The sequence below is a fragment of the Leucopleurus acutus genome, assembly GCF_964270905.1.
Source record: "Leucopleurus acutus genome assembly, chromosome: 12".
Taxonomy (NCBI): domain Eukaryota; kingdom Metazoa; phylum Chordata; class Mammalia; order Artiodactyla; family Delphinidae; genus Leucopleurus; species Leucopleurus acutus.
The window spans coordinates 73597002-73840794 of record NC_139154.1 but is presented as its reverse complement, the minus strand read 5'-3'; the positions used below and the strand labels follow the sequence as shown (position 1 = coordinate 73840794).

Here is a 243793-nt window from a genome sequence, read left to right as displayed (position 1 = left end):
TTTTATACATAGAAGATAAAATCTGGATGTAGAGCTGCAAAACATTCCATATTTATTACTCCGTTTATTGTAACTTTCAAAGCTGGGGTACCAGACACGCACAAGAATGCAAAATAGGAACCCAGATGGACGGTCTGATGTTTCCCGTTTGCTATTTCTCACTTTGCAAACTCCCTACATGGCGTGCACGCAAGGAGAGAAAAAACAACAATTACCCACCGTGCTAGATTTAAAAGCATTTAATGACATAGCATATATTTAACAGGTAGGGCAAAAGTCGAGAGGTACAGGTCATAACAACTGAGCACCGGGCCTGAGCGACCACCTCCCTGCTCAGGCCCAGCCTCTGGAGTTCATTCCTATCAATGCCATTTTGATTGTGCAGTAAGATGAAAATTTGTCATTACAATCGTTACAGTGACAGAGAAATGCACACTATGTACCAAATAGCAAGGTAATGAAGCAAATTATAACACAGTGTGGCAACGCACAAGCAAGTAACCATTAGGGTAACAGGACTTTGTCCAGTAAATGCTTCAGTTCCACTTGTACACTTACCAATGATTTAAAGGGTTTATTATACATCTAGTTTTATTATACTTTGTACTAGAATTATCTCAAACATACAATATAATGTATTTCAGCAAAAAAAAAAATTGAAGTTGAAATTACAGATTATTTAAAACAGTATCAGTTTTCTATTCCTTCTTGGATCCCGACATTCTTAACCGTCGTCCAGGCTGATGCAGAAGAGCCGCATGTCGTGTGTTAGTAAGTGATGCCAGATACAAACGGTTTGGTCTGCAGAGTTAACAATGGAGCTGCACTGTGGCTGCAGCGAGATCATAATACACAATCTGTTTATTCCAGGTTAGACCCAGCACTTCTAATAGTCAAGACTCAAGGTAACCACTGGAAGTAAATGGAAGAGAATGGTGTTGGGAAGTTGGTACATTTTGTCTGTGGTGAGCACAGGAAGTACTGTTTAAGCACCGCTGCCTTGCATACCAACAGCACTAGAGGCGGGTTATTTCCAACACAGCCTCACAAAATTGAGGAACCGTTTAAATATTGAGATCTAATCTATATAATTTCGTTAAAAAAAATCTGGTCTTCCCTCTGCACCTCAAGCTTTTTTGTAACTTGGAGATAAAGTGTTTAGGTGTATTTTCCCCTTCCCACCCCCCCCCCCCGAGAAATGCTCTATAAATTAAAAGAAAAAAATCAACCACATTGAGGAACATTTAGGCACAGAGAGTAATGTGTTGGTTCTGAGCTTGCATGCTGGAATTTCACTGAAAAGGTTAAGAGAAGGGCAGGAGGTGACGGAAAGGAGTTCACTTCTTTTTGCCAAAAAGGCTGAACCTCTTTTCTTTGTCTTTCTCTTTGTCCTTCTCCCGTTTGCCGGGACTGGACTCGCTGGTGATGGTGACAACGCTGGTGGGCAAGGTCTGAGCCCGGCTGGATGCTGGCGTGCTCTGCGTGCTGGCGGACACCTCGTGTTTATCGGAGGAGATGGCAGAGGAGATGGCCTGGATCCATGTGTTCATTTCCTCCTGGATGAAGGAGGGGACACAGGTGAGACTCAACTAGGAGGGACGGGCATGACATGCTCTCGGTCCACCTGGGTGACCGTGTGAGCCTCTGTGGGCTGGAAGGCTTGGGAACGGTGTGGCTGCCTGAGAGGGGAAAGCGGTTCCCAAACGAACCTCTGCTTTGTCAGGACAGTAGTGAACATGATTGAACGCTCACCAGAATTCGGTTTACGCTACCTGAAGGTTCCCACTCTAGTATGTGGCCCTACAAACGTGGACGAGCTGGAAAGACTGGTCTACAGTAGGGTGTCAGGTCCCACCCTAGAAGATGCTTTTTCTTTTCCTTTTTTAAACTGAAATATATTTGACGCATAACATTGTATAAATTTAACGGAAGTTGCTTTTTTCGAATTTAAAGCCCTGCATACGTGTTGTTTTCCCATCGGCTGACCCTCTCTCCTCCCAAGGAGGAGCACAGCCATGCAGTGGTTGGTTAAAGGCAGTGGGGCGCAGTGGGTGCAACAGGGAGGCTCCTGACTGGGCTGCAGGATCCACACCCAGTCCTGGGACCTGCTCCCTGTGCTTCACCCACAGTTCTCCTCCGCGGACTTCAAGGGACCCTGCACTAGGTCTCCTGCTGCGGCGGGAGGGCAGTGAGATGACATTCACCGCCTCTGAGAGATACAGGAGAACTGAACACCTGCCAGCGTTCATGACCGTGGAGGCCAGAGGCCAGAAGCCACCACTGGATCATTACTTATGTGAAGAACATCATAAATAAAGCTCATCGGGCCACCAACACTTGCAAACTTCTAAGTATCTGAAAAAATGAAACTTAGAAACTTACATCGTCTTTGGCTTGGAAGAGGTACTCATTGCCGTCATTTAGTCTGTAATTTGAAGGAAGAAACTCAGTCACAATATAACTTAAGGAAGAAGAAGAAAAAAAAAATCCCCCAACTCTCACGTGGGATACAAGCAGGCCGCAGGAATCACACCAGAAATGCCCGTGGGAACTCTGCACACGTCGCCCACTGTGCCGGGGGCCTGCACAGGCCCAGCAGCCGCGCCCCGGGGCATCAAGAAGTCATATAATTGGGCCAATGTGCACAGGTAACGTGGGTGTTTCAATCACTGGAAGGATTCAAAAAGCTCCGAACATGTCAACACCTGGATCTGTTGTGGCAAAGACCACTGGGGATGACCGATCACTGCTCTAAACTGAACGCAGAAGAAAGCTCTTTAAAACCCACGGGCCCTCCTGAAATTCTGCCACTGGACTTATATCCCCCACATTAACGAACACCAGGCTTTCTGAACTGACACCCAGAAAAGTTCTCCTAGACTTCTCTTCTTATACACCTCTCAGAACAAAAGAAACTGCCCTGGCCGGGCTATCGCTGTGACACGGAGAGGACGCTGGCTGGGAGGGCCCCTCCTTCTCTGCTGCGTCGAGGGGAAGCTGGTGTTGCCGGTGCAGAGGAGGTAAATACCCTCTGCCAATATCCCGACGCTCTGAAGCTGCATCAAGGAAGTACAAAGTGGACGTGCAGCCAGGGTGGGTGCCAGGCTGGCCGCGCCTGGTCTTACAGCGTGTAAAGCGTCCCAGGTCCCTGGGGCCTGCCTCCAGTGCCCGTCCAGGGCTCAAGGAATCACCCCATTTGAACTGCTCTCGTTTGTGGTCCTTGGCCTCGTGCAGCTGGCATGAGGCTCACGTGTAACTGAGGACCAAAGTTTGCTTTTCAAATCCCAAAGCAACAGATCAAGTTAGTATCAGACGAAGTATCGTCCTAACCACTAACATGTTTACTTTTCATGCTTTTAAAAGAAAAACGGGTTTTTCCTGCCCATTTCCAAGTACAAGCCGAACTTCAGAGCTTGGATCCACTCTGTTGGGAGTCGTATGTGTTGTACAGGGTAGAGACATTTGGAACTGAATGGTTCCAGAGGCATCTGGAACATCCGCCGGGTGAGTCAGGGGAGCACAGGGCCCCTCCCGCCCCTTCCTGTTTGTCTCCACCTGGCTCCGGGATGACTCACTTGACCCATCTCCAGATAAGTCATGGGCTAAGAACAGCATCTCCTGGGTCTGGATTAGCTGCAAAGATGGGGAAACTATTTTTCTAAGCTCCCCTTAAACTGTGAAATGTGACTAGCTCACCTTGTCTCAGGAAACACTAACTTCCAGCTTATGAAAAGGAAGGTTCCTTTTCTTCCATGTTCAGTTGTGCCGTTAACCGGCCACAGAGCCCAGAGATCCTAACCAAGGCGTGTGCCTATCCAGTTTGTCACTTTGTTGGTGATTTGTTTAAACAGCAGAGGAGAGGAATCAACCGATCACAGCATCTATCTAAGAGAACCAACCCCCAGAGTGAAAATAAACACACACCCACTCTCTGGCAACGCTCACCTTAGCTTGAACACGTGTTTCTTCTTTTTGTAATCAAGGGCCACTTCACAGATGGCTTCTTTCAAACTCACAGGGACCTCGCTGTGGTAGGGAATTCCGGAAGCAGCTGTCTTTGCATCTTTGTAGAAACCCATTTCTTGGTTATTTATGACACAGTAAACATTGTGCCAGGACCTGAGTAGTAAAGAAAGGAGCTTCAAGTTTCTGCTCCACACTCCCTTCAAGAACTAAGGGTCTGATTAACACGAAAATGATCCTCACACAACACGGCATGATCCCCTGTTAAAAAAAGCCCTTCCTAAATCCTGCTAAAAATACGCAATGGAACAAAATTCCTCTGTGGACTCCCAAGACAAGACACGTACTGCTAGTAGCAGGTTTTTTGTTTTGTTCTGTTTTGTTTTGCGGTACGCGGGCCTCTCACTGCTGCGGCCTCTCCCGCTGCGGAGCACAGGCTCCGGACACGCAGGCTCAGCGGCCATGGCTCACGGGCCCAGCCACTCCGCGGCATGTGGGATCTTCCCCGACCGGGGCACGAACCCGCGTCCCCTGCATCGGCAGGCGGACTCTCAACCACTGCGCCACCAGGGAAGCCCTAGTGGCAGGTTTTTGAGGGCCACTTCTCACTCTGAGTTTGAAGAAAACCACAGTGCCCTCTTTCATTACATAAAGGTACTCTTGGCTCTGACGGGAAAGACTTTTGCTGGTGTTTGGTACACTCTTGTGGTAACAGGGTACAGGCCAAGCTCCCTACTGGAAACATGCCTGTCCTTAGGCAGCTCTTCCACCTCAGCTTCATTCTGTAATGAAGTGGCCTGGCAACGTGACAGGGAGGGGGAGGCAGACCCAGGGCCACTGGCACTTACGGTACACTGGCTGAATTAGAATAAGGTAGCCTTTCCCCCCAGGGTACAGCAAACTGTCCTAATATACTGCTTTTATTAGAACAAGACACTTTACTGCCACCTGCCTGTATTAACAAATAAATCTATAATGTCCCCAATGTGGATGGCAGCTCTTAGATGGGATTCCCTTGTACAGTGTACAACCTGTACAACCGTACATGGTGGTCCCAGGCAGTTTAGTTTACTGGTTAAGCACACGGGCTGTGGCATCAGATGAGTTTTACCCTAGCTGTGCCATTTACTAGGAAGCTACACTGAGTGAGCTTTCTTAACCTCCCAGAGCCTCAGTTTCTTCATTTGTAAAATGGAGATAATACAAGTAGGGCTACTGAGAGATAATGAATGTAAAGACTGATATGGAGATAAGGTAGGGGAAATGGTGAATGTCTTAAAACATCCCACAGGAAGGAAACCACAGTGAAATCATTTCACTCTAGGGAAGACTCCTCCACCTCAATCTAGCGATATTCCTTCTCAGGAGGAACTACTAAGGCCTCTTCTTGCTGTTCCCACACACACACGTAACTCTTCCTTCTCTCGGTGAATAAAAAAGCACTCTACTGCCGCTTCCCAGCGTCAGTCCCGAGAAGGACGTAGCGCCTGGGAAGCTACAGAACAGATCAACCACATAAACACACATTCCCCTTTCGGTCAAGAGTGGCCCACCCCCAGCTCTTAATGGGCCGACTCCCCCCCACCCCGGGACCGCCTCAGCCTCTGTGCTGTTACCTGCTTGAGGCCTTCTTATTGTGGGCCTCCCACTCGTGCTTCCGATTCAGGAAGCCTTCCATCTGGGCCAAAGGCGTCTCCTGGGTCCTGGCCGGCAAGGTGGCAGCACTCTGGGCCGGGAGGGCAGTCTTGGCTTTGCGCTCGGAGGTGGGAGAGGGGATGGGGCTGGACTCTTTCGAGCTTGTCCTCTGTTCTGCAGCGCCATTGACCATTTCGCTCGTGTCCACCGTTTCTGCCATCTAGGGACAGCGGAGAGGCCGTTCAGCTAACCCCGTGAGCCCCCGGGGTGACCACATACGCTCTGACTCGCACACGTGGCTGTGTATAAATGCCTGGCACAGATCGAGGCAGTACAGTAAAACCATTGCACATCCCACAAAGCCAGCTGGACACCAAGGACATTAGAAGGTGGGAATGGATTAATACCCGCCCGTTTATGGGGAAATGAGAAAAGCGAAATGCCAGGATGAGTTTTACTGCACTCTGTTCCTCTGATCAATCCATTTTCTCTAATAGAACTCAGATCATTTCCTCTTATGGTTACTTTAAAACAAAAGGACAACAGTTAACAATCACACATATTAAATATGAGAGAGTGGACGTTATACAGCAGCCACCTTACAACCAAGGACGCCACCAGAAGGGCTGGAAGTTGAAGCGAAAGGGCATTCACAAACAGATGGATAGACAACTCTATCAGAACTACACGGCATTCCCCCAAAGTCAGACAAGAAAGACCTTTGGTTTCTGAAAATGCTCTCCGGCTCTCCTCCCACCACCCCTCGACACATCGTCATAAACACATGCAGAAATTAGGACGGCAATCATGCATTTCACATCTACCATCCCCGTTAGGCTTTGGAACTTAAGAGCTGGAAGGAAATGAGGCAAGTCAACGAACATCAATTTAACCACATCTGCCGAAGTTGTATCGTGAGTGGGTTGTAGTTTGTGTTAAAGGAGCTGGAAAAGCCAATCACAGTCACTCAACACCACACGGCTATTTACCCCCAAACAAAGACAGAACCAGGGCCTTCCCCATCACGTGTTGGTTGATCACGGTGCCTTGCTGCACTGAGACGAGAAAGCCCAGACAGCCAGGCTTCCAGCGGCTCTGACCCTTCAGGCTGGAGACGTCTTCGGGAGCTGTTCCTTCCCAAGCTCACTTATACTGTAACCCTCATGGCTTTCCGGCTTGGGAAATGCAGTAGGGTCTCCATTCATTATCGCTTTCAGCCTGTGTGCCGTCAACTGTGTACCATGAACTGAAGCGGCCCCTGGCTTGGTACACCCAGGGTGTGGGATTAGCGAGTTACTAAAGCTGGGTGTGGCTGACGCTTTAGTGGATTACAGACAACCTGCACCCTTCGTACACGGACAAACATGGAGGTGTCAACGGCACGCTCATTAGATACGTCCCCCACCTCTGCTGCCCAGAACCACGTGACAGCAAAATTAGCAGCGACAACCTCAACAGGATCAATGGGAGACTGGCCACCACCACTTGAACATCCGATATGTCAACTCTCAGGAACTGGGATGTCTCCGTTGGGCCTTATCTAAGTGGTGGGCTGGGAGTCAACTTTATACTCTGTCTATACAAACTATTACTGTCAGCAGCGGGGTTTAAGGTAAGACTAGAGGCTATGCGCTTGAAGGGTGTTTGTGATTAGAACCCTTTATCCACACAGCAACGTGGAAAAAGGATTCTTAGGGCAGAATGGCCTAGGGAGGAGAGGCATGGTGATTATCCTGGCCTTGCAAGTGACGGCCTGTCGACCAGTGCTTATAAGGAGTAGGCCACTTAAATCTCTCTCTTGCCTTTCCCTTTGAAAGGAGAGACAAAGGGGAAATAGTAACCAAAAAAACAAAGCCCCCGAGTCAAAAGTGAGTGAGTGGATTTTAAGGCTGACACATCTGTTCTAGTGTGAGATTTCAGGAAACTTCTGGTTGGGAGGAAGTACGAGATCGGTCTGGAAGGCCTGTGCCAGGCATGAGTCCAGGGAGACATGGGGTTAGTGTCTATAGAAACCAGGTTAAACAAAAAAAAATTAGTGCTGCAGGTGTGACTCAAAAACTGCTAGTGACAGCAGTGACCTGGATAGAGGAACGTTTACTGGAAAAAGGCTGAAATTTATCATACTTGGTCCAACTTCAAGGTAGGTGACAGCCAGGGGAAGCCCCTTCTGGGGGACATTCTGCAGCAAAAATTTTTTTCTTTAGAGTTAGAAGGAAAGAGAAAACCCCAAACCAGTAGGCAGAGATAATTAATGTTTATGCAAATGAATCACTAACCAAGAAAACAAGGAAAATAAAAGGAACAAAATGAATTTTAATGGACATGTGCTTAAGCATGCCAACAGACAACACGCCACTAGAGACAAACATCAAAAGCAAATCGTAGTGCTGTGACCAAACAGTGGGTACATGTGGATACACCCCTACCCCCACCCCACGTTGCTTCTCTTTAGCGATTAGTGGCTGCGTACACCTGAGATACTTCAGTCAGGAGGTGAACGTAAATGCAACGTGACAACTAGTAGCACAAGGAACACCTGATTGGTTTTCTAAGTGCAAGAAGCAACACTACCTTCCAAGTTCATTAACTTGAGTCTCTGCACCGTAACTCAGAAGAACGAAAAGAGCTTTTCTTCTTCTGATACAATCCAATTTCAATTAAAACTCTGTCTGGCAAGCTACAATTAAAAAAATCTAGATAAAAATAGGCATGAGAACAAATGCCAAAAGCACCACAGCACTCCTTTCTTTCCCGTGTGCTTATGTGGCTTTGTTTTGTTTTGTTTTGTTTTTGGTCTTCTGAATACGAAAGGCATAAAATTGGGTATTAGCCCTCATGATACAAAATTTAAACATATATATATGGACACATCACATATATACATATAGATCAATGACACAAATCATTTGGAGCCAGTTAACACATGTCAGGGCTCCCTAATCACCAAAGATGAAGCAGTAGTTTCTTTTCTAAAATGAATTTTGGTGTGTTTGAAGGCAGAGACCCAATAATGGTGCATACTACTCCCAGAACATAAGAAGCTTGGCATCTATCTATATACCCATCTACGGTCGCAAGTAGATAGATATGTACATAGAAATGAGGAAAAAACAAACAAGATGCTATATGATGTTATCCTGACAAAAGAAAAAAAAAAGACATGCATCATGAAAAGACAAATTAGACTTAACTCATGGAGAACACATATCAAAACAGGTTTTCTGATTCCACTAACATCTAAATATGGCAAATGAGCAAGTGAATGTCTCACAAGGCTTTGATGTAATATGGACTTGGTTTGGTGAATAGAATTTCTGTTAGAACATTTTCAAATCCCTGCTGGTGGTCTGATAAATGTCACCCTAAACGACTCTTTATTAGAGAGCTTCACAAAAGGTCATAGGAAAACGAAAAATGAATCAGAAGATCTATACGAGACATACTACAGAGACGCTGAAGGACTTCTGGAGCCTGGAGGCAGGCAACAGCTCCTGGGGGGGTTCCCCCAAGTGCGTCGTTCAAGTAATCAGGGTGAACCAGAATGGCTTTTGTTCCATTTGTTTGCAAAATTTAAACAGTTTGACACCCTGAAGTCATCAACTGAACGGAGAGGCGTGGAGAAGTCTGGTAGGCAGGCTTCCCCAACGGGCCGAGAAGCGCTGCCACACTTGCCACATCCCACGTTCCGGCGGTGCCGACAGTGACCCAGACAGAGGCGGTGGCAGCAGTCAGTGGGCCCCTGACTCCTGAGGCCGGCTGCATTATCTGCTGCAAGCGGGCCTACAATTCTCGGTTCAGGACTTGGCAGAAAAAAATAAAGAGAGGACCTGGTTTGTAAAAAAGTAATAAATGATCTGAGGGTCTCAAAACTGTTCAGATTCTGCACCTAAAGTTTAAAAAAAACCTTCCCAAGTAGATTCAACCTTTTTTTTTTTTTTTTTATCATTTTCAATAAATGAATGTATCTTTCATGGAATGTTACACAGCTGACTCTAGGTTTTAATCTTAGTACTGGACGTCTCCCTCCTCAATTCCTAGTAAACTACTGCAGGTTAATAACTCTGTAAAGGGGGCTACGTATAGTGCAGGACTGCACCCTGTTAGTATAGCTGGATGTGTCATACCTGTCAGATTCTAGTTTTCTTCTTCATTTTGCTGTAATCTCATTTAATTTCAATTACTCACGTAAGGCTTTCGCTGCAAAATCTTAATAAAGTAAAAAGCTCACGATAAATAAACAAAAAATACGTATGTTGCTTTCAGGCAACTGAGCATCCATCAGTTAAAAAACTCAAATAAACATGAATTAAACGCAAACAAATATGAAACCAAGGAAGGCTATGAATTAAGTAAAATTTTTAACACTGTGGGTGAAGTGGAAGCCAAAAGGTCAAACCAACAGGATTTGGAAAGAGTGGTTCTTGACAAATGGTAGCGAACTTCACAGTCCAGACCACGGCTGGTCACTGGCTGTCCGTCTGCTATTAAAGTTTTTGTAGTTTTGGTAGGTTTGAGAGCGGTAACTAACCCGTGGAGATCCCTGTTCAGCCGGCAAACCATTCTGGGAAACTTGCTCTCCTTTTGAAGCATCCCTGTTGGGGAAGGGGGAGAAAGAAGACAGAGGAGAGAAGAAGAGGAAAGGGGGAAGGAGGGAGGGGAGAGGGGAAGAAAAGAGGAGGAGAGAGAGAAGAAGACGGGGGAGAACACAAGTCAACTTCATTAGAGCCCTTCTCTCAGGAAAACATATGCAGCCCTCTTTCACATGACGTGATTTCTTTCTAAAAACTCTTTGTTTCAAAGTGACTCTAGATAGAGTAAGACCACAGGCATCCCTACCCATAAAGGTGGCATTCAGGGTTGTCATGGAGCTTGGACCCCAGCAAAATAATCAGCCTTTCAGAAATACAGAGTAATTTCTGCCCTTTGTGTCAAAATCACCCAGAACTTTCAGAAAGCATCACCACCCAGTCACTGGCCTGAAATCTGGGTAGTTCACTCCATCCATTTACTCATGTGGAAATTCTAAGAGTGTGTGTGTGTGTGTGTGTGTGTGTGTGTGTGTGTGTACACACACGTGTGCACAGCAGAGATGGTTGCTGTCGACATTCCACTCCCGCTGCCAACATTGCAGTGTGACTGTGGACAAGTCACTCTCCTCAAATGTTACCCAGGGGTGACCGTACGGAGTCTCAGTAGTCTTCAGAAGTGACTAACAGGAAGGGCACATCAGCACGGGCTTAGAAAGTGTGCTCCCTAAACCTCTCTTGTCACTGAAGCTGAGACTGAAGTGGGCGGGCTGCCCGTGACTCACCACTGCTGCTGGGACTCGGTCTCCTCGGAAACCTTCGAGCTCGGCTCAGGAGAAGGCGGCCGCCTCTTCCTCTCCTCTTCCTCTTGCTGTCTGCGCACTTCCAGTAGCTCCAACTGAGGGAGAACACGCTGATGTGTGGCAGAACCCCAAACTCTACCTCTTTTAAGGAGAGGGCTCCAGGCAAACCCTCCCGTCTGAGTGGTCTACGCTGGATCACGCGGGACAACCAGAAGCTCTGACAGCCTAAGCAAAATCTCGTTAAGGTGACAGGAACTGCAGCTACAACCCAGAACCACAGGAAACAGAGGTCTGAGTGATGAAACAGATCCATTCTACGGGATGGCAGAAGCCCTGCGAGTTGTGTGTGCCCCTGGGATGTCGGGTTTAGTTTCTAAATGAACTCTGCAGCTCTCAACTTTGCTGAGGAAGAAAGCACCTGAGCATGAGGGTCCGTGCTGGACTTCTCATCAGAGGTCAGACCAACACCACTGAGTCAGAGCTGCAATGATTCCCACAGAGGCTTCTGGTGCTGCGGTAGGGATTCAGGTTCAGCCAAACCTCAATAACACGTTAATAAAAGCCAGGAGATAGACTAACTGCAACTAAGCCATTTCATGAGCAATGTATGCATGTACCCAAAGTATTCCGTTTTAACACACATGTGTACAGGTACATTTTAGATGCCCACGACTGTAGAAATCGGGAAGCACACCATAAAGAATCAGCTTTCCACCAGGAGTGCAAGTGTCTTGGGAGAGAAAACATCAGTTGAGCAAGGCCTGTCCTGAGGCCTTTATTTTGGCAGAAGAGATTATCAGGACTGGGGAGAGTTTTCAGTGGTCTAAGATCGAGCTACTGCTGCTTGACGGGAATTCTAATCCTGAAATCGGAAGAAAACTGTAAGGCTATGCTCCCTAGAAACCACGGCTTCTATGAGGTACAGGAAGAAAAGCAGATCAAAAGAGAAAAGCAAATCCCAATCGATCAATCCCCAGACAGGAAGTGACCACAGACCTAGGTGCCCAGGAAGTGGTGGTTGAGGGGGCAGGAGCCCCGGACCATCTCCCCACGTTCTGTACCAAGAGAGACACCAACTCCAGGAAGATCCTTACTGCTTTTAAAATCAGAGCGATGACCTGAGCTCCCTAGCCTAGGAGGTGAGCAGGAAGGAGAGGCTGCCCACGGGAACCAAGGCAGAGCACCCCGGCTCCCAGGGCCCACTTACTGTCGTCAGCCTTTCCAGGGCGGAGAACCTCTCGTCCCAAGTCGCTGCAGACTTTTCAAAAGCCTCGTGGCGCTTGATGAGCTTCTCCACCTCGTCCACGCTCTGGCCTATTTCTCGGCTGGACAGGTAGGGCTCCTGTCCCAGCAGCCAGGCCTCGGCCACACTGGCGTCCCTTGAGAACTGATGGACCTCCAAGACTGCACAGGGAGCCAAGAGTGAGTGTGGGGGCAGGGTGACTCGGGAGCTCAGGGAGGTGCTGCCCTCTGCTGGCAGCTGCCGGCACAACCAGCTTACAGTCTAGTCTAGATCTGCGCTGTGCCCATAAACGTCATGTGACCCTCACGTGTACAGCTGTAACCTTCCCAGCAGCCACATTCAAAACAGGTGAAGCTGATTTCAAATGTATAATTTAGACAACCTGATATAGCTGTTATTTCAACACCTAATCAGTATAAAAATTAACTGAGTTGTGTTACATCTTTTTTTTTTCTCCTGTCTTTGAAACCCGACACGTGTTTTATACTTGGAGCACATCTTAATTTCGACCAGCCATGTTGCAAGTTCTGAAGAGCCCCATGTGGGCCGTGGCTACTATACGGCCATGCAGGGCCAGGAGGTATGCTCTGCTCACTCAGCCCTACTTCAGTGAGGTAAGCCCCAGAGCCCTGAAGAATTCACAATTTACATATAACCAGGTGACTCTGATGGGACAGCCATTCACCAATCACCCTTTCTGGGGTGGAAGTGCCATGTTTTACTTTGGGGGGTTGAGAGGCAGGGAAGGATCTGGAAGCAGTAGGGAAAGTAGGGACAGTATGGGCTAAGGCTTCTGCTTTATTCATTCTGTTCCTCCACACGTGAGGAAACGCAGCATGACCTCCACCCACTGCAGCTGTGAGAAGGCAGGCCAGACCTCAGCTCTGCCTGCGCTGCGGCTGGCATTTTCATTATACCTTAAGCAGCAAAGGTTGGGGTCATTCAGGTAAGAAGACGACTGCGGGCAGCACTGGTGTCACCCTGGTGGCCTCCAACACGGCACAAGGAGATGCCCCCACTGCTCGAGAAACTTGTCACCTCATCAGGAATGCCCAGCATGCAACCTGGTGCCTAGCTCACAGTGGAGTGTAATCTGGGTTTTGCTGAACTGAACTGAACTGAACCTGCCCTGGGGGCTGGCAAAATTTACAGACCAAACCCTTATCCAAAGAATGATCAAAAGTGGGATTTCTTTTTCAGAAGAATTGAGATGCCTCCACTAGGTCTCTTATACACCGTTCAGAAAAGGCCCCTTGGATTCTGCTTCTAGAAAGCACTCCTGGTGCCTGAGAATAAGGTTATAATACAATATAAGGACAGAGCCCGGAGCCCCAAACACAGAATGGCAAAGTACGGTAAATAATGCTTCAGTTGGGCCACCCCTGCAGTTCATACCAATCATAAATGCTCTTCCTGATACTGTATATTATGGACTCTGTGTTAGCTCACATATTCCTTTATAAAATGAGATTAAAAATAGGATCTACCTCAGAGGGTTATTGTGGGAAGTCAATAAAGAAAAACATATAAAACACTTAGAATAATGCCCGGTTCACTGCAAAATCTTTATCGTTGTAAGCTTTCATAAGACCTAACAAGCCAACTTCCCATCTTCTTGACTCCACAGTAACAATTCTCCTTAAAGATAGCTGGCGGAGAAGGGGCTCCTGTCTGCACTCTCCCAGAGGGATGCCACATCCTGTCGTCCCCATACTGTTCCTACACACTCAGACCCCACTCACAACACTGAGGCCAATCATGAGATGAAAGATAATGACTATGTCACAGGGAACTACTTAAAAATACTTATTAGCATGAAATGGTGAAACAGGATATTAAAAAAGCAGCATTCAGAAAGACTCCAAAAATCATTAAGAGATAACATTATATCAAGTCAATTAAAGCAGGTAAATAAACTGGCTTGCTTTCAGTGGGGACCCAAAAAGAACAGAGAGATTAGGTACATCCTTACTCAGTCTTAACCATTCCCATCGGTCTTCCCACTTGTCAATCATTTCTTTCCTCTTTTCCGTCAACTGCAGTAACTTCTCCTTGATCTGTGAGAAAAGAGGACCCCAAGGACATCTTAATAGAGTAGATCACATCCTCCTAGTCTGACCCTTGATGGGCCACATTGCGGTACGTGGGCCTCTCAATGTTGTGGCCTCTCCCGCCGCAGAGCACAGGCTCCAGACGTGCAGGCCCAGCGCCCACGGCCCACGGGCCCAGCCGCTCCGCATGTGGGACCCTCCCGGACCGGGGCACGAACCCGTGTCCGCTGCATCGGCAGGTGGACTCTCAACCGCTGCGCCACCAGGGAAGACCAAGAAAAACACTTTTTATGTAGAGACCACCACTAAGGCAGGAAAGATCTAAGGACTGCTCAGTTTATCTGCGTACTGGGAGAGGAGAGAAAAGCATGGCGACGTTCCTTCCAGAAGGGGCTGGGAGGAAGGCTGGGCTCCACCCAAAGCTGCTCTGTCGTGAGGAGGCCAACAATGCACTGAGCCCCCTCCAGACTCCGGGGCTCCCTGTGGCGAACACACTCAAGTTAAGAGCGGGGGCCGGCGAGAGGGGCAAAGCCCTGAGCTCTCGGAGGCCTCACACTGATAACCACTCCCCTCTGTGTCACCAGCATCCCAACTCGACTTAGCAACCACCCACTAAAGAGCAAACAGATCTAGGGCACAGGTGACAGAGAAGGGGTGACACCTTCTAGAACTGATGGAGGAGGTGAGAAAGGACGAACCCTTGACCAGAGGCCCTCAAAAATTGTCTTCGGTGCCATGGATTGATTGGCTCTGTACCTAGAGACTTGCCTGTCTTAGTCTACACATACAGGAAAGAAGCAAGGAGTTCTGAAACACAGGTAAGTGTGTGCGTACGTGTGTGTGAATGTAAGCATAGATTTCTCTGTGTGTGTGTCTATATATGCCCCCCCACACATACACACACGCTCACAAGAGTGAGTCACTTTACATCTGAACACCAGCTGCGCTCACCACAGGGGCCCCAAAGCGTAAGCGGCATCCTACCTCCTCTGATGCGTAGTGCTTCCTCGCCAGCAGCGATTTCCCAAGTTCAATGCAGGTCGTGAAACTGTCATTACGAGCATCGATTTCTGCTTTGATACCTTGATGATTATTCATTAATAGTTCAACAGAGGACACATCCCTAAAATTACACAAATAATACTTCCTTTAGGAGACCAAGCTTTTCAAACAAATGTGTAGGTTTCAAAACACGTAATTAATTTGAAGGAAACTGGCGGCACAGTATCTCTGATTCACAGTCTGAGCACAGGCTGGGTCACTGAGCTGCAGCGCAACGATGGTGTAACTCAGGCACAGCTTCACAACCTAACACTGAGAATAAGGCTACTTTTATTTTTGTGTGTGCGCTGAAACAATTTTTCTAGGTGGAGACTAGAAAAACCACTGGATCTCTGTTCAACCTTTTACTCTGAAATGCACCTCAGACTCTTCAAGAAGGTACAGAGGCAGTCACAGGTGTCCCCAGTTGTACCCCAGTTGAGTTAGCTGCCGAAGGTTCAGGACATGTGTGTTTTAAAGAGCAGCAAATACTGTCTCCTTATTTAGACATGAAGACACACAGAGCAGGAACCAGCCAAACAATCAGCGACTGGCAGAGCCGTGAGAACGTCTCATCCGTCAAAACCGACTGACTGGAGAGTCCTGACCTAAGGAAACACAACTGCTTCATGTATGTAACAACCGTATTTCTTCTTTTGGAGCACAGCCCATCTCTCAGGTACGGTGAGGGCTGGAGCCGGCAGGGGTGAACAGGAGGCTGTCTGTGTGCCTGCTTGTACACCCACTAGCTCCTCTTCACCGCTCTGCATGAAACGTGGCCAAAGAGAAGACACAGAACAAATACTAAATACGAATCCCGAGACACCATTAAAGCAGATGCAGAGTGTAAGAGGCACCTTTGGTAATATGTCTGAAAAGGGATAGAGTGGGTTTTGATCTGACAGACATAGAAAAAGAACTCAGAAAAGCCATCTCATTCCAGTGGTGAGGTAGAGCTAGTCCAGTCCCAGGTATGCGGCTGCTTTGAGGCACGAGGCCCACAGATGAGAGCAGGAGGGCCTGGGTGAGCGTGGACCCAGGGGGACAGGGTCGGGGAGAGATGGCGAGGGCTCCACAGGGCTCGACTACACCGGGCCCCTCGTTCCCTGACAACCGTGAGCAGGAGACAAGTGGCTCCCCCCAAAACCCCTCCCCGCCCCAGCTCTGGCCTCAAAGCTCTGGGGCAGGGCCCAGCCGGGAGGCCGGCAGCATTACCGTGGCTTCTCCTGGGCTTCGATCTGCCGGATGACATCCTCCATCCACAGCATGAGGTCGCGCACCATGCTGAAGAAGCGGAACTTGTCCCCCGTGTCCACCAGCCGCACCCTGCGGCCCTCGCAGGCGTCCAGCAGGGCCTTCCAGGCTTCCAGGACCTCGTTCTCCCGCTTCTGGATGTCCTCGGCCTTGTCGCCCGCATAGGCGGCCTGGAGGCGGGCTGCATCCTCCTGCAGCTGTCTCACCTGTGAAGCCGCCAGGAGACGAGACGGGTCGGAGCTGGGCCTCTGTGCCACCACCCGGCCTCCCACTCCCCCTCTGCACACTATTCTGCCTTCGCGCTGATGGGAGCCCTGGTCGGGAAAGGTCCCCGGAGGTGGCCCAGGATGTGAAGACGGCACAGAAACACACGGTATGCACCCAGATACAGTAAAGGATAAACACCTAATCTGCTCCTGCATGGTACCGACGGTGTTTTTGTAAAATCAGGAACGAGAGACTGCCATCAGGAACTCCTGTGGAAACACCTTTTCCATTAGCTATGTGATGCTGCTGCTGAAAACAATGTACGCATCACCTGTAAGAGCTCCCACAACGGCACTTTCCAACGTGAAAAACAAAAAAGCAGCATTTAACGCAGCTGAAAATGCTGATGCCAAAGAAGGGAAAATCTTAACCAGCCAAACACTTCAATAAAAACTCTGGAGAGCAAGAAATGCCCGTGAGCCTTATGAAAATATGCTACGTGGAGATACTGTAATTTGTCATCTCCTAGTTGGCAGAAATTCAAGCTTGATGATGTATATATGTCAGTGAGCTGATTCACTGCTGACGGGACAAAAGGTTACAGCTCCTGCAGAAAGGTGCAGGCAGTACCCACCAAACTTATAAATGCGTGTGCCTTTTGATTTCATGATTCCACTTTGGGGAATTTATCCTACATATACGCTTGCACTTTTAGGAAATGAAATACACATAAGGTTATTTATTGCACCAATGTCTGTAAATGCAAAAGACTGAAAATAAAGTATCTGTTCGTCCATGAGGGACTGGTTAAATTACAATGGCACAGTCATACAGGAGGCTCCCATGCAGTCATGAAAAAGAATGCGGAAGGGCTCTGTGTACTCATATGAGAAGTACGCCAACATGACGGCTATGTAGAGAAGGCAAAGCACAGAGAGTGTACATAATGTCAATACTTTCTGTGTAAAAAGGGGGAAAAAAACAAGAAAAGGCTTTCACCCTCTTGTTGGGGGCGAGGGTGGTGGTGGAGGGCAGATACACCTTTACAAGAGAAACTAATAACCGTGGCTTATTTTGTATTCAAGAATTTCCATCTCTTATGTTTTACATAAAGTACGTATTAGTAATGCCATACTCGTGCACCACATCTAATTTAAAATATACGTGTACGGGGAGCGCACACTCAATCTTCATTTACTGATCAAAGTCTGAAGACAACAGACATCCTCAATGATAGCAGCCTTCAGATGTCCGTGAGGGGAGTTATGTGGAGAAACATCACGGGGGGGGGGGGGGGATGGACACTGGGGCTTGCGGGGAGGTGTACCGACCCCCATCACTCCAAAGGCTCTAGGTGGTGGTAGGTAAGGAAAACAGATTTCTGCAAGAGATGCAAAGAAGAATCAATGGGGTTTGGTTTCCCTGGTGATTTGATTTCCGTATCCTAAGAGACTTTTGGAAACATTCTTTAAATATGGCTCAGGTATTAACTCAAATCACGATAAGCAAGTTCCTAGGAAATTATTTGAAAAGCTTATCTCCTATATGACTAACCAAATCTTTCCAAACAAGTTTAAAAAAAAAAAAGTTTCCTGGATCTCTAGCTGTTTTTAATTTGTTCTCACAACAACAAACAAGGTAGATGAGGAGAGCGAAAGCAGAAATTCCCGCTAGAATTAACTACTGCTTTGAGGAGTCCCTGCAGACCATCATCAGGTTCCCTCATGTCCACTGTTCCCGCACAGAATGGAGGATGGTGGCAGGTCAGGCTGGCATTAAGAGTAAAGCAGCCAAGGAGGAAACGCCATCGGCTTCTGGAGCCTGCACCGAGAGCCCTCCCTTCTGCTCTAACTGCAGGAGGGGCATGCATACTTTTGTGGCTGAAATGGCCTGGCCCAGCGGGTATGGTGAGGTGCAGACTATCAGGCTTGACGGAACAGATTCCTGCCCTGGACGTTCCTGGGCTCTCAGTGGGCTCCTGCATCTCTCTGAGCCTCACAAAGTGAAGGGATTTAATGAAACAAAAAATGAAGGAGCAACTCTACCATCTCTGGAGTCTCCTGAAGTTCTAAAAGTAAATGATTTTACAGGTGCAGAGGGAAGACCTGCTGCCAATAAGGCTTCCAGACATTCCAGAAGTTCTCTCAAGCTTTTTAAAAACCGTAACAATACACACTGCAATCCTTAAAGCATCAGGGAACCGAAGCTTAGGAAGGAAATTAAAACTTGCAGCGATACAGCGTGACAGGCTCAATTCAAGCCAGGGTCGGCCCTTCTCTGGTGGCCGCGCGCTCTAACTGCACGTGCATGTCAGATTGCATGGTTCAGGATCCTTACACGCTCACCTGGTGCTCCAGGACCTTACACGCAGTGAGAGCCACTGAACAGGAAGCTGACAAGCTTTGGAATGGAGAATCCGCCAGCCGTGGAGGAAAGGCTGGAAACCCGCACAATGCATGGGGGGCGCTTTTAAATTCTGCCTGATGCAGACCCTCAGCCACTCCACAAATCTCTTACATATGCCCTCCACACCTTCTACCTCCAAGGATGGAAAAGGGGAAGCCACTTAACGTGAATGGAGCCCCAGCTGTGCGCTACCTTTGCTTTTAGAAGGGGCAAATTAAGGGGAAAACAACAGCAGTAAAGGTGGTCCTTCCACAGAACAAACCCCAAAGCACACCAAAGAAGGCTGGCACACTAGATCGGGGCGGGCCCACGGCAAACCTGGCTCCCTGTTTTTATAAAGCGTTGCTGGCACACAGCCACGCCCTTCGCTTTCGGATTGTCCGTGGCTGCTTCATGCTACGATGGCGGAGATGAGTAGTTGTAACGGACTGTATGTCCCACAACACCAAAACTCTGTACTGTCTGGGCTTCTACAGAAGAAGTCTGCCAACGGACTTCTTCTCTAAGATCTTGAAATTTAAGGGAAAAGACAGATACAATTTACTTTTCATCTGATAGGCATAAGACTAAGCAGTAAACTGTGCAGGAATGAGAGTGTGAATTAGAAAGTGATTATACTACAGATCGTTACTGTTATATTGTTATCACTTTGCCAGGCAGCTCTTAAACAAAGCCTTAGCGTTAACCACTTCATAGGGGGCAGGGGAAGAGAGGGCATAGTAAAACGTTAGAGTCTTGTTTTCTCTCTTCTCCGATACATAACTCAGACTCTGGTTGATGGAAAATAATGAGGTATCATTTTGGAAATTATTCCGGATGGATATGCCAACGTAATTCAAATTCTTGTTGAGAAGGCCTAAAACTTGTAAATGTCTGTGTACGTGTCTGGGTTGTTTATTTTAATCATAAGTACTGTTCATCCAACAGTGTCTGCAAAATGTGGCACACTGAGAATGTTACGGACCGGTAAGTTCTCCCAGATGGAGCGTTACAACAGTGTGTGTGACACATGTGTGTGCACACGCATGTCCGTTTGATTTGGGCAATTCTCTGAGGCATGTTTTGCGGAGCCAAGGAATGGAGAGAGGTGCTCCGAGAGGCACAGAGACACTACGGAAAGAAGCCCTCCCACCACCGCTGGGCAGCGCCTCACCCACCTGAGTGCCCAGAGCCTGGATGTCGTGCTCAAACGTGGTGTGCATTCTCTGTAAGGTCTCCACTGTGTTCTGATCTCTCCCGAGCTCCTCGGGGAGTTTCTTGTGCTTGTCCTGGATGCGCCCAAAGATCTCCTTGGCATCATGGTAAAACTTGTGCAGTTCATAGGAGGCGGCGAGGATCTGCGTCCTCGTGTCGATGAGCTCCAGGAGGTCAGCCCAGGCTTCGTTGAGCCCGTCCTTCCACTCGGCGATGGTGGCGGCATCCGAGTGTCCAGAGTTGATGAGTTCATCTGCCATGTGATTGACCGTGTCCACGCGCTCCTGCCCAATGTTCCCTGTGTCCCGGGCGAATTCCCGGAATCGTTCTTGTAGCATCTGAAACAGGGATGCGCCCCAAGAAATCAGTGAGACTACTGTGAACACTTTATTTCTTGATCACACGAATGTCCTTTGGAGAGAAATGCCTGACTTAACAGATCTCAGCTCCAAAGCCTCTTTATCAATGAGGCTTCCTCCTTGCTCACTGCCGCCGAGTAAGGCCCGGGTTCCATCTCCTCTGACCAGAGGAGGACAGGGCGCAGCAGAGAAGTTCAACAACCCCCAAGTCACCCGGTGACCAAAGTGTCAAGCTGAAACGAAACCCCGCCATCTTTGGCTCGAGTCTGGGGCGCGTTCTCTGCTCGCAGAGAGGCGCGCAAGGGGCCTTCCGCAGCCCGCGTGCGCCGCGCGGCCGCCCGGGCCCTGCCCGCGGTACTTGCCGTGACGTGCTCGTAGTCCTGCCCCAGCTCGTGTGACCCTGCGACCACCTCCCTCTCGGCGATCCACTGCTCCAGGTCGTCGACCTCCCGGTTGAGCTGGAACAGCCGGTGCCTCTCGTCCAGCTTGCCCCTCCTCTCCTCGGCCAGGTCCTTGAGGCCCGCATACAGCTTGTCCACCTTGGACTGCCGCATGCTGATGCGCTCACTGTGGGGGGGGGGGGGCGAGACGAGGGGGACATGTTCTTCAGGGAGCCAGTAAACGAGGGGAAATGCCAGGAGATCACGTTTTACAACATTTCTCAAAGGAAACCTCAAGTTAACCTATTTAGCCTAAAAAATAAAACTCTGAACTTTGACCTCAAGTAATGAAGAGCCAACGTGTAACAAAACACAGTGATTGAGGACAAAGGCCATCCTGGCCGTGATGACGGAGGGAGGGGAGAGAAATCAAAACACTGCACTGCTGGCTCCATATGTCAGGACTTCCTCTGACATTAGAAGTCAACCCAGGATCCGTTCTCAGGTGCCATGCTGTCGAAGGGACAGATAACATCCCCGTCTGTGCACACCTTGACCTTCTCTGGGCTGCATGCTCTTCCCTGCCAGGAGGGCGGGCCCTGCGGCTCCCCTTTCCTGGGTCCTGGGGGTGCAGCATCCACCCCCTCCCTCCAGCTTCTCCCAGAATGACAGTCTTCCAGCATGAAAGCAGTCAGACAAGGACTTCTTGATGCCTGTCCTTGGGAGACGAGGAAGGCCACTTTCCTGGGAGTCCTGATCACGGACCCCTGAAGGACCCCCTGTACCAACCCAGCCACTGACCTCATCTCCAACTGGCCTCGGTTAATGCACAAAGCCGATTCTTGTCTGTCTGAGCCGTAACAGGCAGTTCCAGAGAAAGCCAAAAATGACTGCCACTGAAGTGAGCGTGTGAGCCTGGTATGTAACAGTGCAGGAGTACCACACACTCCTTTTTCTTATTCCCGAGACATTCTCAGGACTCAATGTATAAGAGTTCAGAGGCGGCATCATTTTCTTCTCGGTACAGGCCCGAGTATCCTTATCCATTGTTCTATTAAAACTAGTAATTACCTTCCTAAACTGGGTGACTTTTTAAACCCAAGGGTAGGTGCTTTTATCACCTGTATATCCATGCAAGTCAATCGGTACTTCTGACGCACGACACCAATAATCTTCTCTCAATAGGGCTTGGCCAGCAGGAGATAATCAGCCCACAAGAGTGAGCTCCTGTAATGCAACCGTTCACCCTTCCTGTTCAGCACAGGCCTACTTGGGTCTGTTTTAAAAATGCTTCCCAAAGATCTACATTACCAGTTACTCGAACAAGAGGCCCTGACTGGGGAGGAACTGACAAACCAGTCTCATCTTCACGGAATGGCACTCACCTTTCGGGATGGCTGTCAGCCACCAGGGCCCGGCTGGTCTTGGAGAGCTGATGCACCGTCTCCGCGTAGTCCTCCACGGCTTGTTCCAGAATCTGGTGCTTCTTCAACATGGAGACGGCGCTCTGCTCATCCTGCTTAGAGAGGGGGACGTCACAACCACAGCCGTCCCCCCGCCCCTTGACCCAAAACCCCCCGGAAGAGGTGGTGTGGCCGGAGGAAGACTTGGCAGAAAGAAAAAAAAGCCACAGGTGTGATATGGGCGCTGGAATACGGAGAGCTCCACGAGCTTCAATGTGGACTGGACTGTGGGAGCCTCTGAAAGACGGACATGAGGATGACGCAGGGTGACGAGCACCCGCTGGAGTATGAGGTAAAGCCCAGGCAAACCAAGCGTGTCCTGGCTGGCTGAAAACCTCTCCACGGTCTAGCAGATGTAGATAACAGCATCCTGGTGAGAATACTTTCAAATGCTGCCAGACTGTCTCAAAACAAAAGCATCTAGTATATACCGTAAAAGGCAGACTTCGGCAAATTTCTATTTAAAAAAGCGGAGGGCATGGCGAATCCGGTCTTAACGACAATACCGGTATTCAGACAAGAAAACTCTGCGTCGAGGGGCAAAGAGCCAGGTTCCAGCCACCGGTATGCACCACGCTGCCCCCACGACCAAGGCGACAACGAAACGTTTCACAAGGACGTCGCCCCCAGCGGTGCACAAGCTCAGGCTCTGTGTCTGAGGCTCTCCGGCGGCAGGGGTAGGGGTAGGGGGCTCGGCCTCCCTGCCTCACCTTGGCCTTCTCCTCGGACATCATGTACAGCTCCTGCTCGCTCATCCACGCCTCGGCCTCGGCCGCGTCGAAGTAGTACTGCTGGGCCTTGTGCGCCTCCTCCAGCCGCCGGTGCCGCTTCTCCGTCTCCTCGATGAGGAGGCCCCACAGCTGCTTCAGGTCGGCCAGCCTCTGCCGGATGGCCTCGGCGTTGAGGCTGCTGTCCGTGACGATGTTCTGGCTCCTCTCAAAGATGTCATCGATGCGGGGCTGGTGGCCCTGGATCTCCTTCTGCAGGGTCTGTGGGAGCCGGGCATACACGCCGGAGGCTCGCTAAGCCGCGGCAGCTCGCTGCTTGCGCCGTGCCTCGGGGGCCGAGGGGAAGCCGCCAGCCCTCAGGGCTGCCCCGCTCACCGCCCTGCCGCGTGGCGCCGATTTGGCGGGAGGAGCCAGCCCCCCAGCAGACACGCTTACCTGATTTTTCTTTATTAACAGCTGCACGGTCTGGAGGTTGTGGCCGTGATCCGTGGAAGTTGCCAAAGGCATCCTCTCTCCAACCCACAACTGGAAGGAAGTGTAAATAGGTGGTCAGGGCCACTCAAAAGAGAACAAATATTGGATGCAAACGAGGGCAGGAGGGGAGAGTAGGGAGGCCAGCGTGAGAGAGGAAGTGTGTTCAACCCCACTGGGGGATAAATGACAAGGGCCTGCTGTACAGCACAGTGAACCATATTCAATATCCTGTGATACACCGTAATGGAAAAGAATATGAAAAAGGACATAGACACGTATAACTGAGTCACTCTGCTGTACAGCGGAAATTAACACAACATTATAAATCAGCTATACTTTAATACAATTTAGAAAAAGAAAAAGAATCCCACTGGGAAGGGCGGCCTGGGGAGTCTGCCCTTCTTCTCTGATACAGGGCACGGGCCAGTCTTCCAGACCTTACTTCATCCTCAATACCGGACTCCCCGTGAGTCCTCATTATTTGTTTTTAAAACTACGGTTCGAGGGGCATTAAACCCTTGAGTTATGCTTAGAAAACCCGACAGAAAAACAGAGTTACATTTTGTGTGGATACACAGAGCAGGGCTGGGACGGCTCAGCCCACTGACGTGACCAAGGTGGGTCGGGCCCAGCAGTGAGAACACGGGCACCAGGCTGGCCAGGCAGGGAGGTACTCACGATCTCGTCCTCCACGTCCCTGTTGAACTGATGGATCTCTCTGGAGGCCAGCAGGTTCTGCTTCCTCTCATTCAGGGGCTCCAGCAGCGCCATGAACTTGGTCTGCACGGTGAGGCGCTTGCTGTCCACCTCGTCCGTGCTCTTCCCCTCCTGGCTCAGGGCCTGCGCCTGGCTCTGGAGCTCTTCGATCTCCTTCTTCCGCACCTCCATCTGATTCTCCAGCATCTGAGGGCGAAGACAGACCCACCTTCACACCCGAGACGAGGGACACACGGAGGGTGCTGTAAAATGTTCCCCTGTGGCACTGGCCACAACGGAAGACCCAGGAATATTCACTGATACAGTGGAGAGCCCAAGAAATGGTTCCGCACGGCCAGCGAACCAGCAATTAGCGCTCCACTTCGTCAGCTGATCTTTCAAAAAAAAATCCCTAGAAAGATTTTTTTTCAACTTGGGAGCAACTGTCAAGTTTACCCAGGAACTTAGGAGGCAAATGACAGGGGAAGCAAGAATTAATTATGGGGAAAGGAAAGGACAGCCTTCATCTGCCTGTTCAGAAGCCATAACGACGTTGGAAACCAGCTGAACCCCCAGGAAGGAGTCAGGTCTTCTGCTTCCAGTTCTTTTAGGCCAGAAGGACGGCCAATGTTACCATCTCCTCTTGATTTCTTCAGTCAGAAAGCTGATTATTCTTTTTTAAAACACTGGATAATGGCTAAAAACATCCTAACTGTGTATTTACATGAGGAAAACGAGCAAAAGCAGAAGCAGAGGTCTCTCACTCAGGAAAGACCACCCCGGGAAGCCCACACACTGCCGGCTTAGAGACAAGGGCTGGCATCTGAGAATAAACCGACTCTTTTCTTAGGTAGGGGAGGACTCGGCCACACACTGCAAACCTGGCCCAGGGAGCTCCTGCCAGGTTCTGCCACCAACCTGCTTGCTCAACCTCACCAGAGCTGCTTCCTCCTCGATTCAGAGTAAATTCATTGGCCCTTAGATGGGCTTTACTGTGACGCAAAAAAACCCAGATTTCTTTTATTATTTATCAAGTGCCCTGAACAACTCAGGTAACTATCACATACCTAGACGTTATACAGCCAAGTATGCAAACACAATGACCTTCCTTCATGTAAACTGCAGACTAAATGAAATGAATAGTTACTCAACTGTTAAGTGGTGATACTATCCATCAACCAAGATGATAATGAAAGAATATTTCCATGCATGGACACCCAGCACTGCTACTGTGTCTTTCCAGGTGATTCTGGAAATGTCCCACGATGCTGTCAGAGCCCGCTGTGCTGGGTTAAAATCCCTTCACACACCAAGGGGATGTCTGAGAACACGGTGGGCGAGTTAAGACTATCAGGACCACGGCAGGGAAACAGTCACTTGCCTGTTGCTTTTTCAGCAGGATGTTGACACTGGTGAGGTCTTTGCCATAGTCGTCAGATTGAATCTGACTCTCCAGGCCGTGCAGCCATTTGTCCAGATCTGCACAGCTCTGGGTGAAGAGTTCAGCTCTGTTTGCGTCGAAGAGCCGCTGGGCCTTGGTCTGCGTGGTAGACTCAAGGACTTCCCACATTTTATGTAAACCTGTGAGTTTCTCCTTCACCACGGCTTCCGTCTCTGGCTTTTCTGAAATGAGCTGCATTCCTTCCTGGAAAACACACATACATGCAGTCTGCAGGAGAATAGGTGCCACTGTGAAAAACAAACCTGAGATATTTGATCTGTGAGTTTCTTATTCATTCAACACACACACACGTACGTACGCACGCACGCGCAGCCTTTCCACATAGAGTTAACTGCTCAACAAAATTGACAATGGCCTGGCCTACTGTGGTTTTCACAGGCGTGGAGCACCAAGTGATTGCTGGGGCTTAGGGACACTTGAGGCCAATAACCTAAAACTCCATCCCCTCCACATCACCCCCAAGAGACCGTAATACATTATTTTAACCGTTAAGAGTTTGAAACAATATAGAGTGTGAAGGAAGAGAAGGGTGGGTGGGGAATGTCACATTCATGTTCTGTTGTGCTGCAGAGAACCTCCCTGTGCCGAAGCAACACATTTTAGATTATTTAAAATACACAATATTTCTAAGTTCCATGGATCCGCTCAGTCTGTCACAGTCCAGCACACATAACATGATCAACAGAGTGACGACGCCGCCCCCAGGGGCTTGCGGTCCATCAGGCGCAGCAGATGAGACACGGGACTGCTCCCGGCTGTGTCACTTCTGTATGTGGTCAGATATGACTCAAATATGCTGGAAAACGTGCTAAATACAAAGGAGCTCATTTCCACCCAGTTCGTTTACTCACCACGGCCACACCGACGGAGCCCCATCAAACATCTTAACTCACCTTCTCAATTTTGTCAAGCCATTCTTTGTTGGATGCGAGTTCTGCCATAAAGGCTTGATGTTTTAACCATTTACTGTGCAGATTTCTGGCTTCATCATAAGACATGTCCTGGGCTGTAAGCATCTTTTCATTGATCCAGAGAGACAGCTAGGAAAGAAAAAAAAAAATCAGGAAGGTTTCAGAGACTGTAATCACAGTGACATCAGCCTTTCTTCTGCCCGGAAAGAGCCATCATGTCGTACTACACACACTCCACGTTTCCGTGTCAACAGACAACCAAACGTTCACTTTACAACTCTGACCCGTCACAGCAGGTATCTCCACCGTACGGACACTGTACCGGAGCCTTGCTCCCGACTATGTATCTAACATTAAATCCAGGAGTACAAAAGTGCTCCGAGCCAGCTTTCAAACTGCTTGGCACCCTTAACCAGCTATTCCCCCAAAGGCTTGTTTAAAATTCTGCCCTAACCAGGCTAAGTCACAACCTTCTTTCTCCTTCAAAGAGCCGTGCCAGCTATACCGTGTTAAGCATGATTAAGTGTCTTCTACTCTGTTCGGTAATCCTTTTACTTTTAGTTCTTTTATTTAAAAAAACCAAAGCCCCTACTCTTTTATCCCTCCCTTTTCCTTCACAGGCCTATCTATGGGGATGCCAAAAAGCGTAAGTAACTTGCTCACTATAGGCGTAAGGCAGCAACGATGCCCTCTCAACGCTCCCTTCAGGTCTGAGTCACCTGTACCTTTTCCTCCTCTGTCTGTAAAGAACCTTCCATTCAGACCAAGAAACACTTCACAGGACTTGATTTTGAGGCCCAACATGTCTTGCTTGGATCTGAACTCTAGGAAGCCTCTTCACAGAGCCTGCCAGCCACTGACAGACAGATCTGAGAAGCCTGGGGCAGGAGTCAGCCCAGTCTGGCTCCTGGACACACTTCTCCTGCTGGCTCTCATCCTGATTTGCCGGCTCCTCACTGCCTGCCTGTAGTTGGCCACACCAGGGTCCTAATTCCTACCCCATCACAGCACTAACCAGGAAGAGCTTTTGTTTGCCCAGGCGAAAGATACGCAAACAAACGCAGGATCAGCCTGGAACCAGAAGCAAACGTCTTCAAGGGCTGTGCCCTTCCTCCTAATGTGACCACAAGGAGCCACGCTTACACCAGCTGCTGCCACAACGAATCTGCACCCAAACTGCTTCATGGTCCCATCACCAAAGGTTTAGAAATGGTGCATAAAACCAACAGAAACGCTTACAGAATCAACAATTCCGAGGCCATTCACTTGCACCCTGGGCTGCTGCTAGGAAAGGCTTCCCCGTAAATTTGCTTCAACAATACAAAGTCTGTTCTTTGAAAACAATGTCAAGGAGGGTGATGCGGGTCATGGGAGCACCCCGGCTCTGCACATGGGTGAACCCCCAGGCACCATCCCTACGTTCCTCAGGATACTCACCCACCACACAGGAGGGAGTGGGGTTGAAAGCAAAAGGTCGTGAGATCTTTGATGTCACGCTTTATTAAGGGAAAAAACCCCAGTAAATCTCGTAACGCCCTTTGTGAGCAAGGAGCATAGATCTGTTACACAGCAGCCGAGACACTAGATTTCCTACTTTAAAAGCATTACCTGTTTTCCTTCCAGTTACCTGAGTAACTAAGATCTGAAATGCTATGGCCGTTCAATCTAAGGAGAAAAGAGGTTAAAAGGAAACCAAATGGTAAAACTTTCCCCTGTACTCTGTACACACACACTAAACACAATAAAAGGCATTTATCCGAAGTGCAAAGGACATTCACATATTTGCGCTATTCATAAACACCTACCCAAGAGAGATTTTTAAAAAAAGAGCTACATAAAAATCAGAGGCTTATAAACAAATCTGCTCTTTGCTGAACACATCATCCTACAGATAAAGCAGCGTGCAATGCAGCACAATGAAATGGAGCTTTGGAACTTGCTAGTTTATCAGCCCTCCATCAGCATTCTGGAATCAGAACCACAGTTATTATTTGTGGGCATTTGCAAAGGTCATTTAAGAATATACTCATTCTCTGCAGAACAGAACACTGTGCAGATTGGAAAAGGATAGGAAAAAAATGCTTTGATCACTGGATTAAGCTCAAAGCAAAGCACTGAACTCGCTATCCCTGTGCCACCGCGTCTAGTTATACTGTCCTCCTGGGGGAAAGAAAAATCAATCTCAGAAAACAGGAGGTATGGTGGAAGGGAACACAACAGAAAAGCAGTACCTTTTAAATCATTCATTTTTCAGGATATCACATTAAAATAACGGTACAAAAATTATGATGCTCTTTGTGTCGCTATCTATAACTGGGACTAGGTGGGCCCTGCTCATTCCCACGGCACCGCTGCGGTAAATTTCCCCATCCAGGAAGTGTTTCTCGGCGGGTAGCAATGATGGCAGAATTCACAACCCAGCCCCCTCTAGCCTCTAACCCACGAGGAAGGGAGCGTGACAGCGAGACAACCTGGATTCTCCAGACCTTGAACAATACCAACAGCCAGCAATGGTATTAAATCTGACCTCCGGGTGCTCTGTAAAACTCCACCAGCACAATAATAGATAGGTTTTCAAATGCTGGGCTGGTGCACACACAAGCTCCATTCTCAGAGGTTCTGGCTTAAAAGGGGGTGTATTTTAATGAGGCTGAATGATGGAAAGTTTAGAGTCAAAGAATAGTATCTCTTAATAATAATATCACCCCTTTGCTTGTACTACTCCACTGAGGGTTTTGGAGCCCCAAACCTGACCTAAATTCCGTCACTATGCGGAAACTATATATGCTGATGTGGTACCCCCAGCAGATCCTATGGCTGTACTAACTCTTAATGAGGTTCGAGGAGAGAAAGATAAACCAGGGAGACTTCGCCGAGCAGTCACAAAGAGACCTGCGAATCATCTCCAGGACAACAAAGCCCAGTCAAAACCTCTCTGCCTACTCTGAGGGGAAATCGTGCAGGGCTGAGCCCTCTGGGCGTGCCTAACAGTCACTGGTGTGTGTTCAGGAGGGAACTCCTTGTAACTAAGGATGCTCGTTTGGAACAAGCGTTAACAAAGATCTAAAACTCTACTAAAACTATTTCCTGTGATTCAACTCGGAAGGACTATCGTTTTATCTGCTTAGTTTTCCCACACATTTCTATTTTCAAATCCACACGTATGCAAATGGAAAATGGGGGCTGGAAATTTCAACTGAGCTTCTCTCAAAGGTTCCTCCGTCCTCTCACTTCCTGCTCACTTCCTGGCATTCTTTTCCCCAAATTTAGTCCAGGTTTCACCACGCTCAGGTCAATGAATTTCATCTCAGTAACTTGTCCTTTAAGCAAGGGTATGGAATCCCACTGATTTCCCCAGCACAACACTTCCAATATGTCTTTGAGGTTAAAACAAGTCACTGGTGGTGCTTCAAGGGAAACATCAAGGTACTTCAGGGACCTTCGATCTGGGGAAGGCACAGCCCAGGCTGCAAACATCTCCCGACAACTTTCACTCCCTCCAGTGCTGAAAGGCCACTTGGTATTCACTGCAGCACATCATGCAACTCTACGCAGCTAACCTTGGAGCCCATTACTCTTCCCTATGCCTTGTCTGGGGACGCGGATGCCTCTTTAAATGAGCATCCTATTCAAATAGGTTATTAATGCTCAGGTGTCACTTGAAGAGGCACTCCTGTCCTCAGCCTGTCTGGCTCTAGGCAAACCCCGAGAGACCTAGGTCCATCAGTGTGGCCCTGAAAGCCAACAGACCCTAAGCCACACAGTTGAGGGGCTATCTTCCCTTCTCAAGGTTTAGCTACTAGAGCATATTTTAAGATTCACAGTAAGACAGCAGTTTAATGGACATGAAGGATCGCTTCTGTCACCGACTCTCTGACTCAGCTGTTATTAGAGCCACATTTCTTTTAACACACAGCTATAAGTTTGCACGTGAGGGATTCGTGGTGAGTCCAGTCATATTTTTAGCACATGACCTCGATGCTCTCCCCACCCCTCGAACTCCCCGTCCCCAAGGTCCCTGCAGCTTCACTTGGATAGTCTTCATCCCATGTCTGCCTCCAATGGGATTTAAAGTCTAATAAACCAGAGAGGACCGGGTCTCACTGTGGTTCTCTGGCAGACAGTGAAATACGACGATGTGCTCGTGACCTCACTCATGTGAAGTCAGCTAGATGCTCTTTTCCAACTAGCTTGCAGAGAGAGTGCATTTTTCTGGCGAACTTTAGTTTCCCCAGTTTGTTTACGCACGTATCAGGGGAGCATGAAACAGTTTGAGAATCCTCAGATTAATACCACATGCTAAAACTCAAGAGTTTGAAATCAGGATTACTGCTGCTCTTGGCGTATCAGACAGACACCTGAGGAGCCTGAAAGGTGGATATGTCACTGTCTTCAGTGAATAAGAAAGTCAGTTTCTATGTTCTTAAACCTTTCTTCTTACCTGGGTAGCCAACTGCAGTTCCTTTTACTTCTTTCCTTCTGTACTATTCAATGTGCGTCATTGTAAATAGTTTAAAGTATACTATCAGATGCTTTTAGGTTACAGAATACTTGAGAACATCACTGTCTTTGACGATGGAAATGTTCTAACATCTGCATTGTTCATGTGATACGGCAGCCACGAATCACAGGTGGTTGGCTTCTGAGCACTTAAAATACAGCGCGTATGATGGAGGAACTACCCTCTTAATTTCATTTGATTTAAAATGAGACAGGCGCATGTAGCTAGTGTCTACTGCATTGGACAGCACAGTTCTAGCCTACAATATTCTAGATCATAATAATCTGGTTACTCTAAGCGGTAGCTTGTAGGCTGGAGAACTGACACTGCCCCACCTGCAAATTATATACGTGATATGAATTTCTGGCCTCAGTTAGTTCTATAATTCCAAGGGCTCTTATGCCAAACGCTCGGCTGCTCTTGTGAGAAGAGAGGAAAGGAGGAGTTAAAAGGAGACGCACCTCCTGACAATCTTGCAGGAATTTCTGAAGATCCCTGTTGTCCTTCAGTCTCATCAGAAGCTCACTGGCTGCCTCACGATTCTTCCTATGTCTGTTACAAAGATAATAAAAATAATTTTAAGAAGAGGAAGCAGGGAATCTTGAAATGCAGAATTTACAACTCAGCTTCTTTCCTGGGTCTCAATATACGCTGAAAACAGTTTGCTAACAGTTCTCAATCATGTCAAGGAGACAAGATAACCCGACCCAAAGAGTTTAGCATCCTCCAAATGAGTAAGTCATGGTACAAGAGACCATCACACCTGTCCCAGCCACACAACCGGCCAGGATGCAGGCAAAAGAGCTTCATAAATCTGGTGTTAGGGGAGAAAAACCCTGAGCATGTGCTGAGTGAGGGTCTCCATTTTAGGAACTATGTGAGAATATGAAATTGATCTTTAAGAAGCTCTTACCTGGGTGACAGGCCATGTACATGGCTAAGAAAATGCATAAAACCATGTAACTGGCTTAAAGGAACCTTCCCTGATGACGAGATTCTCGTCAGGAGAAAAACTCATCCAAATCAACAATAAACCAAGAATGAAAATTTTCAGACCTGTGACATCACACACCTAACTCAATCGCACTCTTCATTAACAGATAAGGGTCACCAAGGTTTAAAGAAGTTAAAGCACAAAACGGTAACCGAAAAACTGAAAAGAACTGGAAGGAGCTGCTGAACTTGGGGAACGACAAGGCACGTGGATGCTGGGCACAGGGCTTCCTGGCACACGCTGTGGAGGTGCCAGAGCTCCCCTGCGAGCCTCCTTTATGCGCCCAGGGGCTTCTCCACCAGACTGTGAAGAAGGGCCACGTGAATGCTGTGAGTGCCATGAGTGCCACGGAAAGGGCTACCTCCACGTGGTCCTACTGCCACGGGGCAGAGCCGTACCACACTGAGCATCGAGAAGCATCGCCGTAACACAGCTCCCCCATCTTCCCAAGGAACCCAAGCGCCAGCCAGCCAAAGCGAAGGGTGCGAAGAAGGGCAAAGGAAGAGTGCAGATGGGGAGGGTTTGGTTTTTCATTCCAATTCCCAAAGCGATTTCTTGCTGCAGTGCCTGGGCAAGGTCTCTCGACCAGCCCTGCCTGCCCCCATGGCAGGGAGGAAGAACACGACCTCTGATTCTCTACAACACCAAGAAAGGGCAGCTCAGGGAGCACCTCATGCCAACTGGCTTTTAAAGAACCTTCTTCAAGAGCAAGAAAGACCTTACAGTGAAGCATGTGTCACACGGGCCTGCAGTGGCTGCTGGCAACAAGGGACAGTGGCAACACTGTAGCTACCATCTTGCCTGGGGACCAAAGGGAAATGCCCTCTGTTCCTACGGGTACCGGCGACTACAGAACACAGCAATAGCATGAATGGAAATAATACCGTCAGGTATTATTGTTTATTATGATATGTTTATACCACTTAGGCAAAATGCAACAATAGAAAAGTACTTCTCATATAATGCTAAACGAAGAGAGTTTATGCACAGCCAATGATACAAAACTCCAAGGCACAAATTGGAAAAGCAAAAACTAAAATGGCATGTGCTGAGGGTGAGATTAAAAAGTAGTAGTTTCCACCTCCCCTCCGAATTTTTAACATTGTGGCTTTTATAATAAAAGGCCAAAGCCCCTTCACTTCATTGCTATCCTTTCTCAAAGATCAAAAATTTTAAAAAAATGTGTTTTAAAGATTGTTAGTGATCTCGGACTAAAGGAATTAGTCATCTAAAAATGTGGGTGGGGAAGGAATGTCAAGAAAAGTTCTTCAAGTTCCCAACCCTCAAATTCCAGTCACTATTCGTAGGGGGGGTTTAAGAGAAAGAGAGCAAATAAAGCAAACCTTCAGGAGGAAGGTAATTTGAGTTGGAGTTAAGTCACAAAATGCAAGAGTCCTGCCTTTAGCCAAAGGCCTTGAATGTAAGTTCCCGTTCCCTTCCCTGGCGTCACACAAAAAATGCTACGATGGCAAGGAGTAAACAGAGACACGGGCAGTTAAACCAGGACATGCGACTTTGAAGCTCGTAGAAATAATAGGAGTAAAAATAGCTTCAAACGCTGGGAAAATTTACTAAGAGAGAAATACCACTGGACGGAATCTTGAATGTCTCTCTTACATAATCAAGACTCACACGTGCCCAGTGGACTTCTGCCTGGACAATTTTCCTCTTTCGGTGGGTGCATGAAGGAGGGAAAGGCCAAATGGCGATTTAAGGCCTCAGGTCCAAACAACACAGATCAGGGGGGCATGAGGACGGCCTCTGAGCGATGTGCTCTGCGGGACAAAAAACAGCTACACAGGCAGCTGGGGTGGTTGCTGCTTCAGAAAACCCTCGAGAGAAGTGAGCACGGCTTAACTGTGCACTAGTGGTCGCCAATGGTATTCACGGGAAGCGAAACTTGGGAAGGCCTTTCAAGGGGTGATCGTGGATTTAATTATAGGGAAGGACCTTCTTAAACTTGGCCGTAGCTTCCCACACTCCTAAGAGTGCTCTTTGGGGCAAGGTTAAATGTCTTGTTTTCTTTCCATCTCTCACCACCTACCGCTATAATGAGACTCAAAAGCTCCTCACCACATGAGGCAGATACTGGGCTTAACTGTGGTTCTTACGGAAAATAAAGAACCACAGGTACCTAAGTAAAGTGGGTTGGTGATTTTTAAGCTTTTTTTCCCACGTGAGATCAGGTCTGGCTTTACGAAACTGGACACTTTTCCTTTTCTCCCAGGACTGCACTGGGGCTGGAATTTCCCTCTGAGCCAGGAAGCTCAGCCGTTCACACCCCCCTGAGCAGGCTTGGACAGCGGGCTCCTTTCCACCCAGTCACAAGCCCTTTAAAGGCCACTCATGCCCCACCCACATCTGTTAAGAGTCAGCGTCTCTGTTCTAGTACTTCTTCTTCTCAACAAACTTCAGTGGTAATCGACGAGATTTCCAGAACGTAAGCAGGTTATGATGATTTTGCTTTCTACAAAAATAGCTTCACGGGAGCGTCAGAATGTTTCTGGACGGGGATCAGATCCAAAGAGTTAAGATATTTACTTAGCATGTGCCCTGACACCACCTGGAACTCAGATTTGTATATTTTTTATAACAGGCCAGTGTCCTCTGGGGTCAAGTTTCCGATCTTGAGGCCTCTGGGGATATTAAAGTGAAACCAGAATTCGGTTAACACGTGCTGAGGAAAATGAGAAAATGTAATCCTCCTGAGGGCAGATCACCAGAAAGCCCCGTCCCCCTTCCATCTCTCTTACGCTTAAGGATAGCAGGGAATCTTCTTCCCAATGCTTTTTTGACAACAGAAATCCCCAGGAGGCCTTGGAACCCCACGGGCCCAGGCTCTCAGTCAAGGACAAAAGGAAGGTTAAGCCGCACTTGAGAGCTGCTGAAGCATTCCCTCACATCCAGGAGCCTCCGGTCTTGACAGAGTCACCTGCTTCCAACAAGCCCTTGCAGCTGCAGCATCAGGGGACGGATAAACACACTGAGGAAGCTGCCAGGCAGCTGCACGCCTGCCTGAACACAAGTGTCCCCAGTGGCCCGGCCTGCCTTCAGGAAACCAGCTGTGTGCACCTAACAGGGAAGAACATGGTGTATCATGTTTACAAAACAACATGAGATTTAGCATTAAGAGAAAAGAAATTCCTTCTCCTCCAGGTTAAGCCTGTCTTGCCCAATCCTTGTTTCTCACACTTATTGAAGAAGGGCTTGGTGGAGGGATATTTTTCTTTTTCTTTTTCGTAGCTGTTTTGAAAGCAACAGATACAAAATTATAATGAATATACCTTACATCCTATTCCATAGTACCACCCTGAGAGCATATGGTTTAGGATCCGAATCAGTGCAAAGCACAGACTGATTAAAGGCAGGAGCTCAATCTTTACAGGGCAAGAGCAGTTCCCCTCTCCACTGCACACTGTAAGACGTTCATCTGGCCCAGGGTCCCAGGAGACCCTCTCAGACAAGGTAAGAAGGTAAGTAAGGAAACGCTCTCAGCAAGAAGTTCTTCCTCCTCACTGCACTTGAAGGCCGGAGAACCCTTGAGGAAGAGGGCTGTTTCTCGGTGACATCAGTCTCACAACGAGCCCTTAAATCTGGCCCAGGCTCCCTGGCACCGGGGAAGATCAGCTGCAGCAGAGGCTAGTGACTGACCCAGATGGGCCACACCCAGAGAGAAGTGGCCAGTCCAGAACCAAGCCAGATCTGCCCAGACCTCCTACTTCAGTAATAACCAAGGCAGAGTTAAGAGGCAGGCGTGAGGGTCTAACAGAGAACACTGGCCAGGGAGAAAAACCTTTTGGAACGGCAAATAAATAAATAAATAAATAAAAATACAACAAGAGCATCTCATCTTGGAGAGGCCTTGGCAGAAAAGGAGGAAAAGTCTTTTTTTCTTATTATGAAAAAGATCCTATTACAGCATCACCCAAGCCAGTTTTCTAAGAAAGGCCTGATGGTGTTCACTTTTGCCTCTGCCAGGTCCTCAGGACAAGCCAACTTTGCCCTTCCTCCCTGTCCCCTCCTGAAAGGCCTCAGAGGAGTCTTGTGTGAATGAAGGTGAATGTGGGCTTGGCTGGGGAAGCGTCTGGCTTTCGGGGTCCCACTGGGTGACACCCAGAGGTGACGTCCCAGAGGTGACGCTACGTGTCACCTCTCACAGGGCAAGCAAGGCTCACACCCCACCGCTACTCAGCACTCTGGCTCTCCTAAGTCTTTGGTTAAGAATTAGTCTGGCGTCTCAGGCTTTCTTTCTTTTGTAGATTAAATTTTGCTAGGTGCCCACGTCCTGCCCACTGGGGGAATTTATACCCACAGCCCCAAAGACGTTGGCCAGTGACTCAGAGGCTTGACAGCCCCAGAGTGTATGACTCCCTTGAGAACCTCAGGACGCCGCACCTGTCATCGATAGAGTCCACCTTCTCCTGGATGCGGTCCGAACTGATGTTCCCATCGCTCACCAGCCTCCGGCCCGTCTCCACGACCGCATTGATCTTCTCCTCGTTGGCGTCCATGGTGGTCATGAAGTCCTCTTGTTTTTTAATAGCTGCTTCAGCTCCTTCCAAGGTGGTGGGCATTTCAGTATGGGCCAAAACATACTCCTTATTTAAAAAGGGAAAAACAAAATCAGAGCAGGGTGAGAAATCACGAAATACAACTTGCTTTCAGAACAACAACAAAAAAGCACTCTTTCCTACATTCTGCATTTCCACGCAACATACTTTGCAACAATTGCTTCGTCACACTTACATGAAATTATCTATGGAGTCAGTTAACACAAAAAGTTGGGCGGGGGAAAAAAATCCCAGTGGGACACCGCAAGTGACTAAATTTCCCTAAGTGGTTAAATGCTCCTATTTTTTTCCCGAAGAGTGAGGGACATGAACAAAGGTCTGTGCATCAGCCACAAGGGTCCACTCATGTGCCCATAAGGTGACAGCAGCAGACCGTTCAAACCCAATCTTTTAAGAAGGGTTATCAACCACAATGTTGGCGACCATCCTTAGCTCTTTCTCTTTCTCTAATCACTGCCCTTGGGTCATTGGGTCAAGTCCCTGACCTTTCTAGAGCAACGAAGACAGAACCATTCAGAAAGAAAAAGAAAGAAAGAAAAGAAAAAATCCCCTAAAATACTGGGTTGGCCAAAAAGTTCGTTCGGATTTTTCCATAATCTTACGGAAAAAGCCGAACGAACTTTTTGGCCAACCCAATACTTTTTAGATTGAATTAACACCTCTCAGAATGTCGCTAATTTAACGAACTACTATGAGGACATACGTACTATGAACCCACTAAGAGGTCCTCGACCGTCACTGCAGTGGAACTGTACTCTGCAAGGCAAGATAGCCCCTGTGGAAATCTTCAGCTCTATCCCCTACTACGTTGTGATGGGTTTCAGTGCCTTAGATGTCAGGAAAAAACAAATGTCTTTCCATTATTCTTCTCACTTCCCACAGGTGAGGTTGAAACCAGCAGCCCTGGCAGAAGTGCCTCCAAAGGCAGCCAGGGCCCCTGCTCCGACAGGAAGGGAGCCAAGGCAAGGAGGGACGTTACCTGGTTGTTCAGGAAGGCTTCGGCCTGCTTCGTGTCCCGCAGGAACTGCTGGTAGGCGTGGGACTGGGAGAGAAGGTTCTGCCTGTTCTCCCACATCTTGTGGAGCTCATTCCACCCAGTGTCCAGGGCCTGCAGCCGCTGCCGCAAGAACATGTACTGGGCGTCGGTCTGGCCCTGGGTGACCATCTCGCCCATGTCCCTCATCTTCTGGTAGTCCTCCTCATAGTTGTCGATCTCGTTTTTGATGTTCTCGTGCTGCGTGAGGAGCTTCTCAGCCTCGGTCAGAGTGTTGGGCATGTCCTCCGAGGCGATGGCCGTCTGGGTCCTGGAGAGCCAGGACTGGAAGTCGTCCAGGTCCCGCAGGAACTGCTGCAGCTTGCTGGCCTCTCCCAAGGAGGCCTCGCGGTTCTTCAGCGTGGTCTTCATCTCCTCCCACACGTCGCTGATCTCGGCCAGCCGAGACAGGATGGCCTGGGCCTGGTCGGGGTGCTCCGACTCCAGCTTCTCGGCCTCCTTCTGCAGGTCGCTCAGCTTTGCCTCGATGGCCACCAGGTCCCGCTCCATGCCGGTCAGCTTGCGCTGCAGGGCCATGACTCCTGCCAGGTCGTTGCCCAGGTCCTGGGTGGATTCAATGACCTTGGTCTTTTCCCGAATCCAGGACTTGGTTTCGTTGCACTCGAGGTGGTAGTTCTGGATGCTCAGGGCGGAGAGGAGAGCGTCCTTCTTCCGGTCCACCAGCTCCCTGAACTGACTCCACCTGTGGGTGCAGGGGCGGAGGAGAGAGCAGAGTGGGAGAGAGGCCGGAAGCTCACGGCTGGACAAGGAAATTAACAGTGACGGTCGAAGCTGCGACTCCCCCTCCAACTTTGCTTTGACTACATGCGTTTTGGAAAATCATCTCCCTCAGTATATGGACACCTAATATCGCCATCGAAACAGCTCAGAGACACACTATAATCGGGAAAGAGCCTGACAAGAGGGGGGACTTGTCAAAGGAGCTGCAAAGTCAGCAGTGACAACACACCCATCCCCCAAAGAGTCACTTAATTCATGTCTGCGATGCACATTTTACTCATCTCCGAGTGGCACCTAATGAACGTTTCCCACACCCAAAGGCCTCAGAACCAAGGCCAGCTTGCCACCACGACCTACTCAAATGTATTTATTCAACAGAAAGATAAGACCAGGACAAAGGTCCACCTTGATAATCAGGACTTTCGTCCACCAATTACGTCTCAAACATGCTAAAACCCTGTTCCAGAAATTATTTTAGAAGACACAGGACAGGTGCCACCTTGATGCCGTGATCCACCAGGCTGGGCACAGGTCTCACACCCAGGCCCTCGCTTCCCACATTGGGAGGGGCTGCCCCGAATGATGTCACTCCCCCCCCCCGCCCCGCCTCTTTCTCAGGGACACTTCTTGAAAAACCAGGGTGTGTCGAAAGGCAGATGCCGACATCATGAGGTCAGCGCCACAGTGTCAGTGACCCTGTGCAGGAAATTCCTGACCGCGAGGCTCAGCAGGCGGCCTGGCCATCCCGGCCTGGCTCGCAGGGAGCTGGCCCGCCCCCTGTCTCATGCTTACCTCGTGTTGAGCTTGTCCTGCTGGGCCTTGATCTCCTTCTCGCTCGGGTGGCCGCTGTGCATCAGCTGCCGGGCGATCTGGTTCACCACCGCCACCCGGGAAGCCTGGTTGTTCATCTCTGGCTCTAGGCTCTCGAATCTGCAAAGGCAATTCAACAGGGAGGTCACCTGCTCGGTCACCTCGGCTGCGAGGGGCGGGAGGGCCGGTGTCCCCGCGGCACCCGCTTACCTGTGCTGGATGACCTCCAGGTCCTCCAGCTTCTCTGGGATCTGCATGTTGTCGAGCCACTGCTCCTTCTCGTCGATCCAGAGCTCGCAGGCGCCGGCCTCGCTGAACATCTTGTACAGGGCCAGGGTGTCCTGCAGCGCCTGCTTCCGCAGCCGCGTCAGCTCGGCCACCTCCTTGTAGCGCTCCTCGATGCCCGCCAGTCGGCCCTGCACGTCGGGAGACTCGGCATGCTCCTGGGGGAGGGCGCCGGCCTGCTCGTGCAGCGAGTCGATGGTGGGCCGGTAGTTGGCGATCTCCTCTGCCACGTCCTTGTGCTTCTTGACCAGGGACTGGGTGGAGTACTCGTCGTGGCCCACGTCGCTGCTGGAGACGATCTTGAGGATGTCCAGCATCCAGGCGTCGATGTCGTCGGCGTCCGCCTGGAACTGGTGCAGCAGCGAGGCCTCCTCCAGGCGCTTCTTGCGGATGGCCGAGAGCTGCTCCAGGTGGGCCCACTGCTCGCGAATGTAGGCGATCCGCTCCCGGATCTTCTCCGACCCGAAGTGCTCCTCGGCGATCATGTCTTCGCCCTCCTTGATGGCCTGCTCGAAGTGGCCGCTGCGGCCGCTCATCTCGTCCTCGAACGCCCGGTGCTTGCTGAGCAGCCGCACGACGCTGGTGAGGTCCTTGCCGTAGTCGTCGGAGGACAGGATCTTCTCCTTCTCCCGGATCCAGCCTTCCTCCTCGGCCATCTCCCAGAAGAACTTCCAGAGGCGGCGGGACTCTTCCAGGCGGGCCCGGCGCTCGGCCGCCAGCTGGCAAAGCTCTTGATAACAGAACTCCATGTGGGCCACGCGGTCTCGGATCACCTGGGGGTCGCAGGGCTTGTAACCTGTTTAACGCCAAGGTGGGCACGTGGGTGTGACAGCGGCAGCACAGGCTCCTGCGCGTCTGCAGGCAGTCGGCTACACCCCCGTTCTCCCTCCTAGACCACCAGTTTACGCTAAGTGCAGGGCCACGTTATGGGGCAATGGAGTACCTTCTAGGACCTTGACTGGATGAGGAGGGAGAGGCAAGGATAACTGCTACTTTTTTTTTTTTTTTGCCCCAAGCATTATTTTTTTTGATCACTTAGGAACCAAAAATAGCAGGTAAATTGTAAGAAAGAAGGCAGCTGCATTTAATTGTTTCTAAAACAGAACAAAACCAAATCCTTCCAAACATCCTTTAAACAAAGATATGCACAGCCAGGTGTGAAAGCCATGAGGTGTCTGAGAGACACACCAGGCTATCGGTGTGCAGAGTGTGGTCTGGCAGATTTCAGTGGCCAACATCAAGCCACTAAAAACCAACCAGCACTCGAGTACGGAAGGAAAAGACAGGTCCATTTCAGAATGGCAAGACAGAGTTAAAATGTAATGGAAGGCCACCCTACTGCATCTCATTATACCCAGGACACGGCCCACTGGGAACCCACGATAGCAAGGTAACTTTAAAGGTCCCACTGCCACACATAACCCATCTACGTCTCTGGAGATGGACTTCTGGTGACGAGGGGGTAACGTCTGGAACGGTCTGTCTTTACCTTCCCCGTCTGTTGCAAACTTCTGGGCGGAGGCATTGACACCTCTCACCCGCTCTGCCTGGATGCCAATGTCCGCTTCAACCAGGGCGTGCTTCTGTAACAGGTCTTCCACGCCGAGCAAGTGTTTGCCATAGTCTTGAGACAATAATAGCACCTGTGCGCAAGAGGCAACAAAAAAGGCATCCATGAATACAACCTTGATGTCAGCGTCTCATAACCTTTGGACGGGATGGGAGCCACCAACCAAGCTGCACCCTCCCTCCAGCCGGCCATCCTCCCCATACCTTTAGGGGAAGATGATGGCATGCAAACCAGAGCAAAACAAACCCAGAAGACTGTAGCAGGAGAGACGTTATAAACTAATGACCATCTACCTTGGAATAAGAAGTCAAACCTATACTAAAAAGTAAAGAACAGAAAAAAGAAAAAAAAAAAAAAAAAAGAGAGGAGAAACCAGTATGAAATATAAACTGAGCCTCCAAGAAGGAAGTGCCTGCAATAACAACCATTCAAGAAGATAAGATAAAGGTAACAGAGCTGTTTCATGTCAGAGTTTAAAGACGTCTCCTAGAAGTTGCTGACCCCTTAACTGGATGCTCTCCTCACCTGCGAGCTCATTGGTACACCTCTGCGATACTTACACAATCCACGGGAGAAACACCTAGTTGAAAAGCTTACAAACTACATCTCTAACCAAATAAGAACAGGGTCAGGTGACTGTCATGCTTAGGAGGTCCCGAGCAACATCTCTGGTTTAAGTTTGGGCCCACTCATATTTTCTTTCATTTTTTTCCATCAGCCCAATTTGGGGCCCTCATCACACATCCTCTCCAGATGGAATTTCTACTTCATTCTTACTTATGAGGAAGTCTCTGGCCCAATCGGAATTATAAAGTGCATGACGAATTCTAAAATGAAAAGCACATCTCTGCTAGATTTTATGAACATTTCTAGTTTAAGAGCTCAAGACAGACCATACGTGAGAACATCATAAACCTGGGACAATAAGAGGGGAAACTCATGGTATGAAGTGACCTTGCTCCCCCTGCCAGGAAGAGCTCAAGAGGTAAGCAAAGGACAAGGGCTTACATCCCAGGAAGGAAATCCCTCGCATGAGGTCAAGGCGGGGAACACAGCGTGTTGAGATAAAGGAGGCTTCACGGTACGGCCTGAAATCAGCCCTGTTCTGTCCTAGCTACGTGGCTAAAGGCCTGCCAGCCGGAGAACTGCTTGACACGGATGAGCTTCCATCAGAGGCTTGCATCAGAGGACACGGACAGGCACAGGACTACGGCACAACGGCAGGTCTCTTCCTGGGTTGGGGGAAAGCTGGGAACACCATGCCCAGAGCTGCCAGTAAAGGAAGGGGAGGCACAAATCGGCACTGGCAGCCCTCTCCAACCAGCGTGCCGCCCTGTGATACACACACATATCTTGCACTTAATTCTCGCTATAACCGGATGAGGTAGATGAGGCAGATGGTAGGTAAGCTCTCCGCTTACAGGTGAAGGAAGGAGGCTCAAGGAGATCGGGAAGCTCCGGCGCTCACCATCTGAACGCTGGCTGCCTGGTTCCCGGGATGCGCTCTGTTCACACTGCCTACTACTCTTCCGTACCACCCGCCTGGCCTCTCCCCAAAGCAGAGCCACTCACACGTAGACCAACGAGACGGAAAGGCAGCCCCAACTCTAAAAACTTAAAACCACAGAAGACCACAATTTGATTGGCCCCCTACCACGGGATATACCTAAATTAGACCTGAGTCACAGCAGCAGCCCTCCAGCTATGGAACTGACCTTCGTCACAACTTCTTCTCACTTCACGTCTCATTTAACTTGTGAGCTAACAACCTTTCCGTGGGTGACATGGCCCTTCTCTGGCTATAAGTGGGCGATCAGACCAGGGGCATGGCTGTGTGTTGGGGGGTTAGTGGGCGGGTCCCAGACGAGAGAGGCCTGACTGGATGGGCTCGGGCCTCCATGCAGGCACGTTTTACCTTCATTTCATCCATCCAGTCCATAATGTAGAGCATTTCCTGGAATATCTTCTGCAGCCCCAGGTTCATCTCGAGGCGCTGCCGCCGGGCCCTGAGCAGCTCCAGCAGGTACTCCCAGAGCCGGATGACGTTGTCCTTCCTCGCCGCGATGCGCTTGATGTCGTGGTAGTTCTCCGCTTCCAGCTCCCTGGCCACGGCCACCACGGCCTGCACGCGCTCCTCGTACGCGGCAATGTCCGTCTCGATGGCCTCGTGCTTTTTCGTGGCAGCCTCGACTGCGGGAAGGTCAAATCCAAAGTTGTCCTAAGAGAAAAGGGAACGAAAAGAAAAGAAGCACAAAATTCAAAAGCCATCCAATTTGGAACAAAGAAACAGAAAATGGAGGTGGATTCCTGGGCACACCCCTTAATCTTTGAGGGGGGGGTCCCAAAGCCAAACGCCGACTCCCGAGTCCCGACCCCCGCTGGTCTCCGCCTTCCTGAGGGCCCTTAGAACTGTGCTTGGGCTCAAATGCTGTCCCCAGAGCAAACCAGCAACTTCTCACTTTACAGAGGGGTGCAGCACATAGGTAGCACCCGACTTACGAGACTGGAGCAGGAGATGGCTTTGGTTAAGCCAAGTAGAAAAGAAGCCACTTACTTATTTCACGGCCAGTCTAGCTGCCTTGAAGGCCAAAGACTGGGAGAAAGAGAGAAGTTTTTAAATATGAACGGTTCACACACACTCACTGGCTCCAAACAAACTTTGAGCTACTTCCAGATCTATAAAAAGTTAGGTAAATAGAAGAGAAAATGTATTAGAAATTATAAACATCCTCTTCATGGGAAGTGGGTGAGATGACTTGACAGCTGCTTCAGGATACTGGATGTTGACAAACAGCTGTCCTAGGGCCACTGAGTGTGGTCTAGGTTCTAGCGGACCCTGGGAGCAGTTTTCTTGAACACTGTTCTAGAGCAGTACCTGGGACACCAGACGCTGGTTCTCGCTCAGCCAGGTTTCCCTCATAGCTGCCTTGCGGTCAAATCTGCGGGCGAGCTGTTCCAGTTTCTCCTGTCTTATGAGCTCGTTCCGCAGGGCCAGTTCTCGCTCATGTTCCGCTTTTTCCAGTCTTTCCCAGGCCTACAGAAATGAAAGAGAACAGTTTCCTGCTACGTTCAAGGAACAATCCTAGGCTGCAGTTAACAGCCAGTGCTTCTCAAAAAGACGTGAGAACTTAAAAGGGAAATCCCATTCCCAACCTCACTGACTCTTAAGCCTTGGGAAAAAAATCATTTTCTCTCAGTTGAGCCCCATGGGAACACTCTCCCCTATCTAAATCTAAAGATCCTATGTCACATCTGGGAAACAAAACAGTGTAGATATGGAGCAATGTAACTAAGTTACAAAGCCCTTAACTTTAATTGAGAGGAAGCAAAGTATCTTCAACTGCTCTGATGTAAAAAAGATAAATGACATCTTCTAAAAAATCCTATTATGAATCTCTCATTCACCCCACTCTGAAGTAACTTTTTTTTTTTTTTTTTTGCGGTACGCGGGCCTCTCACTATTGTGGCCTCTCCCGTTGCGGAGCACAGGCTCCGGACACACGGGCTGAGCGGCCATGGCTCACGGGCCCAGCCGCTCCGCGGCATGTGGGATCCTCCCAGATTGGGGCACGAACCCGTGTCCCCTGCATCGGCAGGCGGACTCTCAACCACTGCGCCACCAGGGAAGCCCTGAAGTCACTTATTTTTAATTCACGTATCGGAGTATTTTTTTCCAAAATACTCACCAATTAATAAATTCATTCCTATGAAATACATCTTACTTCACATTAAAAAAAAATTCCACTTAAAAGAATCTAAATGTGTACAACTGACCACAGTTCTAGATTTTTCAGATTTCTCTTGGAAATAATGCCCACCATGAAATTCTGTAATTGCAGATGTAACAGGCATGGAAACAAATTTTTTGACAGCTTCTTGACGGAAGGAGTCAAAATCCTAAGCCCTAACCTCTAGGGATTCCAGATACAGGAAATAAGGTTTTGAATTCTCCCTTCTGCAATTTAAAGATGTTTGAGCCAATTGCCTGAGACAAATGACAGGTAAACTGATTATGTATCTGAGTGACAAGGTACGCAGGCTGAACCTGGTTTGATAAAATCTAACACACACACACACACACACACACACACACACACACACACACACACACACACACACACACACACACACACACACACACACACACACACACACACACACACACACACACACACACACACACACACCTCCAGCCACCTGCCCCCAAACCACCACAAGCACTCCCTTGACCCTCAACACTTTGTGAGCAAAGACTGCCGCTTATCAACTCAGCAGGCCAGGATCTCTTAGCAATCAAGACCCACTGATAGAACCTGAAAACCTACAGGAGGCTAGCGCCCACACAGGAGGGCAGGGACCATGAAGGAGGCCAGATGGATCGGTTTTACCTTGTTAATGTCAGAGATGAGCTTCCCCTCCCGGGGCATGTAGACCTTCTGGTTATTGGCCCTCATCTTGCTCTGAATAGTGAAAAGCAGGACTTCCAAGTTCCCCTTCTCAGTAAATCTAAGCAGAGAAAACCAGCCATAAACATTATACTATATTTTGTTCTTTCAAAAGGAAAAATGCATCTACTTCTAGAGAAAAAAATAAAATAAAAGAAAATAAACACACTTCGTGCAGCCTCACAATTTTAAAAGGCATTTATCTCCGGTCTGACTTCTATGTGAAACGCGTGTGTGTCAGAGAAACAGCAGTGGGTTAGTTTTTGGGTACTGAAGACCTCAGTATGTGCCAAACTGTGGGGTTTTTCTTGTGGTTCGTTGTTGTTGCTGAGATTTACAGTCGGGGGCACAGAATGCTACTCTTTTGTTAATCAACTCAATCAAGATTTAGACCCCAAGCCGCGGATGATGAACTTGCTTCATTTGGAGAGCACAGCTGAATGCATTCAACAAGGATCATTTCAAACGACCACCTAGGGTCACTGTCAATGGGTTGTGGAGACCTCAGCCAGGAATTCACAACTGAGTGGAGTTTTCAGAAAAAGGAGGGATGACTCTTGTCATAATAAGCAAGAGATAAGGGCCACAATCTTTACTGGACAACTACGTATCTTTAAAATATGTGAAAAATCAGACTTCTGGGGGCAGCAAAACCTGATCTGAACGGATATGAAACTATTGTTTTTTTAATTCACACAGTGTGAATAATTACATGTTTTGCTACAGATATGTGAGGAGGCTTGATATGAGTTAACTGCCTCAGAGCCACCTGGCATGTACCGTTACTTCTCTAAAATCCAGAAACGATGGAATTCTGAAACACATTAGGCGCAAGAGCTTTGGATAAGGAACTGGGGACCTGCACCGTTTCTTGGGATTCTCACGTATCACACATACCAGTGGCACATTTCTGCTAGAAAGGGCTCACAGAGAGTGTAATTTGGAATACATCTCGGCAACACAGGCTCAGATTAAAAGGAGCAGGACAGGCCGCTGGCGAGAGGCATTCATTGAGAGATGAGACCATGCAAGTCAGAAAACAGGGGTCTGCGGCTGCAATCACCTCTCTCCCCATAAGAAGGGCAAGGCATTACACTCTGCATCTTACTTGGGCGGCTTCTCCACAGTGCGGTAGGTGTTGAAGGCCTGAAGCTGTTGTTGAACCCCAACCAGCGAGTTGGCAAATTTGCGGTTGTTCAAAATAATGATGGTTTGTTCAATCCACTCCAGAAGGTCAGAGGCAAGGGATTCATACTTTTCAATCATTTTTTCTGTTTCAATAGCATTGTCGAGCACCTGTAAACAAGAGTCAGAAAAATGGAAAAACAAGATCGTATCCCTACGTAAGGGAGACATGACTGCAGCCCTATGGGAGCCCGCATACACTTCAGCACTGGCTCTGAAAACGGTTCTATGAGACTTTGGCACAACAGTTTTTAAAACTCCAAGAACCATGTGCTAATAAGCACTCAGACCGTGGCTATCATTTGTGAGCAATGACAGTTTAACTCAACTGTAATTGGTTCTGTAACCTCCCAACCCCCAGGCAAGGGTTTCAGATCCTGTATGACTCCTGATGCCTCAGCTCCGAAATTCCTAGAGGAACAAAAAGGGCTCTATTTTGCTTGGTCCTGTCCCATGAACGCCCACGGATTTTCTATTCCATTGCACTGAGAAGACAATGTCATCTGATCTGCGGTGTTCTGAAATACATGGCAGGGGAACGTCAGCCAAACAAAAAACTTAAAAAAGCGTTGACACTGATGAGGCCTTTCCAAGCGTGGTAAGTAGAACTTCCACGTCCATGACATCAGGCAACTCAATCAGATCTTCAATACCCAATTTTCTGGCAAGGTTGAGGGGAGGGGTGTTTCCGGGTCTGAGATCCCCCTGAAATCCCTTCCTGAGTATTTTAGCCACCCACCACTCCTGCCTCCTATTACTCTTTGGGATCGAGAGGCTGCTGCCCACTTCCCTGCCGTGTGGAGAACCTGCCACGAACTCCCAGTAGCTAAACGTCTGAGTGCATGGTGGCGGCACATTAAGATGTGAACCTTAATTATGTCTCACAACTTACAAAAGTGGTGTGAGCTCACCTTTCCAATTCGTTTTCCTTCAACAGCCAAGGCCTTCATCTTTGAGAAGTAGTGGTAATAAGTCACCACATAAGTGATAATGGACTTCTCATCAGGGTGGTCCACACTGATATCTGCAACCCAGAGAAGATTCTGTTCAGTACTCTGCTCACGGCACCGTCAACCAGGCAGCAGGAACAACCTGGAACAGCTGCTCAGCACTGCACAGGCCCGTATCTTCATTTTTTGGGCTTGAGAGTTCTGCCATCGATGTGTTAATTATAAAGTTAACTAACAGGGATGAAATCACCTCCCTGGCTCTTTTATTATATGAACATTCATAAGTGCCTTCTACTGCAATAAGAACATAAAAGTCTTTTTTTCTTTTAACATCTTTATTGAAGTATAATTGCTTTACAATGGTGTTAGTTGCTGCTGCATAACAAAGTGAATCAACTATACATATACATATATCCCCATATCTCCTCCCTCTTGCGTCTCCCTCCCACCCTCCCTATCCCACCCCTCTAGGTGGACACAAAGCACCGAGCTGATCTCCCTGTGCTATGTGGCTGCTTCCCACTAGCTACCTATTCTACATTTGGTAGTGTATATATGTCCATGCCACTCTCTAACTTCATCCCAGCTTACCCTTCCCCCTCCCCATGTCCTCAAGTCCATTCTCTACATCTGCGTCTTTATTCCTGTCCTGCCCCTAGGTTCATCAGAACCACTTTTTTTTTTTTTTAGATTCCATATATATGTGTTAGCATACAGTATCTGTTTTTCTCTTTCGGACTTACTTCACTCTGTATGACAGAAGGACAAAAAAGTCTTAATAGACATGATCCTTTCTCTAGAGGACCCCAGGCCACCGAGATGACAAAATATATACAAAAGTACTAAGCAGAAATGAAGAACATAGTAAGAATTGAGTCAGATATCTCACTGATGTGGCTACCACCCAGACACACCACATCCACCTCCCTGCCTCCCCGACCCCTAAGCTGGTCTGTGTTTCTCTGTGGTCCTTATTTCTGCCAGTGGCACCAGAATCTTTCCCGGCCACTAAGTCCATGGACATCTTTATCTCCTTGTTACCCATATATCTGGTTAGTCACCGGGTCTGAGACCTGATGATTCTATTTATGGAATCCTTATTGTCACTCTCGGGTCCAGCTCTCACGGTCACATAACCAGACCTGAAGCAATGGCTTCCTCACTAGGTCTCCCTGCTACTCGATTCACTTGACACACCTTGCCTAGCTGATCTTCCAGAAGCACAGCTGTGAAGCACAGCTTCCTCCCAAGCCCAAATTACTCAGAAGTGCCCTACAGTCTGAAAAATAAAGTATAAACCCCAAAGGCCTCTACAATTTGCCCTAACTTTCTTTCCCTCCCTCCCTTCCTTCCATCTATCCATTGAATACTTATCACACTTCCTCTAAGTGCCAAGTGCCATTCTAGACATTTCTCATTCTACAGCCTACTGGTTCTTCTAAGGCACTACAGATCTAAACCAAACTGGACTATTTACCACCCTCAATTCCCAATATTCCTTCCAGTTACAGCCTCCCTTTGTCTGAAAGGGCCTTCCCCAGCACATCACCTTCTTCCTACCCTTCAGGTCCAGCTCAGAAGCCACCACTCCAACACAGCCATTTCCGATCCCTACAGCTGGAATGACTGTCTCCTCGGGCTTTGTTTATCATTTGCTTTCTGCCAGGTCCTATGATTACTTATGCACATTTCATTAGTCTTACAGGACTGAGTTTCCAAGGCAGGAACCCAGTCTTGGGAAGCCCTGTGCCACCGTGCCTCCCCACCTCCTAACGCAATGTCTATATACAGGGTGGGTGGTCAATAAATATTTATCGAGGGAGGGAGCAAATGAATGAAGGTGGTCAGTCTTCAGGGTATGGCAATGTTGAGGGAAGTACTCAACTCGGGATAGACGGAGGAGAGAACACACAGATGGCTCTCTGCTGACGTATGGGGCTCTTTTTTCAATGTGCCTCCGCACACGCGCCTTCACTTCTGTCCTTCCTGGCAGCCCTGTGTGAGGCAGGTTGCCTCTCTTGTTTTAAAGACTTGACTACCAGGGCACAGGGCGGGAAAGCTCCCTGCCCAGAGTCACTGAGGCAGCTGATGGCAGAGGGGGCCACAGCTACTGTTCCCACCCCAGGGCCCCTGTGGCCAACTCCTGTGTCTGTTTGGCCCCATCAAAGTGGGCCCCGTGGATACAGAATTGCAGGAAGGCCAGGAAAAAATGCCATCCCTGTATGCAATTTAATAAACATAAAATGTCGACATAACTGGGAAGGAGTGAGCAAGCAAAGCCTTTCCTAACTTGTTTACAATTTTATTGTAACTGATGCTCTCTGGGGCACCAGACAACTAATAGCAGCTAAGGACAACTAATCATCAAGATCCAACCCACAGAGTAAGTGACATCGACTGCTTCTTTTAGCTCCTTGTCTTCGAATGATCTGGGGAACATCAATCCCCTTTTCGTAGTGGGTGGTGATTAGAAAGATTAACTAATGAGCAACTTATTAAATTTCTTTTTGTCATAGTGATTAAAAAAAAAAAAGAAGATTCTTTATCTAAGCACAAAGAGCTCGGGCTCAGGGAGGATGCCTTTCCAGAGTAAGGCAGGGGTTAAGCACAAAGATTTATCACAGTCCAAGGAATTTTAGTTTCGTGTTTATATTGAGAAATCGTTTAATGGGCTAGCACAAAGATAACTTTATCTCTGCTTCCTGTAGTGAAACTATCAGTGCATCTGATGCACTGGAAAATAGCAAGACGCCTGCCTGGTAGCCTCCTGACCTCGATCTGCCCTTGGGGAGTTCAACTTCCTGTTCTATATTTATAAGAACTTTAAACTTTCACTCACATACAGTTTTTTCTCTCTAATATCTGCTAACAGCTGAGAGGGTCTAAAAGGCTCCAGCCCTACAAACAAATCCTCTTACGTCTTCAATGCTTCTCGACATCAGAAAACGTTCCTGTGATAGCTCATGCTAAGATGAAGCCTACAGTTAGGATTTTGGTAAGCAAGGGATTTACAACCCATGGGACTGTCCCACACAGGTCTGCTCCACGTCACCCGCAGTCAGTCTGCAGGGTCCTGCTGCAGGGATCCGCAGAGCAGAGAGGTTGGTTCCGTGCAGAGACTGGGCCGCCAAGCAGCCAGCCACGAGGAGGGGCTGCGCGTGCTACTCCTTCTGCCACCCACACGTTCCGGGTGCACCTTCCTCACTGAAGCTCTTCGTGCTCAGGAACAAACACCGCACAGCCTCCTAAGGAGGCCCCTGCCCCTATCTCTACCCAGGCCAGACCACGCTCTTGCCACCGTGGGATGAACGTCAGTCAACAAGCATGTATGGAGAGCCTAAGGCAGGTTCGCTTCCTTGAGCACAGAGGCTAAGAGGCTTCAATGACTCCCCAGTGCCTGCTGAATAACCTCTAAAGACTGTAACCTGTTGGGCCCCCACCCAGCTTTCCAGTTGTATGTTTCCCAACAACACGCTAACACCACTCCCAATAAACTGTTAGTCCCCAGTCACACCTTCCCCTTTCGCAGTTCCTTTGCTCACACAGATCCCTCTGCCTGCCACGCCCTCTCCTCTGGCACATGTGTAAATCATACTCATCTCTCAAGGCCTTTTCAGACGTAATCCTTTACACAAATCCTCAAGTAACTCCCACACCAAAATTAAACTCCTCTTCCTTAGATAATTCCCAAAGCACACTGTACAAATTAAACAAACTGACACAAAGCAGATTTTATATTTACTCCTCAGCGCTAGAGATGCCGAAGGTCCCACCTCTTACCCCTGGAGTCCTTACCTTCGGGGTCCAACAGTTTAGTGAGGCCGAGGTGCTGCTCTGCAAGGTTAAATGCATTCTGCAGATTGTAGTGTGCATTGGATTTCTTTAGCTTGTCAAAATCTATCAGGTCAGGCCTGTGTAGAACAACAGTGGAACAAAGATTTATCACAGTGGCTTGAAAACACACTGTGTGACCAGTGGGACTCGATTACTACTCCAAAAGTGCCCACTTAGCAGAGTAAAAGCCTACAATATTAGTTAATCATCCAACAATGAAACCCGATTTTTGAATAAACAACCTCAAAGTTTATGAAGAAAATGGGTTAAGTCGTTTCTCTGGTTTGGGAGAATTTACACATTCTCTCTCACCTTCCTCACGGGGAAGGCAGGAATTTCCACCGTGATGCAACAGCGAGGGCGACGGACATGAGGACCGAAAGTCACCCAGATCTGCTACACAAGGATGTCAACATTCCACCCCCAAATTGTTAGCATGACCTCTAAGGACTCACCGGTGTTTGTGTATCAGTGCATTGAAGGCCATGCCGTCCCTCCAGCTAGTGGTGAAATTGTGAATGTTGACGTTGGGGTACCTAACAAACACGAGGCACAAGACAAGAGCGACACAATCATCAAACAAAGGTCTGTGCTTTTGCTAAACACAGTGTTTAAAAAAAAAAAAAAGTCTGTAGGCACTGCGAAAATGTCGGGCAGTGAATATCAATAAGGACAATCAAATCGAAGCTAAGATCCGCCTCAACTTCTCCTCGTTGGAAAATAAGAATAAAACACACGCCCACATGGCTTTTCTTCCTTGGTAATTCGATCTGTGATCTGCGTCCTTGACTGAAAACACCAGGCTTACTGAGAAAAAAGTGACCACAACTAGATGCCTCTGAGGCCTCCTTGCTTCACTGGCTTTCCACGCCCCCAGCACAGCTATCAGAACCCTGCAGACACCAAGACCCGAGTTCACACGGCACTCCGGGCGAGGAAGTAGCTGGGATTACCTGTTTTATTGTAAAACTCAGCTCTCCTTTCTTCCTTATCCCACTGAACTGGATGAAGTTTTGTAAATCTAGTACCTCCCTGAAACACTTCCCTATGTTTGAAACTTACCCGCAGTCAATCAGCTACTCTACACCACATTGATTATTAATAACTTTCTACCTGTGGTTGATTAAAAGTTCATTCCTAACTTGATCCCCTTACTAAGCCTTACACTCTTCATGGTTTCCTTAGTTACCACTGACTGATCACGTCCATTGCAATTACAGCTGTCCTCCAAGGAGTCCTGACTTGGTGCAAAATTAACCTGGTACAAAACCAATTCTCAGTCAGTACCTAGGAGCTCCGAAGTTTCAATGAGCAATAAGCAAGATGCAATTCTCTAAAAAATATCTTGACTGAAGTTTCAAGGAAAGAATAAAAGAGAGGGAAACTGAGATAATGTACAAAGACCACCCACCCTTAAGTTTACTGCACAGAGCTTCCCAAAGCAACAGAAATTAAAGAGAGGAGAAAACCCACAACTTTTTACAAATATCCTGGATGAGATTCTTAAACATGGTTTCAGGCTTTTAAAATTCAAGATTAACTTCTCTCTGGAACTTCCTTCATAAACAGAGGGAAACTGACTGTGCAAATGACAGGTCCAGGATATAAATCAACTCCTGTTCTGAGAGCTAGCTGAAATGCCAGTGCATCCACTGCTTGCGAGTCAACAAGACGTCTCAGTGAAGTGGTGGAAAAGATACTCGTCAACACCTTGTAAGTGATGACTCTGGTAGAACGTAGTCCTGGGAGAAGCAGCCCCTAACCCCCCGAGCTTGTGCTCACCCAGCTGTCTTCATCTGGCACCACAACAGCAATGCGTCCTTGGCAGATTTCTTCTCTTTGTTGTCTTCAGTTTCCACGCTGATATCCTGGATCTAAGATTTACGAAGAAATATTAGACCAATAGATGCGTTAGCTTCCTAATAAGAGCCGCAGAAGAACAGGTCTGCATATACATAAAGAGTAAACTTTACATCAACAGCTAGCCCTGCAGACTGCCTACTCCAAGGGTCAACGAGAACTGCTTTCTGAAGCCAGGGTTCACTTCTTAGAAACACCAACCAGAACTACGTTCTCTACTTTGCACAAAGATAAGACTGAAGTGAAGACTAGTTACCTGCCTGACTTCCAAGAACCGATTAGGGGTCATTTCTACCCCCAACATAGCCCGTCCTCTCCAACTACAAGCTAGAACGGTGGTTCATACGGCTTGAACCTCAGCAGACTCTAGAAAAATGCCGTTTGTTTTCTCACAACCGGAGATTTTTTTACACCAGGGTGAGTGAGTCCTTCATTGATGAGGACAGTGCGTGCACCATTTCCTGAAAACGGACCCAAACTCTCAGAGAAAGAGTGCCCTTAAATGCTGTGCTTCCATGGTTGAATGCTTGTCTCCCACACCCGCACCAATTCTTATGCTGAAATTCTAAGCCCCACAGGTGATGGTGTTAAGAGGTAGGGCCTCTGGGAGATGCTTAAGTTATGAGGGTAGCGCCCTCATAAATGGGATTAGTGCCTTATAAAAGAGGCTCCAGAGAGATCCCTAGCACCTTCCACCATGTGAGGACACAATGAGAAGTATGCAACCCGGAAGAGGTCCCTCACCTGACCATGCTAGGACCCTGATCTCAGACTTACAGCCTCCAGAACCGTAAGCAATAAATTTCTACTGTATGGAAGCCACCCAATCTGTGGTACTTTGTTTCAGCAGCCTGAATGGACTAAGAGAGCCTGTGTTCATCAGCTACTCAGGCCGCTGATTCTCAACAGGACACAGAGCCTGGTCTACTGGCACCAAAGTCAGACTCTCTGGGTCCGAATCCAGGCTCCCCCACCTATCGCGTGTCCTTGGGCGAGTTCCTCGGCTTCCCCTCTGAGGGGTGGCTATCTCGTGCTGTACACTTGAACAAATGCAAAGTACAAAGGGCTGGGCTCTTAGTAAGGATCCAAACATGTCAGCTCTTTGGATCACGGGCTGCCTACCAGTTACGTGATTTTAAACAAATGCTCTAAATACCCCTTTGCCTTTAGTTCCTTGATTATAATGATAACATGTGGGATGGAGTCAGGGGAAAGGGTGTTGGCCTCTCTGTCAGCTCTAACCATTCCAGGCTTCCCTGTCCTGGCCCCTGTCAAAGGTCTTTCCATTTAATCTAGAAACACGCCCCAGAATTCTTTTTAAGAGAAAGTGGCAGGAGGAGGATAAAATACATACATGTAAGATTAAAAAGTTAGAAACTTTCAACTAGGAAAAACACCTAGAAAGTGAAATAATTACACTTCTAAAAAACATTCTCCATTTTTAACTGTTGTAAGTGAAGTCTGAGCTTGCATAAACTCCAAAGAGTGTGTAAGAATAACCTTCGCTCAAGGAGTAAGACACAGACTCACCAGGAAAGGCAGGTGGAATTTTACACATTAACCCCCATCAGCTTTCCTGTGCCTCAGTGTGAAGGGAATCTGTTTCCAGACTTGTTCTTTCAGAAACAATATCTACCCTTCTGAAATGAAGACAGCTCCCTATGTGGACCAGGCAAACTCGACGACTTTCATTCCAGTTTCTCACACCATCTTTTACTCTCTTTTAAGGGAAAGCGGCATAAAACCTGTCTGTCATCATCGGTATTTAATGCACACCTGCTACACACATCAGGGCAGGCCACGTCTTGGGGACTCTGGACACACACACACACACACAAAATGTAAGACAAGGTTGCACATTCAGGAGCTGGGGGGCGGTGGGGAGAGAGATCTTTGTAGATACATGGGATGCTTCACAGAGGACGCAGAATGTGAGCTGGGCCTTGGCTGGTGCAGAATCAATACATGTTTGTGGAGCGGGGGATGATTTGATAAAACTGCTGTGGGAGGCAGGGTCATGTCAGACACCAACCCTGCAGGCCATGCAGTGACATCAGCCTCAAAGGAAAGGGAGAAACTACGTAGCAGCATTTACAGGTTCAAGCACAGAAAAAGGCAAGCTGGCAGGAAGCTAATTAGTCAATGATGCAACCCAATTCATGCCGAGAATCCTGGAAAGGGCTGTGTGTGCCAGCTCCCCGTCACGGGCACAAGACCCGCTGTCAAGAGAGGCCACTGTCAGGACGCCCTTCCACGCTCTGATTACTACAGGCCAAAGGCAAGAGAAATAGGACTTTTTACTCTACAGAACTGAGGCGATGCTCCAGGAGAGTCCTGTTGGCCAAAGGCCCAGAGCAATAGTTAGTGAACACAATGGTATTCACTCTGTTTTCAAATCATTCAGGAACTAAATGACAGAAACGTGCAGAAGAGTTCTGTGTGCAAAATAAAGTCACTGATTGTTGCAATTAAATCTCCACTAACATGTCACCTTCACAGTGGTTCCCAGCCTCAGACCTATTTAATTAGAAGCGCTGGGGCTGGGACCAGGGAACCTGAATGAGTAAACGGCTTTCCCAAGGCAGGTCCAGGCTTAGGAACCCCCCATGCAGGGAGTGTCTCTGTACAGCTCTGGTTTGGTCCCCTACCCCCTCCCTACTCCCACATACCCACCCAGACCACTAAACTAGAGCTGCCCGATCCCGAGGGGAGCAGAAGGGAAATGATTGGTTAGAGGTTGATTTCAGCGTTTTAGTAAGAATACAAAGAGAGCTATAATTTGATTTCTGACATGGCCCTTTGTTGGTGAGATTTTTATTTACCTAGGGGAAAAAAAATCAATCAAACTTCATCAAAGGGGCTTAACAGGAAGGGAAGATACAGAGAACACAGCCACGGTGGAGACAGGACTGTTCGGACTTTTGTCTGCAGAGTAACCTGACGCTATGGTAAGAAGTGTTTCCTGAAATTCAGATTTTAACTGAAAAGCAGGAGCACGAAGCAACAGCCTGGAGAAAGAACCAGGAATCAGGCCGGAGCTGCTTCACAGACAAGCAAGGCTGCGCTCTCTTCCAAGGGGTCCGAAGCATGCGCAGCAGCCCTGACTGGCTGTGTGATCCCTGGCAAGGCTCCTCCCTGCCCTCAGAAAGTGAAGGAATTGGACAAAATGACCTTGAGAGGACCTTCTGGCTTAGAGTATTTCTATACTTAGAACCTTTCGCTCGGGTATAACAAACCCATAAAATCGTCACCAAGTCAAACAAGCATAAGGCTTTTTTGCACATCCCCCCTGAAAACTGCCTCCTCACATCCAAAGGAGAAGGAGAAGGTGAAAACAGAGCCCACACGTGTCACGATCCTAAGCAGCTTCACCGAAAGATATTCTATGATGCATGCCACAACCCGGCGAAGTTCAAACAGCCCAGTGGTAGAAACCTAGCATCGACCACATCCTTACACCTCTGCTCCTGAGAGCTGAGCAGCAGACACCAGACGTTTACAGTAGGTGTCGGTGAAGTGGTGGGCCGAGACGCAGCCCAGGAAACCCTCTTATTTGCCAGGAGAGTCAAGATTTTCAGGGGCTGGCAGAACTGAAGGAGGATATGATTAGCTGCCACATGCCTACAGGGCAGCCGAATGTGACCCGCCGCTCTGCACACCTGACTCTGAGACGACATTTCAACCTGGTCTTCCTGGTCCCTCTGGAATGGGGAGGCCAGTTTCACAGGGATGCTCACATCCAGGAGGGAGGCCGAATCGCCGGGCCAAGTCCCTTACCTGGAAGCGCAGGATGATGGTCCAGATAAGGCCGAGGGTCAGCCGGTGGTTCCCATCCACGATGTCGTGGGACCCCATGTTCTCAAGATGGACTCTCTGCTCCTTCAGGAACTGAAGGGCCTTGTCCACGTTCTCCAGACAGTGGATGCGCATTCGTCCCTTGGTGGGTTTAGGCTAAAACAGATGAGCAGAAGGTGGAAACGCATCATCCAAGAGGGCAGAAACCAGCTCAGAACTACAGCCCAGGAAGTGCACATGTGCCCATTCATGCAGCGCTTTCCGACCCATACCAAAACGTTAAAAAAACGTGCTCATTCAGTCCAAGGACAGAGTTTATCTAACAGCCTTAGAAAAGTTTACTTAAGGGATGGTAACCGATCACTCTTCAGAGGTTTTTGTTTAATCACGGAAGTGACACAATTTACAAAGGAGCACAGAAGCTGGAAGCTTAGAGAAAAAGGAACCCAATTTTCATAAAGAATTTCAGAGCTACTACTGCCACCCATATAATTTTTGCAGATGCACAGCGAAACACCTCTGAGGATTTTCTAGCTGCTTTAAACGTAAAAACAGGCTTGCCACCTGCTGGTTCGGGTTGTTTCCCAAGGTTGGCTCAAAATGAAAAAGGGGGGACACTCCACCAAATCCGCAGAATTTTCAAGTGCTGGTTTTGTGAGGGTGATGGAGGGGGGTTGAGTAAAAGGGTGTGACTTACTGGAAAGAAAGGATAAAGTAAGAAAAATATGAGAGTAGTCTAATTTGACTACCTCAAATGTCTATTCCTTTTAATCAGTTATATCTAAATCAAAAAAAGGCGTTTTCAAGGTGAGCATTTTAAATAAACAAAGCAATAGGTAAAGATACACACACACACACACACTCGAAATTTTCAACGGGTCTCTATCATCTCCTGTGTCAAGAACAAGCTCATGCCTCCATCGCCCGCCCCCATCCTTCCCACCCTCCTCTCTATCGCCCATTACTCCCCCTTCTAGCTGAGGGTGCACCTCCGGCTGATCTCGTTACTCCACAAAGCTGCCACCAGGTTGCCCACACCCCCCTGGCCAGAAGATGAACCTGACCTGGCTGCCATCCTACCTCCTCAGCCAACTCATTGTAACCCACCCACCTTTCAAGGTTCAGGTCAAGGTACATCTTTCCTTCTAGGCATCATTCCCAACCATTCTAGTTCTCACAGGTCTCCCCTTCCCCCCCAAACCTATACATCTGTGGTGGACCACAGAGTTCAGGAACTAATCACATATCTTATATTTTTGCTGTTATTTCGTATGTGTTGTTCTTATTACTTCCAACTTGACTACTGGCTTGAGAGCAGGTATAATGCTTTATATTCCTGCTGTATTCTCGGTGGCCTCTGGTTCGGTTCAGAGCCCAAGGCCTACATGGAGTGACCTGAACGCCCACAGATGGACTGGGTAATGGTGTGTGCTATGAGCCGGCCTCACAGAGGAAAGGCAGCCCGGTGTGCAGCAACCTGAGCACACGCAGGTGTGGGCGTAGCTAGTCCTATGGTAAGGTCTTGCCTGCTTCCCACTTTACCCTCTGTAGCTGAGATCCTCAGTTAAGTGCTAGACGGAAAACATTTAAAGAGAAGATAACTTGGCTAACAAGTGACCACTTTAAGTACCCAGTCTCAGATTACGTTATTTTTTTTCTTGACTTTCTCTTCTACAAGAAAGGACTGGCAAGCATACAAGAATGTGCCTTGACCCCGAGGAAATAAGATTATGGCCAGAGGCCTTACCACAAGTGGCAGATTTTTTCAAATAATTGCAATGGAAAAAGAAATGTCTCTAAAAGTCAAGCTTTTCACGCTCCAGTCGGCCCTCCGTACCCGCGGCAAGTCCTGGAACCAATCCGTCTTCGGGCATCGAGGGAAGTCTGCACTGTAGGAGTTTACTTACAACCTCCCCCAACCCCCACCCCCCGCAAAAAGGCATCGTCTCTCAGAAACGTCACAACTAATACATTTCAGGTATGTCAGAAATGCTAGGATTTGTTATTCATGTTAGGTCAAGTGATAACATTACATCAAAATCAAGCAATATGGCGAGGTAAGAAAAAGGCCAGGTATTTAAAACAGAAAGCGGTGGACTCCATCTAAGATTCCGTGAGCGACTGCCTAGACACAGCCTGAGGCCGACACTGGAGCCCCCTTCTTCCAAGGCGCGCCCAGCAGCCTCCTCCCATGGGTCCCCTCCTAACAGGGGAGATGGCCCTGACGGAGGGGGGTGTGCCCAGAGCCCTCAGGGGAGAAGTCCCCGGACTCGGCACCCGGTTCTCGCGGGCCAGCTTTCGGTTCTCATTTTCTCTGGATCGGCGGTCATTTCTTGAGGTTGACAAAGTGACCACCCACAGCGGTTCCTTCTTCTTGTGTCCAGGTGGCTCCTGCTGAAACTCTGTTCAGAGTCGAGGGGTGGGGATTAACTGCCTCTAAGGAAGCATGTGAATTCTGGGGCAGGGGCTCCTGACATTTCTCATTGCTCTACAGAGGCTTCTTCCTCTTGTCTCTTTAATGCCTGTGCCCTGACCAGCGAGCCTGTGACCAAACAGCGTGTGTCAGGCACCATACGCCCAGGACTGCAGAGCAACAGGGATGGAAGCGTTCTCCTAATGGCAGCAGGTATCTGCAAGGCCAGAAAGGGTTTTGTCCTAACTGAGTGTGAGAGGAACAGTGTGGATGGAATTACAATTGGTAAAGTTAATTTGAGTACCAGGACCCACAAAAGGGAGGCCACCCCAGGGGCTCAGCCCACGTCACAAACCTAAGTCAGACTGCCCTTGAGGGAAACAGCTGTCAAGGAGCCCCAACACACACCCATCACAGTCCTCCAGCTCACCGCGCCCCAGAAAACAGGACCCGCTCGCCTCCCAAGGAAACTTCCAACCTCCTAGCCAGTCACGCCCTGTTCCTGCGCTGCCCCTTTTCTAACCTCTTGCCCCAAATCCCTAGGGAAGCATGCTCCACCACTTGTGAGGCACTGCACGCCTCTGTCCACGGACTGTGTCCCCTTGAATAAAGGACATCAAACTCTTTACTAAATTGTTTAGTTCTGTCATCTGACAGAAGGGCCTGAGCAACAGGAGAACAAGGAATAGGCTGGGGGCTGCCAGGACCTTCCCAGGTTGCAGCAGGCATAACTCTACAGTTGGTCCTCGTAGACTTTATCTTGAAAAACTCAACTTCAAACGCACGTGAGACACCGCTCAAGCCTCTGTTCTCTCGTTACAAAATCCCAGCCGACTGTGTGTTCATTTCCACGTGAGTATGGGGTGCAAGGGTGTGGGGGGGGAGGGCTGTGAGAGGGGTCCAAACGCTGTCCTGCAGGCTGGAAAAGCCCAATGCCACGTGGCAGGGGCGCCGTGCTGATGCTGACTGGCCATGCCAGGTGGGATCTGAGGATGGTTCACCCCAGACCTGGACACAACGTAAGTCCCCTCCAGCACCAGCCATCAGAGACACTAGTGCATGGGAACACAAAGGAAGGAACTAAAATAAAAACGGCAAAGAAACATCTCTGGGTAAATGATCAGACTTTATCAAATGGTTAAAAAACAAACCTCACCAATTTCCAAAAGTCAGAGGAAATGGCAAACTTTCAGGAGACCCCCCTCACCCCACTTGGGTTTTTTTTGCAATTCTCCCAAAAATCAAACCAAGATTTGGGGGGATGATACCCTGTTCTTCTCCCCCTAAAGTTTTTTTATTTTTAATTTTCCTACTGCTCCTGGCCTTTATATCTTTTAAAACATAAAACGTGAAAAAACTGGATCTCTGCATATACTTTTGTTGGGCAATTCAGTGTAGAAGATGATGTTAATGTTAAAATGCCCACCTTTAAGTTACAATTTCCCCACTTTCTAGCAAATCAGTGCCTTACTTCTCAAATGTCTGTTTATCCATAACATGGGGATAATATGAATAATTATCTCAAAGGGCCGCTACATAAATGAAATGGTGAACTAATGATTATGGTGTTCTCAAACCCACAAAGTGTGTCTACCAACAGGGGTGCCTCAAGGATTTTCCTCCCAACGATTCTACTTAAAAGAGGGGGCTCTCCCTCTCCATGCCACTTGGGCTTCAAACTGTTTAGAAATACGGCTTCCCTGGTGGCGCAGTGGTTGAGAGTCCGCCTGCCGATGCAGGGGACACGGGTTCGTGCCCCGGTCCGGGAAGATCCCACATGCCGCGGAGCGGCTGGGCCCGTGAGCCGTGGCCGCTGAGCCTGCGCGTCCGGAGCCTGTGCTCCGCAATGGGAGAGGCCACAGCAGTGAGAGGCCCGCGTACCGCAAAAAAAAAAAAAAAAAAAACTGTTTAGAAATAACACACCTCTCTGCTAGACAACAGGAAATGTTCAGGGTCTAGATAGAACTCTCCCACTGAGAGGCAGAGAAGTTGGTCTACGTCAGCTGAAAGGCAAATTTAATACCAGAAGGGAATGTGCCCCCAAATAATGGTAATGATATTACTCTTCTAATCCTGACACCCCAAACTAAACTCTGGACAGAAATAAAAGGAAAAGGTGGTAGAGAAAACTTATGACTGGCTGGTGCCTGGAGGGAGGGGAGATAGGACAAGAGAGCGGAAAGGACGTGAAAACACCCAAACCTCAACACTTAAGGCCTCTATACACAGTAAGACCTCTATGACTCAGAGCTTACTAGGAAACAAGGCTGGAAAGCATGATTTACAGAGATATTTTAAATATTACTGTTATGCTGTGCAGCTAGTAATTCAAACTAGGCTAAATGTTGAGCAGTGAAAGTTGCTTCACTGCCTCACTATACCTCTCTCTCTCTCTTTTTCAAACACTTTCCCACATTTCATCTCAACTGAAGCTCACTCATCTTCGGTGGCATATTAACCCCTTTTTAAGCCAAAAGAATAAACCAGACGTGGCGTGATTAGATGATGTACGGGCAGCACAAGGAGGGGGAGTAAGAATCAAGACTAAAACTCAAGAATACCAACTCCTGGAACTCATGTTGTATCTGCTTCAGAGAGGGCTTCCCAAGTGTTTTAAGGCACGGTACCTCGGCAAGTTTAGGGGGCAATCACTACAGGGAGTTTATTTTAGAAGGGTTAATGATCGCACAGAACTATATACACTGAAACACACTGGGTCATATAAATGGCAAAACTCCCAAGATCTAAAAATCCTTAGCTGCCATTTCCTGTGCCACTATGTTAACCTGTTAGGTGGTTTACATTTAATCCTCACACTAACACTGCACAGCAATAATTATTGTTATTCTTGTCATTTTGCAGATGAGAACATGCCGGTTTAGAGGGGTGAGGTGATGGCGCACGGCTGGCTGGTGTGCGGTGAGCCGGGATTCCAGAGCGCGTCCTCTTCCTGCTACACCGGGAACCGAGAGCAGTACACACACGTCTACGTGAAAGGAAATTACGAGGCTGGGTTCCCATCTGGCAGACAGTTTTCCCTTTTTTTTAAAAGAGCTATTTTTATTTTACTCAGCTTCCATCTTCTCCAGAGGAAGAAGAGATAACAATGGAGAGAACGGAACACAGTGCACCTGGGGGAGGGGTGCATCGCTCAGGGATAAACACGAGCCACGCCCCAAGAGTGACTCGCTCTGCCAAGGAAAGGAACCTTCCCCGTCTCGTCTCCACGAATTACTGTCAAGTTCCTAGTGCGACACAGGTCCGTTCCCACGGTAACATGCGCATTTCTGTCCTCTGGGTCCTTTCTGATGGGGCAGTTTGAGATGCCACTTGGGAGGCAAAGATCAATACCAGACTCGTGTGCAACTCAAGCAAGGGGGGCTCTGCAGGCATGGGCTCCTCTGAGGAAATGCCAATTTTTACGGATCCTCCTTCAAATCAATCTAACAAGTGTCCCTGCTCTTCCGCACCAGGGCCTGTGGGCCTGTGTTTTGCGGGTGCTTTTCCTGTTTCCCCTTCCCAAGGTCCCTTCTAGTCCCAAATCTTTACCAACCACAGCTCTAACCCATCTGGGCCTTACTCCAGACCCATCTTCTTTCCAACTCCAAAGGAGGAGTGGGAATTACAGGGCTAACTAACCAACCTCCAGACACTGACAATATAATCCTGATTGCTTATTAGAGCAGCTGCCCCTGAGAAGCCCTGCCTCTGAGAAGCGGTGTGGTCCTGGGCAAATTCGCCCAGTGGGCCCAAGGCCCTTAGAAAGGAAGGAGGGAGCTGGATGCTGCCCCACCCCCACCCCCCCATGGCTCTGCCCGGACCGTCACTCAGCCTGGAGTCTGGATCGATTACACGCTGTGGGGCATCAGGATTTGCAGAACTGTGGAGTACTCACGATGGCAGGCTTTTTGTCAGAGTCTAGAGATGGAAAAGAAAAAGCAAATGTTTCCTGGAGCCATTTTTAGCCTCCTTGAATAGAAGAGGAAGACATAAGAGAGGATTCCTGGCAGGGTATTTTGGGGGGACCCTGGGGAGCTGGGCCACTCTTCTACCCTGGTAAGCCCCACTCCTTCTGATTTTCTTCATGGGTATCCAAAGCCACCCTGAAGCCACCTGGAGCAACAGCTCTCCAAGGGTTGCAGGGTAGACAGAACACCAATCCTGGGAACTGGGAGAGGCCAACTGCCATATGCCAGCTGGATGGCCTTGATGGCCTACAGGGCCTATGAAATAAAGGGATCTAACTTAGTGGCCACTCAAGTCCCTTCCAGCTATGAAATACAACCTATGTGTTGGAGGGTGAAAGACTCACTAGCATGCCAGGTGAATTCTAAAGTGCCTCCTGATCTCTCGTTTAGGTGAAGAAGAAATAGAGAAAAGACACTACTGGTCTCAGTATATCAGAGCAATGGATACTTGCTTATATTTTTGCCTTTTAATACAGAGGGTAGGATGGGATAGGGATTTGGGGATAGGAACTCCAAAATCTCCTCTGACACAACAGTCAAACTCATTTCACATTATGTCCCCAAACACCTCCCTACATATCACACTTTGAGCTTTAAGAATAGTATAAACGATTCTTGCCCAATTAAAATTAAACAGGAAACAACATACTTTGTTCCATTAATTCCTGCCCGTCTCCTTCCTGGTTGGGACCCACCCCCAAGGAGAATCTTCTCCTTTAGCAGGGCTCAATGAGAAAGGAGGGGACCAACAGACAGGAGAGTAGGCTGCAGTCCAAGTTATATTCCTCAGTAGTGATACTGGCCTTGGGCGAGGCCCTGGTCACTCACTGCCTGTTTCTCCTATAAAGTGTAAGTTGTCCCCTTGATTAGACTGTGAGAACTAAACACATTATGCGTGTGACAGAAAACACTAAAAGTGACTGACCATCATCACTCCTTCCAAAAACAAACTCCAATTCAGCCAGGATGCTTTCCCTACACCTGTTCCCTCCTGCCACCCACCCCCAAGCGCTCTCTTCACTCTTCCTCACGGCTGACACACGGCCCCTCCTTGACACCCCATCCAGAAGGCCCGTTTCCCCTTCTGAACTCTAGGGCTTTGGGGCCATTCATTCAGTACTTTATCACATGGTATTACTATTACCTGTTACTATTAATTCACTTTTAGTATTTGTGCAACTAGACCTGAATTTAACAGGGGCATTCTTCTGTGTCTGGTTGTTTAGAACAAAAGCAAATTCTCCCACACAAGAGACATTACAAATAACAGGAAGGTTCTGTGGCCAGTCCATAAAACCCCGTTTCTACAACAATACATGCCAGCATGTTCTCCTAACAAAGGCTCTAGGTAAAACGCACTCAGGGTAGTTCAACGTAAGATTTACTTAAGGCTTAGCAAATCTCATGGTAAATCTATCGTCTCCACCTAGCTCAGCCTGTTTTGGAATTAACGGTGGTAAAAAAAAAAAAAAAAAAAAAAAAAAAATCCTCTTTTTGTTGCACTGTCTTCTTTGAGATTGATTAACAGAATAAGAAGACAGAATATCAGGAAAACATCAAGCAACCCCAAATTAGTGATACCTGCTATTGGAAATGGCAGGGGCTGGGGGGCTGGGGGGAGGGCAGAAGTGTTCAGAAAACCTTGTCCTCTCGGTCAGAGGCGAGGGCTCGGTCTGGCAGGAGCAAGGCAGGAAACTGTCTTATTCAGACCCATCCGTCATGCTGAGGCCCACGGAGGGAAGGGGGCAGGCACTGGCCAACTTCGAACCTGGATGAGGAGCCGTGGGCTCCACTTCACCCCCGAAGTCCAGAGGCCCCGCTCCCTCCAAATGTCAGTGGGTTGTGCAGGACTTTACCCCTCAAGTCCCGTTTCTCATCTGGCCCTGGGGCCTAGGACCAATGAGGAAGGGACCAGCACAGTGACCGCTTTTACCTGGTCAGTTGATGCTGTAAAGGGTAGTCTATATTCTTTTTTCTTCTTCTTTTTTTTTTTTTGCGGTACGCAGGCCTCTCACTGTTGTGGCCTCTCCCATTGCGGAGCACAGGCTCTGGACGCGCAGGCTCAGTGGCCATGGCTCACGGGCCCAGCCGCTCCGCGGCATGTGGGATCTTCCCGGACCGGGGCACGAACCCGTGTCCCCCGCATCGGCAGGCGGACTCTCAACCACTGCGCCACCAGGGAAGCCCCGGTCTATATTCTTTATGGAACTTTAAAGCAAGATATTTATGAACTTATAGTACATGGTAATTTCAGAGTAACACATTGGAAAGGAAAGGTTTTCTCTGTCATCAACCCAGTCCTGATTAGCAGCAGCTTCCGGGCTCAGCCAAAGAGTTTCCTCACTGCTCCAGGATCTGACATACCTTGCGGCAAAGAGAGCGACAACTTCCGGACACAGATCCCGCCCAAGTCAGGACCAGACGTGAGGATTCCTGCCCTCTCATGTTCCCCAGTACATTGGAATCAAGTGCCTTGATAACCCAAAATGCCTACCCAAAACCTGCTCAAATCTAACTCAAATTTTATTAAGCCGAAATACAGGGCGGGGTTAGGGTGGAATGCTCTGGATCATTAAGCTAATGTATTTCTTTGAACTTCACTCAGTAAAAATAAGACAAATTTCCCCCTCTGTAAAGAGGGATGAGCTGGCTCCAAGAATCTATTCATAAAATAAATTTAGATACTGCAGTCCCTCAAACATTTACCTACTACCTACTGTCAAGCTGGTGGTAAATGCTGGCGCTGAAATGCCGATGGAGACATGGCTCCAGATGGAGTGCAAATGTTTATGTGACCCGGGGCTTTGGATCACTGGTGCAGAAAGCCCAGCGCTGACTGAACGTTATCTGATGACACAACCGTTTAGCTGTGGACATTAATTTACCCAGGCCTGGAAGCTCTAGCAACCTCATTTGTTTTGGAATCTGAAGATGCAAGAATCCTTTGGGGCAAGCCCTCATGGATGGATGTCCTCTCCTGCAGGGAGGGTCTCTTAACGTTGAGTCCCTGGCAGCCTCTGCAGCCAACAGCAGAGTGTGGTCTGTGTCCCTTCCAGAAGGCTCCATGAACCAAATAAACCATGGGGCCAAAGAGGCCGAAAATCTCCAGGACAAATGAACAAGAGCTGTAGCTCACTCTATCTATGGTATCCTTACTTTTGGAGTAAGAAAGATTAATCAGACTGCCCAAACTATAGTCACAAGTTGGCTGTGAGGAAAGGATAATAAAAGAAGTCAAGGCTCTTGGGGTTTTACAAAGTGGTAAGTCATGGCTAAACACAGCTTCTGCCACTGACTGCCTGAGAGGATGGAGATGGCAGCCCTCTCATGTTTCTCCATCTCTACTCTCCCAGGCCTCTGGGTCACTGCAAAAAAAAAAAAAAATATATATATATATATATATATATATATAAATATACAGACTGCTGGCAGCAAATAAACAGAGGAGTGGGAGGTATCTGCAAACAAGCAAGAATTATGCTTTGCTGGTTGCTTTTCTTCTCCCTAATGTTTTTGCTGCCCTTTCCAGAATAAAGGGCAAAGGGTCTGATCCCATTTATTATGTGGACATTATCAAGGACACAATCTCCTTGGTATGAAAGAATTATGGACCTTCCAGGGTGAACAATTTACTCCCCACAGCCCTGAAGACGGGACCCTGTTGGGACAAAAATTAATGTTCAAACTAATTTCTAGTTTCAGGTGACCTTTAATGATTTTTTTTTTAAGCTACTTTCAAAACATCATTCAAAAAAAAAAATCAATAGACAATCATACTAGGTTAAACATTAAAAGGGAAAAAAATGTGGGGCGGTTGAGAAAGTCTGGTTACCAAAATTGTATTTAAAGATGAATATCACAATAATTCTGGCCTAGACTCACGTCAAAAAACAAACCAAAGTGACCGGCCCTCCCCGTGTGGACCCACTGCTCCCACTTCCACCTTACAAACCGCCTTCAGGGAGGCATCACAGTCGTGGAGGCAGAAGCCTCCTTTGTTTATCCAGTGTGTCTAGCTTGACCCACAGCCTCTCAAGAAGACGAGGCAACAAAATGTGCACGCTCAGGGAACAAAGAGCATGTGGACAAAAGGCACTGAGGATGAGACGGGGCTTCACTGTCTCTTAGAGGAGGCTGTTCTTGAACGGAGGGGCAGGGAAAGGGAAACCTGACTGTTCTTACCCGGGTTCAAAGGGGCCATTCTGTCTGTGGGCTAATGACAGGACAGGGTACACCTGCAGCCCCTTGCCTGTGGTCGGAGGTGTGTGGGTTGGTCTGCATGCAGACCCACCGCGGTTGTCAAGTTACAGGGTGGAGCTCGAGTTAAAAGTAAGGCTTTCTGCCAGCCCTGCCAACCACCAGCATCATGTTTTCCCGGTGATGTCACTGCAGATGTGGGCTCGATCCCTGGGCGCCAGCCTGCCTTTGGCTGGGCCGCCACCAGCACCTATGGAACTGCCTGTGCTCCGGCAGATGACAGCACCCATTTCCACACCAAGGCGAGACAAAACCTGTTGGGTCAGTTACAATGACTGGTTTAAGATTCCTCAGTTTAAGGTCCATAGACAAAAGCCACATCAGAGACAGCCACGGCAGCTCTGGGAAACAGAATGGGGAGAACAGTTTCAGTGGAGGCTGACAACTCCCCTGCCCAAAAAGGCTCGGAGGAATTCATCAAAGCTCCAAGTCTCCAAGGAGACACAGCACCAGCCCCTCCCTCCACCCTCAAAACAAAAAGTGTGCACGGAAGAAACCAAAAATACACCAGGGACCACTGAAGTCAGTTCCTGCCACCTTAAAACAGCAGCTCAGATTTTCCAGAGGATCAGTAAGACACAAATTTAAAATTATTCCGTGATCTCAAGGGATACAGGTACACCCTGGAGCCAGCACCCAAGGCCGGCCCTTAAATTCCCAGCACCGTGCCCTGTTCAGCCAAGATCTTTCCGACCAAAGGGAGTGACCTTGCAAGTAACCAGAATGAAGCCTCTTCATTACAGTTCAGGAAAATCACCCAGACTCAGAGTGTCACCCTGGAGCTTCCCCCAGCGCACTCATCTCACTTATCAAGAGTCTCCTCCTCAAAAACATCAACCATTAACCGCAGAAGTCAACAGGAGACAGGTCCACACGTGATTTTTCAAAAAAACATTTTCCCGCCCACAGCGCCCCGCACTTCACATCCCCTCTTACCAGTCTCTCTCCGGAGAGGACCTCCAGCAGCTTGATGAGCATCCGTCCATCCCGGAGGTCAGTGTACAGGTCTGTGATCCGGCAGGACACCCGGGCGAGGTGGGAGTTGACCCACTTGGTGAAGGTCTTCTTCTGCACGGCTTCACGTTCATCTGCAAGCAGAGGAGAGCTCGCTTTACCACCAACCACAGCCTGGGCAGTGGTGGGCGTGTGCCAGCGGGGACATGAGACCCTGGCCAAAGGAAGAAGAGCAAAAGTCAACTGTAATGAACCTTAGCTCCTCTAAAGCACGGTCAACCATTCGCCAACAGAGGAACCATACAATCCCTGAACGCTGGAGCCCCTAAAGCATAACCACCAGCAGAGCATCCTTTGCTCACACTCATCTCATTCCTCCCACCTCTGCTGAGGAGGCAACACGACGGAGGAGGTCACGGTGGGGTCCTGTGCAGCCCTGCCCGATAGTATAATACTTGACTGGTAACGTTTCTAACGTGGGTGTCAGCTATTATTCCTCCCCAGTGTGGGGGACGCACACAGTACTCAGAAGGACCTGGGGCAGAAGAGCTCAGGAGACAGCCAGAAATTGCTTCCCTCAGGTACAAAGGATCAGGCAACACCTGATGAGATAAATTCACTCATGACCTTGATCTGCTGAGTGGGATGTTCAGTGAACAGCAGAGAAAATGGTGGGCAGCATCGCAGAGTACAAGGAGGCCTGGCCAGGCACCGGGAGAGCAGGGCCTGGGCCCGAGGTTGAGGTTTCGTCAAAAACGTGCTGAGACACTGGGCTCAGTATCCCCTTCCGTAAAGTGAGTGGACGACTATCATCTCCAAACTTCAACCGTTCCTTGAAAAGGCAACTGCTGGTTTATGGTCCAAAGTGGGGTAGTTGCACGTCTAAATCATCCAGGAAACAGTATTAAGTTTTCCAAGCCTCAGGGATCAAGTTCTGTCCAATTCAAAGCACAAAACTCTAGACACACATGCCTAGAACCGGCTCTTCACATTTCATACAAATAGGCTTCCCATCTTCTTGCCTCTGCAGAATGTTCTAAATGCAGGCTGTTGAAGGTCTTCCACAGGGATCCACCGAATGTGCCCTGGACCCACCGACTCACACTCCCTGACTGTCCTCTACTGAGCTACCCTTTCGTCACATACTCACCCTACTTCCAGTTCCATCAGCATAAATCTGTCCCAAAAAGGACCCAAGACTTCCTCCTTTCAGCGTTAGGCCCAAACCCACCAAGATGTTTATGAGCCAATCTACAAAAAAGGGAGCAGACTCCAACAACTTTTTGTGTATTTCAGCCACTGAGTGACAGCTAAAAAGCCACCCTTGCTGATGGGGCACGAACTTGGTGGCCTGGGTGTACTGGGTTCCCAGGCTGGCCAGGGTATCCTGGGAATATCTGCCTGGAAGGCTCTGCTGAGGCCTCCACCCACCACAGGGAGGGAACGAGGCAGAGGCAAAAAGAGATGAGCCTTTACCGCTGCCAACCTGGCAGGTGAGGCCACCGCGCCACCTGCCAAGACAGCCGCCCACCTTCGAAGCCAGCAGCTCCTCCTGGCCCAGCCTTCCCCTGAGGGAACAACAGCCCGCCAGAGGGAAAGAGGGCCTTGCCTTGCAACAAAGGCCAACTGAAAGCAAGGGATCAGAAAGGGCAGGATAGGGGGAACAAGGAAAAAGGCAGTGAGGGGCACAGTGCAGACTGAAAAACGACCTGCACCAATAACATCATGATCGGTCGCAGAGAAAAGATCCCATGCATTATTCATCACACAATCATCATGATGGACGGTAACTTTATGACAGCGACACAGAAGCTGTATTTTTTGGCCGAAGGTTGGCTGTTTTGAAAGAGCAGGTCCAGAGCAGAGTACACAGACACATGAAGCTTCTCCTAGGGACAAGTCACAGATGGCAAGTAACTCGAGGTTCAGGTGCATTTAGGGTCAACTAATTTTTTTCTAAATTATAATATCTTTTGTGTGCTACACAGTTGGAAATGTCTCTAATAAAGCCCTCGATGGGTATCCTAGGTTGTTATTAAAGGGTCTTGGGCTCCAAATCACTACCACACCCAGCCTATCACAGGAACAAGGTCCAAATGAAAACCTGCTTGGATTAAGTTATTTCTAAATAAACAAGTACCAAATGTGTCCCCAGCCAACTGTCACCGCTTCGGGTGAATCTCACGTTACAGAAACACCCCCGGCTTCTTTCAGGTTCTGAATTAACAGGTTCCTTTACGAGGAGATTCGAGGATCTCCTCCTAAAGACAGTGCGCTCCCACAGCACCCTGTCCTGAAGAGCTGGAGGCTAACTCCAACCCTCCTCCCCACGAAGATGCAAGCAAACAAAGAGGTTACGGGCGGAGCAGAGGGAACTGAGTGGAAATAGGACACGCTGAGGATCTGTGAGGGGACGGCTCCCCAAGGCTGCTGGGGTCCTCAGAACCTCCTGGAAGAAGGGAGGAAAGAAGAGAAGGAAGAGAAGTTCAAAACTAAACTTAAACAAGGAATGAGAGCTTGCTCTCCTGCTCCCCAGCTCTCTACTCTGCCCCCGGCCTCAGGAGCAGGCTCCAGGTAGCGTGAGCATGCTAGAAAAATCACGGAGGGCTCAAGTTCCTCGGGCTTACTGGAAAAGGCATGGAAGATTCCATCCAGGGACTGGACCAGAATCAACACCCTTACGACACACAAGGGGCAGGAAACGGGCTCAGCCGGGAGACACAAAGCCCGGCCAACTCAACGTGTCCTCTTACAATGGAGCACTTGGTGAACAACAAACACTTCTGAAACCGGAAGGAGGGAAAGGGAGGGAAAAAACCTACCCAGCGGGCCAGCTGAGGATGAGGCTGCCTGTCCTTGGGGACTCTGTCCTTTGTTCCACCCTTCCTGGGAAGGCGCAGTGACATCACCCCTGCACTCCCAACCCAGCGAGGCCAGGCCAGACGCCTGCCCGAGGAGCTGGAGGTCCTTGACGCAGACAATGGAAGACAGTCCAGAGGCGTGTTCCCAACTTCAAGCTGCTGTCACTGTGCCCGAGCTATGTGAGGAGGTGGTGGGAGCAGCTGAGGGAAGAGCGCCCACTTCTAGTTCTACAAGTATGAGCAGCTCTGGGAGCCCTTACAAGCTCCACATGATCGGGTTATTTGGACCAGTGGTTCCCAGCTGGGGGCAATTCTGCACCCCGGGGGACACTGGGCAGTGTCTGGAGACATTTTTGATTGATTGTCACAAGTGGGGGGCAGGTGCCACGGGCACATAGTGGGTAGGAGCCAGGGATGCTGCTAAACACCCGACGGCGCAAAGGGCGGCCCCTCCAACAAAGGGTTAGCCAGCCCCAAACGCCAGCAGTGCCTGCGCTGGGCTGGGAAACCCTGGTTGAGACGTCCTGGGCTGACACCAACTGGAGTTGACATCAGGACACCCGCGTTGGGGTACTGTACATTCATTACTCCCCATGCCTGCATCAAAGGCTTTTTGATCCGGATGGTGTGCTAGTGGGCTGACGGCAGCAGAAACTCCCTGCCCTCAGGCCCACTCAATTCCACAAAGAGCTGGCTCCTTCCTTGCAAGGCGGAAGGACAACCGCAGGGGTGCGCTCCGTGTGACACGGGCGTTTCTGTCCCCCGTGCCATTTCTGTCCTCCTTTTCCCTTTCGGGGCCGTGTAGTGCTGTTAATCAAGCCATAGCGTGCCCACATCTCCTCCCGAGAATTCACCTGGATGAGTCTGATGCTGTGGCAGGTTCCCACCCGTCTCTCCCCCAAACTCAGCAGCGGTGCCTCCAAGGAACAGGGACCCCACCGCTGCTCCCTGTGCGCACCCTTCAGCTGTACTTGTGTGGAGGGACTCACCTAAAGCTTGCTCTGGCGTTCAATGCGAGGACGTCGAAGCGCCCGGCGTGTTGTAACTCTCATACCTTGGTTCCCTCTCCCTTTGCCCAGCAAAGCAGCCCTTTCAACAACTCAAACTGTTCAAGACACTTACGAGGGATCATGGAATCATATCATCTCGGGGTGGAACAAGGCTTCACAAGTCATCAACTTGTGAAGGAATCAACTTTCTTTCAAAAGCAAAACCTCCCTTCTACTGTACCTGGACCAGCTATTTTAAAATTCCAAAAAAGGAGGGGGGGGAACTGTGTGTGTACACAGCAGGAGGTTAATAGTTGTATAGAAAGAAAACGACTTGTTCTTCCTTATTAAAATAATAATAGCATACACAGCGTACTTGCTACGTCCCTGGTACTGATCCGTGTGCTTTACACTCCTAACTGCTCCATTAGTTAGGATCTGTTAACTCTCCAGGGCAAGCTGGCTCCAAAGCCCAGGTTCTCAGTCACTATGCAATAATGTCTCTACCACAACATTAAAAAAAAAAAAAAAAAGTTTCAATGACACAACATATAGAATCACCCGTAATCTCACCATCCTAATCCAAGTCTGTATTTTGTGAAAGGGTCCACTCCGTCACTTGGTAGCTCCAATTGTTGGGATGCTGTCTCCATCGAGACGAGATCTGGCTCTGTGGCCTGCCGAGGAAGCTTGCTCCACCTTTGAAGCTACAGAGAATAGGTCTCCTCATTCCTCCACGTAAAGGCCTTCAGGCGTGAACACTCCTCACCGACCCCTCTTTGCACGACTGTCACAATGTGGTGGGCAGCGTGGAATCCAAGATGGTACCTGAAGACACAGCCACCTCTTGGGGGCCTACCGATACAAGCCTACCTACCACACACCTCACCGATACAAGCCAGGACTTGCGGCAGCCGTAGCAGCAGCAGTCCGGAGGCAACAAAAGTGGGGAACCACGTGAGGAAAGGGCAAAAAGAACCCAGCAGCCCTCTGCGGGAGGGAGCCTGGGGAGGCAGTCTGTGTGTCAGTGCAGGGGTGGTAGTCAGGAAGGGCTCTTAAAGCAGCTCTCAAAAATAAGTTTGCCAGAACCACAATTTCTACCAGAATGTCCGTGGAACCCCAAGAACCTAGGAACCAGAGCGGTTCCAAGTGTGAAGACCCAGCCAATGAAGTCTTCTTAGCTCCACAGCCTCAGACATGAACCAGCCAACCACCTGGTCAACGAGGACCACTGGGAAGCAAACAAGAAACCCAACCTTGAATGGGTGACAACATCTGCGTTGGCTTCTCCTTGGAAGGACTGAATTATAAATGGTTTTCTATCATGGTGCTCTTTCCCGAAAACAGAATTTTACAAGATGATGTGCCTGCAATGCACCATCACGCATCTGAAGAGCAATTTACACTTTCTCAAAGCTCACTAGATCCGCACACCAACCCCATCAGGGAGGTGGGACACCAGTGTGACCTCCAGCAGAGCCCAAGGCTTAGTGAGGCGGTGGGCTGCTCAGTGTCACCAGCCAGCAGTGACACTGGGAGTGCTGGCTGGATGTCTTTGGGTGTTGTTCTGTCTCTTCCACTGTTTAGGTTAAGCAGGATTAGGATCCTTTCCTCTGAGTATCTAGACTCACTGCCTTTTGTTTGTGACACATAACTTGAAATTTTCAGAAGACGTCTTACAGAAAGAGGAGGAGGTATTCAGAACAGAGAACCGTACTTGCTCAGTATCAACCAAAGGGCTGTGAATATCCTCTCCATCCTCCCCTTCTAGAAGCACATAAGCAGCTTCCTTTCTTTTTAGGGAATGACTATGATCAATATTGGAAGGCTGGAACACTTCAAAACTTCCTTACTCTGGAGAATTGGCTGTAACTGGAAAAATGAACATTGTGTTAGCATGAGTTAAGCTACAGGATATAGAAATAGCACTGATGAACAGAAGGGCATTGTGTTATGGAAATGATTGTACAGTATCTTTCTGCAACACCCTCTGTACAGAATGCTAAACATAACCACATTCACCATATGCCACAGCTCCAGCTATGGAAAGGGACGGGGGCCAGGGATGAAGAAAGGCCTGAAGGCATGTAACCATCTCTGGATGGAAAATAAGGGAAATACAGAAACGGGAACTGACCAATGACCCCATTTATTATTCCCTCAAAGACTGAATTTATACCTGGCGGAAGAGAGCAAATCTCTCTTCTACTTTTCAAACAGTCTGAACCTGCTGACAAAACCCAATAATGTTTTCTATCAGGATCTTCCTCAATTGTGCTAAGGTAAATGGCCTATCTTAAGTAAGGGCTGGCAATCCCTTACTTTTTTCTCCACATAAACACATAGCTAAATTAGGTACAGAGTTGGGTTCATAGAAGGAAAGGAGGTACAAGGATGGAAGCGGAAAAGACATCAAAAGGAGATGACAAAGCAAGTGTCCCATGAACACATCCCCACAAGTGGCGATTTAAATCAACAATATTCCAACATTTTACAGAGCGCATGCTGCATGCAGAACTCTCTATGTAAGACAAGCTCTCCTGCACTCAATGAACTAACTAGAAGTCTAGCTGGGGAAACTTTCTACATGGAAAGTTAAAGAAATAACAAAAGATATTACAAAGCAGTACAGGATTAGGTGCCAAGAGAATGATTTCAACAATGTATTTTTGGGTGTTTGGAAGAAAAAACTCACTACAATTAGGATGGTTTCAGGTCCCATCATCCAACAGTTACTAAAATCCCCGGCCTTGTGCCTTTCCCATTCTTACTCTGTTGAAACATCACTGCCATAGTCGTCCTCCCCCAAACAGTGGTTCTTCAAAGTTATACCACTGAACCAATACCTTCAAAGGACCCCAGCCATCTACAAGAGGGTCCAAATCTGAGCCTAGTGTTCAAGGTTCCTCAGCAGCCTCCTCCAGGGCACCTGCTTCGTCTGGGATGTTCCCTGACACCCACCCACCTCTGTGTTCCAATCCAACCCAACAGATTTTCTTATTCATCGTGTTCTCAACTCTCACCTTGCACATTCCTTCTTCCCACCTTTGCTTACACCATTCTCCTAACCTGGAACGTACTGTACTTGCTCTTCTTTCGCCCGTCTTTTAAGACCCAGGCCAAGAGTTGTTCTTCCAAGAGGATTTCACTTGGTGGAATGAGGTCTCTGTCCCTCTAATCTTTTTATTATGTATCCTGTGTCCTATCTCCTCAGCTAGCCTGTAACCGTCTCCAATTCTATATCCATTTAGGGCCTCAGCATGTGCCTGGGGGCTGTGGGGGGGGGGCGGGGGGGCGGGTGCACAACACAACACACGTTTGTTGAATGAATAAACAAACCTCCAGTGCCCAACAAACAGGCTCTCAATAAGTCTTGCTGCTGATGGTGGCCCCCATTGCTAACGAAGAAAGACATTTTCCAAATCACAGAGACAGGCCCTAAGCAGTTAAACGTTATCACTGCATGTCACTAAAAACTTTTAACACCTGAACTGTAATTGTTCTTCAGGGTCTGATAAATGATAAAAATGCAATTTTGTGGTACTGTCTTTCAGATTCAACGGGGTCCAAAGCTAACCTGAAAAGTTTCACAAAATTTTGTTTGTTTTTATTTTGTTTTGGGGGCAATTGCCACCACAGGCCCATACAGTAAGAGTGAAGCTGCAAAACATGTAAGGGTGTAATTATAACATTATTTTAACATGACCCAAACAAGCCAATAGTCACAAGACTTAATTTATTCTAATTTTAACAATTTATCCATTAAAGCTCAATTCTTGAGTTGTTAAAAAAAAAAAGAATTCTAATTCAAAACAAAAGAATACAGTAGGGTGGAGTCCCCATATGTGCCTTGGCTTGAAAAAATAAATACATCATTTCCCAAGAGCAACATGCAAAACACACAGAACAGGAAACCGGAAACAGGCAACTGGCTGTACTGATAATAGAGAATCAAACTGTTATCCTGAGGCAGCAAAAGGAAGGAAACTAATCTTTTGACTGAAGGCCCTGTGACGGATTAGTCTGGGGGCCTTTAATTTATGTTTGCTGATTTGTATATAAATAGAACTTGAGTTGAAATACTTTTCCTAACAGTTTAGCCAGCTTCATGGACAAAACACATGTAAACATCTGTTCTAAATGCATGTGTAGCAAGTATGCAATTCTCTGCTAGTACTTAACACTCTGATGTGCAGACTATAAAACAACCATGAACTCCCTGTAACCCGGCACCCACGGCTTACGTCAGCTGAGCAGGCCCGGCTCACAGCTTCCAGAGGGTCTTTCTTCTGAGCAGCACAGCCCCTGCTTTGCCAGTGTGGAAACCAAGGCACTGCATGGGGAAGCTCTGGAGGAGAGCCTGCAGTGATGAACTGAGAAAGCAAGCCACATTCCAGGGCCCCCGCCGCCCCTGCCACGGTTATCTCCTCAAGGTCACAAACCACCAACGCCGAGGCCGTGGAGGGGGTGTAGGTAACAACGGGGGCCAGCTCCCAAAGCACACGGCAGAGCAACAGCACTGAGCCCTCTGCGATGAGAATGAGGCTGAAGGAAGTAGCGCACAATGCCAAGACCAGGAGGGGAGACTAAGTGCCTTGAAACACGGAGTCAGGACCTCAGGAAGAAATATTCAGAAACCGCCCGCTCCATTTGCCTGAAAATGGGTGGCATGCTTCAAAATGCCTTCACAGACAGGAAACCATGCCATGAGCCCGCTGCCCTGCTACTCTCCACCGCTGTGGCACAGGCCAGCAGGAACCAGCCTGAAAACGCAGCCAAGGAGAATCAGGAGGACGAAGGATGATGTCAGTCCTCCTCTGCTCCTACGCACTGGTGGAGGCCGTCAGTTCTAACCAGACAGGGCCCAAAAAGGTTCTAGGGATTCTCCTGAGGGCATACAGCCAGCAAAGGCCCACCCGGGAGCCGAACCCTGAAGGTTCCCGAAGCTCCCACGCACATCCCATCCCACAGTGCCTGCGGAATACAGGATGCCACCTCCCCACACAGCACAGAAATCACAGCCATCCATCTCAGCCCAGTTTCTTCATGACTGAAATTTAAAACAGGCATCGGCAAACTCGGGCGTTACAGTCTGTTTCTGTACAGGCTGGGGGCTAGAGGGTTCTTCCTTCTTTTGAGGGTCGGGCATGAGGAGATAAGATAGAGAGCCCCACGTGGCCCGCAGAGCCTAACACAGTTACTATCTGGCCCTTTACAGAAAAAGTTTGTCAAGTCCTGGCTTAAAACATAATGTCATTGGTCCCACATCCTATTTCTTAGCTTCCATTTTCAAGGACATGAGGCCAGGGTGACGTGCTATAGCCACATGCGCTTTTTTTTTTTTAAGTTATTTCACTAGGACGTTGCCCACATGTCAGGTCAGTAGGGGCAGGGGGTGGTGTGGGGGACAGCTCAGGGCCCTCTCAGCTGAGGGGTATTTATCTGGTTACCACGACACAACAGGATTAACGGCGCTACCCCAGCTGTCAGGAGGGACAAAGCATGATGAGCACCACAGGCTCCTGCAACTCAAGGCCACACCTTCTCTTCCCTTTCAAAGGATGAGGGAGAGCCAGGAGGCCGGAGACCAGATTCCCCACCTGCCTCTCCAGGTATACAAGCTTCAGGTCCTCAATTCTTACCCTGAAGGACATTTTATTCGCCACCGCCTCTCCTCCCCAGTCCTCCCTGGAAGGAAGACTGCAAGCTATTAAGTCAAGGTAGACTGAGGGTAATTTGTCATATCCTCAAAAGATGGAAAAGGCTTGGCCCTAAACAGATACCATATCCTTAATTATTAAACTTATATGGCAGAATGCTCATATAGAATTTTTTAAGGGGCAACAAATATAACAGGTACACTAAAGGAAAGACTTTCTGAAAGTACTTTAATTGTTAACATATGAAGGTGTGTGTCTGTGTGGTATTACTTTTTCTAAGCAACAGCTAAAAAAGCAGTAAATAATACATTCTAAACCAGACTATTATGTGGCACCCAAATTCACTGGTAAAGACAAAATCCTGTATTTCATTTTCAAGGGCTTAAAGGTAGGTTTTTATTATAGGAGTCTTGGGATTAAGTGCAGGTGGTGAGGTGAGAGAGAAGTTTACTATGCCTCTTTTTTCGTGCAATGAACAAAAAAGGGAGCATTCTGTTCTGTGGACTGTATGCAGTTGGTCTAAACCAGTATACTAAAAATCAAAGAGTGTGTGCCCTGGCCCTTGTTTATGATTCTTCTATCTTTTCCAGTTTTCCAGAATTCTTAAGGTCAACAGTGCAGGGAGGAAAACAGAACTCTCTTTCATACACTAGAGTCACATTACTGTCAGACACTCAAGATACAAGAGGACACTTACTACTCAATGTTTTCAAAGAGGCTGAGGCGGCCAACAAGATGACTGCACCAACGGCAGCCACTCAGGACAGTTCCTGATGACTCTCCTGTATAATGAGGCTGTCCAAAGTAACTGTAATTCACTGAGTCCAAAAAGCTCAGATCCAAGGGACTCTTTTTTTAAACTAGAAAGACACACAAACAAGAAGGAAGGAGTAGTCAAAGACCTAAAACTCACCCTAAAGCTGTCTGCTTTTCATGGATAGTATAGTGTTTACTAAAATAATCATTTCTGAATGAATGGATTATGGAAGCACCTATGTAAGAAAATCTAAGATATCATGGAAGTCCTCCAAATAAGGCTATGTGTGTAAATTTAATCTACAAAGGATTGGCATTTTGGAAGAAAGAAAGCCACGGTGATGCCCAGTTATCACTTGGATCTATATAATGACGACAAGGTTCCACTTAATGAGAAGAGAAATTATATTTAAAAACAAATGAAACAAAAGAATTTTAAAACTGGCTTCTGCCCTAGAGAGCATTACAAATTAGTCACCTAAACCCCTTCTTGCCAATAACCATGATGCACCACAAAAACTATGAGGGTTGAAATGGCAGAATAAATTAGGTAAGACTGTCTCTCAGTTTCAGTGCCAAACTCCAAAATTAAATAAGCCCAAGCTTTCATGTGTGTTTGGGAGAAAGGTGTCCAAACTCCACTTGGATTTCAGAAATAACTAGCAGTTGTGCCAAGATGAAAATACAAAATGCACAATGTTATAAAGATGAGCTGCCCTCTGGACTGAACTAAATAATGTTAGAGCTTAGCACTACTTTCTAAATGATATCACAATGCACCAAACCAAAATTTCACTTCTCACGATGCATATCCTTCATCCAAGAAGTAATTACTGAATGATAAATTCGGACCCAATCCTCGATTATATATGTAACTCAGCCAACTGCTTCACTGGAAATTGATTCCATACAGAAGAGCAAATGGTCTACACACTAGTATTTGACATTCAGCCACACAGGTCTACTGTCCTTTTCTTCATCTTGGATCAATCTATCAACCAATGAGCAACCATTTATTGAGTAAATGGTAGGAAGGCATTGGAAAGAGCACCTAAAAGCATTAAGAGTTCTTACCTTACGGTGATCATTTCATAATATACCCAAATGTCAAATCATTATGTAGTACACCCAAAACTAACAATATTGTACGTCAACTGCATTTCAGTTTTAAAAAGTTCACCAGCAATTTTCAATTCCTTGAAAATTCACAGCAGTAGATAATTGATACCCATACTCAACTACTGTTTAGTTATTTTTAAGGTGTCAAAATGAAGAGAAAGTTATCACTCAGAGCATCAAATACGCAACAATTCTGCTAACTTCCTCTGTGGCTTTCCTCAACTCCACACATAGAATAAATGGTTTCTTACAAAGCCCAACGGCACAGAGTTTTGGCGGGCAGATTCTGTTAGTACACAACGTACAGTACCTTGTTTTAATAAAGGAGGACAGAAAAACGGGAGGAGGAAATGACCTCAGAGTCAACCCCTGTAATGACCTAGTCAACAGGTAGGTGGCCCCGAAGGAGCCCTCACACTAATCTAAGGAGGGCAGGACAATTAACGGTTGATACTAGTTTTTTATTTTTATTTTTTAAATCAGTACCTATTTCTCATTGATGGGAACCCTCATCAAAGATTTAAGCATAGCTTTACAGAAGCTAATGCACAAGGTGTGCCCCGTATCACACTGAATCTTCCTAGCTTACAGCTGGTCATCTACCTTAATTTTTTCAAGTGAAAAAGCAAAAAGGGGGCGTAAATGGGGAGATCAGTTTTTCTGCTGTTCTGTTTGATTTAGAAACTTAAACCTGCTGCACAGTGCCGCTTAATTTAAACGTAAGTGTCTTCCCACAGAATCTTTATAATGTCCCAAAGCACAAACCCCCCCCCCCGTGCAGGCCCCCATCCCCACTAACAAGGCATTAACTCTCACTCCACAAAACTGGGAGCTTTCAACAGGTGTGCGGAACTTGGCTGCTGCAGGGTTTTTTTTGTTTTTTTTTTTAAAGATTTTTTTTTTTTTTTTTGATGTGGACCATTTTTAAGCTCTTTATTGAATTTGTTACAATACTGCTTCTGTTTTATGTTTTGGTTTTTTGGCCCTGAGGCATGTGGGATCTCAGCTCCCCGACCAGGGACCAAACCCATACTCCCCGGCATTGGAAGGCAAAGTCTTAACCACTGGGCTGCCAGGGAGGTCCCTGGCTGCTGTAGTTTTGCCCGTCTGTAGGGAAATGGGCCTGTCACAGGGTAAGTATTACTCCTATTACCTGGACGTGGCCTGGGAAGCCTACTGCTATAGCTGATTTGTTCTTTGGGACATTTTATTGCTTCACAAAGTCCTTGGCAGTTCCTCCTCAACAGCCTCTATAAAGATAATAATCTTGGAACTGAGCGGGAAGGGCTGGAGGCCCAGAGAGGTTCTGTTGGGGCGTCTGACAGCAGAAGTTCCACTTCCAGGACTAGGTGAAAATAAACTCTGTTCCTTGAATTTGAAAAACTATTTTGTCTGAAGACACAGAGAAATGGACACACTAGTATGTAGCTGGTGGGAGGGTAAGTGGGCAATATCAAAATTATTAAAATGCATTTTCTCCACCTACCAATCACACCTTAGATACTTTCTAGAAATACTTGCACATAAAGATGTACAGGATATGAAGGGAGATTGGTTCAAGATGGAGGAGTAGAGGGACATGCACTCATTCCCTCTTGCGAGAGCACCACAATCACAACTAACTGCTGAACAATCCTCGAAGGGAAGACACTGGAACTCACCAAAAAAGATACCCCACATCCAAAGACAAAGGAGAAGCCACAATGAGATGGTAGGAGGGGCGCAATCACAATAAAATCAAATCCCTTAACTGCTGGGTGGGTGACCCGCAAACTGGAGAACACTTATACCACAGAAATCCACCCACTGCAGTGAAGGTTCTGAGCCCGAGGTCAGGCTTCCAAGCCTGGGGGGTCTGGCAACGGGAGGAGGAATTCCCAGAGAATCGGACTTGGAAGCCTAGTGGGATTTGATTGCAGGGCTTCAACAGGACTGGGGGAAGCAGAGACCTCACTCTTGGAGGGCAGACACAAGGCAGTGTGAGCATCAGAGCCCAGGGGAAAGGAGCAGTGACCCCATAGGAGACTGGGCAAGACCTACCTGCTGGTGTTAGAGGGTCTCCTGTGGAGGCGGGAATTGGCTGTGGCTCACCGTGGGGATGGGGACACTGGCAGCAGAAGTTCTGGGAAGTGATCCTTGGTGTGAGACCTCCCGGAGTCCACCACCAGCCCCACCAAAGAGCCTGTAGCCTCCAGTGCTGGGTCGCCTCAGGCCAAACAACCAAGAGGGAGGGAATGCAACCCCACCCATCAGCAGACAAGCGGATTAAAGTTTTACTGAGTACTGCCCACCAGAGCAACACCCAGCTCTACCCACCACCAGTCCCTCCCATCAGGAAACTTGCACAAGCCTCTCAGACAGCCTCATCCACCAGAGGCCAGCGAGCAGAAGCAAGAAGAACGACAATCCTGCAGCCTGTATAACAAAAACCACGTTCACAGAAAGAAAGACAAAATGCAAAGGCAGAGGACTATGTACCAGATGGAGGAACCAGATAAAACCCCAGAAAAACAACTAAATGAAGTGGAGATAGGCAACCTTCCAGAAAAGGAATTCAGAATAATGATGGTGAAGATGATCCAGGACCTCGGAAAAAGAATGCAGGCAAAGATCAAGAAGATTCAAGAAATGTTTAACAAAGACCTAGAAGAATTAAAGAACAAACAACTAAAAGAATTAAAGAACAAACAAACAGAGATGAACAATACAATAACTGAAATGAAAAATACATTAGAAGGAATCAATAGCAGAATAAAGGAGGCAAAAGAACAGATAAGTGACCTGGAAGACAGAATGGTGGAATTCACTGCCACGGAACAGAATAAAGAGAAAAGAAATGAAGACAGCCTAAGAGGCCTCTGGGAAAACATTAAACGTAACAACATTCGCATTATAGGGGTCCCAGAAGGAGAAGACAGAGAGAAAGGACCCGAGAAAATATTTGAAGAGATTATGAAGTGATTACAGCCAAAAACTTCCCTAACATGCGAAAAGAAATAGCCACCCAAGTCCAGGAAGCGCAGAGAGTCCCAGGCAGGATAAACCCAAGGAGAAACACACCAAGACACATAGTAATCAAACTGACAAAAATTAAAGACAAAGAAAACTTATTAAAAGCAACAAGGGAAAACCAACAAATAACATACAAGGGAAGTCCCATAATGTTAACGGCTGATTTCTCAGCAGAAACTCTACAAGCCAGAAGGGAGTGGCACAATATATTTCAAGTTATGAAAGGGAAGAACCTACAACCAAGATTACTCTACCTGGCAAGGATCTCATTCAGATTCGAAGCAGAAAGCAAAAGCTTTAAAGACAAGCAAAAGCTAAGAGAATTCAGCACCACCAAACCAGCTCTACAACAAATGCTAAAGGAACTTCTCTAAGTGGGAAACACAAGAGGAGAAAAGGATGTACGAAAACAAACCCATAACAATTAAGAAAATGGTAACAGGAACATACATATCAATAATTACCTTAAACGTGAATGGATTAAATGCTCCAATCAAAAGACACAGGCTCGCTGAATGGATACAAGAACAAGACCCATATAAATGCTGTCCACAAGAGACCCATGTCAGACCTAGGGACACGTACAGACTGAAAGTGAGGGGATGGAAAAAGATATTCCATGCAAATGGAAATCAAAAGAAAGCTGGAACAGCAATACTTACATAAGATAAAATAAACACTAAAATAAAGAATGTTACAAGAGACAAGGAAGGACACTGCATAATGATCAAGGGATCAATCCAAGAAGAAGATATAACAATTATAAATATATATGAACCCTACACAGGAGCACCTCGATACATAAGGTAAATGCTAACAGCAATAAAAGAGGAAACCGACACAATAATAGTGCAGGACTTTAACACCTCACTTACACCGATGGACACATCATCCAGAAAGAAAACTAATAAGGAAACACAAGCTTTAAAGACAAAATAGACCAGCTATATTTAATTGATATTTACAGGACATTCCACCCAAAAAAGCAGATTACACTTTCTTCTCAAGTGCGCATGGAACATTCTCCAGGATAGATCACATCTTGGGTCACAAACCAAGCCTCAGTAAATTTAAGAAAACTGAAATCATATAAAGCATCTTCTTCAACCACAACGCTATGAGATTAGAAATCGATTACAGTGGGGGAAAAAACATAAAAAACACAAACACATAGAGGCTGAACAATACATTACTAAATAATCAAGAGATCACTAGGGATCAAAGAGAAATCAAAAAATACCTAGAGACCAATGCCAACGAAAACATGATGATCCAAAATCTATGGGATGCAGCAAATGCAGTTCTAAGAGGGAAGTTTATAGCAATACAATCCTCCCTCAAGAAACAAGAAAAATCTCAAATAAACAATCTAACCTTACACCTAAAGGAACTAGAGAAAGAAGAAAAAACAAAACCCAAAGTTAGCAGAAGGAAAGAAATCATAAAGATCAGAGCAGAAATAAATGAAATAGAAACAAAAAAAAAAACAATAGCAAAGATCAATAAAACTAAAAGCTTGTTCTCAGAGAAGATAAACAAAATTGATAAACCTTTAGCCAGACTCATCAAGAAAAAGAGCGAGAGGACTCAAATCAGTAAAATTAGAAATGAAAAAGGAGAAGTTACAATGGACACCTCAGAAATACAAAGCATCATAAGAGACTACTACAAGCAACTCGTATGCCAATAAAATGGACAATCTGGAAGAAATCCATAAATTCTTAGAAAGGTATAACCTTCCAAGACTGGACCAGGAAGAAACAGAAAATATGAACAGACCAATCACAAGTAATGAAATTGAAACTGTGATTAAAAATCTTCCAACAAACTAGAGTCCAGGACCAGAGGGCTTCACAGGTGAATTCTATCACACATTTAGAGAAGAGTTAACACCCATTCTTCTCAAACTTTTCCAAAAAATTGCAGAGGAAGGAACACTCCCAAACTCATTCTATGAGGCCACCATCACCATGATACCAAAACCAGACAAAGATACTACAAAAAAAAGAAAATTAGAGACCAATATTACTGACAAATATAGATGCAAAAATCCTCAACAAAATACTAGCAAACAGAATCCAACAACACATTAAAAGGATCATACACCATGATCAAGTGGGATTTATCCTAGGGATGCAAGGATTCTTCAGTATACACAAATCAGTCAATGGGATACACCATATTAACTAATTGAAGAATAAAAACCATATGATCATCTCAACAGTTGCAGAAAAAGCTTTTGACAAAATTCAACAGCCATTTATGATAGAAACTCTCCAGAAACTGGGCATCGAGGGAAACTACCTCAACATAATAAAGGCCATATACGACAAACCCACAGCAAACATCATTCTCAATGGTGAAAAACTGAAAGCATTTCCCCTAAGATCAGGAACAAGACAAGGATGTCCACTCTCGCCACTATTATTCAACATAGTTTTGGAAGTCCTAGCCATGGCAATCAGAGAGGAAAAAGAAATAAAAGGAATGCAAATTGGAAAAGAAGAAGTAAAACTGTCACCGTTTGCAGATGACATGATACTATACATAGAGAATCCTAAAGATGCCACCAGAAAACTACTAGAGCTAATCAGTGAATTTGGTAAAGTTGCAGGGTACAAAATTAATGCACAGAAATCTCTTACATTCCTATACACTAACAATGAAAGATCAGAAAGAGATGTTAAGGAAACAATCCCACTTACCACTGCAACAAAAAGAATAAAATACCTAGGAATAAACCTACCCAAGGAAGTAAAAGACTTGTACTCAGAAAACTATAAGACACTGATGAAAGAAATCAAAGGTAACACAAGCAGATGGAGAGATATTCTTGGACTGGAAGAATCAATATTGTGAAAATGACTATACTACCCAAAGCAATCTACGGATTCAGTGCAATCCCTATCAAATCATCAATGGCATTTTTTTACAGAACTAGAACAAAAAAATCTTAAAATCTGTATGGAGACACAAAAGACCCTGAATAGCCAAAGCAATCTTGCGGGAAAAAAACAGAGCTGGAGGAATCACACTCCCACACTTCAGACTATACTACAAAGCAGCAGTAATCAAGACAATATGGTACTGGCACAAAAACAGAAATATAGATCAATGGAATAGTGCAGGAAGCCCAGAGATAAACCCACGCACCTATGGTCAACTAATCTATGACAAAGGAGGCAAGGATATACAATGGAGAAAAGACAGTCTCTTCAACAAGTGGTGCTGGGAAAACTGGACAGCTACATGTAAAAGAATGAAATTAGAACACTCCCTAACACCATCCTTACACAAAAAATAAACTCCAAATGGATTAAAGACCTAAATGTAAGACCAGACACTATAAAACTCTTAGAGGAAAATATAGGAAAAACACTCTTTGACATAAATCACAGGAAGATCTTTTTTGACCCACCTCCTAGAGTAGTGGAAGTAAAAACAAAACTAAACAAATGGGACCTAATGAAACTTAAAAGCTTTTGCACAGCAAAGGACACCATAAGCAAGACAAAAAGACAACGCTCAGAATGGGAGAAAATATTTGCAAACAAATCAATGGACAAAGGATTAATCTCCAAAATATATAAACAGCTCATGCAGCTCAATATTAAAAAAACAAACAACCCAATCCAAAAATGCACAGAAGATCTAAAAAGACATTTCTCCAAAGAAGACATACAGATGGCCAAGAGGCACATGAAAAGCTGCTCAAGATCACTCATTATTAGAGAAATGCAAATCAAAACTACAATAGGTATCACCTCACACCAGTCAGAATGGGCATCATCAGAAAATCTATAAACAACAAATGGTGGAGAGGGTGTGGACAAAAGGGAACCCTCTTGCACTGTGGTGGGAATGTAAATTGATACAACCACTATGGAGAACAGTATGGAGGTTCCTTAAAAAACTAAAAATAGAATTACCATATGACCCAGCAATCCCACTACTGGGTATATACCCAGAGAAAACTGTAATTCAAAAAGACACATGCACCCAATGTTCATTGCAGCACTGTTTACGATACCCAGGTCATGGAAGCAACCTAAATGCCCATCGACAGACAAATGGATAAAGAAGATGTGGTACATATATACAATGGAATATTCCTCAGCCATAAAAAGGAATGAAATTGTGTCATTTATAGAGACATGGATGGACCTAGAGACTGTCATACAGAGTGAAGTAAGTCAGAAAGAAAAAAACAAATATCAGGGCTTCCCTGGTGGCGCAGTGGTTGAGAGTCCACCTGCCAATGCAGGGGACACGGGTTCGTGCCCCGGTCCGGGAAGATCCCACATGCCGCGGAGAGGCTGGGCCCGTGAGCCATGGCCACTGAGCCTGCGCGTCCGGAGCCTGTGCTCCGCAACGGGATAGGCCACAACAGTGAGAGGCCCGCATACCGCAAAAAAACACAAATATCGTATATTAACGCATATACGTGGAATCTAAAAAAATAGTACAGATGGACCAGGTTGCACGGCAGAAGTAGAGACACAGGTGTGGAGAGCAGGTGTGCGGACACCAGGGGGGGAGGGCGGGAGGGTGGTGGTGGGATGAATTAGGAGATTGGGATTGACATATATATACTAATATGTATAAAATGGATAACTAATGAGAATCTGCTGTATAAAAAATAAAATAAAATCCAAGGGAAAAAAAATCAATGAGGTATCACCTGAAAAAGTAAAAAAAATTTTTTTTAAATTGAATTATAACTCACATTCAATAAAATGCACCAAATCTTAAAAAAGAAATGTATGGGATATGAAGTGCAGATTTTTAAAATAATTGTAAAAAATGGATAGCAAAAACAACATAAAAAGACTGGAAATGAGTAAATATATTAATATACTGATTTATTAAAATATGATGCATTCAGGCACTTCTCTGGCAGTCCAGTGGTTAAGACTCCACGCTTCCACTGCAGGGGGCACAGGTTTGATCCCAGGTCAGGGAACTAAGATCCCACATGCTATGCGGAGCAGCAGGGAAAAAAAAAAAAAGATGCATTCATATGAAAGAACAGTGTGTACACTCTAAAAAGAGTAAGGGAAATGAATAAAGAGTTACTTACAGAATAGTGTGTATATATATATATATATATATATATTTAGTATGATCCTATGAATATTTATTTATTTATTTAAATGTAAGTAATCGCATAAAAAAGTACAGGAGGCTACTTTCCAAACTATAAACTCTAATTGTCCCAAGGGAGTAGGAGCAGAGGCAGAAGGCATTTCCGCTTCTGTATTTCTGCACTGTTTACTGTTTTTTTTTTCCTTTAATGAGCACATACCATTTTTTAAATATGTAAAGGGCATTTCTATTTGAAGGGAAAACACACAAGTCATTTTTATTTGATAAGAGAACTAAGGTTCACCAGTGGGTCTGAGATTGATGAGCACGAATAAAAAGGGCACTCACTGGAGGAAAACAAAGTCTCCCAGGGCACCACAAGACGTCATATGTGAAATGCTGTCTTCAATGAGTACTCTAAAATAAATAAAATGTCACCCTGAATTTTCATGTCTTTCTTCTGGAGAATACTAAATCAGTATTTAACCTTATACAACACTTATAAGCAAAATAAGGCAAACGACTATTAATACTTCCTTTCAATAGACGTGGAACTGAGGATATTAATACAAAAATAAGTGACAATCACTGAAGAAACACTGAGGTCTAGGGAAGCAGTTTTCAAACCAGATTCCTGGAGGTCAGGCTCCAAGTACCACCTTCTCACCTGTACTTTGGTCAGAAACACTTCATTTTACACCCTTTATTTACTGGAATCCCACCTCAGATTTAATCTAGGGGAAAAACAAATTCCATTTTCAAAACATGTTTGTAAAATCGCTGTACTAAGCGATGGGAAATAAAGAGAGATGCTGAAGCAGTTTACAGTTTAATGACGCGCCACCTCGACGACAGGTAATTATATTGCGCGGTAATGAGGAACAAGCCAAGCACAGACGGATCGACCAAGCGGAGGTGAGTCAAGCGGTCAAAGCTTCACAGCTGAGATTTGACTCAAGAAGACATCATGGATCAGCAGCAAGGAGAGGATCAGAGCCTACTGGGGTTGGTCCACCAGTACTCCAGCTACACAAAGTGGCAAGTTCCACGGACGGGACCCTGAATCATGGGGAATTCCAGCGTCATCTCCCATACCCACCCGCATACTTAAGAGTTTATGGAGTGGGCTTCCCTGGTGGCGCAGTGGTTAAGAATCCACCTGCTAATGCAGGGGACACGGGTTAGAGCCCTGGTCCAGGAAGATCCCACATGCCACGGAGCAACTAAGCCCATGCGTCACAACTACTGAGCCTGCGCTCTAGAGCCCGCGAGCCGCAACTACTGAAGCCCGCGTGCCTCAAGCCCGTGCTCCTCAACAAGAGAAGCCACCGCAATGAGAAGCCCGAGCACCGCAACGAGGAGTAGCCCCCGCTCACCGCAACTAGAGAAAGCCCGTGCGCAGCAACAAAGACCCAACGCAGCCAAAAATAAATTAATTAATTAATTTTTTAAAAGAAGAGTTTATGGAGCACTTACTAGAAGGGGCCAACACCCTTCTAAGCACTTCACCCAAACTTATTTAATTCCCACAACTGCGCTGTGCAGCAGGCACCCTTGCCGTCACACGTATCTTGCCTAAGAGTAAACCGTAAGGCTCCAGGATGTTCTGTGGCTTGCCATGGCCACGAGGCAAGCGCGGCCCCAGAAGTCTAACCCAAGGTCTGACGCCACAGCCCCTACTGCTCCAAACAGAATTCTACACTGGCACGGACCTTGAGGTGCAACTGATACGAAACGGGGCTCAAGCCTGAACAGGGAGCACGTGGAACTAAGTCTCTTAGTTCCAAGCACCTTAATTCCTGACAATTCCAAAACCAAGAGTTTTACTTATAATTCAGTGATAGCAGAAGGCCTCATCAGAAAGCCCTCCAGCTTTTCAACTGTTCTTTCAATTCCATCAGGGTCTCTCTTCAAGTCCCATCGAGGGAGGTGCTCCTCTCCCCTGCCTCACACCGGGGAGAAGTGTAATTCACCTTGCTCCCAGTCACCACCAATCCAAACCCAAGATCAACACTTTCCTTCTCAGACATCACCTTTAGCCACAGCATAGAAATGTCCATGACTCTCTCCTATCCTGACCCCCGTTTAAATTATTTTTTAGACTCTGGAACCATTGAGGCAAGAAAACTAGCTTTGTAATTGTTTTACCATCATGTATTTTAACGAACAGATGAGATCATTTACGATTGTACCTGTTTATAAAAAAGCATCAATATCAATTGAAAACTTTGAACAAGCCTAGGTTATACACAGCCAGACTGCCAGGTGTGTTTTTCTTCTACCTTGGTTTCCAGAGCCGCCCTATCCTTGGCCCTGATAATTACAGGCACTCCATGTACCAAACCACAGAGCAGCGCCTCTGCAGCCAGGGGTGAGTGAAATGCCTGTTGTCTGGCATGGGGAAAAATCTTCATTCAGATTTGAAAGTAAGTAGAGCAATTAATTTAATAAAATATATATATATAGCTTGGGGTAATTAGCAGCAGCACCAAAAAATGTTTAGCTGAGTGTCCCCTTTTTATCTTGAGGCAGTTCCAATAGACAGATGATGCTCAGGATTAACGAAGTGTAATGAGACCTGCAGCAGCTGGCTAATTAGTCAGTGAAGAGGAAGCAGTAATGACAAGGGAAAAAGGGTTTTATTCTTGTTATGAGCTCAGGCCTTGGACAGTTCTCCTAAACGGTGGGGCTGTGCCCCCAGGAAAATTCCTGAAAAGGCTCCAAGTGGTCCCAGGGCAAATAAAATTTTTTTTAAAAAGGCAAAGAAACCAAAGCATGAACGCTGGCTTCCAGCTGAGCAGGAGTAACTGTGGGGGCGCAGAGGCTGTGGCAGCTCAGCGCCAGTACGGTTCCCTGGGGAGCAACACCAAATTCTGTCGGCATCAAAGGATGACCACATCCTGGGCAAGCTGGACAGTCACCATCTTGTGTCTCACTGAAGACCTTACTGAGAATTCTCAGCTCTGAGCATCTCTTCCTCCCCAATACTAAGAATATTTAGAAGGTTATTAATTATGAAGGAGAAGCACTTAATGACAAAGGACAACTCTTTTTGCTCTACATCCTGCACTTGGATCATCATTTAAGAACTGCATGGTAGGAACGCAAATTCTTTCAGAATTAACTAGTTACTGGCAGCAAATTTCTCATTCTGTCAAGAAACCATGAGGGAGGGAAGTTTGTCTGTTCAAAGAGAAATCTGACGATACTGGGATTATAATCTCTCCCCTCCACACAAACACACAAATAAGCAGCTGATGGCAATAAGATTGATCTTCCCAACTGACAAGGCCTGTGCTTCAAATTGCTTTCCCAATAATGTGGATAAATCTGCTCTGTGCGTATTCAAGAAATAGGCTTTGAAGAGCCAGTGTAGGCCTTAAAGGTGAAAAGTGCCTGGCCAAAGTGGGCCAGAAGCCTCCAGATGTTGCCGGTTTTCTAAAAGTTTCAGGTGCCTTTTAGTTCCACACAAAGTTCTACCTTTAACCTCCACCACTCAGCACACCAGCAAGAGACAAAAATCTACTCCTTATGTAACAATAAAGTCACCCCAGAGTAACCTTCACACGCTGGGTTTTTACTTCAAAGAAAAGAAGCCTTGCAGCCATCATTGCCATGAAGAGGATATTCTAGGGGGAAGCCTGCAATTTTTTCAGCATTAGCTTCCTTTCCCCTTGGGCCAGAGGCTGTCAGAACCAGCCTGGAAACCACTTTCATATACGGCCGTCGCGCAAATGAAAATATTCCACTGTTAATTATTGACATGAAGAAGGTCACACAGGCTTGTCCTAGCGACACCAGAGAGCAGGTCTCGCCAGCAGCTTTTACTCCGGCCCGGGAAGAAGAAAGAAACTCTCATTCGTTCAGCAGAGCTTTGGGTTTATAACCTGTTTCCAAACTAAATACAGTTAAACTGCTTGAGGCTATTTACTTTTCCAGTTTTAGGATCTCTGTCACATTGTATTTTCTCAAAAGCTCTAACACACAATACAGTCATTAAGTCTCCATGCAGTGGCCAGAAATGGTCCCGACATTCTCATCAATCCTCCCAGACTGACACTCTATCTACACCCAAAGGTCAACAGTCAGGAGTTAGAGAGACTCACAAAGGTGCGTTTCAGAACCCCACACAGCAGATACGTGTTCCCAATTCAAAAGCAGAACTGGGCAGCAGCCCTCAACTCCCCTGATGTGACCCAGCCAGTGAGGATCTGCTCCATCCAGAGTGTTGGTATTAAGAGAGCTGTAGTTTCCTGTCTACCGTGCTGTTCCTACTGTAAAGAGAAGAAGCAACCCTCCTTGGGTGCTACAGACCCTCCGTGTGAAACGTGAAAGATGGCGGGTTAGGTGTTTTCAGAAACTCTGGTTTGTGATAATATGATATGGTCTACCCATACAGCATATAATATCACAAACACAATCACAATCACACTGGCTGTCATCTCCACAGAATCAATCTCAAAAAATGGTAACTGATAATCCTGTATTCTCTCCCTCTGGGTGACATTCTTATACCTGTGAGGTACCCCATGCTGAATGGAAGCTATGATAATTCATTCTGACTGCAAGCTCCTTCTACATTTTAAGTACACTGCAGCTCAAAGAGAAGGTGAAAGAGATCAGTCGAACTATAAAAATCATAAAAAAAGCTTTACTCTCAAAAGAGATCAGAATGGGAGTTTACAACATACACACTCACCATGCAGGAAGGTTCTTCTACAGCACCCTCTACAGAAAATTTCTTGGGGAAAACACGTAGCAGTGACATGGCACCTTTCAGTCTACTAATGTCAGACCTTCCCAAGAAAGATGAAAGACATTCACATTTCTCTAGATGGAGGCGCCCAGGGAGAGAACAAACCTAGAGTTCACCAACCCAACGATCCCATGACGGGTCCTGTGATTCCAGACTCTGCCGCAGCAGAATTATCATCACACACACAAGCACAACACACACACACATGCACACAAAACCATCAGGAGACACTTGCCTACGCCAAATTAAATCATTTCTCGAACGAGATGGGATATAAACAAACATAAATTACTTGCTTCTCTTATGCCAAATTCACAACACAATAGATGGCAAACAAAATCAAGCTTGTGTTTTTTAGGGTATAACAACAAGTAAGGATGAACAGGTGCCCCTCTTAAAACCTATTTTTCTATCTATCTGCCACGGGTAAACTCAAAAGGCGGCCTGGAAAAAACTTTGAATAGCAGCTGGAAGTCTTCGCATATTCTTGGCAGCAGCCGAACCAGGAACACGGATTATCTACTTTATTCACACGTTGGAAATCACAGAACAAAAGGCAACTTGGCCTAAATACAGCAGCAAATGCTCCAGCAGCTGAAAATGTTTAAAGTCAAGAAAAATCAGCAAATTCCAACAATGTGAACTTAAAACATGGGTTTGAGCTCAACTCCATGCTCCTAGGTAATGCCATCGCTGTTGAAAATTGCTCCAGGGTTGCCTTCTGTATAGCCTGTACCAAGGAGTCAAGATCAGACTTCTAACTCCAAAATTCTACTTCAGGGCTGGTCCCCTTCATTCCACATTCTCAAAGTTCCTTTACAGATAATTTTATATACTAGCAAGATACCAGGCAAATACAAACAAAAACACCACTACCAAAACCAAAATATCTGAACAACAAAAAACTCAATACTGCGAGAACAGAAATGGTGAGTTTACGATACAGTGACAAATAACTTGTACCACTGGGGAAAAAAATCAGAGTCTGCACTGTCAGTTCAGTCCCTTATTCTGCCAGAATTGCCAAAGTAAACTACCATCAAAGAAAAGGAAACAAAGCCTTCCAAGATTAAGCAAGGCTTGAATTTTACATCGCATCTACCATGCTGCCCCTCACCATCGCTGCCAATTAAGAGCAAAAGTCAACAAATCCATTACAGTTGGAATAGGACCAGGAATTTCCACTTCTCGGCAATGGCTTTCACCAAACCAAGGTTTCCCAGGTCCTAACAAAATGCTAATCCAAGATCTACAAACACCCAGGCCTCCATCATCCTGTGGGAAATACTCTTGAGAGGCAGCACAGCAAAGTGGTTAAGGATTCAGAGTCCAGAAGCAGCCTGCCTGGGTTGGGATCCAAGACTCTACCACTTACTAGCTATGTGTTCTTGGGCAAAGCATCCCTTGTATCTCAGTTTCCTCACCTCCACAATGGAATAATTCTTATTTCACAGGGATGCTGTGAGGAGCATTAGAACAGCACTGGCCCAGGGTTAAGTATCAAGAAGTTTCAGCTGTATTACTATTACAGCCACTACCACTTCTGGGCTAGAGTTTAAGGAGGGACCTACTTTCCTTCTCTGTTTGCATGAGGACATGCTGCTCTTTTGCTTTCCCTCTCCTTGCTAGCCTGTTAGTTCCACCGCAGGACTGGTTCTGTGAGCCCAGAGAACAGAGGAGCCATTTTTTTTTAGCAGTGGGCATCTACCCAGCAGAATCTCATAGAAGCGTTTGGTGAAATGAAAGTTACCGAAAATGGCCAGTAGTACCCTCCATGCATTTATTTGAAGAGATCCTTAAATCTGCAACCAATGATGATCTAAAAGCCCTTCGTAACAGGTAACAGAAGTGATATACAAGTTGCTTGTGCAAGGTCATTTCACCAACATCAGCTGCTCAGCACCTGATTCTCTGTACCTATGCCAACGCTAGCTGAATGCTGGCTAACAAAAAGGAGGCCAAAACCCCAACTAATAATAATAAGCATTAATAATTGAAATGGAAGGGAAAAAATATACATCATATCCTGGCCAAAGTCTAGCCGTTCCCCCAGCGTCCCTCACGGTTCAGCAGCCCCCTCTGGTCATATCCCATCCCCACCCCCAGGAACCCACCATCTCATTACCTAATCCTGGTCACACTTATTAAAGTTGCAGCTCAAATGTCAACTCCTCCAAAAAGCCTCTCTCACATCCCACAACCCAGGAATGTTACGTGCATGTCTTAGAACACCTGCCACTTTCTAGCTAGTATTCTCTCTTAGAATGTAACTTCAGACAGTGGCTGCCTGTTGCACCTCTGTGTTTCTGATGTGCTTGTTAGCATTGCAACTTGCTCACCTGTGCTTGTTGAACGACTGCATGGGTGGACACATTTGATGGCTCCTTTAGAAATCTTAGAGCTATGAAGATATTCTAAAAACATACCCTGCCTTCACCCACAGCACTTATTCTTCATTACTGAGGAGGTGCAGGCTATTCTAGTCCAACAGCCAATATGAACTGGGAAATCAACTACAGCATATTATAAGCAACTGACTTCCAGATTTTTTGACAGTTGAGTTTTTAAAAATTTATTTTATTTATTTTTGGTTGTGTTGAGTCTTCATTGCTGCACATGGGCTTTCTCTAGTTTCAGCAAGCGGGGGCTACTCTTTGTTGTGGTGCGCGGGCTTCTCATTGCGCTGGCTTGTCTTGTTGCGGAGCACGGGCTCTAGGCATGCGGGCTTCAGTAGTTGTGGTGCACGGGCTCAGCAGTTGTGGCTCACGGGCTCTAGAACGCAGGCTCAGTAGTTGTGGCACATGGGCTTAGTTGCTTCACGGCATGTGGGATCTTCCCGGACCGGGGCTCGAACCCATGTCCCCTGCACTGGCAGGTAGGTGGATTCTTAACCACTGCGCCACCAGGGAAGTCCCCCGACAGTTGAGTTTTGAAGACAAGTTCTAGATAACAATATTTATCATCAAAGTGAAGAAACTAGAACCAACAGTGAAGAAACTGGGCCTACGTACACCTCCCATCAACATTGTAGCTTTAAGTCATTACTTGAGCCACGGGAGCAGCAGAAATAAGAGACAGATCTGGGTGATGACAGGAATTAACACAGACCGTCACCGTACCCACCTTTCCCTCTAACTCTGCTGCCATAACCTAAACTGAAGCAGATTCTGGAGGCTGCCCTAAGCACCCACCCAAACATGTTTCTTTTGTGCTACAGGTTAATTCCTGTCTCACCCAGGATAAAGGAAAAAAGACAAGGTTTTCATGACGGCCTAAGCAGAGGTGTGTTGGGACCCAGTTTTCCAAATGTAGGTAAGCACATTTTCCCTCTCCTTTTGGTTCAGAGGCTTGAGGGCACGTTCAAATGAGTCGTTGGTACCTAGAAGCCGAGCAGTCTGGCTGTCACTGAGTCACCACCACATCACTGCATCAAGAGATGCTCGGGGCTTCCCTGGTGGCGCAGTGGTTGAGAGTCCGCCTGCCGATGCAGGGGACACGGGTTTGTGCCCCGGTCCGGGAGGATCCCACATGCCGCGGAGCGGCTGGGCCCATGAGCCGTGGCCGCTGAGCCTGCGCTTCCGGAGCCTGTGCTCCGCAACGGGAGAGGCCACGACAGTGAGAGGCCCGCGTACAGCAAAAAAAAAAAAAAGAGAGATGCTTGGCTGCAGGTATTTCATATCTCCAACAATTTGGGATCCAGCGCCCTCACAGTATTAGCAGTGGATCTATATCCATGTCTGTTAACTACGTTCCAAAGGATCCTGATATGCCAAGGCTCAAAATCACCTGAATTTAGGCTATTACATGGCTCAACATCCCCCAAATAGCCTAACTGCATTTACCAAACACTGTATCTACATGTGGGTGAACGTCTGCTCTGTCCTTTAAGGTATGCAGATACGTTACCCATCCCCACAATATTATGCCCCTTGCAATATCAAAGATAAGCAAATAAGCAGATTGCATTGTTTTTAATGGAAGGATTTACTCAGCAATACCAACAGTCTTATCAGAAATTGGCACGTGAGAAACCTATTGGTGAGCCTTCCATTTTCAAGCCGTGTATTCAATTTGTTGCTAGGTTAGATGGTACACTTTTTTTTTTTAATTAATTAACATTTATTTTTGGCTGTGTTGGGTTTTTGTTGCTGCACACGGGCTTTCTCTAGTTGCGGCGAGCGGGATCCACTCTTCCTTGTGGTGCACGGGCTTCTCATTGCGGTGGCTTCTCTTTGTTGTGGAGCACGGGCTCTAGGTGCGCAGGCTCAGTCAGTAGTTGTGGCTCACGGGCTTAGTTGCTCCGCGGCATGTGGGATCTTCCTAGACCAGGGCTTGAACCTGTGTCCTCTGCATTGCCAGGCAGACTCTTAACCACTGCATCACCAGGGAAGTCCCTAGATGGTACACTTTTAAACACCTGTGAATTTGGCTAGATGTCAAATAAGAATAATTAAATACACGTCTTAAACAAAATTTAAAATCAACTCAATCCACACATGTGCTGACAGACACGTACACTATATGCCTTGCTATGTGCCTCCACCTATTTAGAAAAAGCACATGCTCTAAGTTCAAAGAAGTGTTGAAAAAGGCCCCTCCCTGCTGCAGAGTTTCACAAAGTCACCCATTTTGTCACATGCTGGCTAAGAACCTTGCCACCTTACTTCACCTTTCTGATCCTCAGGTTTCTCAATCCACAGAGCAGACGTTATACCACCTACCTCACAGGGCTACTGAGTGGATAAATCATATGTAGGTGAAGGTACCTGACTTATACCTAGAGCTCAGGCTGGAAAGCCCACAAAAACTTTTTTAAAAGTCACACTCAGGGCAAGAGAAAGCAGCTTGTGGTTTCACTTTTACACACAGGCATCAGTAGCTTCATGAGCAGTGTGGTGGAAAGGGTGTGACCTGCAATTCCAAACCAGACCGCATTGATCCGGCCCTCACAGCACCCCCCAGCTTACCGCGTGGTGACACAAGCATGACCTACCCTGAACACAGGGCGGGCAGGGACTCCGGCAGGGCCGGCTACCAGCAACCGAGGGGCTTTCTGACCCTGGGGGAGAAGAGCTGACCTCCAGAGGGAGGAGGAAGGAAATCACATCATAAATCTCACCCCCAGAGGGGAGGATGCTTTCTGAGGAGCTAGGGCTGAGGGAGATGCTTCAAAGCAGACAAGACACTGCGCAGGCTGCTGCTAGCAGATGTGGTCCAACTGCTCCCTCCACACCCAGCCACACCTAGATCCTCCCAGGAAGATAAGCATCTAGGAGAGGCAGTGTGGAGTAGGGCTCGGTGAACACACAGCCAGGCGCGACTGCCAGGCCCGGCCCACCGCTTACTAGCCGCCTGCCACTGAGCAAGTTGCTTCATCTCTCCAAGGCTTAGTTTCCTCATCTGTAAACAGATCTGTGCCCATCTCTAGCATTCTCCCAAGTATGCAGTGAGGTAATGCATCTAATAAATGGCACAGAGTCGGGTACTGAAGAATAAACGTTGGCTATTGTTATTGAAAGGTCTCTGCTTCCTTCCTCATTGAACACCATACCAGCTGAGTGTACCTGAGCACAAGCACAGCCTCGCCATTTGTTTCCCCAACAAAAACTTAGAATCGATCATGAATCTGTATTTTTCATAGGGCTTTCACGAATTATGATGTAACCGACTGTCACAGCAAACCAGGAAGAGAGGCGAGGGCCGGCGTTCTTCACTGTGCAGGTGTATAAAGCAGCCCCCCGCCTCATATATACCCATCCAAATCCTACTACAAAAACTGTTTTCCTGTGTCTTGACTTGTTTGTGAGCTTCTTGAGGCAGGAAAAGAAACTGTATCCCAGTGCCTAGCAAAGAGCTACAGACAGAGGCCCTCCGTCAGGCAGAATGTTCAACAGGGGTTGAGTAACACCATTCATTATTCCAATGATCAGGGCTCCTACTCCAATAGGAGTTTTGTTTGTGGGCTTTTAAGGCAGGGAACCTTAGAAGATGAGTTACAGTGTGAATTCCCACTGGGGGAGGGGGAACAAAGACAGAAGATCCCAAATCAACTGCTGCATCACAGAATGACCTGGGCCTCGCTTTACTCTCCCAAAAAAGCATTGAGCAGAAGAGCGGCTCCTGATCAAACAAAGAGGGAGCCAGGACCCAGGACACAATTTATGTGTGCAGACAATTATGAGCTCATAGGAAAACGAGGTAAGAAAGGTCATTTCAGAATCCCTGGATGACAATGGCTGAGATGAACATCTGGGTCCACCCTCCCATCTGACCCCCCAGCACGCCAGGGGCAAACCCTCACAGAGACAGCCAGCGCCAGATCTGGCCCAGCTCTAGTGCCCCTCCCTCAACTCCAACCCTCTCCCTTCACCAAAAGCCATCAGAATTTACTACCCTGATAAACAGTGCATGTGGTTCTGTGGCCAAGAACTCCTAGTCAAGTCCAGCTACAGTCAAGCCCACTGCGGAATGAGTATGACTTTAAAAAACTGTTTCCTTGTGTTTCAAGTGAAAAAATAACCTCCCGTCTCAAAATTGAAATCATATACATTTGCAGAGGAAACCCAAAGATTTTTTTAAAGCGGGGGGGGGGGGTGGTGGGGCGGGTGTTGGGGTTTGAGACTGTAAGGCACTGAGGGCTGGTAAGTAGTAGTTCTTGGGCCAAAATTAGTTTTCTCCATGGCTGTTTCTTCAGTTCAAAAGACCAAGCTTGCACATTTAGCTGGTATCTAAACTTCTGAGGCTCTGCCTTTATTTGCTCAGAGTATTATTAACTGCCTGGCTTCCAGAAAAGCATTACTCATGCGGCATCACTCTGAGTAAAGGCATATTCACATTAGAGAAATCTCATTCATTTTATTCACAGCCACACAATATAAAGCTCTGAATGGCTACCACACCTAGAAGAATGCATTGCAGTTTCACGGGGTACACTTTTACCTCTTTTGCTATGTCCTAGTGTCACCCTTAAACTTTTCTCCTGGACCAACTACTCTTGCCCACCCACTCAAAGGAAAAAGAAAAGCAACAAAAATGAAGAGACAACCCGGTGCCTAATTAACTTCCAAGGACCGGTTCCTCTCTCTGCAAGTACCGTAATGCCGTGGGCTCTCCTCTCCTCTCCTTTCCACCAAAGTGAAGTCAATTCCCCAGTGCCCTGTAGGGTACAGGGACTACATGAGGGAGGTCCCTAGGGTCCTATCAAAATTTCATGTTATCAAAAAAGGAGACAGACTCAGATAATCTCTTCCTGAAGTTATAGTTTAGCCACATCATAGAGCCAAAATCATTATCATGAGTGATTCATTCAGCACATTATTTACCATGTGGCTGGTGAGGCCACCTCTTCTCAGGGAATGAGAGCCAACAGGGAAGAAGAGGCGTTAAGTCACCTTAAATGTGTTACTACTGCCTTCATTACTTTACTCATTCATTCATACACTCCTTTATTTATGAGACATTTACTTATGTGCCGAGCACTAGGAAGGAATGCAGGGGTGAACTAACACATACAGACATCATCTCCGTCCTCTATACACAGTAACAGGTGCTTTCATATATAATTAGGGTGACCTAGCGCCCCGCTTGCCTGGTACTCTAAGAGAGATTCTCTCTCTCCTAGAATCTGGGAGATTCCCTGGATGTGGGACAACCAGTGCTAAACTGGGGAAGTCTCTGTCAAACCAGGATGAGTTGGTCACCCTGTTTATACAATATACGAATTTAAGCTTCCCAACCATCCCCCAAGGGCTATTTATTCTTCCCAGTTTGTACAGATGAAGAAAATGGGGCTCAGTGAGGTCAACGGTGGAGCCAGGATTTGAATGCTGGCTTATATGAATCCACAGCCCGTGAACTTTCCACCACCGTTGAGTTTCTAAAATGAGAGATAAAATATCCTAATTCTGAATACAGCCCTTCTCACGACCGCCTGCCGCTTCCCTGCTCCCCTGGTCACTGCCACCCACTCTCCACCACAAACTCTGTGCAGCTGGGATTTCATCTGCTTGGCAGTTGTTCGCAGATAATACACAATCTCCTTCTACCACTGCAAGACTGAATTTTTTTGATAGCAAGTCGTTTAAACCTCTGTAGGAATAAATGTCTTCCTCAATAGAAATCAGGGCACCGTTTTCAAGCACCAGAAACACACTTTGCACTAGACTTGTATTCACCTCTCAACTACTATACAGTCAAGCTAGCAATCTACAGAAACTCACTGGCATTTAACAGTTCAAACAGACTAGGCAGATTTTCAAAGGCTCTATCCACTTTAAACCAGACCTTCAAAGTTTCTCTTTAAAAAACAAACCTAATTCAAAATGCCAAGGCCACATTCCAAGGGATAACCACCATTTGCTTATCAGTGTGGCCAAAATAATGTCTATGGTTTGTATAAGGATTGCAGGACACACACACACACACACACACACACACACACACACACACACACACACACACACACCACTCCTGCAACTAGTCGTGCTTAAACCCACAGCTCTCACTTCAAAATTCCAACACAACTGCACTCTCAGCGGGGGCGGGGGTGGGGGTAAAATTCACCCAAATAATGACACAGCCTATGTAATTTCCTTGCCACCAGAGAAGAACAGAGCCTCCGGACGTTTTATGTTTTGCTCACATTCTTCATGAATGAAGCGTGCCTCAGTGATCCTCAGATTAACTCTCCACCTGCATCATTTAAGCATTAAAAAAAGACTTTAAGGCCAGCTCGTTCACAAGGCCTTTGTGAGACCGAATATAGGCCAGCCTGTGTCTCCATGCTACTGTGTGTGATCACTGGATTTGCTACTCAAAGGTCCTGTGCCTCTTGAAAACAAGGTTGGGGGAGAGAGAGAGAGAGAAAGGCTAAGAGAGGCCTTTCAAAAGCAAACACAGTAGAGGCATTCTACAGAGGGCAGCTAATGTGAGTCTGGCTACAGTAGTCTCTTCTGACGACGTGCTGGACACTGTGGCTGCAGCACTAAGTGCTCCGCACGCTTTTTGTGAACTTGGGAGAGGCACCACCACTGTGTCCTCAACCAACATCAAAAGTCACCAGGCTCAAGTGACTGCTGCCAACCCTGTGTACTTTCTAAAGCGCAACATAAAAGGGGGTGTTTTCGGCTGGGTGCATTTTCAGGCAAACTCAACGCTCTTCTACACATGCTGAAGGAAGCCACACCCAGAACAGGTTTCGGACGCGGGGGCGCGGTTGAGGCATTCAACTCAAGTTCAAAAGACTTGCCGCCGCAGGGTACTGCTTTGCCTTTTAACCAGGACCTGTAACAATAAAGGCTGCTGTTGACTACTGAGGGATGTGCCGGAACAATTTCCACGGAGAATCTCGTTTACTCTTCCAACAATCTTATTACACAGAAGTTGTATTACCCCCATCCCACAGAAGAGACAGCAGGTTCAGGTTGGTAAATAAATTGCCCGGATCTGGAAAGCCATTTGACAAGAGGCACAGAAAATAACCACATGTGAAATGTTTGTCATATAACGTTAAGTGAAAAATAAAAACAACATGCCAAGACAAAACTGAATCTATATAATGACTGTAACACTGTTAAACTGTATATAAACAAGAACTATCAGAGAGTTAAGATTTGTGGGGACTGCGGGATTTTACATGAGTTATTCTTTCATTTTTATTTATTCTGGAGATGACCTGATACGGCTGTGAAATAATAAATATAAAAAATGTTGGAGTAATACAAAGAACAGCTAGAAATTTAATTCTTGTCTATTAATAACCTTCAAGCTTGCCTTTGAAAGAACACCATCTGAATACTACTGCTTTCATTACCCACACCCCTTCCCCTGTCAGAAAGGTTCTGGACTGATGCCAGTCAGAACAGAAGTCACTTATCTCCCCACCCCTTTTCTTTCTTCTAAGGGGCCAAAAATTCTGGCCAACAAGTTTCAGCAGGTGCTTTTCCTCCCCTACCTAATCAATAACCAGTAATTTTAAAGCTTCACCTGCAGACTCACAGGAAATGAGCGCTTATCAAGTAACAGATATTTAATGTATTTCAAATCCAGCTTTAACACCAAAACCTGAAGGCACTTGCTGGGTAAGTTTGATATATATGAAACCGGACTGAAGTCTAACCAACTGCAAGAACACCAACATTCATTTAATTAGGATCATTTTAGTAAGATGGAGTGTGGGGAGGAGGGGGTATTTTTGCTTTAAAAAATAGTTTAAAAGTATATCAAAGGTTTAAGTCACGAAGCAAGTATGGACTTAATAAGCCTCTACTTCCCAGGACACCATGTTGAAATTCTGGAAGAACTTAAGAGAAAGTAGCCCAGAGTATTTTTGTAATTCTCCATTAATACCAAATGGATAGATGAAAAGAAACTGTGTTTTTTTAACTTCACAAATTTCTAGAACTGCAGGATTAGCAAGTAAGAGAATCCTAGCCAAACTCTACAAAGATTCATAAAGCTAGGAATTAACCAAACATGCTTTAAAGCCCTTGTAATCTCCTAGGGTAACGCTAAACTTTCTTTAATTAACTATTATTCATTTGGATACTATATTATTTTTACAGTTAAAATGATCCAGTTTACTTAACACACACACACACACACACACACACACACACACACACACACACACACACACACACCCTCCTTCCTTTAAAGCAGACTCTATATGAAACACAAACGTTAAACCTCAGAAAGGTCATAGCCTCTTTAGGACTATTTCCTTCTCGGCTCAAGGGGTAGGGGAAGCAGGCAGAGATTATTTCCAAGGCAGCACTTCTTAGACTTGTCTGTGCATACAAACCACTTGGGGATCTTGCTAAAAGGAAGTTATGACTTAGTGGGTTCGGGGCGAGCCTGAGATTCTGCATTTCTAACAAACTCCCAGGTCATCTACAGACCACACTGAGTAATAAGCTTCTAAGTACCTTGCAGTTCCGAATTCAAGGAGCTTATGCTGTTTCTGTTTTTCATCACAACAAATGCAACAGCCTCCTAAGTGGTCTCCTGCCTCTTCTCTTGACCAGCACCCACCTTCCAAAACAATCATTATACTCAGGAACCAGACTGGCCCTTCCTTAAGGAGAAAAAAATCAGAACAAGTCACTCCCATACTTAAAATCCTTCAGTAGCCTCCCACTGCCTTCCCAACTCCTTAACTTGATTTACAGGACTGTGCATCCTCTGGCCTTTGTTTACTCTCTCTTCTAGTACCCCTCCTACCAACACTTCCTCACTCTGGACTCTAAGCTCCGGCCACCCTGGCCCTGCTTCAGTTCCCCTACCTGGGTCCCCACCTGGAACAAGTTTATTTCTCCACTTGCTTCTACTCATCAGTCAGCTCGGCAGCATAGCGGAGCCACGCTTACTCACACACTTCCTAACCAGAGGACAGCTTGCTTACTGAAAAGCAGGCGACCAATAAATATGTGTTAATAAACAAAGAGGACAAGAAAGCATGTCCTATACTGCTTAAAACACTTTTATCATTTTATTTCTTAGGAGTCCTCTTGCTTTAAAATAGCCTAGATTAGTAACCAACTACTGAGCTTTTGAATGCCAAGTCCTTTGCACCCATGATATACAAACAACTGCCAGATTTTTAAGCAAGCCAATCAAGCAAAGAATACTGAAGTCAGAGGAAGGCTTTACGACGCCCCCATCATTTATTTCCCCGTCATTAGTTTTTCATGGCTGGGGCTTCTAAGAGTTGATAGAAACTTGTCAGGCAAAAGGGAGAAGAGGCACTAAGATCTAAAAATGGCTGGGATCTACCTGGCGTATTTTTGATAATATGCACAAGTATGATTCCAGTAGGAACGGATGAATGGCTGTGAAGCTCTGGTTCACTGGAAACTTGAAGCTCTGACAGATTATTGACCCCATTTGGCAGTCAGGAGTTGGCTGAGGCCTGCAGATGTTAAATGGCTCCTCTAGTTTAGCAGGGTAGAGCTCATTCCTGACTGGCTAAATACCTTTTCCACTACTACACAATTTTGTTCTAAAACATACTTTTCCCTATCTCTTCATTCTTCAGTAAGAAATCAGATACAATATCTGCTCCTATCTGGGAGCATTTCACGCAATCTGTTCTTCCCAAATCCTCCCACCCCCAAATTGCAAAGAGGGTACAAATGATCCAATAAGGGAGCGTTTCTCAAACTTGAGTGTACATCACAGTCACCAGGCATGCTAGTTAAAAACCTATGGCTAGGCCTCACCCGGAGAGTTTCTGATTCAGTAGGTCAGAAGCAGCGCCCGAGAATTTACACTTAGAGCAAGTTCCCAGGTCAGGATGCTGCTACTGGTCTAGGAACCTCATTCTGAGAACCACTGAAACAAAGTATTCCATAATACTACTTCATTCATTTACTCCTTAATAAATGCTTAGTGACTTCTATGGGTAAGACAGGCTGTATCAGACTTTTGTCTTTATGCTCCCAGACTTTGTGAAATGTAAGGAAAGCAGAGAGGCAGATACTCAAACTCCAACCAAAGGCAGGATGTGAAAATCACAGGAGATTGACCAAGGGCTTAAACTTTAAATCTTAAAGGAAAAGAATCCAAGCAGAGATTCTGATCACCTCTCCCCTGAATTAAGTGGCATCTGAACTGAACCGCAAAAAAAAGATCCTGACACAAGAAATAATTCCCAGGGGGAAGAAACCAGGAGAGCAGGAAAATGCAGGGTAGGTTTAGGGACTCATGAGTACCGTGGAGTAAGGGATAGCAGGAGCTGGAGGTGGGCAGGTCAGCTGGAGTCAAATCCCAAGTTTTTGCAGGGAGATCTCTTATCAGAGCCTGCATTTAGGGAGGCTGGGGCAGCTGCATGCGGGGGAGGGGGGCATTAGGAAACCACGGAGAGAGACTAACACAGAGGAGGCAGCAGTGGGGCTGTGAACAGACACCTTTCTAGGCCCAAGGCATGAGAAGAGATGAAAATTGGGAACACAATCACCTAGAAAGCTTCCTCAGTAGCCAGGACGGTTTAGAGTCCCATTCTTTCACTACCGTTAAGTGGTATCTTTTGCTCAAACGGAGTAACTATCTCCCCTCCTCTTCTTCCTAACTGGTCTCCAAGAGTCCTTTTTACAGTCATCCCAGTCAAACATTGGACTTAAGCTAAAAGAATCAGTGTTCCCTTGACTGTCGGTGCTCCTAGACCACCAAACACTGAGGGCAACGCATGTCCAGAAATCTGAGCAGTTTTGCGCTTGTTAATTTTCCATGCCGCCAGAATGTATTCATGATATCTGGGTAAGGGGTATTATGGCTCATACCTAACCTACACTTCGTGGTCCTATAGGAGAAGATCAAGTTTGGAGTCAGAAAACCTGGATTCTGGAGAGGAAGCCTCATACTGGTTGATCTGAATCCAATGATCTATTTCTTTATAAAAAGGAAGAGAATACTCCACAGGATTATTATTAGTACTAAGGAAATGCCCACTTATTTAGAACCTACTGAGTACTGGCTCCCATGCTGGGTACTCTGGATAATCTCATGTAGTTAATTAAGCAAGATGGTACGTATTCAAATTAAGTGTTATAAATATTAATAATAATAATTAATAGTAGTACATCACTCAAAAAAGATTCTAATTCACAAATCTGCTTGGAAGTTCTAAATTTTGAGCTGAAACTGTGTTAAACTGGTGAAAAGAGTTTTTTTTTAAATTGGTGACTTATCCCACAAAGTTATCTGCGCTTAGAAAAATCTATAGTATCATAGTACAGCATTGGCAGGTATCCAGACCAGAACCCAGAAAATGTTCTTATAAATCTTGGCCACCCCAAGAAAACCAGGGTTATCATTTGTCACCAACTCTTTTCACTGCCACAGTGGGAAATATTTGAAGGCTATTACTTTATATCTAAGAACTTAAAGTTTTCTTCATGACAAGCAGGTGTAAACCCAGCAATCTTCTCTCTCTGTGGTTTATGAAATTACACAAGACAAACATCTAGGTACCATAACAAACTGGAAAGTTCTTTTTAAACACTTAAGAATGCATTTTCCCCATGATCTGTGGGTATAAAACCAGCAAAAGTCTTTCCCTAACAGTTTAGAAATCAAAACCAAAAAAATGAAGAAATTCAAGGAGGCAACCCTGAGAGAGCACGTAATAAACTTGAGTGTAACACATTCCCACAGCCTGCAAATCTTTAGTCTCCTTCTATGTCCCAGTGAAGACAGGTGACTCCATGATTCCAGAACTGAGCCAGAACAGCTAAGAGAAAGCACCTTCTCCAGAAACACCAGGTGCTGGATGTCAGGGTCAGGCTGCAAAGAAGGCAGAGAAAGTTCATGTTGGTGTATTTCAACTAGATTCTGTCTTCATTATAACTCCACTGCCAGAACTGATAGAATCAGTGCTGTGAGGGGGCAGGTAGGAAGAAGAGAGAAGCAGGTTGGGGCTGGCATTTCACAAGGTCACCTTCTCTCTCTTTTTTGCAGAAATAAAATAATATTAATATCTAGAAGTCTTGGAGGAGACAGTTCGAGAACAACAATGTTCAGCCTGAGCTCAACACAGTGCCTGGGACCTGAAACAAGCTATTTGACTCTCTACCGTTTCATCTTTAAAACCTCGGGGCGGGGGGGGGGGGGGGCAATATAGGGGCAAGGGATTAAGAGGTACAAACTACTATATGTAAAATAAGCTACAAAATAAGCTACACAGGAAATAAGCCAATATTTTATAGTAGTTATAAATGGAGTATAACCTTTGAAACTGTGAATCACTATATTGTTCACCTGTAACGTATATTGTACATCAATTATACTTCAATTAAAAAAAAAATCTCCTAAGTGTGCTATGAACACAAGATGAGATATAGACAAAGCTCCCACTAACACGTCTGGTGCATGGTGAGCACTCCATGAAATCTTTTTCCCACTACCCAACGGAGGAGACAAGGAGAAGCTTTCTGGAATAATGGAATGTAAGCACAGTCTTAAAAAAAAATTGTTGGGGGCTTCCCTGGTGGCGCAGTGGTTGAGAGTCCACCTGCCGATGCAGGGGACACGGGTTCGTGCCCCGGTCCGGGAAGATCCCACATGCCGCGGAGTGGCTGGGCCCGTGAGCCATGGCCGCTGAGCCTGCACGTCCGGAGCCTGTGCTCCGCAATGGGAGAGGCCACAACAGTGAGAGGCCCGCGTACCGCAAAAAAAAAAAAAAAAATTGTAGGAAGGATTTCTATTGGTGAAATGGAAGGGCAGAGCCTTTGAGGCATGAGGTAGACAATGAAGGAAAAACCCAGGGCTGGGTTTCATGAGGAGCTGCAGGCCTGCCCACCTGGAAGATTTATTTGGTTGGAATGTAAAGAGCTGGAATAGGAATTTCGTGTCTGGGGCCATCTGGGGGAGGGTCCTGAATGCCAGGCTAAGGAGCCTGGAATTTAATTTACGCAAGAGGCAGGCGCAACAGCCTCTGAGTAGAGGAGGGGCAGGAGTACCGTCTGATAAGGGGTGGAGCTGGCTGAGGTGAAACTGGAGAAAAGGTATCATCATGAACTTCTCCGTTACTACAAGCACATTTTTTAAAAACATGTGAGGTTGAGTTTTGTTGTGTTTCAGCAGTCCTCTCTTACTTAAAAAAGAAAAGCAAAACAACAAATCTAACTGTGTAAGATACACGAACAGATTCTGAGGAAGGCGGTAACTTAATCTTGCAGGTGAAATTCGAAAGAGATCTCGAGCACGCAGCGGATATGCCTGTCAGGTGTGTGCCTGTCAGGTGTGTGCTGGGCGTCAGTGGTTAATGTCTGAAGCCATCAGAGGTGGAAGGTCCTATCTCTTACACCAGGAGCATCAGTGTGAAAGACATCACGCTGCACCTCGGCCCCTTAAGCCCCTCAAGCCCCTCAGTGAGGTTTTGTTTCTAATCACACTTATTTACTTACTGATAAATCTCTATAAACTATTTTATCTAAAAGACCAGACTCACTTTAACATTGTATTTCCCTTAAGTAGAACATTAAAACTCTGCCCCCTCCTGAGATTTTTAGGATCCAGGGTGAAAATATTTGAAACCAAGAAAACTGCAGAAATATCTCCTACAAAATCACAGTACTCTCAGACTCTAAGGTGTAGACGCTAAATAAATAAGTTCATATTAGAGGCACTAAAAAAAAAATCGATACAGATTCAGAGGTGTCGTTTGCCAGTATTGGGTTATAAGTACTAGGAAGGATTAAAAAGAGGAAAAAGGCAGCTTAGTAGGCATGTACGAAATTAAATCAGCAGACAGAATCTATATGTTATCAAAGATGTGATGACTGGAAGCACTACAAATACTAAACAGTAAGTAACAAATACCAGACGGGGGTCGGGGGTAGGTGGGGATGGGAAAAGGTTTTATCAAAAATATTCCTCAAGTTTTTTAAAATGCAATCAATTCCATGTGTAACTATGGATGATGCCAACTGTTTGTAATTCTCCTGGGATCCACCATACTTGAGAGTTAATTCACCCTGGCTCAGTTCCCCAACACGGGTGGTTTTCTGTTATAGAAGAAATACCAACACTAAACTTGTGCAACTTCTAAACCGCAATATTTAGAAATAAGAAAGTTATCTGCAACCAAATTAGGGGACAAAGGTCATTTAAGAAAATCACCACACCAAATGTGCAGCTCACTCCTTTTGAAGGAATTTCCTTGGGAAACACGAGGTAAAATATCAAAGGCACGCGGTGATTTTTTTTAATTTAAATTTTACTTTTCCAGAGAGGACAGTTTAAGACATTTCCTGTGTGTAAGCTCCACCCTCCTCAGTGAGCAGTTTTACAACCGTCCTCAAACCTTTCAGAGTAACAGCCTTTTGTTATGGGTGGGCCTGTGGGCACACTGCTCCCCACACCTTCTGGTATTTTCTCCTTGGTTTTCATTTCTTCTGAGACTACAGGAGGGGGCTGACTGGACCTCAGTAATAGGTTTTCAGATCAAGGATCCTCCTTGGTGCTTCCTCCTTGGCAGTATGATACAATGAAGTGAGGAGCCTGGGTCATTTGAAGAAGAGGTGCATTCTGAATTCTCAGAACCTCAAACCTCAAACTGTGGGCCTTTGACCACACACCCAGAAGATAATGGACACACCCCACTCCTCTATTTACCATCTTCAAGTCCCCACCCCGCCACCAGCTCTGGCCCCCCCCTAAGTTTTCCATAAAAGCAAATTCTACCTTCGAAGAGCTCAAGAGGGATGAAGCAAAGACACACAACCATTCCCTAGAGAGAATGGAGCTTCCTCTTAGCTAACTGCCCGAGGAATGCAGAACAGCCTAGCAAATGTTTAAAATCATGTCCTGTTCTGCCTCTTGTTTTCCAGAAAAGTGTCATTACTGTCAACTATTTCACAAGACAAATAAACCTGTGAATGAAATATAGCCTCCCCGTCTCCCCAGTGAAAACATTCTAAGACTGAGCTGCTTCCTTCCTTCCTCCTCCTCCTCCCAGGATCCACATTTGTGGCACCAAGAAGAGTTAAAATAAGAAACATACACCGTCTGCAAAGGCTACTTTTTCACAGCACTAGAATCATTCCCAGCCTATTACCGATTCCAGGGGCTTCCTAACGGAAGGAGTTCTGTTTTCAGTTACAAATCCTTTTTCGTGTATAAGCTCCAAGACACCACCGGCCAGGCTTGCTGGCTGGGCAGGGACAGCCAAGGGAAGGGGGCTGCAGGGGCCACTTCGGCCGCAGGCTGCAGGCCCATCACCCCACACACTGCTCTCTATAAAAATATTAGATTCGTTCAACTGTTTGAGATTAATACAGACTCCAAGAAACCTGTAATTGATCCAACTAATCTAACCCAATAGCACTGGAATGACAATAACTGGTTTTCATTATAAATTACACAGCTCACTAAATTGATGGCAAGGCTCTATCCCAACACAATACATCAAAAGGGTTAAAACGAAGCTTCGGAATCAAAACTGTAATTTACCCAAGGCTTAGGAACAAAAAGACCACTCCCTCCTTCCCTTTGCTATTGTTCTACAGGGTGTCCAGCAGTGCACTTTACACCTTTAGGCTTCCCAGAGGTAAAAGGCTGGGTGCTGGGAGACGGAGGCGACCCGGAATCAAATACTTGCATACTAATAGGTCTATTACCAGTGATCTACTAAAATGCAAAGACAGCTAAAAAGAGAAAAAATGTGTGTGCAGTGGGCAGCAGATACCTGACAACCAAGAGAGCCCAAGGGAAACTGGAGATAGAGACTCCAAATGGTGGCTTTTCTGGAGTGAAGAGTGAGAAACTGTCTCCTTTAAGTAGTGAATGGGGTGCTCGCAGCCAACCAGAGGCTTTGGGGCCGGGCGCGCGGCCGCCGGTCTTCATTAGGGTCACGTACCATATGGCACAAATAAACCCTCAGAACCACTGGAGGCAGCACGGCCCCCGGGCAGGCCCGGCCTTTGAGACGAGAGTTTACCTTGTAGCTGCTTGAATCTCCCTTCCAGCTGGTTGTAGTTGTAAGGCACCTGCCCCGTGTAAGCCGGCGACAGCGGCCCGGAGATGCTAGCCGTCCTCTGCAATTCCATTATGCCCAGCGTAACGCCCCGGCGGGCTGCACGGTGGAAATCCCGCTCCAGCCCCCTCCTACCCCCATCCAACACGCAGCAGCTTCCGCAACGCTTGGCTCCCGGCCCCGGCTAAAAGGGCTGGACCTTAGGCAAGCCCCATCCCGGTGTGAAAGTCCAGCAGGCAGATCTGATAGGAAGTTGGCCGCAGGAGAGTCCACCTTAGCCCGGCCACTCACGCATCTAATTCCTTGTGGCTTTCCTTCCTTTTGTGGCCCTTGGCTCTAGGCTTGAAATAAATTACCGAGGAGGGGCGGGAGGGCGGAGGGAGGGAGGCGCAAGTCCTACTTAAAATTTTTTAAAAATAAGGCCAATCCTAAACACGCCTCTCGGTCGCCGAGCCCGGGAGCTCGCGGGCACAGCGCACACACCTCCTCCCGGCTGCCCTTGGCGGCCGCCGGTTTGTAATTTAATCGGGAGCCACTCGCCGTGCGCTGGGCGGTGATGTCACCTGATTAGCATAACCGCATTGTAGAGGAAACGCAGGCTGTACCACAAGGGGCGCGGGGGAGGCCGGCCGGCCGCGGCCCCCACCCAACGGCCGCCGCGGGGCCGCCGACCCCCGGGTCGGGCCCAGGACGCGCCTGCCGCGGTGGTACCTTCCCAAACAAAGCTGCTGGAATTACAATCTTTTGTTGAGAGCCTCACGTAACGGAAAAGTCTCCGATTACTATCTCATGAAAAGGAGGCGGCCCAGTAGGGTAAGGCGCCCCGCAGGTCCCCGGCCGGGGCGGCTCCTCCACTATTTAGCTTCAGGAGCTCACGCAGCCATGAGGGCCGCGCACCTGGGCGCTCAGCGTCCTCACCGCGCGGGCACCGACCACGGAGGCAGCCCGGCCGTGCCAGCGGGTCAAAGTAAAAGTCCCCCTGGGCGTTGGGCAAGGCCACAGCGAGGGGGGCGGGGGGGAGCGTGTAAGTTCAGGCTCACGGAAGGATATTCTCAGCCGACCTGCCGCTGCCAGTACGAGACGTTAAGCGGCGGTTTTCCGGGATAACACCGGCCCTATAACAGTAACTCAATGCAAGCTTTACGGGAGCACCGACTTGCAAGGCATTGTGGGAGAAAGGTACACAGGTAAACACCTCCAGGATCCCTGACCTGGATGACTTCAGGAACCAATGAGGAGAGAAAAGAAATCACCCTGAAATCCTACTGCGATTTGTAAAACAAAGCCTTTAAACTTGAGTTCTTCAAAAATTTAAAACTCTCCTCCCTAACTTCTCCCACCAGCCTCAACCAAAAACAAAATCCTCTACATAGACAATAACAGTGATCAAAATGTGTTCTTGGGAAATAACTGACCCTAGTTACCCACCCACCCACCCACCCATCCACCCATCCACCCATCCCCTTTCTCAGTAACTACAGGCAGACAACAAATTACAAATTTAGCGTTTCAAGTGTGTAGCCTTGCAGCCATACTCACTGAAGAAGGTAATTTCATTCCTAAGGGATTCCAATCTGCCCTGAAGAGATGGGCCTCCACCACAGGTTTACTTTAGTCCCCAGGGCACTTGTAATTTAAGCAACTGCATCCTGTTCAGGGCTAAAGTTAAAGCAAACCCAGAGTCTAGCTAACTGCTCAACTCGGAACAACCCCACTCCTTCCATCCACACCGCTGGGTTTTTTAATGCATCCAGTGTCAACCTTGAGCTTTCTAAAGCCAGGCCCAGGATTCGAAGATATTTCTCCACATCCAAGATGTAGAGCACTTTCTAAAGCCCCTCTACTGCAATTCAAAACACTGACAGCAAGGTGGCAAAATGCAGGGTCTTGGAAGAAGCACTTGACTAGGATTCCCAAGACCTGGCTTTCTAGTCCTGGCCAAGCCTCTTAATCACTTATGACCTTAGAAGAAACCCTGGATTCTTTCTAAACCTCTGCTGTCAGACAGGGATAATTCATGCCTCCCTACAAGATTACTGAGGGGATGATGTGAAAATGCCCTAAAAATGGTCATACTATCCAAAATTAGAAGTATGTTTTGCAAAATGCACCTCTTCTTGATTTTTCCCCCACATATCACATCAAGGCTACAAAGAGGAGAATGGAGAATTTTCTCATTTGAGATCTTTTTAACGGGCCCCTCTTCACTATTAAATATACTGGTGATATGGTAAGTCTCTAAGTGTCTAGCTATGGGCACACAAAATGAGACTGCAAAGTGCTTGACAATTTACAACACATTTTTAATCTTTAAGCCACTGAGTGAACAGAGTATGAGTCACCACTCTTAGTCTCCCTTTCAGTTCCCTCTGGTACAGGGAAGTAGGTAAAATAAGCTTTCTAATTCACCAGGTTACATGCGATGTGATGGAGGGAGAGGCTGGGGCTCGTGTAGCCATGTTGGATACTCAAGAGCACACTTAGAACAAGCCAGGTGAAGTGGACACATGTAAATATGAGAAAGAAAGGTTTTGAGGCTAGGAAAGGGTTTAATAACCCCACAGGGGCAGGGGGTGAGACGTGGGAATGCTGTGGTGTGATGGGGCCAGGGAAGAAGAGGACCCAACCCTGATGGCTCATGTGACCACCTCCACCTCAGCAGCGGGAGGAGGTAAAGGACGGCCAGAGCGCTCATGCTTTATTCCACGCAGTATTTCCTGGATGCCAACTGTACGCAGGGCACTCTGCCTGGTGTTTTGGAGGAGTCAAAGATAACTGGGAGAGATGGTAGCCAAAGGAGATGGGACAGATACGCCAATAGTCCAAAACCAGAACAGAGTGAGGAGTAGGTAGGGGAGCTGCACAGGAAGGCAGGAAGAACAACCCCAGGAGGGAGTGGCATTTGAGCAGACCTTGAAGCACAGGTAGACCATCAACAGTCTGGGATGAGGGGGAAGCTCTTCTCCTCGTTGGGGGAAAGCAGCCCAAGTAAAGGCACCAACTGGACTGTCGGGAGAACAGTACCAGCGGGTGCTACCGTTTGACTGAAACGTAAGGAACTAGGGTCAGGCGGGATGAAAGCCAAGAGAGGTAGGCTTGGAACCACTGGAGATTTTTGAGCCAGAGGAGGACGGGTTCTGGGTTGGGCTCTAGGGACGATTAATCTGGCAGTGGTAGATTAGAATGGGTTGAAAGGAGAGAGACATTAAAGGCAGCAAGGTGGTCACTGCAGTTGCCCAGGTCAAAGGGCTAGTCAGGGTACGGCAACAGGAGCAGAAAGGAATGGGATGATGCAAGAGTTAATCCGTAGGACTTTGGTAACCAATTCAAGTCCTGTGGGACTTCAAAGTCTTTGGGAGGTTCAAAGGCTAGGGGTGAGCTTCAGACTCCGGGGTTTTTAGAGCCGGCTGTGGGGTACAGGGGGGGAATGAACATTTTCTTCCAGACAGGCTGCAACTCCACAGGGTGACATGTCCAGAAGCAGTCAGGGACGTGGAAACAGAGCTCAAGGCTGAAGATACAGCCCATGCACAGACTGAGAGTTGAGACTGCAGTGGGCTGAAGCCTAGGAAGGGATGTAGGAGGCAAGCGGCCGAACAGAGAGCCCTGGGGAAGACCAGCATCTGGGAGGAAGGAGAAACAACAGTGGAGACACCAAGGGATTCATAGAATGAAAGTTCAAGAGAGGGGAGAGATAGTCAAGCAGGGAAGGTGGTAGCCGGATGGCAGCACGTGCTGCAGAAAGAACAGGGAACAGAGAACAATCAGAGAACAGGTGATCCAGTGTGTGAATTAGGAGGTCACGGGGATAATACAAGCTCAAGTGAGGTCACAGGGAGTTGGAGAATGAGAAAACAGAAGATGGAGGACAAGAAGGTAGAGGTGGTGAAGGCCAGATGAGGGAAGGGAGCTACAGGACCAGGGAAGGGTTTGCGGGGCAGGCCGAGCCGGCATGTCCTCCGCGCACAGGCTTCAGCCCCGAGGTGGCACGGGCAGGAAAAGGCCGGTGGGCAATGGCTCACCGGTGTGGCTGGCACAGGCAGCTTCAGCCAAGAGGAGGCCCACTAACCTTCAGAGGCAGGCGGGCAAGGACGGAGACGTGCTGAGGAGGAAAGGAGGAATTGAAAGGAGCCTGCCCAGCTCTAACTCAATAGAGCAAGAGGCCAGGGGTCCGAGGCACCTATGAAGACACCTATGAAGACACCTATGACAGAAACACGCAGCGTGTGAATGGGAACGTTAATGCGGGGGGCGGGGCTCAGAATGCTCAACACTCAAGCTTCCCCCAGAAACAGACCCTGCCATCTCGGATATCAACAAACGTGGCCAACCCTGCTAAGTGGCTGTGCCTGCCTTCAAGCTGCATTCCAAGGCGTGAGAATTCCCTGGCAATCCAGTGGGCAGGACTTGGTGCTCTCACTGACAAGGGCGCCGGGTTCAATCCCTGGTCAGGGAACTAAGATTCCACAAGCCGCACGACACAGCCCCCAAAAAATAGAAAATGATTCCAAGGCGTAATGAAAGATGGCCACGATTGACTGCTCAAGTCAGCTATGGGACTGAAGCAACTGAAGCCCAAGTAACATGTATCTGCTATCCTTGTGATGCCAGAAAGGTAAAGCCAGGTTGCTATGGTTATCTGTAGACAGCACAAATCAGAAGTGCTGTGGTGTGGTGGAAAGACTCAAGACCACAGTCAGGTTCTCAGGCTCACCCCAACTCCTGAGGGCCACCAAGGAGCTAAGTAACTGCACAGGTGCCTTACCTCCCTGGGCCTTGCAATCCTCGCCCACAAATCAAACAGGTTGGAATCTCTGGTCATAAAAACTCCTTCTGGTTCTAAATGTATGAGTGATTTGAGTGATTTGAGTTTTTGAGTTTTTGAGTGATTTGAGTTCATCTCCACATAAACTGAATGGCCACAATAACAACATCACATTATTACAGCACCCTGTAGCTTTCGTATACATTTTCTCAAGTGAGGTAGGTATTGTGTCCATTTTGCAGACAAGGCAACAGAGGTTCAGAGAGATACAGTGTCTTGCCCAGGGCCGCACAGCCGCTGAGGGAGAGACACACCTGGACAGCAGACCTACCGGTCTAGCGATGTTTCTCCTATGTACTCAGAGTATACTATCAGCTTACTAATGGTGTCTACGCTTTTCAGAAAAACCCTAAGACTCGATAAATGGTATCAAGGTAAACCTAAAACCCAAGCAAGCCTCCACACGAACCTAGACAACACTGAGTTTGGGTCAGGATCAGGCATGTTCTCTGCTGGTTCACACAGAAGTTGCTACGTGGAGGGTTCCCTTGTTGTGAATGGGTTTTGTCTGGTCTTGTCTTGTTCCTTTTGTCATACTTGGTGGACCTGTAACTAAGATTCTGTATGATTTAGCATGTAGCACGTGAAGGGGAACACTAAGGGAGCGAGATTAAACCTCTGTTTGTTCCAAGAGGCTTTATGTAGTCTGGGAGGTCAAAAAAAAAAAAAAAAAAGATTGCTTTTCCTGCATTACAGCAAGCTTGAAAGGGTAAACCGTGGGGTGTTCATTTCCTGAACATCTGAACATTAGCAAGACTGAACTGTCTGGGAGAGGATGGCCAAAATGCTAAGATGCGATGGGATTTGTACACATTCAAGGACTTGACAAGCCAACCCAAAGAGCTGGGAAGGAAGTGGTAGGAACAGGGAGTGAAACGACAAGGTTTCACATACAAACTATCTTGCCAAATTCTCTGCCGCTTTCTACTGCTATTTCCACATCTGCCTTTCGTGTTCATCGCGGTCAAATCCCTTGACAGTTGGACGACCACAGCCAATTTCTCCTGAGCCTTTCTTTATAGGAAGCCAAAATACTACTACTAAAATAATCCTCTTCCACCCATGTGGCCAAATAGACAAGCGGGCTCCAAACCGTACTGCTGCGTTCATGCTCCCTGCAGCTGAAGCTTACATTATCCTTCTGTCTCGTCTCCCCAGTTTTCCTTGTCTTCCCTCTCTGGCCCACCCATTCCCTCCTCCAGGAGCCTCCTGCCCACCTCCCCCAGTCTTGAACCTTAACTGTGATCATTCTCCTTCTACTTCTACTATACATAATGCCTGGAGAGCCTCCCACCCGATAACTGCCTAGTTACTGCTGGCCTTACTCCCCAAAGCCTGCCTCAGGATGCATCTTCTCTTAGAACCCATCCCTTTTTCAATGGAAACGGCCCCACTTACCAGAAAACCCAACCAACCAACCAAGCATACAACCACGAAATCCAGCCAAAACCAGAAAACAAGAAATTCTCTGAAACCTCCTTTTCCCACCCCAAAGAACAATTTTCACAATGTCCCACTGGCAGACACATCTGTGACACTGGCATTTCTGTGCCTGCCAAGCTCTCCAGAATGTCTCCGTTCTCAGGGCCTACGGCCTGGGCGGTTGGAAGCAGTCGGCAGCACTTCCCCTCCCCTCACAACCCACAGGACTCCTAGATCAGGGCTGAGACCACCCCCATATTTTCCCCTAGAGCACTGCCCACTGAGTGTCTGGGTCAGGGTTTGGAAATGCAAAGCTAGAGGAGGAAAGGTGGTTACAAAACAGACTTGGAATCTAGGAAGCTGGCTCTGCCACTTTCTAGAAAACTTTGTGATTCTGAGCCTGAAACACTGGCGCAGTAATGCGACCAACCTCAAAGAGTTTTTCTATAATTGACTTAAATGTTTAGAAAGATCTTAGCACCATCATAGCAGCTATGATTACTAGTCTTTAAACTTCTCATAGAGGAAATCTCAAAAACGAATTCTGCCCCACCTCTTCCCCAAGGAGGCTACCAGCTGGAGGGTGTTATAGGTTCCATGTGGAACCACTGTCCTCAGGCTGGGAGCCCCTTTGGATTTTGGGACAAGGACAGTTCGGAATAGCAAGACCAGTCCTCCACCTGGGAAGTACTCACAAACCCCATTCCCTCTCTGTAACTCACCCCGTTATGCACTGGGAAAGGCATATTCAAAATCGTATTTTATAGTCATAAAAGTAATAATATCTCAGAGATAGCAAGAACACAACACTCACTATGAAACAAGTTATAAAAGGCCTATGTTTTTAGAGAGGCCAATGTTTGTTTGAGGTGGGGCTATCAGATTTGATACTTTGGGACTCAGAGTAAGTAGAACAAAGATTAAAGGGAAGGCTAAAGGTATTCTCCATCCACAACAGCCACCACAGAGGTGCCCTGGAGGATATGGATGGATGGATGGATGGATGGACAAATGGATCTCTCTCTCTTTACACACACAAACACACACACACTCACCCCTCCCACAAAATCTTATAGTTTTATGGCTGAAATACCGGGGCAAATCTAATTTTTATTCATATCCTTTTCCTGTTTCTTGTTCCACTGGTCGCAGCAGAACTGAATACAAAGCACTGACATCTCTGCTGAGGAGAAAAAATGGCAAGTTACACTCAGTAACAAGCACCCAAGGTCCCAGGGGAAGGAAGGAATGCAGTTTATTGAAACTTCTACCCCAGCCAAACCTTATCCTGCATTCTTATCTCATCTGTTATCTGCACATGCAAAGCTTCCCCGCAGAGGCAAAAGAAATGCTCCAGTCCAGAGGCCCCACCTTTGGCAAACAGGTGTTGCTATGCCTGTGAATATGTAACACCAGCCACAGCCAAGGCTGAGCTCCTCCACACAGGTAGAATGGTTCAAAGGAAAGAACATCTGAGGAATGCAGCTGGGGCCAGGTCTGCTCTTGCCCAGGAGTTTTGATTCCGCTCCCCACCTCCAACTTGGAGGGAAAAGGCTGACACACACAGGGATTCAGAGCCATCGGGCCAGCGTTTTACAAAGGGGCAGAAGGAACAGCGACAAGACGCTGTTTCCTGGTAGCACGGCTCATGGGAAAGAAATGGGAAAAGAGGAAATACAAACCTATTCTTTGTGAAAATAGGCCTTTGGACCCTGCCCACAGGTATCCACACCCAGATTATCTTTTCCAGGGGCTTAACACAGACCGGCTGTAATGAGAAAGGGTGAAAAGAGCCAGGTTGAACAGGCACCTGGAGAGGAAAGGAAGAAAAGGAAGGGAGTGAGGGATGCAAACCTCATCATCAAGACACAGGCCCCGCCGCTCCTGGTTTGCACAGAGCAAAAGCCAACCCACCCAACAAGTTCCTCAGCCCTACCGTGTTCTCAGCTCAGGCCATCTGAGGGACCCACAGCGTCATAAGAGGTGATTTCTTCTCTGCAGGCACTTTCGGCCCAGAGCAGGAAACAGGACGCACAAACGCACACAGGCATGTACACACAAATGCAAAGATGTGGTAACGCATGACAAGTGAGGTTAGTGAGAGCTGGTGTGAGTACCACTCTGAATGGATCAACAACAGCATTCTTCTCCTTGGCTGAGAAAAAACCAGCAGAGTGGGGTTCCTTCCACCCGGATGCTCTCTGTTGCCATACCATCCTATCTGCAATTTTAATGCGGCTTCTCACCAAATCCCTGACAACACGTGCCATGCTAACACGAGTGTGTAGCTTACTGCACTTATTAATTGCGCGTGGGGGACGTGATTTCTCACTCTGAAAAACAGGCCCCGATTACCCAGCTGCAGGGCCATGGAACAGTGCACGCAGCCCCGGCATGTTAAAGCGTGAAATATTTTAAGGGTGCAGTCATTTCTTCATCCTCTGCACCTGAGCCTCTGCTGATCCCTCAATGATATAGCACAGCCTCCTTCCCACAGGGCTTGGCCAGGCAGCCACTCGTTGGGTTCAGGCCCTGAATAATTCATGGTCAGCCCAGTCACTCAGGAGCGCCGAGGCCCGCCAGCTGCCATTAACTGGGAGGCAGCCTCCAGGCTTACAGTAGGAGAATGAAATACTATCAACGGCCTCAGAGACCTTCTTTACAGAACCTGACAATCCTTCCCCGTTTTCTTTTTCTCCCCATTTGAAACCAGGTACTTTCCCACCAGATCAAAGTGTAACTGACTTTTACTCTAAGAAGGACAGGTCCCAAGTACAGATGGGGAGGGGAGAAAGTGACGTCCTCAGGTGAGCGCTTGGTCAGGATGTCAGTCCCCCACTCAGCATGCTGAGACGACGCAGGTGAAGGGCCAGACATTATGCCTGACGCCAGACACATGCTCAATAAATGTCAGTCCTCGTCCCCTCCTCCTTCCTGTCTCTCCGCCCCAGCCAAACTGATCCCCACCTCCTGTCTCGGGCTTTCTCATCTCCACGCCTCTGCTCGTGGAGCTCCCCTCTCCTCTCCCTCTCCGGCTAGAGTCCACCCATCCTTCAAGCCCAGCTCAAAACTTCCCTCCTCAAGGAAGGCTTCCCAGATTATCCCAGCTGGAATGATTGCTCCTTTTCAGAAACCCTATACCCATACTGTCAGCCCCGCATCGTCTGGCACCTTTTGTGTGCTGCCTTGGAGTACTGCTTATCTCTTCTTGGGCACCAGTCTTATCTACCTAATTAAAATAATGGAGAATGCACCCCTTACAGACTCAAGAGAAGTGAAAAGTGGACTCCAGTCTCAGCGTCTGACACTGACTGGCCTTACTGACCCAGAGCCCGGCCCTTGGCTTCTCAAAATGCTCTCCCTAAAAACGAAGAGATCTAAAATAGAAAACCTCCAGGGTCCTCTGGATATAATGCTCTTGGAAATACATCATGATCTGTTTTAGGGCAGATGCAAGTCTTACATAACCTTCACTCCACACCTAGCCCAGTATCCTCTAAGAAACAACTGTTCAAAAGCGACTTAGAAAAAAAAAAAAGTGACTTAGGCATTTCAGAAGCCTGCACACTGAACAGAAGCCTGAACACAGCAGGGGCTCTGTGAGATAGTTGACACCATATGGTAAACCGCAGGGCCTGTTCCACCTTATGTAACACCCCCCATCCATACCTTAATCCTTCACAAGGTGATGAGAGCTAGAACTCTGAACAGGTGTCAAGAAGGTCCTTTTCAAAATTCACCCACCTGAGCCAGCCATCTCATTTACAGAGAACGAAAATGAAGCACAGAGCGGCATGCCCACAGACACAGAGTAAGTTACTGCACACCAGCAATCAGAAAGCAGGCCTTCTGAATTCCTGCTGCCTCTTTCATTTCCAGGGAAAACCTGAAGGTATCGCGGGCTGAGGACAAAGGCAGTGGCATGCATTTCTTGAGCCCTTCGGTCAGTGAAGCGGGCCCAGGGCTTGAAATCAGAGAAAGGGCATCCTCATCCCCTCTCTCGCCTCCCTTCCAGGATCCAACACCAAGTTGGAGCCGACAGGCTTGTACTAAGTGGCAGATGACCCATATCTTTCTGTGTGTTCTCTGACATCCAACTTGTACCAGCTGAGAGACCCCAGACTGTGGTACTGGCCCCTTTGACCTCACCCTCCCAGCCCAGCAGAGACCCAAACACACAGTCAGCCCCAAACAAACTGAATCCCAAGGTCTGTTGTTCAAAGACCCCCTTTCTCTTGGTTTTCTTCACTGGATTTTTCTCTATTATTCTTTTTTTTTGGCTGCATTGGGTCTTCGTTGCTGTGCACGGGCTTCTCATTGCAGTGGCTTCACTTGTTACAGAGCACGGGCTCTAGGTGTGTGGGCTTCAGTAGTTGCAGCACGTGGGCTCAGTAGTTACGGCACACAGGCTCAATAGTTGTGGCTCACGGGCTCTAGAGCGCAGGCTCAGTAGTCATGGTGCATGGGCTTAGTTGCTCCGCGGCATGTGGATCTTCCCCAGACCAGGGATCGAACCTGTGTCCCCTGCATTGGCAGACAGATTCTTAACCACTGTGCCACCAGGGCAGTCCTCTATTATTCTTATGATGTTCAGAGGGAAATAGTTTACTCAGGAGGCATTTTTTAAAACACATCTGATGTATGAATCTATTCATTATAACTAGCACTTTAACGACAGGTAAAGAATGAAGTGAGAGGGCTTCCCTGGTGGCGCAGTGGTTGAGAGTCCGTCTGACGATGCAGGGGACACGGGTTCGTGTCCCGGTCTGGGGAGATCCCACATGCCGCGGAGCGGCTGGGCGCGTGAGCCATGGCCGCTGAGCCTGCGCTCCACAACGGGAGAGGCCACAACAGTGAGAGGCCCGCATTCCGCAAAAAAAAAAAAAAAAAAAAAAAAAAAAAAGAATGAAGTGAGAGACTATGCATTTTTCTAAAACTTGCCATGCTCACCTATAACCACCTCTCCACTCACCTTTTTATTACCATTTCTATCACACTTTTAAATTACCATCCACCAGGAAAACCACGAATTGTGACCACGATGGTATCTTTTTCCACTACATCTTATCTTAATAACAATAAAAGTTTCAGTAAAGGATGGGGAGAAATTGGAACCCTTGTGCACCGTTGGTTGGAATGTAAAATGGTGAAGCTGCTGTGAAAAACAGTATGATGGTTTCTCAAAGAATTAAAAATAGAATTACATATGATCCAGCAACCCCAGTTCTGGGCTTATCCAAAAGAACTGAAAGCAGAATCTCAAAGACATATTTGCACACCCATGTTCACTGCAGCATTATTCACAAGAGCCAAGAGGTGGAAGTAATCCTAATGTCTACGAATGAATGAATGGATAAAGAAAATGTGGTACATACATACAATGGGATACTATTCAGCCTTAAAAAAGAAGGAAATCCTGTCACATGCTTCAAGATGGATGAACCTTGAGGACATTCTGCTAAGTCACTATGAGGACACGATGAAATAAGCCAGTCATAAAATGACGGGTACTGTATGATTCCACTTACGCGAGGTATCTAGTAGTCAAACTCAAGGAAACAAAGTAGAATGGAGGTTGCCAGGAGCTGGGGGAGGGGGAATTGGGGAGTTGTTGTTTAATGGGTATTGAGTTTCAGTTTTGCAAGATGAAAAAGTTCTAGAGATTTGCTACGTAACAATGTCGATATAGTTAACACTATTGAACTGTACACTTAAAAATGGTTAACATGGTAAATTTTATGTTATGTGTTTTTTTACCACAATTAAAAATAAAGTTAAATGAAATTTAAAAGCTTTGGTACTGACTCTGTGGGAATCCACTGCTGGGTATGGGAAGGAAAGCTGATCTTAGGCCATGTTATGCATCTATGACTCCAAACTCAAACAAGACATTCTCAAATGCTATCAAGCAACACACTGATCCCTCCAAGTCCTCTCTTCAACTCTTAAGGAAAAAAAAAACTGTATTGGAATCCTGCCAACTCTCATTTTTTACAACAAAAGTCCCAATAAAGTACTTATTGACTCCAAATTGCCTCCAAGCCTCGCGTCTGTGTACAGAGTGCTGTAGAGTAACCTCCATGGACTGCAGTTACCCCTAGGGTCAGGCCTTCTGATCTCTGCAAGTCCACCCTTCATGAAATTGTTCAAAAACTTTTTTCAGTCAGCCTCTTTGAGACTGAATCCCCAAAACACAAATCTGTAGTAGTAGTTTTTGGTCGTTTAGGAAGAGTCAGCAGCAACACATCGTAGTTAAGCAGGCATGCACACATCTATACAATTTGGATGCGGGTGTGGTGTGTGCGTCCACGAGCAGGCGCACATGTGCACAGGATCACCTCGGCCGATATTAACAGAGGAGCTTTCTGTACTCCTAAGGTTCTGTGATACTGCATCAACTCTCATGAAATATTCAGACTTGCTGATATCCTCTTAATGTGTGCAGAGTTTTCTGTTAATAATTTTAGTGTAATGAGGGCTCATGAAGCAACAGATCACAGTTCTTACTGATCAAAGCGTCCTTCTATCCTGCCTATGTAAGATTATGGAAAGGCAAATGGCAAAAATCATTACACAGGAGAAGGGCCTGCAATTTGAAGCGATTATAATCAAAGTCTTGTTAACACTCTACAAGAGCCTGCATTTCTGACTCATCAAACATAAAAAGTTTACAAAAAATTAACAAGAGACTAGGACTTGAGTCAGAGTCACATAGCATTTATCATTTCCTGGAGAAGGACAAAGTTTGCTATCATCCCTAAACACAGTTTGCATCTCACTGTTTACACAGAAACCACTGGGAAAAGAGGCCAAAAACTCACCTTGGTAACCACAGGAAGGCAGCCTGCTAACTCCTCAGGAGCCCACACACACTCTCGGAGGCCTATGGGACCTTAGAATACCTAACCATCCCGTCCCTCGTCCCTCGTTTTTCAAATGAAAGTGAAGCTGAGAGAGGCTGCATGATTTCTCTAAAGTCTCAACCAGCCAAGCCCAGCAGCACCTCGATCGATCTCCTGACTGCAGAAACAATACTGACAACAGCCTCCCAGCTGAAGCCCTTTTGTCAATGCCGTGAAAAGCTTTGGGACCTAAAAAAAGTTTTCCCTAGAATATAATGCCCATCTTTAATGCCTGGCTTTTCTCTAACAGTAGAAGAGCAATGCAATAGTAGGCACGTTAAATAAAGTGCCCAGGTATCCCAGGATACCTTCACTTATTTAATTTCATCCTTCCTTAAATATAAACATACCCCTTTTCTAAAAATGTTTTTCAAGTTGTTTCTACAACCTACCAACAGTCATATCTAGGATATATTTTATACCTCCATGCCTTATAAGGTAATTCACACCACCATAACTTTTTAGTATACTATTTAACACAGATTGTTTGACCTTTTTTAAAAATAAGTCACATAGGCCTCCCTTTTTAAACTGGTCACATTTCTCTTGCGCGTGACAATCAGAAGAAAGAACTCTGTAAAATATCTGATTCTTGATTCAGCTGTCCTGTTAAACATAGGTAACGTTTGGCTCTATGAGAAAAGGTTTTAAAATAAGCTCAATCACCACTGATGTCATAAAATGAGTATTCATTACTTAAAAAAAGAAAAAAAACTCTAAAAACTTTGCTCTAATTTCTGTTCCTCCAGCAGTTTTAATCTTCTAAGTTTATGCAAGGTACCTCAGAGTCTTACTCATAATTCTCTGATATGGAGTAACTGTAGGAAGAGGTACAAGATTTTTTTTCATGAATTAAAAGGCATTCAGATACCTACAAATACTTAGGCGAAGGAGAGCAATTTACAAGAGAGTTAGAGAAGATAGGTCAAAGATAGGCATCAGAGGCTTTCAATTACCGCCCTGGAACGCAGGGGCCTCTGATTTATATTACTACTAAAGTAGGAAGGCTGGGGCAAATAACAACCTAATTCAGAAAATCTCAGACTGAAATCTGTGAAATGGGGGCTAATGCCCCCTACTGAAGACTGCTCTTAATATTTAAGTAATATTTTTATAATCTTCCCCAAGATGAAAATGATACACAAATTTTAAGTATTACAAATAATCCCCCTGAAAATCTAGCAATACTTCTTCTTTATTATCCCTTGATACCAAACTACAGCTGTCTCAACAAGAAGAGCACCAAACCTAATAACCCCCATGAAGGATCAACCCTCTCCCAGCAAGTGCCGGCCTACTCGACTTGGTTGTTCTATGCTGAGCTCGCCCCGCCCCCTCCAAGCAACACAGGTCTCCCACTCCCATCTCCATCACTCCCTCCCTCCAATCTTGGTTATTTGCAGGGAAAAAAACAAATAAATTTCTCAACCTCCACTCCAAGAAAAGTTTTTAAATGTTTTTATGGAACTTTTCCCCTAAATCATTCTCTCAATGAATGTTTAGGGTTCTGATCATTTTAATGTGCACTGAGTACAAACCCAAAACAGGAAAATGCAGCAAGAGAAGACGCAAATGCGAAGAACATATTAGGGTTTTTTTTTAGTTAAAAAGGAGGCTTCTCCGATGCTTTTCCTACTCCCCAGAAGAAGGCCTGGAATCACAAATGCCCTCTAAACACCACAGCAACAAAGCCACAGGTCGGCACTATCTTTAGGCCATCAGACAGGCATCCTTTGAATGTTCTTGCTTTCCCACCTTGACTTCTGAGCTTCCGACCATGTATTAATGTAGCATTTCTTAATATGGAAGGCCTCCTTGCAGGAGGAGAGAGGAGACCTCTCTTCAGAAGATTTATCTTCCTAGTGCAATGTTATAATTAGCACCTCCCACGCATGCCTACCTTGTGCAGACGCTGAGCTAGGCAGCTTCCACATTAAAGTTCTCGCAACAATCCCACAGGGAGGATATTATGATTCTCATCCTATAGAAGTAACTTTGCCCCACTACCTTACAGCTAGTAAGTAGCAGAGCAGGGATTTAATCTCAGACCCCAGGCCTCGAAAGACACTCTTCCTTTCTCAGCATCAGCCCTGTGACGGATGGTCCTGGATGCCTGAATCCAAGCCTGGGAACAGCCGGGTGCTCAGGTCCTAGGAGGACCCGCACATGGGCATGTGGAGAGGCAGACGAGCGAGCTCGGGGCCCATGTGTTTTCCAAAGGCTGGGGAGAATATAGGCAAATGCAAGCTAAGGAAAACGTGGTATAATCCTGAAAACTAGAGGCCACGTGATAGAGCAAAAACAAAAACAAAATACTGAACAGTGGCCTGCCTTGCACATTTGTGACCAAAATACCCCATACAGCTCTCAAGATACCCCAAGCATCTGGAACCCAGAAGAAAAAACGTAGCATGAGGTTTCATATAACCAAAACCAAACTCATGCTCCTCCCGCCTTCCTTTCCCATCCCCTCCACAGCCCACTGGAGAGCAAGTCCTAGGGATTCTGATTAACAGCTTAAGTCTTTGCTCTCTCAAACCCTTGGCGACCGCCCCAGTTTCAGGGCCTCCTACTCATCTCCTCCAGACAAACAGGACAGTCTCCCCAAATGGCTTCCCTCTATCTAGCTTTCCTCCTACGCCTTCCTCCATGGTGTCCCCAGAGGGCTCCTGCTGACACCCAAGTGCCATCCTACCAAAGGGTTCTGAGGTTAAGTCACCAGAAGGCTCAGAACCCCTGGGGGTAGAAATCCAGGTGAGGCCACTCTGTTTCATCCAGAGTGGCTCCAAGTTTGCCATTTTACATATTGAGGTAGCAAATACAAGTCTACTTAAAAATAAAAATTCTCGCAAACTCAACGTTGAAAACCACAGGCTAAATTTAAGGATAAAGACAGCTCCTTGGCAGGGCATTTGAGGCCCTCCTCGTGCACTTCTAGGGTTCTCCCTCTAGCTCCTTCTGCACTTCTGTATGGCTGCCCAAGACAGCCGGGCACTGTCGTGCCATTCTGGGCACCACCTGTTCAGCCTGTAACTCCCTTCCATCTACTGACATTGCCTCTCCTCTGCGAGAACTGAAAATCTTTTCTGCTGGCCACAAGCTTGTTTTCACTTCATAACCTATCTCTATACAGTTGACCCTTGAACAACATGGGTTTGAACTGTGCAGATCCACTTCTATGTGTATTTTTTTCAACAGTAGATACTACACTACAGTGTTACATGATCCACGGTTGGTTGAATCCAGCAGATGCAAAACCACACATACAGAGGAACCATGATACAGAGGGCTAACTGCCAAGTTATACAGTACTCGGATTTCTCACTGACACAGAGGGTCGGCATCACTAACCCCCACATTGTTCAAGGGTCAACTGCATTTCTAATGTTAATCACAGTGCCTGGTACATAGTAGGTGCTCAATAAAGATTTCATTTATTCACTCACTAATAAATGAATGAAACAAAAACATCAAATAATCACTCTAATAATCATGATTCATAAAGCTTAAAAACAGAGAGACCACTTAGATGTTCTTTCAAATGGACCTGTTATCACAGGGTTTTCCAACACTGTTGGTTATAAACTCTAATTAGCGGATCAATACTAGCATTTTAAAAAAATAGAACGAAAAATATCAGAGCATCTCATGAAATACACGTAAACACTACTTTGTGAAATTGAAATGTGGGTGCACACACACACACACATACCCACATAAAGACAGTTCCTTACGATGGTTCAACTCGATTTTGCAAAAGCAATACATGTTCAGTAGAAACCATACTTGGAATTGTGAATTTTGATCTTTTCCTGGGCTAGCAATATGCTGTATGATACTGTCTCATGATGCTGGGCAGCAGCTCTAGTCAACCAGGCGGTCACAGGGGTGAATAACCAATACACTTAGAACCATTCTCATTTTCACTTTTAGTACAGCATAAACAATACATTAGGGCTTCCCTGGTGGCGCAGTGGTTGAGAGTCTGCCTGCCGATGCAGGGGACACGGGTTCGTGCCCCGGTCCGGGAAGATCCCACATGCCGCGGAGTGGCTGCACCCGTGAGCCATGGCCGCTGAGCCTGCGTGTCCGGAGCCTGTGCTCCGCAACGGGAGAGACCACAACAGTGAGAGGCCCGTGTACCACAAAAAAAAAAAAAAAAAAAAATACATTACATGAGATGGACAACACTGCATTATAAAATAGGCTTTGTTAGATTCAGGCTAATGTAAGTGTTCTGAGCACGTTTAAGGTAGGCAAGGCTAAGCTATGGTGTTCAGTAGGTTAGGTGTTTAAATGCATTTTTTTGGACTTACGACATTTTCAACTTGCTGATGGGTTTATCAGGACATAACCTTATCGTAAGTCAATGAAGATCTGGACATAAATTTATGTGTGTACTAGATTGCCATGTAAACTATATTTCTTACTGATATTTTGCTCAAATTTCTTTCTTTCAAAATCTTAAGTCAATTATAGATTAGATCAACGTGATTACTCTAAAGTCCTCCATTCAGTTTAAAAAACATAGAAAACTTCATCCTTCATGATAAAATTCAGTTCAGATAATAACGGTGTTGGGTGTGCCAATTAAAATGGTTCCCTGAATGTGAGGGAATCAAAAAGAAAAAAGAAAAACCTACATGTGGGCACACCTGAAGATTACAGCTGATTAAATGCACAAAGAAAGCACAAGCACACCTGTTAATTCAGTGTCAGGGGTTTTGGGTTTCAAATTAGTATCAAGTGCCTTCTCCAGCCTTGCCTCCTCTCCATCCCATAATTCTCAAGGCAGTCTTAAATACCTCTCCATTATTTACAAGCATCCCTACTAATACCAGCCTTCCCTCAAATGCATGGAGACAGCTCCACGGACGGTGCGTTTAGGGGCTCAGGGCAAAAGCAAGAGGTACACACTGATCCTCTGCAGGACGACCAGTTCCAGGTACAAAACTTTGTATTTTCACAGTAGAGACACACAAAGGGCTAAAAGATGTGGTCTGTAAACTTATTTCTCCAACATCAGTATATAACACAGCTTCAGGACTATCAATCCATGGAACTGTCAAACCCGCATCCTGGCTAGAGAAAAGGTAAAAACTGACCACGGGCCCAAGCTGGATAAATGACAGGCAGCTAGCCCCATGGATTCAGAAAGTTACTAGATTGTTTCTGTTGTTGTTAGCCACAGAAGAAAAGGCTTAAATTATACATCAGTGAAAACAACCATCATGACAACAGCACTCGAGTCCACTTGGAGCCTAGTCTAGGGGACAGATGAGGGAAACAGATTTGGCTGTTGAAGCAAAATGGAAATATTCTAGGAACCATGTACTACAATGATAGCAATTCCTTCTCTGTCGTGTGTGGCCACCATATTCGCCAAATTCCCTATGTCCTTAAAGTCACAATACGGTATTCCAGGAGGAAAACTGTGGCCAGCATTTACAAATTTGTGATGAACCCTTAAATTATCAATCTCCAACTTCCGGCACCCACTTGAGGCTAATGTGACACATTGGAGAACACAGGCAAACTGTAGGCCCACCCAGGAGTGACTGCCTCTTTAGAGATGCCCTCCCCCATTGAGCACCTCTAGTATCCCAGAAACATGGAAGGCAAAGAGACAACGAGAGAAGAGGTCCAGAAACACTGCAGTGACTTGAAAGAGGAGAAGACAAATCAAGAAACCTTTAGCTTTAGCTCTTCTGGCCAAAAAGCAATAAAACCCTAGGGGCAGACGTGTGCAGCACAAAAGGGGGCAGGTGCCACCCTGAGAGCATCGTGGAAGGATGTCTGATCCACTGTAGAATGGTTTGTACCAGCTTCCAAACAATGCCCCAAACTTCCAAAAGCCTCTCTTCAGGTGACAATGCAGTACGGAGATCGGCTCCTGCCAAGAACGAAAATCTAAGACAGTCCCCTCTTTGGTGGGGAAAAGACTAAACTCCAGATTCTAACAATCAACTGGTCCTGCTACTGTTTATGATAATTTTACATGGAAAATATCCCAAAAGATATACATCAAACTTTTAAAAGGAATTATCTTTAGGGATGGAGACAGGTTTGGGGAAGGGGAAACATTCACTGTCTACTTCCGTAGTGTTTGGACTTTTCTTTCTTTCTTTCTTTCTTTTTTTTTTAACAATGCATGCATTGTAACATACAATATACAATGCAAGGCATTATTTTATAATATATTTTAATGTAAAATTCTTAAATACGTAGAACTAATTTTTCAATGGTATTACAGAAATTAGGGAGAAATTTTCCCCAAATGAAGTGATACTTAGTAGTTCTGATCATGAATCAGTTCTTCAGTCTGACAAGTAAAAGTACATAATCGCATTCTGACTTATGTGAGGAATGTCGAAAGAAAACATTACTCGTTGTCACTGGCTTTGAGGAGTTTAGCAGTCAGCCAGAGAGACGAAGTATGGATACATCCACCTTGAGCACACACACAAAATTAATAAGGCTCAGGCTGGAGCCAGTGGAGAGGGCTTGGGTTTGCTGAAGACTTACAGGGTGATCCAAACGGTAACATGCAAGGCAGGGAGGGTCCAAGGACCTGGCAAATGGCCCAGCATCTCCCTGACTTCAGTCCTTCCTTATGATGCCTACGGACACAATGATGTGGCTGATAAAGCAATTTCACATGCATGTTCAAGAAATCAAAGGAGTCTGCAGAAATTTAAACCTATGTGACAAAATTTTTATCAGCCTCACCCAGTAACATGTGCCCATCACCCAATTATGTCACTACCTTAGGGTTCTGAAAATTCACAGGTGTGCAAGAAAGAGATTAAAACTTCCCTTTAAAATTACCTAATGAGACTCTAGAAGAGATAAGAATTGTGGAAAACGGACATCTCTATCAACCAGAAAATGAAGAGACCAAGATTCAGGTTTGGGGGAAGTGTCACAACACTTTTGTGTAATACTGTCGCATGCACTGACTGTTTTATACATACAGTCTATTTTCCCGAAATAGATTACATGTCGGTAAGGAACATGCTAATACTGTACTTATGTCACTCTACTGCTAAAATATCTGGAATGACATTCTATTACTGGGCACCTGTCATACTCTAAGAATGTGCTGGTCCTTGAGGCCCCAGAAGAAAGAATGGGATAGACTGTTTCCAAGTCACTAAATCACCAAGCAAATTCACAAATTAACTTAGGTACAGACTGAACAGCTTATTCTAATAAGACATTTTCTAAAGACTGACACGCTAATGTTCATTTCTCTTTGTTTACTTCTTCCAAGATCTTAAAGGAAGCTGTAAGGTTATTGGTTGCCTTGTTTTAAGGAAGCTGTTAGTCAGTGGTGATGGTCATCTTGCCATTTTTATAAAACAGTGTTCCCTCTGAATCAAGGACATCTATCTATCTGAAAACATGCCATGAACATTTACGGTTATGTACTGCCATCTGCCCAACACCCACTCCCTTTTCCAGGAGGACCTCCATGCGGTTCCAGGGAGAGCTACTGTGTTCTTACGTGCCTCTACACCCTACACCATAGTGCACCGGTTCAGGAGTCACCCCGTGACCAAAGCCTCATAAATTACATCCTCCTTAGCAAACAGCCCCAACGTTTCCAACTGGAACTAGAAAAATGGGACAAGTGGTGGATAGCAAAGTCCAGGGGCACATGGTAACCACGCCTCCTGCTACCTGGAAGACCACCTGCAGGGGCAGAGACAGAAGCTAAAATCAAGAGATTGAGAGACGGAAAGCCTTAACTTCTGTTGTTCCGGGGCCTGTCTGCACTTTGCCTTTCCTTCAGACTGGCTGCTTAGCTCTTCCCTTGATCACACAAGATATACCAATATCTTTCCCCAAAAGTCCTAATATAAAATACCTTCCCCCACCACACCACAATTCTGCATTAGAAATGCCAACCATAGCCTCCGACTGCCAGCCAAATCCCCTCTAATCCGTGGATGAATGCAGCCAGGATGTTTTAGACGTATGACTTCCTGCTCTTCACCAATGTTCTGGGTAACTCTTTTAAAGGTAATCATTCGTAAGTAACCAGTGGGTCATGACCTGGTATAAAAATATTATCCGGGGTCTTCCCTGGTGGCGCAGTGGTTGAGAGTCCGCCAGCCGATGCAGGGAACGCGGGTTCGTGCCCCGGTCCGGGAAGATCCCACATGCCGCGGAGCGGCTGGGCCCGTGAGCCATGGCCGCTGAGCCTGCGCATCCGGAGCCTGTGCTGTGCAACGGGAGAGGCCACAGCAGTGAGAGGCTCGCGTACCGCAAAAAAAAAAAAAAAAAAAAAAAAAAAAAAATTATCCAGGCCAATCAGAGCCCCAACTCCATACTCAACCTCACAGAGATCTGAACCAGAGAAGGCCAGGATTTTGAGTCGTTTAGCAGTGACGTCAGAAAAGAAAGATGGGCAGGAGGTAGAGTTGGAACCATAACATACCAAAGCCATCAGTGAGCTGAGTTATGATGAGCAGATACCAGCACTATGCAGGGGGCTCCCATCCACGAGGTACCCGCCCTACCTGAAAGATGAAGATCACCTCCAGCCCTACAGCAGCCTCCGTCACTAATGGATTCCTGGGGCTCATGCACCTGAAACTTTGCAGTAACCTCCCCGCCCCCACTCCACCACACACTATCTTTATTCAGACACTCAAGTGAATCCCTGTTCCTGAAAACCAGAAAGGACTAACCCCAAATAACTGTGAATGCAGAATTCTTTCCAGAGAAGCCAATCAGCAGACACAAACCACCTTGTTACCTTCTTACCCAGAACCCTCCCACTGGGTTACTATTTATGTGATCGTGTCAAAACTACCGACAAATACGCAGTTTAATAATCAAAGCCACCTTCTTTAATCAACTTGGTGTCAAACATCAAAACATAATTTAAGAAACTATTTAACATCTACCCAGCATCAATTTTCTCTACAAATTAGAAATTTAAATTGAATGTTACTGCCGCAGATGGTGGTTAAATAAAAACCTTAGCTATATGAATTGCCATTGTTAATCTAAAACCTACTTCATGACACTTTTAGCTTGTTCTCATTGTGGGACATGTTTTTAAAGGGGACAGGACTTTATAAATGCCCTGTAGGTAAATGATGTATTTTCTTTTTACCTTCTTATATTTTCTTCTTTACCTGCTCACAGGTCCACTTTGATAGAAAACTGGCAAAAGAGTTAAACGGTAGAAGTGAATTTAACAGATGGAACAAAGACGACCATATGAGATGACCGAACACCCGCCAGGAGGCTTATCTGATGACCACATCCAGGTAAATGAAGAAGTACTTAACTCTACAGTACTTTCAGATGCCTACGAGGTATTTGCCATCTATTCCCAGGCAACTGCCGGCTAAAATCATAGTATTATCCTGTCAGTAACTTTCATAGAATTTTTTCTGTTCTGCCTCACTAATCTACCACCATTACTCACATAAGAGAACAGAGGGAAAAATCAGAGAGGTACTGATAACATGCTATACAACACGGATGAACCTTGAAAACGTTTTGCTAAGTAAAAGAAACCAGTCACAAACGGCCACATGTTGTATGATTCCATTTAGATAAAATGTCCAGAATAGACAAATCCACAGTCAGAAACTAGATCAGTGGCTGCCTGGAGCTGGGGAGGAGTGAAAATGGGAAGCGACTGCTAATATGTATGTGACTTCTCTGGGGGGTGATAAAAATGTTCTGGGATTAGTGGTGATAGTTGCACAACTCTGTGAGTACATTAAAAATCACTGAATTGTACACTTCTCAAGGGTGAATTTTATGGTATGTAAATAATATCTCAAGAAAGCTGATATTTAAAAGACAGACAGATGGCGGCGGGTGGAGGGTACACATATGCAGAGAGGGCCAGGAAAAGTAGAAGAGAGGAGAAAAATCATGAATTTTTCCTCTTTTGCTTACCTAGGCAGTCTCCAACAAAAGACAGGTCACATTCCCTAAGTTCAATCACAAATCAAGCATAAAGTATATGGGATTTTCCCCTAGAAATGGTGACTGGAGCTCCTCAAAAGTCAGGGACTGACTTAAGGAAAATATTCTGGTAGGGTGAGAAGTTAAGACAAAGGCTAAGGTGCAGTAAGAGATGAGTAAAGCGATGAGGATTGAGAAGTTCTCTGACCTAAGGAATGAAACTTTAAAGAGACTGAAGGTCAGGAATGGGGGCTGGGTTAGGAAGAGGAATGGTGTGTGGTTAAGAGGTTTGATGAAGGAGAGGAATAGTAGGCTGTTTCTCCCAGCCAGGATCATTCATCTCAGCTGCTATGGAGTTTCAGCCATTGCTGAGATGAGAAGAAAATCTGAAGAATATAAGGCACAGGAGCGGAAATCCAAGCTGATTTCAAAAGTCAGGAGGGCGTCATCTACAGCAGTAAGAAGAAAGAGAGGGGAGGGAAATCTGAGGAAGCTCTACCCAAAAAAGAAAGAAAAGATTCCTGCAGTCCTACAGTCAGGAAACTACTGAAGCCTTATGTATATAGAAAATAAATTGAGGGTATAATCCAGGACTACTTGTAATGACCTAAACAGACCTTCTCTTCACTAGCCTGCATGAACCTCTTTGATATGAAATGCTCCTTCAGATTCAGATTTCACAACTAATGGGTGGTGTATTTAGTGGCACTAGGGACCATGCCTGTTCTCACAAATAATCCCAAATAATGCATAATTTAGGCAAACAGCCTCAAGAGTCGATGGGGAAAAAGATGGGGTAGCTATCGAATCTGTTAATCCTAACTATAAAAATCCACTCCATCATGCAAGAAGCCTTTCCCTTGGGGCATAAAAGTGTTCCATCTGAACAGGGTGATGAGTATGCACATAAGAAAAGCTCTAGCTTAAAATTTTCAAGGAACGAATCCAAGCTCAAGGTGGTGTCTCATCTTGAGAAGCCAAAAGCACTTTCTGTTTCAGTGAAAGGCCTCCTCTGTTTTGCTGCAGTGGAAACGGAAGCAGCCACGCCAAGGTTCAGGCTCCACGCTCTCTCTCTCCAAGTTCCAATGTTCTTTACATTCCTTGACCCGTCCTCTTAAGATGACTTTGTTTTTTCCCTCTTGTGATCAATCCTTCTCTAAATTACTACAGCACTACTTTCTTGGCACTTGCGTACAAGTTTAGTTCGTGTTTCATGTAAATAGGTTTTATCTTCCTAATTAGATCATTCCAGACCATGTTTTATAGATCTCTTTGCATGTTCAATAGCAAGGTGGCACCCTACTTCCACTAAAAGGAAGTAAAATATTTTACATCTATTTGTTTGTTTGTGTATTCAGTCTTGGCAGGGGGGATTGATTGTGAATTAACAGTCGTATTCTGGGAAGTTTCTAAGTAAAACCACCGTAGCACAGGGGATCTTAAAAAATATGAAGCCAATATCTAAACCACCTAATTAAAAATTCATGATTTTAGGTAGAAAAGACAATAAGACATCTCTCAAAAAAGGTGAACTAAAACAGCTTTTACAGTTTTAAAATAAGTTTCCACCATATAGGCACAGGTCTATCTATTTGGGGATTAAGTAAATAATTTAAGTATATAACCTTAATGACAGCTTGAAATTTGCAGTCAACTGGCAGAAAGTAGATGGCAAGTTCTGCTTTAATTCTCAGTGTATGGAATCCAAGTCTTTTCCTCCTGAGAAAACCCTGTGCCTGAATTTTTTTATCTATAACTTTTGAAGAGTCCCCACTAATTTTAATTAGCACTAGAGAGCTAATTTAGGCCCCCAAGAAATGTTCTGCCCTCCTGGAGACTACAAATTAAAAGGCCCAAACAACTCTAGGGGCTGGGGTTAGATGGGGGAACATCCATCACCTCCTGCAGGAAGACGCACCCAGACAGGGGCTATAATGAGGGCAGGGATTACAGCAAGAATGTTTTCCTCCTGCCACGAGACAGCTCTCTACTCAGTTCAGGCAGAACATTAAGCCTTCTTAGGTGCTGAGATATCAAAACATAACTGTGACCTACTTACTGGAGGGAAAGGGCAGACTAATATTTTAAAGGAGAGATGAAAAGTTGATTTTCACTTTGGTGAGAATACTCAAGGATAATAAGATTTGAATATTAAGTGAGAACACTTTAGACCATGTCACAGGAAAGTGTTTCTCAAAGAGTACTGTATGCATTAAAAATGCAGATTACTGTGCTCCCTCCCACTGAAGTGAATCTCAATTTTTTGGAGGGAGCGTGGACACCCTGGAATATGCATGTTTACACAAGTCTGCTATTGAGTCTTCTGCATCCAAAAATAGTGTTCGAGCTCAAGAACAACGCCAAAGTTTTCAGCGGAAACAGCAGTGTGGAGGACCTTTGTTGCTACTTTGCATCCATTTAATAAAAGTTTAGAAGTGGAAGGCACACACACATATATAAAGAGCGATTATTTTAAAAATAATGATTCGGGCTTCCCTGGTGGCGCAGTGGTTGAGAGTCCGCCTGCCAATGAAGGGAACGCAGGTTCGTGCCCCGGTCTGGGAGGATCCCACATGCCGCAGAGCGGCTAGGCCCGTGAGCCATGGCCACTGAGCCTGCGCGTCCAGAGCCTGTGCTCCGCAACGGGAGAGGCCACAACAGTGAGAGGCCCGCGTACCGCAAAAAAAAAATAATAATAATAATGATTCAATTGATGGGTTATTCCTCATCAGAATTTAAATTCACATTTAGCCAAGTGGCCAACTACTCATGGCTTCACAACTATACTCGAGACCAAATTCGTGATAGGGATTTTAAAGCCCACATTTGTTCAGCAGGATCTATAAAGTTTTCACCAATAAAAGCATCTACGTGAAGGCACTAGAGATGCACTGTCCAAACCCACAGCCACTGGCCAAGTGACCATGTGAAACATGGGAAATAAAATATATACTGGATTTCAAAGACTTAGTATAAAAAATGTACAGTATCTCATTTATAATAAGTTTTTTACACTGATTACATGTTGACACAATATTTTGGATTGTCTGATTAAGTGAAATATCTTACTTAGAACATTTAAAATCACATGTGTAGTATTATATTTCTTTCAGACAGCACTGATCTGGACATTTAAAGTACATCACTGCTTTAGCTGATTAAATGCTCCACCAAAATTCTTGGTCACTCAAATAAATACTTACGTTTAAAGGGAATCTGGCTTACACATACAGCCACTAATATGTGTTATTTACTCTATCCATGTAATGTAAAAGATACAATTAGGTGCTTTCACCTCATTTTCCTATGTTTCTCAGCTGTTCTTAATTCCCCATAACCACATAAACTCAAGGTCAATTTCTTTTCCCATGTCTGTACCTTAGCAGAAAGGCTCTCCTGCAAAATTTTATCTCATAAATGCTGATAAGTGACAACTCCCAAAGTAATCTTGTTTTTAATTTCTGTCATTTTTTTAAATGTTCATTCATACACAGGCTTTCTCCTACTACTTCTCTATGCCATTATTTTGGGAGAAAAATTAATCAAAACTTTTGAATGTGATATTAGATGTTAAGATGTTTTTATGTTGTTTTTTTTCTTAATTACAAAACTGTTCATATTTATTTCAGGAAAAAGTTCAAATACAAATAAGAAATAAGTTACTCAGAAAGAAACATGGAATATTTTGGTACATAGCCTCCTAATTTTTTAAATTCACTATTTATGAGCGTTGATATAAAGATATTAATTTTAATTACTTTATCAATATTTTCAAGCTAAAAGTTGCACTTTTAAAAGGACTACTTTTCCTACTTCCCCTAATTTGTGTTGATTCCACAAAATATAACCCTAAACCATAAACACCCATCACTTGTAAAAAGAAAATGTTTAGCTTTTACCTTTCTTTAAAAGATTAAAGGTTTCTTTAATATGTAAGTTTCAGGTTTACAGCAATAGAATTCCTCATCTGTATACACTATGAAGTGATCACCAGCACAATTCTACTTACCATCCATTCACCATGCAGTCGACCCCCCTTCACCTCTTTCACCCATACCCACCCCACTTTCCCTGTGGTAACCACTAATACGATCTCTGTATCTGTGAGTTTGGTTTCGGTTTGTTTGTTCATTTGTTTTGTTTCTAGATGAAATGGCCTCAGACACCCAAGGAAGTAGACCAGATGACCATCGATACTCTACACCAGTCTCAAAATGGGATTCCCCAGACCAGCCACATCAGCATCACCTGGGAACCTGTCAGAAACGTAAATTATCAAGTACCATCTCGGACTCAACTGAATCAGAAACTCTGGCGGTGGGCCCATAATCTGTGCTGTGATTCTGAAGACCACTCAAATTCTAAAACCACAGTTCTAGACGGTGCTGGTCTGATCTGTTACTCCCGCTATCAGCTTATAAGGCTTCTTAGAGAGCTCAGAGACTTTTCTGTCCCACAGAGCTGGGAAGTCAGATAATAAAGCAAGATAATTTCTTCCATGAACAGGTGGTTTTCCTGGTATCTTCTGGATTCACTAAAAGCAATTCTTTTTTTGTTTTTCTTTTCTTTCCCCCCCCCCCACATTATTTATCCTGGAGGCAGCATGTTTTCTTTTCAGTAACTTCTCGTGGTTACTCATGGCTTCCTCAAGCCACAGGATGCATTTCTGAGCCTTCTGAAGATCTTTTTACCATGTGTGCATTACCCAGCATCAATTCTCTACACCAGTGAGCTTTGAACCATTTTGCTGAATATTAAAAAAATAGTAGCATATACACTTTGGAGTCAGTCTGCCTTCAGTCACTTATCAGCGGTATGACCTTGGGCAAGCTACTTAATCTCTTTGTGCCTCAGCTGCCTCATCTATACATTGTAGATAACTATCATCTCTCTCATATTGTTATGGGATTAACTGTTAATATATGCAATGCATTTAAAACAGTGCCTGACACACTGTAAGTATGCTTACTATTATTAGCATTTGTTCAAGGACCTGGATAACACAGAGGGAAAGACATCTTAGGAAGTGTAGGGACAACTGATTAATCCTAAGGACAGCTGGGGATCTCCTCTGGAACTAGAGAAAAGAACAAAGCAAGGAACTGCTCTGCAGTTTGCGAGTAAAATTCTTAAAAGGGCGATACTACAGCTGACCCTTGAACAACACAGGGGTGAGGGACACCAATCCTCCACACAGTTCAAACCCCCGTTGTTTAAGGGTCAACTGTACCTGGTAGTCTGGAACCAGAAAGTAAATGACTCATGATCAAAGATAACTGGCCACTAATATCATACTGGTCTAACAGCTCAAATGAAACCTCAAGAAAATGAGGTAAGACATTAAAGTACAAATCGATCCACTAGCACAAGACAAGATCATGGTTTCCATAAGGTTCCATGTTAATGAATAAGCTAGAAACTAAAGCTCTAATTCTAGAGTGACTATCTGGTTAATCATTTATGCCCTCCAATCAGGCAAGCTCGAGAAAGACCTACAAATCACCACCACTCAACAAACAAATTATCCTAAGGCAGCTGAACAATTTTTCCATAGCATTTAGTTGCCTGCACCCTCAACATCCATTTCCCTCTTCCTCCTTCCTGTTGTATTCTGAAGTTTCTAGCCAAGCTGTTTGGGTGGGACTGACCCCTCGCCACTCCCAACCCCGCAATTCCCTGCACCCCAAGATGCATTCCGATTAGCTGATGTCAATCAGCATATCCTCTTCTGACTCCAGTGGAGAGAGGTTCTGAGAGAGGCACGTGACCCAAGCACAGTCAAGCCAGTGAGACTGATTCCACGGCCATAGTGGAAGTACAGTACTGGGCAAGCAGAGGTGCTCTTTTCTACTGGATGTCCTTACAAACAGATCTGGGACCCAGGGCAGCCATCCTGGGACTCCAGGGACCCAAGAGCCTACCTGAGAATGAAGTCCACACCAGCAAGGAAAGCCAAAAAGTGGAAAGAAACTGGATCCTGGTCATACCATCTAAGCCCAGGAGCAAATCTGGCTTAAATGCTAAATTTGTCTACTATTCTCTGTCATGTCTCTTTGTCATTTAAACCACTTTGGGTTAGGTTTCCTTTTGCTTACAATCAAGAGAACTCCAAATGACACATGCCTCATAAACAGATTACACTGTAAAGGTAATAAAAAAGTCAGCTATCTTCACAATTAACAGGAAACTCACTTGTTTAAGTCATGACTTTTGTTTACTTGTCATAATTAAAGATATTAGGAAAAAATACATAAACCCACTTTTCTCATTTGGAAATCATTTTATTTGGGGTCTCAAAGTACAGAGGCAAGATTTTGAATAAACTCCACATTGGCCCCTTGGTTTACACATATTCAATACTGCTGAGTTTTCATTGTGACTGAACCCCCTTCCTGATTTTCAGGGCAATTCCACCCCATCTAGGGTCCTGGTAAAAGTGTGCCCTAAGTATTCAACAGCAACAAGGGAGTGAGAAATCATGAAGTAAGGGATGTGTACCTGTTAACTTTATCAATGGCAGACTTACCTGTTATAGCATTAAATGTGCCCTCACCAGATTAAGCTATTGCTTTTCAGATCCAAAACCTCTGCACGTGATACTAACTAACCTTGGTCACTCAACGCAAGTACTGTAACAGGTCAAGTTAATTTATATATCACAGGCCCTAAGTAAACAGGTTAATTTGTATACAGTTGACCCTTGAACAACAAGCGTTTGAACTGTGCAGGTACACTTACATTTACACATTTATTTTCAATAAATATACAGATGTAGAGTAAATGTATTTTCCCTTCCTTACGATTTTCTTAATAACATTTTCTTTTCTCCAGCTTACTTTACAGTAAGAATACAGTATATCATATATATAACTTACAAATTATGTGTTAATCGACTGTTTATGTTATGGATAAGGCTTCAGGTCAACAGTGGGCTATTAGTAGCTAAGTTCTGGGGGAGTCAAATACATGGATTTTCGACCGTGCAGCAGGTTGGTGCCCCTAACCCCCATGTTGTTCCAGGGTCAAACTGTATTTTTGTGTCTAAGGTATAGTATACTTCAATATACTGAAATGTAAGATGTGTTAAAAATAAAAGATTTCTGACAAGCCTAGGGCATCTCTTTCTGAACGGCTATAAAAACCACCCTGGGCTCTGAATCATTTGGGCTGTGGGACTGACAGTCCCCCAGATAGGAAACTGGCCACCTTATGAAACAGTCGGCTTGCTCTGCTGGGACGTGTTCAAGTAGAGCTGAGCTGATCTTGAGAGGGGGACAGGGTGGATGATTTCAAAGGGACCTGTAAGGCATCCCAGGCCTCTGTGACGGGACATAAGGGCACCCTACCTGCCAGAGCCTTGATGCGGGACCGCTCAAAGAGCCGCGCGGAGCTGTTCTCATTGTCCCAGTCGTCCACGTCCCAGCGGTTGTTGACATCGCTGTACTGCTGTTGGATCTCGATGTTGTCGTAGTCTGTGGCTACTGTGGTCGTCATCCTGGACCGCCTCAGCTGCTTCTCCACATCAGCTCCTTCTCAGAGGTCTGTGAGAAACAGAAGGGAAACCCTAGTCAGGAGTCTAAGCTGTCGATCCCCACAAAACCTACTGGGGAAAGGTGAGCAGAAGGTAACACAACTCCTACGTGCTGAGAGCAGGTCTCTGGAGTCAATCGAAGCTGGTTGGGAACTTCAGCACTGCCTCGTAACATGTGTGTGACCTTGGCCAAGGCACGTAACACCTCTGAGCCTCCGTTTCCGCAGACATGAAGGAGGGAAGATACTCTACAGGTTGTTGAGAAGACGGAATGAGATGACGGATACCCAACAAAGGGTGGGTTTCTTCCTCCTTTCTAAAGTTTAAACTTCGCAGTTTTAAAGTTTTATTAGAGCTGGATGAATACCTACCTTGGGTAGGTATTCTGAACGAACTAATCTGTTTCTATTGTGTGTCACCATAAACTATAATCTCTTAGCTTCTCCTAGAAATTCATATAATGTGATATAAGAGAACTAACAGATCATTTTATCTAAACATATCATTTACATATTAGAAAACTGATGCCTAAGATTAAATGACATAGTAAATATACAGCAGCAAGGACAGTACTAGTGTTTAACAGTTACCAAAAAATGACTGAAATTATGTATATGACTGTGTTATTACAAATTCTACTACCCACCCCAATACCCACGTCTCAGGGACCCACCAGGGCCACAATGTTTTACAGGGATAAATGGGAAACAAGAACTTCAGCCTCAACGTTTGGCCCACTGCCATCTTTATCACAGTGCCCTCAGAGAATTAAGAGAGATACATTTAGCTTTAAATATATAGCTTCTCCCCTCAATACAGCTATTATTCATTCATGGAACCAAAATGTTCCGGGGACCTAGTACAAGCTCAGCACTGTTCCAGATGCTGGGTTAACGGTAAACAAGATAAGGACCTGGCTCTAGTGAAGCTTACATCCTACTAGGAAGAGCTGGACCAAAAGAGCACATAAGAAAAGACAAGATAGTTGAAAAGAAAATAAAATGAAACTGGAGTGATGTGACACAGAGTGAGTAATCAGTCATGCTGTCTTATAAACTTCAAAGCTGCTAAGAGACTAGACTTAATCATCCTCACCACAAAAAAGAAATGATAATTATGTGAAATGATAGAGGTGTTAGCTAATGCTACAGTGGTAATCATACTGCAATATATAAACATATCAAATCAACATACCTTACACCTTAAAGCTTACAAAGTATTATGTGTCTGTTATATCTTAATTTAAAAGTAAAAGAGAGAAAAGGAATGAATGGCTCTTTTAGAGCTGGTGGTCAGGGAAGGTCTGAGTCGGTATTTAAACTGAGCTCTCAATGGTCTTGTCACACCCAGATCAAGAGGAATGACATTCCAGGCAAAGGAAACTACTCATGTAAAGGCCCTAAGGTGAGAACAGCAGGGCTTGTTGGAGGAATGAAGAGCTCAGCGTGGCCCAAGTCTGGTAGGCAGGGAGAGATACAAGGAGATGAGGTTGGAAAGGTAGGTGGAGCCAGTCCACAAAGAGCTGTTAACCTAAGTGTGAGGGAATCCAGGGCAGGATTTTAACCTAATAACTGACATCACTGGATGTATGTTTTTAAAAGATCCTGGTGCTGTGTGAAAAACAGATTCTAGGAGGCAAGGATATGCGCTTAATTCCTACAGGTGTGGTTAACTTCCTGCACATTTTATATACAAGCCTATCTAAGTAAATTAAAAAGAGAGGGAGGAAGAAAGATGCACCCCCCCACTTAGTTGTAGGAAGATATCCCAAGGGAAAAGATGTTTGTCGTCTCCCCCTCCCATCCCTTCCCCCAGGCCCCATCTTAAGACTCAAAAATTAATTATAAGATTTTGTACCTGGATGCTCGTTTCATGGAAACCTCATTCAGCGTGCCCCAAGAATGCACGCACAGACCAGAGTTAGCAAGCCTAATCACTGGAGCTCATGCACTAATCAAACCAGACACCACCCGGCAACCACAAATGGACCACTCGAGCTCACATTTTTCCCCACACATGGCACCAAACAAAGAAAATAAACAAAGCCACATACGCAGAAAAGAAACATTCCTCTTATTGTGCTTCAAAAGGCAGCTTTTTCTCAAGTTCTAGCACAGAACCATACAAGGCACACGCAACCAGGGGTCCGTGGACAATAAATTAAGCTGAAACAAATGAACTGCACCTCAAGTAGTGTAGTAATTGGGGGCAAAAGCACAGACCTGCCCCCTCTTTTGTCATTAGCTGTTTTCTCACAAGATATCCAAGAATATCCCCAACACATCCTCCGTGTCCCCCTCACAACTGAATCACCATCTGTAACTCAGAGTCACCCACCTCTGCTCAAACAGAAACACCTCCGATGGGAGTAAAATCCTGGATTCCCATCAGGCAGACATTATCAAGGTCAAAAATATAAATTTATCAAAAAAATATATATATATAAATTTATCAGTAGATCAATTTTAACACCTCCATTAGCAACATACTGAAAAGATTTCATAAAAACACGAAAAAGTTCAGACACCTAAGCCAGTAAATATATTCCACAGAAGGATCTTAAAGTTGGCTTTTAGCATTCAGAGTCATAACCCCTCCAAAAAAAAGAAAATCAATATTGTTATGTACCATTTGACCTTGGAGATGGCTAAGTTTTATGACTCTATTAAAACCAAAGACTTCTACAAAATTCAGCCTTGGAGGATGCCATCTCTAGGGGGAAAAAACGTGAGAGTGCTATTAACTCCAAAATGTTTAACCCAACCCAAGGTGAAATCGAAACACCACATACCTCTCTCCAGATTCGTCCTGGCTATTTGGTGCCACCTGCTGACCAATGAGAACAAGCCACACCGAGGCCTCCAGCGCAGCAACCAACCTCCCGTCACCCGACTCCAGAGTCAGCCCAACTACATCCCATGAATCTCTCCCTACCACTGACTTATCCAAAAATTTCTCGACAAGCAAACATTGAGTCCCTGATTTAAGTTTAAAATAAGTCATTCAGAGAATGTCAGCACATGTTTCCTAAGTATTCTTCTTTAATAACACCATCGTTCCTCAAAACAAAGGGGTGACTGGGGAGCAAAAGTTCCTACGAGTCTGTATACAAAAGAAATACCGACTACAAGTTACTCTTTTTATTCGACTGTTTCACTCGAGCGTCTAAGAACTTGGATATCGGGCATTTTTGTCTTCAACGTTCTCTGTCCTAAGGCAATATCCTCCCCAAACAGTAGAGTTTGCATAATGATAGAATATATATTTTTTTTAATTTTCAGGGATATGTCAAAGCAAAAAAGATCCCACATCGCCACCAGGGCCATAGTGGAACGGTGCTTCCAGATATTCAGCGGCAACAACGCAGGAATCTGAAGGTGAAGGAATGGTCGGAGTCAAGGCAAGAGCATGGATGAGAGCGTGGCCATGGCACAGGGATCCCAGAAAGCCCAGCAAGCTACTACCATCATTATCCCCTAACCCACCTCAACAAAGGATGGTGCCAGCTGCGGGGGCAGCTTACATCGCACCTACAGGTGTCCCCAAGCGGTTATCTATAAAGGGCTAGATTTTCCCAAGGTGCTAGCTATCAGCCATGTGTCCCAAGGGCCAGTGAAGCAATCTGTACTTCGATGGCTGTGGGAAGATTAGGAGGAGACAAGAGAGGAGGGCTGGCCATCTTGGAACTGGGCCTGGTGGTGGGGCTGCCATTAGGAAAGCTTGACAGAACTACGTAAGGGTGGTGGGAGGTAAGACAATCTCCGCTCCAGAGAAGGGCTCTCACTGTCCCAGCTGGCTTGGTGCAGCCCGAATTCTGACTTGATCACCAGGGCAGGTACCCATTAAATAATCCTTGAGTGAATACAAATCACTAATATCCCAGATGTGATATGAATAATACTCATGTCTTCTGTGGCCAGACATTGGGAAGATGATTAAAACTGCTTCCCTGCTCTTCTCTATCCTAACTCTGTGTGTGTGTGTGTGTGTGTGTGTGTGTGTGTGCGTGCACACGCACGCGCGCGCGCACACGCGCGTATAAAAATAAGGAGTATGTAAAAAAGCCAAGCCCCCTCCACAAATTACTCTTCTCTAATCCTCTGCCCTCTCTAATTCCTATGAACTGTAATTCTCCAAAAATAACAAAGACATTCCAAAAGCTTTATCATTTTCTGCTTCATTAAGAAGACAATTTTATTTATTCAAACTGACAGACAAAGACAGAAATAGATGAAGAAGCTATTATCATAGACCCAAAGAGGCAAAGAGGTTCCTCCAGCTCTGGCACATGCTACCACAAGGTCATAACCATCGGGAAAAAAACTGGAGCTTCACCGCTCCCAGCTTTAGGAGTTATTATTGACAGTTCTCTTCATTGACTAAAATTCTGAAAGTCAACACCTGGCCAAGTCCAGAGGGAAAACACTTGATCTGTTTATTTTCCAAGGTACCGTATCTGTTTTCCCTGTCACATGGCTATTAGATCAACACACAGGGTTTTGTTCTTTATAGTTTATCTCCAGGCTTCCTTCCACTGCCCTCTTCCGTCTGCCTGGATGATGTTACCCACTACCCTATGCTGACAACCACTCCCTGGACAGCTAAGGGCAGCGTCTCCTAAGGATCAACAAGTCCGTGTCTATAACTAAACTCCTAATTCCTCCCTCCAAACCTTGTTTTCCCTCTGTCACTCCCTCACTGAACAGCACCCTCATTTCTCCCACTGGCCTCAGCTAGAAACCTTGCGGTCATCCTTCATTTCTCTCTCTCCTCCCATATTCAGGCCCCAAGGTTGCCTGCACCTCCTGAAAATCTCATAAATCAGCTCAAGCAATACTTTCTTATTCCAGTGCCTCACCTCTCATTTTAATCCACAACCCTACATTGCCACCAGAGGGACCTTTCTAAAATGTAATTCTAATCACTTTATTCCCATGACTAAAATCCACCAATGCCCACGCCTTCAGAATAATAAATCCCCATTGCCTTCAGAATAATGCCCAGAACCCTTTGAAGAGAAATGAGCACCTTCATGAGGGGCCTGCCCAGCTCTCCAGCCTGGTTTCAATATTCTTGTCTTTAACTCTTGTAGCTCCTGAAGGAAAAGTCATGTTCCGGTCTCACCTCCAAAACTACTACCTAGAACAGCTCTCTCCTATTCCAACAAATCCTAGCTGATGTATCACCTCATCCAAGAAGCCACCCCTGATCCCTCCACCACCACCACTACCACCACCTAGTCTGAGTTAGATGACCCACATATGTCCTCCCTCCTTATATACCTCTGCCCTATCACTTATCATCGTAAGGCCGTTTCATAATTACAAAACTTCTATTTACTAATCATCAGTAGGACACAGGCTCTTAAGGTCATGTCCCCATCACACTGTTTATATTTCTCAACTCCTAGCAAGGTGCCTGGAAACATTAAGGGCTTGTTAATTATTTATGGACTGGCTGAGAGGGTGGGAGACTGGATGGAGGATGGGAAGGTGAGGCCACAGGAGCAATGACAATTCAAGCTGCCACGGGGGTACCGTCGCCATCAGTCATAAAGCCCAAAACACATACCCTTTTAAGTTCCACAGATCTGCTGGGCTCTCTGCCTTCCATTTCAAGGCAGTCACATTTTTAGACTAGGCTGCTAATGAACACGAACTTATATTTAACAAGGTACTTCTCTACGTACTTATTAAAATGTATGTTTTCCTTTTTAATTTAGTTTTTACCCATGAAAATAATTTATTTTTTGTCCAAACTAGAGAACAAAGCAACAAAGAGAAAATAAATGGAATTTTCACTGGCGCTACACACGTGCACAAACACACACTTCGTTAATACCCAATATTAATTAAAGGCTCAAATAAATTAAAGAAAAAGGTGACAACATTTGCCAACCCTTCTTAAGGAGGAAAACCATATGCCAACAATTACTTCGACAGAATTCACAAACCCAAATGTTCTGCAGACGCTTAAAAACCCTCCCACTTCACTGATAAAAAAAAAAAAAACTTGAAAAAGCATACACTGGACTGCTGGTGTGCCACCTTAAAAAAGAAGAAAAAACAACAAAAAAGATCCTGCTCAGGGACTCTGGAGAGACCAAACTATGTCTGAGAGTTTCCAGGAAGGGACCTCTGAGAGTTCTGCCTCAATCCTCTCAACTCTTCAGTAGTCAGAAAGCAAGAGAGTCACACCCCGCTTACAGTTTGCCACCGAGGCAACCTGCAGCACGTGTAAACGGCCAATAAAGAGGAGTCTCTGCAAGGAACCACATCTAGAACCACTGTGATGAATAAATCTGGCTAACCGACCGTTACTCAGGTTCACGGACCCAGTTCCATAAAAAGGCTCAAGTCGGGGCTTCCCTGGTGGCGCAGTGGTTGGGAGTCCGCCTGCCGATGCAGGGGACACGGGTTCATGCCCCGGTCGGGGAAGATCCCACATGCCGCAGAGCGGCTGGGCCCGTGAGCCATGGTCGCTGAGCCTGCACGTCCGGAGCCTGTGCTCCACAACGGGAGAGGCCACAACAGTGAGAGGCCCGCATACCGCAAAAAAAAAAAAAAAAAAAAGGCTCAAGAGTCTAACCTAAACACTCAAAGTTCTCTGCTCACAAACACCAGGACACACAGAAAAAGTTCTAGTGTGAGAGCTGACAACGTAAGAAAAACTCACACGCATACAAAGTCCTTTAGAAAAGTTTCCTTTAGAAAAGTTTATCATTCACTTTTACAATTATCTAGTTTACTTGGAGCTTTATAGAAACACATCTACCGTACAAAGAGCATTATATGGCTGCATAAACCAGCCAAAATTCATAGACTCAGACCATTTTGCGAGGGAACGGTACTCAGAGACTTGTTTAAAATGAAACCTCGTTAATAAAGGTGGTCTTCAAATACTCTATATTCATACTAACTTTTGTCTGTTTTATTTATCAGTGACAGAGTATGTTAAAATCTACCACTATGACTGTGGTTTTAACAGATTTCCCTTGTAACGCCCTGGATACATGCAAAATCATAATTATTTTGTCTTCTTGGTGGGTTGTTAACATGAACTATTCTATTTCCTCCATATTCATATATTAATTCTATTTTTATTGATAGCAATATTTGCCTGTCCCTCCCCACCCCCTTTCTGTTCTTTAAACCTTCTAGAGTCATTTTGTCTTAGGTATGTCTCTTATTTTTTAATTCAATCCAAGAGTCTGTCATTTAGTGGGCAAATATAACCCATGTACATTTATTAGGATTACTGCTATATTTGAAGTTTCAACCAACTTACCTTGCTTTCTATCTTAACAAAATGTGGAAACTGGGGCGTGAAGATTTAAACAACTGGATCAAGTCATACAGCTATGAACCCAACACCTATAATAACTTTATCACCACTGAACCCAGAGCCGTAAGAACTTGTCTAATCTTTAAAATGCAGACAGTTGATGTCTAACAACCAAAGAAAACTCTAGTACTATTAAAAATAGCTTCATTTTTTTGCTGGCTTACTTTATGCCAAGCATGGTGCTTTACTCGCTTTTTCAGTCTTCCCCAGCAACCTTTTGAGGTAGATACTATTATTGCCTACAATGAATAAACTAAGGCTTTGCCCATGGTGGCACAGCAAGGAAATGAGGAAGCCAGGAGGGTTTGAAACAAGTGTGTATGACTCCATGAATGAATAAAGAGCTTGTGCTTTGAGGAACAACCCTTTAACAGCGGTCCATATCAGAAAATTGTCTAATGGACTCAAGGTTCTTAAATAAATAATAGATTAGCCTCCTTCAAAGCCTAATTACTAGGTAGGGCACAACCCACCCAGCCAGGTATCCTAGCTCATGTATTCTCAATGGGGGCAATACTGGTCCCAAAGGATGAAAATTCATTTGGGCGTTGGGGCAAAAAAACTTTCTTTTATGTAAGCACAGATACAGTATATCTGTAGTATTAAAATTTCATGGGTATTAAAATTTCAAACTGTCTAAAAGACTTCTGGTGGAGGAAGAGAACAGTGGAAAACAGGTTAAGAAACACTGTCCAAGCTAAAGGAAAGATGTGTACCACCTTTAGGTAAATTAAGACTTGAAGGCAGGCCTTAGAAGACAGAAACATGAAGAGCACATTTCCCTGTACTAAAGAACTGGAATTTCATACACCATGGGTCCCATTTATCATGCCTCTGATATAAAAACTCACATTAGGCTACTCCTCCCTAGCACTAACGTATGTACTTCAGGGAAGCAGTGATGATTTAGCCATCTTCTGCCTACAACACTCAAAGACTAAAGCACTCATTACAAGCCTGCTGCTACCGACTGAATGTTTGTGTCTCCCTCCCCCATAAAATTCACATGTTAATTCCTAACACCCAATGTGCCAGCACTTGGAGTTGGCACTTTCGGGAGGTGATTAGGTCATGACAGCAGAGCCCTCATGAATGGAATTATAAGAGAAACCCCAGAGTGTAACCTCACCCCTTCCATCATGTGAGGACACAGCAGGATGACGGCAGTGTATGAACCAGGCCCTCACCAGACACCAAATCTGCCAGCACCTTGTTCGTGGACTTTCCAGCCTCTAGAACTATGAGAAATAAATGTTGTTTACATGCCACCCAGTCTATGATGTTTTGTAACAGCAGTTCACACAGACTAAGACACCTTCATTCCCAATATTCGGAAGTAACCTCTTTCCTACCCAGATCAAAGATGCCACTGGAAGGCCAGTTCTAATTTTATGAATAAAGTTGTAGGGACAAATTTTATTTTTTTTTTAACATGGGCAGGTTAAACCAGGTTCTACTACTTGCAGTAGCAAAATTACCCTAACTATAAAGAAAATTACTTATTTTAAAAGATTCACTATCAGAAAATACACTGGCTATAATTCGTTTTATTTTAAAACAATCTGTTTAAAAGATTACATCAGGGTGGCTTAAGAACTTATCATTATACAGTATGACCAAGAATACATTTCTTCTACAAGGAAAAGTAGAACGTAGGGGGAATAACAAGGCATCTCCCTGACCCTCTACTTTACAGAGTGAACTGCACAATGAACAGTAAAATTATAAACAGGTTTATTATTTGTGTGCCTTAAACAAAAGAAAAATTCTTAATATATGGCATAGACATTTATCCTTATGTACTATTTGTACTTGAAAATTTTAAACAAAGTACTTTATTTATTTTCTGTACCTACATATGATACTATCTAGATTCTAAATATAAATTTGTAAGCCCTAAAATTTTTTAACACTAGCTTTATTTCGAAAATAGATCAAGAAAGTAAGGTCAGCTTTTCCAGTACTTATCTATAAGCCTCAAAATCACGTAATTTGAACCAAACAAAAACGTTTAAAAATAATTCCTATTAAAATACAAGGCTTCGTCATATACTTGGCAGTTAAAGGCTATCCTTGCTTTTGTTCTATTAACAGAGAAAAGCAATTAAAAGTGAAATCATTAACTCAATGCAGACCTAACACCATGGTCTTATGGCCAGCGTGGGGTTTCTGAGCTGCTATAAATCACCACTTTGGTCTTCCCTTTACTTCCAGAATAGTTTTAAATTACATTAGGGTGTAGGTCTAATGTTACTGCTGCCAAAACGCCAGTCCTGACTTTCAGTGAGTTTGGCACTTCATGGCCTTACTCTTTGGGAAATTTTATAAGGCCTGAGTGCCTGAACAACAGAGGAGCAATAACATGCTATCTGGAAGCAGACTTTTACTCCTAGAACAGCCCAGTGCCTAAATTCTCTGCAAATCTTACCAAGCGAAAATGCGTATCACAATTTCCTGGAATAATGATCACATGACAGAAATATGTAAAACCACAATGAAAAGCAACACTACAGGAAATGATGAACGAGGCACACACGCTAAGCTCCATGAGGGCCAGGATCCTCTCTGTCCTGCTCATCTTTATGTCCCCAGCACCAGCACTTAAGCCACCGCAGATGCTCAAAAACAATCGTGAAAGAAAATGGCAGGTGGCACGGGCAGTGTCACCAACAGAGCATTCTAATGCTGAAGCACAATGCTTCTTTCTGCGTAAATAATAATGTGTCCTGGATCAGGATAAATTGTAATTGTTATGTAAGGGGCAACAGTCTCCTCACCCAGATTCATTTAGCATAGGATAAATTTTTATAAGAAATTTATTTTCAACCAACAAAATATGAAGGGTCATATTTGGATAGGAATGGAATAATCACAAATTTCACAATCTCATTTGGGATAAACAAACATACTTATTTTAATATGTCATATTTTGAGAATCATTCTCCTTTGGAAAATGACTTAAATCCTAGGCTTGTCTAATAATAGCCAAATTTCCAAAGGTCTAAATATTATTAGTTAAATTGTCTCAAAGAGCAGTTCAAACAACCCTCACTGCTTGGATTTACACGTCAGCAGCAAGCCTTCCCCCTCTGCATGGTTGGCAAATGATTCCCAAACTATTTAGAAATCTGTAACCTTTCAAATAAACCAAATGAGTGAAGGTTGGCCTATGATACTTGAAAAGGAGAAGTGACATCAATCCCAGAAAAAACATTCAAATAATTACCATTTTAACATGATCAAACATGATCAAATTACTAAAATTTGTTTAAACCTATCAATTTGAAAAAAAAAAGGTGTTTTTTTTTTTTAAAAAAAAACACTGTTAACAACATATACAAACCGAAATCCATTAGAATTCCACACATTACTTTTTAAAAACTTGACTACATAGGTGTTCGGTATGAAGCTTGGTAACAAAGGTCAGTTAGGGCAAATGTGGAGATTCACTTTGGCTCTCAATAATACTTAAACACTGCCATGCGAGAAAAATGAGCCACAGTGGTTAAAATACTGCCTAAGTTTAGAATCACAGAGGAGCTCTCTGATACAGAACCATGAGCATACATTCACCATAGGTGACCAGACACAAGCACACACATCCACCACAGGGCCAGGCCATAATCCAACCCTGCCCAGCAGCCCAGCACTCCAAGCTTGGAAGAAAGGCAGAGGATCAAGCACGGCCTTTCCAAAGCTACAGGGGCAGGGGCCTGCAATTCAGATTTGCTGGGCTCCCCCTCTACTGCTCAAATTACTTCAAAATGAAAATGAGGTCTTAGCTGGCAAAGTCCTCAATCAGGTTCAAGAGCAAAGGAACAACAATGATATACTGTGCAGCACAGGGAATTACAGCCATTATCTTGTAATAACCTAAAATGGAGTATAATCTGCAAAAATACTGAATCACTATGCTACACACCTGAAACTAACATAATATTGTAAATTAACTATACTTGAATAAAAATAAATAATTTTTTAAATTAAAGAGAGAGAGAGAGAGCGTACATGAGAGCAAAGGAAACCAGCAACCTTCCTTGTCTCCGCAACAGGGGGATATAGGCTTTAAAGAACAAGAACCAGAACACCCAGACTGCTCTGACTTTCCTTCTTTAAAAGCTCCCTCGTGATGTGATTTTGGAAACTGTATTTTTGAAGTCCTTGCCTGACCAAAATCAAGCCTGCGTTTTCATCTCCTTGAAATATGTTATTAATAAACTAGTTTTCTACTTCCCAAAATATCTACAACGTAACACGTACTTTGTTTTTCCTTCCTCCAAACACTTTCAAAGAAGTTAGCTGTTTCTTTTGTCAGACTCAGCAAGAGTGAAGAATGAACAGGACAGTGGGGCAATTTAGAGAACTGGAGGGAATCAAATTATGTTAGCATCCCATGATTCTGTAGAGAGAGAAAATCAAGGGGTGGGCACCCCAGCAGTGGCTGGATTTTTAGTGGTGTCTGAGTGAACCCTAAAGCTGTCTTTCGTGCCATTAAATGCCAATTCCAACCCAAAAAGTATCAATTAGGAAGGCTTTCTATTCTCATTAGCAGTGGAGCTGCTCTCTCTCAATAATTTGTGAGTTTTAAAGATAGGGACAACAGATAAACAAGAAACAGGTCAGCCTAAACATTACTTTCTCCAGGAAGGCTCTTCTGAAGCTCCCAGCCCAGGGCCTCCTGCTATACGCTCTTGTTGCAATCTTTTCTCGTGGCATGTACCGAGAGTGTTTAAAAAATTACCTGTGTAATTGTTAACTGACTATCTCACTTTATATACCATACTCTCCATGAATTATTAGGTATTTCTTTTTCAGCAATATATCCCTAGGTATGCTGCCTAGCACATGGCAGGCAATAGGTAAACATTTAATGAATAAACTTCATACTCAACAATTTTAATCTTCCAAGGGTATGATAGGCACTTTCCCTACCAAAGCAGCTGTATCAAGAAGAAAAATTTTCCAGGTTATCCAATGGTAAGTTTGTTCAAATTAAAGCTAGAAACAGTCAAAATCAAACAAACAAAACTGAAATAAACCCCTAAATGATAATGGATTATCTATATCTTAATTCTTCTACTCTACTTACCACCTCAGAATTTTTGATTTCCCATAGTCACCAAAGTAAAAACTTCAAATGGCAACCTCAAATTTCTATCTAAATTACAGAGGCTGATTTCCCAAATCAAATCTTTATTGCTGGCTGAACAGCCATACTCAAAGGGTGCTGACTTGAAGATTAAAGAGTGGTGGGACAAATTCATAACCCAGGGCCCAAGCTAGTCAACACCTTCCTTACGATCTCAGAAAGCACACTGAGTACCCACGGAGGGCCCTGGACCAAGAAGAGACTAAGAATACATCAAGTCCTACATTTAGAATTTTCAAGTACCCAAGGTTAGAAGTCGTGAAAACTGACAGCAGTGCAAAGAAAACGTGGTCAGCTCAACACAAAGCACCAGCAAAAGGTAGTGCAATTGTTAGACATGAAGTAACCACCCATGGTACTGAGCAACTCAAGTGTGTCCAGAAGGGGGCAGCCAGGCTGTAAGACACCTGGGAGTCCCGGCCAGGACTTAGGACCCTCTGGGGAAAAAAGTCTTAAAGAGACACCAGACAACTGTCTTTAAGTAGCTTTAGGAGCCCTCATGTCGGCACTGGCACAGACCCCTTGGCAGGCAGTGAGTAACAAATTCGTAGTAACTCAGGGTTAGAAGGAGCTTTCTGAACAACTAGAGCTGTCCAAAAATGCAGAGGGCTGACCCGAGAGCAAGCGAGTTCACCAGCACCACCAGAGGCTCACTCTGGGTGGGAAAGTATCATTTGACAGGGCAGCCACAGTAGGACAGAGCACTGGGTGCGAAGCTGGGCTTCAGGAATTCCAAGATCCCTTCCAACGAACAGGCCTCTGTGATTTGGTTAACCAGAAAATGTTCACCGTTCTTCTGATCAGCACACTGCAGTAATACTACAGTACCCACAACTTGGTTCCCAAGGTATACACCACACTCTCTTCCATGGGGCTGACGATACTCCAGAAGAAGGGTTTTTTTCTATTTTTAACTGACTATCTATTACTTTAATTACAACCATTCTTTGTTGAGGTGTTTTCGTATTAAGAGAACATTTGCGTTCTCTTTAAAACAAAAGTACCCTTCTGCAAACATTTATAAACATTTACATTGGGTTTCACAACCCCACTGAAAAAAATGGGCAAAGAGTTTTGAAAACAGCTTTTACATTTTGATGAAAACGTTAATTTTAAGTGTACCACTGGAAATATTTATTATCAAAACAATTATTCTATTAGGTAAGTTTATACTTTTTAATATCATAAGGTAGCAAATAAAACATCTGTTTATTAAAAAACTTTTCATTGGAAAACACTGACTATGCTGATGTGACATATTTTTGAGGGCATATTACTGAGCCTGGGGTTTTGTCCTTCACAAAAAGTAGAGACATTCCTGCTATCTAAATAGATGTGAAACTGTAAAAAGTTTTTTATCTAAGAAAGTCATAGAATATCAGAATATAAAACAGTTTGTGCTTCACAAGTCTTCTGTACCTCTCTTTGCTTCTTCAGTTTGGGGAGAAGGGGACTGCATTTCAAGTTTCCCTAAGAAATTTCTCTGTGGGGCTTCCCTGGTGGCGCAGTGGTTGAGAGTCCGCCTGCCGATGCAGGGGACACGGGTTCGTGCCCCGGTCCGGGAAGATGCCACAGAGCGGCTGGGCCCGTGAGCCATGGCCGCTGAGCCTGCGTGTCCGGAGCCTGTGCTCTGCAACAGGAGAGGCCACAACAGTGAGAGGCCTGCGTACCACAAAAAAAAAAAAAAAGAAAAGAAAAAAAAAAAGAAATTTCTCTGTGATTCTCCTGATCAGATTTTTGCTCTAACAGAGGGGACTGGACCACATCAGTCCCACCTAGTGCACTTAAAGGTCAATGCTCACATATCCAGCATCGGTCATTTTACAGTTTAGTCCTGGCATAACTACGGGGTTACTCAGAAGATGAGTTGGTGACAAACCAAATCAAATAAACAAGGTACCACACCGGCTGCAGAATTTGTTTTATTATGGCTATTTTAAATGCGGTTCCCAGAAGTGTCCTTATCTCGCTCACTTTCTATAGGCAGATCATGGTATCACCAAAACACGTCTGCAAAAAGTGAACTGATACATTTGGAAGCATCAAGAAAACACAGGAAAGCCGTTCTTTGTAACCACACTCAGCGATGGGATGATGAAGAGTCAGGCATTTAGCAGTTTCTCAGCCAGAAGTTGGTTGGTGTTGCCTTATGGCAATGGGCCTATGCTTTCTGTATTGATGCGCTGCTCAAAATGAACTGATTGATCTGTTCAAAGACTAGAAAGAGAAGGCCTGTTTGTAAGACCAGTGATGAGAGCATGGATCAAAACGGTGACCTATAAGGATGGTCATTTTCATGCTTATGGAGACACTTCTTGCCTTGGATCCTTTTAAATCCCTCAGATTCTCCAAGGGAGGGAGGAGGGAGCCAGGGTCAAAGAGATTTCTCTAAAATGCATCTTGCCCCACAATGGCCTGTAGAAGGATGACAGGAAGGGTTTTGCTCTGACTGCAAAAGCCCTAAGCAGGTGAGCAAAGAAACCCCTCACACTGTGCCTAGTGTTCCGAGCAGAGGAAGGCAGCCGTTGGCTTACACCGTGTGCTGAAAAGCCCGGCCAAGTTCCTGCGAGATCATTCTCATATCTCCAGATGGAAAGAAATCGAGTAAACTACATCAGAATGGAGACTCCAGTCTTGGGGGCAGGTTGAGACTGTATGACCAGGGTCCCAAAATGTCTTTTTTTCCTTTTTTCTTCTTCTTTTTTTTTAATTAATTGGCTCAGTAGAATAAGCTCCACACAGGAAAAGGATTTTTTTTTTTTTAAACTTAGGGATCGCTACTAGAAGACTAAGAACGTACCCAGTTGTTAAAACCCCTCTTAGTGTAAAATCCAGAATGACTGCCGTGCCGGGAAGGACTCCAGCTACGCAGGCCGGGAGGATCAGCTCTCTTTCCTCGTGACCACAGAGGGAACCGCAGGGGTGTCAAGCGCGCTCCTCTGAGGTGAGGTGGCTGCTGTGTTACCCCAGGAGTCTGTGCAGGGCTCCCGGCTGGCTCTGAATGAGGGACAGCCCCTCCTCATCCCCACTGCTCACGACTCACACACTCTCCGGCAACCTCCCTCTAGAAGTTCCAGAAAGTTCCTGCTAACCAGTCCAACAGGCTTTCCAAGTGAGGGATGAGGAGCCCCCTCCCCCTTGCTTTCAGTGTACATTCCAAACAGAAGAAGAAGGAAAAAAAGGCCAGCAAAGCCAGCGCTTGCCCTTGGTTTCCCACTGAGATAAATTTTTCATTAACACATCTCTGATGGACTTCAGGCTAAACCCGTTAATCTTTACATCCAGAACCGTGGGCAGGAAAAGGCAGCAGGGAGCTGTCACCCATGCATACACATGCAGGCCTCAAGACGCATTCTCTGAAGTGAATATTTATCTGACTTCCTCTACACGGCAGGCAGTCTCTTCCATCTCTGCTGTGCCTCTGTTGCCAGAAATAGCGATGTCAGGAGCAGCCTTCTCTGATGTAAACCAGCTCCTCCCAGAGCAGCGGGTAAGCAGGTAAAGCCAGACCACTCTGTCAGCCTGACCATCCCGCAGGGCTCAGTTCATGCCCTCTGCCCACCGCGGCCTACATTCCTCAGGTCCTTGTTACTGGCTCCTGACAAGAGTAACAAACCTTCACCATCAGCTTCCAGATGAGAGCAGGGGTGAGGCCTTCGGGGCCAGAAAGCAGAAAATCACCAGCTTCCCCATCACAGCCACAGTCTCCCTCTTGGGGGTGGCGATGGAGGGTCATTTCAGAGACCAGTGAGTATTTTAGATAAAGGATGAGCGAATTCTCTGATTGACATCCTGAGAAGAAAAACACGAACATTTTTCTTTTCTTCGTTTCTCCGAGTTTCACATTTGGAAACGGATGCTGTCATATTACAAGAATAAACGGCAGGTCTGGAAATGAACCAAAACCCTTTAATCCAGTCTTGCTTTACAATGCAAATGTGTTTCTACCAAACGCTCCAAAATATGCTAATCATCACCTGCAGCACAAATTTTCAGGGAGCTATAAACACTTACCAAAATTTCTTCCAACTTTTCTCAAGGAAAGTGTCTGTGCACATAAATTGCTCCACGTCCTGGCTTCCTCTCCTCTCACAACTCCCCAGGCCCCCTGCTTTGTGATCTCCTCTCCTAGAGGCTTCTTCCCCCAGGTGGGGTGCGCCACAGGTGCCCCGTGCGAGGAGAGGGGGCGAGCTGGGTTATCGCCCTCAGTCCCACTGTCCAGTGCGCAGCGAGCTGTAGCACCCACCTGCCCAAGCAGGAAGCAGCGGAAGTACAGGTAAGGAGGGCATCGTAGACCAAGCCTCGGACATAAGAAGGGCTGGAAATGACCAATGCAGAGTGCACCCGGTCCAGCCCCTCTTTTTGGATAACACATACCTGCACCTTGCTATCCAGCTAAGTTAGCACTTAATTGGCTTAAGTTATCCCTAATAGACAAACACAGCATTAGTAATTGTCAGTTACACCAAACACTGTGCCTAATTAATATATACTGCTCCCTAAAAGGGGAGAAGGAAGCCTCTAAGAGATGCAGGAGGGGACCAGCTGTTCAAAAGGCTCTTTGGTGATAAAGGGCAAGTGGTCTGGAAGCTGCCATCTCAGTTAGCTAATTACAAACCTATTTGTTTCCAGGGGGGGAAAAAAAAAAAAAAGGAGCACCTGAGGCAGTTTATCTCCCCTGTCACTGAGGAATGTAGATCGCTCTAGTGGGAAAACAGAGGGTGGTTTCTACCTGGGTGAAAGGAGTGGGGACCTCAACGCTCCATCCTGTGCACTGGGTCCTGCTCCCTGCAGCCTCCTGGCCTGACTCCGTCCACAGGCCTCTGGGGAGAAGATCACCAGAGATCTACACTCATAGCCTCTGACATCCCTTCCAGAAAACGATGACCCCACATTCAGCTCAGTCCCAGAGGAGGCCTTGGGACAAGTCACCGAGAGGCTCGGGGCCTCAGTTTCCTCGTCTGTAAAGAGAGAGGACTGGAGCAGAACAGCGGTTCCCAGCCCTGGGTACACATCACCATCATTTTTGGTGATTCTGTGATTTAATTAGGGTCAGGTGTGGGTGGGCAGCAGGATCTGTAAAAGGGTTGAGAACAACTGATCAACTAGAGCCCTTTCTACCTTAAACAAAACAAAAATTTCCTAAGCCCCCAAAATCTGTGAAATCATCTGCACCCCTCCCCCTAAAGGGTGATGGATGGGAATGAAAAAAGTGAGCTCATCACCGAGTAGGGCCAACCTGGCCCTGAAAATGCTTGATGAGCACTGAGGCTGCAGCCTACCTGAAGGATCTCGAAGTTTCCAGTCAGCTCTAAAATTTGGACAACGTACTTGGAATTTAGATTTTCTTCCCTCTGCTGCCTGAAACGTGAGTCTCACAATAAACTTATCTTAAAAGAAAATGTTGCGGTTGTTTTAAATACGTCTTCGGCTAACAAATGAGACTGCCTGCCATTGTTTTTTTGGTTCTTTTTTTTAAACAAAGAATGAAAAACTACTTAAGTATTCGTTCATTCCCTCACTTTCAGTTGATTATAGGCCACAGAATAAAACATAAAACAAGTCCTAAGAAATGAACAATTAACATAACAAAAAGTGAAAAGAATTATAATACCAAGATGCCAAAAATATTGATTACATTTCAATTACTATTTGCACTTTCATCTGGAAAACATATCCTCCGTTGGAAAGTACCCAGTATAACAGCTGCATTGCTTTTTCAACTTTCACAAACACTCTAAAAGTTGGCCAGAACTCTGGGCTGGCCGACATCCAGGGTTTTATTATTACGTACTATTAGTTAATAGTGAGAAATGTGGGCTAAGGAAGGGAGAAAGCGAAGTAACAACAGGGTCTTCATAATCGTGTGCAGATGTGAAAGTTTCTGAAGCTTTATCTGCCAGAAAATGCCTCCTATATCACTTCTATTACCTGTAGCCTTTATTAATTTAATTAGGTAATTACAAATGTTATGTTTTTAGGGCATCGTTTAGAGACTTAACGTTAAACAATTTTTCGTATGTCAGTGGCTGGTCCATGCTGACATTTTAGTATTTTTCATATGTAAAGCAAGCTGGTCAATCTTCTCCCCTTCTCGCTCTTTTTAGCAAGTGTGGAAAGCAAATCAACAGGCCAACAACCAGTCCCCTTCCTTCATTATATCCATTTCTTGTCAAATCAATTACGGCTCAAAAGCCTCTCACTTTTAGTACTTCATAAACGTTGGGGCTTACATTATTTTCTTTAAATGTTCATATAAACCAAATGGAGTGGTATGGTCCAGTACAGACTTTTCAATCTCGCAAACCTCTAAAAGGCAAAAAAAAATTGGAGGGACCAACATGGGTTTCTAACTTTTATTAAGTGAGGAGTAAAAATTAAAACAAACACGAAAAACTACGATCCGATACCTCCACTATTGTATAAAGAAGACTCAAAATAGGAGAAGGATCATCATCATAATCTGAGAATTGAAAGATCAATCCTTTGCAGAAGAGAACAAATGGTGATTTTACATCAAGGCTTCTGAAGTGGGCAGGGAGCGCCCCAGGACACACCTGGCCCCACAGGTGCAAAGGGAAGCGTGAGTCAGTAGCCAGACGATGAAAGCTGAAACCAGCTAGCTGACCAGGAAGAGGCACAAAGCTTCTCCAGGCTTCTGCATCTATACCTGGATATTTACCCTACTTCTGAATTACCTTCCTGTTCTAAAGTCCCATAACCACTAGGTGAGAACACTCTGCTACTCTGCTACCTATTTTATTAGGATGAGGGATAAGAACCAAGTCTCTTATGCCCCACGATGTGTATCTCCAGCACAGCACTGGGCACAAAGTCAGGGCTCCATAAATATTTACTGAATAAACGACTTTTCTGATCTCCACAGTGTTGAAGGATTTTCAGAAAAATGCTTCCTGAGAGAAAATATAACATGGATCTGGCTTTAATTTTCAGTTTTATGGATGTATGTACATTTGCATTATTTAACAAACACACAGCTCTATGTGCCAGGCCTCAGAGCTTTACAAATACTAACTCATTTAATCCTCAAAATATCCTTTTCGTGGTAGCCACTCTTATCTTTCTCATTTTATAGATGAGAAAATCGTGACACAGAGTGGTTAAGGAATTGCCTAAGGTCAGAAAGGTAAAGTTAGTGGAGTTGGGATTTGAAACCAAGTGGTCTGGTTTCTGAGTGGATCCTGCGCTGTCTAATAATGGTTGCCACGAGTCACATGAGGCTACTTAAATTCAAATGAATGAAAATTAAATAAAAATTAAATATGAGCCCTCCAATGTACTAGCCATGGGCACTCAGAAGCCACATACAGATCAGGACGACAGTACTGAAAAACGAAGATGGGGAACAATTCCACCATGGCAGAAAGCCCCAGTGGAAGCACGGCAATGCTCAACTGCTGCCTCTCCATCTGGCTGTGGCTCCAGACCCTGCACTCCCATCTCCATGCTGTGCCCCCAACCTAATAAAGCATAACACAAAGGGGCTTTCCAACTGGGACTCTCTAATGCCCATTCTTTAAGCAGAAGTATAGAAAAACAAGTCAACAGCAGCTTGGTTCTCGATAAACGTCCTCAACAAGAAAGCCTGGCTTGGTTTTTTCCTTTGTTATGTTCTATTCTTCTCCTGACAGAATGTCTGCAGAAATGGTCTCTGGCTGTTAGGTCACTGGTGCACACTTGCACCTGTCCTGCTGTGAAGGGCAGAAACCCTGATTTATGGATTTTTTAAGTAGAGTTCAGCCAGAGGGTAGCCCTTCCCGAAATTCAGCTCCCAAAATATTTGCGAACATTCTTTCAAAATGCAGAAAGCACAGCACAAAAGGTTCTTTCTGTAACACGGAAACAAAGTTTTTGGTATCAATGCAGCCTTTAAATTCTCTGTCTCAGAGGAGGATTCAGGGTGAGCTGCCACTGAGGGGTGGGATGGGGGTGGGTGTTACGATTTCTGCAACTCCTAAAATAGCTACACCTTTGAGAAAAGGCAGTTGTGAAAGTTTAATTGCCTAAGAAGGGTAACACATCAAGTCATTGTTCAACATAACATCTGAATCCAAAAGAATTTGAGGGCAAATGAGACACAGGACAGCTAAACTTTGGTAGGAAAAAAAGTCAAGTCCCAGAACTGAGTGCAAGGACAATAAAGAAGTAAAGAGGAAAACTCTTTGGGTGGAGTATCAAGGGAAAAAGAACGAAAGTAGGAAGACTGGAAAAACAAAATTAATTCATAGTTCTGCTGTGGCTGGACTTCCCAGTTGTAAAATTCTATTTCTGCGTTTGTTAAATGAAGTCAATAAAAGATCTATAACAAAATATACTCATTCCTTCTGTCCCTCTTCTGATCAAGGCATTTTTATGATGCTTACTTTCAGAGAACCCCAGAGGTTCCCCACAGAAACCCTAGGGGTTCCTTGACCAGACACGCATCGTATGGGTCAACAGATGACAAGAGTCTCTGGCAGTAAACAGAGGCGGGAGCCGAGTATGCTGGCTTCCTGCTGGGGGGCTGAATACCTATAACCAGGAGCTCAGACTGCGGACAGACGTTGGATCTTCATGTTCCACGCTGTATGTTTCTCCCCGTTTACACGTGGCCCTCCGCACCCATGAGTGCATCCATGAATACGGAGGGCCGCCTGTACGATGCCATTTTATATAAGGGACTTAAGCATCTGCAGATTTTTGTATGGGGTAGGAGAGTGTTCCTGGAACCAACGCCCTCCGGATACCGAGAGATGAGAATACAATTTCCCGAACAACTATTTCCATAACCGTATGCCCAAATCATTGTCCGCAATTGCTGCTGAGCACTGCTGTACATTATGGATGTACCATAACTTTATTTAACCGAGTCCCTACTATAAGATACATAATTGTTCACTATTCTCAATAATATTTTCATGAATGTGGTAGCATCACTGTAACCTTGTCCATTATTTTGTTAGGGTAAATTTCTAGATCAGAAACTTACTGCCCTACAAAAATGGGTCCTCCCACCAGCACTGCAGGAGAAGGCCTGTTTCCCCTCCACCATGATCACACCAAGTAGGTTAAGATGACTACAAAAAAAAGAGATATCTCTAAAGTGACATCTCACTGTTATTTTAATTGCACACCTTTGCTTACTAGTGATGTGACCTTCAATATGTTTTCATAATCTAAACTGATCACTTATTTGGGCAAATTACCAACCTCTCTGTGCTTCAGTTTATTTATCTGTAAAACAGGAATAATAATTGAACCTATATCTCATAGCATTGTTTTGAGAATTAAATGAGTTAACGCATGTAAAATGCTTAAAACAATTCATGGAACATTCAAAAAAGTTTATTATTATTATTATTTATACTTTTTAACTTATTTCTGGTAAGGAAGAAATCTTCCTTTGAAACAATAAAGTTCACCTTGGTGGTTACTTTTCCTGAACAGCACAGATGAAATTATTATCACTGGGTAACAAAGAACCACTGTATGTACCCACGTGTAATTCTATAGAAGTAGACCTCCGTCTCCTTCATTTAGTTATAATATCCACTAGACCAAGACTATTTTTCTGTAATATAAACAAAAGTACATTTGAATTAACTTTTAATAAGTTGTACATTCTTGGATTTACTTTTAATAAAATTCTGATTTTTCCAGAATTTTTTAAATTTTATAACAAAATTTTATAACAACAAAGAAATCCCAAAACAGAGCTTAGTTAAATAAATCACAATATATATATAATATGCAGACTCTCAAACATCAATAAAAACAATGATATTTTATATGTACATGTAAAACAGGATGATGCTCAGATGAAATAACAGGTAACAAAATAAGCATATGACAATTCTATTTCTGTTTGAAAACATACTTTTATCTGGAATAATACATATACCAAAATGTTAAAAGTAGTTATTAGCACTGTGTGGTGCTATTAAAGGCAATTTAAATTTTGTTATTTTCTAAAGAAAACCATGTTTCCCTTAGTTTCTACAAAGAACACTTTATTTTTGAAATGAGAAATTTTAAGTATTAGTACAGGTGGGATTCCAGTGCGGTGTGCAGTTTCTTGGACAGAGCAGAGCTGTCTGGCAAGACAAGTCCCTCTTGGATAACAAGGTTCTCTCCAGCAGGAACATTCTGTGGACAGACTGGGGAGTGGCGTCTCATCAGGGCTCCTTGAGCTCCGAACCTGAGATTGCCACCTCCCCACATCCTCCTGGACATGGGCAAAGGGCCCGAGCTGATTTTTGTCTTTCTCCTGCTTACCACCCACCAATGATGCCCCAAGGCTTTCAAAACAAAGCTTCAAACTATCTGATAAGCACACAAGGCCCCTGCTTTTCCCCAGTGTCATCCCAAACCCACACACCCTTAGTTCCAGGCAGCTCAGCGCTCTCGCAGTTCCCAGACTCTGCACACACACTGAGTGTAAACCCTAGTTTACACTCAGCTCAACCACATCTCCTGCAAGGAGGGCTTCACGGTACCCCTGGCCCCATATCTAGACAGCATTCTGCACACTGGACCACAATCGTTGGCCCATTCCTGCCCACTTTCTTGACTGTGAGTGGATTGGGTAGGTTACAGCAGAGTGGTGGAGCCAGTAGACAAGTGGAGAGAGGGCTCCTTGAGGGAGAGTTGCCATGTAATAACTATAATGAAGTGCACATATATAAATTACACAATTTGATAAGTTTTGATATATGTATACCCCTGTGAAACCATCACCACCATCAAGAAAATGAGCATATCCATCACTCCAAAGAGTTTCCTCATGCCCCCTGTAGTCCACTCCTCTTGGCCCACATCAACTTATCGCCATCCCTGACCCCCAGACAACCACAGATTTGCTTTCTGTCAGTATAGATTAGTTTGTAACTTCTATATACATGGAATCACTCAGTATGAACTCTCTTTCTGTCTGACTTCTTCACTCAGCGTGATTAGTTTGAGATTCACCCATGTTGCTGCATATAACAATAGCTGATTCTTTTTTTATCGCTGAGTAGTATTCAATTGTATGGATACAACTCAGTTTATGTATCCATTTACCTGTGATGGACATTTGAGCTGTTTACAGTTTAGGGCTACCACAAATAGGTCTGCCGTGAACATTTGTGTCCAAGTTGCTGTGTGGATACGTGCTTTCATTTCTCTTGGGTAAATGCCTAGGAACACCTGGGTCATATCATAGGTCATATGGTAATTCTTTTTAAGAAATGGAACCATGGGACATCCTAATAAAATTAAAAAAAAAACAAAAAACAATGAGCAGACAAGTACCCAAATGCACCAGGGGAATATCCTTTTTAAAGAAACAAGAAATCCTTTTATAAGGGATGAGTCATTTTACAGTGTGAATAATCATTCTCTGTGACTTTTAAAATTCAATCTTCACATACCAAGTTTTTTTAACATCAAATGAGTCATGCCTATATTAATTACAGTTACATAAAAATTTGTACTCCCTCCACTGCCCAATTCCCCTACGGTGAGCCTTGTTCTTTTCAGGATTTGGACGGTACCACTTAACTGCTTCTCTCTCTGGCATTCTCTACAGTGGTGTTGTGAGAAAGAGCATGATGTTGTGATTATATCAGTCTTGAAGAAGGATCCTTTCTTTGTATGTGCTCCAAGAAAAGACAGTAACCCGCTCATGTGACTTCGGGGGAGTTATATTCACTTTCCGTGTCTTTTGATAGCCACCCTATCAGCATCCGAAATTAGAGGTGAGATTGAAAAGGCCTTCTGTTTAAGAGGTCTATTCAGCAGTAAATACGACATGGGCTGAAAAAAGAAAGCAATTCTACATGGAAATATTCTATCTTGACACTTAGGCTGGGACCCTCACCTCCAACTTAAACCTATTTAAATTCAGAACACATAAAAGCATACAGTTTACAGAATATGAGTAATCTGGAACATCGGGGAGATTATGAGAAAAGTGCTCTTTGGTTCTGTCTAAACTTCAAAGGATTGGGTTTTCTGGTAAATACCGTATTCAATATTCTTGTACATTAAACTGCACATGATTTTCTAAACATAGTTTTAAAAGAATCTGTGTATAAAAGCATAAAAGAGCTAAACAGAGTCTGACAGCTCTTACTATTTCTATTAATTTTTCTGCTCTAGTTTATACAAGCCAGTAAATCTCATTCTTATTCCACATGAAAAGAAAGGAAATCTACCCAGTAGTCAATTACATTTCTACTGTAGGCTAGGAGTATCTTTGCTTGAGACATAAGACACATGTCCATGTGTCCTCAGCTTGAAGACCACTGTGATCTACATAAATGTTCCAGAAGCAAACCTTTTAAGTAACAAAAACCAAATCCCATATAAAATGTTACCAGCCTAAGTCTGAAGACATCTGCCACAGGAGTCAGTCAGCCAACACAAGGTAGTTAAGTAAGACACCTGGCAAGGAGGTCACTGGAATGCACAGCCTTAGAAACAGGTGTTAAATGAAACTCCTTAGATCCAGCAGCTCCCCTCTTAGAAATCTACGGGAAAAGGTGACTTCGGATAAAAATTTGAATTCAATAATGCTCTCATCATTGTACTTTTTATAGCAGCAAAAATACTGAAGACAACTTAAATGCCCAGTAATAAGGGACTATATGGGTACTTTACACAGCCACAAAAAAAGTTTTCAAAAAACATTTTTAACATGAATACAACACATAATGTAACAAAGTGAGGACAATTATATTAAAAAGTATAATGTAAGGACGTGAGTGTATGTGTGTGTGCAACTGCAAATAAGCAAGACCAGGAAGAAGTATATCAAAATGTTAACGAGAGTTACCCTGGGATTACAGGACTGTATTACTCTCATAATCAGGAGTTATTTTCTTTAAGGGCCTATAAACAAAGGCTAATAGGAAAATCTGGATTTAGACAAGAGAAAAAAAAGAAGTAAATTACATAAAAGTGATTCTTCAAACCACAGACGTTTCAGAAAGATTAATTTAAATGATGCATATGGTTAGAAGGCCCTTAAAATACAATGTTCAAAATTTTACTTCACATGCAACTCTTCAGGAATATACTGACTCCAAAAAATTATTCTTACATAATATGACCAGTAATTTCTGACCAGTCCTTCACCACGAATGTTGACTACCAAAACAGTTCAAATCATAACATCCAGTGGGTAATGAAAAATTTTTTCTACCAAGTTGTAATCAAAAGAGAACACATTTGAAAATTATACAGTCCTGTTAATAACGTGGGCAAGTCTTCAACCTCTGAATATGGATTTGGAGACTCTTCACAATATATGACTACGTGGGAGAAAAAGTAAATCCTCACAGTGGTGGACCATGATGCCCTAGGATGCAGTGTTTCCTGTCAGTCAGGCTTATTATTAGCAATTTCTCTGGATCCCCCCAAAATTATGAACTATAAACTTGACTTTGGTTATAGCGTTTCTTGATTTAATTATTGCTTACTCTGCCATCACTATACCCTACTGAAATTCACTCTCTTCCATACTGGAGCTCAAGTGAGCTTTGAAAAACACACAAACTCTCCTAAAATCTTTCACCACCCTCCCCCCTTCACCTTTTGGGTAAGACTTCCTTTGAAGGGGTACACGCCATTACGCCTTGTTTCATTTCCCTTCATCCTCAACATGCTCCCTCTGTTCTGGCCGTAACAGAACGCTTCCCCCAAAGCACACCATCTTGTTCTCTCTCCCTGGCTTTGTACCAGTTGTTCACTCTACTTGGGACACTCCCACTCCGTAATCTTTCCAGCTAACACCATTCATTCTTCAAGAGTCATCTCAGGCATCATCCTTCTTCAGAAAGGTGTTCCTATCCCCTTGCAACCATCATCTATCTACCTGCCCACAGTTTACAGTAATTGTGACAAGGACTTGTCACTGGTTCCCTGTTTCCTCCTCTGAACGCTAGCCCAGCGAGGGCAGAACTGTCTCATTTCTGTGCCCTGGTGCCCGCAGCAAGCTCAGCAATGGGAAGCACTCGACATTCTGACTGAAGCTCCACACCCATCGATGCTAGTGAGGCAGTGGTCCTACTTATTAGTCCAATAAAACACATCCGCTACTCAGGGGAAACCCAGACATGGTCATTCATCAAAGTATCCAGTTATTTTAAAATAACTTATTCTTAATCCAAAATTTCTGGAGAAACTGCCTTTTGAGAGAATGCTCTTTTCGCCATTTCAGTGTTGATTTCAAGATTGTTCGAATGTCCTATTTTCCCTTTTTGGTGGACCCTTCCTGAACTTAGGACCCTACCTAAAGCATTACCAGAAAAGACCCTTTAAATACTTTCAGAATTAAAAAGATCTGTTTATAAAATCTCCAAAAAGTTGTTTTCTATCCTCTGCATCATCAACCCAGCAAAATTAAACAGACTTGGGGTGGCTCTGCGAGATCAGCATGAATGATTAAGGCTCAGGTGCTCTCCTATTCCTATGGAAACACACAGCTAGGATTAAAAATATTTTAGGCTCAAAGAACAGATCACAGGTCCTCTCCTTGATCCAGAAAAATCCAACTAATGAAAAATCACAGTGAAAAGATCATTTCAAAGAACATTCTCTATAAATAACCCAGATATATACTCAGTAATATTTTGCAAAACATTCCCAATTAGGGATTTCTGTATGCATGCTCTTTGCAAAAGCTCTTAATCATCTGAAACTGATCAGCTCTCAAGTCAGAACTGTGATTTTAAAAATGAGTAACTTAGATCTGTACAGTGCCATGTATTTTTCAAAGTACTTTCAATTACATCACTTTATTTGATCGCATTTTCAGCACTCACTTCTCATGTCAAATCCAAGGATTAAAAGTTCTTTTTCTAAATTTTCTAAATCTAGAAAATTGGATTGTTATTTTAACATCTGGTGTTGAAGACGTAAAAGAATAACAAATGATGTAAAGATGTAAGAGTAACAATTCTCTTAATTGTTAACAGTGGAATTAAATATTGTACACAACTGTGTTTCTTCAGTGCTTAGTCTCCTTACAAAATGAGTCCTTTGTAAGATTAATAGCTTCATTAAAGTTGAAAGTAGGAAAATAATTCATGGGAAAGTGTGAAAAATTCTGTTATTTTTTCCCTATACAAAATGTACCATCTGGAGTTATTCTGCAGCCAAAAATACATCAGGAGATAGGACTTCTTTTTTTTTAATGGTGAGAAGAAGAAAGAAACTGTAAATCACAAAGAAGCCACTAGGATGAGACAACACACAACACTGAAATCTGAGAAAAGAGGTCCCACAGATCACCCTCAAAGCTCACACAAGCTAGTGTGACCACGCAGGACCTGTGACATGCCACCCTTTAAAATGAAGCAAAAAAAAAAAAAAAAAAAGGACTCTGGGAATGAAATGGGAGAAGTCAACAGAGCCAAAATTTAAAAATAAAATTATGTCAATTTCAGAAAGAAGACTAAAGAGTGAGGTAGACATCACATCTGTCTAAGGTGAAACCAGAGAGTCACTGATTCTCGAGGGGAGTGGGGAGGTGTGGACGACTTAGGCAGGTCCCTGGTCTAGTCCTCCTCTGGCTACCTTTAACGGTACCTCCCTAGTCCTCAGTTCTCATCTGAAAACTGAAGCAAGTAGTTCTCAAACTTGGCTACTCACCAAAATCACCCAGGAATTTTAAATACAGATGCCTGGACCCCGTGCCTAGAAATTCTAATCCAACAGGGGTGTGATGTGGCTGGAACCTGTAATTCTAAAAATGTCCCTCAGGTGGTTCTGATGTACATGTCTGGAAACCACCAAACAAGATAATCTCTAAAGTACTACCTCATCCTTTTCATTGCAATTTAACCTCACCTTCGAGAATCCAGGTCTACTTATTTCTAGAGGATTTCTCTGTGTACTATACTAAAAACTGAAAGCTTATGGTATTTCAGAACACAGATTTTCAATGGCTTGAGGGTACGTTTTCTACTCGCCCTTTAAAATTCAATTCTATAAAGACCTCCGAAATCCACAAGCAATAGAGGACCAGCTGCACTCAAGTTACCAGGATTGCTCCCTACTACACAAGATACTGATGAGTCAATGCTTGCTTTCATATTATTCTCCTTAGCATTTCTTTTTGGCCTTTCCAATCTTCCATTTTCCTGCTTTTTAAAAAAAGTTAACATTTCCTATCTAGATCTCTGAGCTTGAGAAAAGAGAATACACAAAATCAGGCAAAATAAAAGTGTTCAACGTAATTCAATAAAGACGGGTATTAACAAAATGTATAAAATTTACTGACAATAGGAAGAAAAGAAAATATGCCTCTTCTCCAACAGTCAAAAGCAGAGTAGACACATGCACCACAATGTTCACTGCAGCATCATCTGCAATAGCGAAGACATGGAAGCAACCTAAATGTCCACGGATGGAGGAAGGGATAAAGATGATGTGGTATATACTACACACACACACACACACACACACACACACACACACAATAGAATGTTACTCAGCCATAAAAAAAGAATGAAAACATGCCATTTGCAGCAACATGGATGGACCTAGAGATTATCATAAAAAGTGAAGTAAGCCAAAGACAAATATCATATGATATCACTTATATGTGGAATATACTAAAAAAAGGATACAAATGAACTTATGTACAAAACAGGAACAGACTCACAGACACAGAAAACAAACTTATGCTAATCAAATAGGAATGGGTGAGGAGGGATAAATTAGGATTTGGGGATTAAAATATGCACACTACTATATACAAAACAGATAACCAACAAGGATAGCACAGGGATACTGTATAGCACAAGGAACTAAAATCAATATTTTGTAATAACCTATAAGGGAAAAAAACCTGAAAAGAATATATACATAATATATATGTACATATATATGTAACTGAATCACTTTGCCATACATCTGAAACTAACACAACACTGTAAATCAACTATACTTCTATAAAAATTTAAAAATTTTTTAAATTAAAAATATTAGGGAATTCCCTGGTGGTCCAGTGCTTAGGGCTCTGTGCTTCCACTGCTGGGAGCCTGGGTTCGATCCCTGGTTGGGGAACTAAGATCCTGCAAGCCGCACTGTGCAGCCAAAAAAATTAATTAATTTTTAAAATTAACACAATAAAATATTACCCCCCCCAAAAAAAAAAGCAGACTGGAAGTGATGCGGGGAGGTCCTGATCACCTACTCCTCAGGGCAAAGCAGGCAGTGCTGCGTGATTATTATTTGTCAGTACAGATATTTAGATACTACCCTGTTGAGAACACTTACTGGCCAAAAGGGTACCAAAATGAGAAAATGAGGCCTGCAACAGGCATTTACACTTCACCCGATTTAACAGCAGACAATGACAAAATAGGAAAAACCTCAAGTGACTCACAGACCCTGTTAAGCTGCTGGGACACACACACCCCTGGACCACTTGCATGCTTTTGATTGACGCACTGTCAGAGCTCTTCCCGCGCTCTCCTTGTGCCCATGAACACTTCACATTTTCTTTTTGGTGGGCTCAGAGAAACCAATGGAAATCTGTTCCTGGGGAGGTGCTAATGTCCAGTGAAATGCGAGAGAGGGGGTTCAGCCTGGAGGGTACAGACTCAAGTGCCAGCCTCATGACAGCCTCTCCACCTGCGGGTTTCTTACTCCTGCAGAGGACCTGCCTGAGGGGAGTGTCCTCTGGAAAAGCCACATCCTTTAGCATACTTCATTTTTCCTCTATCCTTCCTCTTTTCCATGACCCTACCCAACTTGGCTGCCTAAGTGAGATGTCTGAATAAAAATGATTTAGGGGCTTCCCTGGTGGCACAGTGGTTGAGAATCTGCCTGCCAATGCACGGGACACGGATTCGAGCCCTGGTCTGGAAGGATCCCACATGCCACGGAGCAACTAGGCCCGTGAGCCACAACTACTGAGCCCGCGCGTCTGGACCCTGTGCTCCGCAACAAGAGAGGCCCACACACCGCGATGAAGAGTGGCCCCCGCTTGCCGCGACTAGAGAAAGCCCTCACACAGAAATGAAAACCCAACACAGCAAAAATAAATAAATAAACTCCTACCCCCAACATCTTTAAAAAAAAAAAAAAAAGATTTCGTTTGTTCCCATCCTCTCAACCCTATCTGCTCAACGCCCCAAGAACATAGGGGCCTACATGGAACTTTATTTCACTAGAACTACATGCCGGCACCATCCTTCTCTCCCACACACTAGAGATGAGCCAGGAGAGGCAAATGACTGAGGCAGGTGTCTCTTCAACAGAAGGGACAGAATCTGCTCTACCTAGTTTCATCCCAAATCTCATGCTTCAGTCCCTAAAAGGGCATTCCTCAGCTCTGCAAGAATAAAGCTTAATTCTCCCTTCGCTGGCCCTGGACTCCCGGGGTTCACATTCTCCTGCCCTCAGAGTTTACCACACCCGCTTCAGGCTGGCCTGCTTTTAAACGGGGCCTTTCAACAAGATGCGACACCTAATCCATCGCACCAGCTGCGGCAGAGCTTCTGGGGCCAAAAGACCATTGACAAAGAGGCTGCTAGAAATGTATGTGGCAATTTGGTACTGGCAAGTCCCATTGGATTAGCTCTATTCCAAGCCTGTCCTTCCTGTGTCAGACTTCTCAAATGTTCACGGCTCCCCACCCTGTTCTGTTGACATCCTACAGTCAGCCGAGATGTAGGCTGTCCACCAGAACTTTCTGCCATGTTGCAAACATTCTGTGTCTGCAAAATCCAATACAGTAGCCATGAGTCTTATGTGAGAACTGAGTATTTGAAATGTGGCTAGTGTCACTGAGGATCTCAGGTTTTAGTTTTCCTTAATTAATTTCAATATTAGTAGCCACATGGGGCTCCTAGCTTCCCTACCGAACAGCACAGGCTACAGCCATAGTTCTGAGTACACCAAAGGATAACGTGCAAACTTGGTTAGAATCACCTGGGGAGCTCTTCAAAGTCTCAGTGCCCATTTGGTACCCCAGATAATTAAACCAAATTCTCTGGGGGTGGGACCCGTGTATCTGCATTTTTAAAATCTCCTCAAGTGCTGCCAAGATAGAGAATCACTGCTCTAAAAGGTGAAACTTTCCACCATGAATAAATAGCCAATCCTCATCCAACCAGACACCTCCAAGTACTAAGCCATTTAAACAACTAGGCCAAATATTCCACCCACCAGGCAAATCAATTCTACAACACTATGATAAACCTCAGGCTTGTGACAGCCTGAGGAGCAATTCATGTCCAAAGGCAAAGGGCCACCAAAGGAAGCAATGAGGAGACAAGCAGACCTCTCAGAAAGGAAAGGAAGAGTTTTCTGAAATAACTATCGGCACCCAAAGCCTGGCTAGCATGAGCCCTCACATAGAAATGAGTTATTTTCTGGAAAGCCACCAGTTAACAACAAAATACACCTCAAAATCAGATACTCTGAACAAACAGCTCTAACCGGATTTTTTCCTTTGGCTAATCCACTCACACACTATCTGTGCCTCAGAGTATGCTCTCACCATGCCCATTTTTCTTCAAAGGATAATCTGAAACCTGTGCTTTTTCAACTGGGTACATTAAACTTCTTAAATGGCAGCAATTAAAAAGCCAGCATTGGTCCAAAACCCGCTCTCTCTGGCTCACTCTTCTCCAGCAGGCACAATGGCAACCTTCACTTGCCATTACTAATTTCCCCAAGTGTATCATTAACGGGGTGAAGCTTTTTCTCCAAGACTTGGCTCAACCGAGGCATCATACCCAGAGTGTAAGAAATGCAAACAGACACTCAGGTTTCCGTGGCCTCTAATCTTCCAATCAGCATTTCCCAAAGGCATGCAGTGCCCTTCAGGCTGAATGCTGACAGAGTTCCAAGACTGAGGCAAAAACTTCACCAGCATTTTCTAAGCAGCACTACTGAAAGTCAAAAACAGGAAGAAGAGATTTTAATGGGAAGAGTATGTGAAGGTCACTCTTAATGACAGTAAAAGCTGTTGCCTCTATGTTGACAAGTGAAATATAAATCATCCAAAATTCAATCCCCTTCCCCAAATTATTACTAAAGTAATTCAATCTCAAACCAAGAACTCCCCGAGTCAGCCAAGACTTCAATAGGTCTCTTTAACCAACAGACTCCCGTTCAGAGAGAAAGAGCTGGCTTGAGTCCATCCACACTCACAGACAAGAGGTTCTCATGGAGCAAATGTAAGCTCTGCTGCTGTGGCAACTGAAGACTGAAGCCCATTTTGTGTTGGCCTTAGTGGGGTACCCAGGAGCAGCTACACAGTAACAACTTCTCAACTGTCCATTGCAATGGTGGATAAAAAGCGTGGACTTTTTAACAGGTAACACAGTACTTACAACAGGAACTGGACTATACTTTTGTATATACATCTGAATGTGGGTTATAGGATAAAAAGTCTCTTTCGACTATAAAACTGAATCGCCAGATAAATACAGGATGCCAAGTTAAAGCTGAATGTCAGATAAACAAACTTTTAGCAAAAGTACACGCCAAGTACTGCATGAGACATACTTCCACTAAAAAAGGGATGCTAAATTTCAGATTAAGTATCTGAAATTCAAATTTAATGGAGTATCCTGGTTTCTATGTTCTTCCTAAATCTGGCAACCCTCCATATCAGTATGCTAGGAAAATCCAATTTGAGAGAGGCAAGGAAGAAGTCTAGCAACCACCCAACCATTCCTGTATCTCAAGGTCAACTGTGAAAACTTTTCCCTCTAATGTGGCTACTAATTAGCCACCATCTGATAAACAACAGCCCCAATGCCCATCCTTCTCTGGACCACAGATGCTAATTACATAACTCAGTGCCAGGGGTAAAGGGCTCAGATAAAGCAAGTAATTAAGTATGAGTAGGTACCCTAAACAGAAGTCATTAGTAAATGTTATTATTTATTCAATAAAATTAAAAGCAAAATTTGCTATGAAGAAACAATATGAAGACAACAGACAGTAAACTGAATATATAAGGGGTTATTATGTGAACTAAGCATCCTAAATAGTATTTTTTAAAAGAGTTAACTCTATTGAACAGTTACTATGCGCCAAATGACATTCCAAACACTTTACATGTTTCATTGCACTTAATCCTAATCCCCTAAGAAGTGAGTACTACCATCATGCCCATTTTACAACGAGAATAAACTGAGACACAGAGATTAGGTAATCTGATAAGACTAGGGGGACCATATTTCCTGGTTTGCCTCGGACAGTCCCAGTTTATGCCTGTTGTCCTGGTACAATTATTAAAAGCACCCCCTTTCATCACGCTCATGAATTACCCAGTTTAGATGATAAACTACATGGTCACCTACCAAGGACCCACAGTCAATAACTAGCAGAGGCAGGGTTCCATCCAGGTAGTGTGGTTCCAGAAACAGAAGCCAGTCACTGAAACATACTCCCTCCCAAATCCTACATTCCAGGAAGAGGATTCCAAAAGGAGATGAGATTAACCTTTTTACTAGACATCCCGCAGGGTTACAAATCAAAGTGGGTTGAAGGCAGGGGGTAGGTGAGGGTCATGTTTTTCCGAACTGTCCTTTATCTCCCTTTAAATCATTGATAACACACAGCACAAATCATCTGTGAGCAGAGAGAATTCCTCAGCCAACCTATATCCACATCACTGGATCTAAAAATTTTTAAACTTACTCGACTAATCAGAGTAATATTTAACTAGATCCTTTTCTATTTTGGAATGACCTTCATCTTCCTTCAGGCTGCTCTGGGCAGCCAGGGCTTGGTTGTTGCTATTTATATTAAAACAAAGGTAGGCATGCTGTATGTGCTGGTTTTTAGTTCCATACACAATGAGCTTTCCTTCTTTCCCTATAATAAAAACCTCTCTCCTTTTTAAAAAAAATCTTTGGCAAAACACTATTTTCCCAATAAATGTTTCCCAATAAACATTAATGCTAGTTTGACAGCAATGAAGACAGAGAACATGAGCATTAACTTGTAGGCTCTCCTCATACACATAATTATGAAATGCATCACAAGTGGTCCAAGAAGTAAGATGCCTCTCGAGGTTCAGCACAAGGAAATGGTCACAAGCAGACTAAGTGTTCCCACATATCTGCAAATGCTTCAGAAGAAAGTGTCACCCACTTAACACGGTAATTTCAGCCCTTAACACTTGAGGCTGTGTGACTTTACCTGGTCTCTCTTAGCTTATCTCCTCCTTATACGATGGAGTGGACGGACTAAGGTCTACAGGGTCCTGCCTGGCCCTGAAACTTCCAATTCTACATCCTCCCTACAGTCCTCCTGACCACGCACTGCAGCCTACAATGTGAAAACTCGGCTCCCCCACAAACCCTCCTAACATCTGGCTTCTCAGCTGGTTGGTCCACAAGGGTGGTCCACGAAAGGACACCACTCCAGGTCCCCAAAGGTGAGGAAATCAATGCTCCTCTCTCAAAAGCAGACTTACATCAAAGCTACCTTTACTGAAAGACAACACAAGCATCTGAGGTGGTCGAACACCTGAAAGACCTGTGAAAGACAACAGTCCTGTGACCTGGCCCAGAAGCAGCCCTGCGGTGAACAGTGATATCCTCATGTCTGTCACACTCCTTGATATACTAAGTTTGACTCCTGTCATCCCCAGGCCATGTGAAAAATGTTTTTTACTGTTTATTTTTGTGATGGGTCACGAATGCTTCTTCTACAATGACACTAAAATCAACCAAAAGGACAAAGCTAGGAACCATGGCTCCAAAGAAGGTTTTTTCCTGCCTCAAATCCTCACAAGTCACCTTCACAAGGCAAGTTTACTGCTGGTCAGGTCCTGATTATAAAAGCAGTGGGAAAGGGGCGGGATTGGGGCTGCTGATTTAACCGATAGTTTAAAGTATGTTTCCTGTCACGTAACAGCAATGGCCCTTCACGTCTTTTCGCTCACAAAGGAAAAAAACAAGACAGAAAATGAAAACTGAATTCTCAGCCTGGATTTCACATGATTTTTCACAGAAACTGAATTCATCACTTAACAAAAAAAGCCGTAAGCTCAAAGGTCTGGGAGTTAGTCATGATAAAGTTCTACTCATGCATAGTTATGAAACAGGAGAAGCACTTTACCTTCTCACCTAAAGCTTTACTGCATGAAGTTTACAGCCACATTTCAGTGAAAACTTCCATATTGAGATTTGTTACATATGCAGGCATAAATCCCTGGCAACAAACATCACGTTTAAATCCAAAGCCTTCTGGCAGAGAAATAAGTAATACCTCTTGACAAAAGTTGTCCCTCTGCTCCTTATCAGAGCCCTCATTTCAGTAACGTCAAAACTTCTAGAAAATTTGTTATGGAAGGTCAGAGAGAATCAAGAAAAATGCAGAAACCAATAAACAATTATATGTGTTTGGGCCATCTGCTCAAACCAATTTAGTCTTTTATCACCACAAAGATGTGCGGTCCTGGTTTGTTTACCGCTCTCTTTTCAGTGGTTAGTTTAGAACACAAAAGCGACTAAATGAAGACAAAATCCCATGGATTCAACACAGGCATGTAACCAATGACTAAAATTTTAAAACAACGTTGCCTGCAATTTGATTCATAATCGCAGAAACCAGACTCTTCAAATAATCAATTCTTCTAGCAAACAATAAAAACAAAGCTTCTTCCCAGCATATATAATAATTAAAACGTGATTCTAATAGTTTTGCTTTGTATGAGAACAGACTAGACTAGGGCATCCCAAAGCATATTCTATGAAACCCTGGCCTAAGAGAGGCTATAAAAAAAAAAAAGAATTCCAAAGTCAGCTAAATTTGGGAAACGACATACATCACTCTCCGCTCTACAATGCCTATCGGCTTATAAAGGCTCTGAGAAGTCCCTCACTAAAGAGACCTATTACATTTTACTTCACCTAGCATTCTTTTAAATAACACATGTTAACATACTGCAAAACTAGTACTTCAAAAAACTTGAGAAGAAATGCCAAGTTAGACCATATTACCTATACCATCATCTACGTTTGGTCAGAAACTTCTAATGCTCATAATAGCCAGTCTCTTCTCTTTCCGGTCACATGGGTAGATTACACTTGCCTGCTCCCCGCTGCAGCTGGGCAAGGTCGTGTGACTAGTTCTGGCCACTGACATATCAGCCAGAGTTCCTAAGGGAGAAAATCATGGGGGAGAGCCCCCTGCCATCCTATGATGGACATAAAATATGAATGAGGAATGCACTTCTGTGGGTTTAAGCCACTGAGATTTTGGAGATGTTTGTTACTGCAGCACCAGCTTAACCTGCTTGATATGCTATGGAGGTACATTTTCTTAAATAAATCAATACAAGTTGACTAAAGTGACAATATAAATTGAAGTGACAAAATAAATATAGAGATAGAAATATTTGAAGGACGGGGAGATGGATAGCAGAATAAGCATACAACAAGAATGCATCTTTAAGAAGGCCACTTTGGTCTACGGAATCTTAAAGATCTAGAGATGAGTGAGCTAAAACTAAAATGCCATGGTATCGACTATTTGAAGTGGCCAAGCTTAGCCTGTTTGCAGTTTAGTTTGTTGGCACGGGTGGGCAGCGAGGGTAGCAACAACACTTACCGAGCGCCTATAATGTGCCAGACCCTGAGAAACAAAGTGTACAGATTGCTGCTTTTAATCTTGACACTGTGATAGTTGGTAGATGATAACTGTTGGCATCATCTCCCTTCACATGAGAAAACCAAAATTCTATTACATAATTTGTGTAAGATCATACCACTAATAAACAGCTTTCATATAACTATACCTGTCTACATTCTTTTTATTACACCATTAGTCTGAATTAGTAGAAACACCTGAACTATGAAATTTTTTAAGAAATAGTTTGGAGTGTCATTACTCTAACACCCTTTGTAAGAATATGAAAGTATTGTAGAATCAAAAGGGGGCAAACTTTGGCCAAATGGAAGACCTGGAGCTTTTAAAGAATAAACAGGATGTTCTTATAATTGACATACTAATTGCTTGCAAAGGATAATATTCACTTTTCCAAAAAAAGTTTATCTTTTCAAATTATAAAGTAAGACGTACTGATTGTAGAACACTGGAAAATACAAAAAAGCATGGAGACAAAAATAAAAATCACAAGTAATCCTACCACTCTCTCCCAAAATTAATATTTGGAGTATTTTCTTATCTCTTTTTCTTTGTTTTTGTACATAGTTGAGATCATACCATTTATATAATCCTGTGTTCTGCTTTTTTCCCCTTATATTAAAAACTTTTCTATGTTATTAGGTTTTCAATAATAATAATATTTTTATCAGTATAATAATAACTAATAGTTATATATTTGCCAGGTATTAGACTAATCACTTTACTTACATTAACATATTTAATCCCGACAATAACTCTCTAAGGCTTGTTTTACAATTGTGCCCATCTTACAGACGAGGAAACAGACAGAGTAGGGTTAATGACTTGCCCAAGGTCACAAAGTGAATCCACGGGAGAGTCGGGATCCAGACCCAGGCAGCCCCTGGGTGAGCACTCTTAACCACTATATCGTACTGCCTCCATAATATTCCTTCCTCTAACCTACCAACGATGGACATTTGGGTTATTACCAATTTTTTTTTCTGTTATAATAACAATGTTAACAATAGACATCTTTATAGGCATCTGAGGCAATATTTTATCTAAACCTATTCAGACAGCAAAACTCTTACCATTTTAACAAGTTTAATTTATTTTCAGCTAGCTGACAACAGCTGTAGAAACATCTAAGACAGCTAGCATTTCATTTCACTGCTCCACCTACCCCTGGTATGAACTTCCATGTGGTCCTGACCAGTCCACCCCACTGCCATCTGCAGCAGATTTCTGTAACGTTTTCATCTGCCTTCACCCGGCACAAAGATCCAATTAAAACCCTGGGTCTGTTCTGTGTGTCCCCCAACATATATAAGCAAATTCCGTAAATTTTTATGTCTGGAATATTTTAAATGCTAACCTTATTTGTTCCTAGTCTTATAAGCTTGTGGCAATACAAGGCATACAAACAGAGATACTATGCTGTATGCATGTATAAAATTAAAATGAATGATTTTCTAATTTAGACAATAATCCAGAAAAGGGATATTCAAATATTTTACTTTTTGCTTGCTTTTCACTGCTTACACTGAATGACTGAACTCTCTTGCAAGATTAAAAGAATGGTCTGAGATGAAAATAACCCCAAATCAAGTTTCACAAGCAGATCAGATAATGGTGTGTTAAGTAAAAAGGGAACTGGTTGGTGGCTCTGGCTCACAGTTCACACCTTCTGAATTCAACTTACCAACATGGCTATCCAAGAGTATGTTTTAAAAAACAGGGAATGTGTAAAAGAAGGGAAAGGCAGAAGCATAATTTTAAAAGTTTAGGAAATCATCAAGAAATTTTCCAATACATCAACCATACCACACAGAGAAGTCATTTGCCATTTAAGAATGAAAAAGATCAATACTTCTGAGAAGCTAAGTATCTCCACATTTTCTACAAAATATTTTTCATGTTGTAAAAAAAAAAAAAATGTTTTTTACAGATTCTGAAAACACACCTAGAAAAGTAACCTTAACTTTACTGGCCAAAGACCTAATAATTATAAACTATAAATCTCTGTATGAGGCACTTACATAGAGCCAGAAATAATGTTTCCATACAAGGAGAAGCCCTCTGAAACATGTAAGATACAAAAAGTGGCAAAGCAAAATTCAAAATATTATAGATCTGCAGACAGCAAAACAAAAGAAACAAAGCCATTTGCGGGGCACTCTAAAAAGCTATAAAATTATTGCAATTAGTCCAAGTCCAAACTTCTAACAGACTTTAAATTAGAGGATAATTAAGATATCCGTTAATACCAACTTTCAGAAAATTCTTACTAGGAACTTGGTTTGTATATAAGCGCTTTAAGATAAAGGTTCACTCACTGTTTTCCTGTTATAGTCAATATCTAAATCCTCTGTTTTTATTTGAGTTCCACTCAGTAATCCAAATACTGCATTTTTAAAGATTTCATCTTCACAGAACCCAAACTCTTTGGATTATCCCCACAGGCAGCCCCTGCCTCCACCCAGCCACCCAATCCACCAACCCCACCGGCGCTGTTCATGTCCCCATCAGGCTCCCAGCGCCCCGCACAGGACTCCTCCTAAAGACTGCACAGCCCCGCCCCCCCCCCTTGTTTCTACCATGCTGACTTAAAAAAAACAAGCCTTGCAATTAAAAACACTTTTGAAAGACCACAGTCAGGAAGTAAACCAATTACACACAAGAATCAAGTACTGCAGACAAATGGCCAATGACACGAAGTCAAAAAGTGAGTAAGCAAAGAAAAAAATAAGATTTTGCATGACAGTAACCAAATGCCTTTTATTCTGCTTCTACAATGTTTGGGCATCCAACCATCAATAATTCATATACAAATGACAGTCAGATATATAAAATATAGGACTTTTTTTTTTAAACCTTCAGGGCCCCAATTTTCATTCAAACCACAAAGACTGCGTATTTTGCAGTGAGTGGATTAGGTGGGGCAGGGGAACCTCCACGTGAAGTCTGGGAGAACACATTACTCATTAGTCCAGGTAAAACCATGCAAGATTTGATATTACACAGAAGTGTTTTCCTCCATATAGTCACAAGATTTAAGATTACTGGAACAAAAAGATAAATAAATAAAAATAAACCTTGCTAAAGAGGAAAGCCACCACCTCTATTCCAATTCTTTGCTCAAGTGAAATGACAAGTTTCAAGATATTTTGTTAAACTGTAGCTATTTTAAGACAGGACAAAGCTGCATCAGTGCTTGTCACACAGCTTGCTCCCAATCTCTTGGCAGTTCTCCAACACTTTCTAATTTTTTTTATGCACAGCCTTGCTGGAATCTCACCCCACTTATCTCTAAAGACACACTAAGTAAGATGTTGCCACATTACACAACCAACCTGCCATTTATTCCCATCCGTTCACTTTGAACAATGTCTGACTAAAAAAAAAAAAATCAGAGCACCATCTGTGTGGATGCAGCTTAATCCAAATGATCCAATTCACATGGGTCCCCAAAACAAGTATCAGAATACCGTTCAAACTGGGAGGAAATGCTGTGTGTCAGTGCCCAGAGAAAGGCTGAATACTCACCAACCAAGGAAGGAGAACTGATACAGAGGGAAAAAAACAAGATCAAATCCCGACTACAGATGCTAGACCCTAGTCATGCAGCCACTGCCTAAATTTTGAGGCAGATTATTAATCAGGGTGTATTTTAAAGGATAATCTCAGGGTTTAATGAGTCCCATTACCTCCGTGAAAAGAACGATTTAACATAGCATTACGTCCTCTAAGTCAATGTACTCTCTAATTGTTAATATTTGGCCAAAAAAAAAAGTCCTCTTCAAAAACAAACTGGAATGGTTAACCACATGCTGTTACATTCCATTCTTGCTAAAAAAATATATTTAATTAGCACATTTGCGCCTCATGGTCTGCACAGCTGCACAACATTCCAGTGATGGGCCAGCTATCGATACACTCTTTACATTAAAAAACTACTGACTTCAAAAGTTGAGAGGACTGAGAAGCAGTTCTCAAGCATGACCCACTAAAGATATATCTATTTCATGTGAACAAGTTTCCTTTAACAAGGGTATAGTCCAAAGGAAGATATATTATAATTAAGAATAAAATATTCATGCAAACATACACTAACAAAATCATTCTTCAGAACTGGAAATATATATATATATTTATATATATCAATATATATAAAATTCAACCGACAGACAAGAACAGTCTTCCTCAGGAACAAGACAATAAATTAGCCTGCTGTCTAAATTTTCGCCCTTTCTGAATCAAAGATTTTTAGAACTAGGATGAAAGCTGATGTTCTTAATGTCAGGAACACATACTTAAAAAGCAAAACAAGCCTTTCAAAATACGAAATCATCCTGATTATCAGGGAAATTCAGGAATTCTTCTGGCAGTGGGTGTTGATTTAAAAACAGACCAAAAAACGCCCCCCCAAAACAAAAAAACCTACCTTAAAGAATAAAACACAAAGTGTGCACTGGTTTCTCTTCTGCTCAAATGGCACACAAATGTCTCTGCTCCAGGATCAGGGTGCTTCTTCGACTCCGCCCCAGGAGATAAGTCAGGTATTTAAGGACAGCTGGCAGCACAGAGTTGTCAACCTCGCTGTGAGAAGGACCAGGCCCCTTTCAGAGAAGTTACCCGACTGATACCTCTAACCACTCGCCTCCTAAAATAGAGACAGGTGTGCTCATCCAGTCAAAGGTCCAGATAAGGCTACGTTGAAGCCTCCTGCTCTTCCTAACCTGGGGCACCGGGACCAGACTCTGGGCACTGCCTCAGCTCAGTGCCTCCCCAGGTGCCAAGACTCAACGTTTGCAGCTGCCTGTAGGTCAAGCTGAGATCCCTCCCTACTCCAGGCTTCAGTCAGCCCAGGCACATTAACCATCAAATATTTCCCTTGATGGGTTTTGGCCACCCTCAAAGAGAATGACTCCCACCAGGTTGGGAGTTTCTGAACAATCCCTCATTTGGAGAGAGGAAGTCCACATAGTGTACCTGAGCTCCATCACCCAGCCCTGCTCCATCCATCACCCAGCCCAGCTCCATCCATCACCAGGCCGAGCTCAGATTTCCCCTCTAAACTGTGCAAGGAGCCACCACTGGCCTTAGTGTTTAAACCTGGGAAGAAGGTCATTTGCCATTTTTCCTTGTGGCCAACCAACCCAAGTGAGACCAGTAACAACCACAAAGTACCTCACAGAAATTGCTGGCAAAGGCTTTCTTTCTCTTCCAACGAAAGGGTATTTCTCCCCTCTTGCCACTCCCTCTTTCCCTCAACACATGAAGAAACCATTTTAGCACCTTCTTCAGGAAGAGGCCAACTATACTAGAATTAAGGCAACAAAGACGTGCCAGCAAGTCACCTGCATCCCATCCAACCATCTGAGGTCCCACGGCGTAAGAAACTGGTTTGCATAATCGAACATGTATATTGCTTTTTCTCCTTGAAATAGATCCCGGATCCGAAGACAGAATTTTAAAGAGTTCAGCTGATACAAATACCCTAGGAAAGCTGAGCTATACTGTATGCTTTCAACAATTACAACCAAACCCAGCCCAGTAAAATTTATTACATTTAAAACCAAGATTATAATAACCACATCCATTCCATTTGCAACACTTTATAGGGTAGCTGGTTCCAAAGACTCTGAAATCTGAAGACAAAAGTAAAATCAGATGTTGTCCGAAGCATACGGAGATGTCTCTCAAGGGAATTAATGCAACTCTGACGGGAATTCCTCTCAAAACAAATAGAAAACACACATTATCTAATGATAGCTTAATTTCTGGTACTTTTCCACTATAAAACAATTTTTTTAAAGAAGAGAAGTATCTACAATAAGCAAATTTGGGGTTCTCTCAATCTTTGCCTTTTCCTTAACACCCCGCCACTGAAACAACTCAGGGAAACCGACAGTATCCATAAGCCACAGTTTTAAATATGGCCAGTAGTAATAAGATATTATGTTCCGTCATGCAACATGTACCAACTGGAAGGGTGATAAACATCGAGGGATTATTCAGACTGTGAAAACTTTACATCTTTAGCTTGAGATTTGAGGACTGACCCTTATTCATGAGACGAACAAATATGTACAGAGGGAAAAAAGGTTTAAAAGACAAACACCAAAATGATAACTGCATGTCTCTGGGGTCACTGAATGGGGTCAGTGACTTTAATTTTCTTCTTTGTGTTCATTTTTATTTTCCATATGCTCTACAATATTTATTATTTTGGTAATAAATATTATTTTGAAATTGTTACATTATGATGATTTTATGCTAATTTATACCTTTTTGAAAGTATATATTCTACATAAACTATTCAGAAAAAACCTAACATACTGTATATAGTAGCAGACACTGTCAAAAATTCAGGGATCTAAAAGGTGAAGAAAATGAACATTTTAACTTTTAAGATGATTGTTCTCCCTATAAAAGCACTCCTATGCTACAGGTTAAAAAATACAATGGAAAATGTTTAAACATCACAGAGAAAAATAGTAAGTATTGTCTTGGGGAACAATCTAGGTTTTTCTTCCCCTTTAAATAAGATAAAAGGTGGGGGGGGAAAGCCCTAGACCGTGATAAAAATATGCATTATCCCACCCCAAAGACTCTGTACAGCTGGTGAAGAACATTCCGGAAAAATGTGTAGCCCTTGAACATTTAGATTTGGCCTTGAAGCAAACACACCAGGACAAAAATTATCCCTGAAACAGCCATCCAAGAGGGTAGGGAAACAACAAAGAGATTTCATCCAGAACCGAAGGCAGTAGCCATTTGAGGCTGGTCTCCGCCCGGATGATGCTTCTGTCAGGCTCCCTTGTGGCCCAGTTTCTACATCTTTTCCCACACTCCACGGAAATGGCAAGGCTCTAACAAACTGCACATTTAAATGAGGAATGGAAAAATCTTTTCAAAACTTCGGCGTTCTTTACACCTTCAGTACTATTAATGCTGCCTTTCTGAAAGCCCTGGTAGAAAAAAAATTGAACAGCAGAGGGTATATTTAGCTGATTAATCATTTCACTCATTAGTTTTTATCTAGCTAAAATGACGTTTGTTATGGTGAGTGTTAGGATATTTTTAATAAAGATCAAAAGTTTATTGGTAAGTGTTTTCAAAAAATTTGGAATATATGGAGAGATGAAATTAGAACTCCTCCACAATCCCATCACCCAGAGATAACCATTGTTAGGCTAATGAACTTACTAAGCAGAGACATATTTAATTATACAAATTAAACACTGAACATATATATTTCAAAAGAATAAATTCTATTTATATGTCATTCTAAATTTCATCCTATTTCATCTGTTGAGTAAACAATTCGTAGTTATATTCTCATACAGATTTTACTGCCTAAGTAACGGCTTCAAGTTTATATGTTAAAGATCAGAACCAGCAAGGAACCAGCAATGGCTCTTTAGAGTTCACTAAGAATCGAATTATGATGCCTATATACAAGGGCCAATTTTAAAGCAATCTTGAAGTTATAACATCTTACTTTCATATCTCAAAGCACACTTCACCTGAACCCCTTCTCAATCAACCATTTAAAGTTCATGGCAGAAAAAATACAAAATTCCTGAAAGTAAATTAGTTCATTTTTATAAGCTACATTTTACAAAGTACCAATACAGTTGAGGACGTGGACCATAAAACAGAAAGTACTATTTCCTCTCAAACATTTCCCTCACCGGCTAAGGACAAAGTGACTCATTCCTGGGATTCACCTTCCTTCAAAATACTATCTCTATAAAATTCCCCACTTAAAAAGTCTTAAAATAGCCCTTTGTCTCCCTTCATGGTGGAGCTTTCTCAATCACACACATCTCTCTTTCTCATTTATGTGATATATAAAATAGATATCATTATATGCATACATAAATGTCATATATAACATATAAGAATTTTTCATAAGAAATTAAAATTCATTCCTCCCACTCTTAGCCTGAATATTCCCAAATGCTGAGAAACCATTAATTGGAAGTAATCTAAATCTGGAGTCATTTTTATCTTAAAATTTTCACCCAGAATTTTTTTTTAACATCTTCATTGGAGTATAATTGCTTTACAATGGTGTGTTAGTTTCTGCTTTATAACAAAGTGAATCAGTTATACATATACATATTTTCCCATATCTCTTCCCTCTTGCGTCTCCCCTCCCTCCCACCCTCCCTATCCCACCCCTCTAGGTGGTCACAAAGCACCGAGCTGATCTCCCTGTGCTATGCGGCTGCTTCCCACTAGCTATCTGTTTTACATTTGGTAGTGTATATATGTCCATGCCACTCTCTAACTTCATCCCAGCTTACCCTTCCCGCTCTCCGTGTCCTCAAGTCCATTCTCTACATCTGAGTCTTTATTCCTGTCCTGCCCCTAGGTTCTTTAGAACCTTTTTTTTTTTTTTTAGATTCCATATATATGTGTTAGCATATGGTATTTCACTTGTAATTTTATCTACATTTCTGACCAATACCAACGAAACCTGATGGTCTAATGGTTACAAAATTAGTTCCAGCAGCAGTGTTTGGGCTTCTACAAGTGAGAACTAATACGTCACAGAATTCCACTGCTCTCATCACACAAGTGTGCAGTTTGGAAACAATAAAGAAACCTCTTCTTCCCCACTCTTTAAGCTGACCCAGATTAGTGGTGTCAAGCTATCATTCCATTACATCTGAATGCTCTACCCCTCTCAGATCCACACCCTTCAGAAGGTGACTTACAGATGCTGATGTTTTCCCACTGCTCTAGATAAGTGCAGAAGACAGATATGACAACCCTTGGGAATCTTAAACCATCCCCTAACGATAATCTACAATTGGCCAGGCTTACTTTTTTCATTTCTTTTTTAAAAACTAAATGGTTGATTGCTTTTTTTATTACTTAAAAAATGATCCTCATAGTAGTCTATTATATTATTTACTGTACTCTTCTCTATTTGTAAAATATTTCAAAACTCCAAATGAGAAACATTAAGTCATAGGAATTTCCTTTCATATAAGAAAGGAAATCACCCGTCAACCCACCATCCAAAGCAAACCATTAATATTTTAATGTATTTCCTTCCAGTCTTTAATATAACAAAACTGGAGTTATACCATATTGTAGAGCTTTGCATACAGATACTTCCACTGAATATTATATTGTTAGCTTTTTCCCTTTTCAGTAATACTCTAACCGTTATTTTAAGCAGTACATTGAATTCCATACTATGCCTGTGCCATGATTTATTTGACTATGCCACATTTGCTTTTCCACTATTAATATTGCTAAGAAAATCCCTGCCTAAAAGTCTGTCCTTACTTTTAATTCTTTCTTTAGATTACAGAACTACAAGGGGAATTTCAGCCCAAAAGGCATAAACATTTAAGTTTTCTGTTATATATACAGGACCCCCTGTTTTCCACTCAGTTTGTATTAATCCAAATATTCTCCCAACAGGTGATGCAGAGGCCCAAACCCACAGCATCCCAGAGAGCATTACCTACCAATTTAAGTGGAAAGTTAATCTAATTGTTTTAGTTCTTATTTCATATTACTGGTGGGTTTGAACAATTGAATACGGTTATTGGCTTCTATGCTATCTTCTTTTACAAACTGTTCCTATCCTTTCCCTAAGCACTAGGGTTTTGGCGTTTTCTCGTTTATTAAAAATAAGTATTAATCATGTTTGCTTTTCCTACTAATTAGACATAGGGACAAGTTTAATATAGACTTAGCATTATTTATCTGCATGATGGTATTGTTTACTGGAATGTATCTTTTCTGAATAAATCAAATTATTTGAAAGGAAGCATAAAAGTGAGACACACTAAGCAAAAATTCCACGTTTTATGATAGTTAAAACGTATTGTGATGGCACTGGATTATCCCACTTAGCTTTCATAATCCTTTGTGACAGAAACTGTCATACCACCATTTTGCAGATGAAGATACTGAGGCTCACAGAGAGGTCAACGCAGCTTGCCCAAGGTCAATCAGCCAGTGCATGGAGTGACAGGTGGAGTAATTCCAGAGCCTAAGGCTCGGGACTCCTGCACCCAACAGCCTCTCCTCAGCCACCCTAGCCCTGACCTGTCTCCTTCAACTTCTTGAGTATTATCTCCACGAAGGGTTCTGCCAGAACCTCAAATTCAACATGTTTAAACACAAAACTGATTCTCTTCCCAACCAGATATCCACTCTTCCCCTTAACCTGTCTACTTCCGTCATCATGGTGACAACCATGCTCTTTGTCATTATTCAAACCTGAACCCTTTATTTTAGCTCCTCATCCACTCAGGACCACTCGCATCCAGTCACCATGCAAACTGTCAGCAAAGGATTGGGTCTTCACCACCTTTCTCCCATCTCTCCCCTCCTCCTCATTCTCTCAGCCTCCACCATCACTTGCTCCCTTAATCTCTGGACCTTCACCATCACCTCTTTCCTGTCTCCTTGCTTCTAGTTTCTTCCTGTTCCACTGTGTTTTGAACAACTGCCGAAGCGTTGTGTTACTCAAATACCACCACAGAATTTTAGGTGTACAGGATCTTGAAACCTAAGATCCGATCAGTTGGCAGTTCCTGACTCAAACACTGCATTGAGGGTGTTCCTGGGGCCCCATCTCAGCTCTGCAGAAAGAGTGCCCTGATTGATTTTCTATGCCTCCCAGGGACACAGGGAGTGGTGCCCATGTGCCAGGTTTTAACCCCCACTAGGGTTTCATCTAAGTTTTTCATTTGATAAATTTAGATCTGAGACCAGAAAGATTAATGGCTTGCTGAAGTCACACACCTGGTCAGTAAAAGATCTTTATCTTCCGTGTACATATAGAGTATATTCTATACATTAGGAGTATAAAGTCCTTGGATTCAGGAGCTAATTCTTATTCAGCTTTAAGCCAGCCCACACCACCATCATCCTAACCCAATGACAAGCCTTGGCTACAGGAGGTACCCAATAGTTATTTACTACATTAAAAACCATATTGCAAAGTAATCTTAGAGTAGCAGCAAAGGAATAACGTTCATATAAATGTTTCTTGGTAAAAGAACTATAATTATACTACTTTCAAGAACGGGAAAATGAACTGACAAAGGGTCTCCACTAAGTGGTCTTGAGCAGCCTCTGTTAATCAATATAAAAATTCCATTGGTAACACAGAATTTTAAAAAATAAAAGAATAACAGCTCTTTTGACATAAAAATGTTAAGGTAGTTTTAAGAAAGCACTCCAAGAGGGGTCAGTGGCTTGTATAGCTTGGGTAGTCCAAAGAGAAAGGAATGGAACTGTTATCAGCTGAACGCCTACTATGTGCCTAGCACTGTACACTGCTATCTCACAACTGTATGAGGAAGTATTATTATTTCAACTTTACTGATGAGGAAATCATGATTCCAAGAGTAATGAACTAACCCAAGGACCTAGATGTGACCACATCACTGGTATACAATAGCATTAGGATTTGAGCCCAGATCTGTTTGACTCTAAAACCCAAGCTCTTTCCAAACCAAGGAAAAATTTTCTACAACATAATCATCCTTACAGACCTTAAAGGACAAAAACTTGATTATGACTCTACTGAAATTACGAGTGACTGTTGATCAAAATAAATCACAAAGAGTTTAAAAAAAAAAAAAACACAAACTGGGAGGTAGTTTTTGCAACACATATAATCCACAAGGGATTATTAGGCAATCTACATTAAATCAATCAATAAGAAAAATATCTAAAAGACATACAGACAAAAGACTAAACAAGGACTTAACAGAAGAGGGAACCCAAAAGGTCAATACTATAAATATATACTTAATCTCAATAATCAGGGAAATTGCAAATAAAAAGCACAATGAGATAACATTTCACAAATATGACTGGACAACATTTTGAAGTTTGGCAAGGTTGTGGAAAAACTATAACATCTGTACACTTCTAGTAGGAATATAATCAATACAATCTCTTTGGCATTATCTATAAGGTTTGGCATTATCTAGTATGGTTGATGATGCATATACCCTATGAGCCAGCAAATTTCATTCCTGAGAGAGAGAAAAACAAATAATATGTTTGTGTGCATGTGCATGTATCCCCACATACATAATAAAAGACATGTAGAAGACCCATTCATAGCAGCCCTTTTATAATAGCAAAAGAAAAACAAAAAACTAAAATCAATCCAAATCTCCATCTACAGTAGAAAGAATAACTAAGCCATGGTGGAATACTACACAGCAGTGAAAATGAATGAACTACAGCAACAAAATGAATGAGTCTCAGGAATATGTTAATCTGAAAGGACAAGTCACAGAAAAATATGTAAAGTGTAATTTCATTTATATAAAGTTCTGAAACATATAAAATAAATAAGAATTTTTAAAAGGATAGCCCATAAAGAAGAGCAAGGGAATGATAAACACAAAATTCAGGACCGTGGTTGCTTCAGATGGGATGACAGAGGGGCACAGAGGAGACTCTGAATGTATAATAGGCTCTTCTTCTTGAACTAAGTGGTGGCTGCCTGAGTGTTCATTGGTTTGTGATTCTGTAACATATCTTTTATGAGCATTGTTTTGTATATACAAATCACTTAATAAAAAACAACTTTAAGGGGAAAAAAGGGACCAGAAGGTCAGGATATTGAATACACCAGGAAAAATAGCTGATGACAGAGAACAAGATGCCAGAGGAGAGCAGAGGTAGTAGAGGGGACCCTATGCTCAGGGGTTTAGCTTCCTGGACTCCAGTTCTGCTATCTGAAAACTAATGCCTTCTTCTGGGGGGTGGGGGGAGATTGTTTTTTCAACTTTAGAGGTGTTTTAGCAAAGATCATAAAAAAATGATTAATCTAAATAAACACAGTAAATAAAGCTCTTCCACCTAAAGATTATAGAACTTTAAATTAAATATTTATTTAATATTTCTGTATTAAATAACTTACAATGCACGCATCAATTTCTTAGTGATGTAAGGGGAAAAAATATGCTGATACTTCCGCAAAAGACAAAAGATACTAGTAAGAACATTTTGATATGGAGGTCTTTTAGCTGAAAGAGTACAGCAGTTTCTCAGTTTAATGTCCATACAGACCACTTAGGGGTCATGTTAAAATGCAAATTTTGATTGGAAAGGACTGAGCCTCTAAGAATTTACATATACAACAAGCTCCCACTTGGTAAGTGATCCTGTCCTGATGTTGCTGGTCCACGAACCTCACCTCACTATGGTAGCAAGAGACATCATGAAAATGCCTTCTCTGGTGATGTTTAAAAATAGAAATATGAGAGTATCTAATTGAGACCGTTTCATTTTCCCCCAAAGTAGAGATTGATGACGTTATTCCTACACTATAAAAACTTGGATACAGGACACTTGTTATCAGAAAAAAATCAAGAGTACTAAACTAGGTCTTTTGCAAAGAAAAGGTGCTTTGAGAAACAGCAAAGACTGAAAACTTACAAGAGAACTCCAGGAGAGGTTTTACTCACCTGCACAAACCTAGAGAAATAGCTTTTCCAGCAGGGGGATTAGCCCTTTCCTTATGGAAGAACGGTTTACATTCCCAAAAGCCTCAAACGAAGAAACCAGAACTACCATAAAGATATTCACAAAACATTAATTAAGGCCTGATTATCATGCAGATGTTGGTGGGGGGGGCCCACATAATTAAAGGAGCATCCCATCACTGCATGTAAAAAATATATATGTTGGGCTTTAAAATTCTAAGAATATGCTGTTAAAACGAAAAGCTTATTATCTCAACAAAAACCACACCGAATAATTTCCACTCATCAGGCCTATGTTTGTTTAGAAGTAGTAAAATCCTCCCATCTCAAAATAGTACTTCTACATGTAAAGTCATACTTTCATACAGCAAGACAAAATAACCACTCACATACTCTTCCAAGGAAACTCTGCCAATGCCAAGTCTCTGCTAAGGATGTGTCACTAGTAGAGTGAGGTCTTGTCGCTTGCTCCTGCAACATCACAGACAGTTGTTACTACTCTCATCTGAGAGATGCTCTTTACCGAAAGCCTGCACATCAGAAGACATCCAAGTGACAGCAGTTTCTGCCCTGCCCCAGTACTTCTCATTCATTCTCTCTGATGAAGGTTTTGGTCCATCCAGAGAAAACAGAGTTACAAAGAGCTTAACCTAACAGAATTCTGCACCTGGTAAGTCAGAACAGCTAAACCTCCTGTGACATCAACACAGGGTATTTTCTTACAACACAATAAATCCAAAATGTCTGGATAATCCATGGAAGGAATACTCCCAAACATCAGAATGCAACATGATTTTATACAACCAGCACAAAGGTTTAGCCCAAATCTAAACAATTCTACATTTTAATGGCCCTCCATTACTGAAAATAATGCACATAAACCACACACTCTGCAGCCAATTCTATCCTGCAGAGCCACATAAAATCAAATGCCACTAACCTGGGCTCATTAGAGATTTAAAAAATAAAAGCAGACACACCTTGCTTTGAAACACTGATCTTCCCTTCCAGTTAACATACTGAAATCCCCTTTTTCACCTATACATTCTAGAAGAGCCTGGGGTGAAATCTGAAATGTATCCCATTTACCATCCCACATTGAATTGTAGAAGTGGCATTTAGAAGGGAAATTCCTCGGGTACTACCCCAGACTAAATAGATGAAGATGTTGGAACATCTCCTTCTGACCAGATACCAGCTACACAGGCCCTGGTGGTCTGCCCTTCACAATCCCCTCCCCAGCCACATCTGCAAAATATATGTATATAAAAACTACACATACATATAAACAAACAAATGCAGTCAGTTACCACCACAATCCCATTATTCATGACTGGAGACTTAACTTGGCTATCAAAGCCAATCTGAATACCAATTTACCATCAACCACGACACATTTACCAAATAATCCTTAATAAAGAGTCCGAATATGTAATTGTATTCTATTACAGAAAACGCAAACAATGAAAACAAAGCAAATACAGGTTAAAGAAATCATTTACCAGCCATCAAAAACATATATAAGTTCTTTTTAAAACAATTTACTGAATGTTAATATTTTTTAAAATGTCTCAGGGACATATGAACTAAAATATATCAATGGTTTCATTTCAAAAAATGGTTTCCTACAGGAAAAATTCATACTCTTAGTATTGATCAAAGACAGAGGTACCGTAATGTCGTAGCTGTAAAGCACCAAATAATAAACATCAACTTTCACACATGATGAAATAGATGGAGAGTTGGGCTGTGGTTTACGGATTACGGGTGAAAAGACGCTGCGACTCCCAATACAGACTGCACCACTGCCTCCGCACACCACTGGGCCCGGTCCTCCCGCCAGCCCCTCCCTACGGCTCAGGTCCCTCGGTCGGAGATCAGATTCCGGTCCGCAGCCGCAGGCCGACTCCCTCTGCCCGCATTAGCACTGCAGGACACCCCTTCATCCCAGCAGGGCCCAACAGACTAGGCAGGAGGGGGTTACCCAAAGAGAAGACTCCCCCCACCTCACAACTAGGTGACCTGGTCCTCCCGACGCCACATCCCGCTGAAGCTGCATGACAAGGTAGAAGTAGCTCCGGGTCTCGGCCAAGGGCAGCCCTGGGCCTGGGTGGGGCCCGGCGGGGGCCGCAGGCGCCGAGTGGCCTTGCCAAGCCCCGCCAGCGAGAACCAGGGGAGGCTGCGATACTGCTGCATTGTGCTGCATCACGGCGAGGGCACCGTGAGCCATCCATCTTGCCAAAAAAATCACATCCCCGTCCAGATAAACCCCGCCGAATCCATTTTTCTCCTTCGCCGAAGCACCCCCATACTCGCCCTCTCCTCACTTACTATCTGGCCCAGCTTTTGAATGGAAAAATAACGGACACGGTTTGTGTACCGATGCCCACAACACTCCCCCTCCCCATCTGACGGCAGGCACTTGGCATCTTTCCTATCACAAAAACAAAGGGAAGGCTCCCCCCAAAAAGAGGGCCGCGGGCGTGGTGTGAGGGCTGATGACCAGAGGGGCTTCCAGCCCACTACCCCAAAGGCAAGCCCGGAGGGTCCCCGCGCTGGCACAAACCTGTTGAAGAGAGGGTGGCAGGAGCTGAAGAGCGGGCGCAGCGGCGGCTCCGCGACCCGAGGCGGCTCCCGCCCAGCCCTGGGAGAGCGGGGACGGCAGGGAGGGCGGGGGGCGGGCGCGAGGATGGGCGGGGGTGGGGGCGCCGGGACGCCGCCTCCGTTTCAGCTGCAGCGCGGCGCAGCCGGGACCACGCCTGGCCGCATCCCCCGTACCGTTACGCGCAGAGCCCGGCCCTGTCAACACCGCCCCCGCTCGCCACCAGCCGGGGCTAGAGAGAGGGCACCCGAAAATACACCCTCCCGTCTGCCCACTTCGCAACCACCCCCGCGCCGGGGGCCGCTGCGCCCGGCTGGAGGGAGGAGGCGGCGGAGGCGGGGAAGGAATCGGCCCCAATGCGTCCACGGATGAGGCTGGGCGGCCGCGGTGCGCACGGCTGCTCTGCGACCGCCTCACTGCGGAGCCCACCGCCCGCCGCCCCCCGCCCCGCACAGCCCGCGTACTCAGAAGCCACTGGAGACCCGGCTCCCCGCGACGCCACTGCCCGGGCTGTACAGCTTCCCCGCCCCCACCCCGCTCCCCGGGCGCAGGGCAAAGGCGGGACAGCCGCGTCCTCCCGGCCTGGGCCCGCGCCCCTCCTCCCGCCGCCCAGGAGCCAGCCCGGGAGACAGCCCCAGTGAGTTGGCATCTTCCTGCCTCAGGCCCCCTACCTACCTCCCGCGGATAGGGGGGTGGGGGCGCCGGGGTCCCGTCCTCCTCCCGCTCCTCCGCGGCCGGGCGGGTGGGCCGGGAGGCGACTCCGCGGGGCTGTCCGCGGCTGGGGCCGGGGCTCACAGGACGGGACCGGTGGGCGCTGCTGCGCGGGGCTGCGCGCTCGCTCCGGGCGGAGAGGCGGCAGAGGGAGGGACTGTAGGAATCCGCAGCCTGCTCGGCAACAGCTGCACTGATTCCGGGGGTTGGGCGGGAGCGCGGGGCGGGGGGAGGAGGGGAGGGAGCTGCAGGGAGGGGGCGAGGGGCGGGGAGAGGGAGCGCGCGGACGCGGGCAGGCGCCGGGTGCGCGCACACGCGCGCGCGCACACACGCTCTCTCCCGCACACCCTCCTCCGCTCTGCCGCGCTCCTCCCTCCTCGGTTTCCCACTCCCGCCAGCCCTCCGCGCTCGCCGCGAGTCCCGCAGCCGCCCACCCGGCGGCTGCTCCGCGCGCGACCCGAACCTCGGGCGCGTCCACGCTTTCCCCGCGCCGCCTCTGCCCTGGCCCAGCGCCGACCTTGTCCCCTGCCGCGGGGACTGGCCGGGGCTGGCCTGGGCAGGGTGGGCACCGCCGCCGCGCTGTCCGAGCCAAGGGACAATGGGGGCTTTGTCCCCACGGCCGGCAAGGGCCAATTTCATGTTTAATTTGAGGCTAATTCGATTATCGCCATGGAAAAGGGCAGCCTAATTTTCTACGTGACTCGTGCAGCCTCCTTTTGCCCCCGATGTTTGCGTTTGGAACGCAATGGAGAGAGCGTGTTGAGGGAGGCTTTGGAGAGTCGTTTGGTGGTTTAGTTTTAGTTCTAGGTGGTGATGCCTTATAGGTTCTGCCCAGCCTGATGAAGACCGGTGGTGACCTCTCCATGGGAAACCTGGGCGATGGAGGGAAGGCGGTTGTTCCTCGGCGAAGTCAAGATTTTCCTCCTCTATGAGTGATTTTACACCCTTTCCCTCGGGGTAGCTGGTAATAGGCCCTACAAGTGGTTCGCGCAACTCTTGCCTCTCTCGCCCTAACGCCGGCTCACTTTAGCCTGATTCGGGTGCCCTTCCCGAGCCACTCCTAGGAAGTGGGGACGCGATGGCCTGAGGGCTTGAGTTCTCCCCCTACCTATGTACCCTGAGATGGACACGGGACGTTTCCTGGAGACTTGGCAAGTGCTAGAGCCGATTCTCAACCAGCTTGCCTACCCTGGCAATACCCGAAGCTATGTAGAAATTCTGGAACTGCCACTGTTGAGGAGAAAAGATGGTGTCATCACCAGGACCACGAATAGAAACGCTCTTTTAAACAGCCTGGAGAAACTGACTTTCTCCGTGCTCTGTAAGTGCCCAAAGCGGCACTGTAAGCCTTCAGAGGGAAGAGGGGCCTTCTCCGTTGTTAAAAAAAAAAAAAAGCCCTAAGGCTTATTCTCCTAAAGATCTGACCCTCAATACCTGAATAAAAATTTTTTCAAAAAATAAATAATGATGATGATAATAGACAGTCAAATAGCTAGGATCGTGCTTATGTCTCAAATCAGTAGACATGATGGATTTATATTTTTGTATGTATTTTTCATGAATAGTTTAAAATAAAACTAAACAAAATCGTCTCCGCAAAGTGAAGATGATTCTTCCTTTTAGGCTTTCGCCATCAGTTTGAATGTTTGACCAAAGTTTATATTTGATCTATATGAAAAAAATTGAGGTAGGCAAATGATTTAACATTTTTCTCACAAGGTTGATCAACACAGCCTGGTGAACTCTCAAAAGGCAGGGTTCTCTGTTCACTGCTAGTACATAGCAGGCATTTAAAAGGTACTCAAAAAATATTTGTTGAACAGAATCAACATGTATGTGGCTGCCCTTGTTAGGTAATGCTGGAAACCCACTAGAAATAAAAGTTGTTTCCCTTTCACTTATTTTGTGCCAGAGCCCCCAGCACCTCCCCACCTACAGTGTTAATGAAATACCAAAGAAAACAATGACAGTACTGAGAAATGCCTGTTTAAATTCTTTCAATGTTATTCTGCAATTGTGACTCTTAACTGCTTCCTTTATCACAGATAACAGTACTGGAATAAATCTGCATTTGATGCATGAGTCACCTCCCCTACCCCATTCCACTCCCACTTAGTTTTAAAATTTTCCTTCAAAAAGGAAAGCCACACATAACTTTAGCAAGATACTTTAGTAAAGTGGCAGTAAGTATTCCAAACATGTGAAAGACAAGGATTCAGAGTTTCACTATAAATACCTGACTAGCAATTTCAAATTCTTACCTTTTGGTGGGGGAGCAGGGGGCCGGGGGACGCATCACCCAGGAGACCCCAGTGTATCACTGACCAAGAAAAATTAACAAGTCAAAAAAAAAGTCTAAATCTGGAGAGATTATTGGAGAAGACACATATCTCTGTGGAAAGAAAGAATCTAGAAAAAGAAAAAACTTTAGGCAATAATGATGGTAACTCAAGAGGATTATTCCCAAATATCTCAGAAGCAACTTTGCTGAAGTTTATCCTCACATTAGAATCAAGGTTGATTTAAAGGAACGTTAAACTCCTTGGTTTCCTGTCTGTAACATTCTACTCTCCATTTTTAAAACCATGTGAGTATATATGGCTTTGTCTCCCATAGAAATAATACTTTATTACAAAATTTTAGAGATATAAATAGTTATTTTAACTTTCCATTCAAAATTTAGGGGAAAATCTTGTCAACATGCATTAGTCACTATAGACTGTTATGATAACACCATAGACTGTGTTACAATAACACCTAGTTCCCAAATCTCAGTATAATATGCACTTTCCAAATCAACAAAAACTAATTTGTTGCTTATACAAAGTCAGCTGTGGTTCCAAGAGACTCTCCGGGGAACCTGTCTTCCAAGTGTCAGCTCAACATTCCAGAATACTTTAATACTATGGTACCTTCATGTCAATGGGTACTCCCACGATATCCATTGCAAGGGAAGAATGTAATGGAGGGTTAAGTACCAGCAACTAAATACTTCTGCCCAGAAATGACACAAGGTTTCCTCCACTCACATTTCATTTGCCAAAGCAAGTCATGTGGCTACACTTGAAATCAGATATGAATGAGCAATAGTGTTGTCTGCCACTACCTGTTTTATTTAGAAAAGAGAGAATGGTACCTTAACTATTTCCTTGGTTATATTAACACAATTAATACCCATATACATACAAACTATTATGTATAAAATAAGCTAAGGATATATTGTAGAACATGGGGAATATAGCCAATATTTTATAATAACTAAAATAATAATTCAGTTTATAAATGCTAAGTTATGTATATTTTACCACAATAAAAATTAAGAAAAAAAAAGAAAGCCCATCTTTTATTATAATAATAGTACTCTAAAATTTTAAAATCAGGACACATTGTGAAAACCTGAATAACGTTTTTCATTTCTAATATTCTTAAACCTGACTTCCTTTTAACCTTGAACTAGTCTGGGAAGTCTCCTCATATTAGAAATGTTCCATTTGGTGATTTACACATATTAATTTTGCACTGGGGACACCTAAAGACTTACATGTTTAAACTGTCATTACCATGAATGAATACTTTTTGAGCACCAATAACACACTTACTGCTGAATAAAATAATTCATTCTTTCAATTATTCAAGAAATATGTATGCCTTAATCTGTTCTAGGCTCTGAAATAGAGCAGTGGGCAAAACAGTAAAAAATCACTGCCTTCATGAATCTTCCATTGTAGTAGGGGGTACAGTCAATCAATAAGCAAGTAAAACATATGTATGATGATCAATCTGACTATATGGTAATGTAAATATTTAGAAATAATATTTGTAACATGGTCAGAATAGTCTCAGCTTTCTATAAAGTTTCTTCAAATTTTTCTGTTAACAATAATAATGATCATAAGTAGCAACTATAAAATGCTTAACAGTTTTTAAAGTGCTTTAGCAAATGCCATACTATCTTGTCCTTTTGTGAGTTCTGTGAGGTAGATATCAACCCCATTTTACAAACGATAAAACTGAGACATGGGTAGGTTGAGTTGTCCAAGTTTACACAGCTACTAAGTGCCAATGATATCTACTTGGAAGCTAGTATATCAGAGCTGTATGCCTGGGCATTGCATGTTAATTATTAAAAAGTAATTCTCTTTGCAAGATGAAAAAAAGTTCTAGGGATGGGTGGCGGTGGTGGTTGCACAACAGTGTGACTGAACTAATGCCATTGAACTGTACATTTTAAAATGGTTAAAATGGTAAATATTATGTATATGTTACCACAGGTTTTTTAAAGTTCTTAAAGTAATTCTGAATGTAAACCTCTGGAATAGTAGAGTAGACGTTCTCTTAATGATTCTTCACTTAGCCCACTTGTTGGATGACACTGTTCACTCGCTCTGTGTTGTAAGCACACTGATGTCTAAGGCACAACAAACATACTCTGCTGGTAGACTATACTCTTCTACATCTGTGTATTTCAGCTCCTACCAGTTGTGTTATATATTTCCCAAGGCAGATGTGTTTGTCCCCAAATTTGTTTATGCCAGTTATACTTATTATACCTAATAATTATGCTTATTATAATTAAGCATTACATACACCAATTAGATATGAGTATTTTTGAAATGTCTCAAGAAAGGCTAAAAATATTGCCATCAAATTATGCATGGTCAAGCTAACAGTAAAAAATTAGAAAGGGTGGAAATTATAAAAACCTTGAACTATTAGGAGACAGGTTGCTTTGCAGGTGTCTCTAAGTTCTTAATCAACTTAAAAGAAGACAAAAATGTGTATCAAATAGCTGTGGCTTTTGCAAAAGAGAAGTGACCTTTCACTCAGTAAACATGTTCAGAGAAACACTTTGTTTTTCAACAGATTAACAGGTGAATATAAATTTATGTTTCAAGTAAAACAAAACTTTGTCTTTTTCCAGATATACAGCTATAATTTTATTTTTCTTTTGAAATGTGCTCCAAGGATTAGGCAATGAATCATTAGATATGACACCAAAAACATGAACAACAACAACAAAAATAGACAAATTGGACTTCATCAAAATTTAAAACTTTTGTCCAACAAAAGACAGTATCAAGAAAGTGAAAAAAATATACAGAATAGGAGAAAATATTTGCAAATCATACATCTGATAAGGGTCTAGTATTCAGAATATATAAAGAACTCACAACTCAACAACAAAAAGACAACCCCATTCAAAAATAAGCAAAAGAGTTGAATAGAATTTTCTCCAAAGAAGATATTCAAGTGATCAACAAACACGTGAAAATATGTTCAATATCATTAGTCATTAGGGAAATGCAACCCACTAGGGTAGCTTTAATTAAAAAAAAAAAAAGTAAAACAAGAAAATGGAAGAGATCAGATTTGTGGTTACCAGAGATGTTGGGGGTGGAGGAGAGGGTGGACAACATAGTCAAGAGGTACAAATTTCCAGTTATAAGATAAATAATGTACAACACAAAGACAACAGTTAACACTGCTGTATGATATATGTGAAAGTTGCTGAGACAGTAAATCCTAAGAGTTCTTATCATAAGGAAAAAAATTGTTTTTCTTTTATTTTGTATCTATAGGAGATGATGGATGTTAACTAAACTTGTAATCATTTCACAATAAATGTAAGTCAAATCATTATGCTGTATACCTTAAACCTATACAGTGCTGTATGTCAATTATATGTCAACAAAACTGGGGGAACAGCAGAAAATAACTAGTATTGGCAAGAATGTGGAGGAATTGGAATCCTCATGCACTGTTGGTGGGAATACAAAGTGGTACAGCTGCTGTGGAAAACAGTTTGGCAGTCCTTCAAAAAGTTAAATAGAATTACCATACAATACAGCAATTCCACTCCTAGCTATATTCCCAAAAGAACTGAAAACAGGTACTCAAAACACGTGCACAAATGTTCATAGTAGCACTCTTCACAATAGCCAAAAGGCGGAAACAACGCAAATGTCCATCCATTGATGGATAAACAAACTGTGATAGATATATACAATGGAATACTACTCAGCCATGAAAGGAACGAAGCACTGATACATTCTACAATGTATGAGTACATTGTACACTTAGCATATGTACACAGCATAATGTGAAAAAAGCCAAACACAAAAGTCACATATTGTATGATTCCATTTATATGAAGTATCCAGAATGGGTAGATCCATAGAGATAGAAAACAGATTGTGGTTGCCAGGGGCTGGAGTGAGGGGCTGTGTGAGAATGGGGTATAACTGCTTAATGAGTATGGGGTTTTATTTTGGAGTCATGAAAATGTTTAGATAGAGGCGGTAATTGCATAACATATTGAATATATTAAATACCACTGAAATGGTTGCTTTAAAATGGATAACTTTATGTTATGTGAATTTCATCTCAATTTTAAAAATGCAATTCAAGATTGAAAATCTTTTTTTTATTAGTTTGTCATTTAACATCATTTTTTCATAACCAACCAACCACTTGTCACATCAGGTAAACGGACTTTTGCATGTTCTTTAAAACTTTCCAGGACTTCCCTGGTGGTCCAATGGTAAAGAATCAGCCTTTCAATGCAGGGGACTCGGGTTCAATCCCTGTTCAGGGAACTAAGATCCCACATGCCGTGAGGCAACTAAGCCCGTGCGCCACAACTACTGAGATTGCGAGCCTCAATGAGAGAGCCCACGTGCCGCAAACTACAGAGCCCATGTGTCCTGGAGCCCGCACTCCACAACTAGAGAGGAGCCCCAGCGCCTCAATGAAGAGACTGTGCACCGCAACGAAAGACCCCTTGTGCCTCAGTAAAGATCCCGTGTGCTGTAACTAAGACCCAGTGCGGCCAAAAAATAAAGAAAATAATGTTAAAAAAAAAAACTTTCCTACATGCTCCTCTTGCGAAAGGGTTTATCACAATTTACCTCTCAGATATAAGCTAATTATTCCACTTGCATATTTTCAGGCAGCTTGATTCTCATTATTCCACTACAGAAATATAAAAGTGATCTGAGTTCTTATTGTTGAAACCAAAGTAGAAATTTTTTAAAAGAATTTTCTGGAATCTCCCTTTGGTAAGTAGCAGTTGAGAATGAGGAGGGGAAAAGCTCAGAGTGTGATGGCTCTCCATATAACAACGTGCACTTTTCTTCATTGTTCCAACCTGCATTGTCCAATACAGTAGCCACCAGGCCACATCTGGTAGTGAGCAGTTGAAATGTGGCTGGAGTGACAGAAAACCTGAATTTTTAATTTTAATTAACAAATTTTAACATTGATCTTGGTTTAGTTATTAGACAATTTTTAAGTATGTTTAGAACAACTTGGGTATTTGAAACTACTTGTTCTAACTGTAAATTTTATGAACTCTATATGCACACCAAATTCAAAGACTTAGTTTAGAAAAAAAGAATGTGAAATACCTCAATTTGTAAAATGTCAATTATACATTGCAATGATATTATCTTGGGTATAATGGATTAAATAAAACATTTTAAAAATTATTTTCACCATTTCTATTTTATTTTTTTCAAGTAAAACTATTGCAAAATTTTAAAATTATGTATGTGGCTCACCTTACAATTCTATTGGACAACCCTGGGGACCTCAGTCATTGGCATTCTGACTATTTAGGTTTGGGAAAACAGAAGAAAAGCACCTAGAATTTGGAAAATGCCACAAAGCAAGAACTCCAAGGTGAGGTCATTTCCAACCCCAGGCTTCCCATAGTGCCTCCATCACAATGGCCTCGGTATCTGTGGGCAGCAAGCCAGATGCTTTTTGAGAGCAGAAGGCAGGCATGGCTAATGTTTCCATGACTGGTATCATTCTTTTGGAAGTCCAAAGACGACCTTGGCAATGACATCTTGCCATTGCCTCAAGATAAACCACCCACCCACCCCAATTTGACATACTTTGCTGGCCTATGTAAAGGATTCCAGAAGTGGGCTAGATTCATGCCTAGAATTCATTCAAGAAATTGCAAAAATTCATAGGCTGATGGGTGAGGAACAAAGAGAAACAGAGAGAAAAACCACTCCCTCACAGAGGTCAGAGAAGTTGAACATGTAGCTGGTCTGAAGGGAAACTCTTCTGTCTGGATTGAGTGATTGGATCTTGTCTTCTAATCATACTTCTGACATTGGGGTTTCCTCATTTCCCATCCTCTGTCCTCAGATACTGAGTGGGTGGGGATGTGTGGTCACAGCCAAAACTTTACACCTCATTCTCAGAGGATGACAAAAACACTAAGACTATTTGAACATTTGCCATAGAGGCGATGAAATTCTGTCCTTGCTTGCTTCTCATGGTTTGCAGGCTGGTCTCTTCTCTTGTGTTCTTTCTTTTACACACAGGTTAGAGGAAGCAAGAGTTCAATTTTAATAATAAGCCTTTGTTTAAGACTGAAATGTGGGCCCTTAAAGACTCACAAAAATGAGGAAATATTTGCTAAATTTCAGTTAATAAGCATTTTCCCCCAATGAGATGCAATGTATAATAATTTTTGGTTATTGTTTTGATATTATTATTTTTACTACATATATATGTAGGCACTCTAAGTGCTTTACACGTATTTATTTAATCCTCACAGCTAATCTGTGTGGTACGTACCATAATTATCACCATTTTATTGATGAGGAAACTGAGGCAAAGAGATTGGGTCAGTTGCCTGAGGTCTTACAGGTCTTGAATTCTGATGAAAACAGAATTCAAACTCAGGTCCATCTGACACCAAAGCTGTTTCCAAAAGTTTGAAAAGGGAAATAGGATTTTAGTCATTTTACTACAAGCTTTAAAAGCAAACGTAATGACTCGAGATGTGGTCAAAGGCACCCTTTTTTTTTAAAACTGACATAGTTTTAATAAAACTTTAAAAAGATACTTTTCAGGGCTGTAAGGATGTGTCTAAATTTGAAAAAATTTTAAGCACCTGAATTCTTATGTGCTTATGTTTCAAAGTTCACCCAACTTGAAAGTCATCTGCTCCTTAATAAGTGCTGCCAATATGGAATAAGAAAAAATACTTTAAACAGAAAATCCCCCTGTGTTTGGTGAACAGAGCAGTATTGTTTGTTTTTCGAAAGGGACGGGAGATGGGGGTAGAGGTGGGAGTGTTTGTTTTTATGAAGTCTGCTTTGAAAATCTCTTCTGAGGCCTTCCCAGGAGCAGCTGAGTGGGAGTGCTGGGGTTTGATACAATACCTGCTGGGTAAGTATGGGCCTGTCTCAGCTGCAAGTAATTTACACTCTCAGGATTCTCTCCAAAGAGGACCTTAGACCAAAGCAAGCTGAGAAAATCATATATTGGATTTCTAATTGCTACAGGGCTCTGGTAGGAACAAAAATATTTTTAGGTCTAAGTTTCTTAAGGCAGTGGGCTAACTGAATCTGAGAAGAACTGGGGATTTTACCCATTTGGTGGGAAGATTTTTGCTATCTGAGGGGTAGATTCTAGGGAAGGCTGGGAAAATTATCCGAATGCATTCTCTGAATTGTGTCTTAGCTGTTGGCAATGTAGGTGCTAATCAGAGCCTTCTCCAGTCATTCTTCTGTTAATTTGCCCTCCAAGAGGATCTGAGAATTTGCTAGGCTGCCCCTGTCCTCCTCCTCAACTGAATTCTCCCAGATCCTCCAGAAAGAATAAGGATGCTGATGCTGTAGTTGGGGGCCTTTCACACAATCACTGGCCACATCCCAGACAGATGGAGGCCTCTGGTTTCTGAGCACCTGTATCAGGTGGTATGAACTGGAGAATCAATGTGGCTGGCTTGAGAAGAAAACTCCAGGAATATCTCAACTGCCAGAGTTTCACCTTTCCAATGACAATATTGCCACAGGGATTCATACCCCAGTACAAAGCTGCAGCAATCAATTAGTAAATCATTCCTTAGTTCTTCCCTAGCCTCACTGAAAACTGAAAATCAACAAGATAAATATATATTTTTGTTTAAAAATACTGTCACCGGGCTTCCCTGGTGGCGCAGTGGTTGAGAGTCTGCCTGCCGATGCAGGGGACGCGGGTTCGTGCCCCGGTCCGGGAAGATCCCACATGCCGCGGAGCAGCTGGGCCCGTGAGCCATGGCCACTGAGCCTGTGCGTCCAGAGCCTGTGCTCCGCGATGGGAGAGGCCACAACGGTGAAAGGCCCCTGTACCGCAAAAAAAAAAAAAAAAAAAATACTGTCACCATCAGAGGTTTCTCTTTTAACTTTAGCTTTTTCTTTGCGTAGGCAATACATTCACATTCGTAAATAATCAAAATGGTATTGAAAGGTATGCATTGAAATTCTCACTCTCACCCTGTCCCCACTCACCTCATAGCCCCACCTCCATTCCCCATAGGTAACCACTTTTTAAATTTCTATGTGCTCTAACGGGGCACTTCTCTAAAAGAGATACCTGTCCAGTGTCTCTTTAGGCATGTATAAACAAAATCAAATACATAGTTTTATTCTCTCCCTTTATTATACAACACGTAGCATACTACAAACACTGTTCTGTATCTTGCCTTTTTTTTCACTTAATGCATCCTAAAGCTTTCTCCTTCTCAGCACATGGTAAGCTTCCTTATTCTATGTTGTTGCTGTTATAGCCGCTTACTATTCCATTATATGCCACACTTTATTTATTTGGATTGTTCAGTCTTTTGCTTTTAAAAACAATGCAATCAAGGGTTTGTGACCAGATATTTCTGGATCAAACTTTGTTCCTCTATTCACTGGAAATCCCACAGGCATGTATATGGCAGTCCAAGGAGTGTACACTAGACTTACAGAAGGGTAGAGATAGAAGAGGCTTCGGATCTCATCTAATCCAACGCACTGTTTTAAGAAAGAGGAAACCAAATCTCAATGAAGTGACTTACCCAAGATTATAGAGTGGTTGGTCTGGGACCAGAGCCCAGGTTTCCTGGTTCCCAGCCTGAAGTTTTCCCTGCTCGATCACACTGCTGGGTGCTGTGTGTGTGTGTGTGTGTGTGTGTGTGTGTGTGTGTGTGTGTATTGCTCCTCCAGGAGTATAAAACTCATTGGATACAAAGTTGAACATGATAAGAGCCAGGAGAGAGCTACAAAGCCCTGAGAGGATTCCTTCAAAGAGGAAGATACCGGACTTCCCTGGTGGCACAGTGGTTGAGAGTCCGCCTGCCGATGCAGGGGACGCGGGTTCGTGCCCCGGTCCGGGAAGATCCCACATGCCGCGGAGCGGCTGGGCCCGTGAGCCATGGCCGCTGAGCCTGCGCGTCTGGAGCCTGTGCTCCGCAACGGGAGAGGAGAGGCCACAACAGTGAGAGGCCCGCGTACTGCAAAATAAATAAATAAATAAAAGAGGAAGCTACCAGGTTAGGGGAAATCTGGAAAGCCTTCATCAAGAAGGTAGCCTTCATCAAGAAGGTAGCATTCATGGTTGGGCCTGGAATAATACATAGGATTTTACCAGGTTGAACAGGTGAAGAAGGACACTCCAGGTGAAGAGGTCAGCAAGAGCAAAGACATGGACATGGGAAAGCATCAGGTATCTTTGTGTAGCCAAGAGCCAAGTGTGTCTGGAGTATAGTGTATGATTAGAAAATAAAACTACTAGTAGCTTTAATGAGATTATTGAGCACTTACCTATGCCAGATGTTATTCTGAGTGCTTTATCAATATTAACCTTTAATCTTCACAACCCTATGAAGCAGTTACCATTATTAGCCCCATTTTCCAGGTGGGAACACTTGGGCACAGAGAAGGTAGGTAACTGGGCTTAAGTCCCACAGCTAGTAAGTTTACATTCTAGAGAGTCTGGCTTTAAAACAGCGTTAGCACTTCTCCCTGTTACTGGGAGATGAGACTGGAAAAAGAAAGTGGTCACATTAGAGAGGACGTTGGAACACTTGGTGCGACACAGAAAGATTTATACTACCATGGATTGCGAAGGGAAGGAGGCAAGTCTTTACTGAGTACATACTATGTCTTCAAAATATGATGAGAGATAGATTTATTTTCTTTTTTTAATTAAATTTTTTATTAATTTAAAAAAAGGAAAGATTGTAGGGAGCCAGCAATGCTACAGAAACATAGGGTTAGAGGCCTACCTAGAGAAAGACCCTGGTATTGGCAGAGACATATTGAGGCACTGTGAGTTTAAAGTCTGAGATCTAAAGAGAAAGAGTAAACTAGCCAGGGGTCACCCTCCCAGTCCCTGCTTGACATCTGCTTCAGTTCATTCCAGGAGGAAAGAGAAGGACAGGGAGGTAGGCAGTATCTCAGCAAAGCCAGCTTCAGCTTTGGTCATCTCACCTACCGACCATAATTAAGGAGTTCCAGGTTAAGAGTTTAAAAGCATATGGCACCTAGGCTGTCATTCAGGAGAAGGGATCACATTCCAAGTCCAAGAAAACTCCTCCCTCAGATCTGAGAGTGTTCAGGGCTTCAGCTGAGCTTCTCTGGCTAACGAGTAGTCACTTGGTCAGTCCTGCTGCCTTGATCCCATCTCCAGGAGGGGCTACAGCCAGAGGGAGAAGAGGGAGTCCAGCGCCCAAGCCTTTTGAGGCACTATTAGATAGGGAAAAGAGGGGCCCTGGGGTCACTGATTCTAGGAGGGAAACTGGTAGGGGCAGCATGTCTTCTGGGCGGGACAGAGTGAAGCTTGGACATACAGCAGAACCATTCCTATTGGAGCTACAAGCCCCTAGAATTGCTCCACAGCCTGTCTTGCTCTCCCTTGAATCTGATCTGCTCCTGAACTGCACCTGTCATGGCCAGTCCATCTCCAACCCCCATCTCCCTAGAGCCAATGTGAGTCAGGTGGACAAAATTCATTGGTTCCCCAATCATGGCCCAGTCAAGCCACCTCCTCTTCTTCTTCAGCTGGGGGTTCCCTACCATGCAGCAGCCCAGTTTGTGCCAAAATTCACTCATCCCCTGCTGGTTACAGTTTCACTCTGCCTGAGGCCCCAGAGGGCTCTTACTCTGGTGCCCTGACCGCCCACTCCTCACTCCCCTCAGGTGTAACAGCATCCTAGGTTTACTCAGCTGGACACGTATAGAGAAAGTAGAGTCTCTGGAGCCCTTAGCTGAGCAGTGAAGGTCAACATCTCAGACCCTGAGAGACTAGCAAGGTCAGAGAGTGGGGTGGGCAGGCAGGCACAAGATGATGTCTTCCACAGACTTGGAACCCTGCTCTACACCGGCATTGAGGCGACCGGCGGCAGCTGGTGGGGGGGGGGTGTCCCGCTTGGGGCCCACCAGTGTGGGTTTTTCAGGCTCGCTCCTTGGCGGGGTGGTGAAGCCAAGGGCCGGCTGGCAGAGCTAGATTTCTTTTCTACATAATTCAGATGAGGAAACCAGGACTCTGAGAGGGTAAGTGACTTACCCAAATTCTCAAAGTTGTCAAGTGGCAGAGAAAGCCTTTGAGGACCTGTGTCTGAGCTAGTGTTCTTGCTTATCTAAATGTAGCCCACAGAAGGCACGGCCTAGAGGGGAATGGAGTTCCGTGGTGAAGCTGGCTTGGGAAATGCTCAGATAATCCAAAACAGACCTGAATCTAATTGCAGATTTTCTCAGACTTTAATAGGCTACCATGCGTCATAAGGTGGACGTCTCACATTTCCAAAGCTAGTTGTACCACGATACCCTCCTTTCCCACCACCCCCAAGCCCTTTGTTCAAGTCACATTCAGTGGAGAGAGTGCTGGGAGGATACTAGTTTGGGAAAGCCTACATAGACCATACTGGAGAAAGGAAGGAAAGGTGTGTTTCCTGATCACCTGGGTGTGTGGCCACTCTTTACAAATACAAACAAAGGGCACTTGAATCTTACTTCCTGAGAACTACACAGAAAAGGCATTATCTAAACTTCCACATCTCGGAAAGCTGGTGTGTTTTGTTTTTTGTTTTTGTCTTTGTTTAATTTTTGATCCCCTAAAACAAATAAATTGTCTTTGTTTGTTTTAGGGATCAGAATGGAAAAACCTGATTTGATTTCTATGGTACAATCTCCCAATTCCTAGTCCAGTTCTTTCATACCCTGAGGTTAAGATGTTGGGATGTCAAAACCCAAAAATATATGTAGGTCATGCTTGATTGGATTATGCCTGTGAACTTAATTTATATTTAGCTGGTGGTTTAACATATAATCCAGTGTTGCTATCATATCACTATAAAAGACAGCATGTCCAAAAAAGAATACCTTTACCCTCTCCCTTCCAAAAATTGTCATAAAGTGTAAAACTTATACCCAGCATGACTGGACCAAGTAAAACCTTAGGCATTAAGAAAGGATTCTGGGGCTTCCCTGGTGGTGCAGTGGTTAAGAATCTGCCTGCCAATGCAGGCGACACGGGTTCAATCCCTGCCCCAGGAAGATCCCACATGCCGCAGAGCAACTAAGCCCATGACCCACAGCTACAGAGCCCACGTGCCACAACTACTGAAGAGCCAGAGCTCCACAACAAGAGAAGCCACCGCAATGAAGAGTAGCCCCTGCTCGCCGCAACTAGAGAAAGCCCGCGTGCAGCAACGAAGACCCAACGCAGCCAAAAAATTAAATAAATTTTAAAAAAAGAAAGGATTCTGTAAATCTTAAACACTGTGTGAAAATAATATTCTTTGACTGGCTACGAATTCTGCCTGTCAAAGGACTTTTCTCAGGCAGTTTTTATTACATTTGGTAAGTTGGGTGGAACTTCCTTTTCAACTCTGGTAGTATTTTAAGAATTTGGGGGAGGATTATTGGAATGACCAGAAATGCTATTGGTGGTGGTTTTAATTACTCAATAAGATGACCTAATTTTAAGAATGAAAGGGCTACTTAATAACACTTGTTCTTATTTAGAGCGCCGGTGTGTGGGTGAAGCCTCCAAATTTTGCAAAAACTTCTAGAATCACTTGTAGTGTTATTTCATAGTCTGGGGAATGTTCGGTAGTGATCCCTATTAAGCATATTGAAAAATAGAATAGGAACATTGAGGATAATGCTAATTGCAACAAAATACAGATCCATCCCTGAACTAATCAATTACCAATATAAATATCTTCTTTCTTTTGAACACCATATAACGTGTACTTACGCAATGGAATGTTTCTCAAGTATAGGAAATTGGGATCCCCAGCCCCCAAGAAACATGCCTGCCTTGTGAAAAGCTCCTCGTCTTAGGAATCATGGGAATTGGAATTCAGTCCAATTCTGGTGACTTCTCAGTTTATGGAGATGGGTAGGAATTCTGTTTTCAAGATCTTTGGTGAAAGGAAACTTGCAATGGGCATCCTGAATTGTAACCTTGGCACCCCCCTCCCTGTGAGCTCAGACAAATGGCTTCATCTCTTGTGCCTGTTTTTTTTTTTTTTAATCTCCCAATTTCTATTCTCGTTCTTTTGTATCCAGAGGTACATGTCATCTGAAGCCTTACGCACTTTGCATAGTAAATCAGGAACAAATCCAGGAGGGAGAATGAGACAAAGAGACAATTACCTGGTTAGTAGCACTAAGTTTCTGCATAAATTTTGTGCTAGGCTTGATGAACCTATGGTAATGTATGATGTTTCATGTGCTGCACCGTGTCTTACACATTTATATATTTTCTCCTGGCCCTTGGGAAACTGAAGTCTCTGTGGAACATTCCATGAATGATCATCAGCGTTACATTCTACTAAAATAACTGGGACCTATTTATAAACCACGGGAAATTGTTGTTGCTCAGGATACAGTCTGAATAAGTAATTTAGAAAATGGAAAACACTGTCAGTCATCCATATGTTTTCTCTATCTACTATTTTCCAAACAGGCCTTTCCAAACAGGCCCTATACCTTTGCTCATGCTGTTCTCAAAGCTAAGAATACCCTCCCCACTTTTCCAAATCCTCTTCTCCTTTAAGGTTCAACTCAAATGCCACTTTTTTGGGTAGAAATTTCCGTACCTTTTTGACATGGCCCCTCACCGCCATAACCCAGGGATCTCTCTTTCCTTGCAATTGTGATTCACTTCTAGCCCCTAACACTTAGCACTTAAGTGCTACCCTATTGTTCTCTCCTTTTTTAAAAAATAAATTTATATATTTATTGATTGATTTTTGGCTACGTTGGGTCTTCATTGCTGCATGTGGACTTTCTCTAGTTGCGGCGAGTGGGGGCTACTTCTGGTTGCGGTGCACGGGCTTCTCACTGTGGTGGCTTCTCTTGTTGCAGAGCACAGGTTCTAGGCGTGCGGGCTTCAGTAGTTGTGGCACTCGGGCTCAGCAGTTGTGGCTCGTGGACTTAGTTGCTCTGCAGCATGTGGGATCTTCCTGGACCAGGGCTCGAACCATGTCCCCTGCACTGGCAGGCGGATTCTTAACCACAGTGCCACCAGGGAAGTCCTGTTCTCTCCTTTTTGCCATTAGATAAAACTGGGATTTTCAGAGAGACTGTAAACTCCTTGAGAAGAGGGTCCTACATGAATAACCAAGAAAGCATCTAACACAGAGGTGAGAACACGGACAGCACTCAGTGCTGTTGGTATAAGGTGGTGGTTTTCAAGTGATCTAAAGCCAAGTGAAAGAAAATTACAGAAATCCTATGTGCAAAATAAAGGTTGGCCTACTGTGGTAGAAGTTGTGGTAAAGGTAGGTACACTGGCATCCCGTCAGCTGGACCCTACGCTCTACCCTCTTCTGAGCAGGCCCTGGAGCACCCTCAGGGTGCAGGCTCCCTTTGTTCCCTGCCCTGCTGGTGCCCTATGTCCTCAGGTTTCCATGCTGGGAACCTCACCTTCCCTAGAACCCAAGGTTCCTCCGTTCCATTCTCTCCAGGCTTAAGCATAAATGTCTATTAGCTGAGCTGTTAAAATGTTTCATTAGCTGAGTGTGTGCTAATGTTACCCACTCTCTCCAAAACAAGTGCATTCTCACAGTTTTTCTAAACAGAACACCTTGGCCTGACCCATGGATCCCCAACCAGTCAGTTGGAGAACTCGGTGTAGCTGATCATGGTGCAGTCCCTGTGGCCATATTCCCCCCTTCCTACTGCTCCAGCGAATTCCAGTAGAAATGCCTGCAGGACTGAAATTCTGGGGTTCCTTTCAACTCAAACTTCCTGGGCTTCCCTGGTGGCACAGTGGTTGAGAGTCCGCCTGCCGATGCAGGGGACACGGGTTCGTGCCCCGGTCCGGGAAGATCCCACATGCCGCGGAGCAGCTGGGCCCGTGAGCCATGGCCGCTGAGCCTGCACATCCGGAGCCTGTGCTCCGCAACGGGAGAAGCCACAACAGTGAGAGGCCCGCATACTGCAAAAAAAAAACCAACAACAACAAACTTCCTGTCAACATAAACACACTCTTCCCCATAAGCAAACATTTCCTTGTTCCTTCATACTCCCAGTTAATTGCAAGGAAACAGAGTAAACAAATTTTTTGATGGAACCTTGGATGGCACAAGACACATCCCATTCAGAGCAGTAGGAACAGAATGCAAAGTGGCTGTACCACCCACTCTTTGACCCTGGCATCACTCCAGCCCATCCCACCTCAGCACTGCATGGACTCCTCCAAGACTGACCTTGGCTGCCTGCTATCTTGAGCTTCATGCTTGCATTCTGGCTCCTCCCTTGATTAGATTACTGGGGCAACAATGCGTTTATCCTTGACTTTACATCCTGCTGACCTCCTTTTACGTGGGGATCCACTTTTCACTCCAGACCCTAATGCAGGCCCTGGTGCTCTTACTATTGTTCACTGACCAGTGGCTCTTCTGGGTCCACATGATCCTGGTTGCTTCAAGACACCAGGCCCTGACAGCCACAAATGGTGAGCTGTATCTGCCAGCTAGAATCTGGGACCTTTTTCCAAGAGACCTTGCCTGGCTCTAAACTGTCTGTCCTACGAGCCCATTTCCATTCAGTCCCAAACTGAGCAACCCCAGTCTCAGTAGCCTCCTGACTTGACATCGTATGTGTTCTTCCAGCTATTTGACTTGGGCTTCCCTCTGCAAACATTAGCCTTGTTCACCTTTGTGCTCTGTGTCCTCTAGAGCCCTTTGCCGGCCCCACCCCCAGTACCTGCCCCACTACAAGAAGTCACACTCTCACTGTCACCACTATAGGACATTCCACTGGCCCCTGAGGAATCAGCATGAACCAGTCAGAGAAATCATTTTACAAACAGGGGGTTTTGATTTCCTTAAATTCACCGTGTAGGGCAGGAGTTATCCTCAGAAGGAAATATAAAATAGGGGATGTAAATCTGGACTCCTGGTCAAGAAGGAGGTACAGAACTTTTATAAAGGATAAAAGATTTACTGTCTCTCCTACCATTCTACCACATGGGGTGAGGCCTGCTGGGAACGTTGTGAGGGAGATGTTTATCAGGAGGATAGTAAAGGACTTAGGACTCTTGTTATCTACCTTCCATAAGTGGGCACTTTTCTCTTTTGTATTTCTTAGGGAGAAAAAAAGTGTCGGCTTGAACTCCTCGTGCTTTTTTTTTTTTTGTGGTACGCGGGCCTCTCACTGCTGTGGCCTCTCCTGTCGCAGAGCACAGGCTCCGGACGCGCAGGCTCAGCGGCCATGGCTCACGGGCCCAGCCGCTCCGCGTCACGTGGGTTCCTCCCGGACCGGGGCACGAACCCGCGTCCCCTGCATCGGCAGGTGGACTCTCAACCACTACGCCACCAGGGAATACCCCCTCGTGATTTTTTAAAAATTTTTAATTAATTTATTTATTTTTGGCTGCATTGGATCTTCGCAAAGATCTTTCTCTAGTTGCAGTGAGCAGGGGCTACTCTTCATCGCGGTGTGTGGGCTTCTCATTGCAGTGGCTTCTCTTGTTGCAGAGCTCAGGCTCTAGGCGAGTGGGCTTCAGTAGTTGTGGCACTGGGGTCAGTAGTTGTGGTTCGCGGGCTCTAGAGTGCAGGCTCAGTAGTTGTGACACAGAGGCTTAGTTGCTCCGCGGCATGTGGGATCTTCCCAGACCAGGGATCGAACCCGTGTCCCCTGCATTGGCAGGCGGATTCTCAACCACCGCACTACCAGGGATGTCCCCCTCATGCTTTCTTATGTAATAAAAAAGTCAAGCAAATGGCGTGTCTTTGTTCGACCTGGACTCACAGCCTGCCTGCATTATCACAAGTGCTAAGAGGTGGAGGCTCTGTGTGCCTTGAGGATTATCATGCATTTTTTTCCCCAAGTGTTAAGCCTTTTTCCATGCAGAAGGGGCCCATCTCAGGGCAGGCCATTATGATGCGTAGTCCCTTGCTGATGTTTCAGCTAGTGTTAAATAAGTCTTTAGGGTTTTATTGTAAGAGTACTAAATTTGAAGTCAAGATTTCCAAAACCAGTTTTCCTTTTAACTGACTATGGGTACATTATAGCCCAACGGGGTCCCTTTTGCTCATCTGTAAAATCATGAGGGTTGAGCCCATGCAAGCTGAAAGAAACCCTCCAGCTCTGAAATTCCCCAACTTCATAATAAATCCTAGTTGGCATCTAGGCACTAATTGGAAATCTATAAACCAAAGATACTCTAGAATTGAATCTCTTGGTATCCCTCAGCGATAATAGTAATAATTAGAGTTTTAGCTACAATAAGAAGTCATTTTCCTTTTTTATGAGGTAATATATCCATGGGACCACCTAGCATCGATAGGCCATCAATACATTTCAGTTAAAGAGGCATTTCCTATACTAATATTTCCCAAAATATAATTCTAGAAATCCTATTCTTTCACCTAGATTCACCAAGGCAATTGCGTGCTACAAGGTCCTTTATAATGTTTTTTATGTGTGCAGGATCCAAAGATCACACATTGCTAGTTATTAGTTCTCTTTAGTTATTCTTAATCTAGAACAGTCTCTTCCCATTTTTCATAACATTGATAAATTTGAGGAGTCTGGGTTGATTGTACTGTAGAATATTATATAATCTGAATTTACGGGATTGTTTCCTCATGTTGAGATTCAGATCCACTATGTTTGTCAGAAAAACGACTTCAGTGATGTTCATACTGTTATATTTTAAAACTATTTTTTATTTTACCTTTAATATGTGATCAAATATTACAGAAATACATAGGGAGAAATGGAAGGTTCTCCAAAATGTCACCCCCAGAAATAACTGGTATTTACATTTTAGTATATATGCCATCAGATTTTTTTCATTTGCATATAACAAAAATAGAACCATTTTCTATATCACTTTTGTAACTTGCTGTTTTCACTTGTTGCCATATCTTAGAACACTTTCTGTGTGAGTACACATAGATCTACCTCATTTTTTTTAGTGGTTTGTTTCCAGTTTCTGGCTATTAGGAACTATGCTGCAATCATGATCTATGTAAATTTGCCTTTGTGTACTTATGTGTTTCTGGTTACCTTCCGGAGTAAAATTCCTGGATCAACTTTGGTATTACAAACTTGCCACCATAAAAACATTACATCAATCAATACATTCACCAACAATGCGTGAGAGTGACTGTTTCCTCACATCTTATCCTGGTATTACTACTCTTTTTAATCTTTGCCAACTGGAAGTGAAAATTGCTATCTCATCATCATTTGAATTTTTAAACTACGAGCGAAGTTGAGTATATTTTTGTATGTCTATTTCCTGTTTTTGTTCCTTTTTCTGAGCTCTCTGTATATATCCTTTGCCTATTTTCCTACAGGATTATCCTTTACTTATTGATTTTTAAGACTCATTTTTATGCTAAAGAAATTAACCATTTATTTTATTTTATTTATTTATTTATTTATTTTTTTGCGGTACGCGGGCCTCTCACTGTTGTGGCCTCTCCCGTTGCGGAGCACAGGCTCCGGACGCGCAGGCTCAGCGGCCATGGCTCACGGGCCCAGCCACTCCGCGGCATGTGGGATCCTCCCGGACCGGGGCACGAACCCGTGTCCCCTGCATCGGCAAGCGGACTCTCAACCACTGCGCCACCAGGGTAGCCCTACCATTTATTTTTTGTACTTGTAATTATTATTTTGTCCAGCTAATTAGAGCACCTAAGTAACATCCTGTGAAATGTGCTCCAAAGAATCTGCCTAACTTAGGAAGAAGCCATGTTTAGATCCTCCTCTTTGAACTTTCCATATAGGGAAAAGAGCCAGAACACCTGCTTGACTTAAATCTCTAGTGTGAATAAAATATATGTATTCATACATATACATACACTGTATGTATAATTTGAAAGTGGTTGTTTTAAAAAATGTTTTCTCTGTGGTCATTTTCTTTCAAAAAAATAAACCACATTAAGATTCTTGAAAACTGGGCTGTGGTGGGTTATAAGGTAGAAGCAGAAATTGTTCTGAGGCTGGAAATAGGCTGTAGATTATTAAACCCAGTGTCTACAGGTGGCCAAATCTCCCCTCTCCCCCTCCGCAATGACTGGACATAATGTGGAACCCATCACTCTGGAAGGTCTCAGGAAGCTCTGACAAAAAGAGCATCTTCGGAAGGTAGACTCTGTCCACTTAATCTTCTCCCACCTTGAGCTGCTGGGTTTGGTTGCGTGGTGGCCCGCTAGCAGCCTGCAGATCGCGCTGTTAGGTGTACTGCAGGCCTAAGTTCACTCTTTAGAAATCTTTCCAAACAGAAAGGACTTGTGGGCCAAAGTTTCGTTGTTTTCGTTTTTCCTTTCCTATCCCAACCAAGTTGGATTCCTTTTCTCACAATTTGGACCATGTCCTTGCATTTCCTATGAATAAGATTGTCAGCTTCAGAGACGTCTATATTTGGTGATAGGGAATTACGTTCAGCAGTTTTACAACGTTCTCCCTAATCATCTCTCCTGGTCCCTGGATGTGCTGGCTCTGTGCCCAGTACAAAAATGAAAGATTAGTTAACTGGATGCACTAGGTACATGGCTGCCAGCTGCATTTAGGACGCATGATTAACTCTCCTACTTCTCCTAAGTGCTGCCCCGACTCCTCTGCCCTAAAAGTAATGCAGTTCTTTCTTGTTCAATACTATTGACTCCTCTATAGAAAGAAACAGAGAGAAAAAAGTCTCTAACTTTTGATAGCTCAGAGCTGGATCTGTCAGCAATCTGAAATACATTCAGTCTCTGATCATAAAACATTTTCGTATGTCGCTCCGAGGGGGTTAGAAGACATTACCGCCGAATCTGATTTCACATATGTGAAATCATGAGGTTCATGAGGGCAAAAGTAAGATGTCAACACCCAGCCCCCAAAACAGCCACGAAATAGGAAATAAACACATACAGCCAAGAAATAGGAAATAAGGAAACAAGCATACTTTCTGAGTGATAAACTCTGAAATCAACGCTTAATGGCACTGGGCAGAGATACGTAAAATCTCCTTAAAGGGGCAGAAATCAATCATCTAGCCTATGCCTTTAAGGCTTGACTGCTGTCCATTCAAGCATAAACGCGTATTTAAAGAAAAAAATGCACATTATTTGTAAAAGAAAACATAGAAATGTTACATGGCGGCTTTTTGGATTGTTATATAATATGGATATATTAATTTTGTCTCGTCACTGCTATTCTTTCCATCTGTCTTTTTTCCCATGGGAGATACTCACTGGAATAAAAATATTTTTCCCTACATTTTTTTTTACTTGCTAACATAGTAGATCTGCTTGAGAGCTGTTATTAAACACACTCATCTGACTTGGTTGGGATAGAGCCACCAATACCTTCTGAATTTAAGCTACAGCTGAAATATTTTGATAAGAAAAACAGGAAATTGCTCTACAAATAAACCAAGGTACACTCAGGATTGAATCAAAACTTTTCCTTCGTGGGAAATAACCTAGCGATATCTCTGTTTTCTTTTGAACAGAAAAGAGCTGGCACAGTATATGGCTTATTGTACCACTGTTAAATTCGTTCAAATTAGGTCTTATGGATGAAACATACTGACGATCATATCCTTTGGGTGGACTCCTCAGCAGCTGTCCAATGAACTAGGCTTCATAAATAGAACTTTGAGAAAAATATTTCTGCTGCTTCATGGACACACCCGTAACACATTCATACAATGGCCTCCCCATGCCCTGGACTTACACACACTCTGTAGTACACAGCGAACAGTTAGCATTCAAAAATTATACATGTTGATTTGATGTACACAAGGATATTCATCCTAGCTAGTCATCTGTCAGGGATATGTATCTCCTAAAAACTTTTAATTGCTAGAGATTTTAACTGAATTTTGACAATCAGATTTGATGTTCCCCTACCATCTCACCAGTTAGAAGAAAGAAAAAAAACAAAACAAAACTGCTGCACTCCTCAGCCTTCTGATTTGAGTATTGTGCCATGATGACTTAATTTGCTTTTCATACTTTGCGGAGGAATTTAAATAGCTCAGATGCTTAACTCTTGAAAAAGTGGTTACTAGTCACATCACACATAGCAACTACTTCCTTTAAGAAATGTCACAAGGATGTTTATAATTTATTGCTGGGCTTGTTCAGCATAGCATACAAATCAACTTACATATTTACATCCAGCATCAAATAGGATCTTAAAGGCACTGCTCAAGCCAATCAAAGTAGGCACCCTTACTGGCAACCCCATGGCTCTGCTTTTCCTCACTCTAGCATTTTTCTAGATGTTAAAATAATCCCATTCCTATGATGTAGGAGTGCATATATGTGGTCAGAACCACAAAACACAAGTAAAAGTTGGCACAGGCACCATTCCATGAGTGTCCGTAGCACTCAAAGCTGTTGACCATAGGAGAAGGGAACTCCAAAGCAAAGGCTTCGCTGGAAACCACGGCCACATGGATTTAGTGGTCACTGTTCATAGGCCCTGGGGAATAGTTGTATGACTGGCCCCAAACCACAGTGATGTCAGTGACCTTGTGGAGTTGATCCCTAATATCATACCTAAAAGCACAGGTAGCAAATTGTCTAGGCTGAGTAAATGGATCCTGAGATGAGAAGGACTTTGGAATAGGCCTACGGTTCCCGGGACTACCATCCTGATAAAACCCTCTCTAACTGCTAAATGCTGTCTGAAATTGCCTTATTTCTTTGGCTTAGGGCTTTGATATGCCTTTTTAAAATGAAAATATTTGAGAGAGGTATAATACTGTATGCTGTTCTTAGTTACCCGTGTCTTAATATGAATAAGGAATAGCATGTTCCTAAGATAAAGTATCCACAGAGCTTGGAGATGTAGGAAGAACCTGCCTGCCATGAACCCTTGGGTAAAGGATGCTCCTGAAGGGGAGGAGCTAAAGGCTTGATGCTTGATGTTTTGCTAATGGCCTCCCTCGGAACCCTCGTAAGTTTCATTCCCATGGCGCGCACTGGTGTCTAAGCTGCCTGCTGGTGACCCTGTACAAAGCTGCAGCAAACCGAGTGAGCTGCCTGGGTCCTGAGCAGAAAGAAGAACTGCTGCTCCACAGAGGCAGTGTGTGTAGCAGAAAGAAATGCGACTTGTGGATGGCAAACCCTTTTGTAGCTTTCTGTGGCTTATTCCTATATGATCAAGTCTCCTCCTATGGAACATCAGCCCACTCTAGATATTTACAAAATTAACATTTCAAGTTAATTCCCAAACCCAGCCCAGCCCTGAGAGCCTGCCAGTGCACAGGGCTGCAGAAACCCTTCCACAGCAAGGAATGGCAATCAGTGGCTCTCAAGAGAAGGGCCAATGCCCCATCTGCATTCTTCACTCGTTGCCACCATCGTGTCTCTGCCCAGAGATTTAAGATTTATTTTGCACCTTTCTGAGTGAATCTCAAAGCCCTTTACAGGCAAGAATAAGGGTTATCCCAGGACAGGACTCTTAGTCTGTATTCATCAGATTATACTTGGCCAAAGCAACAGTCGCAGTTGGAAGCAGGAACAGCCTTCATGTTCCCTAAGAAGTCTAGTAGGGATTTTGAAATCACAGGTTGAGTCTGGAGTATGAGACAAGTCTCAAAGTAACTAAAATATGTGGCAGGGGTGTGTTTCACTGTGACCTACACATAGCATATGCTGTTTCTTTTAATCCAATTGGCCAGGTGGTGATAGTGGGCAGTGGATAATAATAACAACAGCAACAACTAACATTTACATAGCATTTACTATGCACCAGACACTGTTCTAAGACTTGCACATGCATTAACTGATAACATCCTATAAGACAGGTACTATTTGTATCCTCCCATTTGACAGATGAAAAAACTGAGGCACAGAGAGTTTAAGTAACTTGCAAAGGGCATATAACAATAATTGAATTAATTACATTTTAAATTCTCAAAATAACTACTACTGATATTACCTTCATTTTGCAGAGAAGGAAGTTGAGGCTCAGAGGCAAGTAATATATCGACGGTCACACAGTGTTGAAGTGGTGGCATGGCCCACCCCTAACATTTGGGGGAGCTGGAGCAAGAGTACAGAGACCCATAGTCCATGGCAAAACTTTTACATCAAGCTCAAGTTAAACAAAATATGCTCTCTTCCGTTGTTTTGAAGAATATACCTTCAAAACAACCTGGAATACCAGATTCAAATTTAGAATTTTCAGACTTCTTGGTCTGAGCCAGAAGAGGTGGGGCACAGAGAGTCATACCCCAGTCCCTGGCCCAGTACCCTTCTCTTCTCACCCCTGAAACTCACATCCAGAAACTCTAGTGTGCATGACCTACTCCTGTCCATACTCTCTACAAATAGCTGCCCTAAGCCACCCTGAAACCTAGGGTATGCATACCCCGGGGAGGACACACCTGGGAGTGGCCTGCACAGTTCCTGGAAGCAGGCTCAGGGCTACTGACAGGGGAATTCTGGTGTCTTATTATGGTCTAGGGGGAGGGATATGGGCTCTGGTGGGCATGTTTTTTGACCTGGTTTTGTTTTGGTTTTGTTTTTGCGGTACGCGGGCCTCTCACTGTTGTGGCCTCTCCCGTTGCGGAGCACAGGCTCCGGACGCGCAGGCTCAGTGGCCATGGCTCACGGGCCCAGCCGCTCCGCGGCATGTGGGATCTTCCCCGACCGGGGCACGAACCCGTGGCCCCTGCATCGGCAGGCGAACTCTCAACCACTGCGCCACCAGGGAAGCCCTGACCTGGTTTTTGACCTTCACTCCATGGGGTGGAGCACGCCTTGAAGAGGACCGCAGTGGGACCCTCTGGAGCTCATGGCCCAGGGCAGAGGGCCCAGTTGCCTGGCTCTGAGAGTGGCACTGGTCACAGTACCAGGGCCTCAAACATGTCTGCCTGACTCCAATGTCCTTGCCCTACTCAAACACCATTAATGTCACCCCTCTGCCTCTGACCCCAATTTGGAAATTGAAGCTGAAGAGGAATGCTGTGGGAAGGAAGGAACCCTAAGAGTAGGGGGCACAGAGATTTCCCCTCACCCACTCTCACACTTTCCCTTTTCCACTGGGTCCTGCCTCTAGCAGCTGGCCAGGCTGCATAAACACGGCCCAGAGCAAATCCAAATCCTGACCACACCCTTCCTTGTTTACGAACACAAAGCAGGGAAAGAAAGAATAGGCACTGCCTCAAAAATATTTCTTTTAAAAAATCTGTTAATTTTCTCTAACCCTGGAAGATAACACTTCTGAAAAAATAATTTACCTAGAGAAAGCCCTTTTTCTTTCTTCAGACTTTAGCACAGCCAAAAGGCCTGCCTAGCCAGTCCCTCTACTGCAGTTACTTCCTGGCACCTGGCATGGGCTATTTACAGGGTTTTAGGAAGGAGCCTGTCAATCTGTCCAGGCTTCTAAATTTAGTTTCCATACATAAAAGCAATTTCCTGTGTTGGTTATCATAATTAAAATTTTCCACAGGCTTAATTTTGTATTGTTGACACTCAAATATCATCATTCACGGTGTCTTGCTGCCTTTTTAAAGAACCACTTTAACACCCTGACACACCAGCAGCTTGCAAGCCCCGGCACTCAGAGCTGAAACTCCAGTGGGCAATGCCCATGGATTCGGATTGCTGCAGGGCATTCCCACTCATCCGAGGGCTGGGCTCATTAGCACCCTCTCTCCTTTTCCAAAGGCACTGGGGGAGTGAAGACAGACCTGCCCAAATACCAGAGCCCTTGTGTCCTAGTCCTGGAACCTCAGAAATCCACCCAAAGCAACATGAACAAAACATGGTGTTTTGTCATAAAGAGCAGGCCAGACTTGACAGGGAATGTATCAGATCTTTCCAAAGGATTGGAAACAGAATTATGAAAGGCACCAGTAACTGATCTTTCTTCTTGCCAACCCCTATCCCGCCACGATAGTTTATTGTATCTCTTCTTTCTCCCTGCAAACCACTTTTCTCTGCTTCCCCACTCCTCTGCACCCCAAATAGCTGGGCAGGCAGCACTGCATGTCCTCTGGTTTGGAGCTCTGGTTTAACTGCAGCTCAGTTCCAAATCCAGAGCATCTGATTGGTCCAGCCTGAGTCAGGCGCCCATGTCTGGTCCAATTGGCTGTGGCTAAAGATGGTGGATAGATTCTGGGACAGTACAAATAAACCTGCAGGTCACATCCTTGGGGTGGAGTGGGTGAGAAGTCCTCATGAAGAGGGGGTGGGCAAATGCTCTAAAGTAGTGGCCCCCAACCTTTTGGGCACCAGGGACTGGTTTCGTGGAAGACAATTTTTCTACGGATGATGGGTGGGGTGGGGGGATGGTTTGGGGATGATTCAAGTGCATTACATTTATTGTGCACTTTATTTCTATTATTATTACATTGTAATATATAATGAAATAATTATACAACTCACCATAATGCCTGAGCTTGTTTTCCTGCAACTAGATGGTCCCATCTGGGGGTGACGGGAGACAGTGACACCCGAAGTATGTTGCTTATGTCCAGTCTACTCCATAATCTTGTTTTGGTTGCTGTCACTGCAGAAAACCATGCTTCACAAAGATAGGATGCTGGAAGTGGAAGCAGGCTTTTCGGTGCTTTTGTGGCAATCTCAGGATATTCCACCTTGACTTTAATCCAGAATGTATGGAGATTTGAAGTTGTCTCAAACATAGTTTTAAGGCCACTGTCATTTGTGATCTCAAGCAGTTGATCCTCTTCTAGCATGGACAAAGTCGATTCACCTGGCTTATTCACGAGCGGGTCGTGGATCCACTCCTTCCCCATCTGGGGGTCTTTTGTGGTTGGGAAGTAATGCTCAAACTCTTTTGAAAGCTGAGACAGGTGACCATGCCCCAGCTGGGAGAAAGAAGGCCCTGGCTCTTTCAAAATCTCTGCTAATGTTTGAAACATGTCAAAAATCCCAATGTTCACTCGTCGCCCCCATAATTCCAGTTTGGCTTTGAATGCAGCCACTTTATCTGCCAACTTGAACACAGTTGTCGTTCTCCCCTGAAGTGACAGATTGAGTTCGCTGAGCAGGTTGAATATGTCATACAAGTAAGCAAGTTTTGCGGCCCTTCCTGTGTTACTGAAATGTGCTGTCAGTGGTGACTGTTTTTCTAAAAGAAATCTCTAGAGCGGCTCTCGTAACTCAAAAACCCTGGCCAGTGATCTACCTTTAGAAAGCCATCTCACTTCTGTGTATGAGAGAAGATGTGTGTGCTCTGGGTCCATCTCCTCACAGAGCTGCACAAACAGATGTGAGTTAAGGACATCTACTTTAATGTGGTTCATTATATCAATCACATCCCGCAAAACGTTATTAAGTTCAGGTGACGCTTATCGGCTAGCCAGCATTTCTCTATGGATGACACAGTGCATAGACTCACATTCAGAAACGACCTCTTTGACCTGAGTAGTGAAACCAGAAAGCCATCCAGTCATGGCAGCTGCTCCATCCATGCATATACTGACACAAAATGACCAATTCAGTTTTCCTGATATGTAATCATCCAAAGACTTGAATAGTTCTGCAGCTGTGGTGTTGGTTGACAACAAAAGTGCACATACATATCCTCATGCACATCCTCCTGAAAAATATATCACACAAACACAAGTATTTTTGCCTTGCTGTCAACATCGGTAGACTCGTCAACCTGGACTGTGTACCACGGTGACTCATTAATCCTCTCTAATAATTGTGCCTCAATATCTTCTGCTATTTCATCAATTCATGTAGTTATGGTGCTAGCTGAAAGAGGAACACGTGCCACCTTTTGAACTGCAGCCTCTCCTAAAAGTTCATGACAAATGTTCTTAGCAGCAGGCAGGATCAACTCTTCACCCATAGTAAAGGGCTTCTTAGCTTTAGCGATGGGGTTGGCCACTAAGAATGATGATCTCAGTGCAGACACACTTGATAAAGTGGTGGCCTTCAATAATTGCTTCTGTTCTTTGTGTTTACATTTTTTTCTTTTGCAGAACTCCAGAGGCTTGTCTTTTAATGCAGGGTGCTTTGTATCCACGTGGCAAAGCAGTTTTGAAGGTTTCGTGGTTTCATTGGATAACCGCTAGCCACATGTTATACAAAGTGGGTTTGGAGGATGTGAATCACCTGTTGCAATGAACCTGTAATTTAAGTAGGACTCAAGGTATTTTCTTTTAAATGCAGGCTTTTTTTGTTGGCAGCCTTAGAATCTTCTGCTGCCTCATCATTGGGTCTATCCTCCTTTTCAAAGAAGCTCTCCAGTGACATTTGTTTTTTTACTCATTTTGGCTAGGGTTAGCATGTGGGCTTACCAAAACTGTGACTGAGGCAAGTGTGCAGTGCAGAAAAGAGGCAAAGATGGAAGTGGTAAATAAAATAATGGGTGGGCCACTCGCAGACTAAAATAAGTGTCGGATTCTGACTTAATGCCTGCTACCAGATGCAGCTGTACAATTGAAGTACATCAACTCACTTGCCACTATAAAGTCTGCCACCAGATGCAGCTTAATTGTCAGTTGCCACTCACGGATAGGGTTTTGGTATGAGTCTGCAAGCAACTGGTCTCTGTGCAGTCAAACCTCTCTGCTAATGATAATCTGTATTTGCAGCCGCTCCCCAGTGCTAGCATCACTGCCTCAGCTCCACCTCAGACCATCAGGCACTAGATTCTCATAAGGAGCACGCAACCTAGATCCCTCGCATGTGCAGTTCACAGCAAGGTTCGCGCTCCGATGAGAATCTAATGCTGCTGCAGATCTGACAGGAGGTGGAGTTCAGGCGGTAATGAGAACGATGGGAGCGGCTGTAAATACAGATGAAGCTTCACTCGCTCGCCCACTGCTCACCTCCTGCTGGGCAGCCCGTTTCCTAACAGGCCACGGACTGGTAGTGGTCCGTGGCCCAGGGGGTAGGGACCCCTGTTCCAAAGGTAGGCATAGGTTCACGACCCAGGTTGTACACATATTTAAAATAGTTAGACTACTACCTTAGCTTTAGCAACTACCTTTGCCTTAACACTTTTGGATGATAAGCAGTTTGAGGTCAGGTTTCGCATCTGTGCTTGTTCTGTTGCACGTTGTGTACCCTTATTTACCATGAATCATCATCATGGCAATATCCTCATCATCCCACCTTTCATCATTAATACCTTTTCTGGCTTTCTATTATGGAACCATATCTCTCACCCAAACTCAAAGTAGGAAGAAACATTGTTGAGAATTCAATATGATGACTGCTTAGCATTTTGCCTGGTATAAGCCTACTTGAAACTTGCACAGAAAATGACTATTGTCAACTTGGTTCATTTTTTGGGCCCCCAGCCAAATCACAGCTTTTGCTGCATTTACTTGACTTGTCTAATATGTAAAACAATAGCCTATTCTACACTCTAAAATATCATAAACGTCTCAGTCCATAAATCCCAGACTGGGATATCTGAGGAATTTTTGGCAGGTTCACCAAGAAACATGGCCAATCTAGATGTCAGAAGAATTTCTTGAGTTTCAAGTGAACCAAGAACAATAACACTTCACCCATATTGCAGAGGAATGCAATCATTTTGTACAGTTGGATAGTCTTTAGGGAATGGGCGATATTACTATTACATATTTTAAGAAATGTGTATTTGCTTTTCCTGACGTTAATGTTCAGGGGGAACAAAACACTCATTGCAAACTGAATTTTGGGTAAGGTATAATCTGTGCTGCCAAATTAGTTTCTCTCTCTCTCTCTCTCTCTCTTTTTTTTTTTTGTTAGAATGACTAAAGAAAAATTCTGTGCCAAAATCAAGATGCAAGCTGAATTTCATTAATCCCTTTATTAATTCATTTGCTGTTCACTGGGTATGTACTATGTGCTGGGCACTACGTTAGATGATGCAAAAGCAGAGGTAAAGGATACAGTCCTTGTCCTTATCACACTCACAGTCCAGCAGTGAAAACAGATGTATCAACCAAAAATGGTGTGATATACTAAGGGTATAAATACAATACATAGACTGTTGAAGGAGGACAGAGCAGGGACTCCTAACTCAGCCTGGATTGAGTGGGGTGAGGAGAAACTTCCTGATGGAGAATGAGGTCTGAGCAGACTTTTACAATTGAGAAAGGAGTTAAGCAGGTAGATGAAGTGAGGAGGGTATGCAGGCAGGGGAAGAGCGTGAAAAGAGCATGATGCATTGTGGGTATTGATGATGGCTTGTTTTGGCTGGAGTTTAGGCCAGGAGTAGTACAGATAGGGCTGGAGAGGTTGGCTTGGGAATAGGTCGCAAAGGACTTTAGGCCAGGCTAAAGTATTGAAACTTTATTCTGGGTTGATATGGAGTCTTCAGAATATTTCTTTTTTAAGAAAGATTTTTATTGAAGTATAAAATATATGCAGGAATGTGCACATATGATAAGTGTTCAGCCGGATGAATTTTTATGACCTGATCATAGCTGTGTAGCTAGAAACTAGGTTATAATGTAACCAAAACCCCTGAAGACCCCTCTTGTTCCCTTCCAGTCACTACTTCCCTCTCCAAGGGGGACCACTGGCCTGACTTCTAACATGATAGATTTGTTTTGCCTGTTTTGAACATTATTCAAGTGGAATTGCAAAACAGGTAGTCTTCTGTGTCTTCTACCAGCCAGCACTATGTTTCTGAGCACCGTCTATTCTGTCTTATGGAGATGTGGCTCATTCAATCTCACTGTTGTACAATATCCCATTGTATGAATTTGCCATAATTTATTTATCCTTTCTATTATGCATTAACATTTGAGTTCTTCCCAGTTTGAGGCTATAATGAATACTGCTGCTGTGAATATTCTTGAACCTGTCTTTTGGTAAGTATATGTGTACATTTCCACTGGCTAAAATACCCAGGTGTGAAATCTCTGGGTCATAAGCTGAGTATATATTCAGCTTTATTGGATTCTGCCAGTTTTACAAAGTGATTGGACTAATTTAAAACCCCAGCAGCAGTGTATAAGAGTACCAGCCGTTCCAGTTTCCAACAATTGATATTGTCCTTTTCATTTTAGCCGTTCCAGTTTGTGTGTGTGTGTGTGTGTGTGTGTGTGTGTGTGTGTACGTAATTGTTATGGACTGAATTTTGCCTCACCCTCAAATTCATATACTGAAGCCCTAATCCCCCATTCTGACTGTATTTGGAGTTAGAAACTTTACAGAGGTAATTAAGGTTAAATTGGGTCATAAGAGTGGGGCCCTAATCTATAATAGGAGTAGTGTCCATATAAGAAGAGGAAGAGACACCAGAGACCTCTCTCTTTCTCTGCACACACACACACACACAGGAAAAGCCATGTGAAGACACAGTGAGAAGGCAGCTGACTGCAAGCCAGGAACAGAGCCCTCATAAGAAACAAACACTGCTGGAACCTTGATCTTGAACTTCCAGTCTCCTGAACTGGGAGGAAGCAAATGTCTGTTGTTGAAGCCACGCAGTCTGTGGTATCTTGTTACGGCAGGGCAAGCTGACTAATAGAGTTGTGGAATCACATTCCAGTTTTAATTTGTGTGTTATTCCTCACAGTCTTTTAAATAAGAGAGGGAAGTTATCAGATTTGTACTTTAGCTGCAGGACTAAAAATAAGGAAACTAATCAGAAAGCTAAAGGAATAATCTAGGCAAGAGTTTAAGAAAGCCTGAACAAATTCAGGGCCAGTGGGTTGGATAGGACGGGTTAGGTCAATAAGTGAGAAAGAGGTAGAATTGGCAGATCAATGGGGAGTAAAGACAGGGAGGTGCCAATTTAGCATTTCGTCTGAGAGGCACTGGAGTCAGACTATGTGAACTCAAACACTGACCCCATCATTTACTAGCTGTGTGACCTTGAGTTTCACATTTTACCATACTAAACAAACTTCTATTACTTCAACTATAAATTAAAGAATTGACAAAAATAATAACTTCCTTCTAGAGTTACTGTGAGGACGAAATGAGATAATGAAAAGTACCTATTTTGAAAAAACTTAATATAAATCTCAAATATATTTGATTTAGCCTTGATTAAAGTTGAAACCGGAGGCTACAATTTCTTTATTATTAAAATGTATTTGTTTATTATTATTAAACTTGCAAGAATGAGGACATTTAAAAAAAGTCTGAGCACTTATTTTCCATTATTTTCTTTGTGAATACATATAGTTGTGCAATACATATAAATTTTGCATCCTATTCTAAATGTAATATTTTAGCAAATATGAAAATGTACTTTATTGAAGATGACAACAAGATTACATCTTTCAGCTTTACTTGCCCATATTTAGCTGATGAAAAGTATAGGTGAAAATACCCAGAAAGTCTTTAAAGCTATAGTTAGTCCAGTCTAGGACAAGGAATCAGTAAATCAAAAGTACCATTAAATGACAAGTATTTTGTTTTGATTTAATCCTTATGAAATAATTTGACTAAATGTACGTGTATCCTATATCATATCATAAAGTTGAGATTTTTCTGGGGCTTCCCTGGTGGTGCAGCGGTTGAGAGTCCGCCTGCCGATGCAGGGGACATGGGTTCATGCCCCAGTCCGGGAAGATCCCACATGCCGTGGAGCGGCTAAGCCCGTGAGCCATGGCCACTGAGCTTGTGTGTCCGGAGCCTGTGCTCCGCAATGGGAGAAAAAAAAAGTTGAGATTTTCTTTTATAAATAAAATGAAAGTTTATTTTAATGAATAACTTTGAACACAATGCAGGATTTGTCTTTTCCTTGACATTAGCTCAGAGCAAGGTATGTGCTAGGCACTCAGTAAACCTTGGCTGCCATCATCACCACCCCCACCAGCAGCACATTATCATTATGGAGGTATTTGGGATTACTTCTGTGGTAGATTGCAAAAATCACTGCACTGCTCCATCACTTTGCGTATACACACCACTTACAATTTGACTTTGCAGCTTCTTCAATCAAGAGCTGGTGTGTATTTCTCCATCCATCGAGCTTGGGCTGGCTTTGTGACTTCTGGCCAATAGAATATAATGAAAGTGATAGTGTATTCATTCCCATCTTAGTCTTCCAGAAGTCTTGAATGGTTTCTGCTTTCTTTCTTGGAACTCTGCCCCTCTGCCACGTGAATAAACCTAGGCTAACTTGGTGGAGGGTGAGAGACCATTATGTGCCCAGTTAGCCCAGTTGTCCCACCTGAGGCTCAGACATGAAGAGTGCCCAGCCAGGATCAGCTGAGTCTGGCTCAGGTCAGCAGAAATGCCCAGCTGACCCATAGACGTGAGAGCAATAAAAAATGACTGTTATATTAAGCCACTATTTGAGGGTGATTTGTTAGGCAGCAGTAAATAACTGATACAACTTCCAAACAGAGACATAGACTGGGGGAGAGAATATAGGAGGGAAAGCCCATCTGAAGGTGGGAGACCTCTGTTTCAGACATATGGAGTTTAATATAACTAAGAGACAGAGCGTAGAGGTGTTGAGAAGTACAGTCTGATCTGGAGGCAAAGATTTAAGAGAATTCAGTATTAGGTGGAAGCAGATGCCCCAGAAATGAGTTTCATTTTCCAGGAAGAGAGAAAAAAGATCTGAGGAAAGAAACCTGGGGAAAATCAACACTTAAGGGATGGGTAGAGGAAGAAGAATGTGAGAAGGAACAACCGGGGATGTAAGAAGAAAGCCAGAGAGAGTGGTATAATGGAAGAAAGCATGAGAGTTTTGCCCTCATTTTTTTTCAATTTTTTAAAATTGAGGTAACATTGGTTTATAACATTATATGTTTCACATGTACAACACTATATTTCTACTTCCGAAATACACACCAGCTCTTGATTGAAGAAGCTGCAAAGTCAAATTGTAAGTGGTGTGTATACTCTACAGTGTGCTCACCACCAAAAATTTCATTTCCATCTGTCACCATACAGTTGATCCCCTTCACCCTCCCACTCACCACCCCTTCCCCTCTGGTAACCACTACTCTGTTCTCTGTATCTTCATGTTTGTTTTTGTTTGGTTTGATTTGTTCATTTATTTTGTTTTGTTTGTTTTTTATATTCCACGAGTGAAATCCCATAGTATTTGTCTTTCTCCAACTGACTTATTTCGCTTAGCATAATACCCTTAAGGTCCATCCATGTTGTTGCAAATGGCAAGATTTCATCTTTTTATGGCATATGTATATACTCCACATCTTTATCCATTCATGTGTTGATGGGCACTTAGGTTGCTTCTGTATCTTGGCTATTGTAAATAATGCTGCAATGAACATAGGGGTGCATATATCTTTTCGTATTAGTGTCTTGTGTTCTTTGGATAAATATCCAGAAGTGAGATCGCTGGATCATATGGTAGTTCTATTTTTAAGTTTTTGAGAATCTCCATGCTATTTTCGATAGTGGCTGTACCAATGTGCATTCCCACCAACAATAAAAAGCATGAGAGTTTAAAACCACGTTATTAAGATAAAAAAAGAGGTAGGGAAAAGATTCAAAGCATCCTCCCATACCTAGCTGACTCTGTGTATTGGAGGTAAGAAGAGGGGAGAATGAGCTGAACTTAGAAAGATCATGAAGGATCTTATATACCATCCCGAGGGGTCTGGATTTCATCCTGAAGGATTTTTAGCAAAGGAGTGACTTGAACAAGTTTTTGTTTGAAGATCACACTGTAGGAATGTGGTAGGTGGGCTGGTTGCAGGAAGCAAGGCAGAAACTGGGGAGACTAGTTGGGAGGCTCTCAGAGAAATCCACATGAGAAAGGATGAAGGCCTGAATCGAAGGAATGACTGTAAGCATGAAAAGAAAAAAATGGATTCAAGAAAACGTGGGTGATGGCACTGACAGTGCTGTGTGACTGATTATCCAGGGTAGGTCAGGTAATACAGAATGACTCCTTGTACTCAGGCTTAGGCATTGGGGTAAATGGTCTGATCTAGATGGAAATACATGTAATCCAGATGGAATACCCTGGGCCCACTAGCCTGTGACTACGACAGAAAGTGATTCTTCCCTAGTCTATCTAAATTCTTAAGCACAGAGCCTGCACTGGAACTACTTGCTGGAAACCAGCTACTGTCAGTGTGTGGTTTGTTAATTCTGACTGTATCTTAGAGCGCCTGCGTCTCCGTTGAGTTACAGAGCAAGTTTCTTGGGTTCTTCCCCTCTAACCTAATCTTGCTGCTTCGTTGCTGCTGCTACTGTTAATGCCATCTGAGATCCCTGCTCTTGGGGATCAGATGACTTACGGGTATTGCTGCCTCTGGACCCCCATTCCAGCCTCGGAAACGGGATGTGCCCTCTAGGGACTAACCAGGTCCACATTTGCTGCCTCAGTTTGGCATCTGCAGAGCTGCTTCCCACCCCCCACTCTAACCCCCACCCTTTCTTTCTCTTTTGGCCTTGCTTTTCCAGCCACCACGTTGCTGCTAGATCAGAAACTTGGTGTTACCATTCACTGCCTCCATGTGATAGAAGCAGTTACTCTGCTAGTAGAACGATTCTAGGCTCCTCTGTATCTGAGGTTCAGACTCAGTTGGTCTTAGGCCCTAGATCTTTCTGTCCTCCTCCTGTTTAGAGCATTCTCCCTCCGCCCCCCAATTTCTGTCCCAGGAGAAACCACATCACAGGACGACAGAGCAGAAATATCCATTCTCTGCTGGGAAAAACTCTATATCCACCCACCAGCCTGTAGTCTTATTCTATTGCTCAGAAGATGCATTCACACAATAGTTCAAGGTTAGCATATTTCCCACAGGCTGGGTAGATCACTCTTATCCATGGTTACCGTAAGAAACTGGGAATACAGGAAAAGGTATATGGGGAGATCATGTGTCCATTTTGCCTTTGATGATGTTGAGAAGATATGACATTCAAGTAGATTTGAGTTTGGTGCAAAGAGAGAGAGAGAGAGAGAGAGAGAGAGAGAGAGAGAGAGAGAGAGAGAGAGAGGAGGGAGGGAGGGAGAGGGAGGAGGAATTTCAGCCTGTAGGTGGTAGTAGCAGTGGTGGGTGCACTGGTGTGCTGGTGTGGGCTCATACAGCTGGTAAGGGCTGATTTTGTGCATCAATTCCCAACTCCACAAGGATTGGTAGCTTGAAATCAACAGTGGTGAGAACATTACACCACAGAAATCAGCAAGCACTACAAATCTGGGCTTTTTAATCCCCCAGGAAGAGCTGTTTGTTAACATTTACCACACACTTTTTGTGGGTTGAGGGTGAAATCATCCAAAGAAGGCAAATACAGTAAGAGGAAAATTTCTGAGGAGTGCTAAGGAAGTAACATTTAGGGAGTGGGCAGAGAAAGACAAGTTGTAAAATAGAACAAGAAGAAGCATCCAGGATGCAGCAAAAATGTGCTATAGGGGAGAGTTTACAAAATAACCCTGTGGGATATATGTCTCAAGATATCCAAAAACAAGATCAGAGACCAAAGGATGGATGTCTATTCTTATTTTTTAAAGCTATTTTAAGCAACCAAAAGGATTGCTTCATGGTCAAGCCAGTCAGTGTTAAGGTTGCCGAAATAATTAGCCAAGCAATTATTTTAATCTAGTTATCTTGGTCACTTCAAATAACTGAATGGTATCACCAGTTTATTCTTGGGCAACAGACCTATTCAAACTTTGTGTCCAATCACACTGAGTTATAAATATCGAATCATATTATTTTGGAACTAGAAAGAAACTTAAAGATCATCAACACCCTAATTATCCAGCCAAGGAAATGAAAGTGCAGAGAAGGTAAGTGACCACCGCGTGACCACCACCAACACGCAGCTGGCGGTCGGAAGGTCTCGCGACATCTCCTCTCTCCTGCCATCCCCACCTCCCCACAGAGACTCCTCCTGAGAGTGAAAGACTAACCTGAGTTCAGCTGAGATGAATCTTGAAGCAAAAAACGATAGGAGTCTTTGCAAACTTTTTATTAATATTCAAATAAATCAGGGTCCCTGGGTCTCTTCTCTTCTGCTTGGGAATATATCTCCAACAGGTCGCAGGATTTCAGCCCATGAAGGGCTCTGACTGCCGTAACCAAGGGAAACCGGAGGGTCTGGGAGCCATTTTGCTTTCAAGATGGTTCCAAGATGAGCGTGTCGGGTGGACATTGTCTGGTCCGGGAAACTTGGTACCAAGTTTGTCCAGAGTACCAGTAAAAGGCTTGCCTGCTTGTTGCATCAAAAGGTAAGATTTTTTTTTTTTTTTTTTTGCGGTACGCAGGCCTCTCACCGCTGCGGCCTCTCCCGTTGCGGAGCACAGGCTCCGGACGCGCAGGCTCAGCGGCCATGGCTCACGGGCCCAGCCACTCCACGGCATGTGGGATCTTCGCGGATCGGGGCACGAACCCGTGTTCCCTGCCTCGGCAGGCGGAGTCTCAACCACTGCGCCACCAGGGAAGCCCAAAAAGGTAAGTTTGAATTTGATTCTAAATCACAAATGTAGTGCAGTGCTTATTTAAAATATGACAATTTCTACTAGAACTAAGTAGGAAGAATAGCTTTGGTTTTACTGGGAATTTGAATCTATCTACTAGTATTATTTTCCACGTAATCTCTTCAGGGGACCTGTGGTTCACAGTATCAACTTACTGAACAGCCTCTTTTCCTGTGTGGTTCAGAAGCTCAAAAGACACCCCTACAGCTTAGAGAGTGTGTGGGAGAAAATTTTACTCCTTTCCCTTATCAGAGGGGGTGGGGAGAGAGCTGCTAATTGAGTTTTCCTGCTTCTTGACTTGAGTGGATTATGTGGCTGCCCCCTGCAGAGCTAGAGTTCCAAATTGGAACCTTTATTCCTCTTATTATTGGTTCCTCTTATTATTGTTGTTTATCTAGAGAGCCAGACACCGAGTCCCTGTTTACTGCCCTCCAGGAGTCCGTAGGTCGCTGAAATGACCAGAGCACTTTGTCCTTATTGTTATTTACTTATATGGATGACTACAGTCACCCAATGCTCCCCCTGAGCCCTGAATTATTAATTTCTTAAAGTGGCATCTAATGGGCGGTGAAGCCTGTCTCAGCCACCCCTGCTTCTTTCACATACAGGCTGGCTGATGCCTCCTCTGCCCAGATCTTTCTCTCCTCCCTTTACAATTTGTTTCTACTCACTGTCACTTGTGTTCTGCGTATTCTCTGCAAGCAGATTTTTCTCTTTTCATATGAAGTAAGTCATCTGAGGAAATTATTCCCATTTCCATTTTCAAAATATATTCCCCTTCTCATGTGGGTGTTATTCCTGAAGAAATCGGTTCAGCAGTCACTGTGAATAACCCTTGATGTCATCCACCTCACGTGGTTTTGTTTCTTAGTTTCCCCAAGAGACTACACATTTTTTTTCAGTTGTCTCTGTTATGTGTACCTTTTAATCTTATTCTTTTAAAAAATATTTATTTTTAAAACAATTTATAGTAAAATGAAAGGAAATTCTATTTTGTATTTTATGTAATGTAACCATGATATATGTTGGTCATTATTTTCAGTAGGTACTACCGATCTTTTTTACATAATACAACTCTATTGAATATCCACCACCAGTTTCTTCCTTAGTGCATTATACGTACACATGCACACTCACACACACATGCACGCAAGCACAAGTATTCATTTATTTATTTCAGATATCTTACCTTTTTTTGTATGCCTGGCCTTATCATTGGTTAATGTATGAGAAAAATTCTAAATAACATTTCAAAGTCAAGTTTCTGAGGACACACGTGCATTACAATACCCTAGAAGAGAATATTTATCAGAGAGCTTTACTTGGCCATAGACATGTTGAGAAGTACAGAGCTGGGAAACTTCCCAGTGATTGCCCATTGACCTGAACTGTCATTTAAGTCAATGGTTTCTCACAGTGTCAGTGGTGACACTTCCAAAGGACCATAGAGCAATGAGAGAAATAAAGTCAATATAGGAAGTTTACATCAAACCAAGTTTATTCAGTTTGAAAACACTGTGAAATTTACATCTTTTCTACTTTTTGGAAATTAAATGTTCTTTGTTTTATGATGGTGATGGTGACAGTAGGTGATAACTTTTCCCCTTAGTATTTTTACTTGGCAAAATAAAAATAAAATGATTATTCTATGTCAACCTCTTAGTTTTTCTGGACATTTAGGAATTATTGGAATCTCAAAGTCTGGAAGGTAAACAATTCACTTCCTTGTGTTCTTCTGTTTGCTCCCCCCTCCTCCCCCCACCCCTCCAAACCCCTACACACATCCTCTGTTCTCCTCACCATCCCAACGGCATTTGCTAACCCTGAATCAATTTAGAAATTCAAGGTGATGCCTGCACTGGTATCTTCTTCCTTCCCAGTCATCTTGCATGCTTTTTGTGATAATTACCCTTGGGTTATACAGGAAAACAGACCTCCAGAGATGCATTTGTGCATGTATGTACACATTCAATAACAATTTGCTGAGCGCCTAGGTGTTGATGGAATAGCAGAGGCTAAGACATATGGTCCCAGCTCCTGCGAGGCTCATTTTCTGTTGGGGTGGGGGGCAGAACTGCGGGGTGGGGGTGACAGGAAACAGGTGAACACTTAAGTAATAGAATTCCATATAGTGATAAATATGAGGTTATGGAGCAGTTTCCAGGTTATCTCCAAGACTAGTGGTGCTGGGGAAGGGAGAGGCTGCTTCAGATGGGGGCTCAGGGGCAGCTCCATGAAGGAAGCATTGTTTGGACAAGATCTGAATGACAGTGAGGGGCCTTCCATGAAATGATTGGGCAAAGAGTGTTCCAGGCCCAGGGAGGAGCTTGTGCAAAGGCCCTAACCTGGAATTTGTTCTTTTAGGGGACAGAATCAAAGCTCTGTTCTGAACATATTAATTTTAAGTTGATCATTGGCATCGGATGGGGATTTCACATATGCAACAGCGTGTATTAGTTCGAAGTTCAGGCAAGAGGTTGAGGCTGTAGATAACACTTGGGGAGCGTCAGTCTGTGGATGACTTTTAAATCAGGCAGGGATGAGAAGATAGGGCCAAGGAAGGAATGACCCTTGTGTGAGTTGACATTGAGGGATTAAGGGTGAACAATCAGGAGACTGAGAAGAAACAGCTAGAGAGATAGGAGGAAATCCAGGGAAATTTGAAGACAAAAGAATTGCACAAGTGAGCGGCCAGCTGTGCCAAAATGTTGTGTTGGTAGAATTTTTAAAATACCAAAACCCCTCTTCATTTATATAATTTTAATAAACCCCCAGTTGTAGTAAATGTACAGAGAGCTCCTTTCACTCGATTCAGGCACTGCTTCATTTAAATTAACCCTGGTTCCACAGTCACCTGCCTACTGTTCTGCTCCACTTGCTGCTTCTGCCTCACAGAATGTCCTGCTGGATTCTGAGCACCATGCTAGGTTTGGTTACTTTCCGCATTAAGGGCATTAGAGCAAGTTCAGCCCACTGGAACAGGGATCACTATTAATTATCCCCTAATTCTGAAAGCTTACTTTCCTCTCATGCTGAGAAAAGAGAATATAAAATTTTCAGAGATGCTGAGTCTGCTCAAATTCCAAGATAGATTCAACCCAGTCTCCCTCTACCTAATCAATATAGATTGTTTATTTTGCATAGAATAGTTTTGATTTCCCATTAACTAGGTTAGTGAACTATTGGATTCCCCACCTCATCCCTTTTCTAGACCATTGCTGTCTTTACAGAGGGTTCGTTTCCCCTATGTGTTTGAAAAATATTTAGAGAAGCAGAACATTTTCAAAGCATCTCCACGTGACGTTTCTCCCATTCCTCTCTGAGTGATGGCTGTGTAGATAGCTGGGAAACTGCTGAAGCCTAAGAGAAGAGGAGGCCTTATATTCTTTTTGTTTTTTCTTTTGTGGTACGCAGGCCTCTCACTGTTGTGGCCTCTCCCGTTGCGGAGCACAGGCTCCGGACGCGCAGGCTCAGCGGCCATGGCTCACGAGCCCAGCCGCTCTGCGGCATGTGGGATCCTCCCAGACCGGGGCACGAACCCGTGTCCCCTGCATCGGCAGGCGGACTCTCAACCACTGCGCCACCAGGGAAGCCCTGGCCTTATGTTCTTTATTGTTATTGTTCTATTTTCGTATATCATTTGCGCAAAGGCGTAAGGTAGAATAAAAAATATGGGACTGGAATTTGAGAAATCCAATTTCTATTCCTAACTCTGGGCAACTTGAAATCTCTTTGAGTTTCAGAGTTCCTCAGGTAAATGGGGCAAGCCTATCTGTACTAGCTAATATGTTACAATATAAAAGGGTAAAATCACATCTCTCTGGCAAATATAATATGAATACATGTCAAAGATTTTATTTATTGAGGGGAACATCAAGATGTTAAAATTGGCCCAAAGAGCATTAGAGATGTGTGTATATGCAATTCAATTAAAAAAAAATAAGATTGCCAAGTTAAATACAAAACTGGTTAATGTCCCACAGGACAATAGACTGTAATCTTTGTGCTTATCTGTTCTATTAAACAGAAATTATTTGCATCTTCACCAGACAAAAAGTTTCAAGTTAGCCTCTGCACAGTAGAAAATCAATCCCATTACTGCACTGAAAGAAGGCCCAGTAATCTTCTCTGCCTATTTTCAAATATCAGATAATTTCTCTGACAAACGTGTATAACAATAATACTTGGCTAGGGGCTTCCCTGGTGGCGTAGTGGTTGAGAGTCCGCCTGCCGATGCAGGGGACACGGGTTTGTGCCCCGGTCCGGGAAGATCCCACATGCCGCGGAGTGGCTGGGCCCGTGAGCCATGGCCACTGAGCCTGTGCGTCCGGAGCCTGTGCTCCGCAACGGGAGAGGCCACAACAGTGAGAGGCCCGCGTACCGTAAAAAAAAAAAAAAAAAAAAAAAAAGTTGGCTAGCGTTTCTTAAGCACTGACACTGCTGAGCAACACTTGACATGTATTATCTCTTTGGAGGCTCACCACAACCCTATGAGATAGGCACTTTTATTATTCCATATGATAGGAGAGAAGATTGAGGCACAGAATGGTTAATTAATCAGCCTATGGTCACACAGCTCACAAGTTTCAGGGATGACAATCAAACTGAGGTCTTATTCCAAAAATAGGTCTTCTGCCTATTATAATTGTTATTATTATGTTAAGGGTCAAAAGGAGTAATAAATGTGAAAGTGTTTTAAAGATTCTGAATTTGCTGTAAAATGAGAAGCATTATTGTTAAATCAAGATTACTATTAAAGAATAGGCAGTAAGAGTTATTGCCAGCCCAGTGCAGAGGGAGACGTATTAATTATGGAAAAAGTCTGTTGTCCCAGGAATGCCTCTGAGACTTTATCTTAAATCTGTTCCCTTGAATTGAATAGAATTTACTAGCCTACTCTTTCCTTCCTCCTTTTTTTTGAGGGTGGATTTTATTGAGAGGGTTTCTTAGCTCATTTCTTATTACGTGCATGGAGAGGTGTCTACTCTGAAACCTTTCCTCACTTCTCTTTGTGTTTTCTTTTCTCAGCCTAGTAGAGTGGAAAGAACAATGTCTCAGAACTGGATTAGACCTGAGTCTGAATTCCAGCATCAGTGTAAGACTTTGGGCAAATTACTTAGCCCATCTTGTCGCAGAGCCTGTCCAATTGCACTGAAATCTCTTGGAGGAGAGGGGTATTGCTCATCCAACATACAGGAGAGGGTACCGAAGAATTTGAAATTTCAGGTCCTCGTTAGTGAAAGAGCAGTGTCAGCATTCTACCTCGGAGGTGATTTTGAGAAGTGATATCTAGTAGGACATCAGACATGTTAGTTCCGTTCTTCCCATCTTCTCTCCAACGAAGTCTCATTCATTTGCCATTCTTCTCTCCTCCTGTCCCCTCCATATTTCTGCTCCCTCCCCTCCATTCCCTTCCTCTCCCCTCCTGTCCATCTGTCCCCTTCCCTCGTTTCCTTTCTCCTCTCATCCCCACCTGTTCCCTTCCCCCCCTCCTTTTGTTCCCTCCCTCCCTTCCTCCCCTCCCCTCCCTTCCCTTCTGTCCTTCCCCATCCCCTCTTGTCCCCTTCCCCTCCATCATCTCCTGAACTTCCCCTCCCTTCCGTAGGTCCCCTCCTCTCTTGTTTCTTGCCCCCTACTCTCCTTCCCTTCCCCATTTTTTCTCTCACAAGGCCCTGAGACTAGACATCTCCTAAACAATGAGACCTGGTTCTTACCTTACTAATTTAGAGAAACTATGGAATTTCCATTTAGTGGCAAGTGCTGGGGCCTCTTTCTATTCCAACCCTCACTTTATCAATGAAGGAACCAAGAGCAGAGAGGTTAATCCCAAACGCACCTGACTCCTGGTCAGTGCTCCTCCTAACACATCACCAGGCTGCCTCTGTGTTTGCACTTGCGACACGATGTTTTAGTTCATCCCCATCTTCACTTCATAGTTATCAGGAGGCCGGGAGAAATGGGGTGATAAATTATTACTGTTATTTGTTTGTGAAGAGTAAGGTCTTCTAACCCCTGAGAGCACCAAAGAAAATGTGCTGTGGTGACAAAAAAGTCAAACTTCACCATCAAATGTGCAGTATGCTCTTTAACTGGTCAGGAAAACATGGCAAACACAGATTGCAAGGAAACTCACCTGCGGTCATTTCCGTAGAGAACTAGAGCTTTTACAGTCAATGTCCCCAAGAAAGGAATAAAACAGTGTCCTGCAGTAGATAAGGCTGGAGAAGAGAGTTAATCAACTTGGTGAAGGCAGCCAGAGGCCAAGTCACCACGTGAACCACGCCTCCTGCAAGCGTCATAGTAGAAAAGTGAAAATTCACCCCCAGGTTTCCTTTGCATGTGTTAGCCCAGGATGGCGTGCTTCCTGCCTTGCCCTCATTTTCTCCTCACGCTGGATTTCACTGGTCCTGCTCTCTCGGCTCTCAATATATAAGAGGGAAGCTGCGGGGTGGGGGCCAAGACAGTGCTCACCTCAGGGAGGTGGGCCTCAAGTTAAGCATGACTTTGAGAGCCTCACAGAGCAAGTTACCTGTTCTGTAGCAGAGTCTCCAGTTTCACTTGAGTCTATGCTGAATTCCCTTGTGTTCTCTCTGAGCCTTTAATGGGTGGTGTTTACTTGAATTCAGTCAGCTACACTCTGGGGAGGGCCAGTAGCTACGCTGGGGCCAGAGCATCGAATAGGTGTTGCCCCCACCTACCCAGGCCTGGGGAGGACAGCAGAGGTTTGGGAGGCTTCTCAAAGGGCAAGGTGTGAGGAATAGGCAAGTTTACAGACACAGGAGGTAGGTTAGTGGTCGCCGAAGTCTGGGAGGAATGAGGAGTAACTGCTAATGTGTTCCTTTTTTCAGGTGATGAAAATGTTCTGGAATTAGTGGTGAGTTTTGCACAACTTCGTGAATATATTATTAAAAGCACTGGCTTGTATGCTTTGAGTGAATTTTATAGCATGTGAATTATATTTCAGTTAAAAAAAATTGAGGGAAAAAGGGAGAAAGGGGAATTTTGGAGCAATGCTCAGGGTTGTTAAGGTCAGCTGCTCTTCCTCCAGGTATCCTGCCCGCATATCATAAATGTTTTTAAGTGTCATATTCTGTTTTTTTAAATTAATTAATTTATTGGCTGAGTTGGGTCTTTGTTGCCGCCTGCAGGCTTGCGGTGAGTGGGGGCTACTCTTCATTACGGTGCGTGGGCTTCTTTTGTTATGGAGCACCGGCTCTAGGCACAGGTTTCAGTAGTTGTGACACGTGGGCTCAGTAGTTGTGACACGTGGGCTCAGTAGTTGTGGCACATGGGCTTAGTTGCTCCACGGCATGTGCGATCTTCCCAGACCAGGACTCGAACCCATGTCCCCTGCACTGGCAGGCGGATTCTTAACCACTGTGCCACCAGGGAAGTATATACTTTTCATAATTTTCATTCTTATGGTGGAATAATGGTCCACTGTGTATCATAATTCATAAAGAGGTATTTCCAATGTTGGTGATTTAAGAATGTTCCATTTTTTTGCTATTATAGATGTCAAACAACGGCAATAAAATTCTTCTTCCACTCTGCCACAAATCTTGGTTTTCCACAAGCTTCCTCCTGGAATCCCTGTTCCCACAGTACCAGACACTCATTGTCCCTGTTTTAACTCTCTGTGCCTCTTCAACTACAGTTTCACCTTGTCCCCTTCGTAAGCCTCCTGTCAACCTGCCTGCTCTCGGCTCACCTACCCACCCCCCCCATCATAAAAGTCGAACTCATCTGACTGCATCTGTGGTTTTCTTGCTGAACTTACTGAACAATTCTGTAATGCGTTTATTTACCTACATGACTCCTCTGTCAGACTGTGAGGCCCCTGAGGTCAGATACAGTGTCTTACTAATTTCTGAGTCCCTGTTACCCCTGCTTGGCCAGTGGAAGGTGTAAAATATATGCTAATTGCATTTAATTGAATTGGCCAAGGCTCTGAAGAATGGTGCTGTGTCTCTTTGCTTCGGTCAAATTATTCTCCTTAGTGCTAATTACAAAAACTGGAATTACTGGGTCAAAAGGCATGAATGCTTCTCCATGTTGCCTAGTGCTTTCTCAAAGGCAGTACTAGTTTGCCGTGCCACCTGAAATGAATGAGTGTGCCAATATCACCGTCACCTTGCCAGCCCCTCATTTTTTTTAAATGCTAATTTAGTAGGTGTCAAATGACGTTTCAAGGTTGCTTTAATTTGCATTTCTTTGATTACTACCAGGGCCAAACATTTTCTCAGGTGTTTATTTACTGTTTCTTTTTCTCCTTGGGGGAATTGCTGCTTCATGTTCTTTGCCCATTCATCTATCAGAGTGAAGAAATACAGCTAATAAATTTAAATAAGCTCCTTTTATATTTTATTTATGACCCAATAGTCTGTAACATATGATATAGATTGTTTTCATATTCTGTTTTTGTTTTTTATGTTTTTGCTATTTTTTATTGTATAGAAGTTTAAAATTTATATGTGAATTTATCTATCTTTTTCTTTCTTTACCATTCCTCATAAAGTTTTAAGGAAAAAAGTTCTTCCTCACAGGTTTGCCAATCTTTATTGAAATGAACTTCAAGTTGTAGATCTGGGACTTGCCTGCCTACTTGTTGATCTAATCTCAGCTGTGTCCGTTAGGCTGGGTTTGATTGCAGGTAGAAGAAAACTCAAGCCAAAACCGCCCTACACAAGAGAGGCTCACAGCACTGAGGTTAGTTCGGCAGCTCTACCAGGTAACGAAGGGTTTAATCTCTTTTTAGCTCTTCACTCTGCTGGGCCACATAGCCTTCCTGCTGAGGCTGGTGGTCCTTGTAGTGATCAGAGGGCCAACAGTAATGATTAAGCCTATGCACTTCCTTATTTATGTCCATTAAAGATACTGTTTCTTTTTTAGACCTTCCCGCATTTCTCCCCTTCTCTTTTCCTCCACCTCTTTTTTCAGTCTTATTGGCTAAGCTTAGGTCCTCGCTCGCCCCTGAACCAACTGTGGCAAGGTTGGGTGGGCGGGGATGAAATTACGCTATTT

The 243793-nt window shown here is 44.6% G+C and overlaps 2 protein-coding genes across 7 annotated transcripts; both read right to left on the bottom strand.

Annotated features, from left to right (window-relative positions):
• Nucleotides 1–224: 224 nt before the first annotated feature.
• SPTBN1 (spectrin beta, non-erythrocytic 1) lies at nucleotides 225–196348 on the bottom strand. 6 transcript variants are annotated; one of them, XM_082852264.1, is made up of 36 exons: nucleotides 196146–196348; nucleotides 142104–142298; nucleotides 68945–69096; nucleotides 57353–57526; nucleotides 53498–53589; nucleotides 52171–52251; nucleotides 51677–51792; nucleotides 47843–47955; nucleotides 46855–47042; nucleotides 45690–45807; nucleotides 44177–44335; nucleotides 43217–43519; nucleotides 41221–41374; nucleotides 39657–40527; nucleotides 39429–39566; nucleotides 37842–38598; nucleotides 36687–36889; nucleotides 31759–31849; nucleotides 26779–26925; nucleotides 25805–26068; nucleotides 24406–24630; nucleotides 23689–23778; nucleotides 23236–23514; nucleotides 22448–22581; nucleotides 21045–21249; nucleotides 20287–20661; nucleotides 16478–16722; nucleotides 15206–15344; nucleotides 14143–14227; nucleotides 12135–12331; nucleotides 10910–11022; nucleotides 10127–10190; nucleotides 5580–5818; nucleotides 3946–4119; nucleotides 2383–2425; nucleotides 225–1556 (listed from the first exon to the last, which is right to left on the bottom strand). In XM_082852264.1, exons 2-36 carry the CDS (start codon nucleotides 142249–142251, stop codon nucleotides 1338–1340), a joined length of 7095 nt encoding a protein of 2364 aa, XP_082708390.1. In that variant the 5' UTR covers nucleotides 142252–142298; nucleotides 196146–196348; the 3' UTR covers nucleotides 225–1337. The 6 variants fall into 6 exon arrangements, with proteins under 6 accessions (XP_082708390.1, XP_082708392.1, XP_082708391.1 ...); XM_082852266.1 differs by having other exon boundaries at nucleotides 22448–22578; XM_082852265.1 differs by lacking the exon at nucleotides 196146–196348 and adding an exon at nucleotides 195435–195723.
• Nucleotides 196349–208822: 12474 nt separating this feature from the next.
• LOC309970184 (CDC42 small effector protein 1-like) lies at nucleotides 208823–209062 on the bottom strand (the record flags this gene model as incomplete). The annotated part of the gene is made up of 1 exon (XM_082852448.1): nucleotides 208823–209062. The coding sequence occupies one exon, from the start codon at nucleotides 209060–209062 to the stop codon at nucleotides 208823–208825; it is 240 nt and encodes a 79-aa protein (XP_082708574.1).
• Nucleotides 209063–243793: the final 34731 nt, after the last annotated feature.

Coding starts and splice junctions, on each gene's coding strand:
- SPTBN1 (XM_082852264.1), bottom strand. CDS start 142,251: ATGACGACCACAGTAGCCACAGACTACGACAACATCGAGATCCAACAG. Junction 57,527..68,944: donor TCCTCTCCGGAGAGAGACTG/GTAAGAGGGGAT, acceptor CATCTGTTTTAG/CCTAAACCCACCAAGGGACG. Junction 40,528..41,220: donor GTTTGCAACAGACGGGGAAG/GTAAAGACAGAC, acceptor GGCGTTAAACAG/GTTACAAGCCCTGCGACCCC.